The sequence below is a fragment of the Microtus pennsylvanicus genome, chromosome 11, assembly GCF_037038515.1.
Source record: "Microtus pennsylvanicus isolate mMicPen1 chromosome 11, mMicPen1.hap1, whole genome shotgun sequence".
NCBI lineage: Eukaryota > Metazoa > Chordata > Mammalia > Rodentia > Cricetidae > Microtus > Microtus pennsylvanicus.
Window position 1 is genome coordinate 23,556,468 of NC_134589.1, and position 279,669 is coordinate 23,836,136.

General features: G+C 48.7%; 12 protein-coding genes and 2 non-coding genes across 34 annotated transcripts in view; 7 read left to right on the forward strand and 7 right to left on the reverse strand.

The window, feature by feature from the left end:
• Med24 (mediator complex subunit 24) overlaps positions 1-19,770 on the forward strand; it is a 25,216-nt gene extending 5,446 nt beyond the window's left edge. For 2 of the 3 annotated variants that reach the window (XM_075990816.1, XM_075990817.1), the window contains exons 4-26: positions 6,078-6,116; positions 6,294-6,367; positions 6,707-6,939; positions 8,344-8,455; positions 8,538-8,688; positions 8,913-9,026; positions 9,470-9,517; positions 9,938-10,020; positions 10,285-10,371; positions 11,133-11,238; positions 11,683-11,825; positions 12,645-12,682; positions 13,063-13,145; positions 13,511-13,689; positions 13,808-13,907; positions 14,198-14,373; positions 16,248-16,512; positions 16,757-16,938; positions 17,123-17,213; positions 17,555-17,654; positions 18,462-18,542; positions 18,831-18,979; positions 19,097-19,770. In XM_075990816.1, coding sequence (XP_075846931.1) covers positions 6,078-6,116; positions 6,294-6,367; positions 6,707-6,939; positions 8,344-8,455; positions 8,538-8,688; positions 8,913-9,026; positions 9,470-9,517; positions 9,938-10,020; positions 10,285-10,371; positions 11,133-11,238; positions 11,683-11,825; positions 12,645-12,682; positions 13,063-13,145; positions 13,511-13,689; positions 13,808-13,907; positions 14,198-14,373; positions 16,248-16,512; positions 16,757-16,938; positions 17,123-17,213; positions 17,555-17,654; positions 18,462-18,542; positions 18,831-18,979; positions 19,097-19,213 — 2,751 coding nt within the window. In that variant the 3' untranslated portion in view covers positions 19,214-19,770. Of the gene's footprint in view, positions 1-6,077; positions 6,117-6,293; positions 6,368-6,706; positions 6,940-7,079; positions 7,137-8,343; positions 8,456-8,537; positions 8,689-8,912; positions 9,027-9,469; positions 9,518-9,937; positions 10,021-10,284; positions 10,372-11,132; positions 11,239-11,682; positions 11,826-12,644; positions 12,683-13,062; positions 13,146-13,510; positions 13,690-13,807; positions 13,908-14,197; positions 14,374-16,247; positions 16,513-16,756; positions 16,939-17,122; positions 17,214-17,554; positions 17,655-18,461; positions 18,543-18,830; positions 18,980-19,096 lie in introns of all 3 variants that reach the window. The other variant, XM_075990815.1, reaches the window with a different exon arrangement.
• LOC142832077 (small nucleolar RNA SNORD124) lies at positions 12,828-12,931 on the forward strand. Its single transcript, XR_012907166.1, has one exon. It is a non-coding gene; the product is annotated as a small nucleolar RNA SNORD124 (small nucleolar RNA).
• A 1,560-nt stretch (positions 19,771-21,330) lies between the features above and the next one.
• Positions 21,331-22,804, reverse strand: Csf3 (colony stimulating factor 3). 4 transcript variants are annotated; one of them, XM_075942237.1, is made up of 5 exons: positions 22,765-22,804; positions 22,505-22,677; positions 22,080-22,187; positions 21,817-21,963; positions 21,331-21,543 (listed from the first exon to the last, which is right to left on the reverse strand). In XM_075942237.1, exons 1-5 carry the CDS (start codon positions 22,802-22,804, stop codon positions 21,379-21,381), a joined length of 633 nt encoding a protein of 210 aa, XP_075798352.1. In that variant the 3' UTR covers positions 21,331-21,378. The 4 variants fall into 4 exon arrangements, with proteins under 4 accessions (XP_075798352.1, XP_075798351.1, XP_075798354.1 ...); XM_075942236.1 differs by having other exon boundaries at positions 22,496-22,677; XM_075942239.1 differs by lacking the exon at positions 22,080-22,187.
• A 5,762-nt stretch (positions 22,805-28,566) lies between these two features.
• Psmd3 (proteasome 26S subunit, non-ATPase 3) lies at positions 28,567-41,585 on the reverse strand. The gene is made up of 12 exons (XM_075990818.1): positions 41,214-41,585; positions 38,112-38,302; positions 37,679-37,816; positions 35,985-36,121; positions 33,751-33,941; positions 33,055-33,158; positions 30,907-31,021; positions 30,701-30,820; positions 30,481-30,584; positions 30,098-30,253; positions 29,133-29,183; positions 28,567-29,017 (listed from the first exon to the last, which is right to left on the reverse strand). Exons 1-12 carry the CDS (start codon positions 41,419-41,421, stop codon positions 28,940-28,942), a joined length of 1,593 nt encoding a protein of 530 aa, XP_075846933.1. The 5' UTR covers positions 41,422-41,585; the 3' UTR covers positions 28,567-28,939.
• Positions 41,586-46,014: 4,429 nt separating this feature from the next.
• Gsdma (gasdermin A) lies at positions 46,015-58,225 on the reverse strand. 2 transcript variants are annotated; one of them, XM_075942240.1, is made up of 12 exons: positions 58,162-58,225; positions 56,654-56,872; positions 56,283-56,463; positions 52,243-52,408; positions 51,125-51,221; positions 50,621-50,668; positions 50,262-50,288; positions 49,694-49,714; positions 48,880-49,034; positions 48,296-48,410; positions 46,671-46,744; positions 46,015-46,489 (listed from the first exon to the last, which is right to left on the reverse strand). In XM_075942240.1, exons 2-12 carry the CDS (start codon positions 56,865-56,867, stop codon positions 46,247-46,249), a joined length of 1,341 nt encoding a protein of 446 aa, XP_075798355.1. In that variant the 5' UTR covers positions 56,868-56,872; positions 58,162-58,225; the 3' UTR covers positions 46,015-46,246. The 2 variants fall into 2 exon arrangements, with proteins under 2 accessions (XP_075798355.1, XP_075798356.1); XM_075942241.1 differs by lacking the exon at positions 50,262-50,288.
• Positions 58,226-69,671: 11,446 nt separating this feature from the next.
• Positions 69,672-70,436, reverse strand: Lrrc3c (leucine rich repeat containing 3C). The gene has a single exon (XM_075942278.1). The coding sequence runs from the start codon at positions 70,434-70,436 to the stop codon at positions 69,672-69,674; it is 765 nt and encodes a 254-aa protein (XP_075798393.1).
• A 12,424-nt stretch (positions 70,437-82,860) lies between these two features.
• Ormdl3 (ORMDL sphingolipid biosynthesis regulator 3) lies at positions 82,861-88,756 on the forward strand. Of its 5 annotated transcripts, none has more exons than XM_075990821.1 (4): positions 82,861-82,993; positions 86,044-86,242; positions 86,922-87,073; positions 87,295-88,756. In XM_075990821.1, exons 2-4 carry the CDS (start codon positions 86,069-86,071, stop codon positions 87,428-87,430), a joined length of 462 nt encoding a protein of 153 aa, XP_075846936.1. In that variant the 5' UTR covers positions 82,861-82,993; positions 86,044-86,068; the 3' UTR covers positions 87,431-88,756. The 5 variants fall into 5 exon arrangements, with proteins under 5 accessions (XP_075846936.1, XP_075846937.1, XP_075846939.1 ...); XM_075990822.1 differs by having other exon boundaries at positions 86,049-86,242; XM_075990824.1 differs by having other exon boundaries at positions 82,866-83,125.
• A 4,599-nt stretch (positions 88,757-93,355) lies between these two features.
• Gsdmb (gasdermin B) lies at positions 93,356-106,607 on the forward strand. Its single transcript, XM_075941788.1, is given in 10 exon segments — positions 93,356-93,465; positions 96,620-96,859; positions 100,449-100,638; positions 102,154-102,185; positions 102,188-102,309; positions 102,424-102,485; positions 105,136-105,296; positions 105,409-105,549; positions 105,874-105,944; positions 106,421-106,607. Coding segments are annotated over 9 exon segments (1,164 nt in total). The 5' UTR covers positions 93,356-93,465; positions 96,620-96,624; the 3' UTR covers positions 106,571-106,607.
• Positions 106,608-116,641: 10,034 nt separating this feature from the next.
• Zpbp2 (zona pellucida binding protein 2) lies at positions 116,642-124,280 on the reverse strand. 6 transcript variants are annotated; one of them, XM_075990825.1, is made up of 8 exons: positions 124,035-124,278; positions 123,847-123,912; positions 122,678-122,803; positions 121,374-121,535; positions 120,611-120,829; positions 120,034-120,116; positions 118,255-118,435; positions 116,642-117,067 (listed from the first exon to the last, which is right to left on the reverse strand). In XM_075990825.1, exons 1-8 carry the CDS (start codon positions 124,081-124,083, stop codon positions 116,973-116,975), a joined length of 981 nt encoding a protein of 326 aa, XP_075846940.1. In that variant the 5' UTR covers positions 124,084-124,278; the 3' UTR covers positions 116,642-116,972. The 6 variants fall into 6 exon arrangements, with proteins under 6 accessions (XP_075846940.1, XP_075846944.1, XP_075846943.1 ...); XM_075990829.1 differs by having other exon boundaries at positions 116,654-117,067; positions 123,103-123,912; XM_075990828.1 differs by having other exon boundaries at positions 116,654-117,067; positions 124,126-124,277.
• A 4,337-nt stretch (positions 124,281-128,617) lies between these two features.
• On the forward strand, positions 128,618-220,592 carry Ikzf3 (IKAROS family zinc finger 3). 4 transcript variants are annotated; one of them, XM_075990831.1, is made up of 8 exons: positions 128,622-128,950; positions 159,285-159,338; positions 161,187-161,288; positions 189,101-189,358; positions 190,660-190,827; positions 193,724-193,840; positions 203,160-203,276; positions 214,395-220,592. In XM_075990831.1, exons 1-8 carry the CDS (start codon positions 128,944-128,946, stop codon positions 215,096-215,098), a joined length of 1,527 nt encoding a protein of 508 aa, XP_075846946.1. In that variant the 5' UTR covers positions 128,622-128,943; the 3' UTR covers positions 215,099-220,592. The 4 variants fall into 4 exon arrangements, with proteins under 4 accessions (XP_075846947.1, XP_075846946.1, XP_075846948.1 ...); XM_075990832.1 differs by lacking the exon at positions 203,160-203,276 and having other exon boundaries at positions 128,618-128,950; XM_075990833.1 differs by lacking the exons at positions 128,622-128,950; positions 159,285-159,338; positions 161,187-161,288; ... (1 more) ...; positions 190,660-190,827; positions 193,724-193,840 and adding an exon at positions 197,069-202,944.
• LOC142832100 (U2 spliceosomal RNA) lies at positions 206,328-206,518 on the forward strand. The gene has a single exon (XR_012907185.1). It is a non-coding gene; the product is annotated as a U2 spliceosomal RNA (small nuclear RNA).
• An 8,082-nt stretch (positions 220,593-228,674) lies between the features above and the next one.
• Positions 228,675-236,832, reverse strand: Grb7 (growth factor receptor bound protein 7). 3 transcript variants are annotated; one of them, XM_075942245.1, is made up of 16 exons: positions 236,629-236,832; positions 232,698-232,854; positions 232,443-232,593; positions 232,112-232,268; positions 231,879-232,000; positions 231,703-231,780; positions 231,356-231,505; positions 230,660-230,770; positions 230,387-230,485; positions 230,069-230,149; positions 229,857-229,973; positions 229,633-229,693; positions 229,433-229,520; positions 229,238-229,331; positions 228,916-229,062; positions 228,675-228,879 (listed from the first exon to the last, which is right to left on the reverse strand). In XM_075942245.1, the coding sequence occupies exons 2-15, from the start codon at positions 232,847-232,849 to the stop codon at positions 228,916-228,918; spliced, it is 1,608 nt and encodes a 535-aa protein (XP_075798360.1). In that variant the 5' UTR covers positions 232,850-232,854; positions 236,629-236,832; the 3' UTR covers positions 228,675-228,879. The 3 variants fall into 3 exon arrangements, with proteins under 3 accessions (XP_075798360.1, XP_075798358.1, XP_075798359.1); XM_075942243.1 differs by having other exon boundaries at positions 228,916-229,143; positions 236,629-236,766; XM_075942244.1 differs by lacking the exon at positions 236,629-236,832 and adding an exon at positions 236,351-236,415 and having other exon boundaries at positions 228,916-229,143.
• An 8,625-nt stretch (positions 236,833-245,457) lies between these two features.
• Positions 245,458-246,679, forward strand: Mien1 (migration and invasion enhancer 1). The gene is made up of 4 exons (XM_075990836.1): positions 245,458-245,584; positions 245,696-245,793; positions 246,106-246,182; positions 246,267-246,679. Exons 1-4 carry the CDS (start codon positions 245,496-245,498, stop codon positions 246,348-246,350), a joined length of 348 nt encoding a protein of 115 aa, XP_075846951.1. The 5' UTR covers positions 245,458-245,495; the 3' UTR covers positions 246,351-246,679.
• A 447-nt stretch (positions 246,680-247,126) lies between these two features.
• Positions 247,127-271,323, reverse strand: Erbb2 (erb-b2 receptor tyrosine kinase 2). Its single transcript, XM_075990835.1, has 27 exons — positions 270,925-271,323; positions 264,359-264,510; positions 263,457-263,670; positions 262,301-262,435; positions 261,844-261,912; positions 261,558-261,673; positions 261,291-261,432; positions 259,657-259,776; positions 259,276-259,402; positions 257,514-257,587; positions 257,337-257,427; positions 256,955-257,154; positions 256,342-256,474; positions 256,169-256,259; positions 255,503-255,663; positions 252,648-252,695; positions 251,177-251,315; positions 250,975-251,097; positions 250,703-250,801; positions 250,301-250,486; positions 250,007-250,162; positions 249,827-249,902; positions 249,446-249,592; positions 248,970-249,067; positions 248,592-248,780; positions 248,105-248,357; positions 247,127-247,978 (listed from the first exon to the last, which is right to left on the reverse strand). Exons 1-27 carry the CDS (start codon positions 270,995-270,997, stop codon positions 247,626-247,628), a joined length of 3,765 nt encoding a protein of 1,254 aa, XP_075846950.1. The 5' UTR covers positions 270,998-271,323; the 3' UTR covers positions 247,127-247,625.
• Between the last annotated feature and the right edge of the window lie 8,346 nt (positions 271,324-279,669).

Below are 279,669 nucleotides of genomic sequence, written 5' to 3' on the forward strand. Positions count from 1 at the left end.
CTAGTTTACATGATGAGTTCTAGGACCACTAATGTTATTATACAGAGAAACCCTGTCTCAAAAAAACCACAAACAAAAAAAGATTCTATCACTTTACACACCTACCCCCATAGTGTGTTTGTTGTTGTTCGTGGCTGGGAACTGAACCCTTACCTTACATGTGTTAGGCACCTACTCTACCAGTGAGCTATTCCTCCAGCCCCTCTCCATTATATCTGGTAGTGTTCCCCTAGCCCTTCGCCAGTGCTGGATACAATCTTTTATTTTTTGGTCTTTCGAGACAGATTTTCTCTGTGTAAGCCTTGGCTGTCTGTTATGGAACTCTGAGATTAAAAGCATGAGTAACCATCGCCAGATCTCAGGTTATTTTTATATGTGTGTGTGGTGTGTATATGTGCATATATATACCAATATGTGGGTGCCTATTGAGACCAGAAGAGGGTGTTAGATCCCTTGAAGCTAGAGTCGTGAGCTATCATATGGGTAAGGAGGATCAAACCTAGATGGTCTGGAGGAGCCACTAGGGCTCTTAACTGGTGAGCCATTTCTCCAGCCCCAGTGTTGTCATCTTTATTATATACATTAATTTTTTTCTTTTGTTTTGATTTTTGAGACAGGGTTTCTCTTTGTAGCAGCTCTGGCTGTCCTGGAACTCACTTTTCAGACCAGGTGACCTCAAACTCAATTGAGATGGTCCTGCCTCTACCTCCCAAGTGCTGAGATTAAAGGTGTATACCACCGCTGCCCAGAAAATTGAAAATTTTTCTAGCACTTGCTTTGTTTTTAGGGGGGGGGGCAGTCTCAGAACGTCGTGACCAGGCTGCCTGGAACTTACAGTGGTTTTCTTGCCTCGTCCTCCAAGTGCTGTGATTATAGGTGTGAGCTACTACACCTAACTTCTGCATTGTTTACTTATTTATTTTTGTGGTGGTTTATTTGGGTTTGTTTTTGGGGACACTCTCACGAAGCTGGGCCTGCTTTAGCCTCCCAAATCCTGGGATTAAAGCATGCACCACCACACCCAGCTCATTTCTGCCAACACTTGACTTTAATTTCTGTATTTCTTTTTATAAATCATTTAGGTTTATTTATTTTCTCAAGTAGATGAGCAGGTGTTCATTCACCTTTATTGAATAGGCCAGCCTTTGTCATGGCTTCGCTTATAGACAAGGCCTGATACATTTGTCCTTTCTTGCACTGTTTGTTGTTTGTCTTGTTTGTTATGCCGGGGATCAAACCCTTGTACACGTTAGCAATGTGCTCTGTCCCTGACCCTGCTGTTGTGATTACTGTGGTTTGTTCTGCTCTTTCTTTTGTTTGTTTGTTTGGTTTGGTTTTTTGTTGGTTGGTTTGGTTTTTGATTTTTTTTTTGATAGGGTTTCTCTGTGTAGTTGTGGCTATCCTGGAACTCATTCTGTAGACCAGCCTGGCCTCAAACTCACAGAGACCTCTTTGCCTGTGCCTCCTGAGTGCTGAGATTAAAGGTGTGTGCCACCACTGTCCAGCTTTTTTCTGTTTTTGTTTTGTTCTTTTTTTTTAGACTGGTTTAATGTGGCCTAGGCCTTGGACTTACCGTGTCATCCTTGATCCAAGTGCCAGGATTTCAGGCATGAGCCTCTTTGCTCAGTTTCTGCTGCCAGACCTGGTGACTTGAGGGGAGTGAGGGACGTTTGATAGCTTATAGTGTCATAAGGAGAAAGAACCAGAGTGGTGTGGTTGTGAGGGCAGCGGATGATTCCAGCCTTGTTACGTTCACGGAGCCCGTGCGGACTGTCTGAGGAGACCGTCAGAAGGAGGCAGATTTATGCCTAGAACTTAGGAGTCTAGATGTGAGCTGTTGGCTTAGAAATGTGTGGTCACTTTCTGTTGTGACGGATTCTGGAGATAAGCCACCAAAGGAAAGAAGGATTTGTTTGGGCTACGACTGGCCAACTTTGTCATTTCTACGCAGTGATGAGGCCGAATAGCAGCTAGAAGGGTGCCCAGGGATTGCTCACATCTTGGTAGCTAGGAGGAGGCTGGGGACAAGTACAGCCTCTCAGAAATGTGCCTCTCTTCCTCCAGCTAGGCCCCACCTCAGAAGTTTTCACTCCCTTCCAGTCGTGCCCTGCCGTCAGTTTACGAGTCCACGTATCGATTAATCTGCTAGCCGGGAGCCAGCCTGTCAGCATAGTCATCTGTGGGGACAGATCCTAGCCAGTGGTCAGACTCGGATAGTAATGGAGGATGCGGTCATGATGGCACTGCTCGGGGAATGTGGGCAAGAGAAGTGGTCCATAACAAATTCCTGAGCACCTAATCATCTGTCAAGAGCACATGTAAGAAATAATCCGAAGAGAGTAGAGAAAAACCGTAAAGATACATTTAGTGTGCTAAGAAAAGAAAGGTTGAAAGTCAGGTGTCACCTGCTGCCAGGAAGCTGGGCTCCGTCAAAAGTGAGCCCGTGGGTTTAACAGCAAGAGTTTGTTGATGGCTGTATGCAAAGATTCATTCAGGGGTCAGAACAGAAGTGATTACAGTGTGAAGAGCAAGCAGAGGCTGTAGAGGTAGAGACAGTAGCGAACTCCGTGTCTGGAGAGAACAGAGAAGGTAGTTAAATGGGAATGTGGGGTCTGTGGGAAGCTCTCTCTGAAATAGAAGACTCTTAGGATGTATAATAACGTATAACTGACGAGAATGGCAAGCTGGAGAAAGACTGCAGAGAATGTACATGGCCTGTCAAGTGCTGTGCAAAATTAGTAATGTATTCTTCCTTCGGAGTTAAGAGGCTCTTTGGTCCAGTGCTGAGCCGGGAGAGGGCACTTGGGAGCGGTTGGGGTGTTGAATATGAAGAAGAGCAGGAGGATTAGACAGCTGCAAGGTCACCCTGGGGTAGCCACGCGTGCAGACGCCAGCCTCTAGCCTCGAGGACTTGTGTCAGCTCCGAGCATGTAGTTGGTAGAATTGTTAAGTCTGGAACGGACTTATGTGCTCCTGGGAGAAGCAGGTCACTGTATGGTAAGTGCTTTCAGGTGTGTCAAGGGCAGCCCTAAACTGATATACTTGGAAAAAATATACAGAATTCACCATCATAATTAATGAAGGCCATTAATTCATTTTGACTAACGCCCTTGCTAAGAGCACACATACACAGTTGGGAGTTTCTCTCCTTGGTGTGGGGTCCAGATTTTTAAGTTGCACCATCCAGCTCCCCCTACAGGTTGGCATCCAGCAAGACTCAGTTCTTCTCCAAGCTTTTGCTATGGGGACCTGGTTATAAATAAACAAACACCAGCCTGGAAGGGCACGGTCATTCTGCCCAGGCAGGCTCCCAATGGTCTGATCACCGCCAGACACTGGCTTCAGCGTCACAGTGTATCCTGCTGCTGGTGGCTCGGAATGCTAATTGTCTGTATTTTGCTCCTGTTCATCCACGAGTTCTGGCTTAAAATGCCTGACCCGGTCTGCCCAGGTGACTTGCCCGCACTCTGCAAGCGCATGGTTGTTGTTATTGAACTGCTGAGGACTGAACCCAGGGCCTCATGCATTCTGGGCTAGCGCTCAATCATGGAGCTACTTACAGCCCATCCTGCTGAGCTAAGAGTTTAAATTCACTCAGAACAAACTATTTCTTTCAAACTGATTGTCTATGGTGACGAATATATTTTACTAACAAATATGTTGCAAGGTAAAAAATTTTCAGACTGCATCTCCTTGATATCATTCAGTTACCTGAAGCAATAAAAACTTCCTGAGGACAAGGCCCTAGGCCTGCTGCTAGGGAAACAGAGGAATTTAATTTATTATATCTGTCCGCAGCGAATTTACTGTCTAGGCAGAATTTATAAAAATGAATCTTGGAAGTACCAGTTAAATAAGATCTCATGATGAAATAACTTTGAAGGCTGTTGATTGTGCACCTCAGGGAAGGGGCATATGTATGCCAAGGGTGCATGTGTGAAGGGCAGAGGACAAACTGGTAGGAGTCAGTTCTTCCAGCTTTTGGGTCCTGGGGGTTGAACTCAAATCATTAAGTTTGGCAGCAAGAGTCTTTACCCACTGAGTCATCTCTCATTGTTTATAAATACATTATGGTTTTGAGAAGTCTCACAATGGGGATGTATGTATTTATGCATTTTGTTTGTTTCTCTGTGTAACCCTGCCTGTCCTGGAACTCACTCTTGTAGACCAGGCTGGCCTCGAACTCAGAGTTCTGTCTCCCTCTGCCTCCCAAGTGCTGGGACTAAAGGCGTGCACTACCACACCCAGCCATATGTTTTTAATTCAGGTTTCTAAAATTTATATCATACGTAACGTGTGTGTGCATGTGAAAAAAATCATTCCCTGCCTTTTTCTTTATTTTTGTGTTTTTCAGTGCTGGGGGTGGCAGCTAGGACCTTCAGCTTCAGTCTCAGTCCATGCTCTCACCACTGAGCATATCACCAAACTCTGACGCTTCTTCATGTCTAGAAGAAGCTTTGGAGCAAACTGGCCCAATATGATTTCCCCAGTAAAGAAAGTGCTCTTTCTGTGTTGGATGACGCTGTAGCCACCAGCGCTTGAATTGAGAATAGTATGCCTGAGGAATTGAAATTCATTTGTGGGCCAGAAAGACGGCTCAGAGGTTAAAAACACTGGCCACAGGCCAGGCATGGTGGCGCATGCTTTCAATCCCAGTACTTGGGAGGCAGAGGCAGATCTCTGTGAGTTTGAGACTAGCCTGGTCTGGTCTACATCGTGAATTTTAGAACAGCCAAGGCTACACAGAAAACCTGTCTTTTTTTTTTTTTTTTTTGAAAACCTGTCTTAAAAAAAAAAAACGAAAGAAAGAAAGAAAAGGAAGAAAGCTGGCCACTTCTTCCAGTTCTAGGGGATCCCATCCTCCTTCTGATTTACAGGGCAGTGCATGGGTGCGACACAAATGTACATGCAGGCTAAACACCCTTACACATCAAATACAAGTTTAAAATTAAGTTTAAAAAATATAAATAAATGATTTGTTTGTTTTGCAGTATTGTGATGAAACCAAGCCCTTGAACATGTTAGGCAAGTACTCCCTCATTGACCTACACACCCAGCACCAGAAACCAACATTTTAAATTATTTTGGTTTTTGGTTTTAAGCCTGGCTCTTACTATGTAGTCCAGACTGACTTAGTATTTACTATGTAGCCCAGGCTGGCTCTGGCCTATACAGCAGTCCCAAGTGCTGGCTTTGCGGGTGTCTGCCATCTTAATTACCTTTTGTTAGTATAGCTTTGGCAGCAGCTTCAGGAAGTGGCTAATTTAGGGGTGTGTTTTGATTTATTCATTCTGTAAACATCAGGATTATGGCAGTTGTTGAATAAAGTAATCCCCTGATCGAGTGAAGGCTGTGTAGGACGTGTTTGCCACTCCTCCTTGCCCCAATAAGATCACACATGCCCTTTATTGTTGGCTCGGGATTTTGCTATGATGTTCAGACTGACCTCAAGTTTAGGTCTTAGCCTCCCACGTAACTGGAACTATGGGGCTATCACTGTGTCCTTCAAGGTCACTGGTGCAGGAGCTTGAATCTTGGGTCTTGCTCATCTAGGCAAGTACTCCAGGCACTTTCTTGCTCAGCTGCAACCTCTGTCTTCTCGACAGAAGTATTAGTGCAGAAGCTCAGGACTAGTACATGTGCGTGCGCACCACCTCTGCTTCTGACTGTATTTAGGGCACACGCTAGGCCGGCACTGACCACCAAGTGAATCTTCAGTTCAGCAGATTCTCATTTGTCAGCTCTGCCTAGCTGGCGTGAAGCTGAGTTTGGGCCCTTCCCCCAACACAAAAAGGTTATAGAAATAAAGCAACATTGCCTTCACTCTCGGTGGCTCTTCTGCCCACTAGTGGCCAACTAAACCTTGCTTCTTTCTGAAAGTCCTGTTATGTGGATGCCATTTTCAGTGGGCTTGATAGAAACAGGAACAAAGACAACAGATAGCATAATTGTGTGTCTCTTCATGAGCTGAGGAAGCCTCTGGAAGGGACTGGCGATTCAGAGCTGTGGCATTTCATTTATGCATGAGTTTGCCCCTCCAGTGGACACCTGTCTGACTGCCTTGTCTCTCCCTCCAGATGGTCTCCTACTCGTCTGTACTCACAGCTATCAGTAAGGTAATGACCATGGCCACTGAGGAGGTCCTGGGAATTGGGAACTCACTTCCACATGGAGAGGATGCTAGTCTGAAGCCCGTGGCTGGAGGGAGAAGTAGGCCTGCGCACACACTTGTTGCTTGTGAGACTTGGGGTTGACTAGGCAATGTTGTAGCCTCTCCCTTGTTCTTTCCCCAGTTTGATGACTTTTCCCGGGACCTGTGTGTCCAGGCTTTGCTGGATATCATGGACATGTTTTGTGACCGACTCAGGTAAGAGATGGGGAAGCTTAGAACATTTCATTGTTCTTTCAGTACTGAGGAAAAGCCCATAGTCTAGGAGACAGGTTGAGACCAGCTGTGGGTTCCCATGTTTCTTCTCCGTACCTGCCCACCCCAGCTTCTCTACCCATTCCTCACTTCTCTGTTAGGAAGAGCAGGTTTAAAATCTTGTCTAGTGGAAGCTGGCTGGACTAGGTGGCTTACGAAGGATCCTGCCAACTTTCCAACTCTGTCCCCTTGTAGGGGAGTGCCAGAGACTCTGGGGAACATTGGTGTGGGTTGGATTTCAGCTTTTGGAATAGATACAAATTTTCATCCTTTTCTGGGTAGTTGCCACGGCAAAGCAGAGGAATGCATCGGATTGTGCCGAGCGCTTCTTAGCGCCCTCCACTGGCTGCTGCGTTGTACAGCCGCTTCTGCAGAGCGGCTCCAGGAAGGACTGGAGGCTGCCACTCCAGCCACTGGGGAAAAGCAGCTAGCCTTGTGCCTGCAGTGCCTGGAAAAGACCCTCAGCAGCACCAAGAACCGAGCTCTGCTACACATCGCCAAACTAGAGGAGGCCTGTATGTCCCCTGACCCCCCTGCACCCTGCCTGCTGCTGCTTCTATGGCTGGTCCTTTGAGAGGGGAGAGGCAGGATGCCATCCCACTTCTTTCTAGAAGGATCCGAAATCATCCCACTTCCTTTTTTCTCTCCCCATAAGCATTGCATACATCCCAGGGACTTGGGCAGGGTGGCACCCGAGCCAATCAACCAACAGGTATTTACTGAGCATTCTTGTGTGCCCAGCACTGTGCCAGATGCTGGAGGTGGGGGAGGGAGGGCTACCAAAGGAGCATGTGGCAGGGTCCCTGCCCTCAGCAAGCTTACACACTGGTGGGGAGTAAGACTCGAATGCCATGCACCTGGAGGACATTCAAGGACAAGACAGGCATGTCGTCTGCTCTTGTCTATCTCCATGTTTCTCGTCTAGAAGCAGATGACGCAGGTGTGACCTGGAACTCAGATTAAGCTCAGCGCCTGTCTGTCAGGACTGTTACCTCTTAACTCTAGTTCCAGAGCCTGAGAATAGGCAGATCGAGGGAAGGATTTCAGCAACTGAGGCCTGAGGCCACAGTCTTGCTTGAGCCCCAGTGGCTAAGGCCACCTAAGGCCTTTGACATGGATGCTGTTTTCCATTGACATGGATGCTACAGTGGGTGACACCATGTCTTCAGGGCTCAGTTGGAGAGCTTGTTAGGGGATTAGTCTCTATTTACCTCTCAATCGCTTCCCCTGGGAAAAGTCCACAGAAGAGTGATCACTGTGTCAGACTGGGCTGCACTGACAGTTTTTCTTCGTCTGTTTCTTGTTAGTGTTGGCAGTGCCTTGCCTTCTTGAGCACTTGATAAATGTTTATTGGTAGAAAAGTAGATGAATACTTAATGGACCTCAGGTCTTGGTTGTCCTTTTCTTACCTCTGTGCTACATGGAGGTTAATTGGCTAGCTGGTGCCGTCATTCATCATCTGACCTTTGGAGCTGTAACTAGGATACGTGACTAGCAATTCGACGCCGAGTGTGGTGGGCTAGACCAGTTAGGCACACTGTTGAGAGAGCAGATACCCATGTTGGCAAGGTGTTTAGAGCTAGCTTCCCTAGAACAGACCTGATTGCTGCTGTGAGACTGGCCTTCCAGGGTGGCCTCTGTCCCTGCCTGGCCGCTGGACCTCTACCCCACCCCATTGCCGTGTGTCTCCGTGTGGATAGTCCCTGGAAGTCAGGCCCTTGCTATGGTTTCTAGAGTGCTCTGTCCCATGTTGCCTGTTCCCCTTGTAGAAACAGTGCATGTTGCCCTCAGGACCCTGCCTCCACATCCTCCTCAGAGAAAGCCTGCTGTGTGGTTTCATGGGCCCAGGGTCGAGGAGTTTGGGGCCATGCCCGACTTCTCCTTCCCATCATGTTTCTGCCTTGCTCCTTCCCCGCCAGCCTCCTGGACTGCCATTGAGCATTGCCTTTTGAAGCTCGGGGAGATCCTGGCCAATCTCAGCAACCCCCAGCTCCGGAGCCAGGCCGAGCAGTGTGGCACTCTTATCAGGAGGTTAGGTTTCTGAGGGCAATGGGAAGGTGGGGTACGTGGTTTCTTCAGTCCCTAAGCTGCCCGTGTGTATCTGTCTCCTCAGTATCCCCACCATGCTGTCCGTGCACTCAGAGCAGCTGCACAAGACTGGCTTCCCCACCATCCACGCGCTGATCTTGCTTGAGGGCACAATGAACCTGACCGGGGAGATGCAGCCCCTGGTGGAGCAGCTGATGATGGTGAAGCGCATGCAGGTGGGTGTGGCCTTTTAGGGAAGGAGGGAAGAGCCTGGTACTAGAGAGGAATTAATTTCCTCTTGATTCCTTAGTGGAACAGATGCTAGTCATGCATTTTTGTCATCTGACCTCATGATCCTGGTTCTGAGCACTGGCGCTGGAACCCAGTCAGCCCCTAGAGCCTGTGGAAGGGAGCCGGGATCTGGGCAACCCCTCACACCTCCTTTGTGGTCTCTCCACAGCATATCCCCACCCCTCTTTTTGTCCTGGAAATCTGGAAAGCCTGCTTTGTGGGACTCATTGAGTCCCCCGAGGGTACGCAGGAGCTGAAGTGGACAGCGTTCACCTATCTCAAGGTACTTGGTGACATGGAAACAGCAAAGAGAAACAGCAGCATGCTGGACCTTTGCCCCGGTGTCCCCTTCTGGCATTTAGTCCAACCTGCTGAGTCTCCAGCGCAGACCCCAACTGACCATTTTCTCTGTGTCTCTGCTGGTTTAGCTCCCAGGGGCTCTGCTGTTTGCCCAGCTCATCCTAAATCACATTGGTTCAGGGCAGCTAGGAGAGCCAGGACAGCGGCCCTGACCCCCTCTGAACCACAGTTCTTCCCTTGTTGAGGTGGCAGAAATGGGAGACCCCATGTCCTGTAGGCCAGGTGGCGGCAAGTGTTTGAGTACCCATGGGCACTGTCGGCTGTAGCGCTGCTACTCCAGTGCCCACAGAGGGGAATGGGGCGTGTCCTGTGGTACGAGGCAGAGAAAGGACATTGATCTTCCTTCTTTCCTCCTTCATGTCCTAGATTCCACAGGTTTTGGTGAAAGTGAAGAAATATCTTCATGGGGAAAAGGTGAGTTAGAGGATAAGGTGAGGGTACGGGAGCAGCTAAGGATGGACATTTGTGGGTGGGTCTCTCAGGCTGCAGCTGAGTGATAGTGTGTTATGCCCAGAGGAAAGCTGTGTGTGCCTGTGAGCATCAGTGTTCTAACTTGCACATGCCCTAGACCCTGTGAGCATCAGTGTTCTTCCTTGCACATGCCCTAGACCCCTGTGGTAGCTGAGGCTGCCTGCCTTCCACCCCATCGGCCAGGGTAACCACGTGGAGAGTGGTGCCTCCACCATCTCCCCACCAGGTTCCTAGGGGCTGGTGGGGGTCTCAGCCTGCTTCCTCGCTTGCTGAGCAAGGTGTTGATGTGAGCCTGCACTCGGGCTGGGCTGGGCGGGGGCTGGAGAACATAGAACCCAGGAGGGAGTTTCTGAATCTTTGCAGGACTTCACTGAGGATGTCAACTCTGCTTTCGAGTTCCTGCTGAAGCTCACGCCCTTGTTGGACAAAGCTGACCAGCGCTGCAAGTATGAGCCCCTGTTCACCCAGTTTGCTGGAAGGTGTTCCAGGTCCTTCCCTGCTCTGTGCAGATGAGCTGCAGGAAGCTCTGTCTTCCTGCTGGATCCTTTTGGCAGGGGTGGGAGGCAGCAGGCTCATAGGTACTAAGCACCGAGAGCCTTTCTACCTTTGGGTGTTTGAGTTTTCCTCACCGTGAAGGAGTGGGGAAACTGTGTAGACCTTGTACCCCTTGTCTATAGCTCTCCTTTTTCTTCCTTTGGCTTTCCCCACAGTTGTGACTGCACAAACTTCCTGCTCCAAGAGTGTAACAAGCAGGGGCTTCTGTCCGAAGTCAACTTTGCCATCCTTGTGGGCAAGCGGTACGTTGTGAGCCCCTTGGGCTGCCTGGAGCCCCTTGATCTACCTCTCTCTTGCCAGACTGGTTTCTGGTGCCTTTCCCTTCCTCTCTGAAGTCTGAGTAGCAGTGACTGAGACGGTCCTGGGGCCAGGGAGCAGGACCATGGAGCAGAGTTTCATACTTGGAGCTGCTGCTCTCTGACTCACCCTCGTTTATGAGCAAAAGACAAAGAGAAAGCCTTAGTCTCCCTTTCATCTTAAAGGATGGTGGAATGATAACGACAGATTGAAATGATCGTGATATTGGGTACACTTTCAGTCATAAACTTTATCCCAACTCAAAAGAGTCTTTGTTTTTTGCTAAGGGTTAAGCCCAGAGCGTTGTGCATGTGAGGCCGATGCTGGGGGACCGAGTTACACCTCCAGCCCCAGGTTTCCTGTGCTTCCATCTCTCTGCTCTCGTTTCTGGAGTTGGATGAGAGATTTCTTTCTTAAAAGGCAGAGTCTCATTATGTAGCTCTGGCTGGCTTCAAATACAGAGGTCTACCTGCTTCAACCACTTGAGTGGCTTGAGATTAAAGGTGCAAAACCTAGTGGATTAGAGACTGTCAAGATATTTTTCTTAACCATGTATGGTAGTTCACACCTATGATTTTATTCTTGAGAGGCTGAAGCAGGAGGATTACCTTGACTTCAAGGTCACCTTGAGCTACAGTGTGAGATCTGTCTCCAGAAGAATAAGAATCCTCTTTGTTTCTGTTTTCTTCTCTGGTTGTGGCCATAGCACTGCAGATCGGGACCCCCAGCTAAAATCATCAGAAAATGCCAACATCCAGCCCAACCCTGGGCTGATCCTCCGGGCAGAGCCCACTGTCACGAACATCCTCAAGGTATGTGCACCTGCCTGTGGACTCCCTCTCTTCTTTTAGCTTTCGTCTACTTCCAGGTAAATAAACTGGGCCCACAGACCGGCCGCTATGCTGTCTGGCTTCTATGCTGGGCTCTTGTGGGAGTGGGAAAGGAGGCCACTGAACGCTGGTCTTAGTTGCCCTTCCACTGTGTCTTAAGCGCTAGGGTTGGTGACTACAGACACCACCCCATGAAGACACAGAAGGGAAGCTCCCAGCAGATCCTCCCCCACCCCAGTGTAGCTGAACACAGAGCTCACAGTGAGCAGAGATTTCTGCAGCGATTGTCCTGTTGGAGCCAGGAAGTGACAGGTTACGTTTAAAGGGGCAGTGTGCCTGTCAGGGGCCACACACAGAGAGAAAGTGTGGCTAGGCTGAGTCTGGGGGTCTTCAGTGTCCTTCACTGACTTTCTGTCCTGTCCCCAGACAATGGATGCGGACCACTCCAAGTCCCCAGAGGGGCTCCTGGGAGTGCTGGGACACATGCTGTCCGGGAAGAGCCTGGACTTGCTGCTGGCTGCTGCTGCTGCCACTGGGAAGCTTAAATCCTTTGCCCGAAAATTCATCAAGTGAGGAGAGCTGTGCCCTGATGTGGAATGGGAGGGCGTTTTAAGGGAGGGGTGCCTGGGGTCAGGCTCCCTTGGGGTGTACAGGCCAGGGCAGAGCATCCTCACTAGAAACCATGACAGAAGGTTCATTTGACTGAGAGCTCTTCAGCCAGAGGTGAAATAAAGATGGTTGATAAGATAATGAGGCATCGGATTGAAGAGATGGCTCAGTGGTTAAGAACACTGGCTGGGACCTGAGTTCAGTTGGCAGAACCCACGTAACAGTTCACAACTGCCTGTTGATTCTAGTCTGGGGATTCAGCACCCTCTTTTAGCCTCAACAGGATCCTTTTTTGTTTTGTTTTGTTTCCAAGACAGGGTTTCTCTGTGTAGCCCTGGCTGCTTGAAACTTACTCTGTAGACCAGTTTGGCCTCAAACTCAGAGATCCACCTACCTCTGACTCCCAAGTGCTGGGATTAAAGGCGTGTGCTACCACTACCCAGCTAATACAGGGTTCTTAAATTCTGTTGCTTTGAAGGGGGTTACCTAGAGTTTGACAGGTGGAACATGGTTCCATTCTGGGAATCTTACAAATCTTTTGCAGCGGGGTCTCACTGCGTAGCCCAGACTGCTCTCAAGCACACCATGTTTTAGCCCCTTCTGTGCTGGGAGCGTAGATGTGAGTCACCATATTCTTCTGTAATTATAACGCTTTTTGTATTTAGCCTATAATTCAGACTCCGGTGCCCACCCTTCTGAAAGTGTAGCGTCCCTCCCTCCCACTCCTGTCACTCAGCTCTTGTCCTGGGTGACGCCACCTGTTTCTGTTTCTCCCGCAGTCTGAATGAGTTCACTACCCATGGCAGCGGAGAGAGCAGTAAGTTTGCGTGCATCTGCAGATCCTATCTGCACTGAGGCGGGGAGGAAGGGAGGGGTCACCTTTGCTCATCTGGGGAGGCAAGGTCTGCCAAAGCCACCCCACCTTTCTGTACCTGTACCATCTCAGATGGGTTTGGGTTCTGGAACTCTAAGGAAGGGATGATGTTCTAAGTAAGACCCAAGAAAAGGATTCTGAGCCTCAGAGCTTTGAAGGACCCACTTGGTCTCTGACCTTCCTCTGGGAAATCCTGAGCTGGGGTGTAGCCTCCATGCCTGCCTACTATGCACGAGGCCTTCTGTCCCCAGCACCTCCTCGTCTGGACAGGGCTTGGGCGCCTGCCCTGGGCTGAGAGGTTGGTGTTCTTGCCTTTCCCACAGCAAAAACAGCTTCTGTTCGTGCCTTGCTCTTTGACATCTCCTTCCTCATGCTGTGCCACGTGGCCCAGACCTATGGCTCAGAGGTGAGTGAGATGAGATCTGGGGCCATTAAGAGTCACCACCTGAGTGGGACAAAGAGGAGGGAAATGGTCAGTAACTCCCTTACCTTACCCTTGCCTCCATTGATCTCCCAAGCCAGCAGGTCCTATTGGCCTGAAATCAGGCGCCTCCTACGTCAGTGGGTACCCAGCTTCCCAAGCCCTCTAGTGACACATTCATACTGACCGCTAGGTGGCAGCACAACTCCCTGTCTGCCTCTCCTGGACAGATTTGTCCTTGGAAAGGGAAAGGCAATGGGGGAGGGTTCTGAGGCCCAGTCCCTGGGCTCAACTCTAGCAAGAGCCACACCCTCCTCTCTCTTAACCTGAAGCCTCTCTGTCTTATCTAGGTGATTCTCTCCGAGGCAAGCTCAGGAGAAGAAGTCCCCTTCTTTGAGACCTGGATGCAGACTTGCATGCCTGAGGAGGGCAAGATTTTGAACCCCGATCACCCTTGCTTCCGACCAGACTCCACCAAAGTAGAGTCCTTGGTGGCCTTGCTTAACAACTCCTCAGAGATGAAACTAGTGTTAGTGACCTAGGGCTGACCTTGGGGTAGTAGGGGGGCATTCCAAGACCCTTTCCCCACCACCACCAGTCTCCAGCTCCCTTGTAGTGATGTTTGTCCTACCCCACCCTCTCTGTAGACAGATGAAGTGGCATGAAGCCTGCCTGAGCATTTCCGCAGCCATTTTAGAGATCCTCAATGCCTGGGAGAATGGGGTTCTGGCCTTCGAGTCCATCCAGGTGAGCCTCTCTTGTCTGCGACACAGGGCCAGTCATTGAGAGCGTTATTTTGCATGCAAATCAATCCTCAACAATCAACAACAGAGATCGTGTTTTGGTATTAGTCTTAGAATGCTTTACTTAGCCACTTCCTTCTTCCTAGTTACCTTTTAGAAAATCAAATTTGTGTTGTAGAGGTATGGAATGTACCTTGAGATTTTACACGTGATCCCCAGCCACCCCTAGAGGCCATGGGAATGACAGCCAGGGGCAGGCAGAGCGCCCCTCAGTCATTCTCCTGCTCCCCACAGAAAATCACCGATAATATCAAGGGAAAGGTATGCAGTCTTGCGGTGTGTGCTGTGGCTTGGCTTGTAGCCCACGTCCGGATGCTGGGGCTGGATGAGCGTGAGAAGTCGCTCCAGATGATCCGCCAGTTGGCAGGGCCACTGTACAGTGAGAACACCCTGCAGTTCTACAATGAGAGGTCAGTACCTGCCCCACCCTTCCTGGTCCCTGCAGGTGTGCGGTGAGGAGTCAGTGCCTCCAGGGTCCGGGTCGGGCATCCCACTCCGGTGCTGTCAGCCTTTGCCTTCCCAAGGTAGCTGCTCACCAAGCCACTTCCGTCTGCGTCTGCCCAGCCCACCTTCTTAGCAGCTGAGCTGGTGCACTTTCAGAGCAGCTGGACTGCCACTCACTTTTCCCTTTCCCCACCACTTCCTCCCACTCTTACCCATGTAGTCATTTGCCTGGCTCAGCAGATTTTTGGTGTGTGTCTTTGTATCGGGAGTGTTTTAATCCTGGACCGCCCCTGTGTGGGAAATACAGACCCCAGGCAGCTTGACGTCTGTCCTCAGAGACTCCAAGTTCCAGGAAACTAAGCTGAGGTGGAAGAGCAAAGGGCTTAGGTGGCTGTGTCACTGTCGAGGAACTCTGAGCCATCTGCAGTTTTTATAGCTGCCCTCCCCCACCCCCAGCTGTCCTGGTGACCATGTCAAGTACTGGCTCTTGAGGGACTTCCGCCTCTCTGAGTTCAGTCGGATCATTCACTCCACCGTTAAGTTGTTTGGCTGTTGGTTTTTAAATGTGGCAAGAAGCACGTAATAGAAAATTGACCATTTCAGCTGTGTTTATGTGTGTCCTTCAGTGTATGGGATCTGTTGGAATTGTGAAATAGACCTCCAGACGTTTTTCATTTTGTATATCTGGGCCTTTTACCCAGTAAGCGTTGTCCAACCCCCTTCTCCCAGTCTCTCTGAGTTTGGCTACGCTAGATACTTCATCATACTAGAATTACATAATACCTGCTTTCTCATGACTTTACTCAGCGTACTTTCCTCAAAATCATTCATATTCTACCATGGGGCAGGATTTCCTGCCTCCCCTTTTTTGGCGGGGGTGGGGTGAGGTGGGGGGTGGGGACGAATTTTTTGAGACAGGGTTTCTCTATGTAGACCTGGCTGTCCTGGAGCTTGCTCTGTAGACCAGGCTGACCCTAAACTCAGAGATCTGAGGCTGAGTGACATCGGATGTGTGTGTCCCTCCTGGCCACCATCCTCACTCAAGGGGCACTCAGCGAGCACTGCTCTGAGTGTGGGTGCTGAGACAGCTCACAGGTAGCCACTTGGATGGTTTCTGAGCAACACGTGGAAGGAAACACAGCTGAAACCAGGTTTGGGGAGGGCCTGTAAGGTCACATCTCTCCTTGCTTGTGGTACATTGGCTTTGACATCATCCATCTCAAGCGTGTATGTGCGTATGCACGTGTACACACATACACGCACGCATGCACACACGCACATGCGCAGTGGAATCCAGGCCCCCTTGTGCAGGTGGCAGAGGGCTCTAGTAGCCTCAGTGTCCCTGTGTTCCAGACGGTCCAGACCCCCGCCGCCGTCATAGCCCCAGATGTTCCTCAGCATTTTCCTGGCTATGAACACTTTGCCCCACTACCCAGGGCCGGGAAGAGTTCTGGGGAAGGCCCAAGGGCTCCTCCTGGAAGTTACAGTTTACTTTGGGAGGAGGCCAAGGCTGGGCGGGACCCCTGCCCCCAAGTACTCAGCTCAGGGGGAAGTGATTGTATTTATTTATGACTCTGATTTGGCAGAGCTCAGGCCTGGGGGTTGGGAGAAGTTGGAAGGGGAGAGGGAGGAACAAAATCTGAATAGATGGATGGAACCTGTAAGAGAAGACAATCACTGCCCTTTGCCTCTTCTGGGCTTCATGCCCAGCAGGTAAGCTCTCCATCAGTAGTAGGTTATATTGTGTCTTCCCCTAGTGTTAGTGGGTCTAATTCCTCAGCCGTGTTTCCGTAACCTAATTCTGGGGGTAATGCCTGCATGAATCCTCCTTGCCCCCCAGGGTGGTGATTATGAACTCAATCTTGGAACACATGTGTGCGGACGTGCTTCAGCAGACAGCCACACAGATCAAGTTTCCATCCACGGGTGTGGACACGATGCCCTACTGGAACCTGCTTCCTCCCAAGCGCCCTATCAAGGAGGTACTGACAGACATCTTTGCCAAGGTATTGGAGAGGGGCTGGGTGGACAGCCGCTCCATCCACATCCTCGACACCCTGCTGCACATGGGCGGCGTCTACTGGTTCTGCAACAATCTCATCAAGGTACTTGGATGTGGACAGCTGTGTAGACGGGGGCTGTGGGTGTCTACGGCTGGGAGAGGATAGGCTTCTTGGAGAGGTTGCTGGAAGCTGGGTGGTCTCTTGGGGAGACAGAGGTAGGGGCCTCATCTCAGGGAAGCACCTTCAAGTTGGGGTTGATAGCACCTTTGGCTGTAGAGATGGCAGAGTGTGAGAACCCCAGGGTTCAGGTGTGCAGTGCCTCAGCCGCTGCTTGCCCACTGCCCAGGAACTGCTGAAGGAGACTCGCAAGGAGCACACACTGAGGGCAGTACAGCTTCTCTATTCCATCTTCTGCCTGGACATGCAGCAAGTGACCCTGGTCCTGCTGGGCCACATCCTGCCCGGCCTGCTTACTGACTCCTCCAAGTGGCACAGCCTTATGGACCCTCCTGGCACTGCACTAGCCAAGTAGGAGTCTCCAGAGCCTTCCTGGTGTGCCCCCTTGAAACCCAGACATCTAGGCACCCCAGCCCAGCTGCCACCTCAGGAAGCTAGGCTGTGGTGGGAGGCTGCCAAGCGGTGGTGGTATGAGCACACACAGCTTCTTTCGGGACCCTCTTAACGATGCCTTTTTTCTGGACCCCTTTACCAGACTAGCTGTGTGGTGTGCCCTGAGTTCTTACTCCACACACAAGGGACAGGCGTCCTCCCGCCAGAAGAAGAGGCACAGGGAAGACATTGAGGTAGGCCTGCTGCCTCAGTCATGTGTTTATTCAGCAGACATTTTCTGATTATTTCTAGCTGAGAGCTACCTTCCCAGGCAGAGGGTGGGGCCGAGGTCAGCGTGTTTGGTCATGTGATTGGTCAGGATCTGGGGAGTGGCTCGAGTGGGCCCCTGAGTATCCTTGATGAGGGTCCTTTCTGCACACTAGGGCAGAGATTGGGGTGTGGGAAGGGTCACCGCTGGGGTTGCTAGTCAAGGACTAGGAAACTCACTCCTCTCCACTCAGATTTGACTTCCAGCCCTCTCCAGTCCTTGGAGACTCGGGAGGTTGGGTGTGTGATAGTGACTCCCCATCCCCAGGACTACATCAGCCTCTTCCCCGTGGAAGACATGCAACCTTCGAAGCTTATGCGACTCCTGAGCTCCAACGAGGATGACGCCAACATTCTATCGAGTCCCAGTGAGCACTTGAGAGGTCACGGGTTTGCTAGGACCCACTCATCCCTAGGGACCTGCCTTGGTTCCCAGATGGCGGCAGTGTTTGGCTGTCAGACAGTGTGGTGTGGCAGGAACTAGCATGTCTGTCACCTAGTGGATGCTCTGGTGCCTTCTGGTGGGGACAGGGTTGCCACTCTCCATAGTCCCTGAAGCTCTCCTCCAAGGCCCCTTTCAGTCCCACAGTTAGCCCTCTCTTGTCACCAGCTAAAGGATGACAGGACACAGTGAGTTCACTGCCTTGGCGCAGCACGTACCATTGACTCACTTACTCTGCCTTCCTTCTAACCCAGAGACATGCCCTGTGGCTGAGAACAGGCCCCGCCAGGCTGTGACCTGGGGCTGCCCTCCCGCCTTCCTCCCCAGAGGACAGCCCGTGTCGTCCTTTCCTTCTGCCAAGTCTTTGTATGGCGTCCAAGTTTACCTGTTTTCAGAGTTTCTCCTGAACCTACAAGTTTCTCTGTAGCCTTTTAGGGACCAGGGAGCCAGCCACGTGCTTGTGCAAAGGAAAGATTGGTCGCCTCCAACCTTAGCCAGGCCCTTAGCAAACATCGTGTATCTGTAACATGAACTTTGAGTGGGATGGGCAGCTTCAGCCACACAGAGTACCAGGATTGGCCCCTGACGGTGCTCAGCAGGGCTAGTCCTCCCACCTATTCTCCAGATTTAGGCTCTTCTGTGCCCCGCATGTGCCAGACTTCCTGATGGTAGGGGACAGGAAAGGCTCCCCTAGAGCTAGACTTTACGCAGCATCCTCTCTGCCACTCCACAGCTGACCGCTCCATGAACAGCTCCCTCTCGGCTTCCCAACTCCACACAGTCAACATGAGGGACCCTCTAAACCGAGTCCTGGGTAAGTCCTGCCAGCTGCACCCATCTGCAGACTGAGCTAGAAGGAACCCTCTCGTCAGAGGCAGGGAGGCATCTACCAGAGGGTTCCTCTGGGCCTCTGATATCCTGCTCCATTTCCACATGCCTCCTGCTCCCTCGCTGACGACTGCCCCCTTTCCTCCGTCTTCCCCTGTGCCTGCTGCCCTTGGCCTTCCTGTGTGAGCTCTTACTGCTCCTTCCCCCGCCTTGGTCCCCTTCTTCCTCATCTGACTTGTTCTAGAACTCAGCTATCTTGTTTCCCTCTGCACAGCCAACCTCTTCCTGCTCATTTCCTCCATCCTGGGCTCACGCACAGCCGGCCCCCATACCCAGTTTGTGCAGTGGTTCATGGAGGAGTGTGTGGACTGCCTGGAACAGGACAGCAGGGGCAGCATTCTGCAGTTCATGCCCTTCACTACTGTGAGTGTCCCTGCTGGAGCCAGGAGCAGGGGTAACCCCAGGAGAGAAGGGAGGGAGGGAGGACTTCCCCCTGGGAGGCCACACCCAGGAGCTACCTGTGTTCATCTTTTGTGGCAGGTATCAGAACTGGTAAAGGTGTCTGCCATGTCCAGCCCCAAGGTAGTACTGGCCATCACAGACCTCAGCCTGCCCCTGGGTCGGCAAGTGGCTGCCAAAGCCATCGCTGCACTCTGAGGAGCTTGGAGTAGCCTGGAGGGGTCCCAGCCCCAGCAACCCAGCAGGGAGAGTGAGGATGAGCCCAGGCTGCCCCATCCAGTAATGCAAGAATGCTTTCTCAGCTTGGGGCCCTTCCCATTCCTGTCCTCTACTCACCGTGTCCTACCACATCTCCCAGTTCCTTCCGTAAAATTTTCTGTCCTTTCGACCAGTGCTCAAAGACTGTGAGCAGTCCTAATGGTCGCCCCAATTCTTTGTTTGCTTTTTTTTTTTTTTTTTTTTTTTTTTTAGACAGACAGGGGTTGTCTGTGTAGCAACTCTGGCTGTCTTAGAACTCCCTCTGTAGACCAGGCTGGCCTCAAACTCACAGAGATCCGCCTGCCTCTACCTCCTGAGTGCTGGGATTAAAGGCGTGCGCCCCCACCACTCAGCCAGTTGCACCAATTCTAGGAGTAGCTGAACTCCAAGGAGGGACTTTGTAGGGCCACAGTGTGTATATAAATTTATTTTTATAACTCATGAGGGGGAGTCCCTCTTGGTTCATTTGTAAATAAAGATCCTTGTGGCTCCTGTGACTATTGAGTGCTATTGGCAGGTTTACTGCCTGGGTGGGGACAGTTCTTTTCTCTGAAGTCTCTTGTGTTGTGACTAGGGAGGGGCTCGGTCCTGTGGTGGGAGGGAGAAGGCATGGAAGGCCAGGCATTGTCTACAGGCCCCACTGGAATGATGAGGGGTCCACAGCCTTCCCCACTGAAAGCGGGAAGTTGTGCTGAAGGGCCCTGTGCTGTGCTGTGCTGGGCAGGATGTCTCCTCCGCAGTCACACTCCACCCTCTGGCCCAGTGTTCACTGCGTGTTCCTTCCAGAAGATTGGTGGAGGGATGCGAGTCCAGGGACATGGACCTGTGAGGCTGTGAGAGGGGATGGTGCTGGGGCTTTGAGGAGCCAGTGGTGTGGAGGGTTTTGGAGGGCTGCAGAGGAAGGTGCCTGGGTCGGCCTGGTTGGGGAGCCCCACGCACAGGGGAGCCTGCAGCTGACCTTCAACTGCAAGTGTGCCTCCAGTTTGCTCTTCCAGACACCCCACCCTTCCAGACCTCTTCAGCTCAGGAGCTGAGCCAAGTAGGGAAGTGCTCCAAGGGATGATAGCAAGGGGACAGAGCTCACTGAGAGAAAGCCAGCGCAGAACTGGAGTTCTGACCCAGCTTTCTGCCTGTAAAAGGCATGGTATCATTCTCGCGGGCGGACGCTTTGTGGAGAGCTCTTCATAGCGGTGAAGAGACATCGTGTGCACGTGTTCAGTATGCCCAAGCTGCAGCTCATCTGCCCCCATCACCGTGCCCCCCTCTCCCGCTGACTCATGATCCATCTTCCTCAAGAAGCTCTGACTTGGAAGCAAGTGTGCATTTCCACTATTGTGTCCCTGTCACTTAGGTCATACAGAATGGCAGCCAGACCAGTCAGTCCCAGCCCCATCCTCTCCTGCCATCCACCAGCCCCTGGACCGGCATCAGCCAAACCCAAGAAGGAAGAAGGACTTTTACTGGATACAGACACTTTATTCCTCAAGCTTGGTTACAGTGAGCAAGTGGGGCCTAGAGGGAGTTTAGACAGGTAGGCTTCCCTCCATGCTGTGCCCTCCCGTGGGGGGGGGGTCCTCCTGCCTTTTCTCTCTCACCCCCCCCTCCCAGCCCAGGAAGGCCCTAACAAAGAATCCAGTAAATTCCAGGGCCAAACCTGGCTGCCTCTGCCGCTTTGGGGACAGGGAAACATGCAGCGTGTGGTGAGCAGAGCAAGGGATACAAAAACCCAGTTTGGGAACACTTCTGTTTAAATATTAAACAGGGTTGTCTTGTCTCCCCAAAGGGAGACCTCCTGATGCTGCCAGGACCCTGAGATAGGTGTCTCAGGGTGGTGGGACTCACTGTGGCTTTTGTACCGCCACAGAACTGGGTGCCTGGAGCAGCCTCAGGAATCAATACTTGGTATTTACCTATCTCCCTCCAGCCCTGGGGGCAGGAGGACTCAAGATTTCCCCTCTATTAGAAGCAGGAGAACAAAACTCAGGAGTGGAGAGAAGGGCCTAGAAGCTTGGTGCTCCGTTTTCTCTTCTCCATCTTTAAATAGTAGGTTTAAATAAGCATAAATATTAAATAGAGATAAATAAAATAGCTGGAAAGGGCTTTGCTCAGGGCTGGACCAGGTGGTTCAGAGCACAGTGAGCTGTCTCCAGGAATCTCTGCAGGTGAGAAGTGGCAAGGACACCTCCCGCCCGGCGCTGGAAGGCCGAGGTGAAGGTGGGCATGGTGCCCTGAGTGGGCTGCGCTGTAGGGGCCACCCCTAGGTTTTCCATCTGCAAGGAGGAGAAAATGAAGTTGGGGATCAGTCCTTCCTGCAGGCAACGGAGTGCTGGGAGTTAGTGAGCTGTCCCGTGGGGCTCACTCTTCACGTGGACAGCAAGAGCCAAGGCTCCAGCCCCCATCTGTTTCCTCTAATCAGCCAGAAGGAACGGCGGGGGGACTCCCCGTACATAGGCCTCTGAGAATACAGGAGCCTCCAGGGTGCCCAGGTAAGCTGGTGTGACCCCATCCTCACTCTTTTCCTCGCCCCTCCAGATGGAGCTCACCTGCTGCCAGATGGTGGTGGCAAAGTTGGCAACATCCAGCTGCAGCGTGTCCAAGGTGGGAGCCAACTCAGGAGAAATGCCTGCCAGGGCCTGAAGGAGGCCTTGGTAGAGGAAGAGTCCTCTGTGGAGCTGGCTCAGGCACTTTGTCTGGGGACAGTAGGAGGGTTAGGCGGTATGCAGTGGGACACCCCTTCTTTTCAGGAGCCCAAATACCACGGTGTAGTCCCTTCCCATTCTTCTGGTCCCCTTCTCTAAATACTCACCAGCTGCTGAACCTGGCTGGAACAGCGGCTCAGAGAAGCCTGTGGGATACCCAGCGAGTGGCCGAGCAGCACCAGCTCCTCCGGGTGGCACAGCTTGTAGGTAGCACACTGTAGATGGATGGGTCGTGAGGGGCACTGGGCCAGGCTGTGCCTCCCTCCCAAGTCCTCTCTGTCCACTTGGCTTCTCAGCTCCCTATCGTCCCAGGACCTTAATGCCCCACTGCTGCCTCCTTCTCATTTTCTCCCAAGTCCCCTTCATGTCCCATGTTCCCTTCCTCAGTGTTTTGTCAGTATTCTGGGTGTGGAATCCAGGCCCTGTGCACACTAGGCAAACGCGGCCGCTGCGTCCCCCTAGCCTGCTCCCTTCCCCTTTGCTCTCCTGTGCCCCTCCCTGCCTGCTTCCCCCCCCCACACACACCACTTACCAGCTTCTCCAGCAGCACCGAGTTCCCAGCCTGAATCTTCCTCACTTGCTCCAAGGACTTAAGCAGGAAGCTCCGGGGCAAAGGCAGGGGTGGTGGCAGAGAGGTGACAGAGACTAGCGGAGCGGCCTCTTGTCCTGCCCAGAGGATACTGTGCCACAGCAGCAACTGTAGGGCTGGCAGCAGACAGACAGGTTAGAGACACTTGGCCCCTCCAGCCTCCCTCCTTTCCACGCCCAGGGCAGGTAATCAGGGCCACTCACCCATCAGTCTCCTGGGGCTCTGGGCAGAAGGCTGAGCCATGGGTTCTGGGTGCTGTGGGCTCAGCTCTGGGTTCTGCCAGGGCCTAGCTCCAGGGGGCCTTTATACATAACCCCATCAAGGCCTGGGAGGAAATTACCTGGGGCTGGGGCAGTCAGGCTTAGTAATAACTTCCCAGGATTTATGCAAATTTTCTTCTGTCGCCCAGGACAATGCAGGGGGTTGGGAAAAGCTTTTGCGAAAGTTTTGTGAAATCGGGGAATCTCTGCTCCTTCCTTGACGTCTTGTCCCCCTCAAACTCTTCCTCCGGCCACACCCAGGCCTGAATTGCTCCAGGGTGTTTGGGCTGAAGTGCTGGTGAAGCCCTGGGGGCTACAGAGGGCACTCAGCCAGACCTTGGCGAAGAATCAGGCCCCCAGGTCAAGACTGTTCTTATCTTTCTGTCCTCTGCCAGATATGCCAGGGTTGCCCCCTCTGCCCTTTCTGTGATTCTCAAGATACCTATACCTGGGGCAAACACTCTGAGAGAGAAGGAAGAACCCATTGTTCTCTTTCCGTACCCATAAGCTCCCAGGCAGCTGCCTCCTGCAGTAGTGCCAGGAGCCCTGGACAGCACCCTGGGGTATTGTTTTCTGTGCCCATTCCACATATGGATAAAAAACAAAGCAATTCAGCATTTGGGCTGCTCTGACCCAGGCTGATTAGCTGGGAACTCCCCAATACCCACCACCGTGACTCATCCCTTTAAGCCCCTGAATCCCGGCAGAGAGGCCAGAGGAAACCGGATGTCTGTCCTGAATGAATCAAGACCCTTTGGGGCACTTTGCTCACCTGACCTTGCCGTTCTGTTTCCCTGCCTGACTCTCCTGGCATGTTACCCTACCATGGCGGAGTCTGGGGGTTCTGGAGTCGGAATAGGACACTCGGGGTCCCAATGATCTCTACCCGACACAATCAAGTGGATGCAGGCTGGGGTGAGAAAAGAGAAACTGCATCTCCAATCCTAGAACTCTGTCCAGTGATGGCTCTGGAGAGACTGAGCCAGAGAGGGAAAAGCCTTGCCCAGTCAATGGTAGGAGAGTTGGAGGGGAATCCCAACCTCTGTTTCAATTCCCACAGGGTTTTACTGGCTAAAGAGGAGGAGGAGCATGCTTATCTTTATCTGACTCACCTCATCTCAAGTTGTCTATTTCTGAGCCATTCCACTCCCACCTTTTGGATCAAGGACCATAGACATCTTCTGATGCTGAAACCTAGCTGACTGGGCGGGAACATTCCTGCAGCGAGGGTGCCCTCTGGTGGCCACATGTTTCCTAGGCGTCAGCTACCTATCTTTGCTTGGGAGGGCACAGCAGGAGATTGCCTTTCAAGACAGGGTTTCTCTATGTATCCCTTGCCATCCTGGAACTTGGTCTGTAGACCAGGCTGGTTTCAGACTCACAGAGATCCGCCTGCCTCTGCCTCCCGAGTGCCGGGATTAAAGGTGTGTGCCACTGCTGCCGGACCTGAGCTTCCCATTCTTTTAACATGCTGACTGGCAACAACTGGCTACCTCATTTGTCAGAAACTCTTCATTGTGTATAGGTCAGTGGTTCTTAGCCTGGGGGTTGCTACCCAGGGGTCGCATATCAGATATCCTGCATATCAGATACTTACATTACGATTCATAACAGCAGCAAAATTACAATTAAGTAGCAATGACATTTTTTGGTTGGGGGTCACCACAACAGGAGGAAATTGTTATTGCTGCTAGTTGCTAGCCAGACCTCAGCGGTAAGACTGTCCCTGCAAGCAGGAGCTGGGCAGGCTGCTGAGAGAACTGTCATCCCCTGTCTTTCTCAGCTGGGACCTGTGTGTGTTGCACTATTGACTGACTGGGTAAGATGTGAACCCAGGGCCTCGGGCATACAGTAGTGTCAAGTAGAAGAGCAAGCGTAGACTTCCTGATTGGGTTTGAGGCTGGCTCCGCGGGAGGGAATCTACCCAGTGTTGTAGTCAGGGTCAGTGTCTATGGCTGGGAAGTCATCGGACCCAGCAGGGTAGGTACTGCTTTTGTTCTGGAAAATAGACATGATGTGTTTGTCTAGTTGACATCCAAATAGTGATTTTTTTTGTTTGTTCTTTTGTTTTTGTTTTCCAAGACAGGGTTTCTCTGTGTTGCTTTGGAGCCTGTCCTAGAACTCACTCTGTAGACTAGGTGGCCTCAAACTCACAGAGATCTGCCTGCCTCTGCCTCCTGAGTGCTGAGATTAAAGGCCTGCCCCACCACCGCCTGGCTCCAAATAGTGATTTTTATGCCCATAGATAGTCAACTTCGGTCAGAGAAGCTTCTTTTTGTAGGGGGTTTTGATAATTTGTCATAACTGTCAAAGTGCTGGATCCTTGGCTATTAGTGAGACAACCGTCACCTACCCAAGGCCTGGGGATCACTGTGGAAGAGGACGGAAAAAAATGCAGAACTGGGGGCTGGAGAGATGGTTCAGTGGTTAGGAACACTGACTGCTGTCCCAGAGGACCCAGGTTTAACTCCCAGTACCCACATGGCAGCTCGTCACTGCCATTACTCAAGCTCCAAGAGTTCTGGCACCTTCACACAGACACACAAAACACCTATGTACATAAAAAAATAAAAACAAATGATTAAAAAGAAAAAAGAATGCAGAATTAGAGGAAGGGGCTGTGTTGTAGAAATGTAGAAAATGACACAGCCACGACACTCCAGTTTACAGCTTTTTTTCTATTATTTATTTTATTTTATGTGCATTAGCAATTTGCCTGCATGTGTGTATGTGTGAGGGTGTCAGATCCTCCGGAACAGGAGTTACAGACAGTTGTGTGCTGCTGTGTGGGTGCTGGGAATTGAACCCTGGTCCTCTGGAAACCAGTGCTCCTAACCACTGAGTCATCTCTCTAGACCTTGTTTTGTTTTTCAAGACAGGGTTCCTCTGTGTTGCCTCTGCCTCCTGAGTGCTGGCATTAAAGGTGTGCACCACCACCGCCTGGCTGCTAACAGCTGTTGTAATGGTTACCTGCATGAGACTGGGCCTGGCATCCTATTAGGGAAGGAAAGGGGCTCACTGCTCACCCCCAGGGGATTAATTAGCAGTTTGTGGTTACTGGGGGAGGAAGAGATTTTTCTTCAGGGTTATGGCAAGGTGCTCATGCCCCTAATAACTTCTCTGAGTTATTGTTAGAACGCTAAGAGCCTGGTGGTGGTGCACACCTTTAGGCAGCTGGATCTCTGAGTTCAAGGCCAGCCCGATCAAAGTCCCAAGACAGCCAGGGCCACACAGAGAAACCCTGTCTCAAAAACAAAAGAACCCTAAAGATCACCAAAAACTAAGGAGAGAGTAGAAGGGGAATTGATTATGAGGAGGGAGGAGGAAGGGGATGAGCAGGAAGGAAATGCAGGGTAACGAGGAGCTAATATGGTCATCAAAATACATTATATATATATACTCTGTAATAGTGTATATATATATACATCATATATACTCTGTAATAGAGTATACTTTAATAGTATATATACATCATATATACTCTAATAGTATATACTTTAATAGTGTATATATACATCATATATACTCTGTAATAGTGTATACTTTAATAGTATATATACATTATATATATACTCTGTAATAATATATATACATCATATATACTCTGTAATAGAGTATACTTTAATAGTGTATATATATATATACATCATATATGCTCTGTAATAGTGTATACTTTAATAGTGTATATATACATATATACTCTGTAATAGTGTATACTTTAATAGTGTATATATATATACATCATATATACTCTGTAATAGTGAAGCCTATTGTTGTGTACAGTTATATATGCTAATAAAGAAGTTCAAAGTCATCCTCAGCTATGTAGCAAGTTTGAGGCTAGCCTGGGCTATATGAAGGGGGGGGGGATGAAAGAGTAATGGCCTCTTTCCCCTGGACAAGTCACACAGGCTGAGCAGAGCTAAACTGAGGCCTGAGTGGTTCATGCAGGGTTGGCTGCAGAAGCTCTTGCTGCCAGCTCCCCTAAAGGCTCAGGCAGATCTTCATTTTCTTCTTTTTTTTTCAGGGCTGGATTGAATCTAGGACCTGGGGCATGCTAAACAAGCACTCTACCCTGAACTGTATCCTTAGTTTAATTTAGAAATGTATGTTCAATGTGTATGGGTGTTCTGCCTTCATGTACATGTGTACGCCCATGCATTCATTGTCAGTGGGGCCCTGGATCCCGCGACTGGAGTTGTGGATGGCTATGAGCCAGGTCCTTTGCAAGAGCAACAAGTTCTCTTACCCAGTGAGCCATCTCTCCAACCCCCTTGTCTATGGTCTTTAAATGTGCTCTTTTGTGTTTTTTGATATTATCATATAATCTGAGCCTGTATGTACAGCAATTGCAGCACCCGGCAGCTCTCATCTGCCTAGCATCTGGCTGTAGTTATGTTCTTGCTGGTAATGCCCAGTACCACAGGGTCATGGTCACCTGACCCAAAGAAAACCCTCTCCTGGTTTGGTGAGTTTAGGACTTTGAGTTTGTCATTGTTACAGTTGGTCCATTTACCAAGAGTTTCTGACTCTCATTCTTGAATCTGAGCCTTTTTTTTTCTTTCTTTTTTTTTTTTGTCAACCTCCTTGCTAAAGACCAGCCTGTTCTGTGTAGCCAAGAGAAGCTACCTTGCTCCAGGAAACAAAAATAATAGACTATTCAAAGCACGAACTATTTGGGCACAGGATAAGATCATCTGGCAAGACAGAGTGGGGAGCTAGAGGGAGTCCTATCTCATATAAGCAGGTTCAGACATTTTATGATGCCGAGGTGGCATTAACTAGAAGCATGTAGCAAAGCTGGGTCACTGTGACCAGGGTTGGGCTGGGATCAGGAACCGAAGCAAAGACCAAAACACTCGAAGTGAATTGTGTTGCTGGTGAGGTGTGTCAGTGTGCAGTCCACAACAAACAATACTTTAACCAGCCCAAATGTCGTGCCAGGCAAGTATTTGGGTGGCCTCCGAGGCTAGAAGCCCAGCCCTCAAGGAGATTACAGACAGGCTGGCAAGACAAAGTTGTCCTACCAACCACCCTGAAAGAAAACGTGACTAAGTGAGCAGGCAAGGCAGAAAGTGGTGCTGGACCAGAAGCCGAACACCACGCCACAGGAGGACTCAGCAGGGACAAAGGGGTGTGTGCGGTGACCCAGGGACACATGCCTAACCACACTGACCCAGTGGGGGCATTGCCATTAGTCCTGGGACACTTGACAACAACAGGTGTATCTCCCCAGCCATGTGCAGCTGGGGTTGGCTGGGGAGCTGAGGTGCCCCTTTTTGCTTTCAGTGAGCAGCCTTTCTCCCACTCACAGGGCCGTTGGGCAAACTGTTCGCACCCTGCCCGGCTTCGCTCTCCTGGGCACACAAGGCCAGCTGCTCATCTCATTCTTTCTTGACTTTTTGAGACAGATTTTCATAGCCAAGAGTTTCCTCTCGAACCTGACCTAGGGCTGGGTTACAGGTGTTACATCATGCCTGGTTTGTGCAGAACTAAGAATCAAACCTGGAGATTCCCTGCAAGTTGGCAAGCCCTCTGACTTCCATCTCTCGTTCACCCCTTGAGTACTTAGAAGTGTAGGCCCCTGATTTGAAGAGCCAGGCCAGTCTAGTCCTTTATTTATCTGATGCCTCAGTACCTCACCGTGGCATCCTTCCCTGCAGATCTGCTGGATCCTGATCACACTGGTGCCAAGAAAAAGTCACCTGAGCCTGTCAACACTGCAATTGAACGAGTACAAGGAGCTTTGGAGAAGTTTTTATTGTTTAAAAATCATAATTGAAGCTTCAAAAACATACAACCCAACATGTCCCAACTCCAGACCCTAGTCCACACCCTAATCCGCGGCTCTGTCGTCCCCTCCTGCTGCCCACACCACCATTAGGCAGGGCTCTGCTCCAGGAGACTGCCACCCGCTCTCCTAGCCAGTTTATTGCCACCAGCTACAGAGAGGCATGGTAGCAAGAGGGGATAGTTGGCTCCCAGCATCTCTGACCCCTGCACATGTGCAGTCTGTGAGCTGTGTGTGGGAAAAGGAGGCCAGGTTCCCGGCAGAGGACCCCTGAGTGAAAAGACAAAGGCCAGTCTCCACTCAGCCCACCCCTCCCCAAGCCCTGGCTCAAGGGAAGCTGTCGTCATCATCCTCCGCCATCTCCTTGGCAAACTCCAAGTCCTGCTGCTCCCGCTCACGCCGTTCCTGTGGAGAAAGGGGCTGCCGGCTTTACCCAAGGGAGGGGCTGCCCTGCCCTGCCCTGCCCTCCAAATCCTTCCCTGCTTTCCTTTGAGAAGGTCCACCCTTCATTCTCGCTCACCTCTGCCGACTCCAGGTCCTTGTTGTAGGATTTGGGAGGAAACCGCATGGCCTGAAAACAGCAGGTGGAGAGAGAAGCAGGAATCACTGGCATGCACACTGCCTGCTTCAGACACCAACATCTGAACACGGTGGGCCATGGCCACCTTCCTGTCCAGGTGGGAAGTTATCTATGGATGCATGCAAGGTATGTATGTATGTATGCATGTATGTATGTATGTATCTCTCTCTCTAAAGGCTGGCTGGCCTCAACCTCAGAGATCTACCTGCCTCTACCTCTCTTTAGTGCCGAGACTAAAGGTGTGCACCACCACGCCAGTTTACTTTTTTTTTTTAAATATTTATTATGTATACAATATTCTGTCTGCGTGTATGCCTGAAGGCCAGAAGAGAGCACCAGGTCTCATTACAGATGGTTGTGAGCCACCTTTGGAAGAGCAGGCAATGCTCTTAACCTCTGAGCCATCTCTCCAGCCCCACCACACCAGTTTAAAACTGAATTCTACCAGATGTCAAAGGTGAGGCATAAAGGGCTTCCCACATCTGCACAGCACACTTAGTCAGATTTGAACGGTGACAGTAACACCCTGGTTCCTGGGTGAGGAGGAAGACCAACCAAGTCAGTGTCTAGGTACAGAGGGGTTAGAACCTTCCACGGAACTAAATGCTGCCCCATGGTTTATACAGGTTAGCCTGGCCAAGTGCTCCATGGTGTGCAGTGATAGTCTCAGTAGTCAATCCCTGAAGAAGGCTGGCCAGGCAGCAATTGACCATGTTTCACAGGCAGAGGCAGGGGCTATGGAGCCTTGGCTGAGCCCTCTGTCCTACAGCCCTGCTGCACATCAGTGATTTTCAGACGCAGGCTAGGAACTGGGTACTAGTCAAGTACTAGGCTTCCCTGAGGAGTCTGGGGGAGGGAGGGTCATAAATGGCAGCTAGCCCAGTCAGTAGCCAAGGGCGGCTCACCTTGACAGACATGTTGTGGATGTCCAGGCAGAAGGAGATGCGCTGGTGGAAGGCTAGCTGGGGTTCCCGGGTAGAGTAGATATCAGTCATCTCTTTGGATTGAACGTAGCCCTTCTCGTGATTGATGCTGGCCTCAATCACACCATCCCGGATAGCCTGCAGGCTCCCAGAGGGAGGAAAGGTCACCTCCTGCTAGGTCACCTCTTGCGCTGTTCTAGTCCTCTATCCTAACACTCAAGCCCAGACTCATTTTCTTCCTGGCAACCTCCCGGCTTTGCTACAGTTACTGGCATTTCCTGATGACACTGGTTATTGCCATACCCTCTGGCGAATTCTCTTCCACTCCTGCCCCCTGTGTAAGAGGCAGGAAGGGCACATCCCACCTTGGCGACAATGAACTCTGCATCCTCTGAACTATCCAGCTGCAGCTTCTGGGCAATGTCCGCCAGGGAGATGCGGGAATAGGAGAGGCTGATCATGCGCACACCTGCGGGGGGGAGCAATGGGTGGGCAGGTGGCAGGATGGGTTACCATCCACCTACCCGCAAGACTGCCCGTGCCAGGAAGAAAGTCCACCTGCACCTGTGCAGACCCCAACCACACCTGTCTTAATCACATTGTGTCGCAGTCGGATAATTAGGGTGTAGGTCCCGTCTGTTTGAAACTTCTCTCCAAACTGATCCAGGACTTGGTTGAACTTGGCAAGATTTCCTGTCCTAACAGCTGTAAGGAAACAGGAGCGCCTTAGTTGATGTAAATGGGCACATTCACCAGGCCCCAGGGCAGGGCTCTGGGAGGGCAGCCCTTACCTTGGGTGAGAAGGAAGTAGGGCATGAGAGAGCGCTTGAGGGAGGGCTGGCGGAACTGCAGGCGGTCTGGGATCTCCCCCAGCAGGAGCTCCACCACAATCAGAAGCTTGTGCACCTGCGAGGGGTGTGACAGGGAGCTCAGTGGACAGGAAGCATGTAGATGGGGAAATGAATGGGGCAGAGAGGGCAGAAGTGTGATGCACACAGTCAGGTGTATCTTTATTCCTGGAAAATGTCCAAAAATGGAATCTGATCATATTCATCCTCCATTCCCTTCCCCTAATTCCTCTCAGATCTACTTCCAAAGTTTGTCTTTTAAGTTTTGGTGTTTTTTTTTTTTTTTTTTTTTTTTTTGAGACAGGGTTTCACTGTTTAGCTCTGGCTCTCCTGGAACTAGCTCTGTAGACCAGGCTGGCCTCAATCTTACAGAGATCCACCTGCTTCTGCTTCCCAATGCTGGGATTAAAGATGTGCACCAACAGCACCTGGTTATCTTTTTTTTTTATTATTATTTATTTATTATGTATACAATCTTCTGTCTGTGTGTATGCCTGCAGGCCAGAAGAGGGCACCAGACCCCATTACAGATGGTTGTGAGACACCATGTGGTTGCTGGGAATTGAACTCAGGACCTTTGGAAGAGCAGGCAATGCTCTTAACCTCTGAGCCATCTCTCCAGCCCCCGGTTATCTTTTAAGGTTTACGGTAGAGAAGCAGCTGCATTAACGGGTGCTAACTAGCCCTTATCTACTCCTGAAGAGAACGATTGTCCCCATTTACCAGCAGTACCAGCACCCAACAGTTCCAGTGCACACTCTGGGGCACTGTGACACCCATCGTTAATCCCAGCATTTGGGGGGCAGAAGCTAGCTTCATCCACACAGAGAGTTCCAGGCCAACCAGGGCTAAATAGTGAGACTCTGTTGAGAGAGTGTGTGTGTTAGAGAGAAAGAAACTTCTTTGTAAACAGGGTCTTGCTACACAGTCCCAGTTGGCTCAAACCTGCAGTGCTCTTGCTGCTCTTCCCAAGTGCCTGAGCATACAGCTGCACCTTCCAGCCCAGCTGCAACCTATATTTTAGTTTTGAAAGGGGCAGAGCGGGGGACAGACCCTCTCCTTAAACACACACATCCCAGGCTTTCTCATCAACCTAACACTGGTCAAAGACCCCAGGCCAACTCTTAGCACCATCCTGCCCCAGATGCTACCGTGAGGAGCCATGAACCCTTACATCTTGTTTGAGATACCAGACTTTCCGACGGGGTTCCACCAGCATGTGACACACTATTGCACTACCTGTAGCTGTCATGATTTTTATTATCTGAGGCACGCTCTTACAATACGTAGTTCAGGTTGGCCTCAAACCTGCTACCTTCCTGTGTCAGTCTCCTAATTACCTGGATTACTGTGTGACTTGGCGATTTTCAAAAGAAACTTTAGCATGTGACTTATAGTGTGAGCAACATTCCAGGCTGCTCATGTGTCTGGAAATTCCTTTGTGTGAAAATTCTAATATTCCAAAAACCAGTTCAAATTTAAGATTTCTTATTCTTTAAAACCAAGTGAGCCTAGTCCGAATGGAATGCCATGCCCTCTGCCACTGCCCCTGCTCACTCACTGACAAGGGGACAATGGAGGCTGGTGCCATGCTGCGGCAGGAACACAGGCCTATACCTGGAAGAACTGGGTCCCAAAACTGGGCTCTGATACTTTACATAGGCCCATGGTCCTTGGAGGCAACATTCTCTCTCCCTGAACACCAAGGCCGATCCAGAGGCCTTTCGTGTCTGAAGGCATGAAGTGGCACAGGAGCCTTCAGCTTTGTGAATTATGAGACTGTCTGGATTTCCAGGCCACAGACAACACTCATCAAGGCAGGCACTTAAGGGTTCAGGTAAAAGCCTGGCATTCTCAACACGAGCCAGGCCATGCCTAGAATAACTGCTCAGAGTGCTGGGGAATCAGGAACGTTCCAAACCCATCTCAGCATGGGCAGCCGCAGAGGAGCTGAAGTGCCACTGGCTGCTCCGGCACTCACAGCTGGGGCAGCTGCAGGGATAAGGGTCAGGAAGTGCAAGCTCTAGCATAGGGAAGCAGACCTAAGGGTACCAGATAAGCAAGAGAGGGAGGGCAAGGAGGTTGGCTGACCGTCTGTTTGAAGCCAACAGCTGTGTGCTGTGGGGCCTTGCGCAGGGCATTGGTCATCGTCCTCCGGGCTTCAGAGTACTCCAGCTGGATAGCTTTGATTCGGCCTGGACAGGAGAGGAGAGTGGGTCAGAAGAGTGTGTGGGGATGAGTGGGGGGTGGCTCAGCCTTAAATCCCAGCATTGAGGGAGGCAGAGGCATGCGGATCTCTGAGTTTGAGGCCAGCCTGGTCTACAAAGCAAGTTCTAGGACAGCCAGGAAAACCCTATCTTAAAAAACCAACCAAACAAAGCCGGGTGGTGGTGGCGCACGCCTTTAATCCCAGCACTCGGGAGGCAGAGGCAGGCGGATCTCTGTGAGTTCGAGACCAGCCTGGTCTACAAGAGCTAGTTCCAGGACAGGCTCCACAGCTACAGAGAAACCCTGTCTCGAAAAACCAAACCAAACAAAACAAAAAAAACCCCAACCAAACAAACAAACAAAAAGTCAACATCATTCACCATGAACACTTGGCTTTAGAACAGTCTAAGCTCTTGCTTGCCTGATGATTTGTGGAGTAGCCCATGTGGAGGCCTTGACTGTGCTAATCAACCAAGCTTTACCCGATCCCTCATGGCTGTGCCAAATGCCCAACCCTGAAAAGTCTGCATCAAGGAGCCTGAGCCACCTCCTGCTTTGTGGGTGGGGACCCCTGCTTACCTGTGTAGTAGAGGTACCTGGCCCACTCGTTGTTGTTAGCCTGTTCGGGGAAGACAGACTTGGACACTAGTTTCTCAGCCTGGTCATACAGGCTGTAATGTAGGTAATTCCGAAGCAAGAGGTTCAATAGGGTAGCCTGTCCGTCCGCATCATGCCGGAGGGTGGCTGTCCGGAGCCGGGCATGCAAGAAACTTTGAGAAGGAAAGCAAAGGGGTGTCAAACCCTCAAACCATGTCAGATGTGGTGGGTCACATCTTTGATCTCAGTCCTTGGGAGGTAGAAGCAGGTGGGTTTTCTGTGAGTTGAGGTCAGCCTGATCTACTTGTCTAATTCCAGGACAGCCAGGGCTACAGAGTCCCTGTCTCAAAGCCGAACAACACAGAGTCTCAAAACACAGCTCTGCACTGCCTGGTTCACCACCCGTCACTCTGGTCGGCACTCATCTAGAAGCACCATCCCAGAGAGGACAGCACCTGAGCTTTACAGCGGGACAGATGGGGAAGAAGCTAAGGAGAAACTTGGGGAAGAGCAGCAGGCAGGCAGGAGGCAAGAGGGGACTGGCTTCTTTCCTTTCGTCCCTTGGTTGTGAGCCCGAGCCTTTGGCAGCTGAGCTGTCTCTCTAGCCCCAGTTTTCCATTTTCTTTTTTAAAATATTTATTTATTTATTTGTTTATTTATTTATTTATGATGTGTACAATATTCTGTGTGTATGCCTGAAGGCCAGAAGAGGGCACCAGACCCCATTACAGATGGTTGTGAGCCACCATGTGGTTGCTGGGAATTGAACTCAGGACCTTTGGAAGAGCAGGCAATGCTCTTAACCTCTGAGCCATCTCTCCAGCCCTCCATTTTCTATCACACTTAAATGTGTGCACTCGAGTGCCAGCGTGTACACAGGGCACAGGACAACTTCCAGGGGTTGCTTCTCTCATTCCACAACCTGGGTCCTGGGGATCAAATTCAGGTTCTCCAGCTTGACAGCAGGTATTTTTACCTACTGAACCATCAATATGGTTGAATTTCTTTTTAATTATTACATTAAAAATTGTGTATGGGTGAGTGTGCACTGGCACAGCTATGGAGGTCAGAGGCCAACTTTAGGGAACCAGCTTTATCCTTCTATTCTGTGGATCTCAGGGACAGAGCTCGGTTGCTGGACTTTTACACACTGAACGGTTTCACCAGCCGCGATGGATTCTAAACAGTACTGAGAGGTTACAGGGAAGGACAGACTGAGGAGGTTGTCTAGTCTGCCCAAGGAAGGACAGGAGGCAGCATGCTGGCAGAGAGGAGAGATGAATCAAGGAAGAAAGAGGAGAGTCAGTTCAGTTCTCAGAAATGCCATGAGGGCTCTGGCTTTTCTAAAGGGCTGGAGCTGGGGTGGCAAAGCAGGTTTTGAACAGAAAACCAAAATATTTCTAGCATGTCCTTTCACCCCTCACTCCTTAGCTGTGGGCTGACAAAAAAGCCAGGGGCAGTTTGTTAAAGCCCAGAGGTTATCTCCACCGCTTACCCAGAATCTCAACTCCCCCTCTTAGGGCATGTTAGCTATTACCTGTTGGATATCTGTGGTGGTCTGAACAAGAATGTCCCCACAGGCCCATATATTTGAATGTTTAGTCACCAAAGAGTGGCACTATTTAGAAAACTTAGAAGGGTTAGGAGGTGTGGCCTTGTTGGAGTAGGTGTGGTCTTGTAGGTGGAAGTGTGCAACCAAGGTTCCAAAGACCCAAGCATCCAAGCACTCAGGAGGCAGAGACAGGAAGATCCCTGCATTTGAGGCCAGTCTGGTCTACAGAACGAGTGCCAGGACAGCCAGGGCTACACAGAGAAACCCTCAAATAAGAATGCAGCTCTCAGGGGCTGGAGAGATGGCTCAGCGGTTAAGAGCATTGCCTGCTCTTCCAAAGGTCCTGAGTTCAATTCCCAGCAACCACATGGTGGCTTACAACCGTCTGAAATGAGGTCTGGTGCCCTCTTCTGGCCTTTAGGCATACACGCAGAAAGAATATTGTATACATAATAAATAAATAATTTAAAAAAAAAAAAAAAAAAGAATGCAGCTCTCAGGTACTGTTCCAGAGCCATGCATGGGGTCATAACAACAACAAACTAACCCTTATGAGTTGCCTTGGTTACGGTGTTTCTTCACTGCAACAGAGCAGTGACTGAGACAGGACCTCACACCCACTAGTCCCTCAACTGTGTAGTAGTGATGACCTTGGCTCTCGTACCTGCGCACCACATCCAGCTTGTCCAGGAACTCATAGACCCGGGCATGGTAATAGTAACACTTTGCAGCTACGAGGTCCAGGGCTCGGCGGTTCTGAGTGCTGATCTTCTGCATCAGGTCATCAGAGATTTTCTGGGCCTGGTGGGTGGAGGGCACAAAAGAGAACCAGTGGTAATTCCTCCAAAGGTCAAAGAGGAAATATCATGAGCCAGCAATTCTGCTCCTAAATGTATATCCAAGAGAACTGTTAACAGTTACACACAAAAGTCTATAAACAAATACTATTACCCGCATCATTTAAAATAACCCAAGGATTTCTTGGTAGCTGAAGAACACTTAGAAAACCAAGTGTGGGGCTGGAGAGATGGCTCAGCGGTTAAGGGCACTGCCTGCTCTTCCAGAGGTCCTGAGTTCAATTCCCAGCAACCACATGGTGGCTGACAGCCATCTATAATGAGATCTGGTGCCCCCTTCTGGTGTGCAGGCCTTCATGGAAGGAATGTTGTATACATAATAAATAAATAAATCTTTTAAAAACAAAAACAAAAAACAAGTGTGGTGCTGCATGCATATAATTCTAGTGCTCGGGAGGAAGATCCAGTGTGAGGCTAGGCTGGGCTAGAGACATGAAACTAAACCAAAACTCATAATAAGCGCAGAAAGGCATATCCACTGGAATATGCCACAAAAATGTGATCCTCCAGGAGGGCTGCAGCAAGTCTCAGGCCAGCCCAGATTAGAGAGCAAGACACTGAAACAAAATAAAACAAAAACGACAGGCTAGGGTACGGCGTGGTGGGACAATGCTTGCCTAGCAGTAGCACAAATGACACCCTAACTTCCACCTTCAGTTGAAAGTGTAGAATGATGTGCTCACTGATGCACGCTATGCCATTACCCACTGCAAAATCTTTAAACTTTGTGTCAAGAAGCAAATCTTCCAGAGACAGAAAGCCCATTGGTGGTTTGTGGTAAAGAGGGTGGCATTTGTGCTGGAGCAAGGAACATGCCCTTGGTGTTAGTGCTGATGGCTGTAGAGCCTTCTGTGTAGACAGAAAAACCACCCAACTGTCCACAGAAACAAACAACAAACAAACAAGCAGGAGTTATAAAGTCTTGTGCGCTGGCATCCATGTGGGTGCTGGGTGTCGACCCTGGGTCCTCTTCAACAGTATCAGCTGAACCATCTATCCAGCCTTACAGAGTTGGCTTTTTTTTAAAATGTAATTTTGAAAAATTACTTTTATTTGAGTGTGCATATGCCTCCTATCAATCCTTCTGTCTCGGCCTCCTGAGTGCTTAGGTAATAGACATGCCCCATGCATGGTTAGCTGTCATTTCTTTTTCTTTTCTTGGTTTTTCTAGACAGGGCTTCTCTGTGTAGCCCTGGCTGTCCTTGAACTCAGATATTTGCCTGCCTCTGCCTCCTGAGTGCTGGGATTTAAGGTGTGTGCCACTACCAACTGGTTACTATTTCTTAAAGATGTACCCAAGTTTACTCTGTGCATATGTGAGGCAGGGTCTCACTACGCAGCCCACACTGGCCCTGAACTCCTATTCTGTCTCAACCTCTGAGCAATGGGGTTGTAGGTGTGCACTGCCATGCCTGGCTTGGGGAGGCGGGATGAGAGGCAGTTCCCAGTGATCCCCTCTACTTCTGCACTGGAGATAACCTCCCCGGAGCATCCTGGGTACCTCTTTGTAGCGTTTGCTGTTCATTAGGAAGATGACCATGAGCAGCTGGAGATAGGCCTCCACTTCGGGGAGGAGAGGGGCTGATGCAGCTTTTCCTGTACGCGGACGGAACTGTAGATCGGCTTCTGTGTCCATGGGCTAGGAGAGGACAGAATTACCATGGAGAAGTGCAGCAAAACCAAGCAACAAGAATTCCCTGGGCACTCACTGTGTGTTTCGACACACACTTACTGAGTGCCCACTATGCACAAAGAAATTTTCCAGGTGCTGAGAATATGAGATTAAAGACAGTCCCTTTTTTTGGAGCGTCAAGGAGGCTGACGACAGAACAAAGATTTCTGTAATCTCACAAAAAGCTTAACTTAAGAACAAAGCGACCACACCTGAGACCACTGCGAATCCTACCCAACACCCTTAAAGCTAGCCCACTCACTTCTTCTAGGAAGGGTAGCAAGAAGTCTCGAGTGGCATTATTGGAGGTGAAGAAGCCATGCACGGCCTTATACAGAACATAGTGGTTGAGGCGGCGTGACGTGGACGGCAGCATCCGCAGCGCCCTCAGCACAAACCGAGGCTCCTTGCCCGAGACAGCCTTCTCGAGCTGCTTCACGTGCTCCTTGATGTCTGCAGAGGACCAGAGAGAGAAGTTACTGCAATTCCGCCTGTCCCTTACCACTCTGGGGCAGCAGTTACCTGGAGCGTCTTACAAAGGGGGCAGTACGCATATTTACGCCTTTGGGCCTAAAAGAATTATGCAGTATTTATGACACAATCCACCGATTTTCAGACATAACCGGAAACAAGGAAAAATACAATTGGGGCAGGGGATAGGGTAGGCATAGCAGAAAGGCACAGAAAAGAAAACAGTTGAGAAACAAAGCAGAAGAAATACATGGAGATTTATCAGAGCTCAAAATAGGGAAAGACTTTGTAAAGAACGGAAAAATCTCAGACAGACACACAGGACTGATGAGTGTGTCTGTCTACACTACAAAAAACCCTTTTGAATAACCACGTCAACAAGAGAAAAATACGTGCAACAAATGGCCAGGTTTATATTTCACTTCACAAGGAACTTACAGAACTGATTAAGAGAAACTATGGGGGTTAGAGAGATGGTTCAGCGGTTAAGAGCACCGGCTGCTCTTCCAGGGTCCCAGGTTCAGTTCCCAGCACCCACATGGTATCTCACAACTGTCTGTAACTCCAGTTCCAGAGGATCTGACACCATCACACAGATATACACGCAGGCAAAACACCAATGTACATAAAGTAAATAAATAGATCTTTAAAAAAGAGAGAGGGAGGTCAGGTGGTGGTGGCACACGCTTTTAATCCCAGCAGAGGCAGGCAGATCTCTGAATTCAAGGCCAGCCTGGTCTACACAGCAAGTTCCAAGACAGCCCCCCCCCACAAAAAAAAAAGAGAAAGAGGGAGAAAGATACTACTGGTCATAACTTCAAAACAAAAGTGGACTTGGACAAAAAGCAGAGGACGGCAAACACAAAAGACACGAAGGTTGTATTTGGCAGTATGCAAATACCTGAAAACAGACTTTTTTTTTGGGTTTTCAAGACAGGGTTTCTCTGTAGCTTTGGAGCCTGTCCTGGAACTAGCTCTTGTAGACCAGGCTGGCCTCGAACTCACAGAGATCCACCTGCCTCTGCCTCCTGAGTGCTGGGATTAAAGGGTGCGCCACTGCCCAACAGAGACACTTTTATACTACTAAATTAGCAGTATTTTTAAATGGAATGGAAACATAAACAGTAAAGAGAAAAGAACATTTATAATGTAAATCAGATTTTCAGGACAACATAAAAAGCTTTAGAAACGGGGCTGAAGCGATGGTTCAGTGGTTAAGTGCACTGCGCTCTTCCTCTGGAGGAGTAGCACCCACTTGGTGGCTCACGTCCATCCACAACTAGAGTTCTGGGAGTCAGACGTCCTCTTCTGACCTTTGTGGACACTGCACACAGGTGGTACACTTACAACCACCCAGGTAAAACACACATACACACAAACACAAATTTAAATTTAGACATGTTTACCCTTTTTGACTTAGACATATAAATTCTGGGAAGCTACATTTAAGTAGTTATAAAAGTCGATTAAAAGTTTAGGTATGGAGATGATGATTGCAAAACTACTTAAAAGAGCAAGAACCATGAAAAACTTTAACTGTGCAGTCAAGGGGCAGTTTCTTAGTGACATCCCCTCACTGGGTGCTTGTGATACCAATGACCACAAACGGCAGCAGCTCCTGCTTACGGAGGGTTTGCCATGTATTTACTATGTGCTAGGCGCAATTCATGCATTCTACGAAAAGACATAAAATCTTTACATACTAATATCTTGAGTCTAACTGTGTACTGCAGCGATTTCAATGATAGAACAGCTTGAAAACATGTTAACCATGCTCAAATTTTTCCCCATTACTTTAGAATTCCCAAGCTTCAAATTTTCTGCAGTGAATACAAACCACAATGAAATGTACATACACTCTCGGGCGATGCTGAGTGACAGCTCTGCCAGTGGCTACTTTCATTTCAGGTAAAAATCTTTACTGGACACAGATACTGTTGCCAAGTTTTTAAGTGGGAGTTGATGCAGTCCACACACACACACACACACACACACACACAGAAGTACCACTCAAGGCATAATGTGGCTTATCTCCGCGTTTTAAAGTGGTTTCTCATGCAGTTAAGCAAAACGAGAGAGAGAAAAAATTCTAGTAAGGAGCCTGTCCCACTTGAGCCAGAACTTGAGGAACTACTCCGGATCTCGGTGAGAAGTCTCACCTCACCCACTTCAAACATGGACAGGATGGACTAAGTGGGAAAAGTAAAATAGCAACTTAATAGAGACAAGAGGATAGGAACCCGAGAACTGGCATCTGGAAGAAAAAAGTTTGGTGGCTTTATAGGAGTTGAGGCCACAGGTAAGCACTATAAATAAACAAGAAGACAAACTCAGGAGTGGAAGTGTGGATGTGCTTGAACTCTTTAGGAGTGGAGGGGGAGTAAGAACCTCAAAAGAGAGGAAAAGAGCAACGGGACAGTTTAGATACCTCAATTACAGAAGGAAGGAAGCAAGACAAGGTAGAAATGGCTTTCCTAAGGAGTTCGCTAAAGGAAACCCTCTATAAACGCTCAGCTAAGGGGCCAGTGAACTACTATCCTGGCCTCTTTAGACACAAATACAAACGCTGATTTCTAGGGATCAGCAACGTTTCGGAGGTGCTAGAATCGGTTGGATGGGGTGTACATGGAGTAAATCAGTGGGAAGGACTGAAGAAAAGCCTCGGTGAGACCAAGATGCAAGAGGAAGTAGGAGGAAGGCAGTCCGCAGCCTGGAGAACAGGTTCAGTCGCCGGCTGGGGTCGAGAGCCGCAGGGTGGTGGGACGGGCACTTCCGACCCCGGCTCCATAGACCGAGGTAGGTGGAGGCTGCGCTGAGGTCCCAGGGAGAAGTCGCAGCACCGTGGCCGCTGTCACCCGTGATCGCGGCACGTCCCGGACGCGGGCTCCCGTACCTTCCAAGGTGACAGTGTCCAGCTCTCGCTGGGAGTGCTCGGTCGTGGCTGCCTTGCCGTCTCCCTCCCCCGTTGAGCCGCTCCCTGCTGCTGCCTCCTCTTTCATCTCCACATCCTGGGGGGCCGGCGGCGGCGGTTCTTGTTCCCCTCCCGGCGGCGGCTTTGCCTTGTCGGCGCCTCGGCGCCGCGCCGAGCCCTCCTGCTTCATGGCGCCCGGGGTCGTGGCCTGGTCCGGGGACCGAGGCAGGGGCCTCGCCTAAACCCTCACACCAGAGACCAGGCACAGAGCCGGGCCTGCACACCAGCGCGCGCTCGCGTCGGGCCGCACGATGACCGAGCAGCTGCAAACTCCTTCCCGGCGCTGGGGCTTCTGGGAAATGCCAGGCCCGGCGAGAGGATGGCCGAGTCCAGGAGGGGAGAGAAATCAACAGCCGAGGTGCACGATGAAGGCGGATCTTCCAGGAAGGGGGAGGAGTCCGCAAGAATTTGTGGGGCTTAAGAGTGGTGATTTTATTTTCCTCTGGAGTGCGTATCTCCGGATGTCCGCGAGAGGTCCCCCTTAGGCTCCAACCTGGGCTACCACAGACTCTAAGACGTAAGTGGATAGGACCTATCCGAGCGCAGATCCTGATGACATCACAAGTTGCCGGGCTTTTTTTTTTTTTTTCTTCTTTCTCTTCCCCGCCTGGCAAACTCTCCCAGTTTGCGCAGGTCAGGTCCTCTGTGAAATCCGTCAGGCTCGCGCTCTCAACGCACGCCAGGTGCTTCCAGCGCCGGGAAGAAAAGAGCCTGTGTGCTTGTAGCTAGGCTGTTAGATTGAACTGAGCTCTACCCCTTGGCATCCGAACTTCCTTGTCAAATTTTTGTATAGTGCTGAATATAAGGTAGACCATCTCTGCAGCCTGAGGGTATGTTGGGGTAGGGTGTATTTGTGTAGAATTAGTCAAATTTAATAACAGGAGGCCACATAGTATACAGCTAAGGACCAATATGTAGAGGATTGTTGCAAAACCTAGATCAAGTAAGGCTCATTCCTTTAACCCCAGCCCTCTGGAGGCAGAGGCAGGCTGATCTCTGTAAGTTCGAGGCCAGCCTGGTCTACAGAGCAAGTTCCAGGACAGGCTCCAAAGCTACAAAGAAACCCTGTCTCGAAAAATAGAACAAAACAAAAGTAGGGCCAGATGTAGTGCCATCGTTAATCTCAGCACTAGGGAAGAGGATCTACATAGCAAATTCCAAAAAGGAAGAAGGAGAGGGAGGGGGAGGAGGTGGAGGAGAAGGAGGAGGAGGCGGAAAAAGAAAGGAAAAAAAAATAATATGGGCCCACAAGGATAAAGGACCTTGTTGCCAAGTGAGGAGACATGAAGACATGAGCTCAATCCCTAGGTTCCATGGTAGAACAAGAGAAGAGTCCCACAGGTTGTACTCTGACCTCCACAAGCATGCCTTCACAGCACGCCCCCAAAAATAAATGAGAAAGAGAGAATGTAATGTACCCAGACAAGCACCATGTTCCACTTCAGTAATCCCAGTAAGGAAAAACAATTGTCATTACTTGGAGGTTAGCCTGGGCTACATAGTTTCAGGAAAGCCTGAGCTACAGTGTGACAGCCTGCTGCCTCCTCAAACACAAAACAACCGAATGAGCAAGGTGAGTTAGCAGATAAAGTCATTGCCACAAGAGAGGGTGAGGAAAAAGTTGACACTCTACATGTTCTGCTTTGGGACCCGGTGTGCTGTGGGGAGGGAAGGAAGAGGCTCTAAGGGAGCAGTTTGCGGAGGCCTGTGAATGGGGAGCAGAATGATGTCCTTCGTGGGGTGCACAGATGGAAGAAGACTGGACCAGAAAGCCTTCCCATCGGCACAAAACAAAACTCCAGCATGGAAACTTGATCTCCTCTATAAACAGAGCTGGGACTGGCTCAGCACAGGCTCGAACAGGGATTCAGAAGACACAGAATGTGTCTCTCATATTCCAAATCCTCAGGACGTCTATGTTTGTTTTGGTTTTTCGAGATAGGGTTTCTCTGTAGCTTTAGAGCCTGTCCTGGACCTAGCTTTGTGGACCAGGCTGGCCTCGAACTCACAGAGATCCGCCTGCCTCTGCCTCCCAAGTGCTGAAATTAAAGGCATGTGCCACCACCGCCCAGCGTTGTTTGGTTTTTGAGACTCACTCTGTAGCCCTGGCTGGCTTGTAACTCATAGAGCTTCACCCGCTGTCTCCAGAGCACCGGAATAAAAGGCAACTAGATCCTTCCCTGCCCCATCACACCTGGCAGCTGCATATATTTTAAAAACTTCATTCATGTGGTTAGTTGGGGGCCACTCTTCTCACGTATGTGAGGGAGTCAGAGGACATCCCCTTCCCACCATGTGGGGCCTGGCAGTTGAAGTCAGGTCGTGAGACTTGGCAGCAAGTGCTGCTGAACCACCTTGCTGGTGTCCCTACTTATCACTTGTATGATTTTTATTCTATGTGGCAAATAATTCTCAGTACTAGGCAGCCACTCGGCAAACAGAAATGTGTGCTCCAGTTCTAGGGCGCACACCTGGACCTGTTCTCCCAAGCTGTCCTTCCACCGTCCCCCCTCAGTGCTGGGGGACAGAGAACAGAGCTTTCTAATGAGCACAGGGATAAACTTACTAAAGACCCTCAGGACACCCTGGACTTCAGGTGGCGGGAATGGCGAAGGGAGAAAGCAGACCAGCTTTGTCGTTCATCCTTCCAATCACGGAAGTTACCTTGCTGGCTGCTAGTTAAGATGTCTAGCTCGCCTCTGTGAAGTTTACATCACAGGGAACAAATGAATAAGTCAGCAGAGAAGACTGCAGTAGAACCCGAGGGCTTCCAAAGATGCCAGGAGCGGGGGAGGAGGGCTAACCGTGAAGCTTTTGGCAGCTAGTCGTGATGAGTCTTGCTGCGGAGGAACTGGCCTGGGCAAGGAGGTCGGTAAGAAGTGGGAGATTCTGACTCCAGGGGCCTTGGAGATATAGTCTACTCATAAAAATGCTTGAAAAGAGATTGATGTGTATAATACGTGTGGGTGTGGGCGTAGGTGTGGCTCGGAATGCTGGGGAAATGACTCAGAAGTTAAGAGCGCTGACTGCTCTTCCAGAGGACCTGGGTTTGAGCCCAGCTCCCACACGGTGGTTCACAGCTGTCCATACTCCGGTTCCCTCCAGGGATCCAGCCTTCTCTTCTGGCATGTGAGAGCACCAGGCATGCAAGTGGTACACATATGTACATGCAGGCAAAATACCCATACATGTAAGAGGGAAGGGGAGATGGAGATACTGGTGGGTTGGTGAGATGGTTTTGCTCAATGCCAAGCCTGACGACTGATCCAATTCTTGGATCCTACATGATGGGAAGAGAGAACCAACTCCCAGAAGTTGTCCTCTGACCCAGACAAGCATGGCATGGCACAAAGCAACCCCCATAAATAAGTGCAAATACACAAGACTGGTGACAGATGTTCGAAGCCCACTTTAGGCGGAAGGCGATAGGAACCCAGAAATTTGATGAGATTAAAATATATTGGCCAAGCCTATCTGTATTATTTCCTCCCACACCCATCCTGAATTGAGGCTGAAAACAAAACAAAAAGCAGAAAGAAAGCAAGTATCATTTAACGCGGTGGTTCTCAACGCCCGAATGCTTCGATGCTTCTATACCGTTCCTCGTGTTGTGGTGACCCCCCAACCACAAAATTATTTTCGTTGCTTCTTCATAACTGTAATTTTGCTACCGTTATGAATCGTAATGTGAATATCTGTGTTTTCCGATGGTCTTTGGTGACCCCTGTGGAAGGAATGATTGACTCTCAAAGGGCCCCTTCCCCTCTTCCTCTTTTCTAATTAAAATTTTTTTATTTTATATGTGTGGCTGTTTTGCCTGCATGTTTATGAACCACATACAGGCAGGACCCTTGGAGGCTAGAAGAAGGCCTTAGATCCCCTGTGACTGGTGTTACAGATGGCTGTTAGCCATCACATGGGTACTGGGAATTGAACCCAGGTCCTCTGAAAGAGCAACAAGTGCCCTTAACCCCTAAGCCAACTCTCCAGCTCCCTAAAAAAAAATTTAACGGGCTGGAGAGATGGCTCAGTGGATAAGAGCATTGCCTGCTCTTCCAAAGGTCCTGAGTTCAATTCCCAGCAACCACATGGTGGCTCACAACCATCTGTAATGGGGTCTGGTGCCCTCTTCTGGCCTGCAGGCATACACACAGACAGAGTATTGTATACATAATAAATAAATATTTAAAAAAATTTAAAACAAGGTCTCACTATGATCACCTGCAGTTTTTCTTAACCATCTTGAAAACTTGTGTTTGTTTGTTTGGGGCTTATATCATCCGCCTCTAGACCTTTCCCTCTCCCAAGCCCTCACCCAGGACTAGAGGACATGGGCTCCTCAATGAACTCATACGGTTTTGATGCTCTTCTGCCTCCTCTGTATGTAGAGCGGACAGTGTGCACTGTAACCCCCTGGGCTCTTGAAGCATCTTCCAGCCAGCCTGAGGACAGTGTGAGCAGAGTCACATACATGTGGATAACATCTGCTTCTTTACCTGGCACAAATGACTGATTCCCTTTACATAAGAACCAGAAGTCAGCTTGTCCTAGGATCGACATAATATAATATTTTCCATTTATTCCAGAAAGGCTAGGTTTTTGTTTGTTTGTTTGTTTGATTGATTGATTGATTTGTTTGTTTTTTGAGGCACAAGTGGGAAGGATTTGACTGGGAAATTGATGTTTGCTTGCTTCTTTGTTTTTCTTAATGAAATGGCTCAAATTTGCAAAGATTTTGAATGATTCTGTATCTTCACGATTTAAGCATCAGGAGATGGGCTTAGTGGGTGACTGAGATGGAGGACAGAAGGAGAGAGACGCTAGGGTAGGTGGGGTTTGGTGACGATGCATGAGGATGGCATTTCAGTTAATCCTGGAGACTCTAGCAACTTGGAGAGTTCCAGAGAGCACAGTAAGGTCGGGAAGGCGGGAGGGAAGCGGGCAGAGAAGGTGCCTTAGGAAGCCTTGCTCAGCAGCTGAAGGAAGGAGAGCCCTGCGTAGAGGGCGCAGAGGCGTGGGAGGGTGTCCGGATCCCACGTGTACTGGGGGCCGGATCTCTGGACTTCCAGGCCGCTCAGCCCCACTAGGGCTTCTGTGAGGGTCAGTTCCTCCTCCCCGAGGGAGGAGAGCAGGTCAGGCCGCAGAGGGAAAACGCCCTCTTTATCTTGCAGGAAGTTCTGCTCCATGGTGCTTTCAACCTGCAAGGGACCAAAGTGGCCTGAAAAGGAGGAACCGAACCCCCTGCCCCTCTCCTGACAAAGGCAGGCTGATTACCCTGAACACCTAGGGAGCGGGAAGACACAGCTCCTAGGATAAGACTCCCAGTGGTTCCAGCTGTGCCCTCCCGTCTGCGTCTGCGGCTTCTCCCTGGCATCTCACCAGCTTCAACTGCATCGGGAGGAGCTTCTTCTCCAAGGATTTTACAAGAAGCTTCTGTTGGGCTTCACTTAGCACTGGAGGGAAAAGCAGAGGAAGAAAAATGTGTTGCTGGTCCAGAGGGAACTACAGACTCCAAATAGTGACGTTTCAGAATTCCTGCACACTCTAGTCAACGAATCCATCTGTCCATCTGTCCGTCTCTCCATCGGCCCACAGCTGAACATCTGCTCTATAACACGCATCTTGGCTGGGCACTAAATGCAAAGTCGTGACCGTTGACTGAGTAAGGGGCATGAACCTTTAACCTCAGTGTTTGGGAGGCCGGAATATGGATCTCTGTGAGTTTGAGTCCAGATCATTCTACATAGTGAGTTCCAGGCAGGCCAGGGCTATGGTGAGACCCTGTCTAAAAAGCACAGCAAACCCCAATTCTAATCTTTTGCTGCAGTTTTGGGGAGAAGACAAAGTGGTGCTTTCTGTTTGTTTTTGAGACAGGATCTCATTCTGTAGCCCAGGTTGGATTAGAACTCACTCTGTAACCCAGCGTGGCCTCAGACCCACAGTGATCCTCCTGCCTCAACCTCCTGAGAGCTGGGCTTATAGGGATGAGCTACCACAGTGGTGACAACCCGGGGAGTTAAGGAAGTCATAGCTGAGGGGTTTCCTTTGGGTTTGGCATTTTTCTTTCTTTCTATCTTTCTTTCTTCCTTTTCTTATTTACTTACTGAGAATGGGTCTCACTATGTAGCTCTGACTATCGTGGAACTCACTCTGTAGACCAGGCTGGCCTTGACCTCAGAGATCCACCTGCCTCTGCCTCCCAAGTACTGGGATTAAAGGCATGTGCCACCATGTCTGACTTTTCCCCCACAATTGTGTGTGCATGCACGTGTGTCTGTGTGTGCATTCAAGCACTCTCCTGCGCATGCCATGATGTGTACGTGGGAGGGACGGGACAACTTGCCGGAGTGGTGCCCCACCATGCGGGCACCAGGAATTGAATTCAGGTGGCCCAGCTTGGCAGCAAGAGCCTTTACTCATTGAGCCACCTTGTGACTGGTTACTCCCCGAAAGTAAAGCTAACAGGTGGGCAGCAATATGGAAGCCATGAACTTAGCTCTAGGCAGAAGGCTTAAATATGCAGCTAAATAAATAAATAAAGGACCAGCTGAATTCCTAGGAATAAAACCAACAAAACCAATGGTGGTGACTGATTTTTTTTTCTCCCTCCAGTAGCAGGGTTTGAACTCGGAGCCCCTTAGCATTGCATTGCGTATGCTAAGCAAGTGCCATGATACTGAACTACATACCCAGCTGGAATCAATTTTTAAAAAGTGTTTATACAGCCGGGCGATGGTGGTGCACGCCTTTAATCTCAGCTCTCGAGAGGCAGAGGCAGGCGGATCTCTGTGAGTTCGAGACCAGCCTGGTCTACAGAGCTAGTTCCAGGACAGGCTCCAAAGCCACAGAGAAACCCTGTCTCGAAAAAAACCAAAAAAAAAAAAAGTGTATATACAAACGACTGTAGTACAGACCACCTGGCATCCTCTCATTCACGCATTTGGGAAGTCATTCACAGGGTTTATTCTTGTAACAGAAAACCACATGACTCACTGCTCACTCACCTGTTAGAGCCCCGAGGAAATAGAGGACGGCGCCCATGGCATCCTTTGACAGCAGGACGTCTTTTGGGAGTGCTTCTAGGGTCACTTCATGTCCCTTGTCTAGAGCTGCTTCGAGCTGTGAGGAAAACTGGGTGATTAATCCCTCAGGTAAGGGTCTAACCTAGCACCTGGCACACATAGCCTCTGGACTTCGGCTGGCTCTCTTCCACTTCCTATTTCTTTTTTGTGTAGTCAGGTCCTGGAAAGCGTTGGACCTAGGTTCCTTGTTCCCAGGGTTTGGAGCTCTGGAAGGTTCAAGGTGTTATCCAGCAGAGGGCGCCACTGGCCTGTTGCTACACTCTGACAGCAGAGAGTGCACGTGCCTTCCGGGAACCCTGTGCCAATGCTCTTTTCCAGGGACTAAGGGGCCAGTGATGGCCTAGTAGCCTAGGTACACTTGGCCAGCCTTGAGAAAGTATCCGCTGTGGATTCTATAGCCGCTGGCCGCTCTGTGCACTGTCAGTTCCCCCTCCCCATCTGCACCGGCCCACCACCACCCAGGCGCGCCTTCCCCCACACTTCCGGTTTTCCCCACGGGACCTCACCGTCTGTTCAAGGTCTTGGAGCTCTTTTTTCTTTCCTAGGAGGTTGCTGAAGGAGGTGAGCAGGGAGCTCTGCCCCACTTTACTCAGTTTCTCCACTTCATGAGTCTCTCTCTGAACCTCTTCTTTTAAAGTCTCGAAGTCGTCATGCATCTCCCCTAGTGGTACAGTCAATACCGCTGGCATCTCCCCTAGGGCACAGTCAAGGCCGCGGGCGCCCCTTCACCTGGCCCCTCCCACCCAGTACATAGTTTCTGCGGGCTCAGTCACACCTCCCTCTCCCCTCTCCACCCTGTACCCTGCTTCCAGCTTGAATCGGACCTCTTTACCAAGGTGTGTGGTTATGAAGTTATGCTAAAGCCTCGTCATGAAGGATGGAGCTAGAAGGTGGATGGGACCCCATGCAGTCAACTAACAGAACAGTTAACCACGCCTCCATTCCCACGACTCCCCCCCCCCACCAAGACTTCATCAATGCGCAGTTGGTCTGTGTTTTCAACCAGTCCAGCTAGCCGTTTAGGGTGAGCCTATTTCCCCTTCTCCTGTGGAAAGGACGCCTTTGACAACTTAGTGACAGTTGAGCTGGGACTGCTTCAGAGCAGTGAGAGTATGGATCCAGGGAAAGAAGTGAGCTGCAGCCTGGTTGCTTAGAGACCCGGCATCCTAAAAGTACATCCAGTCTGTGTTGGAGAGAGTGGCTTCCTGGAAGTGGCTCTAATTTCAGGACCTGGGACTCGGCCTTTTTCTTTTCCTTCCCCCCTAATGCTTCTCCCCCTACCTGTGGCAAAGTCTTGAAAACATTCCCAAAACTCCTTACCAACATCAGATGCCTGGATAACTGAGAAAATAAGAAAGAAAGCAGGTAGGTAAGAACACGATCCTTCAGAATGGCGGCCACCCCTAGGCAGTGAGTCTCTGGGGACCATGAGACTGCACCGCCTCTCTGAGTCCCAGCCCTCTCCAGAATCCTCTGGCTCCGTTCTTGCCACACTGTCCTGGGTGGCAGGAGTGGAGAGGAGGAGCTAATGCAATGTGAAAAGGGCAATCCGACCAAACTGGTGTCCGACCAGCAACTTAGTGACTCAGCGCCTCCTGCCCTAGTTACTGGACAGCAGATACCTGTGCAAACAGGTTGCAGCTACTGGGGCCCTTGACAACAAAGGCCTGAGACAGCTGATCTCCTGCGCATCTTGTCTACCGATCTCCCCCTTCCGTGGCTTTTTCCTAACTTTCTGTTGGAGGTTCTACGGGACGTTCTGTAGTTGAGGGGTAGCTGTTTGCTGAGACCTGTCTCACTAACTTCCCTGTCTGTCCTATAGAAGGGGGAGGAAGATGGGAGTTTTGAACCTGAGTCAAGAAAGTTGTGAAGCAAAAGGCACACTTACGTAAGAATTTTGCCTCTCCTGGCTTTTCTGAAAACACAAAAAGAGCACATCTGTCAGGACGAGCTCTTTGCTGCCTTTCGCTAAAGCTACTGTTGAGACTGCATCCTCATGAAAACCTGGAGACCCTGTTAGCACACCCATCTGGATCAGTTGGAGCACACCCTGTCTCCAGATCTCTCTGTTCGTGATGGTGTCTTTGTTTCTTTGTCTCTTTGGGCAGTATTTATATCCCATACCTCTATCTGCCTGAGGGCCCAGGAAACAAGAGTGCATGCTCGTGCGCTGCTCTTAGAGGGTGGGAGATTTTAGGGGATGACTTGGGGCAAGGTACGTGGGGAGCCTGTAGGCGGCGCACCTACCTCCTGGAGGGAAGGTCTGCATGCTGTCATTGCAGATGTGTGGGATGTCTGTAATGGACAAGAGAAGGCACCCAAGAGTTACACCGGCTGCCACACCCCTCCTTCTGTAGCCTCAAGCCCAAGGGTTCTGCTCAGGGCTAGATTCTGCCCCTCAAATGTCCCCTCTAATTCTCTACCCAACCCTACTGCTGGAAGTTGTAAGCTCTTGCCTACAATAGCACTTTCTCTCCTGAAATCCAGTTCTGGCAGCAGGATCTGTCTCCTTGGGCTTTCTAAGGTCAGAGGCTGTGCTGGTTTGGTCTTTGTGTCACTCCCCATGGCTTCCCCAGCACCCAGAGATACCTGGAACTCAGAGTCCCCCCCCCCACTTCTGTCTCTGGCAATGGGCAATAGAATCTGCTGCCTCCCCGATCCCCCTACATCATTGCAAGATAGGACCAGGATGCCCCCGCACTGATGGAGACACCCCTATCTTGAGGGGAGAACGTGCCGGTCTCTGCTCACCCCACTCATCTTTGCCATTAACCATCAGCTGTCTCACACGAAAGGCCAGGACACAGCCCTTGGGGATGGTTACAGCCTCCTTGTGGTTCACGGATCCCTAGGGTTACACAATGAGAGTCTGTGAGTCCTCTGAGGTCCTGCATAGGCGACATTAAAGCAGGGGCAGGAGGCAGGTGCGGAGCCGGGGCTGAGAGCCTCTGGGAAGGCCCCAGCAGGACCTCCAGCTGTCGGTCTCTGTGGTCTGGACTCTAGGGCTCACCCTCTACCGTGCTAAGTCTGCTTCCGGATTCGACACGTGAAGGGAACTGGGCAGACCTGCTCTAGCACCTGCCTGTGCACCATCCTGCTTCCTCTTCCTCTGCACCAACTACCCCATTCTTATCTCATCCAGGAAGTCTTCCATGACTAACTCCTCCCCTGCTCCCAATCCCAGGCCATCCCTCATGAACATACTCACTAGGTGTATGTAGAGATAGAAGAGATGCACTTCCTTCTTCTGAATTGTCCAAGCCTACATCCTCTGGCCTTTCACTGTGTGTCTCGTGTATATGTAAGGACTTTTTTTTTTCTTTTTGATTTTTCAAAACAGGTTTTCTCTGTAGCTTTGGAGCCTGTTCTAGAACTAGCTCTTGTAGATCAGGCTGTCTTCGAAAACAGAGATCCGCCTGCCTCTGCCTCCCGAGTGCTGGGATTATAGGCATATGCCACTGCCTGCAGAACTTTCTGACCTACCCCCACCACAGGGCTCACCAGGTAGCCCAGACTGACTTTGAACCTGTGACCCTTCTGGCCTCCGCCTTCAGAGTGCTGGGATTACTGGTGCCCCCCCCCCACCAGGCAGGAGCTCTGCTCTTCAGCTTTGGCAGGTGGGAGGGGAGGGATGAGGACAAACTCGGTAACACTTGGATTGCTCCGTATTGTCTGTGGTGTGTGGACTGGGACCCTGCCCTGCTTGGTACTGCTAAGCAAGGAGAGGGGTGTGTGGCCAGCAACTTGGCTTTGGATATTTTTTCCATGTCCTCTATCCTGAGTAGGCACCATTCAGGCAGCGTTAATGGAGCATGTGTGTGTGTGTGTGTGTGTGTGTTTGTGTGTGCGCACGCATGTGTGAAGCAAACCTGCAGTCCCAGCGGGGCAAAGAATGGAAGGGAGAAGCAGCCTTCTGCCTTGCCAGCTCTCTCCAGAGTGACTTCCTGCACCGTCTCCACCACCTCCATCACCACGTACAGGTTCTCCCCACGATCCCGCATCTCCTTAAGGAAGGGGTGATCCGCTGCCAGTTTCCTGAGGCAAGAAAAGCATAGGACATCACTCAGTGCCTCCTCGCCAGGGCCAGCTTCGGGGCTTTATATTAACGTTTATTTTATTTCTGAGACAGGGTCTCGCTATACAGCCTTGTTTGACCTGGCGCTCTCTCTCTCTCTGTAGAGCAGACTGGCCTTGAACTCACAGAGATTTACTTGCCCTTGCCGCCCAAGAACTGGGACTAAAGGCATGTGTCACCATGCCCCGCGGTGTCTACTTTTTAATTCATCGATCCTAGCATCTAGACAGTAAGGTGCCAGGGAAGGAACGAGGGTTCAGTCAGACCACAGTGCAAACTCAGACCTCCGGCTTCCGGGCAGGGCAGCTGCTTTGAGTCTGCGTTACCTCACCTATAAAACAGAGCTGACGCCAACAACCTCCCAAGGTGCAAGATAAACTGGGCAAACAGCCGGAGGCACAGCACCTGGACTGGATGGAGGCCTCGTGGTCACTTCCTCCTCTCCTCCTACCCAGGAACAGGTTCTCCTCTTATGGCCTCTTTTTATGTGTCTGAGACTTCTCTGCCTCGTTTTTTATGTTTGTGTGTGTGTGTGTATGCACATATGATGTGTGTGTACATGGATATGTGCTACAGGGTGGGGGTCAGGTGACAGCCTCCCTCCTTGTGTAAGGTAAGATCTTTCATTGTCTGAGTATACCAGCCTAGCTGTGTCCTTCTTTCTCCAGTTCACACCCCCAGGGATTCTCCCGTCTGAGCCCTTTCTTTCTGTGAGAACACTGGGTTCTCAGAGGCAGGACAGTACGTGCGCCTTTTACGTGGGCACTGGGGATTAAACTCAGGTACGCACACTTGTGGGACAAGCAGTGCACCTATTCCTGCCTCCGTTTCCCGGATGTGGCCTGTCACCGTCATCTCTTCTCCATCTTCAGTCTCACCTCTTGCCATTCCCAAGGCTTCGTCTCCTTCGCCTTGCTTCCGTATGTAAACATGTCTCTGTCCCTAAAAGAGCTGCTTCCATTCCTGAACACTTCCTTCAAACCACCACCCAACTTGTTTCCTTCGCCTTATTGGCAAAATCTCCAAAGATATTTGTCTTTGTCTAGTCTTCACCATCCCGTCATGATTTCTTCTGATTACTAATTTCTTCTAATTTGTCTTCTGATTCTGCCCCTCAGCTGAAATCACAATGGCCCTGCACGCTCTGTACTGGGTGTCCCTCCCTAATTGTGCAGTGTGACTGTGTTGTATCTTGGCTTCTAATTGCGTTCTGGTTTCTAAATCATATACATTCTTCTTTGTTTGTTTGCTGCTTTTGTTTTTAGTTTTTCAAGACCAGGTTTCTCTATATATCCCTGACTGTCCTGGAACTTGCACTGTAGATCAGGCTGGCCTCGAACTCACAGAAATCCACCTGCCTCTCTGACTCCCCAGTGCTGGGATTAAAGGTGTGTGCCACCACCACCCAGCTCTAAATCATATACATTCTGTCTGACTCCCATTTTCCAGTTCATTTGGAACCTTAATATTTTCTGTCCTCTGAGATTTTGCTGTTTTGTGTGTATGTGCGTGTGTGTGTGTGCATGTGTGTGTATGTGCGTGTGTGTGTGTGTGCGCATGTGCGTGTGTGTGCATGTTTGTGTGTGTGTAAGCAAGAATAAAGCATCAGATCCCTTGGAGCTGGAGTTACTGGTGCTTGTGAACTGCCTGATGTGAGTACTGAGATCTGAACTTGGGTCCTCTGCAAAAGCAGCAAGTTCTCTTAGCCGCTAAGCCATCTCTCCCGTCCCCGAGATTCTGTTTTTATGCCTCCTCTCTGAGTATTCTCCAGCCTCCTCATCTCCCCACCCGATCCCTGCCATCCTGATTGGAATCTTGCTGACTGCTACATGTTCATCTTTATCCTGACCTCTCTCTGAGCTTCCTGTCCCTTTCCCAGCTCGCCCTTGACCATTCTCAGGAGGTAGGTACTCCAGTTGTGCCATGTTAGGAGCTGGCAGCCAGCCCTACAGAACTTCCTCGCTTCTGTCTTCCTGTTTGTCATCTTCAATGTCTTGTAATGTCACAGCCTAAGTCACCTTTAACAAGACCCTCACCACCACCATGTCCCCATCACTCTATACCCAGCTGTTGCGTTTAATCCATCCCATCATCCTTTGCAATAAGCCTTGCACCCATTCCTCCCTGCCTTCCAGCCACACTTCCCAGCTCATGTCGGTAAATATAGCTTCTGTGTAATTATTCGAGTTTGGGCGGCTACATGGCGTCCGCCCGACTCTGCTTTCTTTCCTCCTCTGTCTCTGTTTAGATTTCCTGCCTTGCTGTAGTCTGTCCTGCCATAAGCCAAAGCAGATTTGTTCTTAGCCAATGGTAACAAAACATACTCACAGCACACAGAGGCAAATCCCCCATCCCATGTCCTCATTTTATACGTCTGATGGGCAGCGGGACAGGGTCTCTCCTGAGACACTCCTAACCCCGCCTTCCTCTGTCTAACACACTTCTTCCTTCTGGTCAGGTCGGTCACGGGCCACATCAGAGCCACATCAGGGTGTCCCTGGAGTCTGCTTATTGGGCTCCTTGACCTGGCTTCTGGTTCCTACCTGCTCTGAGTCTACCCTATAGCTTTCTCTCGTTCCTTTGGTGCCTCCTTTGCCTCTGTCGTGCTAGTTCTCCCATGGTCCCTCTTGGTTTTGAGACATCTCACCTGCTTGTCTTCGTAACGCACTTCTCTCTCTGCATGCTCCCATCGCTCAAAGCCCCCACCCGTGACCACCACCTTGTGAGGGTCCTGTCTTACTTCCCCAGCCAGAAGCCCCCTCCCCGCCACAAGTCGAACCGAGTGCTTCCTATGCACGGATCACTTCTTGCATTGAATAATTACTCTTCTGTTTTAATATAGGGTTTTAATATGTAGCCTTGGCTGTCCAGGAACTCACTCCGTAGACCAGGCTGGCCTTAAATTCAGAGATTCGCCTGCCTCTGCCTCCCGAGTGCTGGGATTAAAGGTGATAATTATCCACCACCACCAGCTGGATAATCACTCTTACAGAGTAGTTTTCTCCTTCCTACACCACAGGGTTGTTTGAACGTAGACACTCTAGAAACACCAGCACATAGCAGGATGCTTTACACTCAGAAATCTGGAAGTGTTTCCAGGGTGACTTGTCATACTTGCAAGCCTTTCCTTCTGGCCCCTCCAGTCCTCACCTGCTTCTTTCAACCGCTACTTAATTATTTGAAAGTCAGGTCCCCTGTCAAGCCAGGCGTGTGCCTTGTGTAAACATCCCTTCCGACATACCCCTTGTCTGCTGGGGCAGCGGTTCCTAGGTGTGTGGATGGAGCCAGTCTGAAGCTTGCTTATGGGAGAGGGCTCCGGACAGTCTATGCCAGGAACAGTTACTATGACCTCCGCCTTTTCCATTACGTTTCACAGTCTTAGGGTTGAAGGAACCTTAGCAACTGTCATTCATTCCTACTGTGCGATAGCAAAAAATAAAAAACAAACCCAAAAAACTGAGGTTCCCTGAGAAATGACTTTCCCAAAGTCACACAGCAAGTGAATATGAACATCTGAACGTCCACATCCGTGTATGTGTGTGCTTGTGGGTGTGCATGTGTGCATGCATGCATGCGTGGGGGGGGGATGATACTGGAGGTGCTGGATGATGGGGGCAATGTCTAGGAAGGAGCTTGGTTGTGCCCATAGTTGCAAAAGATTCCCCTTGCCCCTGCTAGACTCCACTATTGAGCTACTTTCCCATCCCCCAGGAGAATTCTCTTTAAGGATGTTCCTGTGGAGACTACATTGGCAAAGGTCTGGACCTGTGGTCCAGAGCATCTGTGCACTGCCCAACCCCATCCCATCATCCCATCAGCCCCGGCCCCTCTCACCTCTCCTTGTGCAAGTTCTCCAGAGCCTTGGGAGCCACGCTGAGGGTCTGAACCTCCAGTGTGCTGCTTCGTGACAGGCCTGCAGTCCCTTTTACCTTCACCGTCTTTGGCACGTCCACATCTCCCTCCACTCGGGCATCCAGCATGTTCTTAAAGCTAAAGTTCCCAGAATCTGTGGGATCTACAGGAGGAAAAAGCCAGGAGCTGAACTGAGCTGAATCCCCATGGCGCCTCAGCACCCAGTGAGAACTGTGGGCTCGGTGACCCCTAACCACATCAGGCAAGAGAGAGCTCCACAGTCCTAGGAGGACCAGATGGCTGGTCCTAGCCCTACAGAACCCCTAGAGCCCAGCTCTGTTTGAGAGGCTAACCTGAGGGGCAGTTGCCCGGCTCCAGCACATCCAGGAGCGTGTAGTCGGTGCGGACATAGCGGGCTCCCCAGAATAGCGTGCTCTTCCTCTTCCTCAGCACCAGGCAGAAGGGATGGAAGCGCTTGAAGTCGATGAGGCTGTCTAGGGGTGTCAGATCCCCCCGAGGGTTCAGCTGCCTAGCCAGGGCTCGGGTAACATTCTCAAACATAGTCATTGTGTCTGTGGAGAAAGAGATGGGGGATGTCAAGGTGGCCGCTGAGGATCCCAAGACCCGAGAGGTACTTTGTAAAGAGGGGCCACCAGGCTCTACTCCTAGAGCTAGGGGAGACCTTAGAGAGGCCTGAGTTTTTGAATATTGGGTCTTGAAGGAACCCAAAGAGTCCTTATTTGGTGATGAAGAATCCTGGGTTTCAGAATTTACATGGCTGGCGGGAGACACCAGACCTCCCCTTTGTCAAGGGCTCTTTTCTTATTATATGTTCATTTCTTCACAGTCACGGAGCCCAGCTGGCGTGTCATCAATAGAGGAAGTGAGGCTTCCTCTCATACCAGGGGACAGCTGTAACCAGAACCTGGGGACACTAGGGAAAGGAAGCGACCACCCCTGGGGCCAATAGTGGACAGTCAGAGCTGGGTACCGTCCTCAGTTGCCTTTTCCTTGGCAAGGGGACACTTGCTCGAACCCTGAACATCCCTCATCCCTGCCTCCTAGCGACGTGGCTGTAAGGAGGCCAGTTCCCGCTCCTTTGCCTTGGTTTCCCCTGCCTACATTACATCCCTTTTCCAATAGAGAGAATTCGCGGTCATCCTGTACCACTCAGTTCAGGGCACCTGCTCAGCCCTTTACCCCTCGGGCGTGTTGGTAACTCTGCCTGGATTCCCAAGGCACCTTGTAGATCCACTTCGGAAACACCTGCTAATTCATCTTGTTACCATCTGTTCGCCTGCCTGTCTCACCTCCTGTAATCTCCCAGAGGACAGGAAATGGGCCTTAGTCACCTCTGCAGCATCAGCACCAGGCGCTGTGCCGGGTAGAAAGAAGGGAAGAATGAACGTGACCCTGGGAGATGTGCTGGGGTGAGAGGGTCCAAGGAGGACCTGAAGTTCACTGTCTTCCGTCTCTGTCTTTGAAGTCCAGGTACATCACCTGGGCAGCCAGAGACACACCCAGATTATCCTGGTGGGTGGCAGTGGACACATCAGCTAGCCTCCAAGGGCCTCACCATCCATCCTCCCTCCCTCCCTCCCTTCCTTGTCTTTTCTCTCACAGGATAACCTCCAGGGACCAGAAGAGTGGCCCTGGGAAGTGCTCTCCACCAGAGAGGCGGTCAGAGGGTTCTCTCTTCTCTCTCAGAAGCCTACCTTGATACCTGATACCAACTCCCAGTGATATCCAGGGGGAATTTTATGGCCACAATAAAAGACAAGAAACCCCACACCTTTTAGTCCCAACATTCCCCCAGACCCCCAGAATGTTCCCCTGCCTCCTCTGCTGTCACCAATCTTACCAGGGAAGGAGTGATGCTGGATTCTGTCTGGCAGCTGGGGGCGGGGTGAGGGCCCAGAGCTCGCTCTGTCTACAGGTTGGCAGAATGACTGTCCCTTACCAGGACGGGCCACTTTATGCCTCTGCGGAGGTGGGACGTAGGCTTCCTCAGACCCTGCCTGCCTCAACGGCCCCACCCCTTTCTGTCCCACTTCCAGGAGAACAGCATCAACCTGTTCCGTGTGCCCCGCCTCAGGCCCTGGGCCCTGGCCTCCTAAGAGATGAGGGGGTGGCTAGGGAGCTGCCATGCAGGTGCCAGTGTAGGTGTGGATAGCCGGGGTGGAGGGAGAAAGAAGGTGGCAGCTGAAAGTTGCTTGAGGACACTTTAGGGAGCAGGGAGGCAGAGGGAGTCGATCACATGTGTATATGTATACCCTAAGTGTGCTTGTATGTGTGCATGGGGGATAAGGGTGGATCTCTTCTCTGCTGTCAACACGGTCCTTCAGGAAGCATGTGTGATTCGTGTGATTCATCTGAGGCCTGTGGATGTGATACATGATAAGAAATCCTGTATGTTCCGGGACAGCACAGCAGCCGAGGCCCCGCCCTTCATCTTTCTGTGCATCAGCCTGCTGATCCCTACCTCTCTCTGGGGTGCTGACAATACAGGCACAGCTTAATACCAGTGTACACACCCGTCTGGGGAGGCAGGGGTAGAGCGAGCTCGAGTGGCCTTCAGTGGTTCAGCATTCCGTTCATCTCTGCTTCTCGAGGAATACTGAAGACACGCAGCGGAGGCGGGTCCCAGCAGTGTGAGACGGAAAGCTCTGGGATCCAGCGGTCACCCTGCGGGTCGCTCAGGGTCTGTCCTTATGTTTAGTCTCTGCTTGGAAATAATTTAAGAGGATTCTGCAGGCACGGGTAGGGCTCCAGAATACAAATAACACACTTTACAGCAAGGCCCTATGAAGAGTCAGTTTGCTGGAGATTTCCTTTGGGGGCAGAGGGTGGCGAGGCTATAATTTCATACTCTGTGAAACTTGTTAAAACTTTATCACTCAGCTGGGTGGGGTGGCGCACTCCTTAAATCCCAGCACTTGGGAAGCGGAGGCAGGTGGATCTCTGAGTTCAAGGCCAGCCCGGTCTATAGAGAGAGTTCTAACACAGCCAGAGCTCTTGTTACACAGAGAAACCCTGTCTTGAAAAGAAAACAAACAAAAATTTACAAAAAACCACTTTATTATTTCATTTCCTCAAAGCCTCTTTCAACAGGGAGGATGTTTCCTTGTCACTCTTCCCAATGTCACAGTAACACTTTGCCCCGCCTCTCTGGTCCCCATCCCTCATCCTTTTGCTGCCTCACTTCACGCCTTTCTGGAATAGCAATTGGCCACTAAGACAGCTCCAACCCCTGCTTGCCGTCAGGTGTCCATCTCCCTCAGGAGAGGCACGGTTGGGGACTTGGGTAGGTAATGGTCGTCATTGGTCATCTGGTTTTTGTCATGTGAGCACATATGTGTAGAAACGTGGTATATGTGTTATACACGCCTGCCACCCTGACCCCCCGGATTTCTGCCTCTGCCTCTGTCTCTTTGGATCACTGCACTGGTAAGGTGTCTGAACTCTGTATATCGTCTGGGGCTGTGCAGACTCCTATCCCGTCATCAGCCTCGGGAAGGAGAACCAACTGCCCATTACCTGGGCCAGACATTGGGGAGGTTCTTCCTAGAGTCTACCCTCTTCCAGTGGCTGATGGCCGAGCTGTCTTGTCTCCTTGCTCTTTGGAAGGTCTACGAAGCGGGAGCTGAGTCAAGTCACACATGTGTTTGTGCTTCCTGAGGACCCCAAGTCCCTGGACCAGTTCCTCCCTCTGGCCTCTCATCTTGCTTCTTTCAATTCTCTTGCCGTCCTCCCTTCACGGGGATCTCTCTTCCCTGCCGTCCTCCCTTCACGCAGCTCTCTCTCTTCCCTGCCGTCCTCCCTTCACGCGGATCTCTCTCTACCCTGCCGTCCTCCCTTCACGCGGATCTCTCTCTAGCCTGCCGTCCTCCCTTCACGCGGATCTCTCTAGCCTGCCGTCCTCCCTTCACGCGGATCTCTCTCTAGCCTGCCGTCCTCCCTTCATGCGGATCTCTCTACCCTGCCGTCCTCCCTTCACGCGGATCTCTCTCTAGCCTGCCGTCCTCCCTTCATGCAGATCTCTCTCTAGCCTGACGCAGTTCTTCTTGTCCTACCTCCACCTCATCTCTGCCATGTTGCACCATTTCCCCAGACTGACTAATGGTGTCTTAAGCACTGGGCTTAGAGGGCTCAAGGAAGGAAGAAAGAGGAAATGAAAATATGTCCAGGTGTGTCCCTGGGCTGCTGCGCGTCACATGCAGGATGCCCTGACTACTTTACATCCCTGTCTCCTCCTTGAAATTTGCTTAGTAAGAGTGCTGGCTTATTGTGTTCAGGGCATTTAGGTAAGAATTTAAATTGCACTTGAATGAATTTAATTAACCTGTCAGAATTCTTCTTCTTCTTCTTCTTCTTTTTCTTCTTCTTCTTCTTCTTCTTCTTCTTCTTCTTCTTCTTCTTCTTCTTCTTCTTCTTCCTCTTCCTCTTCCTCTTCTTCTTCTTGTTTTTTTTTTCCCCCCAGACAAGGTTTTTCTGTAGCTTTGGAGCCTGTGCTGGAACTAGCTCTTGTAGACCAGGCTGGCCTCCAATTCACAAAGATCCGCGTGCCTGCCGGGCGGTGGTGGCGCACACCTTTAATCCCAGCACTCGGGAGGCAGAGGCAGGCGGATCTCTGTGAGTTCGAGGCCAGCCTGGTCTACAAAGGGAGTTCCAGGACAGGCTCCAAAGCTACAGAGAAACCCTGTCTCGAAAAACCAAAAAAAAAAAAAAAAAAAAAAAGATCCGTGTGCCTCTGCCTCCAGAGTACTGGGATCTGTCAGAAATCTGTGTGTGTGTGTGTGTGTGTGTGTGTGTGTGTGTGTGTGTGTGTATTTAAAGTTTGTGTAGAGCCGGGTGGTAGCGGCGCACACCTTTAATCCCAGCACTTGGGAGGCAGAGGCAGGCGGATCTCTGTGAGTTCGAGACCAGCCTGGTCTACAAGAGCTAGTTCCAGGACAGGCTCCAAAACCACAGAGAAACCCTGTCTCGAAAAAAAAATAAAATAAAATAAAAAAAAATAAAGTTTGTGTAGCCCAGGGTGGCCTTGAACACACGTCCTCTTGTCTCAGACTCTTGAGTATTGGGGTTACATTGAGCTTACTACCCTTGATTCTGTAAGATATTTTAAATTCTTATTTTATTTATTTTTGTTTTATGTGTAAGAGTGTTTAGCTGAACACATGTAAATGTGACTAGAAGACAGCATCAGAGCCCCGGATCCGCAGTTACAGGTGGTTGGGAGCTACCATGTGACCATGTGAGTGTGGGGACTAAACCCAGTCAATCCTTTGTTTGTTTGTTTGTTTGATACAGGGTTTCTCTGTGCAGCTTTGGAGGCTGTCCTGGAACTCATGCTCTAGACTAGGCTGGCCTCGAACTCACAGTGATCTGCTTGCCTCTCCCAAATGCTGGGATTAAAGGCGTGCACCACAACCACCCGGCTCTACCACCAGCTTTGGCACTGAGCCCACAACAGTTCTCAGTTTGGGGTTAAGCCACTTTTTCTGGGTTTGCTTGATTTTGTTTTATCCTCCGTCTCCGTCCTCCAGGTCTCTGGCCTGACCTTGGGAATTCTTACAGGAGCTGGAGAGATGGCTCAGTGGTTAAGCGTGAGTATTGCCCTTGCAGGGGGCCTGAGTCCGAGTCTCAGAAAAATCAAAAAAGAAAAAGAAAAAAAAGTTAATGGTAAGTTTTGATCTTTATCTCCCTCTGGTGGTCAATTCATGTAAGTGCTAACTCATCCCTGATCCACCGATACGTGTGCATATGTATGTGTGTATGTATGTATATATGATGTATGTGTGTGTGTATATGTAGGTATGTGTTGTTAGTAAATGGGAAAAGGAGGAAGCCTCCCCAGCTGCATGCTCTTTGGGGACTTGTCTCTTTCTGTCACAGGAAGACAGACACAGACACAAGACAGGCTTTTATTTCCTTGTTTTTCTTTTCACAGCTGCTGACTTTTCCCTTTGGAAGGGGCCAAAGAGTAAAGAAAGAAAAGTGGACTGAGAGAGTCCCGAAGTTTGGGAGTCATGGATCCTGGCAAGAGTGTGGAATCTGACATCTGGAAGTCAGGGGGCAGAGGAGGTTCTGAAATGCAGAGGATGGGGTGCACCATGAGGTGCTGGGTGGCTGGAGCAGCTGGGGACAGTGACTTCTCACCCAGACACATCCTCAGCTACCCCAAGTGAAGGGAGATAGAGAGGATGGCAGTGGAGACATGAGGGAAAGAGGGAACGACTGGGGCAGGGGGAAGCTGCCCCAGGGGTGCTGTGTTTATATCTCACCTGGAGGCAGAGAGTTTTGGGGTGCAGGTTCTCCTCTCTTCTTGCTTCTGCACCTCTGCTCTCCTCCCCTCCCCCATCTCCTCCTCTCTCTTTCTCCCCTCCCTCCTCAATATAGAGTGCAGGCTGGCCTCAAACTCCAGACTCCCCTGCCTCGGCCGCTTGGGTGCTGGGGTTATAGTTGCGCGTCATCACGCTGACCTGCTGTTTTTCATCTTTTCCTGTCCTCTCCTCCTTTCCTCCCCCCCCCCCCTTTCCCCATCTGTCGTGTCGATATAAGCATAAAGGTTACTGCAAGGCTCAGTGCCAGCTCTGAGAAATTTCTTCTGTCTGCTGCCCCCCCCCCCCCAGGACCTCTACCCTTCCCAAGGCCCCGATGTTGCACCAGTGACAGGCGTTGGCATCTTGCCCACCACGTGGTTGGTGGAAGAGATGACATCTTCCTTAGCTGAGACTGCTCGACCTGCCTGCTGGGACATAGCTTCCTCGTTCTTGCTGAAGAGCCTGGACCTTAGGTAAGGAAATCTTGGGGTCACAGCTCCCCCAGACTTATCCCAAAGCTCCACTCTGCTTTACACAACCACAGCTGAAGCAGGGCAGAGGGTGGGTTTTGTTGAGCAGTGCCCCCCAAATGGAAGCAATATTAGGGACCGTAGAGTTGTGACAAAGCGCTTGGCTTTGGGCATAGAGAAGCTTGTCCGCATGTGTGTTTTGCTTTGTTGGACACCGTCTCATGTAGCCTAGGCTGACCTTGAACGGTCCACGTAGCTGAGGCTGGCCTTGAACTGCCGATCCCCCCCACCCCCCAGCCTCATGAGTGCTGGGATTACCGACATTTGCCATCATGACCAGCTGTCTGCTTATATGTAAAGGTCCGAAAAACCCCATCAGGGTTTAGTTACTGGTGCCTCATCCAGATACCGCAGAGCATCTAGACATGAATCTGGAATGGCCCTGCCTCCACTTGGAAGGAATTCTGGTCCAGGATGGCCTCCATCTGCACAGGAGGGAAAACAGAACAAATCAACAACAACAACAACAAAAAAAAAACCCACAAAATATTTTGCACTCCGAGAGCCATTGACTTCAGAGATGAAGTGCAGCAAACATTTTAAAATTCAGCTCTGGCTGGGCGGTGGTGGCGCACGCCTTTAATCCCAGCACTCGGGAGGCAGAGGCAGGCGGATCTCTGTGAGTTCAGACCAGCCTGGTCTACAAGAGCTAGTTCCAGGACAGGCTCCAAAACCACAGAGAAACCCTGTCTCGAAAAACCAGAAAAAGAAAAAAAAATAAATAAAATTCAGCTCCATCTTCATCCTTGATGAGTCTCTCGAGACTGTGAGTGCTAGGGTTGAACAGAAATGGACGAAGATTTGGAACCAAAGACCTAAGTTCTGTACCTCTGTCTGTTAGGGGCATTTGGGGTGACCCTGAAGTCTCCCATGCTCTCTGGGTGTCAGAGGACTCACCCGTGATAGCTGGACGAGGTCAAACTTGATTTTGTTCTAGTAACCTCAGAAGCCTGTAACCTATGACCCAGGTGCCACACTAGCCCATCTCTGGCAGGTCTCTGTCTCCAGGGGTGTGGCCAGCAGCTGCTACTGCTCTCAGTCCTGCAGAGGTAAAGGAAAGGGAGGGTGTGCTCTACTTCAGGAAGTGGGAGAATGTCAGGTGATTCTGGAGCTGGGGTTAAGGTGTGTGTGTGTGTGTGTGTGTGAGTGTATGCGGGTGTGCATGTGCATGCGTACGTGTGTGTGTGTGTAGTGGGACTGGGGAGTCAATGTGTGTGTGCATATGTGTGTGTGTGCATGCGTGTGTGTGTGTATAGTGGGACTGGAGAGGCAATGTGTGTGTGTGTGTGTGTGTGTGTAGTAGGACTGGAAAGTTAATGTGTGTGTGTGTGCATATGAGTGCACGTGTGTGTATGTGTAGTGGGACTGGGGAGTCAATGTGTGTGTGTGCATATGCATGTATGCACGCACGCGAGCGCGCGCGTGCGTGTGTGTGTGTGTGTGTGTGTGTGTGTGTGTGTGTAGTGGGATTGGGGAGCCGACTGACTCCCTACCCCAGAGAGGGTGAGAGAAAATCCCTGGAAGGAATTGCTCCTCCCTCTGTGTTGGTAAATGAATGTATTGCAGAGGAGGTAGATGGGTTCCTACATTTGTCTTTTTCTAGGAGGAGTGGACCACAGGGTTGCGTTCTGCTTCACCCTCCCTTTGGCTTGGTGCCAGGGGTGGCTTTATGGGCATGGACCCTGTGCAGGGGCCACAGGCCCTATGCTTGGTCTAATGCTAGACCAAAGTCATCTTGAATAATAAGAAAACCACATTTATTTATTTATTTAATAAATCTTTCTACTTTCCACTTTTTTTTTTTTGAGACAGAGTCTCTGGTTGTCCTGAAACTCGCTCTGTAGACCAGGCTGGCCTCGCACTCACAGAGATTCACCTGCCTCTGTCTCCCCAATGCTGGGATTAAAGGTGTGCACCATCATGTCTGACCCTAAAAAACTTTTTAGATTTATTTTATAAATTTATTATACACACACACACACCATGTGTGTGCCTAGTATCCACGGAGGCCAGAAAAAAGCATCGAATCTCTTGGAATTGGAGTTATGGATGGTTGGCAGCCACCACGTGGATGCTGGGAACTGAACCCAAGTCTTCTGCGAGAACAAATGCTCTTAATCTGAGCCATCTCTCCAACCCCTTGAATAATACTTCTTAATTTTTAATACTTTTTTCTTTTCCTCATATGTGTGTGAGGTGTACCTTCCACGTGTGTCTGTTTGCATGTACTCAGGGAGACTTGAGGCTGATATTGGGAGTCTTTGTTGCTTGGTCTCTGTCTTATGCATCAAGGCAAGTCTCTCAGTTGAACTCAGAACTCATCCATACTAGTCTAGCTAGCCAGCTTGCTCCAGTGAGACCGTTTCCACCTTCTAATGCTGTAATTACAAGCAGGCCACCACACTGCTCTCCAAACTCTAGACCCCATGCATCTAAGCAAATGATTTAGCTACAGAGCCAGCTCCTGATCCACCCTCTCTCATTTTTATCTCAAGGGGAGTCTGTGCACAGTGTGCATGCAGTGCTCATGGAGGCCAGAAGAGGGCGTCAGATCCCCTGAGTTACAGACAGTTGAGAGCCACTATGTGTGTGATGGGAATTAAACCCTGGGTGTTCTGCTGAGCCATCTCTCCAGCCTAATTATTTTTTTTTTTAAAGATTTATTTATTTATTATGTATACAACATTCCTTCCATGTATGTTTGTATGCCAGAAGAGGGAACCGGATCTCATTATAGATGGTTGTGAGCCACCATGTGGTTGCTGGGAATTGAACTCAGGACCTCTGGAAGAGCAATCAGTGCTCTTAACCTCTGAGCCATCTCTCCAGCCCCCCAGCCTAATTATTTTTATTATTATTTTTTGAACAAGTAACTCTGCACTTTCATTTTGCACTAATACCTACAAATCATACAGTAGGTTCTCCTTGGTGCTATTGTGCCGATTCTGGCAGGCCCAGTACATAGAGGATTACTCTCCCCTCATTTCTGACCCTGACCATGCTGAGGCCAGCAGGTGGAAGATGTTCCTAGACAGCTGGGGCATAGAGCTTACTTGAAATCTCCATAGCTGTTTAAGGACTGTCTCCATGCCTCCCTCCCAAGACCACTTGGCTCCATAAAATCCCAGGCCATCACCAAACACATGAGATACTTCTGCAGTTCAAGGAACAGGAAGCTTCCGGAGGGAGGGTAGTGGGCATTCCTTCTGGCGAAAGTTCCAGACTCTCCTGGAGGCTAAAGATAAATCTCCCAGTTAAGGCCCCAGTTAAGCCCTTCTCCCGCCCCAGCAGCCCGCAGCCCTACCCTCGGATGACCAGCCCCGCCCCCAGTACCCAGGAGTCGCCAGTCTAGCTCGGCGTCAGCGCGGCACGGTCCCCAAAGCTGCTACGCTTCCGTTCTTAGCTGCCAGGGCAACCCATCCAAGCCTCCAGCCTGCTTCAGCACCACCTTCCACCTTCCTTCGGTCCCACCCCGGCCCCACCCCACCCCTTCGGCCCCGCCTCCCGCCTCCTTAGGTCCTGGCCCAGTCTCACCCCCCCCCCCATCTCTAATTACTCCGCCCTGCACCGCGCAATCCCGCCCACTCCCCCCCATCACTAATTACTCCGCCTTCCCACTCCTCTCAGGCTCAGTCCACTCGCCCCGTCTACGGCCTCTCCTGCTGTCACGTTGTCCCCAGCCTGTGCAGGCTCCTCCCTGGGACCGGCTTAGTACTCTTTTCCCTTTGTGAGAAGTGCGCCAGCGGGATCCAGCCTTCAGAATCTCAGTTTAACCTCCACCTCATCTTCTAGCACCTGAAACCTCGTGTGTCTACGCTTAGATTGAGCTTTGGTACCGGGCAGTAGCAACTGGATTTTATAGGGTCCTCAACTCCCAGGAACAGAAGCCTGGGCTTTCTGGGGCTTGTTGTCTCGCTTCCTTCCTTAGACACACCTGGGAAGAGAACCATGGGCAGGGCAGAGTCTGGCGTGGAGTGTCCCTATGGCCTTGCCCCTCCTCCATGTCTAGCGTCTCCACACCATTGTCCATTCTGTGCTTCAACTGTTCTGCTTGGCTTTTTTTCTTTTTTCTTTTCTTTTCTTTTTTTTTTTTTTTTTTTGATTTTTCGAGACAGGGTTTCTCCGTAGCTTTTGGTTCCTGTCCTGGAACTAGCTCTTGTAGACCAGGCTGGTCTCGAACTCACAGAGATCCGCCTGCCTCTGCCTCCCGAGTGCTGGGATTAAAGGCGTGCGCCACCACCGCCCGGCTCTTTTTTTTTTTAAGCTTCCTGTGGTTGGTGAGGTGGGCCAGACCCTTCCTTTCCTCTTAGCTGCACCCCTGACCCTACCCTCCTCTCTCCCACCGATTCATCCCATTCCTTGGACAGGGAGGGTGTATGTTCCGCTAGGACAGGAGATTGGGTTCCAGTCTTGTTCTCATTTCCTGTGGACCGCCCTTCAGGCTCAGCTTCAGCGGTCCAGGCTTGCCCTCTATCCAGCCCCTTTTGTAGATAATCAGGCTTTGAAGATCCCCTCTCTAGTCTGGGGAATGGCTTACCTTAATCAGGTTCTGATTCTTGCCTTGGTCTGAGTTTCCTGGGGCTCCCTGAGGAAGAGTGAAGCTGGTGGCTGAAGGCTCCGTGATCTCTTCTCCCTTCCTACCCCTCTCGGCTGACAGCCGCCTCCTGGAAGTTCCTGTTCATGCCAGCCTGGGGCTTGCCCCAGGTATCTGGAATCTTGCCTTAGTGAGAGACTGGGCAGCCGGGTTCTAGTACATCCAGGTAGAAGAGGGTAGTTTTGACATACCATGCTCCTTGAAAAAGCTTTCCCTTCTCTTCTTTGCTGGGCCGTACATTGTAACATCATCAAGGCTATCCACCTGCTCAACAGGGCGGTTGGCATCTTAGAACCCCCTCTGTCCTCCCTGACTCCTGGAGAGCGGCAGGTAGGGCTGAAGCCAAGCCACCTTCTCTCTTGTTTTCCTTGAGCTTCAGGTTCCGTCCTTATTAGTTCATAGACTCTGGCTCCTACTCTAGGACTCCAGTGTCCATTGGAGGCCAAAGCAGGAAGAGAGATGGGTGAGGTGGTGGGCGGGTCTCCACATGCACCTCAGTGCCAGACCATACAGGTTCAGTAAAATGAACTGAGAAAGAGATCAAGGATAGTCATAAAAGGTTTTTTAATTTTTTTATTGTCATCCATCCTCAGTTTTTTTTTGCTTTTTTTTTTTTTTTTTGGTTTTTCGAGACAGTGTTTCTCTGTGGCTTTGGAACCTGTCCTGGAACTAGCTCTGTAGACCAGGCTGGTCTCGAACTCACAGAGATCCGCCTGCCTCTGCCTCCCGAGTGCTGGGATTAAAGGCGTGCGCCACCACCGCCTGGCCCATCCTCAGTTTAATCTGTAAAGGGGACCCTCTTTCTCCAAGGGAAATGGCTTAGGAAAACTGTCAGTGAATAAAGGAGAGGGCAGAGGGACAGGGAAATTCTGGGAAAGTAGTAGGGGACCATGGCACAGGGAATCCTTGTGAGGGCAAGAGAGAGGTAAGGCTGGGTGGTGGTGGGGGCACACCTTTAATCCCTGCACTCGGGAGGCAGAGGCAGGCGGATCTCTGTGATTTCCAGGACAGGGAGAGTTACACAGGAAACACTCTCTTGAAAAACAAAAACCAAACAAACAAGAAAAGGTGGAGGAGAGGAGGCAGGGAGAACCCAGAGGCCCTTCTCAATATGGCTACAGGCTTGCTTTTTGTTCCTATTCCCAGATTGCTCCCACCATCCCCTCCCCCTTCCCACACCCTCTCTCCCACTCCCTCTTTCACCTATAGGCTCCAAGTCTTCTCATATTATCCTTTCTTTTGTACACCCTCTTTGCTTCCCCAACTCCTCATTTTGGGTGGATGTGTGTGGGTGTGTGTTTACGTGGTACGTGTACGACGTGTTCATGTGGGTGCAACTGAGGCTGGAGGTTTGATGACATTAAATGCCTTCCTCAATTGCTTTCCCCGTGATTTCAGGCCAGTGTCCAGTTGCCTCCTGAGCCTGGAGCTTCCTGTTGGCTAGGCTGACCGGCCAATGAGCTCCAGGGATCTGTTTGTCTCTCTCCCACCCCTAGCTCTGGGGTTACAGGCACCCCATCCTGTGCCCAGCTTTTAAGTGGGTACCAGAGAGCTGAGCTCAGGTCCTCATGCAGGATAGATTCTTCACTGACTGAACCATCTCCCCAGCCCCCCTCAAAGCCATCTTTGGAGTCATTACCCACATCTGTATGGCCAGGCCTCTATGGTCACCTGTAGCTTGCCAGGCTCAAGCTTTTCCCGTATGCTCCTAAGCTGTTGTCTTCTCCCTCTGAGTTGCTGCCAACTGAGATGGTTGTTTATTCTGCCGTCCCCCACCTCCGCCCTCACAACCCCCACACAAGAGTGTACCAATGAAGGTATTGAGGAGGTCAGGAAAGGATAGAGGGCAGATGGGACAAGGGATGTGGTAGCGGTAGAAGAAAGGCTAGTGCATAGGACCAAGAGCACAGAGCGCTGCCGGTCATCAGACCATGGTGCTGAGGATAGAGGAGTCCTCTGAGCGCACGGGCTGCGCAGGAGCCCGCTTGAGCGGGCGCCGGGTCTCGTCCCGGTTCTGCCACACATAGTGAATCAGATAAGCCGCTACCAGTGTCAGCCAGCCCCCCATGGTAACCAGGAGGGCTACATCAGTGTTCCTTCGGGTCCCACCTCGTCCGGTGCCACACAGTTCTTCCTCCCTAGTCAGCAGAAGGAACTCCTGTCCCACGAGATCTGGTCGGGCTCCTGGACCACACACGATGCCTGTCCCAGAGCCTGGAGCTAACCTCACCTGCCTGAGCACTTCCTGTAGGGCACAGTCGCAGCGCCATGGGTTGGCAGACAGGTTCACTTGGATCTGCAGCCCCATGAAGGCTGCCACAGGCACGGATGCTAGCTGGTTGGCAGAGAGGTCAAGGTGGCGCAGAGTACCCTCTAGGCCCTGGAAAGCAGCCCCTGAGAGGTGGACAAGGACATTATGAGACAGGTCTAATTCCTCCAGGACAGGCAAGTGCTGGAAGGCACCTGCTGGCACTGATGCCAGTTGGTTGGCATCCAGGTAAAGCTTTCGGGTATTGTTGGGGATGCCACTGGGCACCACACTCAGGCCAGCCTGGCTGCAGCGGAATGTCTGTTCGCCAGCTTCTTCCGCTATGTAGCAACCCTGGGGCATTGCCCCAGGGCTGGGCACAGAACCCCCTGTGCTTATCACCAGCAGGAAGGGCAGGAGGCCAGGAGCTAGTAGGAGCATGTTCACAGATAAACATAATCCTTGAGTGGAGGAGAATCTGGGCAACAGACGAGCCTAGGAAGAAAGACCAGAGTTAGGATACTAAGTCCCCCTGAAGCTCTCTCCAGCTGGGGTCCCTTGGTGGTGTCTCTTTGGGCCAGGACCTCTCCTTTGGGGGCTTTCAGCCCTAGGTCTGTCTGTTGTCTGTTTTCGACAGGCTTCTAGGGGAAAGAATCCCTTAGGCTTGAAGCTTTTAGGTTCTGTTGATTCTAGGTTAGTCTATGAGGTCCCTTTGTCTCTTTGCCCTGTTGAAATGATCCTGGCAGGTTCCGAACTATTTCTTCCGTTTTTATATTCCTCTCACTTCTTGAAATAAATATTTCTGTCCTCCACGTACCTGTGCGTCTGCCAGGGAGCCCAGGCAAACACCAGGGGGTCTGGATGGCACTAATGTAAAGACCAGAGGGGCAGATTAGTGATGGGCCTCCAGAGTGTTCAGCCAGACTGTTCAAGCAGGTAACAGGTACTCGTGGTCCCACCTTCTACTCTCATCAGCCCCCTTTTCTGGAAGCATCCACCCTCTGCCTTCCCCAGCTCTGTGCTCATGGTCCTGCTCATCTTCCCTCCTCTCCCTTTCCTTCCTGCCTCTTGCCCCGGTTGGTGGCAGAGTCCTCTCTCCTGTGCTGTTACCTTTCTCCCTGGAAGTAGTCCCCCTGCCAGTGGGCTCTGGAGACCCGCTTCCTCCTTCAGAAGTCCTGTTTGCTTGCTGCGGCTGGAAGCTGCGACCTGGGGCCCACGCGTATAGAGTTTCCTGGCGTGTGACTCTGGGCCCCAGGTGTCAGATACCTGAGCCATGGCCTGGCCAGGCAATGCCAAGAGAGAGCAGATCCCAGACCCTGATGAACTGTGTGTGGGAGGACGGGCCTGGATTCCACTCCTTGCCTTAGGCTTTCCTCCCACAACTGGGTGCTTGCTTCCTTCTATCTGCTGCTGAAAACTGCCTTCCGGAGTCTCCTTTCCTCGTCCAGAGCCTGGCTGGCCAAAAGGATGGCTGCTTGGTTGAACCCTGCAATTCCACTTCAGCAGCTTGCAACTCAAGCCTTCCCCACTGTTCTGTATTCTCTGTAGGCCTCATGGGCCTTTTGTTAGCCAACATCCCTCGGTCTTTTCCTCGGGCCAACCCTCTTGACTGCCAGGGGGCGCTGTGGCTCAGTTTCAGTTTGCTGCTGTAGATGGTCATGCCAAGTCCGTCCCCCCCCCCCCCCCCCCCCCCCCCGACAGGGTTTCTCTGTAGCTTTTTGGTTCCTGTCCTGGAACTAGCTCTTGTAGACCAGGCTGGCCTCGAACTCACAGAGATCCGCCTGCCTCTGCCTCCCGAGTGCTGGGATTACAGGCGTGTGCCACCACCGCCTGGCTATGCCAGGCTTTTGAAGGTTCTTGAAGGCTCCTGAAGCCTGATGCAGTACCAGCCAATTTTTCTGTGTCGTGATGTTCTTGGGCTCTCAGGATGGCATTTTGAGTCCTTCTTCATGCCTGAGACCCAGAACTGGCTAGGATGACTTTTTATTTTTCAAGGGTCCCACCCCACACCATCTCCTCTCCTAATGTCCTCTGGGGAGTGGGAAGGAAGGACATGAGGCCACAGAGTGTTTGTTTGTTTATTTATTTATTATGTATACAATATTCTTTCTGCATGTATGCCTGAAGGCCAGAAGAGGGCACCAGACCTCATTTCAGATGGTTGTGAGCCACCATGTGGTTGCTGGGAATTGAACTCGGGACCTTTGGAAGAGCAGGCAATGCTCTTAACCGCTGAGCCATCTCTCCAGCCCTCACAGAGTGTTTTGTGTGTGTCTCTGAGTCCTTGTGTCTGAACAAAGGAAGATCATGGAGAGGCCCCATGAGGTGGAGTGAACAGGAGAGAGCTCGTGGAGGTGAAATGCAGATGCTCTCTTTCAGTCTGGCTTCATGGTTGCAACACTGAGACCGGTTTTCCTGCTCCACCTTACCTCCCGTGTTTGCAGAGGCAGGGGTGACCCCAAGTCATGGATATGGAGGTCTGTGTAGACCAGCAGTTCTCAACCTGTGGGTCACGACCCCTTTGGGGTTTCAAACGACCTTTTCACGGGAGTCATCTTAGACCATTGGAAAACACGGACATTTACATTATGATCCATAACAGCAGCAAAACTACAGTTACAAAGTAGCAACAAAAATAATTTTATGGCTGGGTCAGCCCAACCTGAAGAACCGTCTTAAAGGGTCGCAGCATTAGGAAGGTTGAGAACCACCGATGTAGAGGAGCCATCCAGTACCTTAGCTCATGGGCTTCTCCTGCATAGCTTTCTTGACCCTCATGGCCAGCTGACCACATTGCCGCCACCTCACAGCCTGGTCCCCTGTGGTGTCATCATAGCCACACCACCTCCTGTTTGGTGCAGGTGCTATAGTGACGCACGGAAGCTCAAAAGAAGGGACCATCCCGCTGAACCCCCTCAGCCTGCAGGAGCTCAAAAGAAGGGACCATCCCGCTGAACCCCCTCAGCCTGCAGGAGCTCAAAAGAAGGGACCATCCCGCTGAACCCCCTCAGCCTGCAGGAACTCAAAAGAAGGGACCATCCCGCTGAACCCCCTCAGCCTGCAGGAGCTCAAAAGAAGGGACCATCCCGCTGAACCCCCTCAGCCTGCAGGAACTCAAAAGAAGGGACCATCCAGCTGAACCCCCTCAGCCTGCAGGAGCTCAAAAGAAGGGACCATCCCGCTGAACCCCCTCAGCCTGCAGGAGCTCAAAAGAAGGGACCATCCAGCTGAACCCCCTCAGCCTGGAGGAGCTCAAAAGAAGGGACCATCCAGCTGAACCCCCTCAGCCTGGAGGAGCTCAAAAGAAGGGACCATCCTGCTGAACCCCCTCAGCCTGGAGGAGCTCAAAAGAAGGGACCATCCCGCTGAACCCCCTCAGCCTGCAGGCAGGTAAAACATGTTGGCCCAAAACATGACTAGACTTGTATTATGGCAGTGACCAATCAAAGACCACAACCCAATTGCATCCTTCTCCAATTTCTCCAGCCACTTCCTGTTTCTGTTGGTATCTCTCTCACCCCCATGCCACACTTAAGTATTCGATGCTCCTTTGACCATCAGTGATCTTGTGCGGAACTAACTTTCTGGTTCGCTCCCATTAGGGTGGAAGAAAAGAGGAATGTGGGGTGTCACAGAGTAGGGGAGACATGAGAAGTACTCTAAGGAGGACAAAGTCAGACTACAGATCTTCCTGAAAAGAAAAACTTACTGGGTTATTATTATCATTATTATTATTATTATTATTTTTGTTTAAGACAAGGTTTCTCTATGTAGCCTTGGCTGTTCTGGGACTTGCTTTGTAGACCGGGTTGACCTTGAACTCAGAAATCCGCCTGCCTCTGCCTCCAGAGTGCTTGGATTAAAGGCGTGCGCCACCATGCCCAGCCAATTATTATTATTATTATTGAGACACTGTCTCACTACGTAGCTCAGACTGGCCACAGAGTCACTATGCAGCCCGGGCTGGTCTTGGACTCACACTTCTACTCCCTTAGCCTCCCAGACCTTGCTAGATTTTGTATGAGTGCGTGTTTGATCAGGACCAGACACATAGCTGTAGAGTCTGGTGCACAATGAAATGTGGGGCCTTTGTTTGAAAACGTAAGAATTTCATGGTAGTATAGAGTTTAAGACCCAGCCCGAGGTTTCTCCCAGCATTGATGTGGGCTTTCCTAGAACTATGAACGTTACATGTCATAAGACTGCTCTTGTGACTTTGGACCAAGCAGTTTCAGAAGCGTGGTGGAGTTAGGACCAGATGGTAGGATACCAGCTGTCATCACCTCTGGGGATGTACTCACCTCTGACTCAGTCTTGTGATGTCAGCAGGGGCATTTCTCAGCTTCACATCTGTCTGAAGAATAAGATTATATATATATTTCCATTTTTTCTGTGTGGGTGGGATGCTTTTCTATGTGGGTGGGTTGCTTTTCACTAAGGCTAGACAGACATTCTGCCACGGAATGCATGGGAGTGCATTTGCGAACCTTTCCATTCTGCTGTTCTCTCGCCCCAGCAGGGAGGTTAGTCAAGGCCCAAGGGTTGAGCTTGGTTGTTTCTGGAGTTATCTTCTTGGACTAGGGCATCTGGCACACCAGAGTGAGACTGGGCTGCCTCACACACACAGGCAGCTGGCAGTCTGCCCGCAGGAGGGGCCTCCAGGAGCTGCGGCTGTGCTTTATAAAGAGAGGCCAAGTACAGCGCTCAAGAGATGAGCGATCTGAGGGGAGAAGAAACTGCAGTTAGGACGGTGTTCACTACCGCACGTAGACTAATAGAGATTAGAGGAGAAAAAGTTTAGCAGAAATAAGCAAATCTCTGTGAGTTCGAGGCCACCCTGGTCTACAGAGCTGGTTCTAGGATAGCCAAGGCTATTGCTACACAGTGAAACCCTGTCTCAAAAAAATTCAGCCGGGCGGTGGTGGCGCACGCCTTTAATCCCAGCACTTGGGAGGCAGAGGCAGGCAGATCTCTGTGAGTTCGAGACCAGCCTGGTCTACAAGAGCTAGTTCCAGGACAGGCTCCAAAACCACAGAGAAACCATGTCTCGAAAAACAAAACAAAACAAAAAAATTCATTCCAGGGGTTAATCTGGAGCAAGTACATTAAAATCTTCGTGCAGCCGGGTGGTGGTGGCACACGCCTTTAATCCCAGCACTTGGGAAGCAGAGGCAGGCGGATCTCTGTGAGTTCGAGGCCAGCCTGGTCTACAAGAGCTAGTTCCAGGACAGGAACCAAAAGCTACAGGAGAAACCCTGTCTCAAAAATCCAAAAAAAAAAAATCTTCATGCATTGATTCTAGGCACTAGTATGTTTCCAGTTTTGTCCAGGAATTTCTAATGTGAGCCTACAATAAGACTTATCAGTTTAGGAGATGCAGACATGTTGACACATGTCTTCTCCATACATTAGTCTAATGTCTGCCTTGACTGACATGTGTATAAGGAACTTGAAGCACAGACAAAATATGTAGCAGGACCTGGTGGCTTCCATCTTGGTAACTAGACTCCACCCCCTTCTGTATTGGCCACACGGATTTGGGAGAGTATGTGGATACTGAGTCTCTGATGACGGAGCGTGATTGGTCCTTCAGACACCTCAGATTCTGTGGCTCACCTTTCCCACTCCTTAGCAGCTAGAAATGGTCCAGATTCCAGCTAATGACTTCTCAGGGGTTGGCTAAAGTATTTTCCGGGATAGTCTTTAACTTGTTCATAAGAGAGAATGGGGCCAGTCCCTTCATGCCGCTATGCTTTGAACGGGGAGGGGCAGTCTGGCCGTCTTCTCACCATGGGGCAATAGAGCAGAGGAACAACCTCAGTGGGGTGTTGGCCTGGGCACCATTGGGTCAGTCAGCAGCCTTACAGGGGGCACAGAGGGCTTTGGGCTCACAGACAAGCACCAGGGAACCTGGGATGTTAAGCAAAATGGGTTGTTCCTCCAAGGGAAGGGATACAGAGCCTGTTATCCATCCAGAAGGCCATAGGGGACATGCTTTCTAGCCTGGTGACCTTTGCACTCTGTGTGACTAGACACTTTTCTGGTACTGGACCCTCCCTTAGATCCTTATCATAAATTTGTTCTTCTTAGTCAAGCTGTAGAATCCATCTTTATGGACTTTACAAAGAGTTTCCATGTAGACATGTCGGATCTGTATTTAGCTTACTTTGTTCCTCAAGGAGATAATTTATGTATGCTTTGTTGTGCATACGGGATCAAGTTAATTATGACCAGAATACTTTCCACCCAATTGTGCAGTGCAGAAAAATGCCTGAAATAAACCATTTGGAGTCAGACTACCAAAGTTTGAAACGACACTGGCTTCTGAGTTGTGTTAAGCTGAACTGTCTTCTTGCCTCCTTTGGCTGTCTCTCTGCTTCCTGTGAAGGTTACAAAGACAGCCCACCTCCCCTTGCACCTCCCTTCACCAGGTGGGATGATAAGCCCCTCCTTTAATGTAGCTACATAATAGGATACTGGCAGCTTTGAAAACAACTGGTGTGGATAAAGGAAAATATAATATGAGATATATAATGGAGGGTTTTTTTTGCTATGAAGAAGAGTAAAATTATGCCATTTACATAAAAATGGATTGATGGAGAACCTCCTTCAGCCAATAATCTTTCAGAGGCTGGATTGGATTAGGGTGTGACTTTGGGGTACCCAGAGAAAAACCGCCAGCCTGCCCAGGGCGCTCTCTCTGGTTCCGCATTACACACCTGAGGTTGGACTTCTCATTCCTGTTCTGTGAGTTTGCCCTTTATAATAAAGCATTATAACTGAAATCTTTTGGAGTTAGCTTGGGATTATTTGATTCACGTCCTCACCCCCCTTTTCAGTAACAATGGATATAACTAGAGATCATTATGTTGAGCATATAAGACTCAGAAAAGTAATTATCGAATTCTTTCTCTCATGCAAAATCCATACACACACACACACACACACACACACACACACACGAGAGAGAGAGAGAGAGAGAGAGAGAGAGAGAGAGAGAGAGAGAGAGAGAGAGAAGAGCTGGGGGGGGGAGACACCTTTTGGTATTTATTAAGTTACATATCAAAAGGTTGCTTGCTATAAAACCTTCTCTCTTGCTGGGCGGTGGTGGCAAGTGCTTTTAATCCCAGCACTCGGGAGGCAGAGGCGAGTGGATCTCTGTGAGTTCAAGGTCAGCCTGGTCTACAAAGTGAGTTCCTGGACAGCCAGGACTGTTACACAGAGAAACCCTGTCTCGAAAGACAAAACAAAACAAACAAAAAACCCAGAAAACCTCTCTCTCTCCCAGTGAGTGAGACAATGAGGGGACTCCAGAGAGACTTAGCTGGCATTATAATCCTTGAACTATACCTGGTAAAGCGGCAGCAGGAGTGACCAGGGCAGCACAGGATCTACTAATGCCCTTTCCCTGTAAATGGAGGTCCAGGTGAGGCTCATGGGAAACTGGAGGTCTCAGCTGGGAAGGGAGAATGGTTTTCAGAGCTTGGTAACTGTGCTGGATTTCCTGCTGCACTGTTGTGTAGACATCTGGGTCGAGGGGATCCTGGGATTTCCTGTTGCTTGTTGTATAGACATCTGGGTTGAGGGGATCCTGGGATTTCCTGCTGCACTGTTGTGTAGACATCTGGGTCAAGGGGATCCTGGGATTTCCTGCTGCATGTTGTGTAGACATCTGGGTCGAGGGGATCCTGGGATTCTGCTGCACTGTTGTGTAGACATCTGGGTCGAGGGGATCCTGGGATTTCTTGCTGCTTGTTGTGTAGACATCTGGGTTGAGGGGATCCTTTTCCTTTCTGTGTCCCTAAGACTTTCCTTGCCCTCGTCTTCGTCCTTCTTTTTTCTTCAAGATGGGGCTTCACTGTGTAGCCCTGGCTGTCCTGGATCTCACTCTGTAGACCAGGCTAGCCTTGAAGAACTAACAGAGACCTGCCTGTAGACCAGGCTGGCCTTGAACTAACAGAGATCTGCCTGTCTATTCCCCCTGAGTGTTAGAATTAAAGGCTCGCACCACCATCAGCCCTGGAATTTTTCCTCATCTTTCTATCCTGCCTCAGTGTGGCTCTCCTAGGGGGTAGGCTTCACTCTCCTGTCCTGAGGAACCCAGAGGGTGGAGTAGCTGCATCACCTGGGCGATGGGGCCGGCCTCACAGCGAGGATAACAGCTGAGTGAGGCTTTAGTGTGACTCGGGGTCTGTTAGATGGAGGCAGAGGAGAGGGATCAGAGATTGAGGCAAAATCAAGAGAGTGCAGATGTGTTCTGGGAATGAAAGCCCTAATGGGCGGGCGACTGAGTTCTATGGTTTGTGTGCAGAAACACACTCCATTTGTCAGCTCTCCACATGCGTTAAACTTGGAGCGAGCAGCCTAAGCTGGGACGCTGGGTCACCAGTCTGCACACATCAAGTCCTTTGCCTTGGAAGTATACCTAGTGCCCAGCAACTCTTGTTGAGATCTTTCCTACAAAAGGGGCTGGCCTCAGGCAGGGGGAGGAGTGGTCTGGGAGTGGAGGCCACCCAGAATTTCTAGCTAGGTGAGGCCTGCTAGGAGCAGGAACTCAGTCGGGAGGACCTAGTTATTGCCTGGCCTCTGGCTCTGCAAGCTCTCTGGTGTTCTCAATTGCTTTCGTTCTTGAGAACTAACGTCGGTGCGCCACAACTAGGAATATGCAGACAAGTATCTTTCCGCCCTTGGTTCCCAGAGGGAGGGGTTCCGGTTCCCAGGTACTGACTAGGGGCCCGGAAGCCTGGCCAGGCTAGTCTTTGGCCTTTGCAGCCCACGATAGCCAACTGTCCAGGTTCCATTCTTCCTGGTCCTGGATGTCCAAACAAAAGCACAAACACAACTGCACATCGCTCTTTCCTTCCTTGAATTCCTGAAGGAAGCAGAGGGCAAGGTGGGGAGGGGCAGGGGAAGGGGTGGCATTTGTGGCCCAGTTGACAGGACAGGACATATGGGTCTCCACGTCCCAATGGCTCTCTTCCCAGCATCTGCTGTGGCTTTTTTTCCCAAAGAATGTGCTCTCTGTCTACCATCGTATGTATAGGTGGCCAGCTTGGTCAACTATGTGTGTCTGTCACAAGCAGGACCTCCCCAGCCCCAGATGGAATCACCCCAAGGCTGGGGAATGTGTGCCCCACAGCTTACTGTGCAGCCTGCACAGGACAGGGAGAACTTGTGATATTTAAAAAACTCATTTCATAAAATATTTAAAAGTACTATCACATTACATAGGGCTTGAAACTGGAGAATGAAAAGATCACCCCGAGTCCGTCCGTCCTAATACAAGGGCTCTTTCCTTTCGTTGACTTTCCATAGCCTAGGAAAGGCCTCAGCATCATTCTGACCTGGAATAGATTAGTTAGATCTGCACTGAGCACTTAGCTGTGTGCCAGGGACAGTCCCAGGTACTGTACATACTCTGTGGATCTCAGCGAACGAGGTGGAGCGAACATTGCTGTTTCTGTGCAGAAACGAGAGGTTCTGAGACTTAAGATCCCAGAGCTGGTAGCTGGAGGAGCAGAGAGCTGAGCGGAATGCCAGATCACCACCCTTGTTTTGCTTAGCGTATGCACAGGCTCATACGAAATCCTTTTATTATGGGCACTTTCAAACACCCAAATAGAGAAAATAGCATGAGGAACCTCATGTCCCTATCACTCAGTTTTAATAGTTATCAGCTTATGGCTGCTTATTTTCCCACGTCTTCAGTCCATATCATTTTGTAGTAAATCCAGGTATTGTGTCATTCCATCCACAAGCACTTTAGAATATATCTGTCTCTGGTCTTTTGTAGTGCCTGCACTACAGGATGGTATGCAAGCCGGGAACTAAGCTGGTGACTTAAACACACAGACACACACACACACACAGACACGGGGACTCGGGTCATCCTTGATACAAGAATGCCAAGCATGCCCCCTTTATTGTACTCAGGGGCAGCTTCTATAGGGCTCTGGCCACGCCCCCAGACCTCGGGATCTTTCGGCTGCAGTCTCATCAGAACCCACTCCCCTGCCATCAGGGTCTCGTGCTCAGAGCAGCTGCCGGCTGCTCAGAGCAGAGGAAAATAAGTTGTTTACAAGAAATTCAAGGTCTGGTGGTCCACAGTCCCCAACAGGTTTTTTTTGTTTGTTTTTGAGACAGGGTCTCTCTAGACACTCTCTCTACTTAGCTTGGCTGTCCTTGAACTCACCATATAGACCAGGCTGGTCTCAAACTCACAGAGATCTGCCTGCCTCTGCCTCCTGAGTGCTGGGATTCATAGAGCCTTGCTATGTGGCCCAGGTTGTGTCCCTGCTTCCCAGAATGCTGGGATGACAGGTGCAGCTCACAGCGCCTGTCTGCGCTCTGTGTGCTATCATACAGTTTGTGAGCTTTGGGCAAGGGGCTGGAGGTTGAAACATACACAGACAGACAGACAGACAGACAGAGACAGAGACACGGACCTGTAAGCACTGGTATGAAGCCCTTTATTCAATAGCACCATGGAGGCTTATATACCCAACAGTCAGGAGGGCCAACAGGTGAAAACCTTATCCTCTGATCCTCAAGGCCAAGGCAACACGTGCTCATGAAGCAGAGCTGGTAAACAACTTTGACACAGCTTTCAGTAACTCACATCAGAAGGAAAGTAAGGATCGCTAGCAGGGAAGAGCAGCTGGAGGCCTGGACTCTAAATGGTCCCAACAGACAGGCACTCAGCACCAGGTCCATGTTTCCCTTGATCTAGCCTTTGTTGATATACCCGAGAAATGCTTCGTCTCTTCCTTATCTTTTCGTATAACCTGGCAACTGTTTCCCCATGCTGCCACGTAGTTTCTACAACCATAAACGGTTTCATATTTTTCTATCCCTTGTGGATAGAATGTTCACTCTTTTCTTGGGCACTTAGGTTGCTCTCAGGGTTGGACTACTATAGACATTTCCGGGATATACGGGCTCACACATGGAGTCTTGTCATGTACATGGGTTCACTTTCTTAGACTGTGCTATGGAAAGTACAATCATGCCTTCTAGGCATGGACAATTTCTTCCCTTGGCACACAGCGCCAATTGTTTGTCCACGGGTGTTGCATATTCCCTGGCACCACGAGAGCTGTCACTCTTCCCGAATAGTGCTCAGGCCAACAGAGCTAAAGGACCTTTGCTGAAGACTTGGTAATTCCGAAGGCAGTGAGTTAGAGATGATGACAGGAACGCCAGCTAACTCAAGTGGAATGTGCCCCACAACTTACCACAAGGCAGAAAGAGCTGGACCTTGGTCCATCTCCATTGTCAAAAGCAACGACTTGATAACAGGAGCTATTAATAGGCTGTGACATGTCCAGTGGCCTTGCCCATAGACTCGGCATTAGTCAGAGGGCCTTGCTGAGATGTAGACCCTGACCTTCAGAGTGATGTGAGAAAGCTGGCAAAGATCCAGAGAGCTCAACCAGCTTGATGGACAATGGGAGAACCCCAGAGAGAAATCAAAGCAATCAAGCAGGTTCACTTTGGAAAAAATGAACCGTTGTTTTGACTCTGCTGCTGAGCAGGTCTCTGCGAGGCATTTTCAACATCTAGGACGATTATTTAGCTGCCAGGATCTAAAGGGCCTCTGGCTCTGGAAATGCTTGAGAAGCTGCCTAACTCTGGGTAGGTCATATGCACACTCACTATTTCTCCCAGGGTTCCCACTCCAGCCTGGCAGCTCCCTGAGGATGGGTGGGTCGAAGGAAAATGCTCCCCCGGCTGTCTGGGCAAGCCTTCTCCTTCCTATCCCTGCATATTCAGTTCATGTGCATTTACAGCCGGCCAGGTTGGTATCTATTAACATCTGATCCTGCCATTCCTGCCTTGCCAGGACTTATGGGCACGGGACTTAGGAGAAGGGCGGGGGAAGTGGCCCTCTTGTTGACGTGGACATTGGGCGTGGCTCAGAAGAGCTTAAGACCTATTTAGTTCAGTTCCTACAATGTAATAGGTGCTTTATGTTACATTCTTTTGAAACATCAAAACCACCTTGGAGGTAGGTTTTCACAGCTGTGGAATTGAGATTAAGAGAGTAATTTGCCCAGGGTTACACTGCCAATAAAGGCGTACCTACATTCTATGTAGCTAGCAGTAAAATCTGTGCCCTTCTCTTCAGAGCTTCCAGACATGAAAATTGCAGGTCAGAGGCTCACTGCGTAAAGCCACCCATGCTAACCTGAGACAGAGACTTAAAGCTCCTTACTGTTCGTAAGGACCCTTCCTTTGGCACACATCCTATCTGATATCTGATACGGAGAGATCCCGGATGCGGCCAGACCCACATCAGCAAGGATTAAATGTAGCAACCAGGTAGACCAACGATGCCCACAGCCTCCCGTCTCTACCCTACAGACATGCAACCCAACCAAGGCTCTGAAAATGTGATCCCAAGTGGGGGCGGGTGGGTGGGTGGGTTCCTTCAGGGCAAAGGGCCGCCCTTCTTGGCTTCTAGAATCAGTCTGGGGCCTAGGCAGAGACGTTTCGCGGAAAAAACTCTGCACTTAAGGTTAGACTATCTCAGCAGGGCCTTACTGCAAGTTATTTAACTCTGAGTCTCTTGGTCTAAAAAACGAGAGCTTGGGCAAACCGCTCTTGCGTTTACTAGAAGGGCGCAGATGCAAAAGCTGGGATTGTTACACACCAAAGAGACTCCACCTGATCTCACTATTGCGTCAGGATGAGACGTTCTGCCGTGAGGCAGCTCAGAAGCTTGGGGTGAGCTCGGAGACTTAGCCCAGGGAAAAGCCTACAACTCCCAGGAGGCTCCGGGCGGGCGGCTGAAGAGGCAGTGTAGAAACTACACTTCCCAAGAGGCGCAACGTGTTTAGGCGCGTGGCAGTGACGTCACGGAGCCCGGCTCAGGGAGCTGATTCGGCCAGAGCTGCCAGCGGGGTGGCTACCGCTGCTGGTTTGTTACAGCTGCTGGAGCGGCCGCGGCCCGGGTTCTCGGGCTCCTCTCCCGGGCCCTCGACCTCCGGCCCCGCGCGGTGAGTCCTTACGGGCGGCCTCGGAGTGGTGAAGCCCGAAGGCTCCAGGGGTAGGAGAGGCGAGAGGGAAGGTTGCTGCTGAGGAGGCGTCCGCGCAGGAGACCTGAGCTGGGTTGGCTGGGGGTGGAGAGAGTGAGTGCATCAGCCGAAGGAGTTGGGAGCGGGAGGCCGGGGGTGGGGCGTCCGGGAGGAGAGCTTCAGCTGGGGGTGGGAGGCGGGGAACGGCTGGACTACAGGGATAAAGGTTTGGCTGCCTCCGGGGCTGAGTGAATGCGTGGAGATGGGGGTTGGGCCCCTAACCCTGCCAGGCTCCTAGGGCTTAGGTACCAGGCTGCGGAGCAGAGCGGCAGGCCCTATGGAAGGAGTTTCCTCGCTTCTGGTCAGTGGGGCTTCGCTTTCTTTCCACTCCCAAGGAGTCTGGGCCAGCAAGGACCGCCTTGGTCCTGCAGTTTGAGGGTGGGCCGAGGGGAAGAGACATATTGTCTGCTGCATGAACTCCCGGTTGGGATCCCTTGGGAACAAGTTTGCTGCGCAAAGGGCCAGCCTTCAGCTGGGGAGGGAATGGGAAGTGCTTACCGGATGGCCACGTTGGGGGATAATCTGGTTTTGGCATGAGTGACTGACAGACTGTCTGGGCCCAGACGGGAAAGGGGGAAAAAGCTGTAGCAAAAAAGTGGTTAGCAAAACGGAGTTGCTTCGGGCTTTCATTTGAGGCAGGTTATGAAACCACATCAGGGCCTGGTCCTGGCAGCCACCTGCCAGCTGTGGTAGCTGAAGTTTTCAGCCTGGCTGCCCCAGATCTTTCTGCCTCTGCCAGGCTCGTATTTCTTCACTTAGGGGAGAAAGGTCAGTTGTGTGCTGATGGAAGTGACATGTACACAGAGCCACATGAAAGTCTCAGAAGTGCTTTCTGGCTCCCAGTCTTTTTCTGAGGGGGGGGCATAGTGGGAGAGGGTGCAAGGGGTCTCTTGGTTTAAAGGGCATGGGCATCCAGGCTTGAGGAAGACGATTCCCATGGGGTCAGCTAGGCTTTGCTAAATGCCCTATTGAGCCAGAAAGGGGTGGAAGGTCTTCATATCCTGGGATTCAGCCAGACTTTTGGCACTCATGAGCAAAGTGAGTTCTGTCTGTGGCTGTGCCCCTGGAGGGCTGGCTTATGGGAAGGGGCAGCAGTTTCTGGGGCGATAACTCTCCTCTCCACCGTAATCATCTTTCAGAGACTGCACATCTCAGTCCCTGCCCCTCACGTGGAGGCTGTTACACAGCTGTCCCAGGGGCTGTGTTAGGGAAACTGAAGCACTAAGGTCTGGGAAGGTAAACAACTGGTTTTCTAGTTGTTTGGGTTTCTGTTGGGACCAATTATCCGCGTTAATGGGCCAGGGGTTTGGTCCCAGGGGTATGACCTCCACCAGGATGCACCCTAGGCCAACTCTCGGGTCTGTTTGTCGGGGAGCTGTTCTGTTTCCCGAGGTAGCTGAGAAAAGGAAACTTGCTTCCATTATACTTAAGGAACTTATCTGAGTGAATTCTGGCTCCTGTGGAGGAGGCTTGGCTGGAGTCCTAGCTGGGTGAGATAGCATCTGAGTCTGGGGGTGAGGTGATTGCAGCGGGATGAGGGAGCTGGTCTGGCGCTTCCAGACTATCGCTCTCTGCTACCCTTTTCTGTCCATCTTGAAAAGGTGGCATTGTTAAGCACATTGATGACCTTGGGTTCTTTACCAGGCAGGACCCTAAGCCAGGTAGGTAACCAAGCACACCGATGCCTTCTGCTCTGTCGGCAGAAATCTGGGGACAGCCAAGCTCCCAGGATAAGGGACAGACCATTCTCCCCTCTGGCCACTGTGGGTTGCTGCTACCATTGTTTTCTGGGTACTGAGGGCAACCCTTTTGGTTCCTCCTGCTGTAGAGCTTTTACCAGTGGAGCTGGGCAAGCAAAGGATGTTGTTAACTCACACCCACAAAGAGATCCAGGGAAGGGAGGCGAGGTCAGGTGGGGCCAAGAAGGGAGGAGGTAAGAGGGAAGCCACAGGTACTTTTGTATCCTTGGGAGGGGTAGGCTGATACGGGTCCCACATCCCACTTGTGGGAACTATGGATATTGGCTGTGTGCTCTGTCCTGTGTTTCTCCCTCTCTGGTGGGGTAAAGGGCTCTGGTCATTTGGCAGCCTAATGGTAGCACCCCACGAGAGTTAGCCTGAGCAGATGCCAAATGGATAAAACGTCCCAATGGATGGGTCATTGTGTGTCGAAATGTTAGGCTTGAGCCGGGCGGTGGTGGCGCACGCCTTTAATCCCAGCACTCGGGAGGCAGAGGCAGGCGGATCTCTGTGAGTTCGAGACCAGCCTGGTCTACAAGAGCTAGTTCCAGGACAGGCTCCAAAGCCACAAAGAAACCCTGTCTCAAAAAACCAAAAAATAAAAAAAAAATATTAAAAAAAAAAGAAATGTTAGGCTTGCTGTTTCTTTTCCCTCATCTCCTGGCCCTGTCAGTCCTCTTGCGCCTGGGCTTGAGGAAATCCAGGATTGGAAAAACAGGGGTGGCAGAAATAGTAGCCCTAGAGTACTTCATCCACTGCTGCCTGTGCCCACAGGCCTTGCCTGCTTTTGCTCCTTTGGGGAGGGGCTTAGCGTAGGGGATGTCTTCTATCAGCTCTCCAGTAAGAGCCAGCAGAGGTTATTCTGGAGAGTTCTGAGAGAGCAGCCTCTTATCCCACCCCAGCGGGAAGAGAGCCTCAGGGTATTCTAGGGGGTGAGTTGGGGAACGGACATTGATTTCTATAGTCTGGGCCAGGCATCTCTTGGTGACTTGTCCACCAAGACTTTGTCAGCATGTAGTCCCAGTGGATGGTACGCGTGACAGCTGGAGCTAATCCCATCCCAGCGATGTAATGGCTAGCGTTACATTCATGTGGACTTTCTCCAGCCTCTGAGCTGGAAGATTGAAACAGTGGCCGGTGGTGTGGTGTTCTCAGGGAACCTCTGTGGGGCTCTGGGTGTGAGGGGGCAGGGAAAGTGGTGTGACCTGTCTCACCTGTGTTGCTTGTTTGCAGAGCAGCAGTCGAGAGGGGTGGCAGGATGAATGTGGGCACGGCACACAGCGAGGTGAACCCCAACACGCGGGTGATGAACAGCCGCGGCATCTGGCTCTCGTACGTGCTGGCCATCGGGCTGCTTCATGTCGTGCTGCTGAGCATCCCCTTCGTGAGCGTCCCTGTCGTCTGGACCCTCACCAACCTCATCCACAACTTGGTGAGAGCCTGCTGACCATGTTCCTCCCACCATGTGGGCCGTTCAGTGCCTGAGCTGAGAGTCACTGGACGGACTCCTCAGGTCCTGTCAGCATCTGTCACCAGAGCCCAGGACCAGCTCGTGTCTCTGCCTTGCTCCCCCTTGTGGGCTGTAGTATGCCTACAAGAATGAAATCTACACCTCGTCTGTGTCTTCAGGAAGGGCTGGACTGGCTGGTGTGTGTGGAGGACGGCCAGCTGAGAGCTGAGTCCTTGTTGAGGCTCCCCAGGTCCCAGGAATCTAGTGCAGAAGCATTCCTTTCCCACGATAGGATCCCAAACCGTGTTCTTCTGACTCTCTGCTCCCTAAGACCTGCTGCCTTGTACCACACTTCAGCAAGCAGGTGTCTCATCCTTGCTACTTGGCTTGCTCCTTTTAGCTGGCATGTAGAGACCCAGTCGGACTGGAGGGCAGCATGTATGCCCATTATGTGGCTAACCCCTCCCCTTACGCAGTTCTCGTGTTCTCCCACCACTTGGGCTCCTGGGTGCCCTGTCATGTATTGAGTCTGCCTGCCTTTGCCACTGCGGCAGAGGAGGTGGCAGTCTACCCGGAGCTGCTTCCGTGTGTGACCGGTGGGGATGTCAGGCTAGGAGTTTACTTGCCTTTTGTATTTTCTGATGAAGGCCCCTCCTTTCAGGGCATGTACATCTTCCTGCACACGGTGAAAGGGACACCCTTCGAGACTCCAGACCAGGGCAAAGCCAGGTTGCTGACCCACTGGGAGCAGATGGACTATGGGGTCCAGTTCACAGCCTCTAGGAAGTTCTTGACCATCACACCGATTGTACTGTGAGTGCTCAGACTCCCCTCAACTCTGGTCTTTGGCGTAGGGATGAGCACAGGGAAGGAAGTGACGTATCCGGGGTCACCGTGGGCCTTGGGTCTCCCTGGCTCTGACTTTCCTCCTAGGCCTGGGGTATGCTGGGGGTAGGTCTGGAGGGCTTTGTTAGCTGGTGATTCTCGTCTCTCCACTTCCTATCCGGGACCCTTATTTTCATCTCCCCTCCCAGGTACTTCCTCACGAGCTTCTACACCAAGTATGACCAAGTCCATTTCATACTCAACACTGTCTCCTTGATGAGTGTGCTCATCCCCAAGCTGCCCCAGCTCCATGGAGTCCGCATTTTTGGAATCAATAAGTACTGAGGTTGCAGCCCCTTCCCCAGCCGGGTTGGCAGGGGAAGGGTAGAAGACCTTTGCTGTGATGCTGAAGACAGGAGTCTCTGGACACTGCCAGAGATGGGGGTGCGCCCTGGGCCTGGCTTCCCCCTCGCTTCCCCAGTAGCCGACTTGGAGTAGCTTGTAGTGGGGTTAGGGTGGGGCCCTTGGGCTCTAACCCATTCTGAAGTTTTTGATCTTTTCCTTTTGCCTTTTGAATAGAGATGCCATGGGGGTGGTCATGAAAGGGGCTGGGCTTTCCGACTGACCGTGGACCTGAGAAGTTGGTACAGGAAGCCAGGAAAAACCCCTGTTGGTTTGTCTGCCTTCAGGCAGTCATAGCACTTTAACCTCTGAGAAGGGGCGGAGGGACGGTACGGCTGGCTTCTGCATTGTCTCACTTTTGTCGCTTGGAAGTGCACACTGCTGTGCTGCCTCTGCCCTCCAGGTAGAGCAGTCAGACTTCATTGACGTCCTTGTAAGATGGGGTTGGGGGACACCTGGTGTAGAAGTGGGGGCCAGGATGCTGCCGCCCTGGTCCTGGGGAGAGGGGAGCTCTGAGCAGGGGTAGGGTGGGGTCTTAGAATGGTCAAGAGAACAGCAGCTGATATGGATTAGTGTAAAAAGAGGGTCTGGGAGGAGAAGCCAGACCCAGCCTCCTCTGGGTGTGGGCTGAAAGGATTCATTTACTCACAGAATGATGGTGATGGGAGGGTGTTGGAGCTCCTGGCCTGGTATGAGGGTGTGCACAGGCTGGAAGAGGGAGGCCTGTGTGTCCTCAGAAGCACAGGTCCAATTTGAGGCTTCCCTTAGCAGTGTATGAGGAAGCTTCAGGGCGCAGCTCTTTTCAGCCCTTCAGCTCGTATTCCCATTGAGATTGTGCCGGGGCAGTGCCTCTTGTGTGGCATGCATGTGAGGGGCCGGTAGGCCACCTCCACATGAGGTCAGTGGGCTCCACAATGCTGTGGGGTCCTTGTCCAAACAGGGCACTAGTAGGGACAGCTGCAGGCACTGTCTCCTCAGCCCAAAGAGAGGTGGGTCACAGAGCCTGACACTAAGCTGAGAGGGGCTGTCTTCTCCCCTCGCTGGTTCGATTGGGGCATGTTCCTTTGGAAAGATGTGGGTGCTTGAGCCCTCTGCCAGGGGCTGGAGGGAAGTCACGCACCCCGTTTTCTTCCCCTCACCCTCATTCTCAACCCCGTGTATCATAGGGAACTTTCACCTTCTGGTCTTTCTAAGCGGAGTGTGAATAGGATTTTTATGCCCTTTGTACAGTATTCTGAAAGAGAAAATAAAGTGCAACGTGTTCTGGTAGCATCGTGTCTGGACTCTGCTTCCCGTTGGCCTTGGGGATCGGCTGGCAGTGTGGGCAGCAGCTCTTGCCTGGCAGTGGTGGAGACTCTCGGGTGGCCCGGGGAGAAAGCCAGAGTGGGTGTGAGGAAGCTGGAGAAGGCCCTGGAAAGTTGTGCCTCCTGCTGTTCCGCTGATCTGAGCCTCTGACTTCACAGGCCTGGCTGGGGGAATTGGGTCGGGGGTTACTACTGGTGCTCTGATCTTGTCTATCCGTCCTCACTTCTCCGTTGTGGGGGGCCGCCTTTGCTCCTGGCCTTGGTGCCCCTCCCGTTAAGATGAGTAGGAGGGAAGAGAGGCCCCAGCCGGGAGAGGGCGGAGTCCTTATCTCCTGTGTCTGTGCAGTATTATTTGCTGCTCCCTGGCCAGGTACAAAGTTCTAGGCTGGCAGAGGAGCTCTGTGCCCAGTAGTCTGTGGCCCTGGCCCCTCATCATGGTGTTCTTAGAGTCAGGGAGAGTGTGATCTTTACACTAGTCTGGTCATACTGTCCCCTCTTCGGATAAGGACTGCGATGTTGGGGGAAGAGCTGCCACTGGGCTCAGTCTTGGGAGTGGGCCGATCTACTTGCTTCCTTGGCCTATAAGCCAGTTGGGGTGAAGTGCCAGGGTACCTGAACAGTGATCTTTGTTCAGATGCCAACTCTGCTACCTAGAGCTGTGTGGTCTTATCTAGCTGCCTTTCTGAGTTCTTCTGTTGAGGAGGCGAGTGCCTCTCTGGGCTGTTGTGGCGTGAGCGCTGTGCCTGGGTATAACCAGCAGTTGAGTAGTAACTACAGTTATTACCACCGCCACTTCCTTCAGTGTGCTTCTGAACGGAGGGATGGGGAGGCCAGAAGGTAGACTAGGCTCACTCACACTATCCTCTGAGGGAGGCCAGAAGACTCTGGAGAGGAGAAGGAGAATGAAGATGGGTGGCATCCAGATAAGGAAGGTCTGAGGAGAGGGCACATAGAAATGTGTCACATTGGGGGAGGCTGGGTATGTACTGGACCAGCCTGATTCCTGTAGTTGTTGCTACAGTTAATAAGTCTTCGTTGCTGCCTGCCATACCATGGCATTTGTTCGCTGGCCCTGAGGTCATTTTTGTATTCTTGGTACAGCCACGGCTATTACCTCTCTTTACTTGGGACCCACTCGCGGTGCTCAGGGCAGCCTGGCCACATATATGGGGCCCAGGTCGCATAGCTGCCATGACAGACAGGCTTGATAGAGACCAGCCAAGAGAGTAGGTCTGAGTTTCCATTTCCTGGCAGGCAGCACCCAATTCCAGGAAAAGCCATAAGCTGATACCACCCTGGATTGGACCAGCATCTAAGGGAAGTACCTGAATATCTCACCCATTAGATAAGATTAAATAAGATCACCAGATGTTCTTGAGCCCAGCACATACCTATTCCCTTCCACCAAAACACCCCTAGACAGATGTTAGCCAGTCAGGGTCTTGAATCTTGAAAACCCTCTCACCCCAACCTCTACTATGATAAAAAGTCTATCCTGCCCTGCTGGGCAGACTCTGTTGCATCGGATACACGGAGGGTCCAAGTCCGGGCTTAAATGAATAAAGGCTCTTGGCTTTTGCATACGGATTCAGACTCCTTGGTGGTCTTTGGGGAACTCCAATTTGGGCGTAACATTTGGGGGCTCATCCAAGATCCCCCAAGCCCGCAGGGACTACCGCCCATAGAGCCTTCAGCCTCAAGTCGGCCTCTGAGTTTTCTGTTTTGTGTCTTTCTGCTTGAATATCCTTCTGCAAGTGCGTCCAGAATCAGTACCAGAAACTGTAAGAACCTGTAGACGGTCTGTGCGGACACGTGACGAGATCACAGGTGGGTCCCAGGGCTATTCTGTAGACAGCGGATCTCTCTGGTTTCTGTAAATAGATGTGCAGTTGTTGCCAGTGTCTCGGTTTCGGTTCTGCCTCCGGGCGCCAGGGGGCTGTTTACCTGTTCATTGTACTGTGTGTTGTTCTGTTGCTTGTCCTGACTTAGACCAATGCTGACAATGTGGGCACCTTTGATTCTGGACCTCTTTCAGGGCTTTAGAAATAGAGCAAGAAAAAAGTGACTGGAAATAAAAGGGGTAAACTGGCCATCTTTGGCCAGACCGAATGGCCAGCATTTGGAACTGGGTGACTGGTAGAGGGAACCTTTGACTTACACGTCATTTCTAGGACAAAAGACCTGATTTTTGGCAAACCTAGATACCGGGACCAGATTTCTTACATAGTCACTTGGGAGACCTTGTAACACACCCTCTTCCTTGGTTAAAACCCTTTATCTCCACGGGGCTGATGAACAAGACCATCCTCGCCTTATAGGAAGACAAAAGGCAAGAGGACCTTAAGCCCTCTGCCCCTGTGCTGCAAGGGGGTACAGAAGATGAACTCCTTCTCTTGCCTCCTCTTTCCGGCTACCTCCCCCAGCTGGTCAGGAGGCCAGGAGGGGGGCCCAGGGAGGCTCAGGGAACTTGGGAAGCCCACCTTGCACCAGGGGGCAGGCCCAGTGAGAATTGCCCTGGGAGGCCAACTCTGTCCCTCTTCCCCTGAGTGCGGTTGGCCCACAGGACGGTGAGGGCAATGAACAGATGCAGTATTATTGGTCCTTCGCCATGAGTGATCTCTACAACTGGAAAAAGCAAAGCCCCCATTTCTCAGACAATCTTTTCTATTCTGTTATGTTCACTTACCAAACTACTTGGGAGGATTGCAGTCAGCTGATACAGGTCCTGTTTACCACGGAGAAAGAGAGAATTCTGACAGAGGCCCAAAAATTGGTCCCAGGATCTGATGGAAACCCAACTGTCAATTCTGTGCCAATAGACCAAGGCTTCCCCTTGACCTGTCCTAACAGGACAGGAATTTCACCTTGGCAGAAGGTAAGGAAAGGCTCCAAGTCTACTGCCAGGTTTTAATGGGAGGTCTCCATGTGGTCCACCAGTCTGGCCAAAGTCAGTGATGTACTTACAAGAAAACACAGGATCCACTCGGGAGGCAGAGGCAGGTGGATCTCTGTGAGTTCGAGACCATCCTGGTCTACAGAGCTAGTTCCAGGACAGGCTCCAAAGCCACAGAAAAACCCTGTCTCGAAAAAAACCAAAAAAAAAAAAAAAAAAAAAAAAAGAAAACACAGGATCTCCATCAGCCGTCTTAGAATGGATTATGGAGGGCTTTAGGGCATACTCCCCTATGGATCCTCAGGCCGAGGAAAATAGGTCATCTGTGGTCCTGGCCTTTGTTAATTAGACCACGCCTGACGTTAGGTGCAAATCACAGAAGATAGATGGGCTTACAGATCAGAGCATCCAGGAGCCGTGAGCAGTAGCTCAGTGTACAACAGAGAAGCCTCAGAGGATAAACAGATGAGGGTCATTGCTGCAGAGAATGCAGAGTAGCCTGGAAATACAGCAAGAACCCTAGCAGCCACCGCAGGAGACCCAGGTGAAAAGAAGGACCGACTGAGACGAGACGCCTAGCCAGAGGCCAAGGTAAGGACCTCCACCGAAGGGAGCATCCTAGATGCAAAAAGATCCATGTGCTTATTGCAGGGGAATGGGACATTGGGCTAAAGGGTGCTCTCAGGAGTCCAAACATAAGGACTATGACTCTGGATGTGACTCCTGCCACGGGGTTTGAGTCCCCTCCCTGAGCCCAGGGAAAACCTACAAATTTAGTAGTAGTAGAACTGGAACTCAACATTTTTTTAAAAATATTTGTTTATTTATTTATTATGTATACAATGTTCTGTCTGTGTGTATGTCTGCAGGCCAGAAGAGGGCACCAGACCTCATTACAGATGGTTGTGAGCCACCATGTGGTTGCTGGGAATTGAACTCAGGACCTTTGGAAGAGCAGGCAATGCTCTTAACCACTGAGCCATCTCTCCAGCCCCTGGAACTCAACATTTGATCTAAACCAAACACCAAGGGAACCTCTCTCAAAAAAAGTCTTGGGTGCAGGGAGCCACAGGTATGAGCCAATATTCATGGACTACCCGAAGAACAGTGGATCTTGAAACGGGTCAGGTATTCCCCATTCCTTCCTGGTCATACCTAACTGCCCCTACTCCTTGTTACGAATATACCAACCATTGGATAAGATTAAGATGTCATTGAACCTAGAATGTACCTATTCTCTTATACACACACACACACACACCATAGACAAATGTCAGCCAATCAGGGTCTTGAATCCTGAAAACCCCCTTACCCCCAACTTCTACCATGATAAACGGCTGGGCACGCTCTGTTTGTACTGCTGCATCAGACACACAGCCCAAGCCTGATCTTGAATAAATAAAGGCTCTTTTCTTTTGCTTACAGATTTGGACTCGTTGGTGGTCTTTGGGGAGGGAACCTTGGGGTTTGGACATGATTCTCATTCCATCTCAGCTCCCTAGATTGTCCAAGTCAACACACCATTCTCTGGCCCAAAGTCACAGAGCCCCCGTGTCAGAATCTCTCACTCATTGCTGAGTCCAAAGAGCAAAGTCTCTCCTGGCCCTGCCATTCCACCTGGGCCATAATTTGCCTTATATGAAGGCTAGATGGGTGGAGCACCTGTTGTTATCCAGATTTCCAGGAAGTGCTGCTGTTGGGGGCTTTCAGGTGCCTCCATTAGCTCTCCTCCAGCCGGGAGCCGCACAGAGATCTGACAGGATTCTGACTCGCCGTCTCAGGTAAGAAGCTGAGGACGGTGCATCTGAGCTGGCCGTGGCTCTGGGCACTGTCCACACACCTAGAATCCCTAGACTGGAAGAGAGTTGAGAGCAGACTACTGTAAGATAGGACAGACAAAGGGCAGTGGGGGGTTAGGTACCTAGGCCAGACATTAGGGACTTAGGAGGTCACAAGGGGTAGGATACAGTGGTGGTGGAGACCCAGGAAGCTTTTTTGCTTCTTTCAGGGGCCGATTTAGCATCCTGAAATTGGGAAAGGGTTGGTAGGGAACCCAGGAATCCCAACTGGAGCCGAGGGAAGAAATAGCTGTTAGGACTGGTACCCTGAGGGAAGAAATAGCTGTTAGGACTGATACCCTGAAGGAAGAAATAGCTGTTAGGACTGATACCCTGAGGGAAGAAATAACTGTTAGGACTGGTATCCCGAGGGAAGAAATAGCTGTTAGGACTGGTACCCTGAAGGAAGAAATAGCTGTTAGGACTGATACCCTGAGGGAAGAAATAGATGTTAGGACTGGTACCCTGAGGGAAGAAATAGCTGTTAGGACTGGTACCCTGAGGGAAGAAATAACTGTTAGGACTGGTATCCCGAGGGAAGAAATAGCTGTTAGGACTGGTATCCGGAGGGAAGAAATAGCTGTTAGGACTGGTATCCCGAGGGAAGAAATAGCTGTTAGGACTGGTACCCTGAGGGAAGAAATAGCTGTTAGGACTGGTATCCGGAGGGAAGAAATAGCTGTTAGGACTGGTACCCTGAGGGAAGAAATAGCTGTTAGGACTGATACCCTGAGGGAAGAAATAAATGTTAGGACTGGTACCCTGAGGGAAGAAATAGCTGTTAGGACTGGTACCCTGAGGGAAGAAATAGCTGTTAGGACTGGTATCCCGAGGGAAGAAATAGCTGTTAGGACTGGTATCCGGAGGGAAGAAATAGCTGTTAGGACTGGTATCCCGAGGGAAGAAATAGCTGTTAGGACTGGTACCCTGAGGGAAGAAATAGCTGTTAGGACTGGTATCCGGAGGGAAGAAATAGCTGTTAGGACTGGTACCCTGAGGGAAGAAATAGCTGTTAGGACTGATACCCTGAGGGAAGAAATAAATGTTAGGACTGGTACCCTGAGGGAAGAAATAGCTGTTAGGACTGGTACCCTGAGGGAAGAAATAACTGTTAGGACTGGTATCCCGAGGGAAGAAATAGCTGTTAGGACTGGTATCCGGAGGGAAGAAATAGCTGTTAGGACTGGTATCCCGAGGGAAGAAATAGCTGTTAGGACTGGTACCCTGAGGGAAGAAATAGCTGTTAGGACTGGTACCCTGAGGGAAGAAATAGCTGTTAGGACTGGTACCCTGAGGGAAGAAATAGCTGTTAGGACTGGTATCCTGAGGGAAGAAATAGCTGTTAGGACTGGTACCCTGAGGGAAGAAATAGCTGTTAGGACTGGTACCCTGAGGGAAGAAATAGCTGTTAGGACTGGTACCCTGAGGGAAGAAATAGCTGTTAGGACTGGTACCCTGAGGGAAGAAATAGCTGTTAGGACTGGTACCCTGAGGGAAGAAATAGCTGTTAGGACTGGTACCCTGAGGGAAGAAATAGCTGTTAGGACTGGTACCCTGAGGGAAGAAATAGCTGTTAGGACTGGTACCCTGAGGGAAGAAATAACTGTTAGGACTGGTATCCCGAGGGAAGAAATAGCTGTTAGGACTGGTATCCGGAGGGAAGAAATAGCTGTTAGGACTGGTATCCCGAGGGAAGAAATAGCTGTTAGGACTGGTACCCTGAGGGAAGAAATAGCTGTTAGGACTGGTATCCGGAGGGAAGAAATAGCTGTTAGGACTGGTACCCTGAGGGAAGAAATAGCTGTTAGGACTGATACCCTGAGGGAAGAAATAAATGTTAGGACTGGTACCCTGAGGGAAGAAATAGCTGTTAGGACTGGTACCCTGAGGGAAGAAATAACTGTTAGGACTGGTATCCCGAGGGAAGAAATAGCTGTTAGGACTGGTATCCGGAGGGAAGAAATAGCTGTTAGGACTGGTATCCCGAGGGAAGAAATAGCTGTTAGGACTGGTACCCTGAGGGAAGAAATAGCTGTTAGGACTGGTACCCTGAGGGAAGAAATAGCTGTTAGGACTGGTACCCTGAGGGAAGAAATAGCTGTTAGGACTGGTACCCTGAGGGAAGAAATAGCTGTTAGGACTGGTACCCTGAGGGAAGAAATAGCTGTTAGGACTGGTACCCTGAGGGAAGAAATAGCTGTTAGGACTGGTACCCTGAGGGAAGAAATAGCTGTTAGGACTGGTACCCTGAGGGAAGAAATAGCTGTTAGGACTGGTACCCTGAGGGAAGAAATAGCTGTTAGGACTGGTATCCGGAGGGAAGAAATAGCTGTTAGGACTGGTACCCTGAGGGAAGAAATAGCTGTTAGGACTGGTACCCTGAGGGAAGAAATAGCTGTTAGGACTGGTACCCTGAGGTCTGGCACTTGGCAATCGTTGGAGTCTTCTCAACCCTCATGCCTTTGGGACAGCAACCTTGCTCTGAGAAATGCAGAAACTGGGGTTCACTTTCCTGTGTGGGGCAACCCCACCCCATTTGTCTCAGTAGGTTCTATGAAGGCCTGAGAGAGATTTGCGGTCTGTGTGTCACGATTGCCTCACTCTCAACACGCAGGGAAGATTAGCTATTCCAGTTCCTAGTTGTCTAGAACTGTGAGCCCTTGCTTGACCCCAGGCTGTGAAAGGCAGTAGATTAAAAATCAAGAGTCAGGGACTGGAGAGATAGTTCACTGGCTGCTCTTCCAAAGGATCTGGTTTCAGTGCCCAACACCCATAATGTGGCTCATGACCATCTGTAATTCCAGTTCTGGGAGATCAGACATTTTCTTACTTCCATGGACACCAGGCATAAAGGTGCATATATGTACATGCAGACAAAACACTCATATACATTAAATAATAAATCTAAAAAAGAAAACACAAAATCAGATGTGGTGACCCACCTGTAATTCCAGCTTTTGGGAGGTGGAGGCAGGAGTTCCGGGGCATCCTTCACTACAAAGCAGGTTTGAGGTCAGTCTAAGCTAGACATGACTGTCTTAAAGCAAAACAACAAAAAGCCCGTTCTGACCCGATGCATCTCTCACTGTTGGTCCAGGCGTAATGTCTGTGTTTGAAAGTGTCACAAGATCCCTGGTCCAGGAGTTGGATTCTGGAGGGGATATGATTCCTGTCAAAAGTATGGTTGACGCTGGTGCATTCAAGTGTGGTTATTTAGTGAGAGGACGGAAGAGGTTCTGGGGATGGTCCTACTACCACAAGACAGACCTCACCCTGGAGGACATACTGGACGAAAAGGACGAAGGACTATTTGGTAGGCTGCCTGCAGGATGTAGAGGTCAGTATGTGGCAGGTAAGAAATGACCAGCTTGAAACCTTGCCTGCTTGTACCCCGTGCTCAGCTCTGCATTGCCCTCAGCTAGTTGATTTGTACACGCTGGCACACCTCCAGGAAGACACACACAGAAGGGTTGGTGTAAAATAGAGAATTTTGTTTTGGCTTGCTTTTTCAAGACTGTTTTTCTGTGTAGCTCTGACTGTCCTAGAACTCGCTCTGTAGACCAGGCTGGCCTCGAACTCACAGAGATCCGCCTGCCTCTGCCTCCCGAGTGCTGGGATTAAAGGCGTATGCCACCATCGTCCGGCTTCTCTGACTGTTTCTTACTAGTCAAAGGAGGGGGTCACACTTCCCTCTCCCCCAGTTCTGCAGGGAGTGACTGGCATGATTTCTTCATTAAGCTTTTCTGGGATAAAGGCGTGCACCACCACCGCCTGGTGAGATATCTTTGTATTGGAAGTCATTCCTACATAGTCTCCCTTTCCTGCGTCTCTCTACAATTCCAATTCCTGAGCTCTGAGTTTATATTTTTATAATTAAACTGATGGGTAAATGGAGGAAGATATGATAGTCAGGATGGACGCAGACTTCACAGCTAAGGTTGCCCGGTTTTGAAGGCCACTCTGCTGTTGACCGGCAGGGTGATGTCTGGAGAGCTGCTTTTTATCTGTGTAGGTTTCAGAGTCTTCACCTGTGAACTCTAAATGACTAAGTAAAGGGCTGTGCCGGCCATGGGAGGTGCACGCAGACTCTCCCTCTGGTAGCTCTGCTGCTGGACAGTACCCCTCTTCCCTGGGCGTGGGCTGAAAGACAAGTTGAACTGAAATTTAGAAGGCATCAGTTCTCAGCTATGGGTCGTGACTCCTTTGTGGGCTATAACGACCCTTTCACAGGGGCTGCATGTTAGATATCCTGTGTATCAGTTACATTATGATTCATCACTAAAAATACAGTGATCACATAGCAACAAAATAATGTTATGGTTGGAGGTTACCACAACATGAGGAACTGTATTAAAGGGTTGCAACATCAGGAAGGTTGAAAAACCATAGCGCTAAGGGTTTTTCTTATCTATCTATCTATCTATCTATCTATCTATCTATCTATCTATCTATCTATCTATCTATCTATCTATCTTTAGTGGCTAAAGAGACAGCTTGGGTGCTGGGAACTGAACTCATATTTTTGGTTGTGAGCCTAGCCTTTTACGGCTGAGCCATCTCTCCAGGGTTTTTATAGGAGGGCTTTACAATGCTGTTTCCCTGCCTCGAAGTGCAGATATTCCTGGGGTTTCTTTTTGTTTCCACCAACCCTGGAATCCATTTTAGTGTCTTACCCTGAATTCAGAAAATCTACCATATTTTAGGTGAACAAATATTTGAGTATGAAACTAAAGTTGTGTGGTCCAGACCTCTCTGCTGTAGTCTCTTAGTCTCTCTGCCCTCTCATGTTGTAGGACATCCACTTTTGCTTGGTTGTTTTCCATGTTTTTCTCTGTGGTTCAGCCGTGGCTATGGCTTGGGTAGTCAAGTGCTCTGCACATCCATGGAGGGTGTGCGTGCTGTCTGCTTGCCTTCCCACTGCTGATCACCTGACCGAGGGGGTTTGTTGCGTTTCTCTGTGAAGTTCATATTGCCCTCCTACACTGCACTCCTTGTTTTCATCTTTGTCTTTTCTGTCGAGGCATCTTGTTTGTGTGCGTGTTTTACAGATCCGGGAAGAGATGCCCAGCATTTTCCCTCCTCTGTGTTTTCAGTTTGCTCCTTTATGCTCCATGACGTCAGCCAAGGTGGCCACACCTCGAGACGGGAGGGATGAGAAAGGAAGAGCTTTCTAGTTTCTGAGCCACACATCCTGACTGGGCTGATGACCCCACACAGTTTAACCTGCCTGTGAAGTGATGATCAGAATCAAGTTCGCCAGTATCACCCTGCTTCATTGTCATAGATAGACTGGACAGTGACTTTGGCGTGGTCCTGAGAAGGACCTCCTTTCAGTATTAGCACCATTGAGGGCATCAGCCAGGACACTTGTATGCACCATCAAGATGGCTTAGAAAGAGGGCCAACGTGGAATACGTGGAATTCATTTTTCCTTTTTTTTTTCGTTTTTTTGTTTTTTTTTTTTCGAGACAGGGTTTCTCTGTGGTTTTGGAGCCTGTCCTGGAACTAGCTCTTGTAGACCAGGCTGGTCTCGAACTCACAGAGATCCGCCTGCCTCTGCCTCCCGAGTGCTGGGATTAAAGGCGTGCGCCACCACCGCCCGGCTTTCCTTTTTTTTTTATCTAACAAAGTACATATCAAACTTATACTGCTTGAGAAATGAACAGGCCCTGAGACATAAGTGCCATATGGGTTGATTTTTGTTGTTGTTTTTTGAGATAGGGTTTCTCTGGCAGCTTTGGGGCCTGTCCTGTCACTTGCTCTGTAGACCACGCTGGTCTCGAATTCAGAGATCTGCCTGCCTCTGCCTCCCAAGTGCTGGGATTAAAGGCGTGTGTCACTACTGCCTGGCCCCATGGATTGATTTTAAGTAGTTCCTAATTTGGTCATTTTCTACTTCAAATGCATTTCCTCTGGAAATCCTCCAGCTGGGACCCTCACCCGGCAGCAGGAGCTGTCCCTTCTTTGCAGGTCTGTACTTGGGAGGTCTAAGAGGAAGGTCTTCCTGCATCCCCTATATCCTCCCTAAACCACGAGCAGCAGCAGAATCAGCCTACCCAGCGCTGGGCCCCTGATGAATGCTACATCAGATGCCTGGAGTCTGTGCAGATGGGCAGCTTCCCTGGCCACCTCACTCCATCCCTGCACCAGCTTCCCTGGCCACCTCCACCCCTGTACCAGCTTCCCATGATCACCTCACTCCACCCCTGCACCAGTTTCCTTGGCCAACTCCACCCCTGCACCAGCTTCCCATGATCACCTCACTCCACCCCTGCACCAGCTTCCCTGACCACCTCATCCACCCCTGCACTAGCTTCCCTGGCTATCTCACTCCACCCCTGCACCTTCATGCAGACACCAGGGACTGAGCTGCTTGCATTTTGTTTTCCACGTATCCTTTCCTTGCCTCATTTCAGAATCCCAGTGGCATTAGCTTGCATTTGCTGAACCCTGTAATGTGTGCCAGGCACTGTCTTAAGTTCTTTTTTTTTGAATATTTATTTATTTATTATGTATACAATATTCTGTCTATGTGTATCTCTGCAGGCCAGAAGAGGGCACCAGACCTCATTACAGATGGTTGTGAGCCACCATGTGGTTGCTGGGAATTGAACTCAGGACCTTCGGAAGAGCAGGCAATGCTCTTAACCTCTGAGCCATCTCTCCAGCCCCTTAAGTTCTTGCCTGAATACTTGGTGTCCCCACGCATGGGAAGGACTTAGTTAAGATTCTCTCTCTAGAGAGAGGCCAGATGACTTAACAGGTTACCTGGGAAGAAGGGTGCAGGGCAGGCTGATGCCATGGACGGTGGCCTGTAATGTTGAGGACGGCAGGCTTCACGGAGGAAGGGGCAGTGCTAGCAAGGGCTTTCTGGAGAAGGGCCTTTTAGGTTAGCGTCAATGTGATATTTACTCTTGTCTTTCCAGGTGAAAAGGCTAAATTCCAAGTCCAGGATAAAACAGATTCAAAGCTGTCAGTAAAACTGTCGTCAGCAATATTGCCAGCAAAATTCCCTGAAGAAATACTTGCCGTTGAAAGACTCCTGTCCTCTGATTGGAAAATCACCATAATACATAGGAAGCTAACCCAGAGATATTTGGATTTCCTTGTCAACAAGTGAGGCAGGGACCGAAGAGATGGTTCGGTGGTCACGAGCACTTGCTGCTCACACTAAGGACTTAGTATTGGTTCCCAGCACTCACATGGGGGCGCCCAACCATCTGTAACTCCAGTTCCAGGGGATCTGATGCCCTCTTCTGACCTCCATCTCTTGCACCTATATGGTACACATACATACCGCAGGCACTTACACATAGATAGCTACTTTTTAAGATGGGGCTGGAGTCAGGCAGTGGTGGGAACAGACAAGGGGAAGGAAGCCTTCTGGGCATGAGTCATCTCAGGGGCACCCTGGCTGTTCACCCTCAGGCCCACTCCTGTGTTGACCTTCCTTATCTGCCCAGGCAGCCTCCTGGCTCCCTCACAGCCTGCCATCTTCTGAGTGACCGATTGCTGTGGGTCAGATCCAATAGAAACCCAGGACAAAAGACCAACTGTGGTGCCTGTTAGCTTACCAAAGAGGATGCTGGCCCCCAGGCTCACTCAGTAGGGTGGCTCTTCTCAGCTCGCCTCATCTGCCCCTGTCCTACCGTCAACTTCTCCAGCCCGTGGGCTTTGCTTCTCTTCCCCCAGCTTCTCATTCCTATATTATCCTGCCATTTTGGCCTTATGCTCTTTTGGTCAGCTTTCTCTCTCTCCTCTTCTCTCTCTCTTCCCTTCTCTCCCCCAGTGCCTGCTCCCCACTCCAATCTCATCATCGCCTGGTTCAGTCTACTGGTTACATTTAGTCTACTATTTTCTCTCCCTGTTCTGGACAGTTGTGAACCACCATGTGGGTGCTGGGAATTGAACCTGGGTCCACTGGGAGAGCAGCCAGTGCTCTTAACCACTGAGATACGCTTTAGCAAACCAATTTTTGTTTGTTTTATAACAAGATCTCAATTATTGTAGCTCTGGTGGGCCTGGAACTCGAATGTAGACCAGGCTGGCCTTAATAGTAATCCACCTTAGTAAGAGTCCATCACGATGGGGAAATTTGCTAACAAGCAGCAGACATGGTGGCAGGAAGCAGAAGCTGAGAGTTCACATCTCCGACCACAAGCAGGAAGCAGAGAGAGTGGTCTGGTGGTGGCAGGTGGCTTTGAAATCTCAAAGCCTGCCCTTAGCGCTGCACTTCAGCAAGGCCACACCTCCTAATCCTTCCCAAACAGCACCACCAACTGGGAACCAAGACTCTGGGGGACATCTCACTCAAACCACCATGTACCCCCCCCAAGCCAACAAGTGTAGTAAAAAAAAAAAAAGATGTAATTCTGCCTACATCATAGAGGAGGGGTAAGAAGTCTCCCACCATCTGTGATGGGCAGGAACACACGGAATGCTAGTGAGATCCCTTCCCATTGAGCACCCTGCCCCCACCCCACCGTGGGTAGAATGTAGGGTGATAGCTGCAGTGTGTAATGTCCCTTGGCTTTGCAGCCCCACAGGAATTTACTCTGAAAAGGAGGTAGTTGGTGGACACGGAGAGGTCACTGAGAGGCCCTGAACTCTTATCCCTTCCATTCCCTCTAGGAAGGTGAAGCAGAAACTACCCGCTTCATTTAAAACAATATGAAAGAAAATATATATCTGGTGACAGAAACTCTGGAGACAGAGGAGGAGGAAACCCTACAAAGAGAAATGGGCTATAAAATTTTGAGCTCATTTTTTATGGACAGTAACTATGAGGTTAGTACCCTGGGAGATGGGGTGTGGACCAGCCAGCCTTGTGCCATCCACAGAAGCCCCCCCTCCCCAAGGGTGCCTGCCAAGACTAGGCTTTCTTAGCTCCTCCTCCCTCAGGCCTCTCGGAGCAATGCTGGCTGGTCTCTGTGCCTTGTGGAGGAAGAGCGTGCCGCCTTGAAGTAGTCACAGGCTGACTCAGGATGCCCTCTTTTCATTTCCTTTCTTCTTTTATTTTTATTTTTTGGTCTTTTGAGACAAGGTTTCTCCACATAGCCCTGGCTATCCTGAACTGCGAGTACTGCATGCACCAGCACACTCAGTCTGGACAGTCTCTACCACGTGTTATTCTGTCCCGTGTCTGTCTCTCTGTCTAGCAGGCAGGAGGAGCTAGAGTCCCTGGAACAAAGCTTGTCTTCAGTATGTTAAATGAACAGTGGAAACAGCATGGGTTTGGGGTCAGACACGGGTTCGAATTTCAGCTGTAGGACTGGCTCAGATACTTGTCTTAGAGTCTTTTTTTTTCTTTTTTTTTTTTTTTTTGGTTTTTTCGAGACAAGGTTTCTCTGTGGTTTTGGAGCCTGTCCTGGAACTAGCTCTTGTAGACCAGGCTGGTCTCGAACTCACAGAGATCCGCCTGCCTCTGCCTCCCTAGTGCTGGGATTAAAGGCGTGCGCCACCACCGCCCGGCCCTTGTCTTAGAGTCTTAGTTCATCTGTAGACTTAGAATAAAACTGTCTACCTTATAGGAGTGTTTGTGAGATCAGGCAGGATAGCAGTGCAATATCCATCAACACAAACTTTTTCTCCCTAGAGGCAACACAAAAATCACCGTCCCTGCCAACATGATCCTGGCCTATCGAATGAAGCAGCTCATCTTCGAAAATGGGTCAGTATGTGAGCAAGACGCTGTGGGCACAGGAAATGGGGCCCTGAACACATGAGTGGGTGGATGTGGATTGAGCAGAGATCTGTAGCAGCCTGGAATGGGTGGTGAGCCCAGAGGTGGGGCAGGAAGAAGGCACGAGGGCCAGACTGGCTCTGGCCACACTGACAGGGAATGCACCCACCATGACATCAGCCTGCCCTGCAGGATTGCAATCCCAGTTTCCTAACAGATTGGCGATAGCTTCTCCTTCCTTTCCTTCGTTGGGAGCAGTGTGGGGACTGGGAGGGAGGGAAAGGAGGGCATCAATACAGAAACCACTATTTTCTTATTCTTTCTTTCCACCTCTTGGTGTTGGCTTAGTTCTTGACTTCTGGAATGAAGGAAGAAGAAGGTCTTTTCAAGGAGGTGAGTGAGCCCCTGGCCTACCCGGTCATCGTCTCAGAGCATGCAAGGACGGAAGGCAGTGCACGGCAGAGTCTGTAGTCAGATGTGTTCAGAAGGGAGGACGCATGCTTGTGGAGGAGCAGCCTGGATGCACTGTTGTTGGCCCAGGGCCCCCAGGCTCCTTCCAGGGCCACGTGTTAGCGTGGGGTGGGCGAAGGAACTGCACTGAACTAGTCTCAGGTGCCCTGCCGTACCACTCTTGCTCATAGCCTCCCAAATCTGGACTTTTCTGACCAGGCTGGAAGGTCTATGGCTCTGTATGTGTTTCCTCTGGGACATTTGGGGCTTTCCCTGTACCCAAAGAGGCCTCAGGAAGGGACGGAGGATATTTGTACCTTCTATGGGTGTTGGCTGCCGCTCGAGTCACCCAGGCACAGCCCTGTGGCTGCGGGTTGCCGAGGATGTGGGAAGGAGCTTGTAAATATAACTTAGATTACGCGGTAAGGATGCAGGCTCCCTGACATGGGCAATGGCGGCTCATCACTGGGAAAAGAATGCCCATAGGGGTTAGGTGTGCTCAGAGACTCTGAAGACTTCCTCCCTTGGCAGAGAGAGGACTTACTAGCTATGTGTGGGGCCTTGCCTGTCTCTAGGCCCACATACAGTGTGGCAGAATTCATCTATCCTCAGGTTGATATGATGTAACACTACCACTCCGTGGGATCAGCAGAATGGTGCAGGCTGGTGTCTTAGTTAGGGTTATTATTACATGGTATTGTAAAACACCATGGCCCAAGCAATGGGGAAAGGAAATGAGTTATTTGGCTATATTTCCATATCATTGTTCGTCATCAAAGGAAGTCAGGACAGGAACTCAAACAGGGCAGGACCCTAGAGGTGTAGATTTCTCTTTTCTTCCTCCTTCCCTCTTTCTCTCTCTCTCTCTTTCTTTCTTTCTTTCTTTCTTTCTTTCTTTCTTTCTTTCTTTCTTTCTTTCTTTCTCCCCACCTCCTCTTGCTACAAGTCTCTCAAGCTGGCCTTGAAGTTCCTAAGAAGCTGAGGTTGGCCTTGAACTCCTGATCCATCCTCCTGTCTGCTCCTCCCTAGTGTTGGGATTACAGAGGTGCACCACTACACCTGGCTTTGGGGACTACACTTTGGTGAAAATTAAACAAATTTATTTCTGGATATGGCAAACTGGGACTAGATGGGGTGAACTAGGGAGATGGAAGCCAGGTAAATGGGTGATGGGAGGCATGTCGGAAGAGGGAGTTTCCTTTTAACAGAACAAATAGTTTAGAAGAAGGCAAAACACAGAGATGAGATAAAAACAACAACAAAAACAAAAAGTAGATTAAAGTCTAGCCAGGCGTTGTGGTGTTCTATTGTGATCCCAGTTCTTGAGGCAAGATGATCTGAAAGAAGGGCAGTCCTTGGCTACAGAGTGAGCCTGGGCTACAAGAGACTATCTCGGGGGTGGGTTGGGGCAAGGTATAGTAGACTTTACAAATGGAGCCTGTTGGCACAGTGAGTCAGATTCATAATTTTTGTCTTTATAGAAACGCCTCTAGGAAGACAGGGAACTACTGGAACTTTGAAGGAGCACGTAGAGAACACAGGGAGAAGCCTGCAGGAACTGGACGAGAAGCAGAAGAATGTGCTATGCTCTGCCACTACATGCGCCATCAAGGAAGGGGGGTTGGAGGACCTGGAACAGAAAGTAAGGGACCCAAGGAAGAACTGGGGTGGACACAGAGGACTGTGGGGGGAAAAGGCAGGATGGGAATCAACTGGACAGAACCATACTTAGCTTTCCCCTCTCCCACCCCCAGGTTTCTGCTGTCTTGTCTCTGATGCTTCGTTGCAGACTGAGGGCCCAGCAGGTCCTCTCATTCGCACCCTTCATGATAATGCCGGATGCTTGGTAAAAGCACGTGCAGAAGCCATTCTGATGCTCTTGGATGCCTTAATAGGTGAGGAGGAAAGCAGAGCAAGGAGGCTGGTGGAGAATCAAATCTTAGGGAGTGTGTATATTCCATGAGGGGTAGCCCTCAGCATTTTAGAGACTGTCAGTCTTTCCCAGGCCAGATATTGAGGGGAATCTCCCTGTTCCTTCTGGTATAGTCTATAATGCTCCATATTTTAACAGGGAGCAGGAGACATTTGGGATATTCCCACCAGGCCTCCTGGGAGCTCTCTGTAACCCCGGATGATGTATGTGTGGTGAGCCACTGAAGATCGCCACCAAAGCCACATGTCCCTCGCCTTTTCTACTAAAAACCTTTTCCTGCTTCCAGCCCTATCTCACGTAGCCAAGTATGTGAACGAAGCACTGGAGAATGGGAAGCTGCGTTTGCTGAGGGATCAGGTGAGACATTGGATAGAGAGGGCTAGGGCCATAGTAGAGACCAGTGCCTGTGTTCTGGAAGGACCTGGAAACCCCACAGTATAGCCCTTTTTACTCTGTAGTTAGTTACTGCCTGCTCATGTCTGTGCAGCAGGTTTGTGACAAGTCTCTGGACATACATATATACCAGGAGATTTGACATGCTCTGCTGCCTGCCTGTGGGCAAAGAGGATAGAAAAAGACTAGTCCAAGATGGTGTCTGGTGCAATCCTGAGTGCCTGCTGCTAAGTGGAGATGGTGTGGGGTTCTTCAGCTTTGCAGGAAGAATGCCATGATGGATCCAATGTCTGTCACAGCTCAGAATGAAGGGCTGTGGCCAGCTGTTGGCCATTGTGGTCTGGGTGGTGTGCGCGAACGTGTGTGTGTGTGTGTGTGTGTGTGCGCATGCGTGCGTGTGTGAGAGCTCCTAGCTTTTAATCTGGTGAGCTTCCTTTCAGGTGGAGTCAATCCTCCAGAAGAACTGGGGCGATCGGCTTAGGCAGGTTGTGCGCCGTGACCCCGAGGCATGGACCTTCTGTATCCTGTATATTGCTTGCTCTCTCCTGCTATATCTGAACCCTAATAAATCCACCCGTGTCTGTTCCTAACCTAATGTTGGCCTGGATCCTATGCATGGTCTCTGATTAAAAGTGGCAGATTGGGAATAGTGTCTTCTATCATTTCTTCCTTTTGGCATGGCTGGTTTCAAAGCCAAGGTCTTTACTACCACTAGACAAACGCCTGTGACACTGAGTCACACCCCAGTCCTCCTCCTCCTCTAGAAATCTCATTAGATGGCAGAAAAAGGAACAGGCTAGGAGTGGTGACACACACCTGTGACCCCAGCATTCAGGAGGGGAGGATAGGGTCAGGAGGGGAGGGGAGGATCAGGAGGGAAGGATCAGGAGGGGAGGGGAGGGCCAAGAGGGAAGGATCAGGAGGGGAGGGGAGGATCAGGAGGGGAGGGGAGGATCAGGAGGGGAAGATCAGGAGGGGAGGGGAAGATCAGGAGGGGAGGGGAAGATCAGGAGGGGAGGGGAAGATCAGGAGGGGAGGATCAGGAGGGGAGGGGAAGATCAGGAGGGGGAGGATCAGGAGGGGAGAGGAGGATCAGGAGGGGAGGGGAAGATCAGGAGGGGAGGATCAGGAGGGGAGGGGAAGATCAGGAGGGGAGGATCAGGAGGGGAGGGGAAGATCAGGAGGGGAGGATCAGGAGGAGAGGGGAAGATCAGGAGGGGAGGATCAGGAGGAGAGGACAGGAGGGGAGGGGAAGATCAGGAGGGGAGGATCAGGAGGGAAGGGGAAGATCAGGAGGGGAGGGGAAGATCAGGAGGGGAGGATCAGGAGGAGAGGGGAAGATCAGGAGGGGAGGATCAGGAGGAGAGGATCAGGAGGGGAGGGGAAGATCAGGAGGGGAGGATCAGGAGGGAAGGGGAAGATCAGGAGGGGAGGGGAAGATCAGGAGGGGAGGATCAGGAGGGGAGGGTCAGGATGGAAGGAGAGGATCAGGAGTGGAAGGGGCGGCCAGGAGTCCAAGGCCATTGTACACGTCAGGTGCTCAGAGGATCAGAACTGACGGATGAATATACAAATATTCATTCATTTTATATATAGAAAGGGGGTTTATTAGAATGGCTTACAGGCTGTGGTCCAGTAAGTCCAGCAATGTCTGTCTGTCAACAGAAAGTCCAAGAATCCAGCAGTCACTCGGTTCCCGAGGCTGGATGTCTGGTCTCCAGTATATGCCGGGATCTCACAGTAGACTGTCATGCCAGTGAAGGGATGGACCTGCCAGCAAGAGCAAGCAGGCAGAGAGACCAAGCTTCCTCCTTCCGTGTCCTTAATATAGGCTGCCAGCAGAAGATGTAGCCCAGATTAAAGATGGATTTACCACCTCAAAAGATCTGGGTTAGAAATGTGTCTTTCCACTTCAGATGCTTTAATTAAGAAAAAAATCCAACTTACACCCAGAAAGACAAATATCACATGTATTCACTCATAAGTGGTTTTTAGACATAAAGCAAAGAAAACCAGCCTACAATCCACAACCCCGGAGAACCTAGATAACAGAGAGGACCCTAAGAGGCATACATGGATCTACATAGGAAGGAGATAAAGATAAGATCTCCTGGGTAAACTGGGAGCATGGGGACCCCTGGAGATGGTAGAAGGAGAGAGGAGAGGAAGGGAGAGGAGTGGGGAAAAATGTATAGCTCAATGAAAATAATAAAAAAGAACAAAAATCCGTCACAGGTATATCCAGCCATTTGGGTTTTATTTAGTTTCAGATTAACTAACTTGACAACCAAGAACAGCCATCACAATCGTTGTCTGCCACTTTGGGAATTTTGAGGCCAGCCAGGGCTACATGAGATCACATCTCAAAAGACAAAAACAGGGCTGGAGAGATGGCTCAGCGGTTAAGAGTATTATTGCCTGCTCTTCCAAAGGTCCTGAGTTCAATTCCCAGCAACCACATGGTGGCTCACAACTATCTGTAATGAGGTCTGGAGCCCTCTTCTGACCTACAGGCATATACGCAGACAGAATATTGTATACATAATAAATAAATAAATAAAATATTTTTTTAAAAGACAAAAATAAAACAAACCAAACTCACAAAGCAATAGGAAAAAAAACTGGCTAAAGAGGCCTAACTTAACATTAGTGGAGCCATGATGGGCTGCAGACTAATAATACTGGGACTAGGCTCCACCCTCAAAATAACCAGGAAAAAACGCAAACTGTGACCAATCAGAATTGAGACAAACAAGTACTAGATGCTCCAGAACATTAAGAATAGCTTATATAACTTGTATATAGGTTAGAATTTTCCCTGTGTGACAAGACTGTTGCCCCACTCCTGCCCAATCAGGAGTTCAACCCCTATCTGAATCTCCTACCCTTTACTCCTTAAAAACCCTGCCATAGCTGAGCTCAGGGCTCTCCCTGATTCAACTGTTGTGTCGGAACGGATGGAGAGCCCATGTTTGAGCCTGCAATAAAGGCTCTTTGCTTTTACGTAGGAACTGGGACTCTTGGTGGTCTCTGGGGGGCTCATGATGTGGGTATAACATTAGCAACAGAAAAGAAGTTTAAACACTTATTTGGGATCTAGAAAGCAATGCAAGCTGGGTGGCGTGGGCCGGAGGGTGCAGAGGAGTGGCAAGAGAATGTTGTTTTCATCACAGGTGTTCTAGAAGAACTGCAGAAGCTCAACACCAGAGACCTAGGCTCCCCCAACCTGTCGGGCTAATGAAATGAAAACAGTTTTTAAAATTTTTTTCTTATTTATTAAGACATTTATTATTAAGACTCAGGAGAAGAGGGTACCAAATCTCATTGCAGATGGTTGTGAGCCACCATGTAGTTGCTGGGAATTGAACTCAGGACCTCTGGAAGAGGAGTCAGTGCTCTTAACTGCTGCGCCATCTCTCCAGCCCCAACAGTTTTTTTTTTGTTGTTGTTGTTTGGTTTTTTGTTTTTTCAAGACAAAAGTTTTGGCCTCAAACTCACAGAGATCCCCTGCCTCTGCTTCCCGAGTGCTGGGATTAAAGGCCTGTGCCACCATCGCTGAGCCATGAGTACAATTCTTTTTTTAAAAAATTTTTATTTATTATTTATTAGTTTATTATGTATTCAGTGTTCTGCCTGCATGTATCCCTGCAGGCCAGAAGAGGGCACCAGATCAGATGGATGTGAGCCACCATGTGGTTGCTGGGAATTGAACTCAGGACCTCTGGAAGGACAACAGACAGTGCTCTTAAACTGAGCCATCTCTCCAGCCCCATGAGTACAATTCTTAAAAGAAGAAACACAATGCTTGAGAAGTATTCAACAGCTCTAACAACCAGGGAAATGCAAATTAAAACTGCTTCTTCAGTCCCTCTCGCCCCAGTTAGAGTGGCTAGCATCAAGAAACAAATGACAAGAAATGCTGGTGGCAGTGTGAAGGAAGAAAAAAAACTATGGTCACTGATGGAGGGAGGGAAAGGCACTGTGGAGGTCTGTCAAAAATCTAAAATGTTCCGGAACCATATGGCTCGGCTACATCATCTTTGAGTCTGTACCTGAAGGGCTCTAAGCCCACAGACACATCACACAGGCGCATGCACATCCATGTTTGCTGCTCAATTCTTCACAGCACCTAAGCAGTGGAGGGAGCCTACATGTCTATCAGTACATGGATGGGTAAAGTGTTTGGTTGGAAGCATCACCTCTTTATCCAAAACCCTGGTACCCCTTTATACAAAGAGCCTGGCATATTTAGTCGGGGGCTTCACCCCAGCCCCCTGGTATTCATTTTTGGAATGTTGGGTGGAAAACTCCATTCCAAGCTCCCTCCCCTGGGAAGTTGCCTTAGTCCAAATTCCACCTCAGAGAAAGCTGGCCAAATGGTTAACCCCTCCCCAGGGAAGGTCAGGAACACCCCCACAGGCTATGTAAGCTGCCCCCCAGAGAATGAATGTGTGGTCTCCTCTTCTCTCGTCCCCTCTCCATGTTTCCCCAGGGCCACCTGGGAGCATTCCATTAAACATGGGCATCTTTAATTCGGTCTGATTGGGATTATTTGTGTAGGCAGAGAGGCTCGTCTAAGAAAATACCAAAATACCTAACATAAAGAAAATGTGGTACATACATCCTATGGGGTTCGTGCAGCTGTAAAGACAAATGAGATACAGAAAATGGTAATATGAAAATAGGCTGGACAAAGAGGCACACACCTTTAATTCCAGCACTAGGGAGACAGAGGCAGGAGGATCTCTCTGAGTTCAATGCCAGCCTGGTCTACATAGCAAGCTCCAGGATAGCCAGGACTACATAGACTCTGCCCCCCCCCAAAAAAACAAAACAAATTCAAGTACACACATACACATGTGTGCTCACTCACACATACATAAATATACATGCGCACACTTGTACACACACACTCATAGATACACGTGTACATGGATGTGTGCATACACACTTTCACACATACTTACATACTCACACACACATGTGCATACAAACAGGACCTGCCCTGGAGAATGTACTAGCTCTGTCTCCCTTCAAGGTGACCATTGGACTCAGACTTTGCCTCGGGTGAACCTAGGGTTCCTAGTTTGGGGGAGTCTCCCCAACAGGGATGGCACATACTTTAAGCAAAATACAAGCCAAGGGAAAATCCTAATGTAAATTACAAGTTTTTTGGGTTTTGTACTCAATGGTACTAAAATATACATATAAAATCTGTGGGGGTAGGCGAAAACCGGTTTTTAAAACAGAAAAATATGAACTGCCTTAATTATTTATATTAGAAGAAAAAAAATCAGGGCTATAGCCTGGAGAGCTGGGTCAGTAATTAAAGCACTTACCGCATAAGCAAGCAGTAGGGCTGGAATCCGGATCCCCAGAAGCCAAGCAAATGCTATTTCAGGTGTGGTGACCACCCGGATTGCAGCCTCGGAAGGGGAACCTGGAGTAAGCTGGTTATCGAGAGCAGCCATATCCATTAGCTCTAGGTTTGACTGAGAGACCCTGCCTCAAAGGTGGTGGAAGATTGAGTGAAGACTCAGTAATAGTCTAACAAGTGTGGTCAAGGGAAGATGCAGGTCAACCTTCCTCACTAGCTTAGAGGAAAAAGCAGAAAAAACCAAACCAAGCAATAAAAAGGATCTATCCTTGCTAATCTGAGGTTTCAATCTGGTTTACATTGCAGATTTTTAGCCCATTTACAATTTTAACTGGGCATGGTTGCTCATTCCTATAGTCCCAGCTCTCAGGATGCAGGCTGGAGGATTTCAGCAAATACCAGGCCAGCTGGGGCTACACGGAGAGACTCTGTCTCCAAACAAACAAAATAAACCAAGGAAAGAAATTTAAGAAGGAAAATGATGTGATTTTTTCAATGGAAATGAAAAAGCACTCTGTAAAATTCAGTATGTACTCATTTCCTAGAAGACCAGGAACACACAGGCACTGCTTTAACCCGATCAGAGTACACGGAAACACACAGTAAGCTAAGCAACCACAGAGGAAATGTTTATGTGCGTTCTCTCTGGGTCTGGCAGGATGAGCATGCACACTCACACTGGCTCCTCCTCACATTGTACAGGAGAGCCAGCAAGACCAGGACAGCAAGGGTGAGACTCGTGAAAGGAGAAGGCAGAAGAGGAGAGCACTGTACTGCGACGAGATGATCAAATATATGCATCAAAACTGCAGATTTACAGACGAATTATGAAAAGAAAAGACAGTATTTTGATACAATCAATATTTCCTAGACAGAACACCAATAAATGCAAAATGAAATTTGTACAATATGAAATACTTTGGAAAGTATTAGGCAAAGGGTATAAGAGGGCTCTACTCCCTTGTTAATATGAGAGATCTTAGAGAAGATTAAACAAAAGATAAATACAATACAGAAGAGTTAGAAGACACAATATCGTGAAAATATTGACTTTTCTCACAGTAACTTCAGATCAGTACAATCCCAACGGTTGCCTGTCTGGTCTGAAAATGCAAAGGATTAAAACCAGCCACAATATTAAAAAAGAATACTGCTTATTTATTGATTTACTTTTATTTTTGTATGTGTGTGTGTGTGTGCGCGCGCGCGTGCGCGCGCGCCTGCATGTGCGTGCAGTACCTAAGGAGGCCAGAAGAGGGTGTTACAGGAGGTTGTGGGCTGCCTGATGTGGGTACTTCGAACCAAACCCAGGTCTTCTGCAAGAGCAGTAAGTGCTCATAACAGCTGAGTCATCCCTCCAACCCCAGCCACAATATTCTTCAAAAAGAACAAGGTAGAAAAACTTGTTCCCCTAGATTAAAGACCGATTATAAAACCTGTAACACTTCAGTGTGACGTTGGAGCTGCTGTAGACAAAAACAAAAGCAGATGAGATGCCTCCGGAATGGATCCCATGTGTACGAGGACATCTGATACATGAGAGAGTAATGACCGAGAATTAGTGGGAAAGGCTAGTGCCAGGACAATGGGACAACCCCAGAGGAATTGTTGAAAGCCCAGCCCTTTACACAGTATTCACTCCAGAAGCACTCTGATTCAACCTGTAAAAGGCCAAACTGTAATTACAGTAACATCAAAACTTCAGTTTCATTGAAAATATATCACAAGTGGGGTAGAGGCAGCACAGAGTGAGAGACGCTACTCAAACCGAGGCACCTTTTGGAGACCGCCATCCGGGACGTGAAGGGGCTCGAACCGTTCGGTAACAAAAGAATGAACCACAGAGAAAGAGGTGAGCGATTTCAACAGCACTATTTTTACAGTGTCTATGTAAAATGTCCCGTACGTTCATGTGTTTGGAAACCTCCTCCAGTTGGAAGCATTGTTTTGGAGGTTGTAGAAGTACTGGGATGGAGGGCCTAGGTCCTGACACAGGTCACACAGGGTAGGTCTTCAGGGCGACAGCTTAGCTCTGCTTCCAGATCCCAAAAGATGTACATAGGTCACTTAGCAAACTTCTGCTGCCGCGGGTGGGGCTACCCCAACTGCTCCACCTTCCCTACCACCACAGACTGGCAGCCCCTAAGTCAGGAGCCAGCAAGAACTTTCATACAATGCAAGCTGGTACAACCAACTTGAATATGAGTTTGGTTTATACATAGAAGAGTTGTCTTTACTTTAACGGTAGGTAGCTCAGTGTTTACTGGATGTGCTGGCTCGCTTTAGGACAACTTGACACAAGCTAGAGTCATCAGAGAGGAGGGAGTCTCAGCTGAGAAAATGCCTCCATAAGATCAGGCTGTAGGCAAGTCTGTAGGGCATTTCCTTAACCAGTGATTGCTATGGCAGGGCTCAGCCCATTGTGGGCTGGTGGTAATGGGTTCTATAAGAAAGCAGCCCGAGGGGCTAGAGAGATGGCTCAGTGGTTAAGAGCACTGCCTGCTCTTCCAAAGGTCCTGAGTTCAATTCCCAGCAATCACATGGTGGCTCACAACCATCTGTAATGAGGTCTGGTGCCCTCTTTTGGCCTGCAGGCATACACACAGACAGAATGTTGTATACATAATAAGTATATATATAAATATTAAAAAAAAAGAAAGCAGGCTGAGCAAACAACCGGAGCAAGCCAGTAAGCAGCACCCCTCCGTGGCCTCTGCATCAGCTTCTGCCTCCAGGTTCCTGCCCTGCTTTTGATTCTTTTAATGATGAACTATTACATGGAACTGTGAGTGAAATAAACCCTTTCCTTCTCAAGTTGCTCTTGGTCATGGTGTTTCATCATGGAAATAACCTGTCGTGAAGAGGTGAGATGAAAACTTAGTTCAGATTGACTTCATCAACCTGGATTAAGACTTCAGGGAGGGGGCTGGAAAAATGGCTCGGAGGTTAAGGAACACTGGCTGCTCTTCCAGAGGACCTGGGTTCAATTCTCAGCACCCACATGGCAGCTCACAACTGTCTATAACTCCAGTTCCAAGGAATTGAACACCCTTACACAGACATACGTGCAAGCAAAAAACCAATACACATAAAACAAAATAAATAAATAAAAATACAAGACTTCAGAAAGTCTGATACCAGGCAGTATTGCCAGTATATTGAAACAGCATAATTTGGGGAAAAAAAGGTTCCTGGTGTAATATAATCCTCATTGCACAAGAAAGCATAATTACATCAAAATCAACTCAGGTATATGCCATTTCTTTCAAGAAGATGGAGATAGGCTACCAGATAGGCTACCTGTGTATACTAACTTAAGGGCCTAGGGCAGGATCTGGCTTGGTATTGGCCATACAGATAGTATAGAGGTATTTGAGCTGTTAGCCATCTCTGATCCTGCTGTGGGAGCCTGGGGAGCCCCTGGCTGTGAGGGTCATTTAGGTTACTAGGCACCTCCAGTCCTGGTTATAGGGCTTGATATGGCCCGGCATTACGCAGACCACCACGCTGTCCACCACTTCCTGAAACTGGAATTATGGATGGCTGTGCGCTACCATGTGGGTGCTGGGAACTGAACCGGGGTCCTCTCCAAGAGCAGTTGAGCCATCTCTCTAGCCTGAAATGTTGTTCTTCAAAGTTCGTATGATCAGTAATTTTCTTTTACTTCAATGGTATTTTGCATATGGCCGGAGAATTATTACTAAAGTATATTATTTGAACTATACAGTAAATGCACTAACAGTTTCAAGCAAAAGCACCCACAAGTCAGAAAGGCAAGACTCCCACATTTAAAACTGAAGCCTTTCCACACTGCACAAGTCAGATGGATATTAGACCAAACAAATGGGATCCAAATGTTCCTCATTAATAATCTACTAATGTTGGAAAATACCCTTGTAGCAGTACAAAGCACAAAACATTTAACCGTGATGTTTGGTAGATAACAGTTAGGTGACATTTGACTTCTATGATAGACTCAAGATGAAAGAGGGCTGGGACTTTCCCAACACTACACCGTGAGGATGAAGTGACAGTATTTGTTTTTATTGAATAATGTGAAGATGTAACTTTGTTGCCATTTCAGGACCTGTTTTATGCTAATAAAGAGAAGACGACAGTCACTGAACTTAACTTCTGTTTTACCATCCAACATGCCCTTCCTATTTTGCTGTATTATATCTAAATGGGTTATTTTGGATTAGGGTGTTATGGGTGGGGGAGTGTGACCCAGTAAGCCACCAGGAAACAATTTCAAAGCTCAAAATAAATAGTGAGCAGGGGAACCAAAAGTTGACTTCTAGATGCAGACTCAGTAGCTAATTTAATTCATTATAACTCTCTAAGTAGGCAGATTCAGGCCTGCAACCCCAGGACTTGGGAGATAGAGGAAAAGAGGCTTAGGAAATCAAAGTTATCTTTAGTAACAAGTCGAAGCTAGCTTTGGCTACAGAAGACCACATCTCAAAAGATCAGATAACATCACAAGAGACAAAGTAAAGATTGCTAAGGTCATGTTTAAGTAGGTAAAGTCGAGTAATAGGAATTACAGGAATCACAGGCTGGCCTGCAACTCGCTGTGTAGCTCAAGTTGGCCTCAGCCTCGCTGCAACCTTCCCTGTGCCTCTCGAGTGCTGGGATTACAGGTGTGGGCTACCACAGCCAGCGACCATGTTTAATACATTTTACAAGGATGAAGCTTTAAAGTATAAAAGAGTGTGATGCTTGATAAAATCAGCAATGGGAGGGGGACAAGGAAGAAAGTGATGGGTGGACGCATGACTCTAAGTCAACGCGCGAAGAGCAGAAGGGAGAGCGGGTGTGGTGGCTGTGACTGTAATCTCAGCAACCAGAAGGCCCACGCAGGAACAACAAGGACTTCAAGGCTAGCATGGGCTAAGAGTAGGCTGGTGTCTCCAAAACACATACACACAAAGGAAAGGAAGGAAGGGATGAAGGGAGGGGAGGAGGAAAGAGGGGGAGGGGTTCTACACATGAGGAATGAACGTAGTTTGTCCAGGAGGCAGAAAAATGAGGCTGGTAAGAGGGAAGAGCTCAAACTGAGATTTTTAGATTTTCAGAGCTCTCTCTCCTCATCTCTCTCCTCTCCCTCCCTCCCTCCTGGAACCAGCTCTGTATTCCAGGCTGGCCTCTAACTCACAGATCCACCTGCCTCTGCCTCCAGAGTGCTGGTATTAAAGACGTGCTCCATCACTGCCTGGCATTAAAAAACAAAATTAAAAAATGTATTATACATGTCTTGATAGAAGTAATTTCAAACAAATTAATATATGGAAAATAGAAATGTTTTATTATACTTCACTTCTCTTTTTGACCTTAATAGCAGGTACAAAGCACGTTTAAGTTTATAGACAACAGAACATATTTCATTTCAAGCATCCACTAACACTAACTTCCCCTCGCACACAGGCGGAACTGAATCAAACCCTTCTTAGCGGTGCCATGTCGGCTCTCTTCTGTTTTCTAAACGCATGTTCCCAGAGTCTTGCTCTTACTGATCTTACTGTATGGAGGCGTCTATGATGCTCTCAGATGGGAACAAATATGTCTCCACGTTCAGAGGCAAGTAACCACGCTTTCATCTCTGGGCTTGAAGTTTATGGGCAAGACTTAGCTCCGTAGGTATGGACAGAAACACAGATCTGACAGGTGACATCGGCATCAGGACTGAATGTACCAGGACTACAGACCACTGCAAGAGAAAATGCAGGCCGTCCGTCAGTCACTATAGTTCACATATCAACAATACAAAAGCATCTTCAATATTACACCTTTTTATATAGGATACCTATCCCTATTTAGCCAGTTAAGTTGTGAAGATTACCTCAAATTTTGTAATGTGATAATCTTAAAAATGGGAGTGTTGTGGAATATTACTTTGATTATGTGTTATATTTATGTTGCAGAATGTTACTTTAACTATGTAAAGGTGTGTTACACTTGTTTATGTTACAGTATGTTACTTTAACTATGTAAAGGTGTGTTACACTTGTTTATGTTACAGAATGTTACTTTAACTATGTAAAGGTGTGTTACACTTGTTTATGTTACAGAATGTTACCTTAACTATGTAAAGGTGTATTACATTTGTTTATGCTGCATTTGTTTAACAATGTAAAGCTATATTGCTCTGCCTGTCTAAGGCATCTGATTGGTATAATAAAAAGCTGAATGGCCAATAGCTAGGCAGTAGAGGGATAGGTGGAGTTGGTGGGCAGAGAGAATAAGTAGGAGGAGGAATCCAGGCTCGGGAGAGAATAAAAGAAGAGACCGAGGGAGAAAGAAGACGCCTGGGACCAGCCAGCCGGGCAGTCTCCAGCCAGTCAGACACGGAGTAGGACACACAGAATGAAAGAAAGGTAAAAAGCCCTGAGGCAAAAACATAGATGAAGAGAAACAGGTTAGAATAAGTTAAAGGAGGTCGTGGGACGAGCATCAGATAAGGCTGAGTTCTCATAATTAACGATAAGTCTGCGCGTCATCATTTGGAGGCTGGTGGTCTCAGAGAGCCTGTTACAGGCAAGAGTCTATAAATACTGTTTTCCTTTCTATCAGTCTTCACCGTCTCAATGCCTCGTTTATAAGTGCCTGCCTGCAGTTTGTACCTCGTGTCCTAGCTTTGTGCTTCCCAGGCAGGACCATTCGGCTGTCCTGCACAGAACTGTATTGTACGTCAGAACACTATGGAAATGCTTTGCCAACTAAGAGAGAACAGTACAAAAAATATGCATTGGGATTTAGAAATATGGGCTTTCAAGGTTTTTTACTTCACATTTCTATGAAAGGATCAATGAAAAGATCCAGTTCAATAACCCTTGTAGGTTGTCCATCTCTTCTCTGGAACATACAGACATTTAGGAATTTATATTGTATAATTACCGCAACAGCTAGCACAATTGGTGTGCAGACCTTCGTTCTTCCCAAAGCCTGGCCGACAGTTATCTATGCGCACTACTTGAAAACTGTGGTCCACAAAGTGCATCGCTGGTATACTTTTATTAACGTGATGGTGCAAAATGTATGCCTGGCTCCGGAAAAACTCTTCTATCCGATCTCTTGCCTGAGATTTAGAAATACCAGAGAAAACTACAATTACTAATTCAATAATCAAAGTCCTCATGAATCACAGGCCATAAAATGTAGCAGAAATATTTCTTGCTCATGCATTAAATGAAATCCTGAAAAATCTATGTTAAAACCTAGAGTGAGTCTTGCTTTGACTTCACTAATTACTGTTAATTTATACAGGAAGTGGTTAAGGAAAACAGTTATAAAAAACTTGTTTTAGGAATGGCTCAGTTGGCCAAGCACTTCCCTTGCCTGTAATCCCAGTGCTGGGGAGGTGGAGGCAGGAGAATTCCTGGGGTATGCTAGACAGACAGTCTAGCCTAACTAAGAAGAGACCCTGTCTCAAAGGAGGAGAGTGTTCTTGAGATTGACAGAAAAGTGGTACTGTAGCCTACACACACCCCATGGACTTACACACACACATACACACACCCCATGGACTTACACACACACACACACACACATACACGCACGCGCGCGCGCGCGCGCACACACACAGGCTTGCTTTGATTTGTTTATAATAGTTTTTTCATACATAAATTAAGCATGATCTCTAACTTTCTAAGTCACGATGGAGAGACGGCACAGCAGTTAAGGGTATGCTCTTCCAGGGGATCTAGGTTCAATTCGTAGCATCCACATGGCAGTTCACAACTGCCTGTAACTCCAATTCCAGATGATCCTATGACTTTCCCTGGCCTTCTCAGGCACTAGGCATGTATATGACACACAGACATACATGCAGGCCAAAACTAATGTACACAAAATACACAAATAAAATTTTAAAAGATCAAAGCAAAATAGAAATCAAGGCTTTAATTAGCATTACAACTAATTGTGTGATTCTGGCTCTGGGACATGCTGTAATAATAACTAAGCCTAAAAGAGGACTTCTTAGATCACACTATAGGTACACTATAGGTATAGGGAACATGACAGAATGAAGACACTTTTTGGCTGTTCTTGTTTTCAAGACAAGGCTTCCCTGTGTAGACGTGGCTGTCCTGGAACTCAACTCTGCAGACTGCCTGCCTCTGTCTTCTGGGTGCTGGGATTAAAGTGCATACCACCACTACTGGGTCACAAACATAATTTTAAAAATTTAGAAGGAATAAATTTAAATCATTCTTTAAAAAGCTTGAGCAGGCACACGCCTTTAATCCCAGCACTCGGGAGGCAGAGGCAGGTAGATCTCTGTGAGTTTGAGGCCAGCCTGGTCTACAGAGCAAGTTCCAGGACAGGCACCAAAGCTACAGAGAAACCCTGTCTTGAAAAACCAAAACCAAACCAAACCAAACAAAAAACAAAAAAAAAAAACTTGAGCAGTAGTGTTGTGTTTCATATGTGTGTATATGTATACATGTATTGTGTGCGAATGAGTACCACATATGCATATGTGGGTGCGTGCATACCATGGTTTGCATGTGGAAGTCAGAGGACATCCTGAGATGGATTCTTTAAGAATGTTTTTCTTTTGACATAGGTTTTCATGTAGCCCAGACTGGCCTTGAACTCCTACTAATAAGACAAAGCATTTACCAAAATCTTTCTAGGTCACTCAAGGGCTTTCCCATCAGGATGTGGGCTCACCTTGAGGATGTTGCGGTTAGTGGCATCTTCACAGTCGGAAGAGTTGTTGCACACACTTTTCCAGCCTGGTGCAAAAGGATTCACTGGAGAGAAAAACAGGACAGGTACACACCAGCTTCTAAAGAGTGTCACACACTCCAGTAAAGCCCCACATGCTTTGGTTGGTATGCAGACACATGTGCGTTAAAGCCAGCTCTAACCAGAATAGTAAGGTTAGGCACACAGTTTGAATAGCATGCACTGTGACTTTACTCCATCTGGGGGCTAGTGGGAGTAACTACAAGATGAGAATGGAAATAGATTGGGTTTGGGTATTCCCTCTCAAGTCATCAAGAATAAAAAACAATAAAATGCCTTTCCTAAAATTGCATAGTTAAAGGTTATGTTAATAAAATGATACTGACTTAAAACCATAAATACTGTATTTGGAGGCAAACAGCTGGTCTGCTGACGTTTAAAGCACAAGCAGCCATTATTAGTATATATTAGTGATTAGCAAACATTTCAAACCTGTCATTTATGAGACCTCTCGCATTTACATGACAGTTAATTTTACAATCTTATCATGGTGTTTCACCTTGAAAGGCTATGAAGAGCTCATGCACGAAGTCGCCCTCCGGAATTTTAACAGAATGGCACTTATATGACGGCTCTATGACATGGCACAACAAATCAGAGATTAAATTATCCAGGATTTTCTTCAGCACTCGAAAGAGCAGGTCATTATATCTTCCTACACACGATTTCGTGGTAAAACGCACAGCCATATGATAAGAATAATCAGGCTCCCGATAGGCTTTGGGAAAAGGTGAGAAGGAAAACAATTGTGCCTTGCGTTAATCTCTGCTATTAAAAAAAAAGTCAAAAACATGTAATATCAAACACCATTAATCTTTCAAGTCAGCTTAGAAATTTTACTTATCTAATAGGATACTCCATAAGTCTGTTTACGAAATACATATAACTAATAATTTTAATGAAAAAAGTCATTGTCATCTGGTATCTACCTACTTAGGACAACGGGCCTCTATGGGGTGTGGCAATACGGGTAAGTTAAGAGTATTAAGAAAACATTGGAGCTGGAGACGCAGCTCAATAGTTAAGAGCTGAGGGGTCAGCACCTACAGTAGATGGCTCTTACCTGCTTATAACTCCATCTCCAGGCCGTCACATGCCCGCTCTCTCTCTCCGGGACTCTGCCGGTCCCTGCACTCACAGGCACGTAACCCACACATACAATATACATAATAAATCTTAAAATGTAAGAATGTTTCTGGGGAGCTGGGGAGATGGCTCATGTGCTTATACAATTATCATATTATAATTAAATATATTATTACCAAAGATCATAAAGTCATATCTCTTCTTTATTGTAGTTTCCTCTTGGGTTTCTGCTTTGATAGTCTTATAGGAAAGAGTACACGTGTAAAGTCCAGATAATGACTCTATAAAATCTTTCACCACCAGTTTTCCTGTGTTTGTTATATTTATTTGGCGATTCCCTAATCAGAAAGAGGAAATTACTTGGTTACTTAACAGGTAACTTAATCATTATTCAGTAAACTCAGGGCTGTAAACAAACACGCCAAAAAATAAAATTAAGTATTTCAACTTCAAGAACCCAACAAAAAATTAAGACAGGGTCTCACTGTATAGCCCCTGACTGGCCTTGAACTCAGAGATCTGCCTGCCTCTGCCTTCTGCGTGCTGGAATTAAGGGAGTGTGCCACCACGCCCAGTAACCCAGAAAAAAAAAACCCTTAATTGTCATATTACTCTATGGAAACGCTACATAAGCTGGGTACTCTTTTGAAATCTTTGTTAATTTATTTCTTGGTATCTAGTTTTGACAGATTCACGTCAGTAATTCAGTAAATTTATATATGTATGTATACATATATATTTACATAAGACAAATGAATAATGCTGATATCCTAAGGTATTCTTCTAAGATGAAAAATTACACACTGAATCTCTCATATCACTGGCGTTTCATGGGTAAACCTCAGTGCTTATGAAGACTGTTGAATAGCTTTGGGAAGGGGGGCACAAAATCACTGCCTGAGCATGGCAGGACAGCCCAGTGGAAGAGCACCTAAGAAGCTGACTCTGGACTCAATTCCAAGCACTAGGAAAAAAAATAATAAAAAACCATCTCTTTGGTTAGCTCAGGCTACCTTCAAACTTGTAATCCTCCTGTCTCAGCCTCTTGAGTGTTTTGCTCACAGGCCTGTGCCATCCTTTGGATCTGCTTTAGTTTTTGCATAGGAAGAACTTAAGTCATAGAGTCAAAAAAATAACAACTTACCTAAATGTTGAGCAAATTTAATTATAGTTAAAATTAAATTTATTGGAGCTGGGAAGTGTTCAAGAGCATTTGTTTCAGAGAACCTGGCTTCTATTCCCAGCCATCTACATGGTGGTTCACAACCACTAGTAAACTCTAGTTCCTTGGGATCCAATACCCTCTTCTGAGCTTCGAGGGCATCAGGTGTGTATGTGGTGTACATTCATGCATGCAGGCAAAAAAAATACACATAAAAATAAAATAAATTTGATAAATGTTTAGAATTTGTTCTTTTCAACAATGACAGCACTTTTAAAAACAATGTTCACATCGTTAAAGTATATTAAAATAATTTACCTTGTAATGTGTTTTCATTTGGCCCAATCCATAAGTAGGTGGGGTCCACTATTTCTTTTTTAGCACGATTAATATCCATACAAATAAGGACAGGGCTATTATGATGTAACTTTACGTATATTTTCACTGTGACAAAACAAATTTTTGCAGTAACTATATTATACCACAAAGAAACACACTCCTACTTATTTGTCCCAATAATACCAATTAATTCTTTCTGGATTTCAGTACTTCAAAAGTGGTCAGAACATGTTGGATGCTAGTTGTCATTCAGAATGAAGTCATTTTTGCTTCTCATGGTAAGCCTTTAAACCATACCTTGTTGGGATATATAAATTGTGTATATTATTTATAATATATATAAAAATATATGAACAATATATTTATATATTCTGTGACAGTCCATTAAAATGTAAGTGCCTTACAACGTACACATTCATAAATAGCTCCAATAATTGTTTGAAGGGATCATGGAGTTAATGTTCAGAGGAGATGAGCTTGACTGATAAACTATTTCAAAACTGAAAACTTGGTATTTTCCTTGCGCTTCCTGTTGTCCCACGACTAGGAAAGTGTTCTGTCGAGATCTCCACTGACTCAGTTGGTGGAAGCTGCGACAGTACGTGATCTCGAGATATTTCAGGCCCAATCATTGCCAGGGTCTGAATCTATAAAGGCTATCGTACAATTCGGTGTAGTTGGGGTGTTGGGAAGGGAAAGGCCTTAAATGTAGAAATGGTCTATACACAACACAGTGAAGTGGCTCAAAGTTATCGCAAAGTAGCTGGCTCACTAATGTTTCCTGAAGAGTGTAGGAAAGTTAAACTACAAAGGGTAACATTGGAGCAGGAGCTTGATGAGTAGAGCTGGTTGATACACAAGGAGAGAAGAGCCTTCCAGAGGACGTCCACCCTGCTAAGTGGTTTTCCCCGTTACAAAGCAGGAGTATTTGGAAGAGAGGTGATCAGATCCCCAGAACTACGATGGAGACTGGGACCTAAGACTAGCGTTGCTTTGAGGACGAAATGTTGCAAACTCCCGAAACGGCAGAACTCAGAGCAGACGTCACACAGGCTCGCTCCCTTTCCCCTCCAGGGCAGAACCTAAGCAGGTGCACGGCATCCCCAGCTCTGGGGACAGGCCTTACGTGGGAAAGAGGCACTTATTACCTGGCTGTTCTATCGTGCCGTACACAAAGCCTTTCTTACTGAATAAGGAAGAACGTTGCGTTCCAACTGCGGAGGAAAGAAAACCTCTGAGTTATTAGTGTTTAGAGGACCCCGGGTTCCGCGGGGAGCAGGCGAGGGGAGGCGCGGAAGAGGTGGGACATGGGAGGAGCCTGCGGGCCAAGCCCCACCTCCTACGAGAGACCAGAGCACCGCGGAGAAGAGGGCCCACGCGCGCATCACGGCTCAGGCACTAGCGGAGACAGCTGGGCTTCCTCCTACCTCAGGCCGGGCCCAACGCCTCCCCATCGCTCCTCTACAGAGCGAAGCAAACCGCCGAGGGCATTTCCCCTACCGGTCCGTGGCTACCACGGGGGCGGCTGCGCCCGAGAGCGCCTGCGTGTTCCTGCTCGGCGCGAGGGGCGGGGCGAGCGCGCGGAAGGGGAGCCCCGCCTCCCGGCGCCTGCGCAGTCGCAGAGCGCTGCCGCCGCCGAGCGTTTAGCACCTCTCTTGGGGTGTCATGTTCCCGTTCTCTAGCTCTCCTCGGCGCGGCCGTGTGAAGAGCGGGTAAAGGAAACGAGCTCAAGATTTCCTCAGACGAGGGGTTGAAGAAACCGACGGGAGAACACAGTGGGTCCCTAGGACCGTGCTGGCGCCGAGCAGCCCGACGGTGCCATCGTCTGGGGAGCTGAAGAAGGGAGAAGTTTGTGAGACTTTCCTAAGAGCGAGGGCCTAGCTCGGGAACTCCCTGGTCTGACATAAAACTGGCGTTGCCAGATCTGTCAAAGCGTCACACAAAACCAAGATCTCGAAGAGCATTCAGTGCCCCGAAAGGGTGCTCCCAGACCTTCCCACGTGGAGAAAAGCTGAACCTTTAGTTTTCAGCTGAGGGTGTGAGATGATGTAGAGGGACACCCCCTTATGCAAATTGACTCGGAAGTAACTTTGCTTTAGAAAATGGGCCCAATCGAAGGGCAAGAGCGTATGATCTTTTCCTCAGCTGGTGTAAGATAAGTCCATATCAGGGAAGTCCGAAACAGTCTTTCAAAGGTCCGCTCCCCAACCCCACGCCGGGACCAAACCCAGGACCTTTACTGAGCTGATTGTCAACCGCACAGTGCGTGGTCCCATCTTGACTACTATTTAGGTGACCCGAAAGGCCCCGTGTGTTGTTTATTTCTTAGCAGTAGGGCACCATCCTCAGTAGTGGTTTTGAGTAGGTTGGTAGGTAGAGAGCCCAAGGTTCAGATAGGGTGCAGCATGATTCTTGGGGGTGAGATCAAGGGTTTTCAGTTTTATTTTCTTTGAGCCAAGTCAGTATTTGGACTGTCTCAGGTGGTCCAGGAGCAGCCTTTGTCAGTCATTTCGTTTTTAGTCACTTGTTAATTTGATCTATATAGCACAAGCGTGAAATGTGAGCCAATGAGTCAGATCCAGCCATTGTCAGTTACTACGTCTAGACTCATGGTTTACTCTCAACTGTTAAAACTCTGTATGGGTGTCTTGCTTGCACGTCTGTCTGCCTGTGCCCTACAGGCTTGCACTGCCCACCGAGGCCAGCAAATGGCATTGGATCTGGAACTGGAGTTAAAGATGGTTGCGAGCTGGCATTTGGATGCTGGGAATCAAACATGCGTCCTCTAGAACAGCAGCCGATGCCCTCAACTGCTGAGACACCCCTCATTTCATATTTAATCAAAGCGTTTTCCAAATGTACAATGTGTTATTAACTTCCCACCTGTTGCAATTGATTCTTACAGACTTTATGTGTTAAAGTTCGACTCCTATGAGAAGAGTCTTAAAAAGAGAATAGTGGGGCAGGAGAGAGCTCAGTGGTTCAGAGTTTATCTGCTTTTCTAGAGGGCCCTAGTTCCAGTACCCTGTTGGGCAGCTTGCAACAGCCGCTAACTCCAGCTCCAGGTGATCCAACCAATGACGCCTTCTGAACTCCATGGACACTTGCGTTCACCTATACATACTCCCATCCCTCTCATATATACACAATTAAAAAATAAAACCTTTAAAAATGGAGTAGTGGTTTGTATTGTGTGGACTCTTTTAAAGTGAGCTTTGTACTTTGTAAGTTTTATTTATTTTTTGAGACAGGGTCTCTGTGTATCCTTGACTGGCCTCACAGAGGTCCGCCTGCTGCCTCTGCCTTCTGAGTGCTGGAGTTAAAGGTGTATAGCATCATGCTCAGCAAAACTAGGAAAAAAACTTAATTGTTATATTATTGTATGGGAAAGCTACACGAGGTGGGTGCACTTGTGAAATCTATGTTGATTTTCTTTATTCTTGACATCTACTTTTGACTGATTTATGTCAGAAATTCAGGAAATGAGACATATTTTTATACAAATCACAAATCTCCCAAGTTACTATTCTAACATAAAATTGCATATTCCTCATATTCATATTTGGGACAGATGCACCCTCAAGCAGTCCTCCTTTTTATTTAATTTCTTTTTGAGACAGGGTTTCTCTGTGTAACAACAACCTGGCTGTCCAGAAACTTGCTTTGTAGACCAGGCTGGCCTTTAACTCACAGAGATCCACCTGCCTCTACCTCCCAATGCTCCCAAGATTAAAGATGTGTGCCTCTATGCCTGTTGTGATACAGTGTTATTAAAGTTCATACTTTATTCATATTTCCTTTCACCTTAGTTTATCTGACCAGAGCACATTCAGGCTTCCATATTACATTTGTCTGGTCCCCTCAGGCTCCTCTGGGTTATTGACAGTTTCTCAGACTTTTTTTTCTTCTCTTCTTTCTCTCTTTTGGTTATTGTTGTTTTTGACAGTTAGGACTGCTTTGTTGATCCTGACTTAGGCTTAAATGGTCAAGTATTTTGTAGACAGCCTCTCTGTTGGACTTTGCTTGATGTTTCTTCTCCTTATTGTATAGTAGTATGGATTTCTGTGAGGACAGCAGCTGTAAAATGATATTCCCAATACACCATACCATGTTTTAGCACTTTGATGTGAAATGTTTTCAGCTGGCTGAAGGAGCGTTTGTCAGGTTTCTCCATTATAAGGTTACCCCTCCCTCTTCATACTTTACTATTTGGAAGGATGTCACTATGTGTTCCTTACACTTAAGAGGGGAGATTCATGCTCCACCTACCTGAGGGTGGAGTAGCTACATAAATGATTGTGCACATCTGCTTTTTACTTATCCCTTCAAGTATCTGTAGTCGGAAATAAGTGTGTGCCCCACGGTAATGGTCTATTGTTACATATAGAGACTATTGTAACACCAAAGTTTCTAACTTAAGAACCACCGATTAACTATTCGTCCTTATCATCCCTGCGAAAGCTTACAGTTCCTCTTCTGCTACTTTTGATGTGCTATTTTTGCTTTTAGAAACTAACAAACAACAAATTTCCCCTTTCAGTACTAAAATTAAACGTTAGTGTTTAGAGTATTTCTCTGAACTCCGTGTTTTCCTGCAGAACTCTAACTCATGTGTCTGTGGTGATGCTGCTGTGGCTCTGTGATCTTAAAGCCAGTTTGAGCCACTCATATGTTATATATGCATATGTGCATAAATATAGTATGTATGCATTATATACACATACTATGTTTATGTACACATGCATATATATATGTATATATATATACTGCCTATACCAAGGCACCAGTTAACATGAACTTAGGTTCATAAAATATGTGTGCTTAACTCATAAGTATGAATTTTTTCAAATATGGGTGACTGATGTACAAGTCCTCAGCCTTAAATCTCACGTGAGTGTGTGCTTTGTGTGTGTGTGTGTGTGTGTGTGTGTGTGTTGGTCTTTTTCAGACAGTGCCTCTCTATTATGCAGTCCTGGGTGTTCTAGAACTTGATCTGTAGACCAAGCTGGTCTCAAACTCAGCATGCTGAATGCTGGGATCGAAGGTGTTCGCCACCGTGCCTGGCTTCACATATATTCGTATGACTAACAGTATCATTTTCTAGCAAGAACGACAGTGGGAAGTGGGATCGGTCCTTCAACACCTTTGAGCATCCTCAGAAGTGCCCGTCTGAGGACTGTCTCTTCAGACTTCAGTGTGATGTGTTGAAACACTGCTGGGAAAACTGTCTGTTGTCATTTCCCTCCCCCTCCCTCCAGGCAGATGTTTTCCTCTGTTAGTGCAGATGATGGGAAAGGATGTTGGTTGGTATGTCTGTCTGTGAACCGACACCTTCCCTTGTTTTCCTTCATCTACCCCACAGAGCTCTCCTCTTTACTCTTCTGACACATCATCTGTGTATTTTTGTAAAGTGCCCTATTTAGAAGAAAGAAGATTCCTAGGAAATGAATACACATATGGAGAGTTGTCTTTTTAAGCAGTGGTAAGTCAACCAGTTCTCAGAAAGGACAGAAAATAAGAGAATTGGTCCCTCAAGTTAAAAAGTTGGAGTGCTGTAAATGCCAAGGTACTTTTGAATTATCTTTATAAATCTAGGCCAAGCACTTTTAAAGTTTGTTTTCTGAGAAAATGGCTCATACTGTAGTCCAGGCTGGCCTGGACTTCATGACAATCCTCCTGCCTCAGCCTCTCATGGCTGGGATTGCAGCGGTGGGCTACTCCAACTGGAATGGAAAAGCCAAGGGTGGGGAAACCTCCATAAATAAACTTAATGAAGTGAGTTCTCATTGATAGCTTTCAATGACTCTCATCCCCAAGCCTAGATAAAAAGTTCCAGATCGGTCCGTGTCAGGTGAATCTGGAAGTTGTGCTTGCGCACACCGCTCTCTTCCTGCGACAGCGCCCTCATCCCGGGTGTGTCTGAAGTAGACGTCCCGAGACCATCACTGAGGCACTGTTTCCACGATCAGGGTTCCTCAGGCTTGACATTCAAAAGTGGGTTGAGGGTGCGGAACCCGCGGCGCTCCGAGCGTGCTTTTAAGCGGCCGCCAGCCAGCGCCGCTGTGACCCCGCGCACCGGCTGCTGGCCGGTTCCCGAACTGCATCTGCGCCGACGCGACCGAGCCATCCCCGGGCCTCCCCGCTCCGGGAATCTCCCGCCATCCGCGTGGGTCCCCACGGCAAGGAGCACGTGGAGCGGCCGCGGAGCCTGAGCGACAGCTGCAGCCCGAGCGGCCCGCGGCGACATGGAAGGTGAGCTCCGCGCCGGGGCGCTGGGGTCTTTGAGCAGCCGGAGCGGTGCGCGCAGAGGCAGGGCTTCGTTCTGAATCTCGGTTTTGCTTCTATTTATTTCTTTTTGTTAATTTAAATGCGTGTCGGTTCTCAGACACCCCCCCCCAACTTGGGAAAGTGCTAAATTCTCTTCAGTTTTCTTTCTTAGGGGTTGTAAGACGATGGGTGTAAATGGGTCTCCTTAAATCTTCAAAGGAAGAGCGTTCTTGGAGCGTCTCTGAATTTGGCACCAAGCCCGAGATGTAATCATCTTTTCTTGAGTCCACGACTTCAGTGTCCATAGGACTTATGTTAATCTGAGTTACTTGTGGCTACTTTTCTATAATGTGATTTTTCTGTGAATTCTGCCTTAGGGGCAAAGCGCTCATTTTAAAGTGATTGATATTTGTAGTTAGTTAGCTTGGAACTCAGTCTTCACTATGAACTTTTTGAAAAGCCCCAAACAAAACTAAGACACATATTAAGGATTTCATGTGAGATCACTTCGGAAGTTATAGCTTTGTTTCTCGGAAGCTCCGCAGTATGAACTTCCTTAAGATAAGTGCAATTTCACATTTTCAGCAAGTGTTTCTAAAACCCTGAAGATGGAAGCTGTGGCTCAATTTTGGGGGTGGGGAGAGGTGGTGTTTAGAAAATCAGAAGTTGAACAGTACGTTCATTAAAAAAAATAGAGATGTTGACACTTATTAAAATGTTCATCTGATAAATATTATGAATATCAGATAGTTCCTTCATAATGGCTGAAGAAGTTTTAAAATAGGAGCCTCGATCTTTGGCATCTTCACTTAGTTCTAGGGTTTGTGAAGCTATGGAATTTGACAGAATGGTTTGGGACACAGTTACATACGGTAAAGCTTTTGTTTCACAATGTGATTGAGCGCAACACAGCCCTCAGTTCCCAGTTTGTGCATGGGTACCTGGCTATGCCTTCTCCTCTGCCTCCTCCTTCTACTACTCATGTAAGCATACTTCTCTCAATATAACGGCGAGTGGTAATTCAGTGAACAGAAACTGAAATGCCCACTGTTGGATGATGCTTCAAACCTTTTCTCTTCTTCAGAAATCTTTATGCTTCTAATGTTTTTAATTGTCAAGGTTTGAAAAATAACTTTAAAGTTTTTTGACATTTAAATAATGACCTATGAAGTTTAATTTTTACATGTAAAAGTTTCCTCATCCAAGAAGAGAGAAAAAGAAGTTGGTATTGTGTATACTATGGGGAATTTTATTTTTAAAGCAGACTCTTATGCCTAAGTTATTACAAATAATCTCTTTCCTGGAGTTGCTAGTCAGTTCTCCAACACCATTTTCCTGGTCCTAACTGTGTCGTTCATTAAGAATAACACAAACCCACAACTGTAGTGTTTCTGTGCAAATGTTATTTTCTCATTAATTATTCAAGGTGAGATACAGGCACTAAGCTAAAAAAAACGTATTTTAGAATATGGGTGTCCTACAGGCTTTGCAATAAGACCAGTGAAGACTTTCTGAAGGAGAAAGTAATGAAAACTTGTATAATTCAACATTTGTAGACGTGGGAAAAGAATGTATAGAATATAAGTTAGTGATCTAAAGAAGTTGTAAGTCTGGATGACTAGATTAAAATTAAAAAATACATTGAGATAGATGTCATATAGTATATTTAATACACAACTTAAGTATTTAAATAAAAATAAAATTAAAAGGTTAATAAGGGAAACTTGGCCATTTTAATGGTCGCTCCTTGAGGATATAATAGCTGATGTAGTCCACTAATTAGACTAATCTGGCAACTTTGCTTGCTTGTTGAGAGGTGCAGGGTCAGCCTTGCATTCACTAGCTCGTGGCAATCCTCCTGCTTTGCCTCCTGAGTGATGAGGCTGCGGGACGTGCAGCACCTCATTCGCTCATGGTTTTGGTATTTAACACTTTGTGCTATTTTGATATTTGGTGTTACAGAGATTTGACCCACATCACCCCCCCCCTCTTACTAGTGTAAGAAGTAAAAAGCCCCATGAAATACCTTTGTCTCTGCCTAATTTGGCGGTCAAAGTAACACGCTACAGTTATTGTGCAACACAAGGCTCCCCTGCCATTCCTCCAATAGATAAAGTCATGTTTTCATTCATTTATCTTTGCATTCACCAACGCACATTTTTGGGAAATTTTCTCTGTGTGAAGACCTCAGATGAAATAGGCCTTTGAAATAGAAACCTTGAACTATGACTATCTTTTCACAAAAAAAAGGAATCTGCCGTGTAATTATGAAGAGGCAGGCTAACAAATCAAAAGCTATAGCATTTATTTCCTCACGGTCAGTGACGGATACTTCCCACCCCAAGGCTGGTGTCACTAATGTTGCATGGCTATTAGTGACTAACGCTACAACAGCATCTTTTCGTCTGGCCTGGTTACGAGAATAGGTCATTCACGAGGGTGACTCTTAGACGGCATGATGGGTTTCTCACTTAATCTAAAGCCTTCACTTTAACCATATGGAAAGATCTTTTAAGCGTGTGTTTTTTTTAGATTTATTTATTCTATGTGTGTATATATGTTTTGTCTCCATGTATGTATGTGCACCACATGCATGCCTGGTCTTCATGTTCTCATGGAGGTCAGAAGAGGGTATTGGGTGCCCTGGAATTGGAGTTACAGGTGGTTGTGCACCAGCAAAGGGGTGCTTGGAACAGGACCAGGGTCCTCTGAGAGAGCAGCTTGTGCTCTTAGCTGCTGAGACACCTCTCCAGTCCCAAGTGTGTATGTTCTTTAGACAGCTTCCTGTTTTATAAACAAGATGCGCACAGAGAACTATCCCGGTGCCTCCGGCTTTCCATTGACTACCAGGCACTGGGTCTATATTTCGCTCTTCTGGGGGATTTTAAAATGCCTCTGCACTAGTCGTCCCTCATTATGCAATCTTCTTGCTGCTGGCTTCTGTTGCCTAGTTCAGTCCGTGGATTTTTGTGGGTAGCCATTCTTAGAGTCCCCTTCCATGTTTCGGATGGTGAGAGCTAACAGAGACTTAGCGTCTAGGTGGTGTTTCCTCGCTCTGTGTTAGGAGTGTACAGAGGTTAAAATAGCAAAGTTTTAAGCAACCACAGCCGTCGAAATGTCTTGGGCTTCTGGTAGAGCGTAATTTAAAACAATTCAGTTTGCACTTTCTATAATCTAATATTGCATCTCACACTTCCGCGTCTCTCCTAATGCCTCACCCTCCCCTCCCCAGGGGACTCAGGTCTAAGTACCACCACCATGAAAACTGCTGATAAGCCCTTCCGATGACTCCCTACCGCCATCTGGTTCTCACCCCTACCCATTACCTCACTTCCTTCCACTTGTGCCAAAGCCCTCTCCTTTCTGTAGATACTTCTGCTCCAGTGGATATCAATCATGGATTGCTTTATCCTTCCTGTGGGCTTTAAGGGTTTTGTTGTTGTTGTTGAAGGAGGATCTCACTGTGTAACATAAACTAGTCTCAAATACATGATCCTCCTGCTTCAGCCTCTTGAGTTCTGGGATTGCAGGTGGCTACCATACTTGTGAGAGACTATTTTTACTTATTTATTTTTGTGCACATGTGTCTGTTGTATGCATATGTGTGAATCTGCATGTATATGTATGTTGAGGACAGAGATTGGTGGCCAGTGTCTTCCTCTGTGACTTTCCACCTTTTTTGGCTTTTGTTTTTGTTTTGTCTTTAGAGACAGGATTTCTCTGTGAGGCTCTGGCTGTTTTGGAACTCACTCTGTAGACCAGGCTGGCCTTGAACTCATAGAGATCCACCTGCCTCTGCTTCCTGAGTGCTGGGAATAAAGGCGTGCACCACCACTGCCCAGATCTCCACCTTATTTTTGAAACAGGGTTTCTCACTGGACCTGAAGCTCACTAATTCAGCTCAAGTAGTTGGCTGGAAAGCCTTGGGAGTCGTCCTCTCTGCTTCCACCCTGCTGGGATTACTGGCATGCACTGCCCAACCTGGCTTTTTATGTGGGTGCTGGGGCTCCAAACTCGGGTCCTCTTGCCGTCTTCCCATCCTTTATGTTTTACTTTTGTATGCCCACAGCTTGGTTTGTAGAAGGCCACCAGAGTTTGTTGCATTCAGTGAAGAAAACAGTACTGAAAATAGTTTTTATGATGTCTATTTAAACTTGTATTATTTATTTGTGGGGGGCACATCCTTGCCCATCACACATGTGGAGGTCAGAGGACAGCTTGTGGGAGTTGGTGTTCTCCTTCCACCATGTGGTAGTGAGCTCTGTAGCAATTTCGGCTGTCTGATATTAAGCCCAAGGTCCCCAGAGCTACATAACTTCCTTTGTTACACACAACTTCCTAACTCCATCTTGGTACTGTGGGTGTTATGCTCTAGCAATCAGACTTTGAGCTGTGCATGGACCAATAGTTTGCAAGAAGCGTTTTGTCTAAACCAGTTATGTGCAGTAGAGTTAAGGGAGCCAGGAGGGAGAAACTGTTCATAGTCAGAGTAAAACGGCATTTCTCAAGCTCGCCTCACTCAAAACCCCCTTTCACCTGTGTGCATATATAATTCTATAAAATAAGTGTGCAAGACCAGACATGGTGGCATACGCCTTTAGTCCCAGTACTTGGAAGGCAGAGACAGGCAGATATCTGAGTTCGAGGCCAGCCTGGTCTACAGAGTGAGTTCCAGGACAACTAGAGCTACACAGGGAAACCCTGTCTCAAAAACAAAAAAACAAAACAAAAAAGTATACATATTGGACACAGGATAATCATAAACCAGAAATCAATTTATTTTGAAAGAATCGTTTAGTATTTGTATAATTTTATCATTTATGAAGACAATGTTAACATTTTCATATTAGTGAAATGGATATGATTGTTTTTTTAAAAGAATTAAATCTTAGTTGAGTATTAATTTAGCAAGACAATAACATTTTTCAGGCTTGATTGATATTTTTATTTTATAGCCATCAATACTGAGAACTCTACTTCATAAACACGTAGAACAAAATGGCCAATGTGTGTTCATGGCCATTTCAGAAATTAAAGTTTAATTACAAGTCAAAATTTACTTAATGGTTTAATTCTGCAACTCATACAGCAAATTTACAAATGACTTTTATTATGTGTGTGTGTGTGTGTGTGTGTGTGTGTGTCTATGTGTGTGCAGTATGTATGGTGGCCAGCAGAGGGCATGAAAGCCACTGAAGCTGGAGCTGCAAGAGTTTATAAATCCCCTGATGTGGTTCTGGCAATCAATGAACTGTGATCTTTGTGAGAACAGCAAGTGCTCTTAATTGCTGATCCATCTAACCCTCAAATAGCAATTAAAGAAACGTAATTCTAATCCAGTCCAATCCAAAGACATACTAACTTATCTTACATGCTGAGGGATGATGGTAGGCACATATCAAAAGTTTTTATTTTCCATGATTAAACCATTATATCCCTATAAAAGGAGAAAATTGTCTATAGTTAAAAAAAAAAAAGTCAGGTGTTGTTGGCATACACCCTTAATCCCAGCACTCCAGAAGGCAGGTAGATCTCTGTGAGTTCAAGGACATCCTGGTCTACAGAGCTAGTTCCAGAACAGCCAGACCTATATAAAGAAACCCCATCTCAAAAAACCCAACTGACTTAGTTTGTGGTTATTACACATTTAAAGCTGTTTTGCTGTTGCCAAGGTTTTAGGAACACCCATACTGAGTTATGTGACCCACAGTTTAAAAGGCCATGGTGTGGCGTGGCTCTTGCTTTGTGAATCTTAGCATCAGGACAGAGGTGTTTAGGACTGTCCTAACAAACAAACATCTGCATGCTACCATTTGTTTTATGTGTATGGATGTTTTGCCTGCATGTATGTCTGCACCACATGTGTGAAGAGGCCAGAAGAGAGCATTGGATACCCTGGAACTGAAGTTATAGGTGGGTGTGACCCACCATGTTGGTGATAGGTATTGAACCCAGGGGCTCTGGAAGAACAACTGAAGCTCTTGACCTCTTAGTCATCTCTCCAGCCCTTTTCTTTCTTTCTTTCTTTCTTTCTTTCTTTCTTTCTTTCTTTCTTTCTTTCTTTCTTTCTTTCTTTCTTTCTTTCCTTCCTTCCTTCCTTCCTTCCTTCCTTCCTTCCTTCCTTCCTTCCTTCCTTCCTTCCTTCGAGATAAGGTCTCACATATACTACACTGACCTTGAACTGTCTGTGCATCTAAAGATGGTCTTGAACATCTGATCCTACTACCTCTACCTCCCCAGGATTACAAGTCTGCATTTCCATGCCAGGTTTTTTGGGTTCTGGGATGGAATCCAGGGCTTCCTGTATACCAGGCAAGCAATCTGCCAATTAGCTCCATCTTCAGGCTGTTTGCTATCATTAAAATGAAATTTCTCGGAATAACCGAGAATGTATCTGTGAGTAGATGAGAGGATTAGGATAACATTTTAGCATTTTCATAATTCTGGAAATGAAGTTAGGAAACTGAGAAGCGAGAATGAAATACAAAGATCAACCCTTGATGCTGGAGAGGCGGCTCCCTGGTTAAGAATGCTTTTTGCTTTTGAGGCAACTGGAGTCAGATTCCCAGGACCCGTGTTGGGTGACTCACAACCACCTGTAGCTCCAGGGGATCCCACATCCACTTTGGCCTCCACTGGCACCTCAAGTGCATTTACACAGAGAAATAAAAAGAAATCTTTCTTTAAAAAAAAATCAACCCTTGTATTTTAAAATGTAACCAGTTGCTTTGACTCTGTAAATTATAATGCATATAAAACATAAAAGACATGATAATTTGCAAGTGTTATGATTTATAGATGTAAAGATTTAAGTGGGATAAATCTTACTTCTCAAATTTGAATTAGTAGGGCGAGGAGACCAGAATATACAATGAAGTACACAGCTTCTGATCATGCCAAGCCAACAGTACGGCATGCACAGCTCATTGAGAGGAATTTGTATTTCTCAAAGGACTTTATACATAGCTGTTACAACACCAGTGACCTAGTATGGTCCTGGCTGCTGCAAAATTAAACAGCTAGAAATTTAACATGGGGTGGGCATGTAAGGACTATTACAGGACAAACAATAGCTGATATCAAGTGATAGAAAGAATTCCTATGGGTGTCTCTCTCTCTCTCTCTCTCTGTGTGTGTGTGTGTGTGTGTGTGTGTGTAGTTCTGCTTTGAGACAAGGTCTCAGAACATCCAGGCTGGCTTCAAACTTGCTATGTGGCTAGCTGGCCTTAAACCCCTGATCCTCTGCTTCTGCCCCCAAACCTTTGGGATTACAGGGTGTGCTGCCATACCTGGCCTTCGATTTTATTTTTACTTCTTAGACTTCTTTTTATTATTTTACATTGTGTGTGTGAGTATGTTTGTGTGTGTGCTCGTGCATGTGTGTGTGCGTGATAATGTGAGTGCAGGTGCCCTCAGAGGCCAGACGCCTCAGATCCCCTGAATTTGGAGTTATAGATGTGGGTGCTGGGAACCAAAGTCAGGACCCCTGGAAGAGCAGCTAATGCTCTTAACTGCAAGCCATCTCTCCAGCCTGTAGGTTTCATTTTTTGACAAGGGTCTCATTGTGTAGTCCAGGCTGGCTTGAACTTGGTCCTTCTGCCCCGGCTCCCAAGTGCTGGGATTGCAGGCATATGCTTGAGGACCTATGGATTGTGTACCGCTTTTCTAGCCCCTCTCAGTGCCACAGTGCAACAGGAATTATCATTAGATGCAAAAATGAGACATAACTTGTATTTAGCAATGGAACGAAATTTTGTTTGTTTGTTTGGTTTGGTTTTTCGAGACGGGGTTTTCTCTGTGTCTCTGTGACTCTCCTGGAACTCACTCTGTAGACCAGGCTGGCCTCGAACTCACAGAGATCCACCTGCCTCTGCCTCCGGAGTGCTGGGATTAAAGGCGCGTGCCACCACCGCCTGATACTGAAACACTTTTTAGTACAGAAGCCGATGAGGCCCAAATATGAGTGTGTGTTCCAGACAAGAGGGAAGAAGCAGGAGAGCACTGTTAGGCCTACTTTCTCTCTAGCAACGGTCAATGCCCTGGGTGGTCCCTCCATTTTGAAAAGAAGTCATTCAGAATGTCACACCCTCCCCATCCCTACCTTGTATCTAGATTTCCATTGTTAGTCTATTTGAGGATTGCCGCCACATGATCTACCCACCACAATAGAAGGCTATTCTCCTACGCAGAACACTTCCCAGTGTAGCTTCAGTGTGTTTCCCCAGCGATGTTTTCTGTCTTCTAATATTGCCATTCTAGACCGCCAGTGTTCCCAGAACACACATTTTCTTCCCCAACTGCCTATTTTTCTAATGCATTTCTTCCACTCAGCAAGTTCAAAATTGAAGTCATCCCCCGACTCTCTCCCCCACACCAGCTTTCCCTGGCTTTCCAACACTGGTAACAGCACCCCAGTCATGCCAGTGGGGCTTCTTGTCCATCCATTCCGGTTCCTCCTGGATGCTCTCTGTGAAGAAGCTGCTGTTCATTCCAGGATTCTCTTCCTTAGTTCCAAGTCTAATTGCTTGTAGATGCTCACTCCTCCTTATGTTTAAATGTAAAGTGTTTCTGCACAGTGGGAGTCCACTCTGGTTTGTCCAGGATTGTAACCACCATGCTCATTGGGAGAGGATGCTTTATTTATTCAGCTCACCCCAAATCCTTTTATCGCTGCCAGTGCAGCGGCATCCTTTTGGACGCAAGTGCCCCCTTTCCACAGCAACCCTACAGACACATCGGCTGCCTCATCACGCTGGTTTCTAGAATCAATGCTGGGGCCTTTACATTTTGAAATACAGATTATGTATTTTGCTATTGATTTATTTTACATTATAGTTGGGACTTATTTTTAAAAGAAAACTATCAGTCAGAAGGCAATATTTAACCACAACAATAAAAAAGAAATTTCTTCTGAAGGAGGACACTAGATCTTGGTAGGAATGATTGATCCAAAAAAAAATCTTTCAGATGAATAGAAGTTTATTACATCATGAGAGACCATCCAGCCACAGTGTAAATAAGATAATGTGTATGAAATTAACTTACTTAATAATAGACACAGAAGCCGAGCTGTGGTCACACATGCCTTCAATCTCAGCATGCGGGAGGCAGAAGTAGGCAGATCTCTGAGTTTGAGACCAGTTTGGCCTACAGAATGAGTTCCAGGATAGCCAGGGCTATACAGAGAAAGCCTGTCTCAAAAAAACAAACAAAAATCTCCAAAAGACACAGACTCAGAGTCAAGCTAAGCAGTTTGTGTTAGTTCACACATCCCTTACAAGGATTTCAGGATCTTTTCTGATAATCTTGGTTGTAGGCTGCCTTTAGTTACCATTCTGTTCTGACCAAGGCAGCTTATAAAATAAAACATTTTATAGTTTTAGAGGGTTAGAGTCCACGATGGCTGAGCAAAGGGACAGCTGTGACATCTTGGTCCACAACCACAAGGCAAAAAGAAAAGGTGCTGACAATGATGGGAGTCTTCTGAAATCTCCAAACCCACCTCAGTGATGTGCCTTTTCAACAAGGCCACACCCCCTCATCCTTCCTAAACAGTTCTACCAACTGATGCCAAATATTCAAGCGTATGAACCTATAGAGGCCTTTCTCATTCAAACCACCACATAGACCAAGAACATCCTCATCAATTGTATCATTGGCAATTGTTGCAAGTGCAGAAACACAGGCTAAATACTGAATTGGTACCTTCACCCAGATCCCTGGGAAATCCCTGTGTACTAAAGCGCGACAGCATTGCTCTAGGCTGGGCTGGTATCAGCCAAACCTATGACTGCTTCCCTAGTGCCTGTGGCAGCAGTGGGTTTGGCACATACATAGACTTAGGATATCATTTGCTTAAATGCCGATTTTATCTTATTTTTGTTTTTTGAGACAGGATTTCTCTGTGTTGACCTGGCTGTCCTGGAACTCACTGTAGACCAGGGACCTGCCTGTATTTGCCTCCCAAGTGCAGGGATTAAAGATGTAAGCCACCACTGCTAGCTATTCGGCTAGATTTTAAAAACTTCTGTATTGAATGCCTCTTACGGGTCATATATGCTGAGGACTGGCTATACAGTGAAAAATTTTAAGAAGAGGGACTAACAGCTGCACAGTGGTGGTACACATCTTTAACCTAGGCACTCAAGAGGCAGAGGCAGGAGGATCTCTGTGAGTTTGAGGCTAGCTTAGTCTACAGAGCAAGTTCTAGGACAGCCAGTGCTACGCAGTGAAATCTGTCTCGAAAATTAAATAGAAAAGAAGAGGTAGTACCAATGGAATAAATTAGAGTTATGCTAAGTACTATGTAAAAAATAAAATGAATGAACCATATGGAAAACAATGGCAGAGGGCAGGGCAAGTGAGGAAGAAGCCTGGCTGAGCCAGGAGTTTGGCCATCTTCAGCACATCAATAGCATTTGAAGCCAGGAGAATGAACAGAATCGCCTGAGGTCTGAGAGAGTGGGGCTCAAGATGAAGCTCCAAGAAAGCTCATGTGTTCAGCCGTGGATGTGAGATAGCGCACTGAAGAAAGGAAACAAGCGGGGCTTTGCTGATGGAACCGTGGGAAATGTGGCTGTCGGTTATAATGGATATGTGAGGCCGGGAGCGTATGTAAGGGGAGCCTTATTCAATTCATAGTTTTGTCTGTTTGGCGTCCAAGATCAGGCAATACCATTGACTTAGCCATGCTGAAGAAGGTGGGTGGGTTACATCGTGGTGGGCTGTGTGGAGGAACAAGAGGGCATTTCTCAAATCAGGAAGCAGAGATGGAAGAAGGTAAGTCTTGCTTCTCTTATAACCCTCTCTTAATTCGTTGTAGACAAGGTTGTGAGGGAAAACCAAGCTCACTTAAGAACTGCCAAGGGAACTGGGTGGTGGCGGCAGCACTCGGGAGGCAAAGATAGACGGATCTGTGTGAGTTCAAGGCCAACTTGGTCAACAGAGTGTGTTCCAGACATCCAGGGTTGTTACACAGAGAAATTCTGTCCCAAAAAACCAACCAAACACACACACACACACACACACACACACACACACACACACACACACACACACACACACACACACACCAAACAAATAAAAGACTGCCAAGGGGCGTGGCTTTAGAGCACTTGCTGCTCTTGTAGAAGACCCAGGTTCAGTTGTTAGCATGACAGCTAACAACCATCCTTAAACTCCAGTTCCAGGGGCTCCAACACCCTCTTCTGGTCGGTGATGGCACTGCACACGCAAACATACAAGCAGGCATGCAGGCAAAACACCCATACACCTTAAAAAAAGAAAAGAAAAGAGCTACATGAGACCTCCCTTCGTTCCTTTTCGGGGCACAGTGCTCTCAGTGACTCAAGGACCTTCCACCAAACTGCAGCTTTAAATACCAGTGCCACCACCCTGGGGACCAGCCTTTTACACACAGACCCTGGAGAGGCTCTCAGGCTCTATCCAGACCATTACAATAGGTGAATTACAATAGGTGAACCAATTTCTCATTATGAGAAATTTAAAGCTATTTAGGGCATTTGGTAAATGCTTGGCATGTATATTATAAAGATTCTATACTAAAACCCTAAGAAACCTTTGAATTTGGGTGGTTTTTGTTGCTGTTTTGGTTTGGTTTGGTTAGCCCTGACTGTCCTAGAACTTCTGTATTTTTTTAATATTTGTTTTTATTTTATGTATGTAAGTATTTTGCCCACATCTGGAAGTGCACTGCGTTAGATTTCAGAGCCTGGAGTAAGAGAGAAAAGGCAGGAAAGAGGCCAGAGTCTCTACAGATGAGACTGTTCCTTAGCACAGAGCAAGGGGCAGCCGCTCTCCCACAGGAACGGAAAGGTCTGTTAAGGGAGAAAGCTGCTTGGGACCTTTCATAGAGGGAGCAGAGGGTGTGGGAGTGAGGAAGTTGATGCCGTTGTAGGGGCTACCTGTGGATCTGTAATCCCTTCTTTCTGGAACTATTTGTTCAAGCAACACAGACCGTCTCAGAAGACAGGTTGTCTCAGCAAATATTTCTCTTTGTGACCGACAGATGACGGTTGCGCAAGGCTGGCTGCAACCGCATAGGAATTTTACAGCTGGATCACTCTATCTCCTGCATGTGTGCCTGGTGCCTGCAGAAGCCAGAAGAGGGTGCTGAATCCACCTGCACTAGAGTTGTGGATGGTTATAAGCAGCCACCTGGGTGCTGGGAACAGAATCTGGGTCCTCTGCAAGAGCAAGGAACAGTTTAATATCTGAGCCATCTCTCCAGCCCTGAAATTCTACATTCTCTTCAAAGTGGGAAGTTTCTCCTACACTTGCACTCCTGGGGTTCAAGATTTTAGAGAGTTAGGCCTGTTTTGTTTCAATAGATTTAACATTTAAAAAATTCCATCTTATTTTATGTGTGCGCGCACAAGTGTGGAGGTTTGAGGACAACTCGTGGGAGTTGGTTCTTTCCTTCCACCAAAGGAGTCCGTCTTAGTTAGGGCTTCATTGCTGTGGAGATACACTATCATCACAGACAGCATAGAAAAGAAAGAGAACATTTAACTGGGGTGACTCGCCTACAGTTCCAGAGGTTCAGTCCATTATCATCATGGCAGAGACCCTGATGGCATGCAGGCAGAAGTGGTGCTGGAGCAGACGGTCCTTACATCTTGATCCAGAGGCAACAGGAAGTCGGCTGACTGTCACACTGAGGGAAGTTTGAACAAAAGAGACCTCAAAGCCCACCCCCAGATTGACATACTTCCTCTAACAAGACCACACCTTATAATAGTGCCACTCCCTTTGGGGGCCACTTTCTTTCAAACCACCGCAGGGTCCCAGGGATCAAACTCAGGGCATCAGGCTTGGCAGGAAGACACCTTTAGTCATCTTGCTGGCCCCTCAGTGTTTTTTTTTTTAAATGAACACACAGTAAAGTACACACACACAACCTTCTACGTCAAAGTAAGGGCTTTGTCTCACCAAAAACTGTTTCCTTGTGCCCATCGATAGTTAATCTCTCCCTCTGTGCTCAGTTAGACATTATTCAGGTCTCTGCCATATAGACCATGGTTGATTACTTTTGAATCTCATTTGAATAGACTCATGCAGGACAAGGTAACTTTGTTCCTCTCCTTTTTCTCGATACATTTGAGATCCATATGTGTTATATTTACAGTACTTCAACATCTTTTATTTTTGAATAATATATAAACATACAATGTTTTAGTTAGGGTTTTACATATTTCCTTGAAGAGACACCATGACCAAGGAATTTTTGTTCTTGTTTTTGAGAAAGGGTTTCTCTGTGTAACAGCCCTAGCTGTCCTGGAAGTAGCTCTTGTAGACCAGACTGGTCTCAGACTCACAGAAATCTGCCTGTCTCTGCCTGCCAAGTGCTGAGATTAAAGGTGTGCACCACCACCGCCCGGTTTTAGGGCAACTCTTATAAAGGAAAGCATTTACTTGGGGCTAGCTTACAGTTCAGAGGTTTATCCGTTATCAGCGTGGTGGAAAGCTTGGCCACAGACAGGCAAACAAGGTGCTGGAGAGAAGTTGAGAGCTCTCCATCTTGATCCACAGGCGACAGGAAGAAACTGTGACACTGGGCCTGGCTTGAGCATCTTGAAACCCTCCTCCTTCCCCCCATGACACACTTCCTCCATCAAGGCCATAACTGACTCCAGAAGGGCCACACTCACTCCATGATCACATCTCCAATAATTCTACACCCTGTGAGCCTAGGTGGGCTGTCCCATTCAAACCACCACAGACAACAATGTATTAATTCATCTTCTGTTGATAGATATTTGATTGTTTCTAGTGTTTGATAGTGGACATTCCTTTATTCATTCATCTGTGTCTATGTATACATGTATCTTCTTTTAGATATATAAACTCGTGCCTCTTAAATATATACCTAGACCTCGTGTTTCTGGGTAATAAGGAGGTGTTTCGCTTTGGCATGCACCTCTAAATGTTTCCAAAGATGCTGGAGCACGTCACCCTCACACTATCAGTACCTCAGAGTGCCACTCGTCCCACATCTCGCTGACACTTGGTATAGTTAGTCAGCCTTTTAAATTTTAGACTTTCTGGCGTGTGCGTTAGTAGCTCCTTGTGGTTTTCATTTGCATTTGCCTTATGAGTAAGGGTTTGGGGTATTTTTTCTTGTATTATTTATTGATCACTTAGATGTCATCTTTCACAAAATGGATTGGTTTCTGGGTTTTAATCTATTTTAAATTACATTTATTTGTTTATTCATGTATTTATTACGTATGGGGAGAGGGAATGCACGCCACAGCATTTGTGTGGAGGTCAGAGGGTCACGTTCAGGAGTCGGTTCTTTCCTTCCACAGTGTGTGTTCCTAGGATCCAACTCTGGTCCTTAGACTTGGTGGCGAGTGCCTTTACCCTCTGGGTTTGTAATTCAACAAGATTGTGAGGGTTTTTTTTTTTTTATAAGGTCTTACATATCTTAGGCTGACTTCAAATTGCTTATGTAGCTGAGGACAACCATGAATTTTGATCCTTCTTCCTCCACCTCCAAATGCTTGGATTACAGCCTGTGCCACTACACCCAATGCTGGAGATTGAGCCCATGGCTTTGTGAAGGACTGGCAAGCTCTCCACCATCAGAGCTATATCTCTAGCCCTAGTCTGTAAGCCTTTTTTAATATTTGGAAATGTGTAACTTCTTAGAGGTAGACAGCAAATGCTTTCTTCTCTTCTGGAACTAACTTAGCCACTTGTCTGCTAAGCAGAATTCCTATTTCATTTAGTTTTTAGATTTATATGTTTAATGGTAGTATATAACAAAATTAAGTTGTTTTAAAAGCCATAATGTTTTTATCATAATTTATAACATAATTCATATCTCAGACTTTTTTATTAATCTTACTATATAGCCCTAGATGGCCTGGAGCTCTCTATGTAGGTTAGGCTGTTCTCAGACTTAGAGAGACCTGCCAGTCTTTGCCTCCCGAGTGCTGGGATTACATCCACCACATCCAGCCTACATTTCATGTGTTTGTACAGGAAGAGTCTGAGCATGCAAGAACCTTGGAAAGAATTCTGGTGAAGTCCAATAGCATAAGCTATGCCCATTATTTCCTGTACAAATATTCAGTGTAAAGTAGTAGTGTTAAAAGGAGTTTTGTTTCAATGTAGCTTTTTGTTTAGTTTTTTTTTTTTTGAGGCTAGATCTTACTATATCTCCCAGACTGATCTTGAACTGGCAATGTAGCTCTTCTGACTCTGCCTCCCAAATGCTTGGATTACAGGCACGTGCCACTGTGCCCGCCTACTACACATATTACACATTAAATTATGCTGTTACAATGAAACCAGGCGTTTTATAGTTATAAAACAAAAGTCTCAGTTTGAATACAATGGGCTCAGTCATTTAAGCGTGAACATTTTCCTTTAAGAAGCATTGGCGTGAAGCGCCAGTTCTTCCATTTTTTCATAGACACTCCTTGGTGTCATGTGACACCTAAGAAAATTAGTAATAGAGATAGTAAAATAGAGATATGTACATGCATACATATATATTACAACTTTAGGGTAACTAACTTCACGAAGAAAGCTAGACTAGACGTTAGGTTTGTAGTTTTGGTGGTAATTGTCAGCACTTCTTCTGTGGTCCATAGTGTATAGCTCTCATTAGACACTTAATCTAGGGGAAAATGGAATACTTTATGTAAAAGGGCAGGGCAGGCAGAACAGCTACAGTGGCTGTCTTTGATCTGTTTTTCTTAAACAAGAAGACTTGATATTTCTTATCCTTTTACCGTAGTCCTGGGACTCAGGAAAGAAGAATTTCATGGTCAGGATTGCTCTAGCTTTAAGGCATTCCTTTTTCCCTCTGTCTCGGTCTGCAGGTATCCACAATTAGATTAGTCAACCGAGGTATTTGAAATTAACAGGACATGAAAATCTCTGCTTACTGTGGCCTTCGATGGTTGTAATCCACAGAGGGAACATTTAAAAGCATGAATTTAGGTCCCCAAAACAACAGCAGAGTTCACCTTATAGACTAGGCGGCCTCACACACAGAGATGCACCTGCCGTTGGGATGCAGGGGTTGGAGGAGGGCACCACCATGCCTGGTTACTGTGTCTGATCTTGTCTGTAAAATGGGACCAGTTATAAATACCATTGCACCCACGCCTCAGCGATGCTATACAATAAAAGAAACCTCACTGCCCGACTGGGCTCAATATTGATGCCACTTTTTTTTGTAGAACCAGGTGCCAACAAAAAATGGTTTCATATTGCCAGGTGGTGGTGGTGCACACCTTTAATCCCAGCACTTGGGAGGCAGAGGCAGGCAAATTTCTGAGCTTGAGGCCAGCCTGAACTATGTAATGAGTTCCAGGACAGACAGAGTTTCACAGGGAAACCCTGCCTTGAAAAACCGAAAAAAAAAAAAAGTTTTCATAAGAAAACACTCACTGTGGCCAGGGAAGTGAGGGGTCAGGGAACCGAGGGGTGCCATCTGAGTAACGACTTACCCTGCATATCCCCCTAAACTGAATCAGGACCTTAAGTAGGCATTTCAGGAAATCTGTTTAGATGTGCTTAAAGAAGAACAGTAGAAACAAACACTATGGAAGCCTCAGTGTTATCGGAAAGGTCTCAGCAGAGACTGGACCAGGAGAGAATGTTCAGGGGCGGGCAAGCATCAGGTGATGGGGGGGCAATGGAGACAGACTCTGGTTCTGACCTCACTTTTCATCTTACGGTGACATTTCAGGAATGCCGGCGGCGATAAGGAGAGCTGACAGAGGGCTTCACAGAAATGGTAGCTGCCACTACTCTGCCACAATTACGGTCCTGAATATTAATTTAATCGCCAAGGATTTATCTTTAAAAAGTGGGCATTTTAGATGAGAGAAAATAGTATTTTGAAAAGAGGCTTTGGCCATCAAGGGTGTCAGTCTGTGGTTGCAAGAATAAAAGAAACCTGGCATTGAGTTGATCTTCGGGCACCTTTGGGGCTGAGTGCAGCTAGCGGCTGCTCCGGTGTTTCACCTGCATGTATGTCTGTGTGAGGATGCTGGATCCTTTGGAGCTGGAGTTACAGACAGATGTGAGCTGCCATTGTGGGTGCTGAGAATTGAACTCAAGTCCTCTGGAAGAGCAGTCAGTGCTCCTAACCACTGAGCCACCTCTCCAGCCCCCACCAAGTGTCCTTAATCGAGTGATAATTATTTAATACTATCAGACATAAAGATGAGTTTATAACCATCTGGGTTAACTATGCTCACAAATTTTGTTGTAAATGTGGGCTTTTGGTTTTGGTTGTTAGTAACTTAGGGTAAAGCGTTGACTGCTCAGATATAAGTTTGATATCTCAGCCATGACTCCTGTCATGTCTAGGTTTAAACTTTATTTGTAATCTGTCACCTTCATTTTGTAGCATATATAATACAGAAAACGTAAATTCTTCAAACATGGAAAATTTTGTGTTGTTTTCTTTGGCAGTGAAAAGGTGATCAAAAAGGATGGAAAAATCGAAAGCGTCCTCTTTTGGACTGGGGATACAGCTCGGCGGTGGGGTGCCGGCCAGCATGTGTGAGACATTAGGTTCAATCCCCAGTATTGCAAAAATGAGAAAAATAATATGAAATTACCGCCTTCCGGAATGCAACGATGGGCTGCCTTCAGTACTCGTAGAAGAACACCTTGCATTGCTCAGGTAGCCGTGAGTCACGGGCAAGAGTTAGCCGCTGTGAAGAGCAGCACAGGAAATGTCCTTTGAGGCTGCTCCCTGGTGTATTTGTCAACTGCCTCAGGAACGGGCCAGTACGGACCCTCGCAAGATTTGCTATTTAAGGGGCAAAATGTTAAGAGAAAATAACAGTCAGGACTGGAGAGATGGCTCAGTGACTAAGAGCTCTGCCAGAGGACCAGAGTTTGGTTCCCAGCACCCACGTAGACTGGTTCAGGCCTCCTATAGCCCAACTCCAGGGGATCTGACGCCTTGTTCTGGACGCTTTGGGCCCTATGCTTGCTTACACCTGCGCTGGTGTTTGCGTGCTTGCACGCACACACACACACACACACATGCATACAAACACACATGCATACACACACACATGCACACACACACACATGCACACACACACACACATCACCCCTACTTTTCTGAATATAGAGACCCTTTGTGGTTAGGTTTCCAGAACATTCTGTCCAAACATATTTTACAGCAGTATTGACTACCTGCACATTTAAGACACTACAGTAGATGCCATCCAATGGACACTTTCATGGGGCTTCATTTTCACTAAAATGTTAGAGAAATTACAAAATGATTAGTTAAAAAAAAACTATAAAGCTTTTGCCGTATTTACAAAGACCTAAAAGGTTTCTGACCTTCAGCTGGAAATTCCTTTGTCACGTACTCTATTTTAAGGTACTGTGTGGTCCTTTTGAAACCTTTACACGTATGGAGGGGATGTACTTCACTGTATTGTGTCTTTATGTTTCAAGCACTGTTTCTGTATTTATTTATTTATTTATTTATTCACTTTGTGTGCATGTGTGCACCTAAGTCAGAAGAGAACTTGCGGGGGTTAATGTGCTCCCCTACTCTATAGCTCCAGGGATCGAACTTTAGGCATCAGCCTTGGTAGCAAGTAACTTTACCTTCTGAGCCATCTTAATACGTGGGAAAGACATCTGTGTGGCCTGGTTTAGGCTTTTTAAATGTCTCTTTGAAGTTCCTAAGGCTAAGGTAGTTGAAAATCTCGCTTTTTTTCTTGTGCGCTGTGCTCAGTTACCCGGGGTGCTGTTTACAGTGCACATAGGGCATCCGAAAAAGCGTTGAAACCAATTTAAATGTCATTGTCAGGGAGTTTAAAAGGCCCTGGAGCCAGGACTCTCTGCCTTTAGACCACCAAACCCAAAAACGACTTTGTTGTATGTAACTAAAAGATGTTGCCACAAAACGGTTGCTCGCTGAGCCTTTGAACTGGTTTTTCCTTCTTTGTTCCCTTTAAGAGTCCTCCCAGAGTGCAGTTGAAAGTTTCACAGCTAGCTTTTTTTTTTTTAACAATTAAAGAAAAAACACCATCGAACTCACAGAAAAGTTGCAGTATAGTGCAAAAAAGACTTTTTTTTTTCCGGAAAATTTGAGCATAAGTTGCTGACTTGATCCCTATCACTCTGAAGACTTTAAAGTTTATGCCCTATCTCCGGCATAACCACAATACAGCCATCGAAACCAGGAAATGTGAACATTGACAAATTACTACCAATTTATCCTGTGCCCCATCAGTGTTCTGATTGTGTCTGTAACACTCTTTCCCACAAGGCCATTTACTCCAGAGCACACGGTGTTCCTTGTCACGTCTCTTCGCTCCAGAAGAGTTCCTTGGGATTTGGTCACAAGCCAGTTATTGTAAATTCTCCCTAGAGTTAGGCTGATCTCTTATGGCACCAACCCTGTTTTGGAATTTGACAGAGGTATCGAGAAGGTCCGGCTGTGTTCCGTTCATCACTAGGGTGCACGCACAGATGGTGATCACGCATGACTGCAGCTACGCTCCAGTTAACAGGGCGTTGCCACTGTGTTTCCAGCCTCTCACCCTTATCATGCCTAAGTATGGAAAAGAAGGACGTAGGGGGCTTGGAGAGATGGCTCCGCTGTTAGGAGCACCTGCTGCTCCTCCAGAGGTCCTGAACTCAGTTTCCAGAACATGTCAGATGGCTTCTAGCCACCGGTCACTCCAGCTCTGAGGGATCCGACACCCTCTTCTGCCCCCTCTGGCACCCCCACATGCAGGGAGCCCAGGAACACAGACACACACGCACTAATAAAACTAAATCATAAGTACTTTGAAACTATTTGAGAAGCCCATTTCTCATCAGGTTTGCTTTTTTAACTTTTTAAAAGATGTGCTTATGTTATTTTAGGTGTGTGTGTGTGTGTGTGTGTGTGTGTGTTGCCCACGTGTATAGATGTGCACAGCATGCGTGCCTGGTCCTCAAGGAGGTCAGAAGGCACTGGCCTTAACTGAACTGGAGTTACAGATGGGTTGTGAGTCACCATGAGGGTGCTTGGGACTGAAACCCGGTTGTCTGCAAGAGCAAAGAGTGCTCTCAGCCACGGAACCATCTCTCCAACCCCCTTGTCAGACTGCCAACAGGTTATGATCCAATCCCATTTATTTCGATGCTTACTATCTAGATTACACTAGCGGATACTCTTTAATGACGACTTCTGTGTCTGAAAAATATTCTCTTCATTGCCTTCTGGCACTGAAAAGCATTCCTGACTCACCCCGTTCTTTCTATGGTAGCAACCATTTCTCCGACGAGCCCGGTTCCTTTAAGAGGGAGAATATTTAGAAGTTTCTGTCTGGATGCTGGGAACTGTTTGTTCTTGTGTTGCTAGACGATGTTGGTCAAGAGGGCTCTACTTTTGATGGTTACTCATGTACACACAGTCATATGTGTGTTTTGTATCTCTCTGGATACAGTAGGAGCCAAGGGTTCATGCCTATGCCTTCAGTTCCAACATAACTAGTTTACGTATTCAGCATTAATGCGTTCTTTTTGAGGATAAACCCTAGGTTCTAGTATAGGTGAGGCAAGCAGTCTACCACTGAATTGATCCCAGTCATGATTTCTGTTAAATAATATTGAGACCCATTTAATGGTTTTAAAGGTACAAGGGAAAAAGTTTGTTTTGTTTTAGCCTTTTGGTCACCAAATCAAAGGCTATCTTGCTGTATTTAACTAAAAGATGTTCATTCTATATGACGGTTGCTCACGAAACCTTTGAACTAGCTCTGTGTGTTTTCTTCCTGCTGAGAATCTTCAATATGCAGGTGAAAGTTTCACAGCTGTATGAGAATGACCTTGAACTCTTGATCCCCCCCCCACTTCCCAAGTGCTTGGATTTTGATACTTCATGCCAAATTGCCATTTTTTTTAAATCTTTCAAATTCACGTGTTTCTTTTTTTTATAATTTATTTATTTTAGGTGTTTTGCCTGCGTGTATATCTGTGAGGGTGTCAGGGCCCCTGGAACTGGAGTTACAGACAGTTGTGAGTTGCCATGTGGTTGCTGGGAATTGAACCCCGATTCCTCTGGAAGAGCAGTCAGTGCTCTTAACCACTGAGCCATCTCTCCAGTCCCTCATGTGTTTCTTATGCCTTAAATTTTGTTGCTAGCATCTAATGGCTGATATATTAAATTTTCTCAATTAGGATAGGAGGTAAACAGAGTGATTGTATTTTACAAACCAAAAACTGGAACATAGCCTGATTACTGTCTATATTATGAAATATGAAATCAGTATTGCCCTGAATAGTTTTGTATAAATTATTACCATGAAGGTAAAATCAAATTTCAAATTTCCCAGCTATAGAGAAGTTACCAAGCCATTATACCCAGAGAAAACAAATTACAGATCCCAGACAAAATACAATTTTAAAAAGCTACCACCTCTCCAGGCGGTGGTGGTGCACAACTTTAATCCTAGCACTCGGGAGGCAGAGGTAGGTGAATCTTGGTGAGTTTGAAGCCAGCCTGGTCTACAGAGTGAGTTTCAGGACAGCCAGGGCTACACAGAGAAACCCTATCTCAAAAAACCAAAACCAAAACAAAACAAAGCCAAACCTCCCTCCTGAAATGTATTAGGAATGACCTGTTTTATGGTTTGTTTGGGTTTTTTTAACCTTAAAAGCAGACTCGATTTTAAATCTCAGAATTACTAAAGTTTGAATACAAAATCTAAACTTACTTAGTTAAAACAACAACAGCCCAACAGCAAAACAAAAACACAAGCAGCCAGAAATAATGGCGGGACTCCTGGGGTGGAAAAAGCGGGAGGGGAAGCATGAATTCTCTGGTTGGTTCTTGAAGTAAATGTGTGTGTGTGTATGTTTGTGCACGCGCATGTGTATTTACATTCTACCTGTTCTAAAATTTAAAGAGAAAATTTATGTTTCTTTAGGGTGACCAACTCACTCAGGTATCCTTGGAATTACAAAATGTTTATGGCACCTTTGGTCACTCTGATTGCTGCTCATCACAAGCCAAGCAGAATATGAACTTTAACCCAAATAAGTTAACTACGTGTTGTCTGTCGGGTTTTTTTTTTTCCCTTTTTTTTTTTTTGGTTTTTCGAGACAGGGTTTCTCTGTGGCTTTGGAGCCTGTCCTGGAACTAGCTCTGTAGACCAGGCTGGTCTCGAACTCGCAGAGATCCGCCTGCCTCTGCCTCCCGAGTGCTGAGATTAAAGGCGTGTGCCACCATCGCCCAGCGGGTTTTTTGTTTTTTGAGACAGGGTTTCTTTGTAGTTTTGGAGCCTGTTCCAGAACTAGCTCTGTAGACCAGACTGACCTTGAACTCACAGAGATCCGAGCCACTGCCTCCCGAGTGCTGGGATTAAAAGCGTGCACCACCACTGCCTGGCAAACACAATTAACCACCCCGCCCCCCCCCCATTCCTATATGTCTAGAATACAATCCAAAAGGGTTGGGGTCATACAAAGAAGCAAGAAAGTGTGATGCTTCCTTCAGAGAAAGTAAAGCCAGTGAAGATTGGTCCCGGACGACACAGATATTGGAACTAGGGCATGAATCTGGTACAGCTGTCTTTATGCTCAAAGATGTGAGGGGAAACACACACACACAGTGAATTACTAAGTGGGAAATGTCAGCAAAAAAAAAACCTACATCAAAAATGAAGATTCTAGAATTCAAAATTTCAGTATCTAAAACTCAAGGAAGTCTTTGGATGGGTTCAACAGCAAATCAAGATGACAGAAGTGTGAGTGGTGTATGTCTGAGATCCCAGTTCCTAGGAAGGTGGAGGCAGGAGGATGGGAAATTCAAGGCTAGCCTTAACTACATGGCAAGTTTCGGGCCAGCCTGGACCACACAGACAAGGACTGCTATCCCTATGAGCCTTAGAGGTAAAAATACCCGGATGAGAAGGAACAGTCTCAGGGGAGGCATGGGAAATGGGAAGGCATCTGACCCTGTGTAACTGAAGTCACTGAAGGAAAACAGAACGGGCAGAAAAGGCCTATGGAGAACATGCCCGCTGAGAAGGTTTCCAGTTTGTGAAGTATGCAGATAAAATCTAGTCCCGTGGTGATCGACTGCTGAAAGCCAAAGAAAGAGGAAATGTTCAGGAAAACAGAGAAAGGACCCGTGACAAATAGAGCAGGAATTCGCGGCTGCCTTCTCATCAGGAGCCGTGGGATCTCAAATCCAGTGCAGTACGCACGGGGGCAGATGACATAAAAACTGTCAACCTAAGGTTCTTTTGTTTTTGTTTTTTGGTCTAGGCTTCCCTGGAACTCATTATATAACCCAAGATTCAAATTCATGGCGGTCCTCATGATAACAGGTGTGAACCGCTGTGCCTGACCCACTCCAGAAATATCTGTTTGAGACAGGGTCTCACAATGTTGGCTTGGTTGGCCTGGAACTCATTATATAGGCCATTCTGGCCTTGAATTCAGAGATTTTTATATTGCTGCCTGCCAAGTGCTGGAATTAAAGGTAGCTTGCCTGAAATCAGAATTGTGTCTAATAAGATTTTTTAAATGTTTTAATTGTTTTTATTTTATGTGTATGGATGTTTTACTTACATGTCCATGCGCCATGTGTGTGCATTGCCTGCAGAGGCCAGGAGAGGGGGTTGAATGTCCTAGAACTGGAATTACAGATGGTTGTGAGCTGCCACGTGGGTGCTGGGAATTGAACCCAGGTCCTCTGGAAGAGCAGTCAGTGCTCTTAACCACTGAACCATCTCTCCAATCTCCTAATATAATACCTTATAACTCTGAAAGAAAAGTAAAGACATACCCAAATAAATGAGTGTTCAGAGAAATTGTCTCCATGTAGTCACACTATTGTGCTGGCTGAAGTTCTTTAGGTTGTAGGCAGTTGACATTAGACAAGAACCAGACACCCATGGAAAAATGGAAAAGCACCAGAAATGCTATAACTGTCTGGGTAAGGCCAAAGTAAAATTTCCTCTGAATGTCATTTAACAAATGTGACCATCCACAGTAAAAATGAAGAACAGTGCCGTAGAACTTCGTGATATATTTAGAGGTGACCCATGACAGCTGGAGCGTAAAGGTTGCAGAGTGGAAAAAGGTTTAAATGACCGCAAGCCGCTGCGAGCTGGCATAATCGTCGCGGAGCAGACCGTGGAAAGCTGAAGGCGTAGAGTATAGCCTCGAGGACAGGCAGAAACAGACGATGAATAATAGTACTGGGGGATTTAAGAGGTGGAAGCAACTGGATAGCCAGCCAGATAGAAGTAAATCCACGGAAGATGCAAATGACAGCCGGTTACTTTGATCTCATTGACATTTATCAAACAGTTCACCCAGCCACTGTGGACCGGACGTCTTCCGACCACATACGGCTCATTCTCCCCCAGAAACCAGCACATCTTAATGACTTTAAAAGCACTGAAATTGGAGAGGGTTAATTCCAGCACTTGGGAGGCAGAGGCAGGCAGATTTCTGTGAGTTCAAGGCCAGCCTGGTCAACCTGGCAAGCTCCAGGCCAGTCAATGTATTATAGTGACACCCTGTCTCAAAACCAAAACCCATCCTGAAAGAAATAATAAAGAGATACAGCTCTTACCCAGAAATCAATAAAGAACTCACTAATTCTGCTAAATATGTACAAATTAAATGAGTATAACCAAAATAACCGGTAGACTGAAGAAGTCCCAAGAAGATTGCAGCTAAACTCCAGTGAGAACGAAACACCAGTTCCTAAGATGTAGCGAGTGTGGTCCTCAGGGTAGAAGGTAGAGCAAGCGCTCACAGCTAGAAAGTGGGCATTAGAACAGTTTGCTACAGCGGTACCTCAACAGGTTACAGAAAGGAAGAAATTAAACCCGGAGTAAGTAGAAGGGAGAAGGATTCACAGGAGAAAACTGGCAGAGAAAATCAGCCAAGTCAAAAGCTGGCGATTGGGCATTCATCTCCCCAACAAGGGAAAGAGATTGCAGATTATCAAAATGGAAAGGGAGACCAGAGGAATCCTATCCCAATAAGTCTGACGATTAGAAAGATTAGGCAAAATCTTTGAAAAGTAAAATTCGCCAAAACAAACGGTATAAAAATCTGAATTGGCCCAGTTCTGTCTAAAATATGAAGCTGGGATATAAAGTTCATATCTCTAGTGTTACTTTAGACATTACTATAAACATTAGAGAGGAAATGCAGGGTCACATGACTCTAAAAAATAAGAGAGAATTCTACAAAAAAAAATGACTCTAAAACCCAGTGAAGAAATTAAAGAAAAAGCTGTATTCCTAGCCCACCCACAAACATAAACTCATGGATCCTTAATGAACTTTTTAGGGGTTGGGTCCTCAAGCCACACTGCAGCAATTATGTCGTAACCAGGCAGGGTTTTGTTGCAGGAGTGCAAGGAATGCAATCTCAGGAATTTATCTCCCCGTGACATCGATGTAATTCATCCAAATTGCTGGAGCAGAGGCAGGAAACTCATAGAATGTCAGCAGGTGCCTCAAGAATACAACAAATATCTATTTGCAATCTCAGAACTCGGGAGTGAGCTGGACACAGGAGAATAACAAGTTCAAGGCTATTCTGGGCTACATAGTGAGTGCCAGGCCAGCGTTGGCCCCAGAGTGGGACCCAATCTGAAAACAAAGAAAAAAGAATGTCTCTCAAAAAGCCAGGAATAGAAGGGAGCTTCTTGGATTCACGGGAAACCCAATGGTTAAGATAACTTATGGAGAAATACGAATCCCTCCATCAACAACAGGAACAGGACATAGACACCCTTGTCTCCACTTCTGTAAATGTGTGCCAGCAATTCTAGCCCATGCATACAGCAAAGAAGACACTGAAGAAAGGTTAGAAAAGGGGCTGGAGGTATGGCTCAGTGGTTAAGAGCACCGACTGCTCTTCCAGAGGTCCTAGTTCAATTCCCAGCAACCACATGGCAGCGCTCAACTGTCTGTAACTCCAGTTCCAGTTCCAGGGGATCCAACACTTTCACACATGCAGACGAGACACCAGTGCACACAAAAATATATTTTAAAAATAAATAATTTAAAAGAATAAAAAGGTTGGAAAGGAAGATAAAAATGCTTTCATTTTGCTGATGGCGATTAGTTATGAAAATCCTTGTGAATACGCTGAACTACTAAAGCTAAGTTACTGCAGTAAACTCTCAGGAAAGGGTCATTACAAAATCTGAAAACAGTTTAAGATTCTTTTAGGTTTTACAGTTTACGTGTGTGTGTGTGTGTGTGTGTGTGTGTGTGTGTCACAGCCTACGTATGGAGGTCAGAAGAAAAAAATTCAGAAGCAGATTCTCTCCATTCACCATGTGGACTTCAGGAATCGGCCTCAGGATTGACAGCACACCTCCTGAGCTGCCTTGTCAACCCCTCACTACATCACTAAAAATAAATATGTAAGAAATACATACAGAGAGAGCACAAACGACTTGACAAGATACTTTACACAGGAAAAATATGTCTCAAATAGATACGTGAAAAGAAAGACTATTATGGACTTTTTAGGGAAATATAATTTCAAATCAAAATGAAATGCTAATACACAGCTCTCAAGACAGCTCTCTTTTAAAGTTCTGATGTTGGGGCTGGAAAGATGGCTCAGCAGTTAGAGCAGCTGCCGCTCTCGTGGAGGAAGAAACCAGTTTCAATTCTCAGTAGTCACATCCGTTCCAGGGGATCTGATGCCCTTTTCTGATGGATCCTGGCACCAAGCATGTTCGTAGAGCACGTACGCACATAAAATGAATAAACCTAATGAAAAAAAAATCCTGATGATATGCGCAATGTGGTGCTGCAAGTTTATAATCCAATACCGGGGAGACTGAGGCAGGAGACTCGAGTCTGAAACCAGCGTGGACTCCATGGTGAGACCCTCTCTCAAAGAGCCAAGCCAACCAGAATCCCAACCATGTCAAATGTGGACGAGGATGTAGGGCAACAGGAAGAACGTGTGTTTTGCTGGTGGCACAGCCACTTTTGAACAAGTTCTGGCAGTTTCTATGAAATCCTAACATATACCTACTCTGTGAACCAGTAATTCAACACCGGGATATTTACTCAAGAGCTATGAAAGCAGATGGCCACTGAGAGGCTTTTTACAAGGATCGTCATTCCACGGTCTACCCATGAGAAAAACAAACACATCACTGCTGAGGGACAGTCTCTAAAATACCTGCCCGCCTCTCAAAACCATCAAGGTCACCCAAACAGGGAAAGCCTGAGACACTAACCAACTGAGAAGTGCCTAAGGGGACACGGTGACAAAATTAATCCAGGCATTGGATGGAAACGAGGGAAATCTGAATACTTAAATACAACGAATAGCTATCTGTACGTGAGCTATAACAGATGTCCCACACTAGCGAGAAGATGCTAATTAATAGAGGGCGCTCAGTATGGAGTGTGTGGGGGGCCTTCTGTACTCACCTTCACAATTTTCCTATAAATTTAAAACTATCTTAAAATTTAAGTTTATTATTTAAAATGTTTAAAAATCTATTTCATATTATCGGTGTATGCGTGTTTTGGCTGCATGTATGCATTTACACCACGCATGTGCCTGTTGCCCTCAGAGTTCTGAAGAGGGCATCAGAGTCCCTGGACCTGGAGTTGCAGGCAGTTGTCAGCTGCCATGTGGGTGCTGGGATCTGAACCCAGGTCTGCAAGAGCAGTGGATGCTCTTAACTGCTGAGCGATCGCTCCAACCTCAAGTGTACTCTTTACAAAAAAATAGCACAGTAGTTTTGTTTAAAATCATCGAAAGTAGAAACATCTGGGTACAGTGGTATACACCTTCAATCCCAGGAGTTAGAAGCAGATGGCTTTCTGTGAGTTCAAGTTTAGCCTGTTCTATGTAGTAAGTTCTAAGCCAGCCAGGGCTATATAGTAAGGTTCAAACACACAACAACAAAACTAGAAACAGTTTAAATGTTTCTCAAGAGAAGAGTAGATGAATGGTGGGCTCATATATACACCTAATTTAAAAATAAACTATTGAGAAGCACAATTGAATGCATGGATTCTAAACGTTATGTTAAAAGAAGCCTAGGAAAAAAGAATTTGTGTCATATGTCTATAAGATTTCATTTTCACAAAGTTCTAGAATAAGCTAAACCAGCTACAATGGAAACATGTCTGGAGTGTGTGAGTGAGGACCGACTGGGAAGAGGCTCCTGGGAAAACCCTTCTGGGATGGTGGGGGACACTTCTGGGGTGGTGGAAACCCTTCTGGGGTGGTGGTAACTTCTGGGATTGTGGAAACCCTCCTGGGATGATGTAAAACAAGTTTCCTTCTTTTTATTCCTCTCTTGTTACTCCCCTTCCCTTCCCTTTCCTCTTCTCCCTTGATCCCCTTCACTTCCCAACACTTCCCCATGGAGTCTCATGGTGTAGTCCAGGCTGGTCTCAAACCCACAGATCTCAGGTTCCTGGGAATTATAGACATGAGCACCTACACCTGGGTATTGATAGGAATTTGCATGGCACAGACATATGTGCTTTTGAGAAGTCATTAAATGGTGCACTTAAAATATAGGCAATTCCCTGCATATAAATTTACCTTAAAATCTTAGAAAAATATAGAATTTTAGTATTGTTTATGATGTAGGGATGAAATATACTGATGCCTCTAACTTTTTTGGAAATTTATCTGAATTAATGAATGAATAGAGCAAGGATGGGGGAGTAGTGTGTGGTGAAATAAAAACAGCATGTAGTTGTAACGAGTCTTTCTCGTCCCTCTATCTCCCAAATAATGTTGTGGAGACTTCTTATTAATTATGAAAGCTCAGTCTTAGCTTAGGCTAGCTTCTAACTAGCTCTTATAAGTTAAATCAACCCATTTCTATTAATCTGTGTGCTGAGACATGGCTCGTGGCTTTTACTTTTCTTCCCGTATGTCCTGTTTCCTCTCCATCTCCTCTGGCATCTCTCCCCACACCTTGATTCATCTCTTCCTCTCTCTCTACCTGGATGTCCTGCCAAACTTCTTCCTGCCTAGCTATTGGCCATTCATGTCCTTATTAAACCAAGCAGAAACTGCCTTGGCAAAGACACACTTTCAGTGTAAAAAAAGATTCTTCCTAAAGATCTAGTATCACAAAACTGTAGGATGCAGTTGAAGATTAACGAGAACTCATTGCAGTCTTTGTCTTCCTTCCCTTCCTCCTCCTTTTCCTCCCCATTTCCCTGCTTTTCTTTTATAAATGTTTAATTTTTAATCATGTATTTGTGTGTGAGTATATATGCGTGAGCTCTGATACCCTCAGAGGCCAGAAGAGGGTGTTGAATCCCCTGGAGTTGTGAGCCCCCTGATGTGGGTCCTGGGAACTGAACTCAGGTCCTCTACAAGAGCAGGGTGTGCCCTTAACCACTGAGCCATCTTTCTGGCTCCATTGTTAGTTCTGTAGCCCTTTCCAAATGAGAGCTCCCTATGTAGGCCATATTTGGCTGGAACTCACAGCAATCCACTGCATCAGCCTCTTAAGTGCCAAGGTTACAGCTGTGCCCACTCCACCCTGGCTCATTTTCTATTTGAAAATGTTCTGAAGAAAATCTTTGGAGAAACTTGGCCATGAGGGCATCAAGTTTATTCTAGATTCTGAGGCAAGAACATATTGAGTTTGGGGCAAGTCTGAGCAACATAGCAAGAGACTTGCTCCCTCCCTCCCTCTCTTTCTCCTTCCTGTCTCCTTCAGAGAGGTCACACACTTTGCATAGATTTTAGTTTTGATCTTTGGGGGTTTGGTTGACCTTTTTCAACTGGCTGGTTTTGATAAAAACAAATAGTGAAGAGTATAGCTTGGATCTGAAGAACATTGCTTCGTTCTACAGTAGTGATCACTAAAATTATGAAAAAGAAGAAAGGCTATCTAAAATTCTTTCTGAAACCACCCACTTTTAAATTGTATTTAACTTTTTGAGTAGAGTCTCACTGTGTGCCTGTGACTGGTCTGAAATTCGCTCTGTAGACCAGGATGACCTCAAACTCATCAGGATCCACTTGCCTTTGCCTCCTGAGTGCCCTCATGCCCCGCATGACCCTCTGGTCCTCAGTCTTTTTAGTGGAAGTGGGTTCCTCATCCTCAAAGTGACCCTGCTGCATGGATAATTCCTTCCATTTTCCTTCCAGCACCGTTAGGGGGAGCAGGGAGGAAATGGAGCTCTGCCCTGAGAGGAATCCTGCTGTTAAGCTTGACAGCCCTGTCCTCATCACTTTCAGAACTCAGATCCTGTCGAAACACCCATGTCGCTAACACCCATGCCCCATGTCGCTAACACCTATAACCCTTTCCTTTCAGATATACAAGCAAATGCGGAGCTGAAAGGTGCCGAGGAGCAGCCTCTACCCACAGGTAATGCCAGGTCTTTGCTGGAGACGCACGCTTTTAACCAAAAGCACCAAAGAAAGAGGGGCGCCCTTATTCTGGTTACAGTAAAAATGCTGTGGGAGATAAAAACAGTTCCTTATGCTGATAAAATGCCCCTCCGCTAATGTCGTGAAAATGATGGGAGGGGAGACAGCCAGAGAGAGAGCTCACAAGGGCCTGGGTTTGGGCCCCCAACACTGTAAGAAAACCAGGTGCGGCAGCATGGACCTGTAACCTCAGTGCTGAGGGACATCCCAGAGAGCTCTAGGTTCAATGAGAGACCTTGTTTCAAAAAGTAAAGTGGAGACAATAAAGGAAGACACCTGAATTGACCTCTGCTCTCCATACACTTAGGCACACATGCACACGCACGCACACACACGCGCACACAGACACACGCACGCACACACATGTACACACATACACACACGCACACACGTGCACACATACACACACGCACACACACGTGCACACAGACACGCACACACACATACACACACGCACACACACGTGCACACACCCACGCACACCCACGTGCACACATACACACGCACGCACACACACGTGCACACAGACACACACGCACACACGTGCACACATACACACGCACGCACACACACGTGCACACATACACACGCACGCACACACGCGTGCACACATACACACGCATGCACACACATGCGCACACATACACACTCACACACACACACCCCACACACGCACTTTGGCACTCGAGTCAAACTACATTCCAACTAATGTTGATCATTGGACTTTTGCTTACTTGATTGATTTTTTTTTTAAACTAAGTGATTTGGGTAAAGACAATAGCCAATAGCTTGAATTTGAATGGTTTAAACTTTACTTTAGATCAGTGGTCAGCAACCATTTCTGGGAAAGGACCAGAAATTCATCATATAATCTCTTTCCTATATCCTTTGTTGTTGTTGTTGTTAATAATCGTTGAAAATGTTGGAAACATCCTTACCCCTGGACCTGAACAGAGCAGGTATGACCAGGCCATAGTTTGCTGATTCTAGTTTAGTCAGGAGGATCTTGATTGAATCCAGGCCAGCACAGACTTCTGTTGTTTTGTTTTCGAGACAGGATTTCTTTGTGAAACAGTCCTGGCTGTACTGGAATTCACTTTGTAGACCAGGGTGGCCTCAAACTCACAGAGATCCACCTGCCTCTGCCTCCCAAGTATTGGGATTAAATGCGTGCGCCACCACTGCCCAGCTCAGCATAGACTTTTAAAGCTAGCCTGGGCTATATAGGAAGATCCAGTTTTATAGCACTAAGAAATGAAATGAAGGAAGGAACTTGGGTTCCTTTATGTTTGCATGGAATCACACGACATAAACAGGAAGAGAAAGCAGATTTGGCATACAGAAATTTCTAGGTTCCCTTTCAGGAATGTGTTTCTCTCAAGCTGGGTTGCATCAATATTTCAGGCTCAGTATCTCTTAATACTACACATTAATACTTATTGGCCCCAGACAGCAATAGTATCCTATTGAACACTGTGAGATACACTAATGAAGAAAGAATTGCTGTCTAGATGGAACATGAGTTCGATATAGTGCAATATTCACAAGAATTGTAGACGGCAGAAGGATACATGAATCTCATTCTACACCTTGAGAGTTTCCCTATCTTCTACTCCGCTGGGGTGAGCGAGGTGAGTCCCTCTTACCAGTACTGGACGCTGAGCCTGAGCCTTAGTCCAGGGGAATGCTGGCTATCACTGAGGATGACCTTGACGTCGAACTCAGGGCATAGTTATACAGATCTTTCCGGGTGGATGTCATCCTTATAACTCCCTTTGTCTTTCAGAAAGCCCCGAAACCTTGAGTGACTACGGTTTAAGCAAACCTCATGAAGTAGAAAACATGCACAGTACCGAAGCGCCAACCCATGAAGACGAAGATGCAGGAGGTAAACCGTGCGCTGCCGCTAAAACTCCGTGGTTACGGATTAGCTACGGTTGAGTGTGAAGAAGAAATCGCCTCGCCAGTGGAAACGTGTGTCTGTGGGCTTAGTGAAAATCAACTCAGGGCGTTCATTCAATGTATATTTGCATTTAATAGCTTTTTGCAGGGTGAAATCAGTACTGGGGTGGAGGAGATGACTCAGCAGCTCATCTAGGTAACCCTACTCTCCAGAGAGTCCTTGTCGGTTCCCCCAGCCCACGTCGGGGGTGAGGGGGTGCTCACTACACCAGTGACTCCTGGTGACCTTCTCGTCTCCATGGGTACTTGCACACACATGACGTATACACATACAGTCACACACACACATTACACCAATATTTTGAAATTTTAAGATACTCGTTCATTGTTCACTTTATATTAAGACTATGTATTTGCCAGGTTTGGTGGAACATGTCTATGATCGCGGCTCTTATGTAGCCGAGGCAGGAGGATCATGAATTTAGGGCCATTCTGGGCTACATAACCAAAGCAAAATAATGAGACCCTGTCTCAAACAACCCCAAATGAAACATGTTCATTTTTATCATTTTCCGTTCTAAAAATAGCCATATGTGATAGAGTACACCTGTAATCCCAGCACTCAGGAGGCAGAGGCAGGTGGATCTCTGTGAGTTCGAGGCCAGCCTGGTCTACAATGTGAGTTCCAGGACATCCAAAGATACACAGAGAAACCCTGTCTCAAAACAAAACAAAAAGCTCCCACGTTCATAGTTTGGAGTATTCCCCAACAGCCAGTTCTCAAAAGATAATTGAGTAGCCAACAATTCAATTCTTTTTAAAGATTTTATTTATTATTATTATTGGGGGTAGAGGTCAAAAGACAACTTGGAGGAGCAGGTTCTCTCACTGTCCAATCAGGATGTCAGGATTAGTTTCAGTCACCTTTATTTTTTGAGGCAGCTTGCTGGTTCTTCCTACCTTCCTTCCTTCCTTCCTTCCTTCCTTTTTTCCTTTCTTTTTCCTCTTTGAGACAGGGTTTCCCTGTGTAGCCCTGCTTGTCCTGGAACTCGCTCTATAGAACAGGCTGGCCTCAAACTCACAGAGATTTGCCTGCCTCCGCCTCCTGAGTGCTGAGATTAAAGACCGGTTTATTTAATAGTCATTAAAAACTTTAATGACTAAGAAAATTTTAGTAGTCATTAAAAACTGTCTACCCTGCTGAGATGAATCATTTGACCCTGCCTTCTGTTTTTCTTCATTTCCTTGTTAATTACGGTAGCATTTTTGTTAGCACCTGTGAGACCCATGAGGGAAAGCAGAAGCAGCAAATTCAGTTGAGCTTCTTGGACAGCTGCTAAGTTTCCCAGCAGTGAAGATGCACAGTGTCCCCACAGAAGCGTTCCCTGTAGCAGATGTGTTTCCTTAGCCTCTGTCCGTCCGTTTGATACCCAGTCATTACAGGGCCGATTATAATGCCTGTATTTTTGTATTTCCTGCATTCTTGATGCTCTGGTATTAGGGCTTCTACAAACCTGAGGAAGACTGCCCTTCTTAGGGATAGGCGACTCTCCAGGATTATAGTGATCTTGACTGGAAGGTATATCAGCTGTTTGATCTGGAACATTCCCCCTGGCATTTAATAGGAGAGTTACGTAGACCACTTCAAGTTAACTAGGCCCATTGGAGGCTCTTATCCAATGTTTCATGCTGGTAGTTCCCTTGAGAATAAACCGTGATTTTTCCACAGTGAGCTGTGGGTCCTGCATCAGTCCACACGTGTCTGACCACCGTGCAGCTTCCGGAAAGTGAGATTCAGTACTAAAGGGTTTTGTTCAGGGCAGAGTGTATTTATCCCATGAAAGGTCCTGGGTTCGATCCCCAGTCCTAGAAAGAAAAAGGAAAAAGGAGAGTCAAAATGCTACCCCTAAATTAGCCTGAAATCCGTTCTAGTAGGGGTTCTTGTAGAAACTGATGACACTGACTTACAAAATAAGGTCACTCGCTCCACACTCTACCCCGGTTTCTGTTCTTGGTCTTGTTCCCCCACACCCGAACCATCTTCTTGATATTCCCAGTGTACATGCGTGTTTGTGTGTGTGTGGGAATATTGTGTGTAGAAGCACACAGGTGAATGGATGCTGGGGTGGATATCGAGGGCTGTTATTGATTGCTCGCCACCTTACATATGCAGGCAGGTTCTCCCACTGAACTCAGAGTTTGCTAATTTGCTACTCTGGGTTGTCAGTTTGCTGGAGAGGTCCCCTGTCTCTGTCTGCTGATGTGGGGATTACAGCTGCACCGCCACACCTGCCAGGCATTTACATGAACGCTGGGGATTTGAACTTGGGATCCTATGCTTGTGCCGCAGATGCTCTGGTCACTGATCCCTCTCCCCAGCCCAGACATCATAGGTTGTACTTTGTACCCATGAATTTTTTTTTTCTAAAAATGTAAGGACAGCTTGGAATCTAATATCCATAGCTCAGGCCAGATGCAATCTGAGCTTGGTCTGGCTTCAAGACCTGGCCCAGTATATTCTTCTGCCTACAATTTAACTATGAGAGTAGCAGCCAAAGGGTTATAACATCTTACTTCTTGTCTTTCTAGTTCACACTTTCTTGGGCATCTTGTGAATTGGCTCCTTGAGAGTTGGGCCCATTGGCAAATTTACCTTTAGAAGCTCACCAGGACACCACCACTGTGGCCCCACAGCACAGTAATAAAAAAGGCCATTTAGGAACCAAAGTTCCCATATTCACTGCTCCCTTTCATTTTTTTCTCCTCCCAAGTCATGTGCTTCTGTGAGTTTCCGAGGTATCAGACAAGACAGCAGTTTAGTTGTTGGATATCATCTATCAGTTCTGGGGTTAATCCCCAGAGCTCGGACAGACACCAAGGTTAAGTTGAAGCTTCTGTCTTGTAAGGCTACCTCCACTTCAGACATCAGCCCAGATACGGAGACCTGTACAGCCTGGACAAATGCAGACATCACCCCACTGTTAACGGTTTATTATAAATTATTTGACTCAGAAGCAGTCAAATGGAAGAGAGCACAGGACAGGCATAGGAGGAAGCAGATAGGGCTTTCTCCAGGCGTGGGTCCAGCCCAGTGCCTCCCAGTGATCCCCAGCTTGGAAGCTCTCCTTCCCAGCCCTCAAGATCTCAAGCTCACTGCCCAAGATTTTATTAGGATCTTCAGTTCTTCATAGACTTTCCCAGAGATCAGTAGAAGAGGCTGGACGTTCTCTCTGGTTTCTCTGCAGTATGAGGTACCTTGGGGTCCCAACCTAAGTCACCTCATTAGCATAAACACATGAATATTGCAAAGATTTTGTTGTGAACCGCAACATACAGTTATCACTAAGAAAACACAAGAGTTTGGGGAGTTGTGTGCCTAGAAGAAAGAACAGGAACAGGGACCAGATACAGCTTTGCCCAGCACTACAGTCTGTAAGGTTCGTGGGAGTAGAAAGCAAGATGAAAAAAAAAATTCAAAACGAAAGGAAAAAGACAAAAAAGCAAGAAAAAAATCTGTATCCCACTATTCAAACGTGGAATATTCACCTTTGAGCTCTGTGTGTGTGCACTGGGTTTTAGCGCTGTATGCTTGTTTCAAAGGCTCCTGTATCCTAGTGAGGATTATGATGACGAATCTCATCCACTGCTGTGTATAAACGTCGCTCAGCTCTCACTTAAAATATCTTTTCAGAGGTTTCCCTGACAACATTCTAACACAGTACTGCGTTTTGTTCTGTGATGATAACTGCCATAGATAACTCTCGGGTCTGATTTGTTTGTTGTCTTCCCCCTTCCACTTTTTACTGGCTGGCACTGGGGATATCTTTTTCCCTACTGGATACCTCGCCCATAGCAGATGTGCACTCAACGTTTGTTGTATGACTAAATGAAAGTCCTGGGTTAATTCTGCCTGCGTGCGTCTACATATCTCTCTGAAGAAGAGCATGTTCTTCTCGGATATTTTTTTCTTTTGCCTGATTGTTCAAGACCAAGAAATGGAGTTCCTGCCCTAATGGCTCTGAGATTCAAATCACAGCGTTAGCTCGGATTCCTGATCTGCAGAGCTATACATTAATGTGTGCCAGTTTTAACCACAGAGTCAGAAAACGCTGCTGTGCAGGATGTGGTCGTCAATGCGGAGGAAAGGTGCATATTGTCTCTGATTCGGCAGCTTCTCGATGGTGACATCCATCGGGTCACGTTCAGGATGAGATAAAGCAGTGGCAACTGTGCCCACATTTCTAGGTTGGGCTTCTGAGTTCTAGTAATCACTGTACCAAGTTTGTGTTTGGGATAGCAGCAACCTCGACAGCAGCTAGCTGGGGAAACTGACAATCATGTTAGAATTTCCTCTGGGTTCACACTCCAACATAACCACGAAAACAGATAATAACCATGTAACAATAAGAATTTTTTTTGGATTTTTTTCAAGACAGGGTTTCTCTGTAGCTTTTTTGGTTCCTGTCCTGGAACTAGCTCTTGTAGACCAGGCTGGCCTCGAACTCACAGAGATCCGCCTGCCTCTGCCTCCCGAGTGCTGGGATTAAAGGCGTGCGCCACCACCTCCTGGCTTAACAATAAGAATTTAAACCATGATAACACATGCCTGTAATCCCAGTACTCGTACAGCAGAGGCAAATGGATCTTTGTGACTTTGAAGTTAACGTGGGATAATAGAAAGTTCCCGGCCAGCCTGGGCTACATAGAGAGTTCCAAGCCAGCCTGGGATAATAAAGAGTTCCAGGACAACCTAGGCTACATAGAAAGTTCCAGGACAGTCTGGGATATAGAGAGACTTTGTCTCAAATCATAAAAAACAAAATAACCCACCCAAATGTAAACACTCAACTTTCCCAGCTGGTGGCATCTGGAAATGCCATGCGGTTCTTGGTAGAGACTCTAAGATATTCTCAGTTAGTCTAAATTACTGGAATAGGGAAGAAACTGGGTAGCCCTTCTTAAAACTTTCTTAGAAAGAAGCTAATAGGATAGCATCAGTGCTGAAAGATTATTCCATTTGTTCATGATTAACTTTCAGACTGACTAAGAGACCATTAATGCCAAGACTGTGAGTAATTTGTCTTTGAGAAAAGGTGGTTACCAGGGCACACTGCTTTAAAAAAGAAGATAATCAGTATGTTCAAATTATACGTGCCAAATTATAAGAATTATTAAATTTAAAGGGAACGTTACTTGGGAATGGTGGCACAGGCTTGTAACCCCAGAATTTAAGAGGTGCGGGCAGGAGGATCAAGGGCTAGCCTGCGCTGCATGATCCTTTATCGCAAATTCATTTTCTTCACCATCAACAATAGCAACAAAAACGGCGCATAACAAGACAATGCTGAAGCTAGACCAGGACTACATTTATAAATTCTAATTAGGGAAAAGTAGATATAATGTCATAACTGCTACAGAAAACATGCTTTAGAGAACCTGATTATTTCAATATAATGGAAGCATTCTTTTTTGATTATTTTGTTTAGTTTTATTTTGATTTGTTTTTCAAGGCAGTGTTTCTCTGTGTAACAAGCCTAGCTGTCCCAGACTTGATTTGTAAAACAGGCTGGCCTGGAACTCACAGAGATCCACCTGCCTCTGCCTCCTGAGTGCTGGGATTAAAGGTGTGCGCCACCACTGCCTGACATGGGGACATTCTTTTAAATGTTCTTTGAAAGATGGGAGAAGAGACAACCTATCTGGAGTGTGTTAAAGTCAGACTGATTTTAATTGTGTCTAATTACCGCCATGTCCAGCAACTCACGTCCCTCTGAGATAGTATAATCCAACTGGACTGAAATACACAAAGAATGAGAAGGTTCAGAGTCATTTTTGTGGTGTGGTCATTGGTATCTAAGAATAATTGTTATTTTTCTGTTCCTGGTTTCTAATTGCAACTGCCATCAGACTCTTCTTGACCAGAAAAATAGTCCTGTCCAGCATCCCATGACTATATCTTAGCCAGATAAGATATATTCTCAAAACAAAACAAAAGGCTTTGGTATCCTCCTTTTAGATCTGAAATGCCAGCAAGATCTGGTGATGAAACAGGGTCATGGTGGATGCTCTTAGTTAAGATGAGGTTATACTGGGTTAGTGTGGCTCTAACTCCAAAGGTTGGCGAGGTCAAGGTTATAGGGAAGGAGTGTGACCCTAACTCCAATGGCTGGAGTCTCTGTAAGAGGAGGGGAAGTAACAGAGAAGAAAGTCACGTGATGGAAGGTAGAGACTGGAGTTGTATTGCTACAAGCAAGGATTGCCAAGGATTGCTGGATCCTTCTGACAGCTTCGGGCCCGTGAAGGAGTACCTCTCTGCTGTAATTTGGTATGAAAACCTTGGGGAGAGGACTCAAAGCATAGCTGTGCGAGCAAGGAAAAGCTGATGTGGCAGAGGCTGCCACCACTGTCACGGTTTGCATGGGCAGCTAAATGACTAGTGTTCGTACAAAGGATCTTAGTAGTCAGTTTTCCATCGCTGCAACAAAAAACCCTGAGACAAACAACTTAAAATTAGCCGGGCAGTGGTGGCACACCCCTTAAACCCAGCACTCAGGAGGCAGAGGCAGGCAGATCTCTGTGAGTTCCAGGCCAGCCTGGTCTACAGAGTGAGTTCCGAGACAGTCACTACAAGTGTTTTTGGTGTATATTGTGGCTCCCAGTTAAGTGTTGTTATGGGATTCTCTGTTTCTTGTGCCTTCTCTCAGGCTCTTTTCTTCCGTTTGTTTGCTTTGTCCTACTCCAATGTGCTCATTTCTGTTCATCTTATATTGTCTTATTATCCCTTAAAGGCCTGGTTGTGTCCTAATGAAAGACAGGAAAGGGGTGGATCTGGATGAGAAGGGGATGTGGGAGGAACTGGGAGGAGCAGGGGGAAGGAAACCGTAATCAGAACGTATTATGTGTGATATTATGGGTGATTTTTTTTTTTTTGATTTTTGAGACGGGGTTTCTCTGTAGCTTTTGGTGCCTGTCCTGGAACTAGCTCTTGTAGACCAGGCTGGCCTCAAACTCACAGAGATCTTCCTGCCTCTGCCTCCACTGCCCAGCTATGTATGATGTTTTTTTAAAAAAATCTATTTTCAATGAAAGGAGGAAGAAGATAAAAGAAAAGAAAATGAGAAATACAAAGAGGAAATGTAGCCTATAATCCCACCACTTAGGAGGCAGAAGTGGGAGGATCGAGACTTCAAGACCGGTCTTAACAATGAAATAAGTTACATAAGACCTTGTCTCAAAAAAAAAAAGAAAAAGAAAAAGAAAAGAAAAGAAAAAAACCCAAACAAATCAAAACCTGAACAATAAGTGGAAGTGGGAAGGTCAATTTGGGCTTGCAAGTTCTATGGTCTCCATAGGAAAACAATCATGGTGGAGCCTGCAGTAGGACAAAGCTGCTCACTTTACGGTGGTCAAGGAGCAGAACGAGAGAGGGGAAGGGGCTGGGACCCTGATAAATCCTCCAAGGACTCCCCAGTGACCTACTTCCTCCCTCTAGGCCCTCTAAGGCTTCCACTGCCTTCCAGGAACGCTGACCGGTTAGCCACCTGGTTTTATAGCACAGGCCTTTAGGGGGGATATTTTGGATCCAAATCATAACAGTGACTAATAGGGACTGTAAAAATGAGTGGACCAGTAAGACAAGAAATGCAGGAATTTCCGAAGATGGAAAATGATTCTGTTGGTAAATGAACCTGGAATCACAACCTCCTAATATGCAGACTCCTGGCAGGTTCCTTCTGCTTCCTAAGAGGGAAATGGTGGAGACTCCAGTTGCAGATGAGGAAGCTCTGGCTTGGCCTTCCCACACTTAGTGCCCCATTCTGTCTGCAGGCTCTCCATCCCCTCAAGGTCTTATCTCTACCCCCTGGTACCCCTGGGCCTGCTCATGTCAAATGTGATCCTGTGCTAACCTCAGTTTTCTGAGACTTGTTGTTTGTGGGAGTCAGTTTTTCCTTTCAGTGCATGGAGCCCGGGGATTGAACTCAGGTCGTCAGGCTTGACAGCAAGCACCCTGGCCTGCTGGGCCATCTCTCTGGCCCTCAGTGTATTTATTTAGGTCTTACCTGGTTCCGAGAGAAAATTTGCATTTGACATTTTGTTGGAAGGCCTTAAATGGTCTCTTTGGTGGCACCTTGAGCAGAATAGTTTAAAATAAAGACGGAAACTTAGAAAGTTTGCTGGGGAAAAAAAATTCTTTTTTCCTTAGAGAACATAGTCCCATGCCTCAGTAGCTTTCCATAGCGTAGTTTCTGGTTTGCAGTGGGGAAGGATTGGAAAGGGGTGTCCCATTGTGGTTCAGGCCAGCCTGTACCTCACTATGTAACACAAGTTAGCTTTGTACTTGTGACAATCCTCCTGTCTCGGGCTCCCGAGTGCTCAGATTGCAGGGCTATGTCACGCACATCTGATATCCATGCCTGATCCTTTTTGATGTCTACAGTCATCTTGTGGTCATAAGAAACATAGACACAAGCTGCTCTGATGCCGCCAAGGGGAGAGAAAACAAGGCACCTTTGCGGCTCAATGGATGCTAATTCTGCTGCGTGGAGATGTGTGGGAGGGGCTACTGGAGCAGCTGGAGAGACCGAGTCAGCCTCTGCCTAGCTCCGTGGTCTAGCTCGGCGCACGCAAAGACCCGCTTCAAAAGGAAGTGCCACGTTTTATCAGAATATTACATCTCTGGCGCCCAGAGCAAGGCCTGCCGCTCATGGGATGCAGGAGTTATCTCTCAACATCAGCAGAGCGCCACTGCAGGAGTCCTTTTTCTGTGCGTGTTGTGATGGGCAGAGCGTCACAGCTCCCACTGTCGACCTGTGGCTGCGTCAGTGATAAGACCAAGACGTCTCTCCCCGAGTCTTCTTAACAGAAAAAAAAAAAGGTCCCTGGGTTTTCTTTCCTTTTTTAGCCACGAAGCACAGTGAGGTTAAAGGAATGTGTAGGCATTTAGTGTCTGTATGAGAACAGACAGTTGAAACGGTTACAAGAATAGGAGTCAGCCCACTCTTCCCAGTGGCTCATCGGAGAGGTGGCTGCCTCTTTTCACAGTGGTGTCCGAGGTGGCGGTGGTGCTGGCGTCTCTTCCCGGTAGGGCGAATGGGCACAAGGAACACCCACCATGGGAGCCTGTATCTCCCAGCAGCGGCTCCTGCCAAATGAATTCTGGGCTCAGATGAAGCTTGGCATTAGCTGGGGCAGCCGGGAGTGATGGCTCCCGGTGCAGCTGGATACCACACGAAGACACACTGCCGAGGGACAGAGGGAATCCCAGTGGTGTGCCTGAGCCAGCGTGTAAGTCAGTGGTGAAATTGTCAGGAATTTCGTGAGCTGGCATGCTTCACCGGAAGCACGAAACTGGCCGTGATGGAGTATTGATAGCACTAAAATGAACAAGATTTTCCCCGCCCGTGTTAACTATTAAGCATTCACCAGCTCACTGCAAGACTAGGGACTGAACGAACCCCTACCTGGCTCACGATGCCATTTGTGTGTGGGGGCGGGGGAAGGGGACAGTTAGCTATTTCTAATTGCTGTAAGGGAAAATGATGCAAGAGACGGACTATCTAGTAAACAGGATGCAGAACTTATAAAATATAGAGAACTTATAAAATGACTTCACACTATGGTGATGTTAATGAATGCAGTTGGTGTGGGTATGGACTGTCACAAAACGACAAAGCGAGAGCAGAGACGCTCATCCTGGACACAGTTGCCATGACATCAAACTTAAAAGTCTCTAAAGATAGCAACTGCTCCCTTATCCCATGGGATAAGGGCCAATGACCACCAGGTTGCAGCTCCATTTTGATTGTCCTGTGTCACAGCAAGGGCCAACTGCAGTTTATCATCCCCTAAAGAATCATCAGCGTCATCGTCTTCCTCCTCCTCCTCCCCCTCCCCCTCCCCCTCCTCCTCCTCCTCCTCCTCCTCCTCCTCTTTAAAAGCAAGGTCCCAGGCTGGCCTAGAACTCATTATGCTATCCATACTGGCCTCATACAGTGATCCTCCTGCCTCAGCCTCCCAAGTGCTGGAATTATAGGTACATGCCATGAGCTTATTTGTATCTTTAATAGCAAAGCTCTGGAAAGGTAGTACCTGTCCATGTTTGTTACTTTTGTGTTTTGTTTTGTTTGAGGCAGGGTTTCTCTCTGTAACAGTCCTGGAACTTGCCTGGTAGATGAGGCTGGCCTTGAACTCACTGAGATCCTCCTTTTTCTGCATCCCAAGTGCTGGGATTACAAGTATTGTGTCACCACTGCTCGGCTTTTTCCTAATTCTTTTTTTTTTTCTTCCCGAGACAAGGTTTCTCTGTAGCTTTGGAGCCTGTCCTGAGAACCAGCTCAGGACCAGATTGGACTCGAACTCACAGAGATCCGCCTGCCTCTGCCTCCCGAGTGACGGGATTAAAGGCATGCGCCACCACCGCCTGCATATTTGTTACTTTTGTTTCTGCCTTTCAGTCCATCACACATCTGTCTGTCCATCCACCCACCCATCCGTCTGTCTGTCCATCCACCAGTTCATTTACCCCTACATTGTCCACAAGAGCTCACTAGATATTTGTAGTTGGATCAAGTAAAGTGCACGTGAGGATGTCTTGGCCTATTTATTTATTTATATTTATTTATTTTGGCCTGTGACCCTTAGCCCTTAGCAGCTGAGTCTTTTCTCCATCCAACAATGTGATCTTTGTTGGCAGTGATCTTCAAACCTCACCCTGGTAAGGATGATTTTGCAAGAATTAATTTCTAGGCCGTCAACTTCAGTATTTATAACAAAGAAACAGTTGTGGTTTTGTTTAAGAGTAAACTACGCTGGGTGGTCGTGACACGTGCCTTTAATCCCAGCACTCAGGAGGCAGAGGCAGGCGGATCTCTGTGAGTTCGAGGCCAGCCTGGTCCACAGAGTGAGTTCCAGGATAGCCAGAACTATAAAGAGAAACCCTGCCTAGAAAAGTAAGCTATGATGAAAAAGTATGAATTTTAGTGCCCTCTTCATGTATAAGAAAGAAGCATAATGTTTCCAGGTTCTTTAGGACACCTGTGAAAAGGTTTGAGCGCCAAACTACTGTCTGTACAAAGCACAGTACAGGTTCCTTGCATTTAAGCCTGAGCTGATTTAAAAGTCTAGGGCAGAAGTTAATAGCCTTATAAGAAAAATCTCTTAGTAGCATGTTATGTTTTGTGTCGATAGGCATGCATACATTTTAAGAGGTCCAAAGCTCAGAAAAGATGAACAAGACCTAACCAAAGTATGTAAAGTCTTAGGGCTCATTTCTTAAAATGTTGTCTATCATGTGTGTGCCTAAGTATGTATATGTGCAGATGCCCACGGATGACAGAAGGGGGTGTCAGATCCCCTGGAACTAGGGCTACAGGTGATTGTGAGCCCTGATGTGGGTGCTGGGAGCTGAACCCCAGTCTTCTGGAAGAGTAGCTGGGTTGTTAATTACCAAGCCATCTCTCCTAGCGCTTCAGAGGTTTTTGTTTGTTTTAATGATGTTTTCATGTTGTAGCTCCTACATAAAAAAACAAAAATCCAATTTTCTGCTTAGGTAGAGAATAACAGATGAACCCCCCCCACACACACACAGTGCTTAGGGTTGAACCCTGGTCCTCTGTTCCTCTGATATGTATTCTGTCCCCGAGGGACTTCCCCACCCTGGCCCTTTTTCTTCTACAGTCCCTGAACCTAGCCCAGGCCAGATTTTTTTTTTAAATTTTATCTCTTACTGATGATCAAGACTGTTCATTTTTCTAATTGTGCTGAAGGAATGTTTTAGGTGCTTTTTATGAAAACGATGGCTGGAAATTTGGAAAACAATTTTTTAAAACATAGTCATGCTCCCCTGACTGTTTTGGTCTGTGCTCTTTTCCAGCAGAGGCCCAGCCACAGGCTGCCAGAGTATTCAAGTTCAGAGTTGGCTAAACTACATGTAAAAGGGTCTAACTTCTAGGGCTTTGGGTTTTTGAGTGTCTCACACACGGCAGAATGGATAAAGATGTCAGAGGCGGCCTGAAGGAGGACCCTGGTAATCCAGCCCTTGGTGTATAACCTTCAAACACCAATAAACAAGATTAACTGGGTTTAACATGTGACCTTTCTCGTTTCGACTGGTAAGCACAGATGTCTTCTCATTTAGCTGCCTAGTTGAAACCTGCCCTCGCTGGCTGCAGTTGGAGCTCGATTTGAGGTTGCGGGGATAACAGTCTTGAAAACTATACTCTTCAGCGAGCGACGCTGTCTAAACAGTAACATATGGAGAGCCACGGTTTAATAATTAAAAAGAATGTGTGACCTTCCCCATAATAAATTTGTTAATTATGCCAACCGAAGAAGTAAAAGCGGGATCAGGATAGATATTTCACTATTTTCGTCGGTCTGGTGGCATTAAAGGCAGTGACAAGATTTGTTAGAGCCAGCGCTTCCACACCTGCGCCGGCTGAGGCAGAAATCCCAGCCAAGCCTTTGTTACCCTTTGGTATTCCTCGAGGAAGTGTGGAGCAGCCCTGGAGGAAACAGAGAAGGCTTTCATTTGCTTCTCCTCAATCAGTCTAGGCATGTGGCCATACTTCCCACCCACCAAACTGCAGAGACAACTGTGTGGTCCTTGATCACCTCTTTATTGATTGACTGAATTCCAGTCTCTGGCATTCTTTTCTGTTTTGTTTTATTTATTTATTTATTTATTTGTTCTTTCAAGATAGGGTTTCTTTGTGTACCCCTAGTTGTCCTGGAACTCATTCTGTAGACCAGGCTGGCCTCGAACTCACAGAGATCTGCCTGCTTCTGCCTCCCAAGTGTTGGGTCTAAAGGTGTGCGCCACCCAATGCCTGGTCCATCTGGCATTCTTATGTGACTTGTTTCTTAGTTGGTCAGCTTGCTCTTCCGGTCCTCCAGGCTGTACTAACCCTCTCTCTGAGACCTTCCAGAAAAGATCATTCTGTTTCCTTCTTTTGTCTTCTGAGATCACTAAACCTACATCCCTGGATGCATGAAGACTTGCTTACGTGGGTTTCTCCTTCTGCTGCCTCGGGAACCAGAACTATACCCATTAATTAACAACCACAGTCTAACAAGGCACACTAAGTTATTCAGGAACCAGAGAGCAAGCATGTTTGAGAAGCTGTGTGCCCGTGGACTGTGGCATACTTTAGACAGAGGTTAGGTATCCATCTGGAACTGATAATACCACGACTAAGCATAGAGGTGTGCTGTCATCTTTTGGAATAGACTGTGTTAGTCTGTTTTCCTATTGCCAATGAGGGGGTGTGCTTTGCGGTTTTTAACAAGGTGTATATCTTATTGGAAAGGACCGGAAATCAGTTATAGAGAAACAAAAGGAGTTAAGGGCAGTGTTTGGAGGACTTGTCATGTGGGTCTTGGTTTAGTTATGATTTATCTTCCCTTTTGTGTTCAGTGGTTGTTCTTTCGGTGAACTTCAAGTTATGTAACCAGCGTCGTGTTTTGGTCCATCGCTGCCACCCTCCCAGCATCCCTTGTCCCTCTTTGCAGTCCGTCGTTCTCACCCACAGCCCCCAGAAGCCCCCAGTCTGAGCTTCATTTCTATGGAGTCTCTATCTCTGGACCTTTCATACCCATGGACTAATACAGATATAATGTAAAGAATCATCTTTCTCTTCTGCCTCCTTTTTCTTAAAATGATGTTTTGAAAGTTCATCTGTACTGTCTGTGTTGCTGGTTTGCTTCTTCTTTTTTTGGGAGGGGGGTTTCAAGGGTTTCACTGTGTAACAGTCTTGACTGTCCTGAAACTCACTCTGTAGACCAGGCTGGCCTCGAACTCCCTGAGATCCACCTGCCTCTGCCTTCTGAGAGCTGGGATTAAAGTTGTGCACCACCACCGCCCAGTGGTTTGCTTCTTTTTAATTTAATATTTTCTTTTAGTCAAGCTGGCCTTGAACTTGTGATCTACCTGCCTCAGACTCCTGAGTGCTGGGATTAAAGCCATGTGACGTCATGCCTGGCTCCATGCTTGCTTCCTTTTATATCTGAGTAGGAATCAATTGTTAATACAAAGTGTTTTGTTCAGTTCACAAACTGATGAACATAATGTTGCTGTGAACATTTTAATATAAGTCTTCTGTGAGCATGTTTTCACTCAAGTAGGTTTTCAGGAGTGGAATCCCAGGACTGTTTGATATGCTCATGTTTAATTTTATAAGGACTTTCCTATATCGGTTACCAACTGATGTGTATGAAATTACCCCAAACCTAGGCAATTTGAAGACAATACAAATGGTTGTCTCGGAAATGTAGATGTAGCATCTCTGTGTCCTCTGCCTCATTGTCTCTCCAAGATTCTGGAAACATTCACCTGGACTGTTGTCTCCTCTGAAGACTTGACAAGGGAAGAGACAACCGGAACTCACTAGTGGCCGTGGTCAGGAGTCAGTCTTCACGGTTGTTAGACCAAAGGCCTCGTTTTTCTCCTGGAAATTGGCCAGGCACTGGCTCCAAATCCTTGCCATCTGAGCTGTCCAACAACTTACATTACGTACCCGAGAAGCACACAGCAGCACCAGAAAAGAGGGGTGTAAGCAAGCTCCAGTCACCATCTTTCAACCTAATCACAGAAGTGGCCCCTCAAACCACTTTTGCCAACTTCTCTCATTGGGAACAAACTGACGAGGTCCAGTCCACATTTAAAGGGAGAGTAGGCTACCAGGTAGACACTAAGAAGCAGAGACCACTCAGAGCTATTGGAGAGGTGCTTGACCCAAAGCAGAATGGTTTTCCAAGTGGCGGCACCGTTTTGTATCCCCACCATCCATGTGTGTGAGGATTGTGTTTTCTCTGGGTCCTTGGGTCTTTTCACTCACTCTTCCCAGCAGGTGTTTAGAGACATCTTGTCGTTTTATCTTGCATTTCTCTAATGACTGGTGATGACTATCGTCTTTGGCCCGTTGTCCATTTGTACCACCTCTTTAGTGAAATGTCACTGCAAATATCCCATGTGCTTTTTAAAAAATCTATTTTGGTAGTGCCAAGAACTGAACCTAGGGTCTTGTACATGCTAGGCAGTACTCGGCCACTCAAGTTACATCCCCACCCATCTGTGTGCATTTAACTGGGCTGTTTGTCTTATTACTCAAGTATGAGACACTTTGGTTTATGAATCAGGATTTTAGTATCATATCTAAGGAATCTTTGCCTAAATCAAGGTCACGACTGTACCACACGTTGACAATTACGTTTGGATTCTGCAGTATCTTGATCAGTTTCATGACTGTACACCCTGTGAGATGTAGATGTTATCTTAGCCCAAACGAGAACATTCATAGAAATCAAATTCTCATTAAAGTCCTAAACTGGTTAATCTGAGGCCTTTAGTCACATTTTCGGTCGGAAAAAGAGGGTTCAATGCTGTATTGTCCTTTTCCTGTAGCTCCCAGTACCTGCTCTATGGATATGGTCAGTCGACCCCATTTCTATTCGTGACCGTTAGGGATTTCCACGAGAAACAGAAGAGACTCAGGTTGTTGGCTAGATTCTACCCCAGTTTCATCCTGTCAGATGGCATTCCTGACACAGTTTCTGGTTGAGCTGGTGTGTGACTTTGTTTGCAGCCTTCCGGTGGGTGACTGGGCAGCTGTTAAGCAGTTGCACTCCCGGGAATGAGCACTTTCTGGTGACAAGACAGTGTATTCCCCCATGTGTGTTAATGATGCGCACCCACCTAGAAGCCAGCACTCTCCCTGGGTTACTGACGCTCTCATCCCATTATCTGAATGTCAGGAAGGGAGGGAGGAATGGAAGGGAGGACTGAAAGCTCAAACAATATTACAGATGGTCAACTTCATATTCTTTTATATATTTTATTTTAGTTAATTTAATGTTAAGAAGAAATTAACAGCCAGCCACCCAACCACCTCCCGTCCTGAGAGTTCTTCCTATGCTCTGGGTGTGGGCGCTGTACCACCCCCCCTCGTCCTGAGAGGTCTTCCTATGCTTTGGGTCTGGCTGCTCTGCCACCCCCACCCTAAGAGGTCTTCCTATGCTCTGAGTCTGGCTGCTGTACCACCCCCTCGTTCTGAGAGGTCTTCCTATGCTCTGAGTCTGGGCGCTGTGCCACCCCCGCCCTGAGAGGTCTTCCTATGCTCTGGGTCCGACCGCCATGCCTTTGCTTAGAAGCACATTTATCGTTCCCACTCTCTGCTAATGTGCGGGCTTTAGGCAAAACGACAATCTGTGCAATTTTTAAAAACATCATCAACCCTAATTTTGTACTTCAGGAAAAGAACAGAGCAATCGTTCATCCTCCTTCCCTTCTCACCTCCTTTGCGTCTTTCCGCTGCTCGGTAAGCAGTTGCAGATGCCCACCAAGCCCGGCATTCAGTGTTGAGGGTACAAGAAGAGCATCCCAGCTACTGGGAGCTGAATGTGGAGGTGCACTCCTGTAGCCCCAGTGCTCAGCAGGCTGAGCAGAAGGACCATGAGTTCCAGGACAGCCTGAGCTGTGAGGATAAACCCTGCCAAGGGCTGGGGGAGGAGGGTAGCATAGTTCAGCTGGTAGAATGTTTGCCCCACGCGCACAAAACTCTAGGTTTGGTCTGTCTTCCAGCCCTGCACTGACCGATGGTATCACACTTCTGTAATCCCAGCACTGAGGAAGTGGAAGCAGGAGGATTAGAAGTTCAAGGTTATCCTGGCTAAGTAGTAAGTCCAAAGCTGGTCTGGGATAAAATCTTTCCAGGAAGGAAGGAAGGAAGGAAGGAAGGAAAAGAAAGAGATGGGGAGGAAAGGAAAATCTCTATATACAGGCATCAAACAATGCTGTGCAGAGGGAAAAGATGAAGATTGTAGGACGGGCAGGCTTGGAAGAAGGGGGACACTGTGCTCTCTAGTCTGTTGGGTGTAAATCGATTATGGAAAACCAGGAAGGGATTAACAGTGGCTCTGGGCACAGCAGGGAGATTACTAGCAGTAGGCCTGGCACTCAGCAGCAGCAAATTGAGTCAGAAGAGAATAAAAAATAAAAAAGGAAAATGTTTGAAAATCAGACCTCTTCCCACAGTGGCCTGGTTGCTGTCGGTGAATTGGTTCAGGCTACCTGAGGAATTCACTCATCAATTCCTAGAATAACTGAATTCTGCAGGTTCTGGGAAAGACTTGAAACTATCTCTAGTCTGTAAAGGGATAAATGTGTAATCTGCCCCACCATATACTACACAAACCAGGAGCGAGGTATGCTGAGGCCACGGAAGATATTTTGGTGACTGTGGCCCTAAGTTTGATATTGTGGTAACCAGAGGGTTTTTAGCAAATTTAATTACATTTGCACAACAACTTCTGAATTTTTCTAAGAACTGTATTTTAACTTGCTTTCAACTTTTTTGCAATACCACTCTTGGGAATATACCCAAGAGAGGCCCTATCATACAACAAAAGTATATGCTCAACTATGTTCATAGCAGCATTGTTTGTAATAGCCAGAACCTGGAAACAACCTAGATGCCCTTCAGTGGAAGAATGGATGAAGAAAGTATGGAATATATACATATTAGAGTGCTTTCAACTTTTGAGATGAAGGCTCTGCTTGCGCGCGCGTGTGTGTGTAGACGTTCATGTATGTCTGCATGTATATGTGAGGGTTCAACACATATCTGTGTCTCTGTCAGACGTTTTCCCCTCCTGCTTAGTTTTTGGGATGGGGTAACTGACTGGGACTTGATGCAAAGTGATTGGCAAGACTGGCTGGCTTGTGAACTCCGGGGATCCTCCTCCCTCTGCTGCCCTGGTACTAGAACCGTAAGTGCTACCGTTGCACCTGGCTTTTTACACGGATGCCGTAGATCCCAGCTTAGGCCTCAGGCCTGTGCAGTAAGCACTTTATCAACAGAGCCACCTCTATAACCACTAAGCGAATGCTTTAAGATAACAGTAATAATAGTAATAGCAATAAGAGGTAATAATAATAATAATGACGATGATGATGATGATGAAGTCAAGCACGGCAAGGCACTCCTGTAGTTCTGGCACTGGGAAGATGGAGGTAGGAGGACCAGGAGTTCACAGTTAGTCTCGGCTACACAATACCCTGTCTCAGAAACAAAGCCAGCATCACGGCACACACTTTAATCCCACCTCTTTAATCCAGGAGGCAGAGGCAGGTGGATCTCTGTGAGTTCGAGGCTAAACTGATCTACATAGTGAGTTCCAGGACAGCCAGAGCTACAGTGTGAGCCCCTGTCTCTTAAAGGGGTGAGAGGCATTCCCTGGAACTAGAGCTACAGATGGGAGCCACCATGTGGGTCCAGGGGACTGAACCTGGATCTTCTACAAGATCAACGAGATCTCTAAAGCACTGAGCCATCTCTCCAGCCTGCATTTTCATTCATTTTTTATGCATAGCAGTTACAAATAGCAAATGTTATAAAGATTAAAGCAAGAGATGAAAGTAGTTTCTAGATTTATTTACTTTATGTGTAAGTGTGTTTTTTGTGTATGTATTTATATGTGCCACAGTAGGGCCTGACGCCCTCAGAAGGCAGAAGAGGGCATTGGATCCCCTGGAACTGGAATTCCAGAAGGTTGTGAGCCACCTTGTGGGTGCTGGGAATCAAACGCAGGTCCTCTGTAAAAGCAACAAGTGCTAACCGCTGAGCCAGATGAAGATGACCTTTATGTTGGGCAGAAATAAAATGATACCTTAGACTTACAACGCTCTGTGGTTCAGAGGGACCCTTCATGAGCTGTGTTCTTCAGTGCTTAAATTTCAATGCTCCTGGTCCTGTGACATTTAAAAAGCTGAGCTGCATTGCTGAAACTTCACCTCTTGCTGGGTGCAGTGTATTTCTGATGTTGGAAGTAGCCGATCTCCTCCCTTTTTAACAGGGAAGCCATTGAGCAAAATCATTGTTGATATTATGGGAATGAACTGTGTTGAGGGTCAGATAATAAGGCAAAGATTGATGCCATTGGTAAAACCGAAGGGGTCTTTTTTAACTGTTAAATTGGGGGTAAGCTAATTCTCTTGCCTTGAAACGGTGTCATTTACCCATTGCGCATGTAGATTCTTTACAGAGAAATTAGAAAGGCCAACAAGAACCTAAACCAATCAAATAGTACCCAAGCCTGCTCGCTCTTATTTCCCCGTGCTATCGAGATAATAGAATCTTATCTCTCTGTAGACTGATTCATTTCTTCTGGTTCTTCTCGATCTTAAAAATAATCATTTTAAAAATTAATAGCTGTCCACCATTTTGTTTTTAAGGACAAGAAAAGATCATAACAGACCCCACAATTTGTTAACCAGAAGTTTCATTTGCAATGAGATTTTGGAGTTTTAGTAGTTAAATACCCAAGCTCCTCCTGGTTCTTTAGTTCTCGAAATATCAGAGGTTTTCCTCTCAAATGCCTTTATACATAAACTTGTGAACTAGCAAGTGGAAACGACCCATCATTTCACTCAGTGTTTTCATTCCCTATACAAAGAGGCCATTGTAGGGAAGATGTGTAGGGACCCTGCTCCAGGTGTCTAGTCGAGGCGAGACACCTACAGAACCTGTATCTTCCATTTTGCTCTCTCCTGCTTCGAGCTTCTAAATCCTATTAACAGCTGTCAAAACCCGGTAAACTATTTAGGTGCGTTCACAATTTGTTTAATTGGATAGTTAGAAAATGGCATGCTGGAAAATCCTACCCCCCCTTTTCTTTTAGCCTGGCTGAACATCTGTAGCATTAGGGCCTCATTATCTCTGAATTGGCATAGCAAATCAGTGGCATCATTAAAATGCCACATTAAGATGATTAAGTGTCTTTGTTACCCAGTTGACTTCTGCATGTGCTGAGCATTTCACGATTATGACCCTCCATCCTTGTAAAACACTTGCACAACATCGCCCTTTCCTGTCCTCCCCATCCAACAGCCTCTGTCGTTCTGTCCCTCCTGGCCGCATCCCGGGCAAACTTGAGGCTAATCGCTTCACCTCTGTCCTTCTTGGAGTTCAATTCTGAGATCTCATGGTCCAGAGTTGAAATTCAGCACCTCCTTTTAACTCTCGGTGCTCCTTCTAGCAACGTGCCCCTCAAGGAGCCCAAGCCGCCTGTTCCGGGCGCCTTCGACAGTGTCTGCTCTCCAGCCGAGCGTTTTATGTGCCTGTAAAAACCAACGGAGGCACAGTTGGCTGAGACTGCTATTGCCCCTGAAGGATTTCGATGCTGGATCCTCTCCAGGACCCATTGTTTTTGCAGTGTCTCAGGTGAAACCAAAAATGTCTACTCTGGACTACAAGTCTTTCATGTGATAACCATCACCCCAGGAAGTGAAGTCAAGTGCAGCAGCCCCAGCGAGCCAAACCTTTGTTCTTTTCAGCCGACAAAACTCTCTCCAGGGGGTGCATGCGTTAGTGTGTGCCATCTTCCCAAGCCGCCTCCAGAACACGGGCAGAGATGGGAACAATGGTCCCCCAGAGCAGCTCCTTAAGAAAGTTTAGTTTAATCTAATTTCCTATGGGTTAGATTCAATTTAGACATCTTTTCCTCCCTCTGGGAATGTATAGCAATTACTTTTATCAGCAATTTGTGGTTTGCAGTGGTTCCTTTCTCCACGAGTTCAATTATACAAAATTTACTCTAGGAAGCCTTTAATATTGTTTTTATTATGGAATAGATCATACATACAAAAAGGCAGATTATAATTAGATTTACAGTTTAAAGAGTAATAATCGAATGAGCATCTAGAGACCCACCTCCAGACGTAAGAAATAAAATCTCGCCGGTGCCTAAGGAGCTTCTGGGTGCTATTTGAAGAGTCAGTTCAAACTGTGTGTCTAAGAGACCTGATCTAATTATAATAAGGTTAGAATTTGCAAAACCAAGTGGGAGATGGTTCACACTGCAAACAGTTTGTTCGCTTCACAAGACTTCAGGCTTTGGCTGGAAATGTAACTCAGTAGATAAAGCACCCCCTGCCTGGCTTGTACCAAGCCCTGGGTTCAAACCCGCGCAACCCCCACGTTGAGTCTCCAGCACCCTCACGGACACATGCCTTTAAACCTAGCTCAGACGACTGAGGCCCTTCTCTCAAGTTAGTAGATCAAGGCGATGCTTCCAAGATATCCAGGTTTTATTTTATCCTTAGTGGGAAATGGGAGGCAAAGGGACATACATGTTACAGTGCTCGTGTGGAGGTCAGAGGACAATTTTCAGGAGACAGTTCTCTGACTTTGTTTTGATTTTGAGTCAGGGTGTCACTATGTAATCCCAGCCTTGACCTTCCCAAACCCCACCCCCATCTCCATCTTTAGAGCACTGACCTGTAGCACCATGCCTGGCTAGTTTGGTTATTATTATTTTTCGTTTTTGGTGTTTTTAAGAGGAATTTGGGAACTGGAGAGATGGTTCAGTAGTTTTAGGAGAATGGGTTACTCTTCCAGAGGACCTAGGTTTGACTCCCAGAACTCACATGATGGCTCACAACTGTTTGTAACTCCAGGTCCAGGAGATCTGATGCCCTCCTCTGGCCTCTATGGGCACCAGGCACCCAAGCAATGCACAGACAACACGTGCAGAAAAAACACCCATATACATGAAGCAAAATAAATCATCTTTTATTTTGTTGGTCTTGTTGTTTTTGAGACAGGATTTCTCTATATCCTGGCTGTCCTAGAACTCGCTTTGTAGACCAGGCTAGCCTCAAACTCAGAGGTCCTCCTGCTTCTGCCTCCCTAGTGCTGGGATTAAAGGCGTGCATCACCGCCTGGCTACAAAATAAAATAATATTTAAGGGGCTGGAGAGATGGCTCAGCGGTTAAGAGCATTGCCTGCTCTTCCAAAGGTCCAGAGTTCAATTCCCAGCAACCACATGGTGGCTCACAACCATCTGAAATGAGATCTGATGCCCTCTTCTGGCTGCAGACACACAGACAGAATATTGTATACATAATAAATAAATAAATAAATATTTTTAAAAAAATAATATTTAAAAGGAGTCTGGCAATGGTGGCACATACATTTAATCCCAGCACTCGGGAGGCAGAGGCAGGCGGATCTCTGTGAGTTCAAGGCCAGCCTGGTCTACAAAGAAAGTTTCAGGACAGTCAGGGCTACACAGAGAAACCCTGTCTTGAAAAAACAAACAAACAAACAAACAAACAAGTAAATGGGACATATTTTTGTATTTGGTTTTGTTGTTACATTGCCCACAATATTCTCAGGCGCCTGAGCTCTGTGGTCCTTCCTCCTCAGCCTCCTGAGTAGCTGGCACAACAGGTATGTACCATCGAGCCCAGCACCTCAGCTCTTATTTTTTAATGTGTGCATGTGTGCAGAGACGTTCACATGAGTCCCCATGCCCACAGAAGCCAGCAGGAGCATCACATACCCTGCGGTTGGAGTTACAGGTGGTTGTGAGTTGCCTAGTGTGGGTACTGGAAACGGAACTAAGGTCTCCAGCAAGAGCCATATATGGTTTGATCCATGCCGCCACTCTCTAGTTCAGCCTGCCTTTGTGCTTGTAGACACCGGCTACGTGATGTCATAGAGAACACTGGGTTACACATACACCAGAGTCTCTGTGGCTTCTGTCCTCAGCTGGCTCAATGGCTGTAGGGAATAAGAGAGAATTTATAAGTAGCCTCGAGGAAGAAAGAACAGGCTATTTTCCAGCTGTGGGAATTGAGGAAGACAGAGTGGGGGAAATGGTGTATTAATTTGACTTGGGCTTGTGGCAGTGTTGCGGAAAGACCGTCTAGTCAATGGAAACAATATGAACAAACCAAGGACTCTCAGACGTGTAGTGGGATAAAGACATCTGAGCAGTAAAAGCCAGCGTCCTCAGGATAACTTGAACCAGATACAAAAGGCCCTTTTAGTATTGTTTCTGCGTTTGCACTTTATCTTGTTGTCAGTGGAGAATAGTCAAGGGTTTTGGCAGGGCCGTAACATGGCCAGAGCTATACATAGGCTTAGGAAAGCCAATAATACACACGATGAGCCGGAGAGGTGAACAGGATCGCAGGAGAGGGGTGGGGTCTTGGAATACAGAGGCATGGGAAACGGTGGTGGAGACTGGGTAAGCACTCAACTGATGAGTCCTTGAAAGTGAGGCCCAAACAAGAAAAACAAAAGACGGTGGTGAGACTGGGAAGAAATGCTTGACTTTAGAAGACTTGGAAAGGGGATTGAAGAGGAGCAAGGAGTGGCGGGCGGAGCTGTGTCCATCTGGGGACTGATCACAGACGGCGTCGGCTGGAGCCTTTGGGAATGGATGAAATTGCCGTAGAGAAGGACTCAGGAAAGAAAACAGAGGGTCAGCCACAGTAACTAGGATAGAAACACGGGGAAGGGGACAATCAGAAAAGAGGTCCAGTTTCATTAAGAATGAAGAGCACAGAAGAACGGGGGGCGGTGGCCGGCGTCCAAGAGTTGTGGGGAGCAGCAGACGAGAACTCCCCGTGTTTCTGAGTGTGTAGATTACTGCAGGGGACAGAGCCAGTGAGGTATGGAGGCAGAAGCCAGATTCCAGGGAAGCAGTGAGTGTTGATCTGACTGGAAAGTGTCTGGGAGAGAGAGTGCTTAGGTTCCTTGTGATGCTTGGGTCTATGCGATCTCACATAGGCCACAAAGAACCAGGAGAAGGAGTTTGCCCTAGAGAGTCTGAAGCCAGAAAGACTGACTCAGTGTGACTCAGTGTGGTTTGAAAAAAAAACCAGTGTCCAGGGTTGAAGGCCTGAAGAAAAGAGCGCACCTCTTAGGAATAAATCAGTTTGGAGTCGAAGATTGCTAGTTTGATAGTAGGTGTGTGTGTTACTATTTCCCAGGGCTGTTAGGAAAATCCCTTCCTTTCTCGGGCTCCTACAAATCTTCCTCCAAAAATACGGAATGAATCTCTTCACTAGGGGAGTCCAGTGTCTTCCCTGCTTTGGACTCAGTGGCCCACGTTTGCAGGCGGGGGCTGAGTCTAATAGTCTCTCAGGCCGGGCGGTGGTGGTGCACGCCTTTAATCCCAGCACTCGGGAGGCAGAGGCAGGCGGATCTCTGTGAGTTCGAGACCAGCCTGGTCTACAGAGCTAGTTCCAGGACAGGCTCCAAAGCCACAGAGAAACCCTGTCTCAAAAAAAAAAAATAGTCTCTCCGAAATCCTCTCCTTGCCTTTGTCCCTGTGTAGTTGAGTTTACCCCCCTGTTTGCCTTTCCATGATAAACCATAAAGCTGCTGAACCCAGCAACCATGCAGAAAGGTTACCCAGGCTGTCTAGCTAAAGCTGGTGAACAGACCACCAATACCAGGAGCTTTTTTGGTGGAGCAGTCGAATATTCTTCTCCAGTGCCCCCACCCATGTGACTCCCAGGCTTTCCAGACCTCCCCCGTCTTAAACACTGCCTTTCTTGCTCTGCAGCCGAGGACTGAAAAGTCAGCTCTGATAGTGAGCTGGGCTGGGTGGGTCCTGAGTTCCAGGTCTGGCCTCCACAGCCAAAATCATAATGAAAGACGCAGCTGCCCTCAGATCCCTGTATAGAGAAAGGGCCACGCTCGGGTTTTCTAAAGTCACTGAGTGTGTAGTAGCCCGAGTGCAGTCACGTTCATATTTTCTCTTTCTTTCCTTTTCATTTTTGCTTATCTTTTTCAAGGCAGGTTTCCTCTGTGTAGCCTTAGCCTGTCCTGGAACTCGCTCTGTAGACCAGGCTGGCCTCAAACTCACAGAGATCCGCCTGCCTCTGCCTTCCGAGTGCTGGGATTAAAAGCGTGCTCCACCACTGGCCGGCCCGTTCACGTTTTCTAACCCAAATGAAAAGGATTCCTGTCGGCTGCTCCTTTCAATCTACTGGTTTTGGTTCTCGGTAGAAGAAGTTTTCCGTTGAGGTTCTTTTCAACGCCTACGTGCAAACTGAAGTGCACTCAGGCTTTGGGGGGACGTCACCCACAGCTGGAGCGACAGAGGCAGAGAGGAGGGCACCAGCTCCCGGTCACTCTTCTCTCAAAAGTGAAAAACAGCAAAACCAAAATCAACACCCAAGGAAGCAGATTCTATATGAAAACAGGAAAGCTCCATCCAGAGAGAGAGAGAGAGAGAGAGAGAGAGAGAGAGAGAGAGAGAGAGAGAGAGAGAGGAGATTGACTTCTTCCCGGTAGGACAAGATTCGTAGGATGAGAAACGTGGCCTGTGTTGCGTTTGCTCTGCAGCCATTCATGGCTGCAGTCAGGAGGCTGTGAACCGTGACCTGTGGAGACCACGGGACAGTGGCAGCCGTGGAACAGTGGCAGCCGTGGTCCTGGCAGTGGGGGTTATTCTTTGTCTCGCTCTATTAAGCAAGCACAGTTAATATAGATGAGAGGTAACCTTGATAGAAGTGAAAATTGAAACTGGGGTGGAAGGTGGCCCGTGCAGCTGCTCTTGCACTTCCTCCTCTCGCAGCGGGATCAACACTTCTGATGTGTTTTGGAAGGGATGTAGCTTTTAAAAATATCATCTTTTTTTTTTTCAGAGTGTTTTTGGGTTTTTACATCGACCCTGGTGAAGGAAGGGCGTGGAATAGACTTGTTAAACAGCCACTTAGCCTTTTTTTTTGATATGAGTGTATGGGGGCAAGACAACTAACTGATAGTTTAAGTTTAATTGTTTTTTGTTGCTGTTTAAATTTTTATTTTGGGCTGGAGAGATGGCTCAGTGGTTAAGAGCACTGACTGCTCTTCCAGAGGATCTGGGTTCAATTCCTAGCACCCACATGGCAGCTCACAACTGACTGTAATTCTGGTTCTGGGGGACCCAACACCCATGACAAAACACCAATGCACATAAAATATAAATAAATAAATTATTTTATGTGTATAAATATTTTGACTGAAAGTCTGTTTGTGACCTCCCGTGTTCCTGTGGAAGTTAAAACAGGCCATCAGATCCTCTGGAACTGGGGTTATGGGAAGTTGTGAGCCACCATGTGATGCTGGGTACCAACCCGGGTCCTCCGTGAGAGCAGCCAGTGCTCTTAGCTGCTGAATCATCTCTCCAGTGCTAACATAGTGTCTTCATCACACCTGTGCCAGGAACTGGCCGTGCAAAATCGGGAAAGTGGCTGAACGTGTTTCTGCTTCCCATCTAAGGAACAAGAAGCTTGGAGAAATTGATCTCTAAATTCTCTTTCATTTTCAATTCCATTGGCTTGTGTTTCTTTGTGGAGAAGTAAAGCTTCCAATGTCTAAAAACTCAGTGTTTGAAAGAATAAGCGCTTACATAGCAACTTTATATAGGAAAATGTCTTACAAATGCTGATCCCATGAGGCAAATTTTTCAGGGTTTTTTTTTCTTGAGGTGGGGGCCAGGCTGACCTGTAACTCACTGTGTAGGCTACACTGGCCTCAGACTCAGAGAGATCTGCCTGCCTCGGCATTCCAAGCACTGGCACCAAAGTGGTATGCTACCGCATCCCGCGTGCCTTCTACGTGTCTTTTGTTATTTTTAAAAGACTTGTAGAGGGCTTAGGCAGTGCCTCAGTTTACCATACATGTGTGTTCGCCTCACTCAGGAAGGCCTGAGCTTAATCTCCAGCCCCCAAATGAAATGGCAGGTATGACGGGCACCTGTAACCCGGCACTGAGGGGGTCAAGACAAGAGGATCCTGGTGCTCACTAGCTGGCTAGTCAGACTAGCCTGATCACAGAACCTCGGGTCCAGCTGAGAAGGGGGGGGAGTCAAAAACCAAGGTGAACAGCTCTTGAGAAGTGACATCTGAGTTGACTTTGGCCTACACACCTGCATGCGCACACACAAACGTAGCATACCTTGAGAGGTCACTGGGAAGGAATGCTGGCCTAGATTCTGAGTTCCAGCCCTCTAACTGTACCCATCGGGGAAAAAAAGAAGCCCAACAGTGCAGCAGCCATTTAAAGAATGGTACTTAGGCCAGGCGGTGGTGGCACACATCTTTAATCCCAGCACTCAGGAGGCAGAGACAGGTGAAGCTCTGTGAGTTCAAGCCCAGCCTGGTCTACAGAACAAGTTCCAGGACAGCCAGGGCTACACAGAGAAACCCTGTCTTGAAACACCCTCTCCCCCAAAAATACTTAGCCATCCACCATACTTGGACCAGTCCCTTCTCAAGCCCAGTCCTATAATCCTAAACTGATCTAGGATCTTGAGCTTAGCCCTACTTAGATTAGGTCTAGCTATCTCTTTCCCTAACTGGGTTAGACCCGGCAGACCCCCATCAATAGAAGTTGGAACTAATCCTCGGTCGAAGGAAAGCATCCTTCTGTCCTTCTCAGCTCTGTTCACTAACACTAGCGCTTCCTCTGCTTGCTCTGCCACTTCCAAGACCGAACAAGAATTTTTCCCTCAGTTCCCCAGGAAGGAAAGGCAAAACATGGCTTCCACTCTCCCGCTCTCAATCTTAGTACGTTGCCCAGAGGCCTTCGTAACATCAAAATGATATTTTCGTCTCGAAACCAAAGAGCTTGTCCCATTGTCTTTTTAGCTGCAGCCACCAAGAAAGATCTGAGACTGTTCCTTCTCTCCGAGGACCAGGGACAGGCTGTTCAAAATGTTTGTTTCATGGTCTCTTTGGATAATCACAGCTAAAACTTGTTAGCTCCAATCTTCTGGATGGCCTAGGACACTGCTGTGTGTGTGTGTGTGTGTGTGTGTGTGTGTGTGTGTGTGTGTATCTAACTGTGGTTCTGAATTCTAATAATGAGTGATCGCCCTCCGGGACTCTCTTGCTTTGTATGTACACAGTGTTCCGAGCTTCCTCTGTATTTATTCGTCAACTGTGGGCCTCTTTTCTGAGCGGCTTCACAGCTTCGAATACAGTCATTGTTCATTTCTCGCACGCATGTCCCCTGCAGAAGACGCCATGAAAGTGAAAGATGAAGACAGCGAAAGAGACGAGAGCATGTTGAAGCCGGAGCCCCTGGGGAATGCGGAAGAGAGCGAAATTCCTTACAGCTATGCGAGAGAATATAACGAATATGAAAACATTAAGCTGGAGAGACACACTCCGTACGACGGCGGCAGGCCGACCGGTGGGAAGATGAACTGCGATGTGTGTGGGTTATCCTGCATCAGCTTCAATGTCTTGATGGTGCATAAGCGAAGCCATACTGGTAAATAGTCTCCTCTCTCAGTTCTCAGACCTGTCCGTGTGCAGCCCCGGGAGGGAAGAAGAGGCGGAGTTTGGGTCTTTCTTTGGCTTCCTCCGGTACTTTCTGCTATAGTATTGATGTTTCTCTCGCTCTTCGCACTGCCGTTTTACCCAGGGACCCTCGTTTCTGCTTCACCATGCTTTTGGCAAACACACTGAAAATACTACGAATAAAAAGAGACTAACAAAGGCCTGATGGGGTGGCGCACGCCTTGACCCCACCACTGGGGAGGCAGAGGCAGGTGGATCTCTGAGTTTGAGGTCAGCCTGGTCTACATATGAGTTCCAGGGCAGCCAGAGCTGCAAAGTGAGACCTGGGGGGAGAGAGGGAGGAGGTGGGTGATGCCAGAGAGAGAAAGAGAGAGACTGACCAATGAAAATAGCCACCGAGGTTAGCTGAATAACTTTCCTTCAATTAGTAAGCAGGAGTTGGAAAAATCTTCCAAGTATTTTGACACGGCACATTCGTGAAAGTGGGTGCCCTTACTGTGTTGGGTTCAGGTCTGATGGATAAAGGGATATGGGTTTTATTGTCGGTTTTAAATACATCTTCATGCGGTAAACAAGGAGTCCATAGGAAGGCCTAGGAACGAGTCACACTGAGTCTGTAGCCCTCATCTGGTGCAGGGACTCCAGAGTGAAAGACTGGGCCTTGACACCTTACATCTTGCATCTAAGTGCGTCTCAATGGCTCGATTCAATCACTCAGGGGACTGAAACAGGAGGACCATCATGAGTTCCATGCCATCCTTGGGTACAGAGGAACAGCCCTGTCAAAAAAGAAAAGATTAAAACCACCAAACGAAACAATGACCTTAGTCCCAGCACTCAGGAGGCAGAGGCAGGAGGATCTCTGTGCATTTGGGGCCAACCTGGTCTACAGAGCGAGTTCCAGGCTAGGGCTACATAGTGAGGTCCTGTCTCAAAAATACAAGAAGGCTTGACTCTCTGAGCCCTTCTTCAAAGGTGACTGCGTTCAGATGCCAAGAAGTAGAAAAACCTCTAGGCAGCTCCCAAGGCTGCTGTGTCCCCTGGCAGTGACTCAGAGCAAGATCACCAGACTAGCTGTCCTGAGTGGGAGTGTTCATTCTGCAAGGAAGAGGATCCCACAGGTCTCTGCACCTCAGAATGTAGTTCCCAAGCAACCTCTCAGCGAGGGCAGAACCGCCCAAGAGATGGGCTTTCGCCACGGGCGTCTAATCTGGGCACATGCTTTTCCACTGGCCTTGTGATGAGAGTTCTCCTTTTCCGTCCTCCCTGAAGGTGAACGCCCGTTCCAGTGTAATCAGTGCGGGGCATCTTTTACTCAGAAAGGTAACCTCCTCCGCCACATTAAGCTGCACACAGGGGAAAAACCTTTTAAGTGTCACCTCTGCAACTACGCATGCCAAAGGAGAGATGCGCTCACGGGACACCTTAGGACACACTCTGGTAAGTGAGGGACACAAGCGTTCCACATCTACTGGCTGTGGAAACAAAAGAGAGTTCCAGTCTTTCGCTTGCCCTCTGAAGGGTTCTTCTATCTGCAGAGACCTCTAGGGCTAACCGCCCTTCCCTTAAGGCATTAATTGCTCTCTGTCTGCCTCGGTGGAAACCGTCTCCGGCATCCTTGTGTCTGGAGAATAGCAGACGAATCACAATGTCTTCGTAATTTTTGTGAAAAAAAAAATCGTGGCCATCAATATTTTTATGGTAATACAAATGTTGTATTTTATTTCTTAATACGCACACACCCATTTTCCAGTTTCCATTCACAAAACTACACGAGCAAATTATGTTTAGTTGGTAAATTATTAAAATGTGTAAAGCAGGGGTCTGAAGAGGTGGCTTGGAGGTTGAGAACAAGTATTGTTCTTCCAGGAGATAAGAGTTTCATTGTTGGCACCCACACCCATTGCCTCACAGCCAGCATCAACTCCATCTCCAGGAGAGCGAGCGGATGCCTCTGGTCCCCACATGTACAATATCACATGATTTAAAATAATAAAAATGTAAATCAGACATAAATTTTTATTAGAGGTTCCTTTTGGTTGTTTTGGGATAAATTTCTTATTCATTTTGTTTGGTTGGTTGGTTTTGTTGTTATTGTTTTGTTTTTATTTTTGTTTTTGAGATGGGTCCCTACTTTGCAGTCCTGATTGAACTGGAATTCACTCTGTGTACCAGGGTAGCCTCACAGTTGTAGCCGCCTTCCTGCCTTTACCTCTTGTGTGCTATAATTACAGGCATGTGCCACTTTACCCAGCTTCTCGCTAAGTTTCCTAACCCCAACTTTCCCCTTCCTCGCCCCACTTATTTTTAAGCCCTAAGAGCAACAACACGAATTCTTAAAAAGCCACCTGCTGCCTCGGTCTTTTCAATCCTTATTTTGAACAAGCAAGGTGACACTTTTTTTTTTAAAAACATTTAGAATTTCCCTCTTAGAAAAATAAGGCGAATCTTATTTTCAAAATTGGAACCTCGTGTTCTTGATGTTATCTGGCAAATGTTTTAATTTAAGAAGAGAGAGAGAGAGGTTTGTTTTTATGTCAGTCCACATTACTGCTTTGACTAAAGCCCAGTCTCAGAACTACTCACGATTCAGAGTAAGGTTAAACAAGCCGACCTCAGCAAAACCCACGAGAGATCACATGTGGCAGAGAGGGGTTTTCTTTCTTTCTCTCTCTTTCTCTCTCTCTCTCTCTTTCTCATTTGTCAATGTAACAAAATAGTGACAGGTTTGATGGAAAGAAAGAAAAAGAAGATTCTCTTCTGCCCTTTTCAAGCAAAGTGCTGATAAGTCTTTTGAGTCAAATGCCAGAGCACCCAAGTTATACAGAAATAAAAAATGTTTAGCCTTGGAAAACCTGTGATTTAGTTTGGTCTGGGGTTTCATAAGGATCTTCTGAGGGTGCTTTTACTCCCAAAGCATGAAGAATTGGAAAATAAAACATTTCATGATGGAGCCGGAGGGCTCACACTTTTTAGCTTGAGTTTTATCAAAAGATATGGGCAACTTATGAGGAAAACTACTTTTGATTTGTTTTAGAAAATTAGTTGAAGTCATTTTTGCAATTAGTTCTTTTTGATCATTTGTTTTTTTCAGACAGGGTCTCACTATGTAGCAGTGGCTGTCCTGGAACTCACTCTGTAGACCAGGCTGGCCTTGAACTCTGCCCCCAGAGTGCTGGGATTAAATGCATGTGCAGCTAGGCCTGGATACTGCAACTCATTCTTAATTCTGTTATTAAGATGTTCTTTGTTAATCAGCCCTGTCTTTGGCCACGCTTGTTTAAAGCCATTTTACAAGAACGGCCCACATGCTCCAAACATGTCTAGCCCGACCCTAATGCCCATGGACCACCTTATTCCTTACCTATAGTTAGTTGGACATCACAGAGTAGGAAGGATGCCCTCCCGTTCCCGTTAATTTGATGTGAATGAGCATTTTCCCTTGCATACATTGGTCCAAGGAAGTCAAAGGAGGGCATCAGGGCCCCTGGAATTAGATTCAGTATGAATGGTGGCGAGCTGCCCTGTGGGTGCTGGGAACCAAGCCCAGATCCTCTGCAAGAGCAGAGTGCTCTAACCATCAGGCGACCTCTCCAGCCCCAGTGATCTTAACTGCTGAACCATTGTTCCAGGTCCCAAATAATTTGCTTGGTTTTGGTTTTTAGATAGGGTTTCGCTATGTACATCAGCCTGGCCTCAAACTCACAAAGAACATCCTGCCTATGCTGGGATTAAAGGTGTGTGTCACCACACCTGGACCCATTTCACTCTTACCCCACACTACCCTCCTTGAAGAATAAAGGATTCTTCCCTGTCTGTCTGTCTGTCTATCTATCTATCTATCTCTGTCTATCTCTGTGTGTGTCTCTGTCTCTCTTTCTCTCCTCTCTCTCTCAGCCTTTCTTTTTAACTCTAGATCCCCTAGGGCTGGAGTTACAGCCAGTATGAACCACCCCATTTGGGTGCTGGGAACCAAAGTTCAGTCCTCTGGAAGAGCAACCAGTACCCTTCAGTGCTGAGGCATCTCTCCAGTCCTGGGACCTCCTTTAGTTAATGGAAAAGAAGCAAGGTTTGACCCATAGCCAAACACTAAGAAAAGCAACAGTCACCCACTGCAGACCCGTCCATCTGCGATAGGACGCCATCCTTTTAATACACTGGTGGAAGAGCCCCTCCTAGACCATAGTCCTGTTTCAGCTTAGCAGATTTGACAGCGACACAGACTTGGAGGCGTGGGTCTGGCTGGGCCAGCAGCCTCATCCCTAGAGACCAGTGCCTTCTCAGAGCCGGGGTCTCGGTGTGTGGGGTCCCTGAGTGCTCTGTGTCTTCCTTCCAGTGGAGAAACCCTACAAGTGTGAATTCTGCGGAAGGAGCTACAAGCAGAGAAGCTCCCTGGAGGAGCACAAGGAGCGATGCCGTACATTTCTTCAGAACTCCGACCTGGGGGACGCCAGTAAGTTCCACAGGGCCCATTCCCCCCACTTGTCAGTGAGCCTTTGCCCTCCTAGGCGGTGGAGCAGGTTATAGATAGACAGAGCGAATGAGCAAGAAGAGATGGGAAGTGTTGCGGAGAGAAACAGAGCAGGAAGTGCAGGGTAAGGGTGACATCGGGAAGGTGTCCACCAGGTAATGTTCCGGTGGACTTAAAGGCGTGGTAGCGAGCCCCACAGATCACTGGTGATCAGTACGTGCGAAGGTCCTGATGCTGCAACTTGAAGAGATGGAAATACAGCCCATGTGCCTGGGACGGAATGAGCAAAGGGACCCGAAGCCAGAGGGGAAAGGGGAAACTAGATCTTATCAGGCCTCGGAGGCCATTGTAAAGACCTTTGAGCAAAACTGAAAATCTTTGAGCCCAGACAGGTGACATCATTGAACTTCTCATTCGTAAACCGCCACCCTATTTTGTTCCTGAGAATAGACTGCCTTTTGGACAAGCTAGATAGATCTTGGGGAATCCAGCTGGGAGTCTGTGGCAAGAATTCGAGCCAAAGGGAACTGTGTCTTGGCAGGGGTGGGAGTTAGGGTGTTCTGATTCAATGACAGAGCCAGCAGGCTTTCCTGGCTATGGTGATCTCAAAGGTGATGCAGGCTGGGGAGTGGTTAGGGAGGAATCAGGAACACGCTCAAGGATTTTCTCCGTACAGGGCCCAGTGGTGATGTCCTGGTCTGCCCATGGGACTTGCTGTGATGTTTGTACTTGGCTTTGAGGGGTTTCCTATTTTCCCCAGGGATTTGAACTGTATAGCTTCTGGCCCCAGATTTTAACACCGTGTGTGTCCTCCTCCATGTCCAGTGTGGTCTTATTTCTTTCTCATCCTTTCGTTGAGTCAGCCTAAAGCGTTTCTCGAATGGCGTCTCTGGCAGTCAACCTTCGTTCAACCCATTTGACCCTCAACCTGGTTCTTCAGCTTGGGGTGGGGACTTGGTTCCTAGAGCCAAGTCCTTATGGAGAATGGGAGGGATCCTCGTGGACATTGGTCTTTGACTGCAGTAACTGCGCTGGAACACTCTGAGCAGCCTAAAGCAGATGATTACATAGGGTGTCAGAGCAGTGTGAGCATTACGAAAGGCAGAGTGGAAATCCTGAGTGTTCACCCCACGGAGTGGAAAGAAACTTGGGCTTTAGATCAAGGACGCTTCCTGGTTTAGAGGCTGGCCAACTGAAGCCCGTGGTCTTTGCTTGCTTCTACCTTTTATCCTGACGGCATCTTAAGTTTTATCAAGGGTTCTTATTCCGCCTTGTTTCTAAAGAATGCCACTTGCTTATCTTAAGAAAAACAACGATGGCTTGGTGTTTGCCATCTTAAGTGGCATGCTGAGTTGTGAGTTAGTGTTTGCCCGCAAAAGAAACATCTATTCCTACCTTCTCCCTTTGGAGGTGGGAAAACAAAGACTTGTCAAAATCCAGTGACTAACTTAAAAATGACTAGCACTTTAGTTTGCTTGTTTAGTTGGGTTTGTTGTGCACGCAGGCACGCATGTGTACATGCGCACACACATGTGCACGCATGCATTTGTCTGGCAGTATTTTTTATTTTTTTAAACCACATTTTTTTAAAATTCATTTTACATTCCAACCACAGTTCTCTCTCCCATTCCACCTCCTGCTCCCTGTATTTTTTATTTTTAAAATCAATTCATACTCTATAACAGCCAGGTGTGGTGGCACATCCTTTTATCTCAGCAAATAGGAGGCAGAGGCAGGGGGATGACTGAATTTGAAGCCAGCCTGGTCTACAGAGTGAGTTCCAGGACAGCCAGAGCTACGTGTAGAGACTCTTTTAAAAAAAATGACAAAGAATGAAGTAAGAAATAAATAAAGCTGGCAACCACCATCGTTGTCTAATTCCAGAACGTTTGCCACTCCCAAGAGAGACGCCCTGCCTACCACCTCCATTTTCCTGTCTCCGTGACTGGCCACAGCGCCCCTACTTTGGGTCTCTGCTGATTTCCCTGTGCCAGATAATGTCACATAAGTGCAGTCACACACGGGGAGCCTTTTGAGCCTGATCTTCTGACAGACGTAAAGCTTTTGGTTTCAGCCATATTGAAACATGTTCTCAAGCAGTTCACGTATGGACTGACCACAGTGTATTTTCCCAGGCATCGGTTCATTGGTGGGGGATTTACTTTCCATCTTGGGAAATAATAAACTGTATTTTTAACAGTCATATATTACCTGGACAGCAAAAGAAATATACAACATATACTGAAGAGACACACACACGTGTGTGTGTGGTGTGTGTGTATGTGGTATGTTTGATGTGTGTGCGTGTGTGGTATGTGTGTGGTGTGTGTGGTGTGGGGGGGTGGGGTGTGTATATGTGATGTGAATGTGTGTGTGTGCTGTGTGTGCTTGTGGTGTGTGTGTGGTATATGTGTGCCGGGGTGTGGGTGTGTGGTATATGTGTGTGTGGGTGTGTATGTGGTATGTGTGTGTGTGGTGTTTGTGTGTGTGTGTATATGTGGTGCATATGTGTATGTGTGTGAGGTGTATGTGTGTGGGGGGTGTGTGTGTGTATGTGTGTGGGGTGTATGTGTGTGGGGTGTATGTGTGTGGGGTGTATTGTGTGGGGTGTGTGGGGTGTGTGTGTATGTGTGTGGGGTGTATTGTGTGGGGTGTATTGTGTGGGGTGTATTGTGTGGGGTGTATGTGTGTGGGGTGTGTGTGGTGTATGTGGGGTGTGTGTGTGTGTGTGTGATGTCTTGATTCTCCTGGAAATGGGAATAAGGGAATCAGCGATTCTACCCCACATGCAATAATAAAATGATGATTTTTGAAGTAACCCCATGCCATTTTAGGAATTTGAAGTTTAAAAAGTTATCAGAAGTTTTAGGCTGTTCAGAGTGCTGGGGCAGGAGGCACTGAGCGGCCGACAAAGCTAATTTGCATCCATAGGGCTGTTTGATGGATGCGTGCAACAGAATTTAAGTCTCAGCAAAAAAGTCAAGGGTTAACCAAGTCAGCAAATTTGATTGCTTTTTTTTTTCTTTCTTTTTTTCCGAGATAGAGCCTCTCTATGTAGCTCTGACTGACCTAAACCTTCTGCTATGTGTGCCACCTGCCTGGCTTTGATTTCCTTTCTCTCTCTCTCTCTCTCTCTCTCTCTCTCTGTCTCTCTCTCTCTCTCTCCCTCCCTCCCTCTCTCTCTCTCTCTCTCTCTCTCTCTCTCTCTCTCTCTTTCTTTCTTTCTTTCTGACAAGTATGCCATAGTTGTGGTTTTAGGTTACAAAATGGGTAAAGTCACAGCTCAATCAGGTATAAATACCACATGCCTGTTCTATATTTCTGGGTCTCTTGGGTTTTAAATAGTGCCTACACATTTTTTTCCAGGATCCAAATGTAAAGACCTTTTGTTCTAGCTTGAGCCCCTCCTTCACGGGCACCATTTCTTCTGTGCTTTCCATGTCTGTTTCCTTCCTGTAACTAGGAGTCCAGTATGGATGGATACAGTGTTCTATTCCAAGCCTGACCAATGCAGTAATGTTCCCTTAAACTTGAACTTCTGGTTTCTGCCTCCACCTCTCTCCACAGTGAAATTGCAAGCATGTGCCTCCAATGCCCAGTTTGATGTGGTGTTGGGAATAGAACCTAGGACTTTGTGAAGACTAGGTACTCAAGCAGCTATTTCTACTTATTTCCAGCCCCAGGGCAGTACATCCTAAATCTTTATTCCTCATGTCACTTCTAAAACGCTATTTCGGGGCTCCTGTGTGTGGGCTCTCACACAGCAAGTGAGTGTTTACATCAAAACCCAACTGGATGTGGCAGCAGGAGGCTGAGGTGGGAGGGTAGGGTAGCAAGACCCTGGCTCTAAAGAAAGAAAAGCAAGTTAAGCCGTGGTGTAGTGTGAGAGCTGGCCTGGGGACAGAGATGTCTGTCCTGGAAAGCAGGCCTCTCTGGAAGGGGACCGATGAAAGGTCTTTGAGAAAAGACCAGCCTCTGAAAGAACACCAGTGTGCAGAGATAGGACTTCTGTCTTGCTGGTCCTTGCTTTTACTCAGACACAGCTGATTCGGTTCTGCATCATAACCTGTTTGCAAAGATGAGGAAAAGCTCAGCCCCTACCCCTGAAGAATACACAGAGCATTGAGGCACTGGGCTGATAATGGAGACATATGAGTTATTGCAAGTTGAGTTTAAGTCTCTACAGCAGATGCCTTGCAAGAGGGACGTTGTTGCAATATTCCCGCTGCCCAGTGGTGTACAGATGGCCAGAAGGAACAGCAGATGACCATGGCATTCATCTTCTTGATCTTTTTGATGTTACTGTGGCCTCATTTCACACAACTTATACTTGTAGCCAAACCTTTCGTGAATAACCATGAGTTCTAGCAATAATAAGACGTTTTGTTGACGTCGCCGAAGCTCAAGCCCAGGGCCTGGCACATTCTAGACCAGCACTCTGCGGCTGATAACAGCATTTATAAAGTAAGTGACTAAAACCAGCACCTTGAATCCCAGCACTCGGGAGGCAGAGGCAGGGGATCTCTTGTGAGTTCAAAGTCAGCCTGGTCTACAGGGTAGACTCTACATAGACAGTTCCAGGGCTGCATAGAGAGATCCTGTCAAAAAGAAAAAGCCCTAAGCGAATGGTTGATGATGTTTAGTTGTGAGTCTGGGAGTTAAATTTTTTTTCTCCTTTCTCATTGCTTCAGTGGAGCCAATACAAGCACAAGGGTTTCAGGATGAAATCATATTTTGTCATGTAGCTCCACTTTTTCTTCTAAGAGTTAAAAAAAAAAAAAAACAAACACCAAGTCTGTATTCCTAACAGTCTCATTTGACTTGCTCCACAGGGCAACAGTTACATGTAGCTTTTTTGTTTGAACCTGCCTTGTCTTTGATAGCAATCTGTTGTTAGACAATCTCGTTGCACAATGACTCCACTTTGTTCCTGTCTCCATTAGCTGCTGACCACACCATAGAAGAGACCGGATGCAATGGCTGCTTTTAGCTCCATTTAACTCTTCGAGCCCTGATGAAGGATTTTGCAAAAACAAAAGCAGACCATGAACACATAGTCAAAGCTACAATTACTTTCAGGTTTAACAATGTATCACGGAAGCAGTTAACAGTTAAGGCTTGTGCAGGGATTAAAGGCAATTTATTTCTGTAATTGGGGTTATCATGACATTTTATTATTTTTCCAACGTCTCTAAGATCCGTTGCTAATAAAAATTGACCCTTACCTACTCCATAGTAGACAAATGATGTGGAGGGAAATTGTGTCAAGAATTGCAGTCCTGCCCCTGTGCCCACTCAGGTACCAAATGTATCAAAGTCCACCTTCCCAGACCCCCGCCCCCACCCCGGCAACACTAAACCGCTGAACACCACCTAGGAACGGATTTCCTGTTGCATCATTTAGACCCATTATCTTCTTCCCTTGCCACCTTCCCAGACTCGTTTTCTCCCACCTACATCTGTGGGGCTCCTTGTAGCACGATAACAGGTCTAGACTGCCTGAATGGACAGTTGAGTTCTAAAGGCAAGGGAGGACCAGAAGTCAGAAGGCCTTCCTCCCCTTTCGTCTTAAACAATCCCCGAGCTCAGCTAACTCTGACAACCGACTTGGTGTTTAAAAGATGCCCGTTCGGTGGTTTTGTCCATCCACCGTCTGGTGGTTCAGAGGTAAAAAGACACGAAGTCTAGGGAAGAAAGGGGACCCTATTTTGTTGCCTGTTAGCCTTTGTCCACTCCACAGTTGGGAATCAGTTAAGTCTGTGAAGGGGGGAACTCAGGCCCTGGGGTGTGCTCCCGAGTTTGGGAGTGTCAGTATCCTGCCTGACAGCTCTGGGAAGGGTGCAGTGGGCGAGCGGTCTCTCGGTTTCTCACAGGAGGCCTTTCCCACTGAGCAGAGCTGTGGAAGTGGAAAAGCCTTCGCTTGTGCCCCAGATTATCTTTTCACCCATGAACACTCCAGAACGTTCCTCTCTTAAATGTCAGCCATTTGGCCACTGATTGACACGGTGAGAGTTATCTGGAAATGACTGCCAAGACCAGCTTGGTGGGTAACCAGGAATGAGAAGGGTGATGTTATCTCAGAAGGCTGCCATTTAGTGACATGCCCTAATTACAGTTATTTAGGTCAATGTGTCCATGCCTCAGCATCCTCCCAAACATAGAGGATGTCGTTGCATGTGCCCACAAAACTGCTGCTGCTGCTGCTGGGGACTTTGGTGAAACATGAGCAATGACTCCCAAGACATAAGTGGGAAACTGAGGCGTCATGCTTAGGGCAGGTCCCAGGTCATGATTTGGCCATGAGGGGAAGGACTAAAAGGGACCAAACACAGTGGTGAAGTGTGCTCAAAAGTAAAAATTCCCCAAGTATTTGTTATCCTCATTTCGGCCTAAATCATTTCCATAGCAGATACCGGCCTGGTGCCTCTGATCCTCTCCTACGCTCCTAGAGTACACATGGCTACCTTCACCCTACTTCTAAGAAAAAGGAACAACAACAACAACAAAACAGTAATTGTATTGGAAACTGACTTCAAATTCCAGGCGGTCTTTCATCTCTCTGCTCAAGGGACTTTGGCTAGTGCCACATCTGGCGGTGGTTTGTGTGCAAGGAAATAATGCGCATGATCATTTCCTGTTTGGTCATTGTAACCTGTCCCTGGACTGGGCAGAATTTGACCCCCTTCACTCCATAGCAGCGTCCTGTCACCAAGTGCCTAAGTCCAAGGACTTTACCAAGTCTGAAAGCCGCCTGAGCCCCTGGTCCTGAGCGTAATCTTCTCATTTACGTAAATCGGTGTTGACAGCTGGAGCAGATGTGGGATGCGTTTCTTCAGCGTTATTGTTGACAAGAGCCCACGTCAAGTGATGTGGCGTTGCCATTATACTTGTTTTTTCACTTTTGGAGACAGGCTTCCTTTATGACTGATTTTTAAAAACCACACAAAGCTCTGCATTGTATAACACCCGAAACAGTGTTCTTCTGGTGACGGGAAGAAAGTGGAAAATAATTAAGACTTGAAATGATCATTTTCTAATCTGGCATTGGCGCTCTCCGGTCCAGCCTCTCTTGCCCTGGAGATCTTTCCAGGTCATTCATCCCCTGCAAAGGTAGCCAGTGTCCTTTTTTTCTGGACATGTGTCTCACAGACCATGGAATGTGTGCTGATTCTGTATGTTGGAATCTCTTCACATGGCAAATACCTCAGACTCCTCAGCTACAGGACAACTGCAGACAGTTCCCAAACCTGTGCGGGCACTGAGCTAGGGAATATCTCATTCTGCAGATATCAATTTTACCTTTTTAACTCCAGTCCCATAAAAAAAGCACATTTTCTTCTTCCTTAGACACATTAGAAATGTATGACCTTCTAGTTTAGACTTTCGGAAGTGCTCAGACGAAACAGAGATATAATGTCTCAATATGTTTGCTCGGGCAGGGGTGGATGCACCATGGCCCTGGGATCAAGGGCAGCCATCAGTCTGTTTGTATACAGGGTTTTTACTGTTTACTTATTTATTGTGTATGCGTGGTCTATGGATATGTCCACGTTTGTGTGTGTCTAGGTGTGCCTGGAGGCCAGAAGTCGATTTTGAATGTCTTTCTCAATCACTGTCCACCTTAGTTCTTGAAACAGAGTCTCTCATTGAGCCTGGACAAGCTAGAATGTCTGGCTAGCGAGCCTCTGGGTTTCCTGCTATCGCTGCTTCCCCAGTGCTGGGATTACAGGCTTGGGCTCTTTAGGTGGGTCCTGGGGATCCAAATTCAGGTTCTCGTGCTTATATAGCAAGCATGTCACAGGCTGAGACATCTCTCTGGTCCAGTTTTTACATTTTAGCAGAGATGTGGAGCAGAGAACACTAATATAGAAAGGGGCTGTGCATCCCACAGATTTAAAAATAGTTGCCGCCGACATGAACGTAGTAGTGCAGGTGTGTAATCCCAGGACTTGAGGTTTGGGGCCATTCTTGGAGCTGTGAAACAGAAAGACCCTGCCTCAAAGGTAATAATGATTGCAAATGGTCACACACAGTGTTTACTCTTTGCTTTTTCTACAGAAATTCTTTACTGGTCCTTGACTCCAGCATTATGAAGTTTTGGGCCTTCTGTTTATAGCAGCTAGTGCGTTCTCACTCTTTAGACGTGGTGTCTCGTTGGTTACCGCTGGCTGTTCCAAAGTAAATTACATTTGTTCCACTTCACTATTTAAGCGTATTGGCGTTATTTTTATATTCATCTAGTGCACTGAAATTCTGGCTGATCCCCCTCCCCAGTTTCACATGCTAGCCTAGGATGTCCTGCAACTCACTGTGTAGCAAACTCATGGCCTCCTCTTGCCTCAGTCTCCCAAGGATTGGGACTATAGGCATGAGCCTTGTCGTCCTGTTATGGCTGCCTTTAAAAATCATCCGGGAACTTGGAAAGCACGCTTGTCCTGGCCCCACCGCAGAGTGAAGGGGAAGCTGCCTGTGGATATCTAAGTGTGTACCAGGCAATCAGGCTGGACTAATTCACAGCCAGGTCTGAGAACTCCAGCCCGTGCCACTCAGATGTCTGTCTGTGGGTCCATAACCAATCCACACTCTCGGGCAGTTCCTATTGTCATTTTTTTTTCATTAGGAATACAATAGAAATGCCGTATACTGATTGCCCTTTAATTTTCAAACAACAGTGTGGCTCAGGGACACGGTAATGGAAACAATTTTGAGATGTGTGGAGAACCTATGAAGCAACACACGGAACCCAGAGAAACGGAATTTGAAAGATAAGAACTGAGAGAAACGTAGTGAAGAAAAAAAATGACTCAGTATTTCAATACCCAAATCACTGGGTAGATTTCTTGCTATCTGGGCGAGTGTATCTATTTTCAAAAGTCTATTACCATAGCCAGAGCGGTGAATCTGGGGCACCGTGCCTTTTTTTTTTTCAAAGTTGTTAAGAAGAATTATATCAGGGTGCAGGTGTCACATGCAGTTACTCAGAATCAGAAAGGAGCTGCCGGGGGTGAAAGGGCCTCCATCTATCTATCTTTTTGCAACCAACCACGTCCAAGCTGTTTCTTCAATACTTCCTCTTGCTAATGAAGGTACTAGCTGGGGATGAGTCGGGCTTTCCCATCTCAGCATAAGACTGCAAGATTTGAATGTGCCCCAGAATCGGTCTCACTGACCACAGCAGGTACCCAGGGCAGGAAATCGAGCAGGACCCACAGGTAATGACAGCCCCGTGCATCAGCCCCCCAACCCCTTCCCCATTCTCCCCATGTACCAATGTATTCCTCTCCCTCTTCTTCCAAACCAGCAAGTGTGGAGGCAAGACACATCAAAGCGGAGATGGGAAGTGAAAGAGCGCTCGTTCTGGACAGATTAGCAAGCAATGTGGCAAAACGGAAAAGCTCAATGCCTCAGAAATTCATTGGTAAGGATGCACGGCCCTTTCTTGCTGCTGCTAGCAGATAACTTGACTGAGATAACATGGGGATGTTTTTACCGCACTTGCCTCTCCTAGTGCTGTCTGTTAAAAACGGGTTTCCATTGTGTTCTTATTCGCTGTGGTCGGTTCGTTTTGATGGCTCCAGTACATAGAATTAAAAATATTATCTGAGGATTCTTAGCTTCAAAGCAGGGGAACATTTGGTATTGTTTCTTAAATGGAGTTGGTGTTATAGATGCTGTTCCTTCCTCTTCCCTCTGAATGACATCTGTTGCATAGATTTATGCAACTTGCACCAGTAAAATGTTCAAGATAGCATCTTGGTAAAATTTTGTAATGATATGTTACAAGTTGGTTCTGTTAGCATGCTCTCACTTTTTTTTTAATGTTCTAAAACTTATCGCCATATTTTCTTGAATTTGATTGAGAGCTCGCTTTAACAGAAAGTGGTTGGAGAAAAAACGTGGACTTAAATAACTCAATTTGACTTGATCGCTTGTCTTACTGAAGTTAGTTTTTATGTCGTTGGTTTTCACATTGTCAGAAGCCACTGCAGACCAAGATGACTAACAGACAGTTACGTCCACTTAAGTGTTGGGGACTTGCAAATGGTGGGGATATTTCATGATTGCCCAGATGTTTGCACACTCGTGACCACAGTATTAAAATAGATCTGGAGTTGCAAGCAGCTTAGGTGAGTGTGTCAGTTTTATTATTAAGTTGGATGCTGGCGGTGTTGAGCAAAAATAGTTATCACGTGAATAAAACTCTTCCTCGGCACTAATAACATTTGTCAATATCTCTTTGTAAAGCTGCTTGCTGCTTCTGAAGTCTGACTTTTGTCTTCTTGTATTTATTCTTCTTAGTAGCTTTTATACATCCCAATTGCCTGTCTGCTTTTAACTCTGAGATTATTCCAGTATAGGTAGCACTTTATAAGTAGACATTCAATTGAATTCTATGTTGAAAGAATCCATAGATTTTGAAATTACTGAAGTTGGTATTTCTGCTTATCTACTTTGCTGTTACTAGTTGGATATCTTTTGCATGCTTTCAGTCACTTCAAGAATAAATTGTAGCACGTGTCTTTAATTGCAGCACTCACAAGACAGAGACGGGTAGATCTCTGTGAGTTTGAGACCACTCTGGTCCACATAGTGAGTTCCAGGCTAGCTGAGGCCATAGAGAGAGACTCTGTCTCCAAAAGAAAAGCATGTGGTCATCAATGAATAAAATGTAATCCAAGGGTATGGTGGGTTATTCCTACATCCCTAGCACTTGAGAGGTAAAGGCCAGAGGATCAGGAGTTTAAGGCTATAAACACCACATAGTAAGTTTGGGGCCAGCCCGGGCTATATGAGAGACCCTATCTTAAAAAAAGGAAGGAAGGAAGGAAGGAAGAAAGAAAGAAAGAAAGAAAAGAAAGAAGAATCTGTCTGTCAGTGAACCCATCCCTAAATCATGTCAGACTGAAGTTGGTGTGTTTCAGTTTAAGGAGCTTCCCTTCTCTACTCGTTTTACCTCCCCTTGAGGAGACACATCAAGGGGGATGTGGAGACTTCCACAGACAGTCTATGCCCAGAGGATCAGTCAGGATGCCAAGGCATTACCTGTGTACCTTTGGACCTTACTTGTGTGAGTGGACACTGATGAACTCAGAAGAAAGCCGGGGTTATCCGGCTCTGCAAGGAAATCTTAGCTGGAGGACTGTTTAGACTCTAGAAATGGCCAAAGCTGATGTGGGAGGAGCATGGGATGAGACGGGCAAGGAAGTCCAAGTAATGAGTCTCAGTTTCAGCCCAGAGAACTAAAATCTGAGAGAGAGTACCTCGTCCTCACAGTTGGCTGAGCCAATGGCTGAGGCCAAGCCCTACTTACTGTGGTAGGTTTTTGTTTGTCTGTTTTCATGTTCCCTATGTCCAGATCCTCTTGGCTCTGCTGTTGCCATCCAGTGGTTTCTGATGATAGGATTTCAGACTCTGCAGACATGGACTTTGGAAGGTCTGCTTTCTCTCTTTTCTGAACCACCGCATCTTCTGGGAGCTAAAATTGGGAACTTGGCTTAGTTAACTCTTTTTGTTTGTTAGTAAAGCTTGTTCTTTGACAATGTCATATTCGTGTACGTACCTGGTTACTCTCCTGTGGGCTCTCTCTTATCCCCACCCTCACCTCTGCCAGCTACCCCTCCCCCTTCCACAGACCTCTTTCCTGTATTCACGAGTTTGGTTTCCTTTAGTGTCCCATAGAGGTCATCTGGGGCTGTCTGTGTGTCCAGTGGGCTCACCGGGGTTTATTAGCTGGGCAGAGCTGCTCTTGAAAAAGCAGCTTCAGAGCCCAGAATAACTGAGGGCTTCCCTACCCCTCCCCCGTCCACCCTCACCCCACCGCCTTTTTCGGTATATGGTGGTATAGCACAATGAAGGGACACTTACCTGTGTTTCGCAGCCACTTAGGAAAATCCCAGAATGCTTTCTGGACCTCTGTTTACTCATCTGTGAATGAGAAAACGAACCAGATGATGGAATGGCCAGAGGCCCCTCCCATACACGGGAGATGAACTAGAAATGTCAGGCAGAACCAGTCTGTCTTCAAGACAGCCTGATCGTGTAATGCTGGCAGCCTCTTCTCCAGGCTCTGAAGATAGAGTACTTGTGCCATACACTAGTGTCAAGTTTTGAGGTGGTGTTTGTTTGGAGGATGGCTCCTAGGGACCTCATTGATTTGGGGTAAATGCAACATTCCCAGTCCTTGAAGGTTTGTGATGGTTAGGTTTTTTTTTTTTTCTTGAGGAAAAAACATTACTACAGCTCAGACTCTAAATAAATAATCACATCTCCTCACATGCATATATGCACTTGGGACAAGCTTCTGGTCATTCATCACACAAATAGTAACCTGGGGGTGGCAGGGGGTGGGTATCACGTGTGTCTGTAACCTTAGCGTTTAGGAGGTGTAGGGAAAAGGATTTAGAGGTCGAGACCATCCTTTCAATGCCAAGGACGCCTGCATGAGATCTGCCTTGGAAAGGAAAGAAACGATGCTTCTCGGTCCTTTGGCTAAGAGCAAGTGCAGCGTCTGCTCTTATCAACTTAGTATCTGATATGTCCTCTATCCGAGGACAATTTATTAAATGGATTTTTGGAGCTGGGACTTGGGATGGAAGCTTACTCCGCCCACTCCACAAACTGACCTTGTATTGCAGTACCTTCAGGATCAGTGCAGGGAAGAAATAAAAGAGAGTTTTCTTGTCAGACACATGGTACTCGATGACTCCTATCCTAAGCCTATGCTCATGAGATGTTTTTTTAGGACCCTCCAGAGTCAGACAGAGCTCTGTGAGTTCCAGGTCAAAGAGTTCTGGGTCAGGAAGAGCTAGATAGTGGGACCTTGTCTCAGAGGGGAGGAGGGGCTGCTCAAACTTGAGGACCCTTTCTGCAGTCACCTCCCCCCACAGAAGCCACATAAAAGCTTTTGTAATGCCATCAGGAGACAGGCAGGTCTAGTCAGCGGCTTCTCTGACCAAACTGGAAGCTCAGGTTCAGTGCGAGACTGGCTCAAAAAATAAGAGGGGAAATGATCAAAAAAGACAGCCAAGGTGGACCTCTGGCCTCCACTTGCACATAGGTGGACACACGCATGCACGCATGCGCACACGCACACCAGGGTGTTCACGAACACACTAAAAAAAGAAAAAGAAAAAACATTTAAAGGGGAAACTCCTTGGATCGTTTAGCTAAACCAACTGTTGTGCTAGAAAATGCTGGAATCACGGGAGGGAAAACAGGATGTCCCCTGTGGCAGGCATCATATGAAATGCAGCGTCAGGAGCCCAGGCTACTGTCCCCTCCCTCTCTTCTCTCTCCCCCCTTTTCTCTCCAAGGCACCATTTTCTAAAAAGCTCCTGCCGCCAGGGAAATGGCACCGAGTGGGCTGTGACGAATGAGTCACCCCCTTTAATCCTTGCTGAGAGTGAGCACACCACTCACACACCAGCCCTTGCTGCCCTGGCCTCTTGAACCATGAGGGCAAAGGTCAAACCGAGCCCTCAGGTTAGCTGACCCTTTTTCTCGCAGGGGCAGTGTGTCTCATCCACATCAAGACGATTTCTTTCCAAATGACAAGGCTAACTTGCCTCTAGCGTCCTAACCTGAATCCCGTCCTGTTATGCGTGATGTTTGCCCATGCTTTGGGTCAGGCTAGCCTCAAATAGTTGGCCCGGAGTAGAGGGTGGATTTCTCTCCCACAAGGAGGAAAGACATCACTTGCTTCTGACTTTTCCTTTTTCCTGGTTTTCATTTTTTTCCCCTTTGGGAGCAGGACTCACCACATCTTTTGAAAAAAAAAATTACGTGTTACATTACTAACGAAAGTTCCCGTGTTGAAAAGATCATTAAAAAAAAAAAAGATTTTTGTCACTGGTGGTAAACATGTAAGTGAGGTTTTGACACTTCTGCAGGCACCATCAGCCTTCTCTGTGAAGAGCTGGGATGAAAAACTCACCTACTTTGGTTAGCGGAGGAGCAGGAAGCAGTTTAACCCCTGTTAAAGGGTAGCAAGCCTCCTTCCCCACCCCCCATGCCCCCGGTTCTGTATGCATTATGGTGTCTACACATTTAAAGGATGTTGGGAACCTCCAGAGAAGCCCTTTGACTCAGGAAGGAGTCAAAGCCGTGGGGAGACACAGCTAGACAGAGCAGGGCCAGACCCAGCTCTGCGTGGTGCTGCAGTCTGGGGTGGCCCTCCTTCCCCAGGAAGTCACTAGAGCAGCTCATGGCACCTGTGCTGAGGGAGCTTTGGGTAGCCAGAAGTTTGGTCCCTGAGAGCTGGTAGCAGGGAAACCCCGCAGGCTGTTGTTCTGTGTCCAGAGTATGTCCCCTTGAGAAAAGAACTGTCATGGCCTGTGGTTCCTTGTGGACAGATGACATCAAGCAGCATGTCTTATGTGAAGCACACATATGACATCACACTCTGACATCACAGACGACAGAGACCCCTGCAGCAACACAAGGCAGTCTGCAGCTCGGCCCCCTGCCTGTCCCACCCCGAGTGTTTGCTCTCTCCCCATTCTGGCTGCTGCCTGACTCCTGGCTCCCAGAGTGAATGTTAGTAAAATTCCAGTTTCTCTTAGGTTAAGATTAGCATCCCCACAAACGCGGGGCACCCCACTTTCCTTGCTTGTTTCCCTGCCCTCCCTCCCTTCCTTCCTTCTCTTTTCCTTCCTTCCATGCCTGCAGGAAAGTGAGTGAGATACTTATGAGATATAACAGGAGGAGGCAACAGGAGACAGACTAAAGTGACCTGAGAAACCTCAAGACTCAAATAAAGTCCGTGTGTTTCCACTACCCAGACACTGACTGTAATGTTGTATTTGCAGCGGTTTTCTGGAATTCAAATCCTGTTTGCCTTCCTCTTTAGATGATAAAACCCCTTTTAGTTGCTCCTCAGTAGAGTGAAATCTAAGACTTGCCTCTCCTACTCCAGCAATGCAGCCCACCCAGCCTCCATGAGCTGTGCCTTCTCCACGCTTCTCTGGACACTTTCCCACTCCTGTGCAGCGCTTTCCACGTTCTGGGTCTGGATGTCCTCCCTCCTCCCGCATCCCTGTCGCTGGTCCTCCTTGTGCCCATTCCTTCTCTGCACAGTGCAGAGTTCTACCTCTTGCTGTGGCTGCCTCCACCACCACCTCTGACTCCCAGGACACCCAGAAGGATAGATTCGTATGTACCCATGCTATGTAGCACATCTTTGGAGTGTCTCACAGTTTCCTCTCCCCGCTCTCTTTTCTACAAAATACTTGGTTCCTCCATGAAGCCAGTGTGGAGGATGCTGCCTCGTAATCAAGTAATATCAATGCTGCATCTCGTCTGTGGGACTGCAGTGATGTCTGGATGTCTCAGAGCATAAATAGCAACCACAGGAGTGCTTGTGTGTGCCAGGCGCTCTGTGAAGCACCGTGCAGACATCCCAACTCTGCATCATCGATGCTTCTCGATGTGTGTGCTTATGATTGGGAGGGAAAAAAAGAACAAAATGCCACAGTTGTTGCCACTAAATGCCCTCTGCCATGCTTTGGGAACTATCCCAGCTGAGTATCTGAAGCCACTGCCTATGGAGGGCTGAGCCACCACGGGCAGGAAAGCCTTTAGCGTGTGATTCTTAGATTGTGCCCTGGTGAATGGAGATTCACTGTGGACAACCTTGGAAAAGTGAAGCCTCTTGTCTGGGCTCTCAGTTCCTCGTCTGTCAGAGATGACAGTCCAACTTAAGAGCTTTTAACCTTGCAGGACTGATGAAGTGGGATAGTGAGCTAAGTCTCCGGCACGACACCCGGTACTGTAGGACCACAATAAATGTATTTATCCTTAGTATCTTATCTGTAAGGTGCTGTGTGGACCGGAAGAGAAGGGATTTGACCGTGGATCTAGTCCCTAGACCCTGAGGACAGAGCTCTAAGTTTATGTGCCCACTTTGTGATTCTAGGCTTCCAAGTTGACAGTCAAAACCAACAACCATGTCCCCCCCACCAGCACCACCATGGCATCCATACAGGTGGGCAGCTGTCCGTTTGAGAATTACCAAAATACAGGTTGAACACCTTTAAGAGGGTTCTTAAGGGAGGGGTGACCCAACCTGGCAAGCTCGGCTTCTGCATTTAAGACACATTGTTGCCGTTTGTGTTTTCATCAGAAGAAAACCTCTGTTCCTCCTGAATCTGTTAAACATGAATCACCGAGAGGCGTGGTTCGAGGTGACTAGATCCGGACCCGAGGCTCTGAGCAGCCTTGGAAGCAGTTATGCGCTTGTGGTTTGACTAACCTTTTTTATGAGTGTGTTACTCAAGAAACGTGAGCTATTGGCTTTTCGATTACCGTAGCCTACCTCTTCTGAGTTTCATACACATTGAGTCATCGGTCCGCAGGCAGGTGACAGATTGTCATCTGCAGTGATCAGGTTACGGTAACTGGGAGATGAGGGGATCTGATCAGGGCGAGCCCTGTGCGCGTGAAGATCTGAGTCGCTCGCTCACCTCTCCACCTTGAACAATGGCCTGCGCTAACCACACAGCTCACCTCTTTCCACCCCACCCAGGGACTTGTCTCCCCCTCCTGCTTTGCCTCTTTCCACTCAGCTGTTTGCTGAAAGGTGCTGTGGGTTGTGTGGATTGTGAATTCACCAGCTTGGGTAAGGAAAGCACAAAGCACACCCCTGGGAGAAAGGATGGAACAAAAGGGGGTGTGTCTACCCAGCCCTGGAATCCTTCCCAGAGCATCTCTTGGATGTCTCCTGGTATTTAGGAAGTTTGACAGGGCTAGCCACACTGAGAAACTGTCGATGACCTTGAAAAAACTAAGGTACCAGATTTCATCATCCCTGCGTCATTTCCAGGGGAATGAGTGTGTGTGAACTCAGCTTTGCCTGTTCTTCACGTAACTGCTGCAGCCAGCCGTCATCAAGGGAGCTGGGAGTAAAATCGCCACCGTTGGTTACTATGGCAAACACATCCATTTCTGTCGTTTCCTAGTGAGCTGCCAAGTTAGGGCATTTTTCTTTTCTTTGTTTTCTTTTTTTCTCTCAGACATTAGCTTAGAAAGTACCATGTCTGTAAGGTGGTGGGGATACATGTGCGCAAACGCATCTGCTGGACCGGATCTCCTGGCTGGCCTTCTCGCCTCCAGCCTTGTTCTGGCATGTCTCACACGTTACTGTTACCTGCACCACAGCCCCCTTTCCACAAAGGCATTTGGCGTTTGCTGTGTGGTTGGTTATTTAGACTACTGAGTCTATCATTTGGCCCTACTGTGTGTTTTCAAGGGCTCTCTGATTCGTTATAATACTCGGATTGGACCTGCGGCCTCATGCATGCTAGACAAGCCCTCTACCATTGAACATATCCCCAGACCTGTTTTGACTTTTGGAGACAAAGATTCACAAAGTTACCTGGGCTGACCTTGAATTCCCTCTGTAGCCAGATCTTTTTTTCCCACAATATGGGACAGCACACAGGACATTCATAGACTTTGGTCCCCATGAAAAGAATACTAGGTCCAGTAAGATGGCTCAGTGGACGAGGGTACTTTGGTGTCAAGTTTGGCAACCAGAGTCCTAAACCGAGGTCCCATGCGGTAGAATGAGAGAAGAGATACCCACAAGTTGTCCTTTGACCTCAACAAGCATGCCGTGGCACCGATATGTACCCCCTTATATACAAAACAAAGTTAGGAAGGAAAGAAGGAAGGAAGGAAGGAGGGAAGGAGGGAGGGAGGAAGGGAGCAAGGAAGGAAGGAGGGAGGAAGGAAGATCATGCTGGCATGTGCCAGGTGTTATGTAGGTACCTGGCACTGTCCTTACACTGACCCTGTGAGGGGTTACTGGGTTCATTTCACTCAAGGTCATGCAACCAGTAGCCGCTGGAACCAGACTTAAACGGGTCCAAACTAGCCCAGGTAACTACAGCACATCTCTATCACCGAAGCTACCCCAGTGTAGGGACGGACGTTGTAGTGTGAGACTACTGAAGTCTGAGAAACCCTTTATACAGCTCTCTCTTCCTGTTCCTGTCCTTTCAGCCTTCATCTTCTCTTCTCCCTCAGACAGAACAATCCAGAACCTGCCAGTTCATCAAGACCCTCCTCAAGAGTTAGATTTCTCCAGGACTGGAGAGGTGGCCTAGTGGTTAAGAGAATACTGGTTGTCCTTCCAGAGGACCTGGGTTCAGTTCCCAGCACCCACATGGCAGCTCACAACTATTTTTAATTCCAGTTCTAAGGGACCTACCACCCATGGCAAAATACCAACGTGCATAAAGTAAAAAAAAATAAATTTTTAAAAAAGAGATTTTTTTCCCAAGAATTTGTTTCCTCTCCAGAGTCCTTCCAAAAGTTTTGCGTTCCCTTAATGTTAAAATATACAGTTGATACCAAACGGCCTCACTTTGCCTGTATGAGATTTTATAACACACCCCTTTTTGATTTTTTTCCATCATGACTGCAGTTTCCCCTTCTTTCTCTCCCCCTAGTCCATCCCTCACCCCAACCCCTATTTATTCCTCCTCCATTTCTCTTCAGAAAAGGACAGGCCTCCCATGGATGTCATCCAGCCGTGGCATATCAAGTGAGACTCGGCACCTCCTCTCCTACTAAGACAACATGAGACAGCATGGTAGAAAGGGTCCCGAAAGCAGGCAATGGTGCCTCCCTCTCTCTCTCTCTCTCTCTCTCTCTCTCTCTCTCTCTCTCTCTCACACACACACACACACACACACACACACACACACACACACACACACACAAACCCAAAACAGAATATGAGGTCCTTGCCTGGTTCAAACCTCAAATGGGACGCTTAGAATACAATCACAAGCTCCATAGGTGGGCAGCCCTTCTGTGACATTCATACCATAGTTTAGCTCCAGTTTTAGGCCTAAGCATCTTGTTTCTGCCCTGCTAGAGTGGAGACCACTCAAGGATAAACACTGAGTCCCCATCCCTGTTTTCTCACCGTGCCATTTTCTTTCTTTCTTTTCTGAACCCTTTTCTGTGAGGCAGTGACAAGTTTGGAACCCTGGCAAGGCTAGGGAATGTTACAAAAGAGAAGGACCCAGCACTTCAAACCCCTCCAGGATCCAAAGTCAGCACAGCTACTTAGAAACCACATTGGCATTGTCCCGTCTCCCATACTGTAGCATTGGAGCCTGTCCTGGAACTAGACCAGACTGGCCTCGAACTCACAGAGATCCGCCTGCCTCTGCCTCCCGAGTGCTGGGATTAAAGGTGTGCGCTACCAGCTAAACTTCCTTCTCTTTCCTAAGGCGAAACACTTAGTGTGTTGCTGGCGGCTAACTCTATTTTCAGAGTTTCTCAGCAGTTTGGCATGGGAAATGGAGAGGGTGACCACAAGGAAATCTCTTCAGTTAAGTGTGCAGCAGGTCCTAAGGATCCAGATGCATCTAGACTACGTCTGTCATCTGTCTATCAACGATTGGTACCAAGTGACAGGCGTGGTGACCTAACCCTCATCTCAGCACTTAGGAGACTGAGGTGGGAAGATAATTAGCTAAAGGGCAAACTGGGCGACACAGAGAGACCCTGCCTTAAAACAATGACAAAACAAGCCTCTAAGCCCAGCGGTGGTGGCGCACACCTTTGATCCCAGCACTCGGGAGTCAGGGCAGGTGGATCTCTGTGAATTCAAGGCCAGCCAGGACAACACAGAGAAACTCTGCCTCGGAAAAACCAAAAAAAAAAAGAAAAAGGGGGGAAAAAAGAAGAAGAAAAAGAAAGAAAGTAACGGTAGACGTTGTTTATAAAAAAATCTCTTAGGGCTGGATGTGACTCATTGGTAGAGTATGCGCCCTGAATGTACAAAGCCCAAGCCATATTCTCTGCATTTGTTGTTTTTTTGTTTTGTTTTGTTTTGTTTTGTTTTGGTTTTTCGAGACAGGGTTTCTCTGTAGCTTTGGAGCCTGTCCTGGAACTAGCTCTTGTAGACCAGGCTGGCCTCGAACTCTCAGAGATCCGCCTGCCTCTGCCTCCCCAGTGCTGGGATTAAAGGCGTGCGCCACCACCGCCCGGCTCTATTCTCATCATTTGTGAAGTGGTGGCTAGAGGATCAAAGGTTCAAGGTTATCCTCAGCTGTATATTGAGTTCAAGGCTAGCCTGGGATACTTAAAACCCTGTCTTTTTTTTTAAAAAAAAAAAGGAAATAAAATAAGTTAGGAGAGAGGCAAGCTGAAAGCCGCAAGCTGCAAGCCACTGCAGAGCATCGCTGAGACCCCTGCTCTTCGCTGTACCTAATATTTAACAGTACAGGCCAAGTAACAGTTTGGAAGGGAAAGTGCGGAGGCCCCGGGTCCTGCTCAGTGGTAGCCCACCCACCCTCTCTGCCCCTTTCTTTCATCCACTGGCTTAATTTTGACAGTTCAAATACGTGACTGGTGGATAGCACCCCCCTAAGACTATCTCCCTGTGGAATGGAGCTCCCCGGCTCCTCTGTGGCTGGCTGCCAGTGAGCAGCAGCCACAGCCTACCCTTTCTCTCTTGTGGAGGACCCAGCTCTCTGCTTCCTGCTCTTTCTGCGGTAACCTCTCCCCTCCCTTGTTCCAGGGGAGAAGCGGCACTGCTTTGACGTCAGCTACAACCCCAGCTACGCCTATGAGAAGGAGACTGAGATGATGCAAACGCGAATGATGGACCAAGCCATCAACAGTGCAATCAGCTACCTTGGGGCTGAAGCCCTGCGCCCCTTAGTCCAGACGCCGCCTGCTCCCACCTCTGAGATGGTCCCAGTTATCAGCAGCATGTACCCTTTAGCTCTCACCCGGGCTGACATGCCCAATGGGGCCCCCCAGGAGCTGGAAAAGAAAAGGATGCTCCTACCAGAGAAAAACTTGCCTTCTGAACGAGGTCTGTCCCCCAACAATAGTGCCCACGACTCTACAGACACTGACAGCAACCACGAGGATCGCCAGAATCATGGCTACCAGCAAAGCCACATGGTCCTTCCCCAGGCCCGCAACGGGATGCCACTTCTGAAGGAGGTCCCTCGCTCCTTTGAACTCCTGAAGCCCCCTCCCATCTGCCTGAGAGACTCCATCAAAGTGATCAGCAAAGGAGGGGAGGTGATGGATGTGTTCCGGTGTGACCACTGCCATGTCCTCTTCCTAGATTACGTAATGTTCACCATCCACATGGGCTGTCATGGCTTCCGTGACCCTTTCGAGTGTAACATGTGTGGCTACCGAAGCCACGATCGCTACGAATTCTCCTCCCACATTGCCAGAGGAGAACACAGAGCCATGTTGAAGTGAGCATCAGTCTCTGAGCTCACAATCTAAGGCCCAACATTGTCGTTGTTGTTTTTTTTTTTAAACTAATGATAGCCTTACCCAGGAAGCTGAACTCAAACCCACAGTCCTGCCCAGTTATGTTAGCATTCATTCATAGTCACACGAACAATCAGGGAAACACTGTCTTCGTCCAGAAACAGTTTGCAGAGCCATCACGTTACTCTGTGAAACCTTCCTTTCCCATCAGTTGAATTTGATAGGATGTAAAAGCCAAAGAAGTATCTGGTTCATTATCTTTTGTAGCCATAGACAGCCATCCGCTGGAGCTCCTTGCCAATTGGAACAATCTTCAGTGGGCTGCGGGAGACATTCGCTGGGATATAGCAGCCATATGAGGAAAAGCCTTTTGATCCCATGCCCAGATCCACACAGTGGAAGAGCTGACCAGCTGCCCTTGCCCTTGGGCACTAGCACAAGGCAGAAGGGTTAGGACCTAACCCCCCCCCCCCCGCCCCGAGTCTAACGGTAAGATAGGACTGCCATAGAGTAAGGACCTGCTGCCAGGAATGGAAGAACCTACCCTCGGAGCTTTGATTGGCTTCCTGTCACACAAACAAACAAAACAGAAGCCATCTGAGGACCCTTCTGCTTCACCTGCCAGCTCTCTGGAAGAAAATTTTACCCAGAAGAACCAACCAACGCTTTTAAATACTGAGTATCACGGACACCCAGGGATTCGCCACTGAGGGACAGTGGTATTTGTTTTTGTTTTTGATTTGCTTTTGATTGAGATTGGCCAAGCAGGCTGGAGACATAGCTCAGTGGTAACAGTGTTTGCCAAGTTCAACCCCCAGCACCAGGGGACAAAGAGGAAAGAAAGAAACCGGGGGGGGGGGGGGGGGGGCGGGGATTGGCAGAGCACGTGAGTTGTCACTGTCGTGGAGTACTGGGTGCAAACCCAAAGAACACCTGAAAGTGATTTTGCACACACACGTACACAGGGGACCCGGAACGTGCCCTTTGCCTGCCCCACAGGAGTGACAGCAGGAACACCGATGTTCTGATCAGGATGCTGCGCGGTCGCGTTAGACATGGGTGGCTTTTATTTCACTTTTAAATCTCGTTGCCTAGATGGGGCCTCGAGCTCACCACTAGCTGATGGTAGCCAGGACTCTGATCCTCCTGCCTCAGCCTGCTGAGTGCTGGGGTGAGAGATGATCGCCATCAGGGTGTTTGCTGCCACATTCCCCTGAGAGTCTCGGAAGTCTGTCTCGTTCTGTAGATGGACTCTGTCACTACACACACAGGCATCGAGACATCAAGGAAACCCGGAATAGAGGTCACAATGCGTGTGTGCCGAGCTCCTATTGCTATTAATGAGTGTGTGCTTTTGTACAAATCATTTAACTCTAAAAGCTAAGCTTCCTCAACCATAAAATAAGAGTTGGATTTAGGCCTTCTTGATTGTCCCACCCGGCTTCGATACACGATTATTCCGTAACCACGGGTTATTTTTAAACCTCCCGATGTGTGGGCACTAGGCAGAAGGGTCCACACATGAAAATGTGTTTCATATCTCTTTGGTGTGAAAATATAAGTGTGTTAAGTTTTTCCTTCAGCCACTGAGTCATGGACGTGAGGAGACCCTGAGGAGGAACAAAAAGAACAGGAAGGTGATTTGGTCTTGCCAAAGTGTGCACACAAACTGGCATCCGCAGCTGCTTGCCGGGGCCCTTTTCTTCCTTTCCTTTTTAAGAACTGGTCTTCGGGAAAATAAGTTCTGCTTACGGGGACAGTTCCACAGAGCCTGTTTACAAATGAAGAGCGAGCTTTATGAACATTTCTGCCAGAGCCAAGAATCCCGAGTTCCTGGTAGATTAGCATTTTCCTTCTAAAGAGCTTATGGATTCGGCTCTCGCTCAACTCGTTTATGCAATGCCAGCAATTAAAGCGTTCCACCTCAGACACACAAATGGCTTAGCCTGCTTTGTAGCACGGTGTCTGTCTCAGGGAACAGGGGTGGGGGGGCATGAAATTCCATGGCAACAGTTCCGTGTTGCCCGAGGCTTCAGTTAAAGGGCTGGGTGTCTTCAGCACACCGCTGTATCTTAGCAGAGTTGGATCTGAGCTGTGCCATGCTGTGTGTGCCCACTGTGAAAGAGGACCTGCCTAGTCTACGCTTGAGATGCTTCACATCCTGTTGACTTTGAGGGAGGAGGCCGATGGGAGAGAGGCAGGGAGGGAGTTGGAAAGCGGGGACTTAGAAGGAAAAGATGCAGAGATGGGCATTTCCACCAGAGTGCTGTTGAAGTCTGCTGTAGACACACACACACACACACACACACACACACACACGTATGCATTTTGTCATCTCAAGATGGTAAACTACCACTCTACCAGCCCAGAAGCCTCCACAGGTCAGGACGGACTTGCTGGATGGCTTCCATCTCCTGAGGCCACCTTCACAGAGCCTTGACCTTCACAAAACCGTTCTGAGCCTGAGCAGGAGCCCTCAACTCCTGCTGAAGTTTGAAGAGTGCAGCAGTTGAGCCTGGTGGGGTGCCGTGGTTAGTGGGTGGTTAGCACCGCCGGTGCATGTGTTCCTTGTGCTACCTAAGGGCCCCCCTTGATAGAGGTGGGGCTGAAGTGAGAAGGGGTAGGGATTTGCATCCTCCATGGGTCTGTGAAGTCCTGGGGTAGCTTCAGCTTTCTCACACAGTCCCCCCCCCCATCATGAGCTCTGTGGGTCTTTCCTTCCTTTCCCACCAGCCCTCTTAGACGCAGGCTCCAACCACACGCCCAAGGGGGCTGCAAACTGGGGACCAACCAAACCCACAAGAAGTTCCATTGCAGCCAAAGTGACAGAGTTGGGGTGAGGGTGGGGAGAAGGGTAGAGCTCGCTCTCCAAATGCTCTCGCCATGTTGAAGTGCTGCCCAGAACTCAGCAGAGGTATCCCCCCATCACCCCTCGGCATTACCACCAGAAGAGGGAAAACGCCACCGACCTTCATATGGCTTACATCACTCCCCCCAGAGAAACAGTTCGCCCCGGGCACTGACAAGCCAGCTAGCCTTGTCTCTCCTGCTCATTCTCAGCCCTTCCTGACTTTGCTTCTGTATTCATCCATGACAAAATCCCTCCCCTTTGATGGACTAGCCACTTTGGTTGGCCCATCCATATTCACAGCACCCTCCCCCCCTCCAAGAAAATGGCCCCAGGTGTCTTTTGCAAAGGGATATTTTAAAACACAAAATCTTACTTAATTGAAATATTATGTAACTAACAAATGTCACATTGGCATAGAAGTTTTCCAAGGAGATGTGTATCACTATTCTCCTCGGCTTCTTTGTCCCCCTTACTAAATAAAAGTGAAGACTTAGTAAGGGGACAAATCTTACTGCCAGGCTAGGGTGTAGCTCAGTGCAAGAATACTTCTTGCCTAGTGCTAGCATGCGAGCCCTGGTTTCTAAGCCCAGCTGGAAGAGAAAGAGATTGACAGAGAGACAGACAGACAGACAGACAGACAGACAGACAGACAGATGGAAAATTATACTTTTGAAACATACCCCAGGGCAGGCAGGAAGACCACAGGGATAAAGGTGGTCCATGATCCTCACTATAAAGTTCCCTCCACTGAAAATAATGCTGGCCTCTAGTGAGGCCTGGGAAACTGAGACAATTCAGACTTGTTAAAAAAAAAATGCTTGGACATTTTTGAGGTTTGAGCATGCAGGAGCCTTGAATTAAGACTTCTGCACTCAGGAAGGAAAAAGAGTGGAGAGAGGTTTTATTTTTTCTGTTTTTGTTTTTTGTTTTTGTTTTTTTCTTTGGCCTAAAAATCATCACCTCAGCAGAAAATGAACCGTATGTACTGTCATGTTTTAAAGGGTAAAGATGCTATTTTATACAGAAGGCTGTCCAGGAAACCTCAACAGTGTTCTGGGCAAAAAGATGGGGAAATCTACATTCTTCATATGAAACCACAGGCTGAACCCTGGCTACTCTAGGACTGTTTTCTAAGAAGGACCAGTCATGGGAATAATAAGTGTGTGCAGAGATGGGACCACTGGTTCTAAAGACAGTGGACTTGGAAGGGCCTGGAAGACGGGTGTGGGCTTTGACCTAGGGTGAGCTTAAGACCGCATCTGTCTTACCCAAGCTGTAACCTCCATCACCCACCAAGCCATCGATAAGCTCAACAGGTCTTTGCCCTTTGAAGAAGCTGGAAGTGTTGTTCCCTCTAAACATTCCAACTGTGGACTGTCTTATCCACTGATACCATATGACCTGTTACCTGAAATTGGAACGTTAATGTTTTGATTAAATATGTAAAGTCATAATGATGTCTACCTTCCAAGGTGTAGTGAGGTTTGCTGTAGCCTTGTCTAGAGAGGAAAGCTGCTTTGGGGGAGGGGTGTTAAACTGTCCAGTAGAAATTTTCTGCTGTGAATCCTGTGTCTGGTAAGAAGGGCATGAACGGATGCCAAGATCATTGCGCGGGCCAGTGCCGCTGCAGAGGGAGGCCACTGAGGTCTAAGAGTTTCTTTGTCATTATGCTGCATAAGGTTAGAGAATGTGCTGGCCCCTGGGAACACACAGAACACTCCATGGTCTTTCACCAGGACAGCTTTGTTCCCTCCCTGTCTGTAAGATCACAGCCATTGGCCCTCGGAGTCTTAGAATTTCCCATGCAGTCCTTACCCTCCGTCACTCCAGTGAGCACATTCCTGGGAGCCCAGAGAGGAGCCCCACTGGACTCCCCAACTTGGTTTCTTTGCCTCCCCCAAAAGGCACACGCACGCTAACATGGTAGGGAAACGGAGCAGCCTTTTAAAATGATTGATGTGGCTGCCTGTGACTCATCAGTGAGGACTTTTCCAAGCCAGCAGGCCAGGCTCTTCCTGGTGGCCCTGCCTCTGTGGATTCACGGAAACCAAATTACTGTGGGTTGCAAAGAATTAGCAGGTCATTTTAAAAGCAGACATGCCTTCACCCAGACTGTGGTTTCGTGTGCTCGGGTTCTCAGTCTGTGAGCACCGGGGATGATCATTTTGGCTACTGGAAAAAACCATAGCTTATTTTTAATTTCTGGTTGTCAAAGCCACCACACGTGTGGTCTGTGGATGACCCTTGTCTGCAGAGTGAGGAAGGAGGAACAAAAGGTGCTTTGGGGCTCAGGGAACCCTCAGCCAGAAGTTACCACAAGGCCTGTGCTATGGGCCGTGCCCCCTTGCCTGTGTTTCTCAGAAACATCCCCTGCCAGTGGCATCTCATTTCCCTCCTCTGGAGTTTCACCTGAATCCCACCATTGGGAATATTCATTGTACAGTAACTCGGCACTCTATAAACTCTGTCCAAAGTTCATTTTGAGTGAACCGCGCTAACCTCGCCAGAACGTAAGGAATGCCTCTCCTGTATGAAACAGCTTGCTGATACTGTCAAGTTTTCTCTATTGTGTTTGATTTTTATCCTGATAAATAAATAATAAATAAAATCCTGGTGTGTTTAAAATTAGTGCCGTAGCGGTTCTTATCACTTGTCAAGGCTGCAATCAGAAAACAGAGGGATTTCATTCTGTCTCGGGGAATATTTCCATAACTTTGTCTCGGCTTTTTCTTAAAGCCAAAGTATCAAAATCTGTGGAAATAAGTCAGGCGGTGATAGCGCACGCCTTTAATCCCAGCACTCGGGAGGCAGAGGCAGGAGGATCTCTGTGAATTCGAGGCCAGCATGGTCTACAGAGCGAGTTCCAGGACAGGCACCAAAGCTACAGAGAAACCCTGTCCCGTCTCGAAAAACCAAACCAAATAATAATAATAATAATAATCTGTGGAATTGCCACAGGAGTCAGGTACATTCTCTCCCCGTCACACTGCTGAGCCTACCTATGGCGCCCTGCTGGTCCCCGAGGCCACAGCAGAGTTCTGAGTGCACACATCCTATCCCTGGGGATTCCAGCAGACAGGAATCTGGACACAGCAGGATCTGAACTCTCAGAAGAGCCTCCTTCCTCCACATCACTTGGTCATGCCATCCTCCCCTCCCGCAGCGAGTCTGAAGAGATAGGCGGGTAAGTAAGCCTCGGCTTTGTCCAATTGTGGGTCTCTGAAACAGTAAGGAATTCGGCCAAGTTACACACAGCCTGTAGATACTTGGGGACTCAAGCCTAAGGTGAAGCAGGGCATGGGGGACTCCCAAAAGAGCGGCATGTCCTTGCCTTGCTTGCCTGGCATTGCCCTCCAGACAGCTGGAGGAGTCTGAGGAGTCTGGCTTCTGTCACCCTCAAGTAAACTCACTCCAAGCCATGTCGAACCTGGACCCATGGATCACTCATGGACAGGGACAACCATGAGTGCAGCCCAACACACAAATCATGAACTTCAACAGTGAGATTTTGTTTAATTCGCTGTGCAGTTCTCGGCTGTGAATCATGTCATAATGTCAAAAGGCTGGACCACACATGTCTCCCTTGCCTGTCTTGTTGAGGCTTCTGCAGTTGGGATCTAACAAGCTCAGTCCTTGTGCAGGTTGGTGCCCGGGTACCCCACCCCCAGCAACTCAATTGCCCTCCCTTTTGCTCTGAGGACTTGGCAGGCCAGTCTGCTTTTGTATTTTAGCATAAATCACTCAAAAGCAGCCTTCCCTTAGTTAGCCATTAGGCATGTATGTGGCCTTCCCCAAACCCACTCCCTCTCAAATAAGAGTTGGGGGGAAAGGGGGAGACAGGGAGGCCTTGAACCCTTTGCAAGGAGGTGGGTGGGGGGCATTTCCCTCTAGCTTCAGGACACTTTACATTCCTAGCTCCAGTGATCAGCGTTGTTTAAGAGGAGTGGTGGCCCTGCCAGAGAGGCCACCTCACACCTGCAGCCTCCCCACACCCCAGCACTCCACACCCAGGCCACCTGCAAGGCTGGAAGACCCAAACCTCCACCTGCAGGCAACTGCCACCTGAGGGTAGCAAGGCAAAGGACCAAGTTCCCTTCCCTCTGAATCCATCCTTAAGATCCTGGGGCATTAGACACCAGAGTTCCAGACTACCAGGAATGGCCTGAGGGAGATAGTGAAGTGGGATGTCCTACCCAGGCCATAAATTCTGCCCCTGGAGCATTCCCAGGCAGACGGTTGTTTGCATAAAAGCCAAAAGCCACTGCACCTGGGCTGGGGAGGCCCTCTAGGGAGGTAGTCCTTGGCTTGGGGGAAAGGAGGAAGGAAGGTGTCATGGAAAGTCCCTGAAGGACACGGGTGTTGAGTTTGCTGCGGTTTTGTTTTTAACTCTGTCTTGACCTGTGAAGTGTGCAGCTGCCTCCTTGTCCCCCAAATAACAGAGCCCCCCCACATATATAATAAGTACATACACAAGGAAAAAGATCAGCAGTGGAAAGAATGGAGGTTAGGGAGTGATGTAACCCGCTGCCCCCACCATCCCCTACCCAGGAGTGAGGGGGCAGGAAGCCCCAGAATTTTTCCCCCCATCAACTCCCCCTCCCCTCTGCCCCCTGGCCCAGAAGAGCAGCCTAGTCAAATAAACCACAGCCCTGGGGGAGGCTGGTGGATGGGAACCTGGGAACCAGGGGGGCAGGTACGACCTCCCCCACCCCAAGTTGGTCCCACCACCAACTCAAGTCCCCTCCCACCCCCACTGGAATTACACTCTCAGCCTTTCTGGCGGAGTTCCTGTGTGTGTTGGGGGAAAAGCTGAGCAAAACTCAGGACAACTTTGTGCATGGTCTGGTCTCCGTCTCAGCCTTGCGATTGTCTGGGTGATCTCCAGCGAGTCCTTTCTGGATCTTAGTTTTCCCTGGAGTCTGAGCTCAACTTCAACCCCATTGTCTAGTAGACGCCAGGCCTGTCCTTTAACAGTAGCAAACGCAGGGCTGGGGAATCCCATTCCCTTCCCTCCTCTTCACCTAGGGGGGCGGAGGAAGGTGCAGGAGGTTAAGGGGTGTAGCCTGGGATTCTCCCAAAATGTCTGGGCCAAAGAAGTAAGGGACAGAGAGGCACCAGGCTCCTGCCTCTTCCCCTGTAGAACCGTACAAACTCTGGATGTGAGTGCTAGAGTGCTCTAAACCCCTTCTCAGGGTGGTCACAGATTCCCCAGTCCGGGAATCTGGAAGAGACAACGCGGTAACACGGGGTGGAGAAGGGGGGTGGGGGGGAGGCGCGAGGTGGGAGCTCAGGGGGTGAGGGAAGGGCCAGCTACATTTCTGAGAAACAGCCCGGCGTCCCAGCAGCCAGCAGCTTAACCCAGGGCCTGCGGCTTCACAGCTCTCCCCTCCTGCCGCCCACGCCGCCCGGCGCCTCTTGGGGGTCTTGCAGCCCCGAAGGGGCGGCGGTCGCTGCGGACACGCAACAGATCTAAGGACAGTGGAGTGGAGCCTAAGGGCGGAGGAGAGCGCAGGAAGGCGTGGGTCGCGTGACACCCCAGGGGTCCCAAGCGCCAGACCCCGCCCGCCGGCAGGTACCGCCCTTGCCGCCCCCACCCAGGTCTTCCACTCCCAACCCCAGCGGAACGGGATCCAGAAGTGAAACCACCGGGGTCACAGCCCAGCGCCGCTAGTGCTCCGCGCCCCGCCCTTCCGGGCACTGCAGAGAGGTAGGAGCACCTCGAGCCCCCGAGCGCAGCTAGGAAACGGGGGAGGGGCAGGGGAAGTGCGCGAGTCAATCGGGGAGCCTCGGAGGCGCCGCCCACAGTTTCCAGAATGGCCACTGGGTGGCACTGCAGTAACGCCGCTGGAACAGCTCGGGAACTAGCAGAGACCCGCAGAGCATCAACACCAGGTCGCTGCGCGCACCAGCTGGCCTTAGGGCTGCACAGGGTTGGAGTCAAGACTGTGATGTCACTCCAGACTCTAAGGAGGGTCGGGGACCGACCGGACGTGTTTGGGTCCTCGCCACGCAACGTTCAAAGAGCGTCAGGCTGTCAGCATTATCATCATCGTGCCATCGTGAGGCTGTGTTGGCAGCAGGAGGGTAGCCAGGAGCACCGGATCAACTTGAACACACCTGTGTGGATGGGACACCGCGCTTGCTCTCCAACCTCAACCTGGTCTCACCAGTCGGGGACCTCTTCTTACTCTCTAAACCCACTCCAGGTCTAAACCCACTCCAGGTCCCTTCATCTCCCCTAGCCCCAGAAAAATCCCGGTAGATATGTTGGCTTGGGTGACTCCACGGTTTAGGAGCAGGGAAGCCAAAGCTGTGGAACCTGTATGCGCTCTGATGGCAGTAGGAGAACCAGGTAGGTAAGAGTTGGCGAGGGCTGAACGTGCTGGAATCCTGTGAAAAAAAGGGGGCAGGTACCGAGAAGGAATGAGGGGGTTCTACTGTGGGCTGGAGGGCGTGACTCACGCCTTAGAGATGGGCGGGTTAAAGAGTGCAGAAGCCCTCCGTTATGACGCATGCGTGCTGTGCATGCAACGCATCCCACTCCCACTCAGCTTTCCCTGCAGTCACAAGGCCGATTTCCACCACTGATGTCTTAGTGAAATATACATATGCTGGTCCCAAAGGGAGGCTCAAGAGGAAAGCAGGAAGACAGCAAGTTTAGTCTGGACTGTAAGACTGATATTCTCTCTCATATATGTATGTGTACACTCACAAATGTATGCATACATATACATATCTCATATATATATAAGCATATACACATAATCATTTATATGAGAGGATGGTTTAATTATATTCATTTATTATAATTTTTATAAGTATATTAGTGTGCATGTATGTGGGCTGTGTGCTCATGACATTGTGTGTGTGTATGGTGTGTGGTGTGTGTGTGAGAGAGAGAGAGAGACAGACAGAGACAGAGAGAGAGACAGAGAGAGACGGTCAGAGAACAATTTGCCACAGTTTGTTCTTCTACCATGTGGGTCCTGGTGACTGGTCGGGATGTCAGGCTTAGCCACAAATGCCTTTACCCGCTGGGCCACTTTGAAAGCCCTCAGAACAATTTTTTTTAACATGTATTTACTTAGAGGGAAGGTCACATGTCATGGTGCGCGTGTAGCAATGGAGGTCAGAGGACAGCTTGCAGGAGTCAGCTCTCTCCTCCCACCAGGTAGTAGCCGCCACCTTCTAGCCCTTGGCCCATCCAGCTCCTCCTCCAGGGCTGGAAAGGATGGTGTCCATCACCTGCAGCCTGGGCTGGTTGTTTCCAACTTTCTCTGTGACCCCAGGTGGGTCACATGCTCTGAGACTCAGTTTTCTGTGTGTAAAATGGAAGGCATATCGGTCTCTGAGATTCCGATTGGCTGGTTGACATAGAAGGGGTGTAATCCCCTTTCTAGTACCTCAGGGGCTAAGGAGACGCTGGGTTATCTTGGGGGCGGCCTAACTCCTCAGACTTGCTTAAAAGGTGACTCATCTTGGCCCCTTTCCTGGGATCTTGGCATGAATACCTCAGGAGTGGCACTGGGCATCCATGGGCAGTACACTCCCAGTTCCAAACTTGAGGAGCAGCCAGAACACAGGCTAGTTCTGGGGACCATGGCAGGTGTCCAGCTGTGGAGGGCACTGATGTTGCCTCAAGACCTGCAGAACAGCAATGAGATCGGCAGTCCTTGTATCGAGGCCACGGTGAGCTCTGTGGGGGAGGTCCCAGCAGGCAACAGTCTGGAGTGTGCAAGGGGTCTCTTTGTCTCTCTTTGTCAGACCTAGCTCCAAGCTCCCTAGCTTGGCATCAGGCAAGCGTGGGTTGTCTTTGACCCAGTTGGCCACCGATGCTGATGAACTTGGCCCAAGTGCTCCTTGAAGTGGTTGGACCTTTGAGGTCACCTCAGGCCAAACCTGACTGCAGAGACAGGCCCTACAGAGTGCCTTTAGAAAGGCCTGTTCTGAAGCTTAGGATTTCTACCCGAAGGCCAGCTGGGGGGGGGGCAGAATGTGCCCAGACCTGGCACCCAGGGCCAGTTAGACATCCCAGCTGCCCTAGAGCCTGCCCTCCCGGTTCCCGGGAGAGCTACGAGTTGAACAAGGACCGTAGTGTGGCTGGCAAAGCAGCTGTTTCCTTACCTAGCGCTCAGCCGGTCTCAGTGCTTTAGAAAGGTTCTCTATTTTTAAAAAGTTGTGAGATTTTTCAAGCATATGCAGAAGTAGTGAGGGCATCAACAAATCCGGATCTTTTGAAAAATGAAGCCAGGCTGGACATGGTGACACATGCTTCTACTCTCAGCACTGGAGTGTGGGGACTGTGGTAGTTTAAATGTAATTTGGCCCCCATAGTCTCATGGGGAGTGGCACTATAGGAGGTGTGGCTTTGTTGGAGTGGGTGTGGCCTTGTTGGAGGAAGTGTGTCCCTGTGGGGGCGGGCTTTCAGGTTTCCTCTACTCAGGATACCACCCAGTGTCTCAGTCGACTTCCTGTTGCCTGCAAGATGTAGGACTCTTGCACGCCTTTAATCCCAGCACTTGAGAGGCAGAGGCAGACAGATCTCAGTGAGTTCTAGGCCAGTCTGGTCTACAGAGCTAGTTCCAGGACTGGTTTCAATAGCTACCGAGAAACCTGTCTCAAAAAAAACAACAAAAACAAACAAACAATGTAGGACTCTCAGCTACTCCTCCACCATGTCTGCCAGCACACTGCCTTGCTCCCCACCATGGTGATAATGGACCAAACCTCTGAAACTGTAAGCCACCACCTCAATTAAATCTTCTTTAAAAGAGCTGCTATGGTCATGGTGTCTCTTTAAAGCAACAGAAACCCTAACTAAAACAAGGATGGGGGATGGGGGTCTGCCAGAGGCAGGTGGATCTCTGTGAGTTCCAGGCTAGCCAGCCTGGTTTACATAGCAAATTTCAGCCTAGCCAATATACAATGAGAGTCCTGGGAAAACCAAGACATCACGTCATCTCACCTGAAATACTTCAAATGAGGACTGGAGAGATGACTCAGAGGTTAAGAGCACCTGCTGCTCTTCCAGAGGTTCCAGGTTCAATTCCTAGCAACCACATGGTGGCTCACAACCATCTGTAATGAGATCTGGTGCCCTCTTCTGGCCTGCACGTATTTACGCAGACAGAACATTGTATGCATAATAAATATATTTTAAAAAAATTTAAAAAAGGATTTACTTCAAATGAGTCTCCCTCCCACTGAGATGTTGGTGTATTTGTCTCATCATGTAGCTCAGGCTTGCCCGGAACTTGCCAGAACAGTGCTGGGACTTTGCCGTCTCACCCAGCTAGAATAAGTCTTTTCAAGGGGTGGGGTGGAATGAAGAACTACCATGCCATTACCATACCTTAAATTTTTTTCTAAAAATTAGGTATATTCCTTAATATCATGAGAGTTAAAATGACCCCCCAAGTGCTCATGGACGGACTTTTACGGTGAGTTTGGATTTGAACCATTTGGTTACCACATCTAACTTTCTTACAGTCTGGACAGTCCCCATCTTTGCTGTTCTTGTCATCTCTGTTGTTGCTGAAGCAGAAACTGAGCCATCCCTTCTGTACTTTCCCAGTCCATCTGTCAATTCAGGCGTTCCTCTAGCCCTCATATTTCGGGTAAACTAGTTATTAAACCCACAGAACCAGAATCAAGTTTGACTTTCGGCAAAATAATGTCTTCTTGGGGTTCACATCCTAAAAGATGAGTCTCTGCGACTGGAGCAGGAGGTCCGGGTGTTGTCGTTGGATACATTTATCACAAAGCTCCTATTGGCTGGGTTAGATGAAGGCATGAAACTCTTGGGGGAAATGCAGCCTGGCTTCAGGTCTGCACTTTAGAAAAGTCACTCTGGGCTGGATAGGGTGGACAGACTGGCAGGGGAGGGAGGCAGGGCGACTGTATATGCACTCCCTGTCTGGCTTTCTGGGTCAGAGGCACTGTAAGGACAGAAAGCAGATCCGGGCCAGGAAAAGAGGGAGAAGCTGGTGAAACACAGGCCTGTGAGAAGTGAGACCATTTTCTCTGCTGTGACGTCTGTCAGTCTGTCAGGGGTCACTGTCCACCCACTGGTCCAAGACTTGCTGTAGACTCATCTTGTTTTTGTTTATGGGGAGAGGGAAGATGGGGAGATAGGGTCTCATGTAGCCCAGGCTGGCCCTAAAATATTATTCCTACTGCTACTACCCAGGTGCTGAGATTCCAGGCATGTACCACTGTATCTGGCTCGTCTCCAGTTCCCAGGCTCTGAGAGATCTGAGTTCCTTCAGAAAAGTCCAGTCCCTTGGGGCTGAAGAGATGGCTCCTTAGTTAAAGGCATGTACTGCTCTTGCCGAAGACCTGAGTTTGGCTCCCAACATCTGCATCAGACAGCTTTTGGCTGCCTGTAGATACAGTTCCAAGGAATCCAGCGCCCCCTTCTGGCTTCCTTGAGTACTTGCACTCACACATGCACATACTCAAATACACACAGACATAACATATAATTTTAAAATATTTTTTTAAAAAAGAATAAAAGAAAAGCAGTCTCTAGTTGCCCACTGTCCACTCATCCATTTAACCAGCACTGAGTGCCTGCCAGGTACTTGCTAGGATGTGCAAGCTCCCAGGCAACTGACACCATTTTTGTGCTCAGGGTGTATTCTGGTTCACCAACACCTTCACTCTGCTGGTCTTCTTGTTGTCAGCTCTTGCCAGACAGAACTCATGGGGTGTATCAAAAAATAATCTTTATTGTCACTAGTATAAAACAGAGCAGATCAACTGGCCTCTTAGTCTGTACAGAGTGTGGGGCATGAGGCCACCTGGGCTGCCCCTATTCTCTCATAATGCCCCTGACTAGAATAGTGCCTCAGGAGCTCCTGGGGAGAGGACCACAGATGCCTCCCTTAGGGACAGAAGTCAGGGATGGACAGGGTTAGGGGATGTTTGTCATCTGAGGGAGGTAAAGGTCTCAGAGGGCCACACGAGCGCAGCAGTGGCGCAGCACGCAGGGCAGGATGCCTCGGTTCAGCTGGTGGAACTCCACCAGCTGCAGCAGATCTGTGAACCGGGTCTGGCCGTCATCCATGCTGAAGTAGAGGCAGCCCTCATCTTCACTCTGTGGTGTGGCCAGAGGGCAGGTCAGAGAACGGTCCCGGGTGGAGGAGTAGCCCACGGGGCCAGCAATCGGCCCCCGTTTCTTGTACAGGGAAAAAGGAGGAGCATAATAGGGCTTCAAGTCACGGACCCCCTGGCTACAAGAACCCAAAGTAGGAGTGGGGGGCATTACTCACTGGTAGAATGAGATAATGCTTGACTTTCTGCAGGTGGCACAAGGACAGGACAAAGCCTTGGGGGTTGCGCTGGCTCTCCCGGACCAGAAACACACTTCGGGGAGAGAAAACCAGATTACCAGAGAGTCCTGGTTGTCCCCGCCCTAGGTCTCGCTGGTCCCCAGGTCTATTACTCCACCCAGTCCAGCCCCTTACCCATCCACCAGGCCCTGCTGTCCAATTAGCCGCTGGCTTTCCTCCCGGGAAATGCGTCCATGGAACCAAGGCTGGGTGCGGTGGATGGCTGGGGTCAGGAGAAGAGATGCTGGTCATTCCAGGAAGGCATGCCCGACCCCAGCCAAGATGGCTCAGAACAGCACCGCAGCCCACCCTAGGAACCCTAGACCACCACCCACCTGTGCTGAGACTTGACCCAGAGCATGGGGTGGGCAGGCTGAGGCGGTGGTTTGTCTTCTTCTACAGTGGGGGGCATGAGATCCCATTGGCATTGGGTATCATTGGCATTCACCACCTCCCCAACCCTTCTTCTTCCCTCCCATTCCACAAAAGCTCCTTGGGCACTGGTGCAGCAGACACACACACACACACACACATGTGCACGCATACAAGATGTCCTTACCCTCCAAGCCTGGGCCTCCTCCATGGCGGCATTCAAAGCTTCTCGGGGGTTCTCAATGACACGCCCAGCATGGCCAGAGAAGTCCATGGCCACTAGGGTATTATCCGAAATGCTTCTCTGGGAAGAGAACAGAAGGAGGAGGAGGGAAGGGGTCAGAAGAGCTGCCCTGAGCCTGTATCCCTACCTTCCCTAATACCCCTGAGTATACTCACCAAAGGCGGAGACCCCAAAAAGGATAGGCGCAGGTGACGAGATTGAGTTTGCTGATAATTCTTATATAACTGCACCCCATACTGGAGGCAAGGGAAGGAAAAGGAGTTCTGAGGTCAAGAGAGCGGAGATGGACTGTGACACCCCTCAGGCCAGATTTCTCCAGAGCACAGGGCTGAACCCTTCCTGACAGGTATTCTCAGAAGGCTCCCCCGCCCCCACATGGTGACCTCTTACTGGGAAGACTTCCTGAAGGCAGAGCTATGCCACCTCCCTCAGGCAAGGCTAGCTCCCCCCCCCCCCCATCGTTCAGGTCTTACCTTGAAGAGACGGAAGGCAGTCAGCCAGCAGGTTCTGCTCTGCTCATCCTCACTGCAGAAGATGTGGAGCCCCTTGTGGCCATTTCGAAGCTTGTTGGGCTGGGGGAGAGGAAATGGACTGTCCCCTGTCTGATCCTGTGCCCAGCTGCCACGGGGGCAGCGAAGGACCCAAGGACTGTCCCATCTTGAGGAACCCGGCCTATTCTGCCTGCGCATTTGGACAGTCCTTGGGTCCTTCCCCCAGACCGGACCAGGCCAGGCTAAAGCCCTCACCTTGACACAGAAGCCGAAGTCTGTAGGCATCCCATAGAGCTTGCGGCCCTGGGTCACCACATACGCATTAGACTCGTTCACATCGGCCACGTACTGCAGGTGCCTCGGGTCCTGGGCATCGTGAGAAAGTAGGACTTGGTACACGTAGGTTCTATCTCCGCGTTAGCGTCCCACCAGGTAAGGAGATTTTAGGACCAGGGAGAGGCAGGGAAATACCCATCATGCATAGTGGATGAAGGCGGAGGGCCGAGGAGATAGCTCAGCTGGTAAAGAGATGGCTGTACAAGCAGGAGGGCCTGAGTTTAATCCCAGCTCCCACCTAAAGGGCTCGATGTAATGCGACACCCTAATCCCAGTGTGGGGACAGGAAGTTCTTGGGGCTCTCCTGCCAGTCAGCCTAAACTAATCTGCAAGTCCTAGGTCCTAGTAAGGACCCTGTCTTCAAAAACAAGGTAGACAGCTCCCGAGGAAGTCCACCTGAGACTGACTGACATTCACACACACACAGCAGAGGCAAATCCAAGTTCCCTGTCTTTTCTACCTCCATTCCTACCTAGTGTAGGTGAGCCAAACAGGGGTTGGGGTGGATAGATGCCAGGCATGGCCTGAAGACAGCCAGCCCAAGGGTGGAAGGGCCTCGGAGTACCAGTGAGGAAGAAGGACATGACAGACTAGTGCTGACCCTCCAGAGCTCACCTTGGAGGTGCCCTTGGTGGAGTAATAGAGGCCGGAACGGCGCAGAAAGCAGAAAAATCGTTTCCAAAGCTTTCGGCCTGATCCCCGGCCTGAGCCCCGAAGCTGCAGGAAGCCCTGGATCTCGGGGAAGCTGCCGGCGTTCAGGAAGTTCTGGGGACAGATGTGAACAGGTGGTGAAAGGCTCGCCTCCTCTCAGGCCTCCGGAGGAGGTGCAGCACCAGCACTGACTGCCACCAGTTCACCGGCAAGGTCACCACGGCGATCAGAACACATGGCAGCAGCGGATAGAAACACTGGATGACTCTGGGGGAGGGGGGGGGATCGTGGATCTATGGTGAAGACCTCACCTGGATGAGGTCTTCATGGGATATGCCTGTTTGTGCATCCAGACAGCTGGAGACCATCTTTTCTGGGAACAGGGTATGCTGGGAAAGAAAGGAGTCAGGGATCAAAGGTCAAGAATTCAGGCTGGGGATGCCGAGGGTATGTGTAAGTGTGCACACACAGGTTCATTCTCACTCACTGGGGGGCTCTTGAACAGTTCATACTTGGCGAAGTTTTTGCGGAAGACAAAGCGACTATCTCCACCAACAGGCCAGGCCTCCTGCACTTCCACCACGAACTCATGGTCCTCCACACCCCGCTCTGAGACCAAGGGTGACAAGGCAGGGGTTGGTAGAGATTAACCAAGCTTCATAGATGAGCCACCCGTCTTGTCCAAGAAACTGCCCCACGGCCCCTTGTGCCCCAACTCACCCAGTGCTAAGTAGGGGTGGCACTCCACCAGGCCCCAGCTCTCATCGCTCAGGGCATGCGCTCGCTGGACCAGCATTTCACACACATGGCGAGCTGTGGCTTCTGCTGCCACCTCCACAGACCGGCAGGCCCCGTCTTCACTGTACACCTTCACCACCTGCACCCCGGGAACCGCAAGTGACTTGGGGTAATGCCGGGTGGGGGTCTACTCTCTGACTTGTACTATTTTCAGGAACCAAGATACCCCACCGACACCAAAGAGACACCAGCACATCTGGCCAGGGCTGGGGCAACTCTGTCCCTGCTTCTCCCTTTTCCCCAAACGACTCACGTGGAGGCGATCGGAATCTCGAGGAAGCAACCCCCTTGCACCGGAGGAACCCCCAAGAATAGGTTTCTGTGAAGGCGGGCTGCAGAGCTCGGGGAAGGGGTTGGGGATGGAGGGTAAAGAGGTCGCCTGGAGCTCCTCTTCTCGAAGTTTCCTGTGGCAGAGTTGAGGGATGGAAGCCCCTGTGCGTTAGCCAGTGCTGGCTCACCTCCCTGTCCCCGGCCCTCCCTACCAGTGCAGCTCACTGCTCTATCCTACCTGCTGCTTGGGATGGGCAGAGGCTGGGACCGCTTCACATCCCCTGGTGGAGGGTTATCCGGGGGCGGAGGAGTCTCAGGTGGCGTCCCAGGAGCTGGGCACACATCTTCTGGGGAGCTGCTGAGATGAGGTGGGCTCAGGTCCAGTTCCATGGCACCTGTGAAGGCAAGGTAGACCTGCTGACGCCATGTGCTGTCACCGATCCCTTCAAACCGCAGCCTTCTCAGGGCCCTCAGAGCCCCACAGGACATGCCCACTTTAAAAGGGACACTGGGATCCTGGGAAGGAAGCATGCATATGCCCAGAAGAAGTCAGCCTGGTGCTTGGGATTCCGATGCCAGTGTCCCTCCTCCAGCGAAAGCAGCTCAGGAGAAAGATCAGGTAGGCTCCATGCCACATGCCCCTAGCTGCAGCCACAGGGTCAGGGCAAAGGTTGCTCATTGCACTGGGCTCTGCCCCAGATTTTTCTAGCACTTTGTTGCCAGAAGCAGTTGCCAAGCCTGTTGTGGTAACACCTGGCGGAGTGATGAGTGACACAGAGAGACGGTGAGGAAGGACAGGAATCAGGAGGGCAGGACCTGTGTGCTCAGGTTGAGAGGGGGGACAGAAGGCCTCCCCTGGAGGGGCTTTTACCCCAGCAACTCCAAACTCTGTGGGCCTTCCCAGACCCTCTCATCCTACCCAACTTTTCCCCGAAGCCTCGATGCTAAAGCTATCTCCTCTGTATGAGAAGACCTCTTGGTCTTGCCACACTCAGCCTGGTGCTGGGAACTCTGCCCCATTATTGTGCACCTGTCTTATCCCAGCTCTGGTCTAAAAGCACCTGGCACACACCAGAGTCTCACCTATGCCTTAGCGCCCACGGGTGCAAGGAAGCCAGGACAAGTAGGGACAGGCGAGACCAGGCAAAGACAAGGGGGAAGGGTCCCAGCCCTTCTCTGCAGCAACCAGAAGACCCCATGATGCTGAACCCGGCAGGACCCAAACAAAATACCAATCCTAGCACCCTGCATGTTCTTCAGACCATGCACCAGAACTGTGAGACTGCCCAGAACAGTCACCGGGATAGGACAAAACACTTGACCCTTCAGCAAGGGCATGAAGGAATCTGGGGGACAGGTGAGTCAGGGCGGGGCGGGACAGCTATGCCCCAGGCTCTCCATTCAACTTTGACTCATCCATAGGACTTCCTGGCTGAGGAGGAACACAAACAACCTGCCTCTGCCCTCAGTCCCTGACTCCCCAACCTACAGGTAACCTGGGAGCAAGGACTGGAGAAAGACGAAGATGTGGGGAGGAGCAGCCTGAGGCTCCTCTGACATCACCCTCCCCACCCTTGGCCAGTGTCCAGCCCAGGTGGGACTAATTGTCTTCTGTCCACCTTAGTACCAAAACATCACCCTGCCTATAACCCAGAGAGGTGGGAGGAAATGCCCGGCCTAGATCCAGGAGCCTATCAGGATTGGAGCCCACCTCCCGGTGGTGTGCAAGTAGCATCCAGGTCTGCCGAGCCTGTGTCTGGAACCTACAACTCTCTTTGCTGTTAAGTACCCTGAGGATGTAGGCGATGCATCTGGCCTTGGGGACTCCTATGTATTGCTCTGTGGAAGAAGGTCTCTGGGATGTACTGACTGAGGGGCCAAAGAGGAGTTAAAATACCCAAGAGGGCCAGACGGTGGTGGTGCATGCCTTAATCCCAGCACTCCACTCAGGAGGCAGAGGCAGGCCGATCTTTGTGAGTTCGAAGCCAGCTTGGTCTACAAGAGCTAGTTCCAGGACAGGCTCCAAAGCTACAGAGAAACCCTGTCTCAAAAAAAAAAAAAAACAAAACCAACCAAACAAACAAACAAAAAAAAAAAAAAAACACCCAAGAAGACAGGCAGCCAGACCAACAGAGCAAAACACTCCCAGAAGAGCCAAGCAGAACAAGCAAGGCACACCTGACACTTAGCATCCTCAAGACACCAAGCAAGGGGGCATCAATACCGGGCACCCACTCTCACCCATTTGACCTTCATTTCAGGGAAAGATGGGGGGGTGTCTCTGCCGGGGTGCCCCTCCCTCAAGGTGAGAAAACAACACTCAGCTGGACAGGTGTTTGAAAGGAGAGGTAGTAGATTCAAGTCAGATTACGGTCTAATGTCAGAAGCCCAGGTGCAGACTGCGCTAGGGTGAGCTTCCAGATCCCTCCACCCCACCCTTCAGCTGGAGAAGGCTAGAAGCAGTCAGGTACCCAAAAGATAAGATGGGGCAGCAGAGCCTGCTGCGGGCCCAGCAGCCCCTGCCCAAGAGAAGCATTCAAACTAGGGCCTAAGCCAAGCTTCGGTTGGAGGAGTTGGTCCCCCAACGAACTAGTCCTCCCAACCAGGCCACTCCAGCCTTGGCTCTCCAGCCCCAGCAGCTCCTGCCCCACCCTCCCTCCTACCCTCCCAGCTGCCTTGTTTACTTCCTGAATCTTGCCCCACCTAGCAAACCCCAAGGCAAGTGGCAAGGCCTAAACGTTTGGAGCCAACAGCAAACAAGGCCACCACCATCCACTCTTCCCAGGTTTAGGGGAGGGCTTGGTGAGCTAGTAGCCCGGGCAGCCTGAGGTCTGTCCGGTTCCGGTCCAGTACAACCAAGCCAACATCCCCTCAGGACTTAGAGAAGGAAGATGGGGCTTAACCTTTAGGGGTGCTGGGACCAGATGAGGAGGTAGGAAACCCTTAGTTGACCCGAAGTTGATGCTCCGCCCACTCCGCTCAAGAAAAAACATCCAATGGAATAAAGGGGGGCGGGACAACTCTTTTAATGTTTAATTTGGGAAGAATGCTCGAGTTCCCTGTAGAGTTAGTTAATCATTATTTTGCCTTTGGGGAGGTACACAACACACACACACACACACACACACACACACACACACACACACACACACACACGAGGGAGAGCAGAGTCCAAGCTAGCAACCAGGAGGCGTTGCATTCTTGGGAGGCAAAAGCAAAAAAAGCTGAAAATACCACCATCTGGTCCTCAGGTGCACTCTGTCCCCTCCTGCCTAGGTCTCTCCCCAGCGTCAGCCTCAAGGCAGGCCCACACGCCACGCCACACACTTTCCTCCTGCCCCTGCCCTGCAGCCCCTTCGCACAGCACCGGCGCCTCCCGTCTTTGTCCACTAGCATCCGCAGCCAGGGCTCCTCAGCCCGCCGGGCTTCCACATCCGAGGTGGCAAAACGACGACGTGGAGAGGCGGAGTTCCACCCTTTGCGGGAGTCCCTCTCCTTTACTCCCTCCAAATGGGAACCCCAGATTGTAGGAAACTGAGCTCAGCAAGGTGGTGAAGGGCCACCTCCGATTCCCCCACCCCATCCCCCAACTAGTTGATCCTGAGTAGAAAGAACTAGTTTTAGCCGGAAAGTCCAGCTTTCCGGAGGTGATTGAGACCCTACGAATTCCCTGGGTGAGAAGGAGGGAGTGTGAGGGGCACAAAATGAAAACAAGGGAGATCTTGGGGGGGGCAAGATGAGGAAGGTGAAGGATTCGAGTTGCTGAGCAACAAACAAACAAAACAGCACAGTGAAGACGCTAGCGAGCATCAGGAGATGGAATCTTTCCTTAGGGACCCAGCCCTAACCTGCAGCCCACCACAAAGATGAAGTTCCTGCTTCGGTTCTTACCCAGACCTTGAAAGTCCGCACACCTGCCTGAGGCCACCGGTTTAGGGAAAAGACTCCAGGCCTTAACCACCACCACCACCACCCCCCCCCCCGACGCGCGCGCGCGCCTGTAGCCTGACCTCACCAAGCGAGGACATGGGGGGTGGGGGGGGGGCTGGCAGCCTCCGTGCCATCTACCTGGGCAGCGGGCCAGATCAGCCCGAGGCGGGCACAACCTGAGGCCCCGGTGAGGCTGGGGGTAGGAGTAAATTGTCTGAGACCGATCTCAGTCGCCTTACCTGGAGGAACTCCAGTAGAAGGAGCCGGACACCGGGCGCAAAAGTGAGGCTCTGTCTAGGGATCCCAAGCGATTGGATTTGATTTCAAATCCACTCTCTCTTCTCTACTGGTGGTTGGAGGGTATCACGCCTTTGGATGGTGAGGCGGGAGAATATGGAGAGAACCTTGCGTATCCAGATTCCAGGCTCAGGGAAACTAAAATTATCTTGGGCAGGTGAGGGCGGGGCCTAAGAGGCGCCCTGGAGAAGGAAGCGCTAGAGGAGGGGTGGAGACTCCTCACAAATGCACCGCCTGGGATTGTTCTCGCCCTTCCTACTGGGCAGCAGGTGCCAGGAGAGAGCAGGTGCCTAGGGAGAGACAGGGAAGAGTCAAAAAGAACAGGCTGGAAAGAGAAAAATCTAGTCTGGTGACTGTTGGTTAGATAAGAAATGGTCCCGCCCACTTCTACTTGTCCCTCGATGAGGGTCAGTTCATTGGTCAAGCTAAGGGGCCGTCTTCTGCTCACCCCCATCCCCCCACCCCCAGCCAGGACAAAGGGCACTCTGCTTAAGAGGGAAGCCTGAAGAGATGCTCTGCCCTTTGACCTCCAGCTATAGTCTAGCTACCCAGGCTGTTGCCCTGGCCCCTCTGAGAGACCCAAAGTACACCCTCCCTTCCGAGCCAAGGCTAGGGTCTCACTTGCCCAGTTTCAAATCTAAGAGTGGCTAAGTGGCCTGGTGGGAGGGGCCACGGTGCTCTGGCTACTGTTGTGAGCCAGTGCAAGAGATTCCTGTTCGAACAGTAACTTCAGCTTTCTGGGTCAGCCCCTCAGCAAACATCCGGGGATCAGAAAGAGGGGCTGAGAGACCGGGATCAAAGACAGCGGGTCACATCCCAGCTTCCTGTGGGTGACAGTTAAGAAAAACAAACAAGGGCTGGAGAGATGGCTCAGCGGTTAAGAGCATTGTCTGTTCTTCCAAAGGTCCTGAGTTCAATTCCCAGCAACCACATGGTGGCTCACAACCATCTGTAATGAGGTCGGGTGCCCTCTTCTGGCCTGCAAGCATACATGCAGACAGAAAGAATATTGTATACATAATAAATATTTAAAAAAAAAAAAAAAGAACGAGGAAGCCAGTGGCTGGACTGGATAGCACGTCCAGCTGAGCTGGACAACACATCTTAAAAAAAGAAAAAGAAAAACAAACAAGACACGAGTTGATAAGGGGTCTACCCAGAGGAAGTGCAGCCTCAACTTTTCGCTTGAAAAGCCGGCTGTGGGGGTGCACGCCTTCAATCCCAGCACTCTATAGGCAGAGGCTGGTGGATCTCTGAGCGTTCTATACCAACCTGATCTACATGGCAAGTCCCTGGACAGGGAGGACTATACAGAGAAACATTGTCTCAAAAAAAAAAAGCAAAAGCAAAAACAAACAAACAAACAAAAACGAAGAAAGAAAAAAGAAAAAGAGCCGGGCAATGGTGGCGCACGCCTTTAATCCCAGCACTCGGGAGGCAGAGGCAGGAGGATCTCTGTGAGTTCGAGACCAGCCTGGTCTACAGAGCTAGTTCCAGGACAGGCTCCAAAGCCACAGTCTCGAAAAACCAGAAAAGAAAAAGAAAAGAAAAGAAAGATTTAGATTTAGTATGAATGGTGAAAAGCAAAGAAATGGGGAAGGGGGCACGGTAGCATGGGCAGGGAGCAGTTTAAACTACAAAAAAAAAAAAAAAACCGCACAGGAGACATCATATCCAACCATGGAAGCACCTAGCAGATCCTGGCTTGGGGAACAACAAAACCAGACCCGCCCTTAGTCTGCTGCAACCCAATCAGGGAGACTGACCTTTTAGAGCCACACAAATACGAAATGACAAGGGACAAGTATGCCAGGGTGAGTGACTCACAGCTGGCAGGGAAGGCCTTCTTTCTGTGGAAGTGAGGGAAAGCTGAGGAGCTGCTGCCAGGGGATGGGTACAAGAAGGGTTAACCATCCCTGGTGAAGGAACAAACACAGAAGACGCTGCTAGGCGGGAACACGGAACGCAGAGCTAAGGGGGTGGGGGTGGACAGGAAAAGAGGCCACGCCGGTGAGCCTGGGCAGGTTGTGCAGGTTGAGAGGGTGGAGAAAAGCCTCGCCGTTCTTAAAAGGCGGGAACCCGGCCGGCCTCCACGTCTCACAAGCTGCTTTGGAAAACACGGCTCCTTGGGCCCCTCCTCGGCCAGCCGCCGGAGTCTGCATCTCTGAGGCAGAGCCCCAGGAATGTGTGGTATTGACCAGCCCTCGGGAGGCTGTTTTGCAAACCAGTTTTGAGAGCCATCCATCCTGTTTGTCCAGACCCTACAGGTTGTATCTGGTCCCAAGGAGAGACACAGATCGCTGCACTTGGAAAGATCATTGTAGATCCCTCGGGATGTTGAAGGCTGGAAGGAAGCCAGACCAAGTGATGTAGAATTCCATTTCTTTCTTTAATAAAGAGTTTTGTTATTATTTACGTGCGCATGCCTGTGTGTGCCTTACACTGTGTGGGTTCCTGCAGATCTCACACAGTTGGACTTATAGGTAGTTTGATTCTCTGAAAGATCATCAAATGCTCTTAGCCCCTGAGCCACCTCTCTCCAGCCCCAGAATTCCATTCAGAGGAAGTAGGACTGTAAGGGGACAGGGCAGATCTGAGGCCTCAGGGAGGAGACAAGAGGTGCTACCAGTGTGGGGGACAGACGCTAGTAGTAGGAGCTTGGGAGCCATTCTGTCTGGGACCTTACAAGGTAGACGCATAAGGCTATGTGTTTGTTGGATCCACTGAAAGTTCCTTACACAACTATTGCGTTTTATTTGTGTGGAGAAAATGGGGGCTGTGTGTCACACAGTGTGTGTGTGTGTGTGTGTGTGTGTGTGTGTGTGTGTGTAGAGGTTAGTGAGAATTGGTCCTCTTCTTCCAGCAGATGGGTTCCGGGGATCAAAATTCATATCATCAGGCTTAGCATTAGGTGCCTTTAACTGCCTAGCCATCTTGCCCATAGAAGATAAATTTATGTATAAGTTAATTTAGGATAAAAATTTATGTATAAGTTAATTTGAATTTAGGATAAAAGTCACCACAAGGTGAATGTGTAATCCTAATACTCAGGAGGACTGAGAGTTCAAGGCCAGATTGAAGTATACCATAGTAAGAGTATCTCCAACTACACAAAACTAAAAGACACACAAGAAGGAACCGATTTACTGCTGTCCCTTGTCTTAAGATGTTATTACATCTGGACAAAATCTAGTTTTTGTTGTTGCATTGCTTTGTTTTTTTAAGAATTTTTTTTAAATTATGTGTATGTGTTTGCCTGCATGAATTAAGCATAACACATTGTTGACTCGTGCCCAAGGAGGCCAGAGGAGGGCGTTGGATCCCCTGGGACTGGAGTTAGGTGGTTATGAAGCACAATGTAGGTGCTGGGAACCGAACCCAGGTCCTTGGCTAGAGACGCACTGCTCACCACTTCTCCAGTCCATTTTTGGCTTTCCAAAATGGCACCTTGGGGTCTTGCTATATATGTAATCTTTGCCAGCCTCAAACTCCTCCTTAACCGAAGCTAGTCCTAAACTTGTGACCACCCTCCTGCCCCTGCTGGGGTTAGAGACTTATGCCCTCATGAAATACCTTGATTTGAAGAAACCTGGGAGATAGCTCCACAGGTAACAATGCTTGCTGCAAGTCTGATGACCCAAGTTCAATTCTCAGGGACCACATGGTAAAGAGGGGACTTCCAAAAGTGGTCCTCTGACCTCCACGTGGGCACTGTGGTATTGATGTATCAACATCCACACATACATACACACTCGTGATGAATGCTTTTATCATTTTAAAAATATCTGGATTGGAAAATGTACTTTATATCTAAACTACCAAATATCAAAGTCCAGTTTCTATTGAATCTATATCAAGTAATCAAGTATACAGCAAAGTTAAAAATTCGAGGAACCATCTGTACTGATCAAGGAAAAGCATTAAGAGTCCAAATATAAAACTTTATGTTTCTACACCAGTGTAGCTGTGGCTTTTTTTTTTTAAAACAGGGTTTCTCTGTGTAACAACCCTAGCTGTCCTGGTACTTGATTTCTAGACCAGGCTGACCTCGAACTCACAGAAATCTACCTACCTCTGCCTCCTGAGTGCTGGAATTGAAGGTGTGTGCCACCATATCTGGAGACAGTAGCTTTTTTTTTCGCATGCTTATTATTTTATTTAAGATGTATGTATTATATGTATAATGTCCTTTCTGCATGTGTGCCTGCACGACAGAGGAGGGCACCAGATCTCATTAAAGATGGTTATGAGCCATCATATGGTTGCTGGGAATTAAACTCAGGACCTCTGGAAGAGCAGACAGTGCTCTTAACCTCTGAGCCATCTCTCCAGCAAGACAGTAGCTTTTTTGATAAAACTATTTAATAAACAGATAGGATCTTTTGAGTCAGCGTTTTGCTATATTGCCCAGAATGTTCTTGAATTCAACCAATCCTCTTGTGTCTCCCAAGTAGCTAAGACTGCAGGCATGTGTCACAGTACCTGATAGAGAAGGGCATTTTATTTTATTTTTTTTAATATTTATTTATTATGTATACAATATTCTGTGTGTATGCCTGAAGGCCAGAAGAGGGCGCCAGACCTCTTTACAGATGGTTGTGAGCCACCACGTGGTTGCTGGGAATTGAACTCAGGACCTTTGGAAGAGCAGGCAATGCTCTTAACCACTGAGCCATCTCTCCAGCCCGAGAAGGGCATTTTAACTGAATGGCACTGTGACAGTTTAATACTTGCATACCAAAAGTTTTTAAAAATTTTTTTTAAAGATTTATTTATTATGTATACAGTGTTCTGTCTGCATATATGTCTGCACTCCAGAAGAGGGCACCAGATCTCATTACAGATGGTTGTGAACCATTATGTGGTTGCTGGGAATTGAACTCAGGACCTCTAGAGGAACAGCCAGTGCTCTTAACCTCTAAGCCATCTCTCCAGCTCCCCATACCAAAAATTTTAATTTAGCTCTTTACTTCCCATGATGCACAAAAATAATTCTAAACTGAGATCCTAAAGGGTGTAGAAATGGTTCAGTGGTTAAGAGCATTTGCTGCTCTTCAGAGAACCTGAGTTCAGTTCCCATCACTTACCACCCAATGGGGCTCAAACCTGCCTGAAATTGCAGCTCCAGGGGATCTGATGCCCTCTTGTGGCCTCCACAGGCACCCGTATACACATGCACATTACCAGACATATCACACATGTAAGTAAAAACAACCATTAAAAATGAATAATAGCCAGGCATGGTGGTGTATGCCTTTAATTCCAGCACTCGGAAGGCAGAAAGACGCAAGTGGATGTTTATGAGTTCAAGGTTAGCCTGGTCTACGTAATAAGTTCCAGGGCAGTCAGGTTATATAGAAAGACCCTGTTTCAAAACAAAAGCAAGAAAAAATAGATCATAAACCTAAACAACAGAATTGAACCTATAAAATAGTAAAGCCACAATAAAACATCAAAAACAAAAATTAAATAAATAACAATAAATGAAGGAAAAGTCTGTAGTATTGAGTTATGCAAAGGATTTTTTATGTTTATTTATTTATTTACTCATTTTGGTTTTTCAAGACAGAATTTCTCTGTGTAGCTCTGGCTATCCTAGAACTCACTCTGTAGACCAGGCTGGCTTTGAACTCAGAGATCCACCTGACTCAGCCTCCCAAGTGCTAGGATCAAAGTCATGTGTCACCACTAGGCTTGCAAAGGACTTTTTTCTTTTTTAGTTTTTTGGGGCAGGGTTTCTCTGCATAACAGTCCTGGCTGTCCTGGAACTCACTTTTTAGAGCAGGTTGGCCTTGAACTCACAGAGATCTGCCCGCCTCTGCCTCCTGAGTGCTGGGATTAAGGGCATGTGCCACCACCACCCAGTACAATAAATTTTTTTAAAGGAAAAAAGTTTTTTTTTTAAATAATTGTGAATCCCCATGAGATGATGTGGGTTTTTTTGTTTTATATGATTTATTTAACTTTATTTTATGTGAATTGGTGTGATGGTGTCAGATCACCTGGAACTGGATATTCAGACAGTGGTAAACTGCCATGTGGTTGCTGGGAATTGAACCCGGGTTCTCTGGAAGAACAGTCAGAGTTCTTACCCGCTGAGCCATCTCTCCAACCCCAAGAAAATAATTTTAATTGACTGTATTAATTTAGAATGTGTATGTTGCAAAAAACAAAAAAAAAATACTTGTAAATTATCCATTTCATTTATTTCATTATAGATATTTTATGTAGAATATATAAATAGAAGCCAGGCGGTGGTGGCGCACGCCTTTAATCCCAGCAATCCCAGCACTTGGGAGGCAGAGGCAGGCAGATCTCTGTGAGTTCGAGGCCAAGCCTGGTCTACAAAAGCTAGTGCCAGGACAGGCTCAAAAAGCTACAGAGAGGGCTGGAGAGATGGCTCAGAGGTTAAGAGCATTGCCTGCTCTTCCAAAGGTCCTGAGTTCAATTCCCAGCAACCACATGGTGGCTCACAACCGTCTTTAATGGGGTCTGGTGCCCTCTTCTGGCCTGCAGGCATACACACAGACAGAATATTGTATACATAATAAATAAATAAACATATTTTTTAAAAAAGCTACAGAGAAACCCTGTCTCGAAAAACCAAATATTATATATGTACATGTTTTGTTTTTTCTTTGTGTAACAGACAGGGCTGTCTTGGAACTCACTTTGTAGGCCAGGCTGGTCTCAAATTCACAGAGATCCACCTGCCTCTGCCTCCTGAGTGCTGGGATTAAAGGCCTGTGCCACCATCCCCCAGCTATTAAATACCAATAATAAGGAGATAAGTAGCCCAATTAAAACTAGGCTATAAAACTGAGCATGGTGGTGCATGGTGCATGCCTTTAATCCTAATGCTCAAAAGGCAGAAGGAGTTGTATCTCTGTGAGTTCCAGGCCAGCCTGGTCTACATAGGGAGTTCCAGGCCAATTAGACCTACACAGTGAGACCCATTTCAAAAACAAAACAAAATTGTCCAGGTGGTGGAGGCCCAGAGCTTTAATACAGCGCTCGGGAGGCAGAGGTCAGTGGATCTCTTGTGCTTGAGGGCAGCTTGGTCTACAGAGTGAATTCCGGGACAGGCCAGGGCCACACAGAGAAACCCTGTCTTGAAAAACCAAAGATTGAAAAAAAAAAAAAAGAAAAAGAAAAACCAAATGAATGTTTCTATTTCAAGTAATATGTATGAATGGCTACTGAGCACCTGAAAAGACGGCCAATAGCCTTGCCTACCAGAGTAGGTAACATCAAAGAGACAGGAAACCAATCTGTGTGATGGTTATAAGGAAACAAATCCCTGTGTACTGTATTGCTATTGGTAGCACAAAATGAGACAGCTGCTTGGGAAAAACAAACAGGTAGGCAACTCCATAAAGGGTTAACTATAGATTTCCCAGGTAGCCCAATAATTCTACTCCTAGGAATCTACCAAAGAGAAACGGTGGCACACATCCACAAAAGGACATTACATTTATAGCAGCGTTATTCAAAACAGACAAAAACCAAAGAAACCCAAATTAATGTCAATAGGTAGTAACTGTGCTCTGTCTACACAATGGAACGAAACACTACTCATCAGTAAAAAGGAACTCTGGTCACCACTGGAGTGAAGGTTGTTCAAAAAGAAACCAGAGCAAAAGCTGCGTGTTGTATGAATCCATTTATGTGAAATATCCGGAAAAAAAACACGCAAAGCGGATCGGTGATTGCTCAGGACTGGAGCTGGAAGCGAGATGGATGGCAAGCCAGTATGAAGGGCCTTCTTAGACTGATAGAAACGTTCTGTGTTCTAACTGGATGGGACGACGACAGAACCCAACAAACAAAAATTGAGCAAACAATGAACAGTTTAAAGAGACACCAGCCTGGGTGCCTTGTTATGATACCGTGATGCTTCAGGGAAGGAAGAGGCAAGTCCTCAGGCTTCCTCCTCTTCCAGAATTACACACTGGGTGTGCAAAAAGTGGGTGCCCGCGAGGAAGCATTGCCTGAGGAGCATGTACTTCCCCTGCTTTAGTTGCAGGAAAGAGTTAAAGGTTTGGAAAGGGTACCACTTGGCATTTTAGAGTCCAGAGAACTAGAGTGTTGGGCTGACGTGTGGCTGAACCTGTAAAGATATTTGCGACAGAGCCTGACAGTCTGGATTCAATCCCTGGAACCCACAGGATGGAAGGAGACCGACGCCTGAGAACTGTGCTCTGACCTTCACAAGTATGCTGTGTGGCACGGCCCCCACCTCCAATACACACTCATACACAAATTAATAAATAAAGTAATAAAAGTTTTAAGAGACGCCATCACATGCACAAATCCACACTCACATATATACATAGTTAAAAGTTACAAAAGTTACAAAAAGAAAAAAGAACTCAAGCATGTAATTGACGGCTGGTTTCAAATGTCATCATCATGCTAGCGAGAAACAGCAACAATCACAAAGCATCAGCTACTTCGGCCCCATCCTTAGATGCTTGCCCCATTTTCTCTGTCTTTTGTAAATGGAAAAGAGCTTTGCAATCAGAGGCAGTTCGTTATTTAAGCAAATCCATGACGTCCAGTGAGCAACGGACGCCGAAGAAATGCAGGGCTCTCAAAACCCAGACCAGGGAGGGTTTGGATAGGTTTGCCTAGCTGAGCCCGGGATACTCGCTCTCCTTATACAGTACAGGAACAAGACGTAGCAATGGCTGGTGACTGCAGGGGGCGCCCAGACGCAAGGAGAGGTCTGTCACGCCCATGACCACGCCCCTCACGTGATTTGGCTGACGTCACACCCGGAAGCAGCCCTGCAGCGGAGCGGGCAGCAATGAGTGGGGAGCCAGGACAGGTGTCCGTAGTGCCCCCTCCCGGGGAGGTGGAAGCAGGCAGTGGAGTCCACATCGTGGTGGAGTACTGGTGAGCCACTGGGGCTGAAAAGGAGCCCTGTGTTCGCCGGCAAGATGGGGGTGGGTCCACGGGAGGCCCCACCCCCGGAGCCCCAGCTCACCCCACGTCTCTTCTCCCCAGTGAACCCTGCGGCTTTGAGGCGACCTACCTGGAGCTGGCGAGCGCCGTGAAGGAGGAGTATCCGGGCATCGAGATTGAGTCGCGACACGGGGGAACAGGTGAGGTCCGCAGAGCACCTGCTGAGTCAAGTCTGTATTATAAACCCCAGCTCTCCTGCCTTCTAGAGCTGACTGTGTATAAACCCCCTAGCAGGGTCTGGCACATTGAAAATGCCTAGTGTGGGTTTGGAGTGAAAGCCCTTAATGGCGTGATGGAGGGATACGCAGGTGAGTCTTCCCGAATGGCTTAAGGATCTAAAACCCGGGTCACTCATGGTGTCAGCGGAGACCACGAAGCGTCTCTGGAGTGCCAAGGCCCTCCCTGGATGTCTGCCTGTTTTTAGCTCACTCTTGCGTTTGTTTCCATACCAGGGGCCTTTGAGATTGAGATCAATGGACAGCTGGTATTCTCCAAGCTGGAGAACGGGGGTTTTCCTTATGAGAAAGATGTGAGTATCGGCAGCATTGGAAGCATGGCTGAGGCACACCCTCCTCTCTTATGCTTACCACTTGCCCCCGTCTCTGTCCTCTAGCTCATCGAGGCCATCCGAAGAGCAAGCAATGGAGAACCTTTAGAAAAAATCACCAATAGCCGGCCTCCCTGTGTCATCCTGTGACAACACGTGATTCTTGGAAGCTTGGTTCTGGGGCTCAAACCTGTTTCCTTGGGGCTCCACTGGGAACTTCCTCTGCCTTTTGCCCCTCACTTAGCTCCACTTAGCCCCTTTGGGCACAAGGAGGGGCTAGATATTTCTATGGTCTTGGAGGCAGAAAGGAGATGTTTTCTGTGGACATTTCCACGACCATCTCACACCCCTCTCCTGGGATCCGTGGTGCCCTCTGCAGCTCGGTCTTCTCCCCAGCTTGGCAGATTCTGTAACTTATTTTCCCCGAGTCCTGGGTAGTGTCAGCTATTGGCAATAAAGAGCTATTAGCGCTACAAACACTTGTGCAACTGGTGTGTGTTTATGTCCAGCCTGCAGGAGCACAGAGGTCAGTCCAGACCTGTTAACACCTACTGGGTTGGCCCTCTCTGGACAGAGGCAGCTTTCTTAGGCAAGGAAGATGAGTCACACAGACAGCCCCTTCCCCCAGGGGGAGAGGACCTCATTCCAGTGATGGCCTTGGAATGAGTATGCCCAATGGAGAATGACCCTGTTGCCAAAGAGTCCTCAGAAAGGAATCCTAACTCCCCAGTCCCCTAACCCCAAACCAAACCACCTCAAACTACCCACTCGCTGGGGGGAGAACTGTGTGTCAGGTGAGCAGGACGGCCTGGCCCAGAGCGACTCCCAGACGTAGGCTGGCGTCCTATTTTACAAATCTCACTGCAAATGGACAAAGAGGCACACCACTCCCTAACTTCCATATAAACAGCCATTCTCCCACGGTGTCCTTATTTCAGCTTTAAAAAACAAAAGTAAAAACAGAACAAAATACATTCTGTACAAGGATGGTCTGGATGCTAGCGCAATCCCTTGCTTTGTGGGATGCACGCACGACTCAGTCCTAGTGGGTTGTCCTGTTCCCAAGATATTCGCTTGGGGCCTCTTCCCTTCTAGGCTGAGTTTCCCTCAGTCCTCAGAACCAAGAGAGCCAGGCCAAGCGAGAAGCCATGACTGTAATATCCACTGGACCCTACGGACTGTCAGGGCAGAGTCTGGAATCCACCGAGGCTGTCCAGTGTGCCGTCTCTTCCAGCCACATGGCCCCTCTCGACCACTCGGGATGATTCAAGCAGCAAGAAGGGCTCCGTAGGGTGGGTTCCTGACACAGCAGGCTGCCCTGGATGTTTTGTGACCAGAGGACCTCTCCCTGCTTTGCGGTGAGGGAGAGCACAAGCCAGGTTTCCCTCCCTTTGAAGGCAGAACAGGGTCTCTGCAGACGTAACCTCAAACGGGCACATCCAGGCCCAAGTATTCAGGGTTCTCTGCCGTAGGGGTTCCTTCAAAGGTACTTGGTGGAGACCCCTTCTCTGATGGGTTCTGGTCCCAGTAATAGAGGTTGTCAAAGGCTGGGCAGAAGGCAGAAGGGTGAGGTTGAGAGGCAGTGCTTCCTCTGGGTGCTAAGTACTCAGGGTTTTCCACAGCACCCCCAAAGGAAAAAACGTCTTTGACAACCCCATTCTTCCCAGGAGAGAGAGTCTTGGGTCTTTCTAGAGTAGCAGCAGCAGGCCGGACAGGAGACAGAGGACCCTCTGGGGTCAAGGGGGGCTGAGGCCGAACCTCTGGCTGGTTCACATATTCTGTAGGAGAGAAGAGGAGCTGTTAGAGAAAAGAAGATGTCCCTGCCCCAGCGCTGCCCCTCAATGGGTGTGGCCTGAGGGTTCCCAACTCCCCTCTTCCCAATCTCTCAGGCCTGGATTCCATACCGGGCTGGGGGCTGCAGGCCAGGGGAGCAACGTAGCCATCATTCTCAGCAGGCAGGGGTAATGTGGGATCCTCGCTGTACCGCTGTAGAGGGCTGAGGTCGTGTGGAGAGACGCTCGGTAGCCCTTTGGCTGCCCCCATTCCCAGGTCACCATCAAACACATCAGAGCCAGCCCCTTCCGAGGGAGCCAGTGGAGACCTGGGGGGCTCTTCTTCTGAGGGCTCCAGGCCCAGTGTCAGCTCACCACCTCCACTCTGGGGTAAGAGCGGGTCATGAGAGAAGTTACTCAAAGGTCTGGGAGGGGGACCTTGGCGGGGAATGATAGGTTCCCGGGAGAAAAACACAGGTCACCTTGGAGTCATTATGAAGGGAATGGAGCCCCAAGAGTTGGAAAGCAGTACTGATCATGGGATATTAAGGGAAGGTAAATGTCGGGGAGCACCAAGGGAAGGGACCCCGGTAGCCTCTGCTCTAAAATGGGCACTGACCCTGGCAGACGAGCTGCGGTGCCTACGGTGGGCTGTGCTCCCGGTGCCTGGAGCAGGGTCTGGGCAGAAGAATCCCTGCTGGGGGACCAGATACTCTTCGGCATCTACCAGGTCCCCCATGTCATCATCCTCAAGCAGTGAACGGTAGAAGGTACTGTCCAAGGGGCTGGACGGACCCAAGTCCTCGTTCTAGGGAAAGAGACACCAAGTGACAGCCCTTCCCCAGCCCAGCGTTAACTTCCCCAGAAAGGTTCACCAAGCTTGGACTAGAGGTGGGGGCTGGGCTTGGGGAAGTGGTATCCAAGTCCCTTCCCTCTCAGGTCTCTGCAGGAAGGAGGATGCTGTTAGGGCAGGGATGATTGTGGGAAGGCCCAGTACCTGGATGACCACAAAGCGTTGGGGGTCCCTCGCCATGCGGGAGAATTCTGACACCAATTCCCGGAATCTCGGGCGACATTCAGAATCTATCATCCAACCTAGCACAGGAGAGAGCTCAGCATCCTTATCCCAGGACCAGCTGCCTGGCCCCTTCCTGCTCCCTCTGAGTCTGGCCTAGACGACCCTGGCTAAACCCAAAGTCCTCACATGGCAGAGAAGCACAAGTGGACTCTGGATCTTGAGCCAGAGTCCTGGAGCGTTTCTCCTAGGTGCCCCCTTTAAACTGGCATCTTTCCCCTCAACAGCTGTCCTCGCGAGCAGCTAAGGACTTCCATTGTGAGTGGGACAAAGCACCTTTGGAGGCTTCCTTCAGGGACACCTCTCCATTCATATCTCACTCTTCCTCCCCCAGAACCCACACACAGGTCAGACCACCCCTCCTCTACACATGAGGCTCAGCCCCGCCCACCACGCACATTTGACCATAATCATGTAGACATCGATAGTGCAGATTGGAGGCTGAGGCAAGCGCTCTCCCTTCTCCAGCAAGTCAGGGATCTCCCGGGCTGGGATCCCATCGTAAGGTTTGGCCCCAAATGTCATCAGCTCCCACACCGTCACACCTAGGACAGACAGGCATCAGGAGAGGGGGGACAGGAAGCTTAGGTGTACAATGAGAGAGGCTAGCCAAAAGGGAGGATCAACCAGTCTCCTCATACCCCAGGTGGGCACAGGCCAACGCAGGGTGGGCATCAGCAGCCCTCCCCCTCTCCTCCATACCCACCCTCATTCTTGTACCCGTATCCCACCCTGCCAAGGCTACTCATCCAACCCTCCCTATCACCACCGCCACACACCATAGCTCCACACATCGCTCTGATGGGTGAACCGCCGTCTAAGAATGGATTCCAAAGCCATCCACTTGATGGGTACCTGGGAACGCAGAGCAAAAAGTCCTGAATGGGTGTGGTAGGGACGTGACCCTTCTCAAAGTTCTCCCGACAGCCAGATACCACCCCACCCCTCCCTTCTCCAACCTTGCCCCCATCTGCATGGTACTCTGTCTCATCAATGTCCAGCAGCCGTGCCAACCCAAAGTCTGTAATCTTGACATGGTTGGGACTCTTGACCAGCACGTTCCGGGCAGCCAGGTCCCTGTGCACAAGCCGTACATCCTCCAGGTAGCTCATCCCCTGAAAAATGGGCACCAGTGTAGAACCGGAGTCTGGATCTCACTTTACTGACACCTCCCACCCCATCCTGGCCCCAGATGAAGACAGGGATTTGCACCCAAAGGACCTGCAGGGTCAGAAAGCCCCTTAAGCACATACCTTGGCAATCTGAACACACCAGTTGAGCAGGTCCTGGGAGCCCAGGCGACCTCGGTGTTCTCGGACATGGTCCAGAAGGCAGCCATAGGGCATAAGTTGTGTCACCAGCTGCACTGTGGATGTCAGGCAGATGCCCAGGAGGCGTGACACATACGGAGAACCCACACCAGCCATCACGTACGCTTCCTGCAGGGAAGGGTCCACTGAGATACAGGGAATCACCTACTCCCACCCACCACACTCCCCTCCTAGACCCTCCCATCCCTGCATGGTCTGCAGACCGGGAAGATCAAGAGGCAAGGTTTAGGGGTTCCATCTCAAACCCTAATGAAGAGAAAGCAGCCCAGATCTGCAGCGAGGGGGCTTCTCACAAGTCCCAAGGGAGAAGGTGAAGGGGCTCACATCCAGGATTTCTTTGTTAGCTTTCGGGGATGTGTTCTCCCTCAACACCTTGATGGCCACGGGGATTTTCACATTCTCCCCATCTGGGATCCAGATGCCCTGAACAGAAAGGACTTGAGTCAGGTCTGTGGTTCAGATCCAGTGGGTCCCCAAGAAGCCATTGAGGAGTAGCCTCTCTTCCCCCCAGATCGGCCCATTTCTTTCTCTTGTCTACGCCCCTCCAGGCACAGCCCCTCCATATCCACCCGTGCCAGAACCCAGCCCCTCCTGACCTTGTAGACGGTGCCGAAAGCTCCGGATCCAAGCACCTTCACCTTCCTTAGCTCAGTCTCTTTGAGGATCCGCATCTGAGCCTGGTTGGGCATGGCTCCGCTGGGCGTCAGTGGCTCCACTAGCTGGATTTAGAGAGTGGCAGGGTGAGCGCCAAGCAAGCGCAGGTTGGGGAGGGGCTAGGAGGCCCTCCCCCCCCCTCACCTCAGTTTCCTGCAGCAGCCTTCGCATTGTATACTTCCGGATCTTCTGTCGCCTTCTCTTGATTAGGATCCCAACAACCACCCCTATGACCAGGAACAACAGGATGCCGACCACAGTTGCGATGATTGATGTCGCCGGGCTGAAAGCAGAGACCAAAATCAGAGATTAGAGCTAGTCTAGGGAGAAAATTTGAAGAGACCCCACGAAGGGACGGGAATGTGCTTTGGCTCAAAAACATCATGGGAAGTTGGACGCGGTGGCACACGCTCTTAATCCCAGAACTCAGGAGGTAGAGGCAGGCGGATCTCTGTGAGTTCGAGGTCAGCCTGGTCTACAGAGCGAGTTCCATGACAGTCAAGGCTATATAGAGAAACCCTGTCTTGAAAAACAACCAAAAACACAAAAAACAAAAACAACAAAAAAACACTTCATGGGAGATAATTCAACAGAGACCTTGCTAATCTGCACTATGCCCACCCCAGGAATCCTGCCACACTTGGAAATGGGATCCAGGAATGTGTACCCCAAGACTCTAAGGTACTAGTCAAAGCTCTCTCCAAGGAGTCATGGTTTCCCATGCTTTGTGGCTGTTACACCGAGGACATCCATTACCAGGACCCCAATTTCTTCTTGATATAATCTTTTTATGACTCAGCTCATCCTGGGGCACACAGGGCCCCTTGATATTCATCAGACTATTTATGTGTTGATTCCCTTATTCTTTTGACTGTATGTCCCAGGCTTACATGCGTGTGCCTCCATCTTCCAAACGCTGGGGTCATAGGTGTGTGCCACTATGCCCAGCCATCCTTGATCCCTTTTACCCCATCTTCCCATCTTGCTCTGTACAAGGCCTGCCATATATATATATATATAGCAAACATTTCATGAATGTTTGCTTCGTGAGCAAACAGCTCTTTAGAGCAATCCCCAGCTTGCTTTTCTCCTTACTAAAGCTCGCCTCTGGCAATCCGTGGCACAGTGGTCAAGAACTCTACTCTTCAGATCTGGCCCTCATTGCCTCAACTTTCACCCCTCTGCACTCTGGGGCTCACTGCAAACACCCTAGAGATCTCTTCACTACTCTAGACTTGCCTAATCCTCCACCTAAGAGCAAAGGAAGCACAGCGCCCCCTCCTGGAAACCTCTGGCCACCCAGCTCAAACACTGAGGCTCTGCATGCTGCCACAGTTTATTTCCAGTTCTAGGTCCTTGAACTTGGCCAGTGTCCCTAAAGAAGCATCATCACCAGGGAGGCTCTTGGGACACCAACCACATTCCTAGCATCCCTTACCCCACAGCATCCTGAGCAGGTCCTCAATCACTTGTTGAAACACAAGTCAACAGAAAAAGACTGGGCTAAGGAGGGAGGCACGTGTGGCATGTTGGGAAATCCCTCTCTGTATTGCGGACCACCAGGGGTCAATGAAGGAGTCAGGGGCAATGGGGTACCTCTGGGGCTCAGGCCCACCTGGCTCTCTGCTCTGCTGGGCAGCCTCGTTCATCCAGGTCCACACAGCTATAGAAGAGAAAGGCCATCATCAACCCTGGGAACAACCTCCTGGCGCAGGTGTGGCGGATTATTATCCCATTATGTCAGGCAGAAACTGGGATGCAGGTCATCAATTTGCTCTGTGCCAGCCCACAGGAAGATTCCTTCTTTAGTCTGGGAGCCCACCTCCCCTGTATTCCTGTAACTTCCTGTGCTGGGCAGGAAGGGGGGCACAGCAAGGCTGAAAAATCAGCTATTCCCTCCATGAGAGAGGTCCAGGGCATACGGCACATGAGAGGAGAGTTAAACACCGTGGGGCTGGGTTGCAGCTTAGTGGGAGAGGGTCTACAAGGCCCTCTCTACCAACCAAGCAATAAAATAGCAACAGTTCTGCCTTAACAGTTAGCACTAACATGCCAACACCAGGTCACAAGAAGGCATGCACACAGATGCCCCTTTGTATGTGGAGCTGAATGGCAATGAACTGTTTAAAAAAAAGCAAGCAAGAGCAATATCCTTCAAACGGGGCTGCTGCCGAGGGACATGCTACCAACTGAGAAGTCTGTAGAGGGGAGACTGAGGTGTGCTTACAAAAAAGGACGCAGGAAGCGGGTGAGCAGAGCTCAGACTATGTGGAGAGGAGTTGTATTACGTTAAGAAACGAGGGCAGGGGACTGCAGAGATGGCTTAGCACTTAAGAGAACTGGTTGTTCTTCCAGAGGACCCAGGTTCAGTTCCCACATGACACTCACATGGCCAAACACAACTGTCTGTAACTGCAGTTCCGGGGGATCCAATGCCCTCCACAGACAAAATACCAATGTGTACGAAATAAGAATAAATAAACACTTTAAAAAAAAAATGAGGGCAGGCCAGGCGGTGGTGGCACACCTTTAATCAAAGAGTTTGAGAAGCAGAGGCAGGTGGACCTCTGAGTTGGAGGCTAGCCTGCTCTACAGAATTCTAGGACAGCCAGGGCTACACAAACCCAGGCTCAAAACAAACAAACAAACCTGAAAGAGAGAGAGAAAGAGAGAGAGAGAGAGAGAGAGAGAGAGAGAGAGAGAGAGAGAGAGGGAGGGAGGGAGGGAGGGAGGGAGGGAGAGAGAGAGAGGAGAGAGAGAGGAGGGCAGGAGAGATGACAGGAGGTACAAGCACTGACTGCTCTTCCAGAGGACCCGGGTTTGATTCCCAGCACCCGTACAATGGCTCCCAACACTCTATAAGTCTACTTCCAAGGGATCTCACTGCCTCTTCTGGCATCTGCAGGCACCAGACACACACATGGTGCACATAGCTACATGCAGACAACAATCTATACTAGCCATTTTTATTTCAGCTTGCCATAGGCTATAGTCACTCGAGACGAGGGAACATCCACTGAGAACGTGCTCCCTCAAGACGGGCCTGTGTGCAAGCCTGTGCTGCATTTTCTTGATTGATGACTGATGTGGGCGGGTACAGCTCACTATGGGCAGTGTCACTCCTGGGCTGGTGGTCCAGCGTGCTGTAAGTCTGAGCAAGTCAGGAGGAGCAATCCAGGAAGCAGAGTTCCTTCACATCCTCTGTGTCGATTCCTGCCTCCAGATTCCTGTCTAGAGCTCCTGCCCTGACTTCCATGGATGACAGTGGACTGTGATGTGGAAGTGGAAGCTAAATAAACCTTTTCTCCCCGAGTTACTTTTGATCACGGTGTGATCACAGCAATAGACACCCTAACTAAAACACCCATACACCTGAAATAAGACAATGCAGCTTAAAGAAAAAGGAAGAGAGAGAAAAAAGGAAGGAAGGAAGGATGGATGGAAGGAAGGAAGGACGGAAGGAAGGACGGACGGAAGAAGGAAGGAGGGAAGGGAGAAGGAAGGAAGGAAGGAACAAAGAAAGAAAGAGAGAAAGAGAAAGAAAGAAAGAAAGAAAGAAAGAAAGAAAGAAAGAAAGAAAGAAAGAAAGAAAGAAAGAGAGAAAGAAAGAAGTGGTCACATGTCGGTAGTTGGTAAGATGGCTCAGCAGGTAAGGGCATTTACAGCCAAGCCTGAAGATTACATCATTCGATCCCTGGGATCCACATGGGAGGAGGAGAGAATCAACTCCCAGGGGTTGCCCTCTGACTTCCACCTGCCTGCCTTGCACATGAATGCCTGCCCAGCATGCATACACATACACAAATAAATGTAATTACAGTAACACACTAAAAATTTTAAATTACCAGGCAAGATAGAAAAGAATGCTGCTGGCAATTCAACTGTGAATAATTTGGACAGTTTCCCCTGGTGATTTAACGGAAATCATCAGGCTTTTGAGCAAGTGCCTCTGCCCACCGAACCATCGTGCCAACCCCTAACGAGTTATTTTTAGTTTTCTATATCTGTAAGTGTCTATGTGTGTACCGTGGAGTTCTGGAGGCTAGAGTTAATAGAAACCATGAGTCTTCCGAGGGACCAAACGCCAATCCTCTGAAAGCGCAGACAGTGCCCTTAACCACACAACCACCTCTCCAGCCCCTTATGTGTTATTTAGTGATTAGAAAAGAAATACAAAAATGACATCTCAGCCGGGTGGTGGCGGCGCACACTTTTAATCCCAGCATGTGGGAGGCAGAGAACAGTGGATCTCTGAGTTCAAGGCCACTCTCGTCTACAGAGAGAGTTCCAGGACAGCCAAAGCTGTTATACAGAGAAACCCTGTCTCAAAAATTACCAAAAAAAAAAAAAACTAAAAAAATTTACATCTCAATATGAATGAAGGGTTTATCCTCCATTCAGAACAAGAGCTCCAGGGGGTTCCTATCATGAAAGCCCTCCTTTCTACAGAAAACAACTCCCTCCACTCACGAGTGGGTGCAGTTGATGGGGCACGGCTGGCATATGCCCTCCTCATCCGGGTACTTCCAGATGGGCATGTAGGAGAGGTCTGGTTTCACGCCACTGGGGCAGCGAGCCACACAGAAGGGTGAGTCCTTATAGTGGGCGCAGGCCTTACACTCATCTGCCTCCTGGATAGAGAGGAAGAGTTGAGAGGGGGGAGGGGGAGGACCACCATCCCTACACAGAAGGACCAAGCCCCACTGCCTCCCCGTCACTGAGGTAAACATCCCTGTTCATTACAAGGAAATGGAGGCACCCAGAGCGGGACGTGCCTTCTCCAAGGTGTGACAAGTGACAGCTATTATGTACAAAGTTTTCTCCGTGCTTGGGCGCTGTGCCAAATCCCTATTTAATTTCATTCTCACCACACCCCAACCGGGCAGGAACTATTACAACATCCTCCCTATAGAAGTGAAAACTGAGGTTGGAAACAGGACCTGGATTTGGTCCTCAGCACAGCCACATCCAAGGACACAGGCCTTCTTGGGAACTGAAGCCTCACCAGCATGAAGGAGAGTAGCTGAGGGTCCACAGCCCCCCTCCCCACCCTCTGCTGTCCAGGTCTAGGCTGAGCCTTCTCTGGGAATATTTTACCCTGGAGCAACCTGCCAGTCCCTCCCCCGAGCACCTTACCGATCCAGTGCAGGTCTCTGTGTTGTTTTGAGGCTGACACTCGGGGTGACATGGCAGACAATGCTTGCCACTCACGTACTCCCTAGGGAGCCTGCAAGAGAGGTGGGTATAGTAAGGGGTCTGGGAGGAGCCCTGTGTTCCCCTCAAGCCACCCACTCCTCTGCCGCTCATACCCCTTCTGAACTCGGCACTCCTCCACACACTCCTGGCCCCGAAGGAACTGGCTACAGTTGACACACTGGGTGGGCCCTGGTCCCCAGCAGTGCCCATTGGCACACAGTGGGTGGCAGGCTAAGCCCTCGAGACCTGTAGTGAGGAGAAAGGCAGCAGAGGTGTTCAGAGAGGCTCGGGTCTAAGCCAACAGGCTGTATTGTAAGCATGGCTCTGGGCTGAAGGGATAGGGATCGATGCTGGGACACAGGGAAAGGAAGAATCCTGTGGTTCAAGAAAGAGGGAAGGGAAGGGTGTTTGGGCAGCATGGAAGGACACAGCTGGAAGCCATTACACAAGGCCAAGCCATCACAGGCAAGAGAAGAACAAGGCTCTAGCAGGCATAATGGCTCACGCCTTTAATCCCAGCACTCAGAAGGTAGAGGCAGGCGGATCTCTGTGAGCCTGAGGCCAGCCTGGCCAACAGAGTGAGTTCCAGGACAGCCAGGGCTACATAGTGAGATCTTATCTCAAAACAACAACAAAAAAGGACTCTTAAAAACAGGAGGCTTGCACAGGCCAGAGGCTACTGATACTCCTGTGCACTGGCCCACAGTGCTGGGCTTCCTGTCTTACCACATTCTTCCTCTGGCCGGTTCCCAGTGTGGAGCAGGGCCTGGTGGGGGTTCCGGAAGAGCTGGTCCCAAGGTACAGTGTGTACGAAGCAGAGCCGGGTGTTGCGGTGAATGAGCGCCAGTCCGCTGCCCAGCTCCCGCAGTGAGCGCAGCCCCAGCCAGCGGATTCCCAGGCCTTGCAGCGCCAATGAGTAGGCACCACTGTGGAAAGGAGGCTTCCAATTGCAAGAAGGTACCTACTCTAGGCTCATTTTCTGCCACCAAAAGGGCCACTGTCACCCTCCTCCTGCCTCAGAACGCTCTGCAGACTCGTGTCAAAGCTCTGGTGGTGTCATGGGGAGCAGGGTACTCATGCCTCCTCCGCCCCCTCCGCTCACACTTACTCATGGAGAATTCGTCCCCGGATGACTCGAAGGTTCTGGAAGACACTGAGGTCATGGAGGCTGTCTGGCCATGCTGAAATGTATAGGTAACCTGCAGGCAGAGTAGGGGGCTGGGTTACGCAGAAAGGTCCAGAACTCCTGGCCCCCCCTGGAGCAGGACACAGAAAGACAGCCCACCTGTGATCTCCTCCAGGGTTTCAAACACTTGGAGTTGCTCAGGCTTCAGGGGGGCAATGCCGGAGGCAGGGTTCCTGGAAGGATCAGGAGGATGGAGGTCAGGAGCCCTAGTGGGCCTGAGACACCACTCCTCACCCTCACCGACACCTTCACTTAAAGCCCAATCAAGTGTGGCTGTTCCCATCCGGAGACTCAAAGCCTAGGGTCCAAATCTGGCAGTGCAACATCTGTGCCCTTTGAGCTAGAAGTCTCCCTTGCAGAAGTATGGCCAACAGAGATGCTGGCTTCAGCTGCTAGAGGCATCAACAAACTGAGCGGTTTGTATGAGAGACATCTGAAAATGGCCCAAGCAGCCATGAGTGAGCAGGGTTCATAAAACCCTGATCTCTGCAGGCTCTGAAACACAGACAGAGCGCGCTCAGGGTCCGTCGAGCCCTGTTCTAAGAGCGTCCCAAACATTAACTCTTTCAGACTTTAGAACCACCTCACAGGTAGAGCTGTGACGGTCCTCATCCTACACACGAGGGCTGAGACATAGAAAGGAGAAGGCAATAAAGCTAAAGAGTAGGCCTCTGCCGTACAAGTGTAAGGACCTGAGTTCAATACCCAGAGCCCACATAAAAAAGGCCTTGTGTGACGGCAAGCTTGCAACCCAACCCCAACATGGAAGTGGTAAAGACAATTCCTGGGATGCCCTGGCCAGTCAGCCTAGCCTGTTCTGGTGAGCTCCAGGCCAGTGAGGGGCCCTATTTTGAAAACCAAGGTGGATGGCTCCTAAGGAGTCACACCTGCGGCTGCCCTTCAGCCACACAGACACACAGAGAAAAAGACAGATACACACTGATATACAGACACAGACACACACACGGGGGGTAAGTTTCAAACCCAAGTCTGGACTTTGCTGCCTGTCTCTGCTGCCTCCTGTTCTATGACTATTATAAGAATGAGGCAGTCTGGGCGCTGAAGAGATGGCTCAGCGTTTAAAAGCACTAGCCGCTCTTCCAGAAGACCTGAGTTCAATTCCCAGCACCCACATGGCAGCTCACAAGTGTCTGTCACTCCAGTTCCAGAGCTTCTGACCCCTCACACAGACACACATGCAAGCAAAACAGCAATGCACATAAAATAAAAGTAGCTTAAAAATAAAAAAAAAATTAGGCAGGCTTAACAAAACTGTAGTGAACAACTTCCCAAAGCAAGGGTACACGGCAGCTTCAATAAGCCAGCCTCGCCAGCCAACACTGTCTCTCTGTGTCCACCAATCTCCAGAAGTCCTACAGGAACACACTGAACTTTAACATTGTCCCCTCTGGGATGGGAGCACTGGACTTCATCTGGATGGTTTGATCACCACGTATGACCATGTCTATGGATAACAAGTTGTTTATAAAAGTAACCTTCAGGGGCTGAAGAGATGGCTCAGAGGTTAAGAGCACTGGCTGCTCTTCCTGAGGTCCTGAGTTCAATTCCCAGCAACCACATGGTGGCTCACAACCATCTATAATGAGATCCCAGCAACCACATGGTGGCTCAGAGTCATATGTAATGAGATCTGGTGCCTTCCTCTGGCATGCAGGTGTACATGCAAGCAGAACACTGTATACATAATAAATCTTTTTTTTTTTAAAGTAACCTTCAACGCCACGTCCCCGGCTCCCTGTGGTCCCCCACTTAGGGATTCCTCAAGATGCTGCTGCTACACCTGGGTCTTCAGGACCCCGCGTCTTCCCTGACGCCACCTCAGGCCACTGTGTACCCTTACCCATCAAAGCTCTCTGGCAAAAATGCCAGGCTCCCAAAGATCTTCTTGCAGCCCACGAACTCCTGGATATTGGCACTGGTGATGGCTCTTGCCCCTCGCAGGTGCTCCATGCCCAGACCATAGCACACTGAAGGAAAGGGCGGTGCGAAAGGGGCCATCTCAGCACCACATGGCATACCAGGGACCTGTCCGCTATCCCCTCCTGAAGTGACAAGTCTCTTCCCTACGCTGGCAAGAGACACTCAGGAGATGGATTTGGCGAGGGGCAGGGTAGGCAGGGCAGCGGGAGAAAAGCACTGGGCATCCCCCCCAGAAGGGGGCGGTCTAAGCAACAGTGGGGTGGGCCAGGCTGGGATGGCAGTCAGGGGCTGCAGCTGGTACCTCGGGCACAGGGCTTGCTGCATTTTTCACACCGCTGTGTTCCATCCTCGGCCGTCACCTCTTGGTTATTCAGGGGACAGACCAGAGTGCAGGATCCCACTTCCGTAGAAAGGTAGTTGTCTGCACAGATTGGGAACGCAAATCCATGTCGCCCAGCCTCCCAGCCCACCATGAGCAAGGCCTCCGCGCCCAGGTCTAAGAGGAATACTACCAACCAATCCCTGAAGGCCCTCTCTGCACCTGACTTGGGACCACCATTTCCTCCTATTCCAAAAGTACTGTTATCTGCATTTTGCAAAAAGGGAAATCAAAGCCTGGAGTTATGCAAATCACCCCCATCTTTAGGCCACTAAGTAACAACAGAGCCAGGAAATTTTTTTTTTAAGCTGTGGTTACATGTAACCCAAACTGGCTTCAAACTCACTATGTAGCTGAGGATGACCCTTGACCCCACCATCTCTACCTCCCAAGTGTTAGGATGACAGGTTTGGGCTACCATGTCCACCTAGGAACCAGGACTTGAACCCAACAACCTGGCTCCCCACCTTGTCCTCTCACCCTGTCCACAAGGAAATGCAGCCAGCACCGAAAGGCCCACTCTGCCTCCCACGAGAGGAAGGAAAGGGGGTACCCAGGACCAAGCACAGTCCCTAAGTATCCATCAGTGCAGGGTAACTATCACCAAAGCCCTACTCTATACGGACCGTAGAACAAGACATACATTTAAAAGAGTATCTAGTACAGACTGAGCATTGCTCTAAAAGAGCCACAAATATTAACTCATTCGGACATTACATAATTATTAGGATGGGACTATTACTGCCCCTATTATACAGGCGAGGAAACTGAGGCACAGTAAGGGGAAAGTAGTTAAGACTATTAAATGATAGCGGACAGATTGCAAATCCTGCACTCTTGCTCCCAAGGCTGGGTTCTTTTGCTGCCACCTGCTATATAGCTGTTAAATAGAAGGAGGCAAAAACCCAGGAGTGGCGGTACACACTTGTAATCCTAGCACTTGGCAGGGGCAAGGCAGGAGGATCGGAAGTTTAATGTCATTGGCTATGTGGTGAACTCAAGGCAAGGCCAGCCTGAGATACACAGGATCCTGATTTTAAAAGAGGCAGGGGTAGGAGCCAGGCGTGCACCCAGCACTGGGGAGGCAGAGGCGGGATGCACGCTGTGAGTTCAAGGCCAGCCTGGTCTACACAGCAAGTTCTAGGACAGCCAGGACTACAAAGATAGATTCTGAACAAAACAAAACAAAAAGAGAAAAAGCAAGGAAGGGCTAGAGAGATGGTTCAGCAGCTCAGAGCACTGGCTGCTCTTACAGAGGACCCAGGTTCAGTTCTTAGCACCCACGTGGTAGCTCACAGCCACCAGGTCCAGAGGATTTGACTCCTTCCTCAGACTTCCATATGCACATGATGCAGACACGCACGCAGGCAAAACACTCACGCACATCAAACAAAAATAAATATAATAATTTTTAAGGAAAACAATGAGGTGGCTGAACTGGAGAGTCATGACCAGCCCCTCCAACGGGCACCCGACACTCTCAACATGCTCCCATTTATACCAGCCATCTTCCCTAGCCAAGGCATTAAAATGATGTTCTTCTACCAAGCACTCACAGGGACAGGTGGTCACACAGCTGGCACCAAAGGTGTAGCGACCCTCAGGGTTGGGCATGGACTCGAAGGTGTCTGTGTTGTAGGTGACCAGGGCTGGGCAGTGCAGTTCACAGATGCCACTATGGTTGAAGTGGAGGCAGGCCTGGCAGAGACAGGCCGCTGGTGGTCACTGGGATGTTGCAGCCTGGTGCGCCAATGGCAGTAGGGCAGTGCCAGGAAAGATGCCCACCCCTTGCGTCCTGGAGGATTGGCCCAAGGGGCACATACCAGGCAGTCAGAATGCTTGGGGCCCGTGCAGCCTGCAGCACACTGCTCATGGCAGCAGTCAGTGGGCAGCCGGCCCTTGCATCGGGCACAGCCACTGGTGCAGATGGTACCAGTCACTGTTGATGAGAAGACAGGATGGGTGCTGTGTGGGGCCTGGGCAGCAGACCCTCAACAGCATAGCATTGCCTTCTAGGAGACAGCTTATCCCGAATAAGTCACCCCACCACTCCCAGCTGTCCACCTGCCCCAGCCCCACCTCCAGATGCCAAGTCTCCCTCAGACTCACAAATCTGACAGTCCTCAGGGCTCTCACCCCAGCAGTGATTGTCATTGCAGGCTGGGGCGCAGGGTGGGCCTAAGGAAGGAATGGAAGGGACACAGTAAGGGAGGGAAGTAGTGAGGGGGGAGGGGGGAAGGGGGAGGAGGCAGTGAGGAGGAGGAGGCAGTGAGGGGAGGAGGCAGTGAGGGGAGGAGGCAGTGAGGGGGAGGAGGCAGTGAGGGGGAGGCAGTGAGGGGGAGGCAGCAAGGGACAGATTGGTAGGAGGAATACTTCAGGGGAGCCCAGGGGCAGATGCATAGTAAGGGGGGGGCAAAAGGGAAAGAGGTCTCAGCAGGTGGAGATCCTGCCTAAAGCAGGGAGACAGCAATAAGGACAGGAAAGGGGCATGGGTAGGGTAGTAGCTGAGATGGGGCTGTAGGTTAGGGATCTGGGTCAGGCGGGCTATCACAGCAGCAGGGCTTACAGGTCCGGGAACGGTTGGTGTCTATATCTACAGGAGCCAGCTGGTTATTCTTGCGGAAGACATCCTTCCACAAAACAGTGTCCTGGTAGCAGAGCTGAGGGTTCCCTCGAATCAAAACTCCTCCCTTCAGGATCTCTGTGGGGAAGGTGGGGAAGTGGTCAGCTCCCTCCCGGCCTCCCTGGGGCCTCCTGCCTTTCCCAGTGAGCAGCCACACACAGGAACAACCCAGGATGAGGAAGAGGGGATCGGGTTGGCAGAGTGGTATGTTCACGTGGATGGGGGTCCCCGGCTGCCTTTTGCCTCACCCTGTGCACACTGTGTGGGGGTAAACAGAGGCTCCGAGGCAGGGGGATAGCTCAGTGGCAGAGCAAGCACTCAGCATGCACCAGAACAACAACAAAAAGTCCCTAAAGTCTGAAACCCCACTTTACCACCGACTGGCTGTGTAACCTTGAACAAGTCATTGCTCCTCTGCATGCCTCGAATTCTCATCTGTAGAGTGAGAAGAACGCTGGAGAAGGCGGGTGGTGGCATGCCTGTGATCCCAGCACTAGGGAGCTGAGGCAGGAGGACTGCTTGGGGCTATATAGTGAGATCACGTCTCAAAACAACAAGACCAGAAAAACAAAATAAACATAACAGAAACAAACACACTCCGTGGGTTAGTAGCAGGACTTGCAGGATTGCAGCAGAACTAAACCAGGAGTCAGCATGCAAAACACCTGGTGTCCTGGGTGGGACAGGGTCAGGTCAGGGCTGCCACGTGCAGTTCCACGGATGGACTGTCTGTCCACTGCACACTTTGACATGGCCAAGACAGGGGTAAAAAAAAAAAACAACAAAAAACAAACAAACAAAAAACCAGCAGCCTGTTCTCTAAGAAATAAATCACGGATCTCCTGCAAGCTGCAACTTCCTGAAAAGGAGGGAATCAAACCTGGGGCCTTGCACATGCTAACCAAGCACTCTGCCACTGAGCCACCACACAGCCTTCTTTTTCTAATCGTCATAGGGGTGCAAAGAGAGGGAGGCTCGGCTGGCCTGCACACAGCTGGAGGTATCATATACAACCCCCACCAAGCCCCTCCTGAGCCAGAATGGCCCTAGTTAGCAAACAAGGCCCAAGAGAAGAAGCTTGCGATGGCTGCAAAGGCACCTGTGAGACTTCGAAGCTGCAGCTCCCGCAGCCCTTCTGGGGCTCTGCTTGGGGCGGTGGTGACACTGTCCAGAGGGTCTCGGTTGTCTAGCACAGCCAGAGCATACTTGTCCTCAAAGAGCTGGGTCCCTCTCACGATGCGCAGTCTCTGCAGTGGGACGTGCGTCACCTGGTTATGAGCGATGAGCATGTATCCCTGAACTTCCTGGATGTCCTGGCGGGAAAGGCAGAGGATGGGGAAGGTAAGCGTGTCTGGGCTTGAGAAGTGCCTGTACCTCACAAGGCCTGAGGGTAACCCAGGGTCTGGGCTATGTCCTGCAAGGCCCCCTGGCCATGGAGTCTTGCCCCCTCAGGCCCTAAGATGATGGATCCGAGGCCTGAGGGACCAGGGCTGATAAGAGTACAGGAACACTCCAGCAGCTGGAGCCAGCGTCCCACCCTCAGCCTATCTTTAGTTTCATCTTTGACAAGTAGGGCCCATGTAAGATGGCGTCTGTGATTTAACAGACCGTGTCTGTCCCTTGCAGTTGTCTCCAGGGCCTTTGGATACGATCTACACTCCTCTCCCTCCTGCTATAACCTTCCCCCAGACATTTCTCTCGCATTCTTCACAAAGGTGGGCCCAGGATATCTGCTAGTCTAATACATAGATAGAGAAACTGAGGCCTGAGGCCTGGAGAGGTTAAAGGTCTAGACCACATTCACAGAACTGGACCTGGAACTATTCCTACATGAACAGTGATGGGGAAAGCTGAAGCAGCCACTGCAGAGGGAGTCAACTGGGTTTACACAGGTATCAAAGGCATTCCTATTTGAGGAACCACAAGAGAGGCAACAGAGGGAAAGGGTACGCCCTTCCTCACACACCTCGAATCAGGGGGCTCAGCAGGACCCGGTCTCACCTGCAGGAATGAGAGGCTGGCATTGGCGGGCAAGTAGGTAAGCTCCAGGTTACCCTGGACCACCTGGCAGCCCTGGTAGAGGTGGCGGAGCATGTCCAGGTGGGTCTCCGGACTGGCAGGGAGCCGCAGCTTCATGTCCGTGCCGGTACACACTGGTGGAGGGGAGGATGTGGGTCAGGACACAGCTCAGGACCTTCTCCAATCTAGTCGCCTCCTCCACACTCACTCCCTGGACTCATGTCACCTCAGACAGGGAGAAAGCATGGCTGACGGCCTTTCTGGACGCCCATGCCCCTATATCCACAAAGTCTACAGCAGAAGAATGCTCTCGTGTTTGGGAAGAAGTTGGCAAACGGCGGAAAGGCCCCCTTCTTAGCTGGGCCACCTTGTGCATTCAGTGGGGCCCCAATGTGTCAGCCCTTTAGAGCTTACCAACCATACAGGGTTTCAGCAGGCAAAGAAAGCCTCCCTTTGTCCCAGAACTGAGGGTGAAAAATCCCCGAAGAGAGGCGATGATGAATCAGACCCCTCTGGATACCCCCATCGGCCTCCCAGGCAGATAAACTCAGGGCACCCTCCTTCTGCCATTCCAACACACCCACATGTCAACTCCCTGCTCAGGACAACCGCCCCCACAGGACTACCCAAAACATGGGCCAGGAAGATTGGCTGGAGTCACTGCTGGGACATGAGGGGAGTCAGGAGCCTGGCCATCATTGCAGGGCTCCCTGGAACACACCCACATGGAGAAGAAACGCCTAGAACACCGGCTAGGGGCTGCGGCTGCTGATCCTGACCAGGGAGAGGCACAGTCTGCAGGTTTCTACACCGGCTCCCTCACCCTCCTGGGGCAAGACTCCAGAAGCAGCTGGCAGAAGCTATGCCACGAAACTCCTGCCACAAGGGCACTACGTCAGCTCTGTGTACCTGCCCAATGCCAACTATCAACTTGGGGTCCCAAGATGCACTGCCACCCCCTTGCCTGCCTGACCCTCAGGCTGGTTTCCTAGAGACCAGATATTCCCACTAAAGTCCCCAAATAGGAGAAGCTGCCCCCCCCCCCCCAGCTAGGGGGCTCCAGGTAGCAGCTGGCACTGAGCCTACCAGCAGGGAAGAGATTAAAGTGCCCAGTTGAACTTGTTTTTCTGCTTGGGTGAGAAGATGAATCACCGGGAGCATCTTGCCCAGGAGGTTGGGGGGAAGGCGGGTGGAGGTGTTGCCTTCACATACACAGGCCCACGGGTGCCCGAGCTGCTGAGAATCCCTATGGATTACCGCTCCGCCTTCCAGCGACTGTGTGCAGATTCAAGAGACAGTACAATGACCAGCTTTGGGATCAGACTTCAGGAGCCCTGCTGTACCAGCTACATGGAAACTAAAGCCAAATCCTAGTTATCCTCCCTCCTCTGGATCTGGGGAGGGCTTGGGGGCAAGTTCCTGGGCTCCCAGGCTGCCTTCAATGGCCTCAAACTGAAGGTCTTCTAGTAACATTGACAGAGGCCTCTTCTCGCCCCTCTAGGCAGACAGGGAAGGGAGCAAGGAGAGTGGAGGGGAAGGAACAGAAATAGAAATCAAAGGCTCATCTCCTGGATAGAGGGGAGACAGCCAGGCCTGCCCACCCCATACCACACCCACTAGCACCCTATCCTCTCTCTTCTCGCTCATCCCCCCCCCCACAGAGTCTCCCAAAAGAAACAGGAGCAAGGGGTGGCAGCCGGGCCCAAAATAACGCCCTGCTGCCAGGACCTCCCCCAGCATCGCAGCTTCAGCTGCTTCCAGGCACAGCTGTCTCTAGGCCCAGATCCCAGGTCCAGCCTCCCTGGGGACAGGATGGCAGAGCTGGAGTAGGGGCCCAGCCCCTGAGGCAGCTTACCCCCTGCGGCCCTCTGCGGCCTCATCTCCTTGGGGAAGGGACACCAGCTGTGGCAGCCAAGCAAAAGGAGAGCAACAATAGCAGTCGCCATGGTAACCGAACTGAGTGCCTACTGTATACATCAGATACTGAGGCTTACAAAGAAGGAAACTGATCCTCCCAGGATCCTAAAACAGGCTCAGCAGTAAATCACTTGCAGAGCGTGTACAAGGCCGGAGTCCCAATGCCAGCACCGCAACGCCCAAAAAACAAACCAACCAACCAAAACAAAACAACAGCAAAACCAGCAACCAAGCAAGGCAGGTGAGATCTGAATCCAAGTCTGCCTTAGATCCCCTGTTCCCTCCATGAAACCTCAGTGCACACACAAATAACAATGCCACACCCCCCCACAAGCATAAAAACACACTAATTCTCCAGTGTGACCAATAAACACACAGGCTTAGGCAGGGCAGGGTGGCTGGGCCGGGCAGAAGGTCAGAAAGACTGGCAGCCACACCCCACTAGCCAGTTTGTTTATCTGATTTGTGGTCGGTTTGAGTAAGAGTCTTAAAGTGTTCGCAGACAGGTGGGAAAATTGGTACCCTGAGACCTCCTCCAGGGGAGCTGAGAGCTGCCAGCTGACCCCACACCCAAGCACCACGCTGACAGCCAGCCAGGAAAGCCTCTGGATCCTTCCCAAGTCTCTGCCTCCCTCCCACTCCCCACTCCGTACCAGACTCACCCCATCGGCTCTGACCACAGTCCCCATAACCATCCTGGCCCATGAATTTCAGGGTGGGGCAAAAGGCTCTAATTCTACACAGGGATGCTCTTCTGCCTTCAAGACAGAAGCCCCATCTTCCCACTCTTGGAGACGAAAGTATTATAAAGCAAGACTGGGGCTAACAGTGAGAGCTGGACAAGTATCTACTGAATAAATGAATGAGTGTGTGTGTGTGTGTGTGTGTGTGTGAATGAATGAGTGAGCGTGTGAATGACATCTAGTCAAGAGCCTCCAAACTGAAAAGGAGAAGTAACCATCCCTCTACTCAGAGCTGGCCATGGTCCTTCAGGTCCCTCCTGCTGAACACTGGTAATCAAGGTTTAGCCCCCATTTAGGGCTCCTCAGGTGGGCTCCTCAGGTGGGCTCCTGTCTCCCAGCTGGTCCTCAATTCCATTGTGTTCTGTCTTCCTTCTTCATTTGCAGTGTGGAGGACAGAGCCCAGGACCTCCTGCATGGGGGCGCCCCCAGCTGCTATCTCGCTCACAATATGAAAGCCAACACTTCCCTTGGTCTTCATAAACACTGCCAGGAAACTACCTACATCCCCAAAGCTCCCCAACCAGGCCAGAGGCCAGAGCTCTCTCAAATGACGCCAGGACTCGCTTGCCACACACACCTGCTCTATGACGCGGGTGGCAGAGCAAAGCCTGGACTCAGGTTCTTTTGTCCAGAACCGTAGCTCAGCTCCTCTTGGGCCACAGGGTGCATATGCTTAGCCCTCCAGGGCAGCAGCTAAATAAGACTTGGATCTCTAAAGCCAGCAGTGACTGCGACATAGTTGGCCCCTCCGTGAATATTTACTGACCTCAACAAGTGGCAACAACTCTTCCTCCCTTCAGAGGGCCCTGAGAGTTAAGGGGGAGGAAGGGAAAAGCACTCTGTAAACACAAGCAAGCTCTGTAAACAGTCCGCAGCAACCCAAACACAGGTTTTAAGGATTCACCCACCACCACTGCAGACAATACAGGCCCCCTTCACATCCTCTGCCTGATTGGTGGCCTAGCAAATAACAGAACTGTCACTCCAAGAGACCAGAAGAGCTGTCCACCAGTTGGGGACAGGAAAGGGGTTCTCCTCCCTTGATCGTTCATTCGTCCACCTTCCCAGGGCCTTCCTCTGCCTTCCAGCCCAACCTCCATCAGCTCCTCATGTTTCCCCTTGATCTGCCTACATTCCCATGGGCCTGTGGATCCCAGTGGTCTGGACACCTTCCTGCCCTCCGTCCCTGGCACTGCTGAGGGCCCAAGAGAAAGGCTAGCATGGGCTGGCCAGGAAGGGAGCTAACTCAGGCCCCCATCTCAGGGCACCTTTTCCAGCCTGGGTTAGGGGCTGGGAAAGCCACACTGAGTAACAGACTAGCCCTTCTTCCCTGTGTGACTGCCTGGCAGCCCCAGGGTCCATTTCACCCATTCCTGGTGGATGACAGACCGCTGACCACCTCTTAAAAGCCCCTGATAAGCCTCTTCCTTTCTCTGAGGTTCGTTTTTTTTCATCTGTCCACCCACTTCCCAGGACAGTGCAGAGAGGGGACAAAGCCATCTACGGAAAAGGACCTGCCATGTAGGAGCGAAGACACAGAGGTTTTTACAAGGTGAGAGGCAGGCATAGGGCAGTCAGCATTCACTTTGAAATGCAATACATTTTTTTCTTGTTGGGGTTTGTTTTCTGTGATGTGTATGAGCGCTTTGCCTGCCCGCATGTGTACACTACACACATGCCTGGTACCTGTGGGGGTCAAAATTGGGCATCAGGTCTACAAAACTGGAGTGAGGAGGCTGTGAGCCACCATGGGTGCTGGGAACGGAGCCCATGTCCTCTGCAAGAAGAATCTACTTAGTCTCCTAGAGCAAAAGGAGGGAAGGGTTTGGAGAGAAACACACTAGAACTGAAATATGAACAAGCCCTGCAAGGTTAAAGACGTGTGTTCACTGCACGCCACGAAGCCTAGGGCCCTAAGGATCCCAACAACATCTTGACCCTCAGGCTCTCCCCAGATCTCCTTTCCCTACATACCTGCCCTCCACCAGTTCTGAGGTATAATCTGGAGCTAGGGGCAGCTGGATGGCATTCTGCCTTTTTAACCATTCCTGGCAAGACAAACTGTCTTGTCCCTCTTCACCCAGCAGCCCCCGCACCCCATCTGGAGAACTGACCCCTCAGGTTCCCGCTCTACAGTGCAAGGCCTCTCACTCCTGGCCAACTCCTCTCCCAGACTCAGGGGAAGGGCCTGGTCTCACTTTTCTCAACAAAAAGTCCAAGGTAAGGATGCCCTCCTGAGAAACTGAAAGGAACCCTCATCCTTGGTCCTCAGCCAGGCAAGGGGCATCTCCCACTGTTTACAGCAGATATAGCCTACTACCTTGAGGGAGGAGTTCCTGGAGAGGGCAGAGTTCATCTCGTGTCCCCAAGTCAGCAGAGAGGTTGCTGTTTGGCAACACAAAGCCCGACACACAAACATAGGACCATCATAAACACCTCAGACATACAGAGGTACCCCACAGAAAGCACAGCAGTGGGAACACCTCCAGGCTCTCAGGCCTCTGGAGAACATCCATTGCTCCCAGAACCTGCTTTCTGTGTCTTCCTACAGCCTACTGAATCAGGAAGCTTGGTGCTCTCACTGTTCTAGGTAGATTCATATTACGGTTTTAGATATGTGACTGACTGGGAGTCACACTGCCTGGGGTCCACCCCTTATTCGGTGATACTTCAGCTCTCCAGCCCGAGTTCTCACCCTGGCACAATGAGAAGCCTGCTAGTATTTCTACTGTGGAGTTGTTCTTAGGACTGAAGAAGGAATGCACGCAAACCACCCACTCACCAAACCACCCACTCACCGGGCCTGGCAGAGCAGACACACAGGGAGTGTATATCAGCTTTTACACTTATGGTAGAAATGGACATACGGGGTTAGTATATACCCTGCTGGGTCACCCTCCCAGCCCCCAGCACGAAGACAGAGGCAAGAGAGCAACCCAGTTCTCGGTCTCTAGCTGGCCTTACTTTTTTCTATGCCTTCCCCTCAAATGCCCAGGAACCCTTCCCACTTTACTAAATGAAAACCGGGGAACACACAACCACCCTTCAAGATCCGAGCTTTCCCAGAGTCCTAAAGCACACAGTTCTTCAAGAGGCTCTAAGGAAATTTGTTCAAAACAGAACTGTGGGGCGTGCAGCCCAGTGGTAGAGCTCTTACACGCGGAGACTGGGGGATGACAGTGCGGTAGGGGGTGTTCCATCCCCAGCACAGAAAAGACGAAAAAAGAAAAAAAAAACTTGTTCAAAACAAATGCCTCACCCCCCTCCCGTCCCCCTCAAACCCAGACACCATCGAGAAACAACTCAACTGGGGACCCGCCACTGGGTCCTCCCTGCTCAACTGGACAGGCTACTTTCCCCACCGCGCCCCCCTCCTCCACCGCGACCCCGCAGGAAGCTGGAGTAACTTACTAAACCCAAAGAGCAGGAGGGGGTGGGGAGGGGGAGGGGCAGGGCAGAGGGGACCCCCCGAAGGCATCTTGCCCAGTCCAGTCCGGAGGCAGAGGCTGCCAACTGGAAGAGCTTTGAGAAAGCGTGAGGGGGCTCGGAAGGGGGGAAACGCGCACGCACGCACAGCGCTCCGCACACCCTCGGGAGGAAAACTTTCAGACCAGTTTCAGAGAACTTTCCCCGAGAAGTTCTCGGAGCCTCTCTGAGCCCGGGAAGCTCCGGTGTGGTCAGTAGAGGCCGGTCCTGATCTCCAGTGTGGTCCTCCGAGTGACTGCCCCATCTCCAGCTGCTCTGATCCCCCTCCGGGCCGCGGCGCCGGCAGCCGGGATCGCCCCATCGCCCCGGACCGACCGGCTGTAGGCGCTTACGGGGCCCCGAGGTCCCGGCCGCCCGTGGGCACAGCCGCAGCGGCCCGTGCCCTCCCCATGCCAGACCCACCTTGGGTGCCCGCGGCTCCGGGGGGCAGGAGGGCAAGGAGGAGCCCCCAGCGACACCAGGCCGCCAGCTCCATGGTGTTCACTGCGGCTCCGGCCCCATGGCTCAGGCTGGACCAGGCTGCGAGCGCGGGGCGCGGCGAGGGCAGGCACAGGCGAGGCGCCGGAAGGGGCCGCCGGGGAAGGGGCGCTCCTGGGCTCTGGGTTCCCAGCGGCGGGCAATCTCAGTTCCACAACTTCACGCCGCACTTCCTCGAGCAGCCCTCCTCCTCCTCCACCACCTCCGCCGCCCGTGATTGGGAGCCGCGCGCTCCCGGCTCGCCCCCCCACCCCTCCAACTGCATTCCAGCAAGGCTGGGAGTGGCTGCTCTCAGCTTCACTTTCTCCCTCCCGGCGCAGGCCTGGGTGCGTCGCGCCCTGCGCCCCGACGCCTGGCTAGCTCGCTGCAGTTCTCACCCATTTCTTAAAAGCAGAACATCCCTTTACCCCTCTTTGCTGTCTTGGGTTTTATCTTGAACGTTCCTGGATGTTTGCATTTGACCCCATCACATTCTTAATATCAAATAGTGGGTCTGCCGCCACATCCTCAAGTAAAATCGACAGTCTGGGAAGAAGATGTGTTATGTCTAACTGGCGACTTCCAGGACGCTCTGGGATGTCAATTCCATCCTTTTAGGTATCTCCAGCCTGATCTTAGAGGGACCCACTGAACTAGGAGGAGACAGCCACATCGAGGGACCTCTGTTCATCCTTGGAAGAACAGCTTCCCCTATGTCCTTCTTAACTTTTTATTTTTTAAGATTTATTTTTATTTCAAGTTATGCGTGTTTACGTGTGTTTGTGTTTGTGAGGTCGGGGGAGGAATCCTATAAGTGCAGTTGTCCACAGAGGTCAGAAGGGGGCGTGGGAATCCCCTGAAGCTGAAGTTACAGGCCGTGCTGTGCAGCCCACCTAGGCGCTGGGAACTAAACTTGGGTCCTCTCCAAGAGCTGCACACGCTCTTAACTGCTCAGCCATCTCTCCAGACCCCATCCCTGTTTCCTTATAAGTTCACCCAGGACGTAGTTCGTTCAGTGTCTCCTCTGTCCCTGTTCCTTTCACCTCCCAGTTTACCCCTGAAGTACTTAGCCACCACCCGCCTGGTGACAGTTGGGAAGGGGAAAGAAAGGCATGCCTTTTGTTATAAATTCCAAGAACACCCTGCAGGAGGCATGTTTACCCTAACAAATTACCCGTTGTTTATCTGAAATTCAAATTGAACTCACATACCTAACTTTTTATTTGCTAAATCTGGGGATGTTAGTTGGAATGAATGGTCCAGTCGAGAACACACCTGTGTTGGTCAAGAGGCAGTCGGAAGCCTTTGTTGGGTATGAGAAACCAAAGACACTGGCCTCTCGTAACACTGTCCAACGCAGGTACTTCCACACTAGGGGCCAGGGGACGTGGGACTCTGGGGTTGAGATAACAGGAGTTCAGCTATTCACTCGGGTCACAGACTAACTGTGTGACCTTGGGCAAGTGACCACCGTCTCTAGGTCTTGATCTAGCATACTGAGCTAAGGGCTAAAGGAAAAAACATCCTAGAAGCACTCAGCAGTGCAGTGTGTAACGCACAATGATAACTGCTCAAGACACAGCCCCAGATCATCAGTTCTGGAGCTGACGCAATGCTTGTTGGGATCCAGCTGAAGTACGAAGTTATTAGATCAAAACGAGGCCTGAAACTAACCCTCCTTACCAAAGTAGACCGGCAGAGACAAAGGTGTGGTTTGGTTTAGTTTTGCTTGAGAAAGATCTCATTCTGTAGACTAGCCTGGAACTCAGTGTGTAGAGGAGGCCGGCCTTGAACCTGTAGTGACATCTCCTGCATCTCCTGAGTGCCCGTTGACAGATGCACACTATCACATAAATAGAAACAGGAAGGTGAGACCTGTGGTTTGGTGATAGTGCATGCGCCTAGCATGAATGAGGGGTGGTGTGGGCTTGAGGAGAAAAGGAGAAAGGAAACTGGAGACAGAGAGAAGAAGCCTGAGCATCACATGTAGCAAGAATCCCGTGGTTTTGTCTATAAATGAGGGACGGCGTCAGCTGATTTACTCTTAGAATCATTATCAGGAATGTCCAAGAAATACTGACTTGGAATGTGACCCAGCAGCCCCTAAAATAGCTGTCCCTATATTCAACTAGGTAGAGTGGCTCCCAACTTGGCAAACTGAGGCAGGAGGATTGGGGGGTTTGAGTCCCAAAGTTTTAATCACAAAATGAAATACACAGGCACTCTTCCCTATTTGAGGATTATGGAAACCAAGGATCAAAACAGATTAAGAAGTTTGTCTAGGACATTTTAGGGCAATGGGGATAGTCATGCCACAGCAAAACCAAGTCCTTACCCTGGCCCCATCCTCCAGCCCAGGACCTAATCTGTGTGTTCCTCAGCTCTTCTGGGAGATGATACACTGGCCTGATTCTGAGGGCCATTGGGGGCTGTGCACTGGCATGCTAAGACCATTAAAGTCAGACTAAAGGGGTCCCTTCTCCTCCAGCCCTGCCCCTCCTGTCCTCTTGGGTTAGAGCAGCTGAGAGAGCTGCTGCTGAGGCCTCCGCTGTTGGACCCCAACTCCCAATCACTCTGCAGCTATAGTCCTCCTCTCAGGAGTCCCTGAGGGCCCAGGTACTGTATCACTATTCTTCGTTTTGCAGACAAGGCACCTTGAGATTCGAAGAGGTAAAAGCAGCTTCCCAAGGTCACACAGCTGGTCACACAGGCTTTGGCATTATCTTCCAGCCAGGGGCCCAGAAGCCGTCTCTCTCCCTAGATTGCTGTAGGGAAGCAGAAGTGGCTCCTCCAGCTGCAAAAAATACCTCCTCCCCTCTTCCTCCTTCCTGCAACCTAGTCCACACTCTGGGCATCCCAGACCCCAGCACTTGCAGACAATGCTCAGCCCTAGTGGGCAGCAGGGAGGGCGGGGCCTGGGGGGAGGGAGGAGGAGGAGCTGGGGTCAGAACTCACGCCCTGGGGAGGAGGCTCCAGAGGGCTGAGCCTCCCCAAGAGAAAGAGTGCTTTGAGAGACTGGAAGGAAAGGAAAAACCTTCTCGGGGTGTTTGACAAGAGGAGAGGAAGGGGGGCAGGGTGGGCGATGCCGATTTGGTTCTCTGCTCAACTGTGGCTTTAGCAAGGCCTGGCAGGGAAGCCAAGGAAAGAGGATGTCTGGGGACAAAGACTGAAGGGGGAGGCTGGGGAGAAGGGGGTGGGAGTTTGTGAGACAAGCCCAGTGAGGGAACTTCCAAGACAGACAGGGAAGAAGAGCTGCCCTAGGACAGAGGGCCCTGTGCTCCCGCCCAGAAGTAAGGTGTCTGAAATTCACCTGAGAACATCCTGGCAACAGAAAAGAGGCTAGGGGGGTGGGGGGTAGGGGGGATCGCCAACATCGAAGGGGCAGGGAGGGGCTCTGGGTGCTGGAGGTGACCTCTAAGGATCACCAAGCCAGGGTCTGAAACCAGTGGCCTGTGAAGTGCTGGTCAATCATTGACCAGCCTGGGGGGCACAAAAGGTGTGTGTGTGTGTGTGTGTGTGTGTGTGTGTGTGTGTGTGTGTGAACGCAAGCTCCTCCCCTCTGCTTACCTCACCAGCCAGCCCCCAGGTCAGAGCCTTGAAAACAAACAGAGAAAGGGAGGGGACAGTCTGGTCCACAGTCCGAGGTCCATGCCGCTATCTAGGGCCTACTATAGAGCCTTGAGACTGGGGTGCAGCTTTCAAGGAAAGTGTCTGTGTGGATTAGTTACTTGGAAGGAGTCCCCCAGGTAGGCACAAGGCCTGTCTAGTGCAAAGGAGAATAATTCAGAAGCTTCTAATAGGAAAAATATTTCTTCCTAAAGATGGCCTTTTGTAGCTGGGAGTTGAAGGCACCAGGCAAAGACAGGTGGATCTCTGTGAGTTCGAGCCCAGCATGGTCTACAGAGTGAGTTCCAGAACAGTCAGTAGGACTATACTGAGAAACCTTATCTAGGAAAAAAAAAATTGGTCCTTTTGTTGTTGTTTTTTCAAGACAAGAATCTCACTGTGCAGCCCTGTCCTGGAACTCTGTAGACCAGGCTGGCCTTGAACTCAGAGCCACCCACCAGCCTCTGCCTCCTAGGTACTGAGATTAAAGGTGTGTGTGATATTACAACCAGCAAGGTGGCCTTTTCTGAATAGGGCAGTCTAACCTATTAAGGACGGGAACCTTAACCCAGACTTGGCCCCAGTCTCAAGGACAGTGCCTGATTTCTAGCTGGACTGACCCTGGGCCTGCTGGGACCTCCTTAGCCCCCTCCCCCCCACCTACATTCAGGAATGCGGGCCCACGGTCCAGGAATTTCTCTTATCTCTCAAAGCTGCTTTAGAACAAAAATTAACCCCTGACTGTAAGACGGTGCCTAAAAAAATCAAGCCAGGATTTTATGCATGTATTAGGTGGTGTGTAGAACAACCATCCCGGCCCGTGTATGCAAGGTTGTGTGGGCACTAGTCTCCCCTCGGGGCAGTTTGCGTGATTTCACCTGCTTCCTTAGCCCATCTAGAGCCCTCCTCAGTCATCTAGCGTGTGGTCTTGAAGGAGGCTTTATTCACAGCCGGAGTATGAGGACCTTGCACAGAATCTTCCAGATCCTTCCTCTGTTTCTGTATCTGTGGACTTGGATATGTCATCCAATCTGGTCTTGACCTCCTGGACTTGCCGGCAACTGTGGTCACATTCGGCTTCTCATTGGTGTTTCAGGATTTGGCATGAAGATGGTGACACCCTTAAACTCCCATGCTTGTCTCCTAAGAGCCCCACGGAGGCATTCCCCTCTCAGGTTCAGGATTCTTTGTTTCATGATCTGTGGGTAGTGTCCCCTACTCCACCCTGCCTTTTAGTTAGTTCTTTGAGGACCCAAATTTAGTTCTTTGAGGACTAGGGTGTAGAACACTGGGGTATGAATGGGGCTTTGGAAAGAGAAGGCTAGGAAGTTTCCAGAGCATATGGCAATTCTGAAGTCCTCCTTTGGTGTTCTAGTTTCAGACTGCTGTCTGAACCCCTTGCTGTGGCTTCTCTTTGTTTTTTGTTTGGTTTTTTTTTTGTCGTTGTTTTATTATTTTTTGTTTTATGTGCATGGATGTTCCACCTGCACCTGCGTCTAATGCACCATGCTTGTGCCTGGTATCTATGAACAGGCCAGAGAGGTCCTCAGATATCCTGGGGCTGGAGTTAGAAGTGGTTGTGAGCTGCCGTGTAGGTGCTGGGAGTCGAACCCAGGTCCTCCAGAAGAGTAGCCAGGGCTCTTAACCTCTGAGCTACCTTTCCAGTTCCTGTGGCTTCTCTTTCTTTGCCCTTTAGGTCCATTCATTTTCCCCTTCTTTCAATTCTGAGGATTGAACCCAGGGCCTCTCACATGGCAGTCAGACACCACCACGGAGCAGTAGCCTCAATTTTTTTTTTTTTTTTTTTTTTTTTTGGTTTTTCGAGACAGGGTTTCTCTGTGGTTTTGGAGCCTATCCTGGGACTAGCTCTTGTAGACCAGGCTGGTCTCGAACTCATAGAGATCCACCTGCCTCTGCCTCCCAAGTGCTGGGATTAAAGGCGTGCGCCACCACCGCCCGGCCAGTAGCCTCTATTTTTATCCTGAGAGAGAATCTCATAAAATTACCTAGGGTAGCCTTGCACTCACTCTGGGGCCTGGGCAGACCTTGAATATGTGATTCCCCTGCCTCAGGCTCCGGAGTAGCTGGGATCTGTCTTAAGTTAAAACCGGGGCACAATTTCCTGTATGGGTGAATGTTGGGTGGGAAATGATTAGATGCTGTAATAGCGACCTAGCTGGGAAAGCAGGGGAGGGCAGGGGTGGGCAGATAGAGATGCCTACTTTGGGGTGGCATAGAGAACACCTTTTGAGGGGGTGGGGTGGAAACCTGTCTAACCAAAAAGAAGCAACCCTGCGCAACTCCTAGGGGACAGAGAGTTGTAGACTGTGGAACAGGAGTGCAAAGGCCTCAGGGCAAGAGTATATTTAGCCTCAGAAAGGCCATGAGGCTGCCCAGGAGACAGGAACGTAGCGTAGATTGAGACGATGACAACCAGAGTCGGGCTTTGAGGTCTCCTGGGTCTGGTGAGGGCTTCAGGCAGTGGGAAGCCCTGGAGGAACCCCACGATCTGATTTCTGCTTCAGAACAACTATTTGGCTAAGGATTGTAGAAGCCAGGAGGGGCCAGAGGAGCAAAGACAAGGGCTTAGATCTACTGGTGATGGAGGGAAAGTTGCCAGGGTAAAAAGGAATTGAAATCTTGTTTTGTTTGGAGACAGGGTTTCTTTGTATAGCCCTGGCTGTCCTGGAACTTTCTCTGTGGACCAGGCTGGCCAGGAACTCCCAGAGACCCGCCTGCCTCTGCCTCCTGAGTGCTGGGATTAAAGGCATGTACCACCACTGCCCGACTTAATTTTGTTTTTTAAGATAGTTTCCCTATGTAGCTGTGGCTGGCCTAGAACTCATTATGTAAACTAGATTTGCTTTGAACACACTTTTGCCCTCCTTGAACCCCCACGCCTGGCCAGATAGTCTTGTTAAAGTAACGAACATAATAGCTGCTGTTCTTTCTCTTCCATTTAAGCAATGTACACACATAGGTGTGCGCATGTGCATTTTGTAGTTTTTACTTAGTGAACTCATTGTGAAGACGGTCTTGCACGTCGGTCCATGCCACCTATAGCCCATTGCTACAAATCTGTAGTTCACATTCCATTCTCGAGATCACCTCAGTTGATGAAATTCATTGTCTGTTGACAGATATTCAGTCCTCTCTCTCCTCCCCTTCCCTCCCCTTCGGAGACAGGATCTCACTATGTAGCTCTGGCTGACTGGTCTGGAACCGCCGTGTAGACTAGGCTAGTCTTGAATTCACAGAGATCTACCTGCCTCCACCTCCCTCCAGGGGTACCACCACGCCTAGCCTTCCACCTTCCACTTGGGTGGGTATTCGTAGGAGCGGAAACGCTTGGTCAGACAGGGTGTGCATTTCAATCAAATTATTCTACAGAGCGATGCACAGCACGCTATTAGCATAGCGGAGCAGCGCGGTTACCTTAGTGTTTTGTTTGACGCGCCTTCATTCATCTCCGTTCTCTGAGCACCATGCTTTGCTCGACACTGTTTCCACAGCCTTGGGCACTATAAATACGGGTCCTTACTGTGGGCTGTTTCCCAGGGTTTGCTCTAAGAATACAGCCAGCTTGCCTCAAGCCCTCGTCACACTCTACAGTTTCCCTGACTTTCTCCTCCCTAGACTCAGAGCAGAGTCTTTTCGAGGGCAGAGAGCGTGCTGAGGATTGAACATGGGAACCACTGTGTCCTACAGGGATTGGTCCTGGAAACCTGACTGGGGTATGAGGGACTGAGGAAAGGACAGGCACTCAGACACACTACGGAAAAGCTGGGATCAGATGGGCTGTGCTTGCTCTGGTGGTGGTTGTGCACTACAACCACAGGAAGCTCCGCGTGTCTGTTCTGCAGTGCAGGAGAGGCCTCGTAGGGAGCAGTCCCAGGCTGCAGGCTTCTGCACTTGCTAGTTTTTGCACACACTGCTCAATCATTTGTAAACGCTAGTATTTCGACTGGAGAAAGGCTTAGCCATCCTTCTGAGGCTTGTGGAGAGGAAGGGTCTGCCACTTCCCAAGGGTCTGAGGCATTGTTGTGCCTTGTCAACCCTACAGGTTTCCTCAGAACTCCGCCCCATACTCATTCACTCGGCCTCGGGGCTTACTCTGCTCCCCACAAGGAGCCTCTTCATCTTTTTCTCCCTTCACTGGTGCAATGGTGTCCATACTGTAGGGCTCAATAAACCCAAACTGAATGAGAGAGAGGTGAATTTCAGTCTGTGGCTCACACAGAAAACCAAGGATGAGTTTGAAAGCAGGTTACACTAACAGAAGGCGATATGAAAGGGACTCCAGGCTGAAAACCCGAGAAAGGGGACACCAGGTTACCAAGGAAAATGTCCCAGGGGACAAAACGCTGCCAACAGACAAAAATCCCAGGGAGAGATGACTCAGAGGGTAAAGCTGCCAAGACTGACCAGCTGAGTCAACTGACCTGGGACCTACCTGGTTGAAGAAGGGAAATCCGACACGTTACCCTCTGACCTCAGCATACCATGGGATGTGCACTCATTCCCCGGCCCCCATGCAAATAAAGAAGTATTTTATTAAAGAGAAAATAACAAGAAAGTCACTCATAGATCTAACTTGCTTTCTTTCATGATTCATAAAGAGACTGTCTCCATTCCATAAACAGAGCACAGGCTCACGCTGGTAGCCGAATAGTGGGTCTTGTAAAGAGGAAACAGGGAAACAGAACAAAAGGGAAAACACTGACTGTAAAGTGGGCACCAGGAAACAGAACAAGAGAAAATGAGCATCAGATCGCTTTTCCTTAGTCCTAGGGTTGAACCTAGGGCCTTGGGCATACCAAGCAAGCGGCTGTGATTCCCCTACACCCAAGGTCACTTCTGCTTCCTTCCGTAAGGATCAAAACAGAGAGTTCTTTACTACGATGACTCAAGCAGACCAGGACCCTCCGTTTTGGTGGCAGCTGGTCTACTTTGGGGTCTATCTGCTTCTCTAAATACTCAGCTTGATGTTGCAGCATTTAGCATGAGTGACTCCATGTTGCCTTGCTCTGGTTTCTCGGAGCCTTATACAGGTACTCAGTCCAAACAACGACCTTCCACCTGTAT

Bases quoted from the DNA above. Each gene is read 5' to 3' on its own strand.
- Csf3 (XM_075942236.1), bottom strand. From the start codon at position 22,804: ATGGCTCAGCCTTCTGCCCAGAGCCCCAGGAGACTGATGG. The intron at 22,188-22,495 runs GTGTGTGGGGGG...ATCCATCTACAG, and splicing joins TGGAGAAGCTGGTAAGTGGT to TGTGCTACCTACAAGCTGTG. The intron at 21,964-22,079 runs GTGAGTATTTAG...TACTGTCCCCAG, and splicing joins CCAGCCAGGTTCAGCAGCTG to ACAAAGTGCCTGAGCCAGCT.
- Psmd3 (XM_075990818.1), bottom strand. From the start codon at position 41,421: ATGAAGCAGGAGGGCTCGGCGCGGCGCCGAGGCGCCGACAAGGCAAAG. The intron at 36,122-37,678 runs GTACCCAGGATG...TCCACCCACCAG, and splicing joins ACAGCAAACGCTACAAAGAG to GCCCAGAAAATCTCTGATGA. The intron at 30,821-30,906 runs GTAAGGGCTGCC...GTTTCCTTACAG, and splicing joins CTACTTCCTTCTCACCCAAG to CTGTTAGGACAGGAAATCTT.
- Gsdma (XM_075942240.1), bottom strand. From the start codon at position 56,867: ATGACTATGTTTGAGAATGTTACCCGAGCCCTGGCTAGGCAGCTGAAC. The intron at 50,669-51,124 runs GTGAGCAGAGAC...TGTCCATTACAG, and splicing joins TAATGGCAAAGATGAGTGGG to ACATCCCACACATCTGCAAT. The intron at 48,411-48,879 runs GTGAGGTCCCGT...TTTTCCTCACAG, and splicing joins TCCAAGACCTTGAACAGACG to CTCGAAGCAGCTCTAGACAA.
- Lrrc3c (XM_075942278.1), bottom strand. From the start codon at position 70,436: ATGCTCCTACTAGCTCCTGGCCTCCTGCCCTTCCTGCTGGTGATAAGC.
- Ormdl3 (XM_075990819.1), top strand. From the start codon at position 83,264: ATGCGTGGAGATGGGGGTTGGGCCCCTAACCCTGCCAGGCTCCTAGGG. The intron at 86,243-86,921 runs GTGAGAGCCTGC...CCCTCCTTTCAG, and splicing joins CCAACCTCATCCACAACTTG to GGCATGTACATCTTCCTGCA. The intron at 87,074-87,294 runs GTGAGTGCTCAG...CTCCCCTCCCAG, and splicing joins ACCATCACACCGATTGTACT to GTACTTCCTCACGAGCTTCT.
- Zpbp2 (XM_075990825.1), bottom strand. From the start codon at position 124,083: ATGCGCGCGTGGGCCCTCTTCTCCGCGGTGCTCTGGTCTCTCGTAGGA. The intron at 123,913-124,034 runs GTGGGGCTTGGC...TTTCCTCCGCAG, and splicing joins GCTCTGGTCTCTCGTAGGAG to TTGGAACGCAACGTTCTTCC. The intron at 118,436-120,033 runs GTGAGCCCACAT...TCTAAATCTCAG, and splicing joins CTAACCGCAACATCCTCAAG to GCAAGAGATCGGATAGAAGA.
- Ikzf3 (XM_075990831.1), top strand. The intron at 161,289-189,100 runs GTAAACCGTGCG...TGTCCCCTGCAG, and splicing joins TGAAGACGAAGATGCAGGAG to AAGACGCCATGAAAGTGAAA. The intron at 189,359-190,659 runs GTAAATAGTCTC...TCCTCCCTGAAG, and splicing joins GCATAAGCGAAGCCATACTG to GTGAACGCCCGTTCCAGTGT.
- Grb7 (XM_075942243.1), bottom strand. From the start codon at position 232,849: ATGGAACTGGACCTGAGCCCACCTCATCTCAGCAGCTCCCCAGAAGAT. The intron at 232,001-232,111 runs GTGAGTTGGGGC...CCTTGGTCTCAG, and splicing joins CCACCCCTACTTAGCACTGG to AGCGGGGTGTGGAGGACCAT. The intron at 230,771-231,355 runs GTGAGCTCTGGA...CACGATGCCCAG, and splicing joins CCACCAAGGGCACCTCCAAG to GACCCGAGGCACCTGCAGTA.
- Mien1 (XM_075990836.1), top strand. From the start codon at position 245,496: ATGAGTGGGGAGCCAGGACAGGTGTCCGTAGTGCCCCCTCCCGGGGAG. The intron at 245,585-245,695 runs GTGAGCCACTGG...TCTTCTCCCCAG, and splicing joins CACATCGTGGTGGAGTACTG to TGAACCCTGCGGCTTTGAGG. The intron at 245,794-246,105 runs GTGAGGTCCGCA...TTTCCATACCAG, and splicing joins GTCGCGACACGGGGGAACAG to GGGCCTTTGAGATTGAGATC.
- Erbb2 (XM_075990835.1), bottom strand. From the start codon at position 270,997: ATGGAGCTGGCGGCCTGGTGTCGCTGGGGGCTCCTCCTTGCCCTCCTG. The intron at 259,777-261,290 runs GTGAGTGCTTGG...CAATCTGTGCAG, and splicing joins CTGTGTGACCACCTGTCCCT to ACAACTACCTTTCTACGGAA. The intron at 250,487-250,702 runs GTGAGCCCCTTC...CCTTCCCTGCAG, and splicing joins CTAACAAAGAAATCCTGGAT to GAAGCGTACGTGATGGCTGG.